We start from the raw sequence: 288,358 nt of genomic DNA on the forward strand, positions 1-288,358 counted from the left end.
GAAATTAATACAGGAGATGACAAATATTTAGGAGAGCAAATCGATATTCAATCCCAAAATCAGCTGTAACGGTCAATAATAAAACAAAGCTTTAAACTATGTTTGATTGAACCTGAATCCAGAAAATGAATTGTGAAGTCGCTTCCGGACACGGCTTCCTCACCACTCATGGCGATGCAGGAGTGTCCTGCATCGCCATGATTTCATTTTTTGTACATGTGGCAGTTTACTCTGCTAGAACGACAAGCAGCCTGTCTGTCTGTTGGAAAGCTACAGCATCTCTCCTCAAACCAAAACTTCCCCCACAGTATAACAACACATCCCTTTAAAACCCACCTCACAGTGGAGTTTCTCTGGTAAACTAACAGTATGGCTATAATTGTCCTGATGAAACCCACAACATGAAAGCTAAAACCACCTAACAAAAACACAAAACTACATCTACTACAAGATCTTCTATCATTGGGTATAGGAACCACATATCTAAACACCAGATAAATGTGTTTTGATATAAACAGTATTTTAACTTTCAGTTACTATAACCCCCAGTCCGTACTACAGCAACTCCAACTGTCATACCTAGAAGTACTAGCACCATATCAAATCACACACCAGGACAAGATTCACATTCTGGGTTATCTTTCTATCTAGGAAAATGTCATTTTCATCTAGAAAAATCTAATTTCCTCTAGGCTAAGATGCTTGACTGTTTGACCAACAGGGCAGTAAAGTAACTGAGCAAATGACAGAGGAGGAAAGAGGGGGAGAAACAGCCTGTGACTGTTTCTTTTTTCACTTTTCTCTCTCGTTCACTGTTTCTATAAACAGAAAAACCCCCGTGGCTTGTTTTTAAGTGCCTGTCTCTGCCTGTGGGGAAGAACACACGGAGACAGTTATGTTCAGTCAACATAATCACAGGATACATGCACACACATACACACCACCGCACACACATATGTGCGCATACACACAATAATTGATTCAATAAAGATAGGCTCTTCAATGATATTTGCTTGCCTCATATTTCTTCTATCTTGGTTTCATTTTCATCTAGACCACCCACTAACATCACAGGACACATCCTGTAGAGACTAGCTTGTGTCAGTGCCCCAGTTTGTAAGTCAATGAACTGTTGCAATATCAAACAATTCTACGATGAGGTCAAAGATAAATAGGTCTTCTCTTTGGACTTATGATCTGTTTTATCTATGACTTGGAACGGCACTAAACATAAACAACTCTTACTGGAAGGATTTCAATGGTATCAGATTCTACAGATTAAAAACTAAGCCAAGATCAAATCCAAACATTCTGCTTGTAATAAACAACATGCATTGCACCACCTAAGAACAAAAACAATATGGTTCATTTGTTTTAATCATAAGTTAGTGTCAGAGTATATCGTCATACTAGCCGGTGTACAACAGTGGTTTCTGTCTGCCTATCTCTGCTGTGAATGTGGCATGTGTACTTTACTTTAACTAGGCTATTTCAGTCTCATGGCTGTGAAGATAGCGTTCAGGTCAATGGCACCTGGCTAGCTAGTTAGTGAGTGACCGTCATGTCACTTTGAACTTGGATAAAAGTGACATTTGTGACATTAGGTTGGACTTGGTTGAACTTGTCAAAATCATTCTATTCCCCAATACATCCAGAACAGTGTTCCGTTACTAAATGTCCATGGAAAACCTCATGAAAAGCTTAGATTGGTTGGAAGTGAATGCAGGCATTGCCAGTGAGTAAATACTAATTGAACAGTCCACAGTGCCCTCAACTCTGTTAGTAGTGATAAGATAAAGTCTACCTGTGCAAAGGGCCCATGGAGTGGAACCTTTCATCAATTAGGCCAAAAGGCCTTCCAGGAGAATGGAACTACACACATGGAACATAAAGTACCAGTCAAAAGTTTGGACACACCTTCAGTACTCATTCAAGGGTTTTTCTTTATTTGTACTATTTTCTATATTGTAAAACAATAGTGAAGACATCAACACTATGAAATAACACATATGGAATCATGTAGTAGCCAAAATAGGATTAAACAAATCAAAATATATGTTATATTTTAGATTATTCAAAGTAGCCACGCTTTACCTTGATGACAGCTTTGCACACTTTTGGCATTCTCTCAACCAACTTCATGAGGAATGCTTTTCCAACAGTCTTGAAGGAGTTCCTACATATGCTGAGCACTTATTGGCTGCTTTTACTTCACTCTGCGGTCAAACTCATCCCAAACCATCTCAACTGGGTTGAGGTCAGCTGATTGTGGAGACCAGGTCATCTGATGCAGCACCATCACTCTCCTTGTTGGTCAAATAGCTCTTACACAGCCTGGAGGTGTGTTTTGGGTCATTATCCTGTTGAAAAACAAATGATAGTCCCACTAAGCGCAAACCAGATGGGATGGCGTATCGCTGCAGAATGCTGTGGTAGCCATGCTGGTTAAGTGTGCCTTGAATTCTAAATAGATCACTGACAGTGTCACCAGCAAAGCACCCCTACACCATCATACCTCCTCCTCCATGCTTCACGGTGGGAACCACATATACGGAGATCCTCCGTTCACCTACTCTGTCTCACAAAGACATGGCGGCTGGAACGAAAAATCTCAAATTTGGACTTTCTTGGCCCAAGCAAGCCTCTTCTTCTTATTGCTGTCCTTTAGTTGTGATTTCTTTGCAGCAATTCGACCATTAAGGCCTGATTCACGCAGTCTCCTCTGAACAGTTGATGTTGAGATGTGTCTGTTACTTGAACTCTGTGAAGCATTTATTTGGACTGCAATCTGAGGTGCAGTTAACTCTAACTAACTTATCCTCTGCAGCAGAGGTAACTCTGGGTCTTCCTTTCCTGTGGCGGTCCTCATGAGAGCCAGTTTCATCATTGCGCTTGGTTTGTGCTGTGGGGGAGATCTTTGTGGGCTATACTCGGCCTTGTCTCGGCCTTGTCTCAGGATTGTAAGTTGGTGGTTGAAGATATCCCTCTGGTGGTGTGGGGGCTGTGCTTTGGCAAAGTGGGTGGGGTTATATCCTTCCTGTTTGGCCCTGTCCGGGGGTTTGTTCTGATGGGGCCACAGTGTCTCCTGACCCCTCCTGTCTCAGCCTCCAGTATTTATGCTGCAGTAGTTTATGTGTCGGGGGGCTAGGGTCAGTTGGTTATACCTGGAGTACTTCTCCTATCTTATCCAGTGTCCTGTGTGAATTTAAGTATGCTCTCTCTAATTCTCTCGTTCTCTCTTTCTTTCTCTCTCTCGGAGAACCTGAGCCCTAGGACCATACGTCATGGCAAACCGGGCATGATGACTCCTTGCTGTCCCCAGTCCACCTGGCCTTGCTGCTATTCCAGTTTCAACTGTTCTGCCTGCGGTTATGGAACCGCCACCTGTCCCAGACCTGCTATTTTCAACTCTTAATGATCGGCTATGAAAAGCCAACTGAAAATTATTCATGATTATTATTTGACCATGCTTGTCATTTATGAACAATTTGAACATCTTGGCATAGTTCTGTTACAATCTCCACCCGGCACAGCCAGAAGAGGACTGGCCACCCCTCATAGCCTGGTTCCTCTCTAGGTTTCTTCCTAGGTTTTGGCCTTTCTAGGGAGTTTTTCCTAGCCACCGTGCTTCTACACCTGCATTGCTTGCTGTTTGGGGTTTTAGGCTGGGTTTCTGTACAGCACTTCGAGATATTAGCTGATGTACGAAGGGCTATATAAAATAAACTTGATTTGATTTGAGAGTTTTTGCGACTGCACTTGAAGAAACTTTCAAAGTTCTTGAAATGTTGACTGACCTTCATGTCTTAAAGTAATGATGGCCTGTCATTTCTCTATGCTTATTTGAGCTGTTCTTGCCATAATATGGACTTGGTATTTTACCAAATAGGACTGTCTTCTGTATACCACCCCTACCTTGTCACAACACAACTGATTGGCTAAAATGCATTAAGAAGGAAAGAACTTCCACAAATTAACTTTAACAAGGCACACCTCTTAATTGAAATGCATTCCAGCTGACTACTTCATGAAGCTGGTTGAAAGAATGCCAAGAGTGTGCAAAGCTGTCATCAAGGCAAAGGGTGGCTACCTTGAAGAATCTAAAATATATTTTCATTTGTTTAACACTTTTTTGGTTGCTATATGATTCCATATGTGTTATTTCATAGGTGTGATGTCTTCACTATTATTCTACAATGTAGAAAATAGTAAAAATAAAGAAAAACCCTTGAATGAGTAGGTTTTTCCAAACATTTGACTGGTACTGGATAATACTTTGGTCATGATACCATATGAACTGTGACACAGGCATGAGCCATTAAGTTATCTCCTCTCTACTATAGTTTGTCATCCATATTGTTGTTTCTATGGCTTCACATCCATTCACATTCATTTCAGTAGGATTACACATGAATAAAATGGCATTTACTGCAACCAACAAATTTCTTACAGAAATGCTTTTATTTATTCAGAGTTATGTTTGTTTTTCACCAAACGTCAGTGGTTTATGGGAAAAAAATATTTGACACAACACTACATTTCACATCACCGGTGGCGTCTTTTGATTTTGTAACCTCTCCACTCTGTTCAAACATGCCTTTCTCTCTGTACTTTCACAACTATAAGCATGAATAGAGCAGTGGTGTAGTCAGAAATCCATTGGTGGGTGGGCCTGACGAAATGTGGGTGTTGGCAGCCATCTTCCTGCAATTTTGCCATGGGGCAAAGAGAAAAATGTGTAGTTCTGTAGCTAATCTATTCTACACATTTTGACATGAGGCTGATGGTATTCTACACAGTTTAACTTGAGGCTGAGAGAAAATGTTGCTGTTTTAAAGCTAATTTCCTGCATTTCTACACCTTTTACGATGGGGCAGAGAGGAACGTGCAATATTATAGCTCACTTCCCCTCCCCAAACTTTGAGGTTAAGCTCTGGGGTTCAAACAGACTGTGTGGCATTCCTGAAATGTGTGATCGACACCCGTTTTCCCCCCTTCGCCCTCTCTCCCCCATCCCTGTCTCCTGTTCTCCCCTTCTCTCGCCCTTCTCCCTCTCTCCCCTCTGGGAGTCTACAAAGCCTTTGACACCACTACACAAACCCGGGGGGGGGGGGGGGGGGGGTGTACGCTCCAGCTCCCTCCCTCAATCCAACCATCCAAAAGAGAAAAAACACAACAGCTTATCACAGAAGATAAGAATGCTAGACAGTTATCTGCTGACAACAAACATTGGAACAAACACACATGATGATAACAGTTATTTTATTGCCATCGCAGCATTTAGTCATATTTCTACAGATAAATGACATATAGCGCCACAGACAGAATCACATAATTGTAACCTTTTAATCATTATTATTTGAATAATGATCACATTCAGGATTTTGTGAAATCCTCTACAGACAGCTGTTGAAACACTGCATTCACAGTAACTCTTAACTAGTCTCCTCAAAGTCTTCACAAACAATTGTTTCCAGGCAGAGTTCATTATCTTTATCTAACAGGAGGCAAAGAGCCATTGGGTCAGGCTCTTTTATTCTCCAATAAAAGGGCTATCCATCAGACAAGGCCGGGGCTGGGGTAAGGGTTAGAGTTAGGCTGGAGCGGAGCCTGTATGGGCGTGGCACTGGGCTGATTTCAATAACAGACAACACGCTATCTATTATTGTTGTTTGGGATGTTTGTTTGGGAGGGAAAGGCGGTGGATGTGATGGGAACTGGAGAGGGATAGGGGGGAGGGGTAAGAGGATGGTAGGAGGACGGGGAGGTAAAGGGTGGTGTGGGAAGGGAAGAGAAGGGAGGAGGAGTGGACTGGCGGAGGGAGGGAGAAAGGGATAAGGGGACGGCACAAGGACAGGGAGGTATTTGATGGCTCAGTGAAGCTTATCCTCCCGTGGGAGACATGATTTAAGTATGTTTGAAACGTAAACAAAAGGGAAACGGAGAACAAGTGGAAGTGAAATAAGAGCCCTGCTTCCCACAGTGGATATAAAGGAGGACGACTCTGGATTGGAGTTGCCTGTGGGATCACAGATCTAGGATCAGCTTAATCTCCCCCAAAACCTAACCTTAGGTCAGTTCAGAGACTATGGGCAACTATATTTGTGTATGTGTGTGTGTCATCATCATCCATGGACATGGTGTGTGTGTGTGTGTGTGTTATTTACATTTTATTTAACCTTTATTTAACTAGGCAAGTCAGTTAAGAACAAATTCTTATTTTCAATGACGGCCTACCAGAAGGCAAAAGGCCTCCTGCGGGGACTGGGGCTGGGATTAAAAATAAAATAAAAATATAGGACAAAACACACATCACAACAAGAGCGACACCATAACACTACATGAAGAGGGACCTAAAACAACAACAGTATGGCAGCAACACAACAACAACAACAACAACATGGTAGCAACACAACATGGGAGCAGCACAACATGGTAGCAGCACAAAACATGGTACAAACATTATTGGGCACAGACAACAGCACAAAGGGCAAGACGGTAGAGACAACAATACATCACGCGAAGCAGCCACAACTGTCAGTAAGAGTGTCCATGATTGAGTCTTTGAATGAAGAGATAAAACAGTCCAGTTTGAGTGATTTTTGCAGCTCGTTCCAGTCGCTAGCTGCAGCGAACTGAAAAGAGGAGCGACCCAGGGATTTGTGTGGGGACCTTTAACAGAAGGTGAATGGCAAAACGGGTGGTGTGTGTGGTGTGTGTGTGTGCGCGTGTGAGTGTGTGTCTGTGGGTGTGTATTTAAATGTGTGAGCGTATTTTTTGGGGCGGGGGGGTCATTCCTCTGTGGTCGTCACATTTTTCTGGTATTAGTAAAAATGTGTACACCTCATATGTGTTCGGGTTAGTGGTCCTGCTGCTGTGGAAGAGTGACCCTGGAGAGGAGCCACGAGTCATAGTCCTCTCTGGACATCTGGACAACATGCTCCCTGGCTATCTGAAGAGGGAGAGAGGGAGGGAGGGAGGGAGGGAGGGAGAGAGAGGGGAAGAGAGAGTTACCACGCACAGTTCCAAAGCATAGTACACTCTTAAAAGGTGCTATCTAGAATCTAAAAGGGTTATTTGTCTGTCCCCTTTGAAGAACCCTTTTTGGTTCCAGATAGAACTCTTTTGGTTCTAGGTAGAACCTTTTGGGTTACATGTAGAAGCCTTTCCACAGAGGGTTCTACATGGAACCCAAAAGGTTTATACCTGGAACCAAAAAGGGTTATACCTGGAATCAAAAAGGGTTCTCCTATGCCCACATGAAAAAATACTATTTTATACTATGATATACTGTAAATACTATAGTATTCACTGTAGTGTTTTCGCAGCCTTCACTGGAGTGTTTTTGCGGACTTAAGTCTGCAAAAACACTACAGTGAATACTGTAGTATTTACAGTTAACTATAGTATAAATACTGCAGTAAAATAAAACTGTAGTATATACTAGAGTAATTATTGTAGTTTTTTTTACGGCTTGTAGTATACTGTAGTATTTACTGTAGTGTTTTTGGTGTCATTACTGTAGTATTTACTGTAGTGTTCTTGGGATCATTACTGTCGCATTTACTATAGTGTTTTTGTTTTACTATCTTTGACATAGAAGAGGAGGATTTCTGTTTCATGAAAACTACTGGAGGAATACTAAAATAGCGAATTGTCCAGGTAGGTACAGTAGGACTGGGGTCTGAATGGATAAATCAGCGCTTCTGCTCTTTTCTATTACATTTATGGAACACAATATATGGTCTATACTTGCCATGTAGGTTTCTCACTTATGGGTGGCACAAATTGCGATATGTAGGAGGGGAACGGGTATATGCCCCCCCCCCCCCCCCACACACACAACCCTGAGGTAAGCATCTAATTTATCACTCTGAATTCCTGTTATTAACTTATTCCAAACTGCTCTGTCTGGGGCTAGGGGCCATGAAGGCCGTCATCATCATCCATGGCCAGTGTGTGTGTGTGTGTGTGTGTGTGTGTGTGTGTGTGTGTGTGTGTGTGTGTGTGTGTGTGTGTGTGTGTGTGTGTGTGTGTGTGTGTGTGTGTGCGTGCGAGTGTGTGCGTGCGTGCGTGCGTGCGTGAGTGCGTGCGTGTGTGGAGGGGTAGCAGTCTGTACCTAATCATTAGTCTCAATATGTTGGTTTGGATGGTGGGGGGGAGAGGGATGTTCTGTCTAGTGGAGGGATCATCAACTAGATTCAGCTGCGGGCCAATTTTTTCTTGAGCAGATGGTTGGGGGACTGGAACATAATTACAAATAATTTGTAGACTGCAAATTGACCGCAAGAAGCCCAAACAGATATAATATTTGACTAAAACATATTAATTTCAAACCTTACTTACATTTGTATATGAAATACTTGGGAACAGATTTCCCAAATTAAAATCACTCTGAGCTGATTTTCTGTTTAAAAAGAAAATTAAAATAATGTCCAAAAAGGAAAATAAATATTACAAAAATTGGGGGGCCAAATAAAACCACATGCGGGGCCTCCAGGTGGGGAACCCTGGTCTAGTGTCTAGATTCCTACAATGTGTCTGTCTGGCTGCTGCGCATCACCCAGGTGGGTGCTGAATAATTGTTGTGGATGAGGTGAATTCTTGCCTTACAATGTTAAACACTTTTAACACTTTAAAAAGCTCTGTATAGACAATCAAAATGTAATATGGTAAATCAACAGACACTTTTATTCAAAGCGACTTGTACTTAAACTTTTGTGGCCTGAAAAGGGACTTGAACCATGGACCATTTGATAAATGAAAATGTAACCATGTCCTGGACAGCATCTTCTGATTCTGACAATGTTACTTGACTACAATTTGTTCTGTGTTCACCCCCAAACCCGTGTTTGTTTAGACATCTCTCTGTCCTCAGGTCAATGCAGGTCCAGTTATCCTTCAACTTCAAAACAACTGATCCCAATGTGATTTGAACACACAACCATATGATCTGAAGTCAGACACGTTACCATTGCACCACAAGGTCTGGTCATCTAGGACTTGAAGAATGGTACAGTTCAATGCTCTATGAATTGTTTCTTGGCCAAAATTATGACTGTAATTAAATTCATGGTTGTACTATAAACAGTTCATGAGTATGTATATGTGAGGTAAGATGCTATTGTCCTAGTCCAAGTCGGGTACTGTTCAAGCTATCCAAGATCTGCCTCCCACTTGTAACAAGGTGGTCAGTTTCTCATGACATAGGCCTCCTTTCCATTTCTTTCCAAAGAGAAAGACAAGGGGGTGCATTATATTAAATGAAAACTGCCTCCCACTGTCTACAGTAGTTACTAATGACTGGGTGGCACAACAGTACCGCATCTGACTCCAGATCAGATGGTTGCGTGTTCACATGGGGGTGGGTGCTTTTGAGCTTGAGTGAAGACTGGGCCTGCTCTGACAAGCACTGGAGATTAATTGGCTGTTGAATTAACACAGTTTTGGAGGCCACCGACAGCTCTCTTATGGGAAGACGTCAATTGCATACTCCTCAGTGGTGTAAAGTACTACTTACGTAGTTTTTTGGGGGTATCTTTACTTTACTATTTATATTTTTGACAACATTTACTTTAACTTTTTATTTTTTATTTTTTATTGAACCTTTATTTACTTCACTACATTCCTAACAAAAATAATGTACTTTTTACTCCTTACATTTTCACCCAAAAGTACTCGTTACACGATGAATGCTTCACTTTTACTTGAGTAACTTTCTATTAAGGTATCTATACTTTTACTCAAGTATGACAATTGGGTACTTTTTCCACCACTGAAACTCATTGCGTCCTCTCTCCTCGTCTCATTTTTAAAACCCATTTGATGAGAAAGCCAGAGGTTCCTCCCATCGGACCTCTTCCTCCAATAGGTTTTGAGAAGGAGATGAGGAGAGCGGATGAGAGGAGTATGCAATTGAGATATTCCCTATCTGAGGCAGAGGCATTGCAGTCAGGAAACATGTCTTCAAATAATCTTTTGTACACACACAATTATTTCCCCTTTTTAAAATGTTATATATTGTATGTGGCCCAAGCAGGAATCAAACCCAGAACTAGCACCATGTTTAAACCAAGTGACCAACCAAGAAACAATGCACTTCATTAAAATCTTCCTTAAACAAATAAAGCATAATAATGAATTCACTATAAATCCATTATTATTTGATGTATCCGTACCTCAATGGCAACACAGAGGTCAGGTAGGCAAAGCTCCCAGGGCTGTAGACCCCCCAACATCTTCAGGAAGACATGGGGTCGCACCTTGGGGGTCCGCTCATCTGCGAAGCGGCTGAGTTTCTCCAGAACTCGGCTCACCCCTCTGTCCTGAGACACCTCTGGAGGGAGATTGCTCAGTAGAGAGGACAGCCTGGATGGATAGGATGAAAAATACATACAGTATAAATAATCTATAAATAAGCCTGGCTGGGACGTAGGACACATTGTAGAGGAATTCAATTGATTTCACACAAATTTACAAACTGTTGTGCAAACATTCAAATTGTACATCAACATGCAAAAAACGTGTACGCACACACACACACACATTTACCCATGTATGAGTGCACAGTAACGTTTACAAATGTATGAGTGCACAGTAACGTTTACAAATGTATGAGTGCACAGTAACGTTTACAAATGTATGAGTGCACAGTATCGACTCTAAAAATAAAGAGAGTCACACACTGTATATAAGCTCCCAGTAATGTATTGGGTAAACCCTGAAGAATGCACAGTTAAAGAAACAGCTTCTGGTGAAGAAGAATAGCCGTATTAGACTGAAAGATATAAGGTAATTTTGTCAAACTTGTGAGACCCCATGCTCATTAGTTGCTCATTCAACATATTTGCTGCTACTTCACTCAATCCCATTTTAAAAGTCTCGCTTCCTAACTTTTTTACATTCCTTGAGACCAACCAGAAATGTTTCTTTGGCCAAATATTTTCAGATGTTGTGGTCTCTTGGGTGGGCCCTAATCAGATTGAGCAAAACTCCCAAAATAATACATTATTATAAAAAAATAATAATACAGAAATATGCCAAAAATACACTATCGCAGCAGTGCAAAAAAGATTTGTGGCTAACAAAAGCTATAGTGATGTCCCTGGCCTCTATTTGACTTCCTAGGGGAAAGATAGGGAAGTGCATTCTATGAAATGGCAACACACACAGTAGTTAGTCACAGGACTTCGTGGCGCAACGGTAGCGCGTCTGACTCCAGATCAGAAGGTTGCGTGTTCAAATCACGTCAGGGTCAGAAGTTTTGTGAAGTTTTGAAAACACAGATGGGTGGACAGAGGGATCACACACACAGATGAGGAAACAAACATACATTCCAACATTCCAATCCACGTGATGGGTATTGCAGATGTCATACCACATGTTGTTGTTGCTGCAGTCTGTCTCCGGGGGTTTCACGCCGGTGACCCGTGGGGTCACATGACGAGGGATGAGGTGAGAGTGGGTCACATGACACAGGGCCTGGAACCTCTGGATGCCACTCTCCAGCCTCTTCCTGTACAGGGAGTACAGAGAGAAAAGGAAGAGAGCAGAGAGGGGGAAAGAGAGACGGGGTGGGCACAGTGAGAGCAAAGAAAGGGAGGGGATATACTGTAATAAGATGCATACAGGAGAGATACTTAATCCTCTGACATTAACCATATAATTAGATAACAGGGTGCAATGGGGAAATTTAAAATGAGCAACGTTTATATTTAGTTAGAATGATCAACACAATGTTTAGCATACAGTACCTGGAGTTTCTGTAAAAAAAAACATAATTTCCAGTGTAGTTTTTGGGACACTCAAGGTGTGGGCTGATGGTCACTAGAGTTGAAGCTGAATGTTTAGGATAAGGGCCTGACCAGAGAAGGCGAGCTAGACATTTTCTCTGCTTCTTTGCGGTCTCCCTGTTGCAAATTGTAATAAACCAGATAGATTTTTGATTGACTTTACCAATTACTGATATTTTATGTTCACCTATTACACAGCGCAAACTGGATGAGAAGTGTATTCCCTCATGTATTTAATTTTTAACCTTTATTTAACTAGGCAAGTCAGTTAAGAACAATTTCGTATTTACAATGACGGCCTACCCCGGCCAAACCCTAACACGGACGACACTGGGCCAATTGTGCGCCGCCCTATGGTGCTCCCAATCATGGCCGTTTGTGATACAGCCTGGAATCGAGCCAGAGTCTGTAGTGAGATGCAGTGCCTTAGACCGCTGCACCGCTTGAGAGCCCTATGTGAAAACAAATCTATATTGAGGAGCACTGCAATAAAGTACTCAAAAGTCAGCTGCGAGTTAATGTACAAAGAAAAGTGACACAGTGCTTCAAGTAAAAGGTCCTGACCTGGGACAAACTAACATTGAAATGTTGTCAGCTTTTTTTAGGGGGTAGATCAGCTTTAATATTGCAGATAGATTGTAGCTTCCAATTGTCTGCATCACTTCCAATCCCCCATATATATTTTTGGCAAATATATATACAGTACCAGTCAAAAGTTTGGACACAAGTTAGTTTTTTCTTTCTTTTTACTATTTTCTACATTGTAAAATAATAGTGAAGACATCAAAACTATGAAATAACACATATGGAATCATGTAGTAACCAAAAAAGTGTTAAACAAATCAAAATATATTTTATATTTGAGATTCTTCAAAGTAGCCACCCTTTGCCTTGATGACAGCTTTGCACACACTTGGCATTCTCTCAACCAGCTTCACCTGGAATGATTTTCCAACAGTCTTGAAGGAGTTCCCATATGCTGAGCACTTGTTGGCTGATTTTCCTTTTTCCTGATTTTCCTTCACCAACTCATCACAAATAATCTCAATAGGGTTGAGGTCGGGTGATTGTGGAGGCCATGTCATCTGATGCAGCACTCCATTACTCCTTCTTGGTCAAATAGCCCTTACACAGCCTGGAGGTGGGTAGGGTCATTGTCCTGTTGAAAAACAAATGATAGCAAACCAGATGGGGTGGCGTATCGCTGCAGAATGCTGTGGTAGCCATGCTGGTTAAGTGTGCCTTGAATTCTAAATTCTAAATGAATCACAGACAGTGTCACCAGCAAAGCACCCCCACACCAAAACAACTCCTCCTCCATGCTTCACTGTGGGAACCACACACACGGAGATCATCCGTTCACCTACTCTGCGTCTCACAAAGACAAGGCGTTGGAACCAAAAATCTCAAATTTGGATTTTCACTGGTCTAATGTCCATTGCTCCTGTTTCTTTGCCCAAGCAAGTCTCTTCTTCTTATTGGTGTCCTTTAGTTGTGGTTTCTTTGCAGCAATTAGACCATTATGGCCTGATTCACACAGTCTCCTCTGAACAGTTGATGTTGAGATGTGTCTGTTACTTGATCTCTGTGAAGCATTTATTTGGGCTGCAATTTCTGAGGCTGGTAAATTAACTTATCCTCTGCAGCAGAGGTAACTCTGGGTCTTCCTTTCCTGGGGCGGTGCTCATGAGAGCCAGTTTCATCATAGGGATTGGTGGTTTTTGCGACTGCACTTGAAGAAACTTCAAGTGCAGGTAAATATTGCAATTCTTCAGGCATTCCAGGACCTGTGACCAAAAACAAGCTACATATGGACAGTAGCAAAACAAAATGATCTAATGATTCTGTCTCTTTGTAGCAAAATCTGCAGAGTTGGGAAGGTTGTATCCCCCATATAAATAACATTCTATTGGTTGCAAGAATTTTGTCTAATAATTTAAATGGAAAAATTGGAAAAAAGTTTTGAATCCGGCGTCATTTTGCATATCAATTCTCGGGGCCCGAGTGACTGAAAAACAGCTTCTATCTCAAGGCCATCAGACTGTTAAACAGCCATCACTAACATTGAGTGGCTGCTGCCAACATACTGACTCAACTCCAGCCACTTTAATAATGGAAAAATTGATGTCAACAATTTATCACTAGCCACTTTATATAATGTTTACATACCCTACATTACTCATCTCATATGTATATACTGTACGCTATACCATCTACCGCATCTTGCCATCTTGATGTAATGTATCACTAGCCATTAAACAATGCCGCTTTATATGTTTTCATACCCTACAGTACTCATCTCATATGTATATACTGTACTCTATACCATCTACTGCATCTTGCCTATGCCGTTCGGCCATCACTGATTTATATATTTTTATGTACATATTCGTATTCATTCCTTTACACTTGTGTGCGTATAAGGTAGTTGTTGTGAAATTGTTAGGTTATATTACTTGTTAGATATTACTGCATGGTTGGAACTAGAAGCAGAAGCATTTCGCTACACTTGCATTAACATCTGCTAACCATGTGTATGTGACAAATACATTTGATTTGATTTGATTTTGATTTGATTCATAAACCATGTGGCATGGAATCGGTACGTCAAAAATCTCTTCCCAACTATTTTGCAATCTATATGGCACGGCTGTCAATTTTTTGGTCCTTAAATGAAACTAGTATACTTTTTTATTTATCACAATTTTCTTTATCCAATTATGTCCTTTATGCAGGGCCGACAGACAAGTTCCTTACTTTTTTGCCCTTGCACTCTCCTCTTCCATTTTTGCAGTAATGCTGCAATTAGTTGGTTGTAATTTTGGGTAGAGCAGACATTTCCATGTGTTTTTGTTAGCTGCATGTGTGACATAACTCCCCCAGTCCTATTTATGATATAATTTACGAAGATTTTTTTAATCAATTAGTATATTTGAGTTTAACCACAATATTTGTTGTATTATTTGTTCTGTCTTTTCTGGTGGATTAAATTTAAATTGCAACCAACTTTCTATGGCTTGTTTTAAAAATAGCGATATTTGGGAGATTATTTCCTTTTCAAATAACTGAAAGTGAGAGGTTGTAATCTGAATAAAAGGAAAGAGGCCATTCTTGAACATAGGGTGAGACATTCATACTATTTTTGCAAGAGAACCAGTTTGGATTTAAGTATTACTTTTGCATGACTGAAGCCTTTAGTGAGAAGTCTAATGCTTTAATATTTCATGATTTCTGCCCTCCGAATTCATATTCATTATATAAATAGGCCCAATTAACTTTGTCTGGCTTGCCGTTAAAATGGAATATTGTTTTCTCATATACATGTTTTTTTTCTCGCTAGACCATAAGCAAATAGGTAAACTGGGATATGACTAAAAAGTTAATCAGGGTGATTTTTCCACAAATAGACCTTTCCATGGTAGCAAGATCTTAACTATTTTTGCTAACTTTCTATAAAAATTTATTGGAGTGAGATAATTTATTTATTTCGGGATATGTATACCAAGTATATCCACATCACCATCAGACCATTTTATTGGTAAACTACACGGTAATGTAAACCTTGTATTTTTTAGTGATCCAATACGTAATATATATTTAACCATCGAAAGGCGACTGGGAATATGGCCGAATACAAACAGTGTAGTTATTCCCTCCGCAAGGCAATCAAACAAGCAAAATGTGGGTATAGAGTGTAATCCCAATTCAACGGCTCAGACACGAGACACATGTGGCGGGGTCTACAGACAATCACGGACTACAAAGTGAAAACCAGCCACGTCACAGACACCAACGTCTTGTTCCCAGACAAACTAAACACCTTCTTTGCCCGCTTTGAGGATAATACAGTGCCACCGACGCAGCCCGCTACCAAGGACTGTGGGCTCTCTTTCTCCGTGGCCGACGTGAGTAAGACATGTAAATGTGTTAACCCTCGCAAGGCTGCGAGGGTTAACCAAGGTGGTGAAGGTAGGAAACAACATCTCCACTTTGCTGATCCTCAACACTGGGGCCCCACAAGGGTGCATGCTCAGCCCCCTCCTGTAGTCCCTGTTCACCCATGACTGCGTGGCCATGCACGCCTCCAACTCAATCATCAAGTTTGCAGAAGACACAACGGTAGTAGGCTTGATTACCAACAACGACGAGACAGCCTACAGGGAGGAGGTGAGGGCTGTGTGGTGTCAGGAAAAAAAACTCTCACTCAACATCAACAAAACAAAGGAGATGATTGTGGACTTCAGGAAACAGCAGAGGGAGCACCCCCCTATCCACATCGACCATACAGCAGTGGAGAAGGTGGAAAGTTTTATGTTTCTCGGCGTACACATCACGGACAAACAGAAATGGTCCACCCACACAGACAGTGTGGTGAATAAGGCGGAACAGCACCTCTTCAACCTCAGGAGGCTGAAGAAATTTGACTTGTCACCAAAAACCCTCACAAACTTTTACAGATGCACAATTGAGAGCATCCTGTCGGGCTGTATCACCGCCTGGTATGGCAACTGCACCACCCACAACCGTAGGGCTCTCCAGATGGTAGTGCGGTTTGTACAACGCATCACCGGGGGCAAACTACCTGCCCTCCAGGACACCTACACCACCCGATGCAAGACCAAAAAGAGCATCAAGTACAACCAGCACCCGAGCCACTGCTTGTTCACTCAGCTACCATCCAGAAGGCGAGGTCAGTACAGGTGCATCAAAGCTGGGACCGAGAGACTGAAAAACAGCTTCTATCTCAAGGCCATCAGACTGTTAAACAGCTGTCACTAGCACAGAGAGGCTGCAGCCTACATACACAGACGTGAAATTATTGGCCACATTAATAGATGGAACACTAGTCACTTTACTAATGTTTACATATCATATGTATATACTACCTATTGCATCTTGCCTATGAAACTTTGTTATTGCTCATCCATATATTTATATATTCTTATTATTTTACTTAGATTTGTTTGTATTTGGTATCTGTTGTAGAATTGTTAGATATTACTGCACTGTCAGAACTAGAAGCATTTCGCTACACTCGCAATAACATCTGCTAACCATGTGTATATGCCCAATAACATTTGATTTATAGTACACTTATCATAATTAGGTTGTCTGCTTCTTTCCCCAGAGAAAGATGTGGGAAAATTCAAAGAAACAGTCTCATACTGCCTGGTTAGTTACCTATGACCTTGTGGTGTGGTTGTTCAGAGACCAACTCACCTCATTTTACATATTTAGCAGATGCTCTTATCCACAGCAACTTACAGTAGATGACTGCATACATTTAAATATTTGTTTGTACTGGTCCCCCGTGGAAATCAAACCCACAATCCTGGCATTGCAAGTGCCATGCTCTACCAACTGAGCCACATGGGACCAGTGCTGGTCAGAGCAGGCCCCGTTTTCATTCATGCTTAAAAACATGAATCCTGACATGATTTGAATGCGCAACCTTCTGATCTGGAGTCCGACGCATTACTGTTGCGCCACAAGGTCCTAAGTAAGTAGACTGTTTGATATCTTTCTGCTTGAAATGAGAAACTGAACACCATGTGAGGATCAGCACTTCGAGAGGCCTGATAGCTCAGTTAATACACCACCAGACTTTGTGGCGCAACAGTAGCGCGTCTGACTCCAGATTGCAAGGTTACGTGTTCAAATCATGTCGTGGTCAATGCTTTTGAGACTAAAAACTGACCAGCATTAGAGATTAATTGGTCATTGAACAAACATGGCTTTAGAAGACAACACAGGCATGCCTCTCTCTCTGAGGAAAAGGGACAAAAGTCAGATTGGGGCTCCCGAGTAGCGCAGCGGTCTAAGGCGCGGCATCTCAGTGCAAGAGGTGTCACTACATTACCTGGTTTGAATCCAGGCTCTATCACATCTGGCTGTGATTGGGAGTCCCATAGGGCAGTGCACAATTGACCGGGATAGGCCGTCATTGTAAATAAGAATTTGTTCTTAACTGACTTGCCTAGTTAAACTAATATAAACATTTGTGGAGGTGAATTGTGACCAGAACTAGATGGTCAGAGAGGGGACAGTCACCTGGCATTGTGGTCCAGACTGTCACTGAAGCTCTGGGCCAGCTCCTCTGCTCTCTCCTCATAGGCTTTCCTCATATCCCACAGCATGGACCTCTTACTGCTGATCAACTCACTGGTGGCTGACAGAGGCTTGGCAGGACAACTATACACGGAGAGAGAGAAAGAGAAAAAAATAAAGATAATTACTTGAAACATTGGATATAATTTACCAAAAAACTGAGCAAACTAGAATGCTATTTGGCTCTAAACAGAGAGTACACAGTGGCAGAATACCTGACCACTGTTACTGACCAAAAATTAAGGAAATCTTTGACAATGTACAGACTCAGTGAGCATAGCCTTGCTATTGAGAAAGGCCCCCGAAGGCAGACCTGGCTCTCAAGTGAAGACAGGCTATGTGCACACTGCCCACAAAATGAGGTGGAAACTGAGCTGCACTTCCTAACCTCCTGCCAAATATATGACCATTTTAGGGACACATATTTCCCTCAGATTACACAGATCCACAAAGAATTCGAAAACAAATCTAATTTTGATAAACTCCCATATCTATTGGGTGAAATATGTGCAATCACAGCAGCAAGATTTGTGACCTGTTGCCACAAGAAAAGGGCAACCAGTGAGAACAAAAAACATTGTAAATACAACCTATATTTATGTTTATTTATTTTCCCTTTTGTACTTGTATATAGACATAATATGACATTTGAAATGTCTTTACTATTTTGGAACTTTTGTAAGTGTAATGTTTACTGTTCATTTTTTATTGTTTATTTCACTTCTGTTAATTATCTATTTCACTTGCTTTGGCAATGTAATATGTTTCCCATGCCAATAAAGCCCTTAAATTGAATTGAGAGACAGAGAGAGAGACAGAATGACTTTGCAATACAAAAACATAACATGTACAGTGTATTCGGAAAGTATTCAGACCCCTTGACTTTTTCCACATTTTGATACGTTACAGCTTTATTCTAAAATGGATTAAATAGTTTTATTTTGTCATCATACTAAACACAATACCCCATAAGGACAAAGCAAAAACTGGTTTTATTTTTGTACATTTTCGCAAATGTATAAATAAAAAAAACTGGAAATATCACATTTACATAAGTATTCCGACCCTTTACTCAGTACTTTGTTGAAGCACCTTTGGCAGCGATTACAGCCTCGAGTCTCCTTGGGTATGAAGCTACAAGCTTGGCACACCTGTATTTAGGGAGTTTCTCCCATTATTGTCTACAGATCCTCTCAAGCTCTCTCAGGTTGGATGGGGAGCGTCGCTGCACAGCTATTTTCAGGTCTCTCCAGAGATGTTCAATTGTGTTCAAGTCCGGGCTCTAGCTGGGCCACTCAAGGACATTCAGAGACTTGTCCCGAAGCCACTCCTGCGTTGTCTTGGCTGTGTGCTTAGTGTCATCATCCTGTTAGAAGGTGAACCCTTGCCCCAGACTGAGGTCCAGAGCGCTGTGGAGCAGGTTTTCATCAAGGATCTATCTGTACTTTGCTCGGTTCATCTTTCCCTTGATCCTGACCAATCTCCCAGTCCCTGCCACTGAAAAACATCCCCATAGCATTATGCTGCCACCACCATGCTTCACCGTCGGGATGGTGCCAGGTTTCCTCCAGACATGGCGCTTGGCATTCAGGCCAAAGAGTTCAATCTTGGTTTCATCAGACCAGAGAATCTTGTTTCTTATGGTCTGAGAGTATTTCGGTTCCTTTTGGCAAACTCCAAGTGGGCTGTCATGTGCCTTTTACTGAGGAGTGGCTTCCGTCTGGCCACTCTACCATAAAGGCCTGATTGGTGGAGCGCTGCAGAGATGGTTGTCCTCCTGGAAGGTTCTCCCATCTCCAAAGAGGAACAATGGAGCTCTGTCAGTGATCATCGGGTTCTTGGTCACCTCCCTGACCAAGACCTTTCTCCCCCGATTACTCAGTTTGGCCAGGCGGTCAGCTGTAGGCAGAGTCTTGGTGGTTCCAAACTTCTTCCATTTAAGAATGATGGAGGCCACTGTGTTCTTGGGGACCTTCAATGCTTCAGACATTTTTTGGTACCCTTCTCCAGATCTGTGCCTCGACACAGTCCTGTCTCTACACACAATTCCTTCGACCTCATGGCTTGGTTTTTGCTCTGACATGCACTGTCAACTGTGGGACATTATATAGACAGGTGTGTGCCTTTCCAAATCATGTCCAATCAATTGAATTTACCACAGGTGAACTCTAATCAAGTTGTAGAAACATCTCAAGAATGATCAATGGAAACAGGATGCACCTGAGCTCAATTTCGAGTCTCATAGCAAAGGGTCTGAATACTTATGTAAATAAGGTGTTTTTGTTTAAATGTGAGAAAAAAAATTAAAAACTGTTTACGGTTTTTCATCATGGGGTATTGTGTGTAGATTGATGAGGGTAAAAATACATTTCTTCCATTTTAGAATAAGGCTGTAACGTAACAAAATGTAGAAAAAGTCAAAGGGTCTGAATACTTTCTGAATGCACTGAAATTACACACAATGCAGGCTTAGCAGGGAAACTTTATATACTGTATATGTATTTTTTTTAATACAATACCATGATTGATAGATTGATTGACTGATTGAGTTGTTGTGACTAGAGCTAGAGAGACAGTGGCTTTAGCAGGACAACTACACACAGAGACAGAGACCAGGCTTTTTTCAATACAACACAGTTACACTCAATGCAATATGATACTCAATGTAATGCAGTATAGTAAAATAGTGTAGGCAACATTTTCTGTCTGCAAAATAGCTCTTCCTCGCAAACCTGACATCTTCTGGGGCAAAGCGCCTCAACTTTCAACACGGAAAAGTTCCCAAAACAAACTTAAACATTTAAAACAGACAGGGCAGGACAGAATTGATTTTTTTATTCTGCAGCTGGTAGAACGGTAGAAAAGTAGTAGTAATTTGAGGTGTAGCAAGTCAACCTTTTGGGTCTTGGTGTGTCTTTGGTCTTGGTGTGCGTTGTGTTGTCCCCTCTCTGAGGGGTGGGTTGGGTAGGTGGCCTGTTGTGTGAGGGAACAAATCCGTTAGTATTTAGTTAGGGCGTTTACATATTAGATCACCCTCTCACCCTGGGGTCTGGAGTTAACACGGGGTTGAAGTCTGGGTGGAAATGCAAATGTTTAATTGCTAACCTGGTCACCATGATATGCCTTTACTTTACTCAGTCGACATTATGTAATCATCCACTAGCTCAATTCCAACAGCCTCTACATACATAGCCATTTATGAAGTTGTTAATTCCAGAGATAACTTGTCTCGGTACCCCTTTAATCTATTGCCGAGGAAAGGAAAAGAGAGGAGCGGGAGAGTAAGGGATGAAAGCGGAAAGAGCAAATGCAGAAGAGTAGTGACCAGAAAGGGGAGTGGAATGTGGCTAGGCCTAGGGGGTGTTACCGGTATCCGACAGTCAAAGTGCCGTTGCCATGAATCTGCTCTGGACCACTTAAGTCTTTGGTGACACTCTGGTGGACTTCATCGAGCAGCTTCTGAAGGTCTGGGCGGAGAGGCAGTAAACATGAACAATGACAACATTAAAATGACAACTTTTTGTTGGTCTCTCTGTAGCCTATAGGACTCACATCTCACAGGTGTCACCGCCTTTATTTTTTTAGAGACGATTCAACAAAGAAATGATTTACTTTTTTTAAAGAAACAAAATCATAAAAGTCGAATAGTAGGCTATTTAATGAGAAAATCAAAAGTTGTCATCTCTCTGCTCAGAGTAATTGCCAGAAGGACTTGGTAGAGGATGGCACTTGCAATGCCAGGGTTGTGGGTGCAATTCCCACAGGGGACCAGTATTACAATGTATGCACTCTGGATAAGAGTGTCTACTAAATGACTAAAATGTTAATGTAAGGAGAGTAGCGTTTTATGAGACAAAAATGATCCCCTAGCTCCCTCTGCTGTTCAGATGCAGTAATGAATTCAAAGTCAGTTCAGATGAACAGAGATTGTCGGCTACAGAACAAGATCTCTTTGAAACACACTATGTTGGAATCACAAGTGACACACACAAAATGACATTGCACTAAATCTTCATAAAGCACTCGAATAGAATGGAATACATGAATCAAAATATGAAAATACACCAACTAGAATTATGCAACTTATATTATGTGAGACAAAATGAATAACGTGGTGATTAATGTGATAGATACCTCATAGGAAAACCCCACCATAAAACACACCGTCAAAAATGATAATAGCCAATCATTGTAACCAATTGTTCTGGCTTTATATTTAATATAATTTTATAATTAACTCATAATATAAATGTATTATCTTTTATGAAAATATTCAAATAATCAGTGCCCAAATGTTGATTCCTTTTTCATCAAAGAGTTTTTAAAATGAAAGAAAAGAAAGTTCCTCCCTTCACACTAATTTTTGCATCCCAAATAACACCCTATCTCCTATATTGTGCACTGCTTTTGACCAGAGCCCTGTTTACAAGTAGTGCACTACATAGGGAAGAGGGACGCATACTTCTTTTATTCTTTTATTTTTCAGGTAAAAATGTGCCTTGGGGCGGGCGGAGTGAGTGAGCTCAGCTGAATATCTCTGGTGCCCAATTTCTGGATTTGAGGCATAACTCTGTGGATTATGGAGAAGAGCAGTTAATTGCTTTAACCTATGACGGGGGGATACGACAACGAACTGACGATGACTCGATCAAACAAAACTAGTCTTTCGTCAGAATGTGATAGCATAACGAAGGCTCTGATCGCTCTTGGATAGATCAGTTGACTAATTATCCTCCAGCTTTGATGCAAAACACTCTGGGAAGCCAGAGCTGGAGAGTAGTGAGGGAGGCTTTAGCTAGCCGTCCAGCTAGCGGGCCCTTTAGTGACCTGACTACAGTGACCAGGGTAGAAAGCAGCAGTGTTGTGTTGGGCTTCATTACTGGAACGGCATGGGATGAAATCAACCCAAAGGAACCAACGCAAAGCTCTGAGAGCGAGTGGGCCTTTCCCCCCTGGCACGCGCAATACAGACACATCTGGAGGCTTTCTCTCTCTCACTTCTGACTCCTATACTGCATCTGAGATGGCGCTCTATTCCCTACATAGCGCACTACATTTGACAAGAGCCCAATGTGCCCCATAGAGGGATTTGGGTGCCATATCAGATGCAGTGTAAGAGTCAGAAGTGACGTGTTGTATGAGGAAAACATCCCTTCAAAACAAACATTTCACTTTGAGCCCAGGGTGTGTGTCATATCACGATCACGTCAGAAGGAAGAGCTGTTCCTATGACAACGGGATCCGGGTGTTTGGGTTCTGTGCGTAGATGTGTGTGTGTGTGGGTCTTTGGGTTCCGTGCGCACGCCGCAGATGTTCCTGCAGAGTGACAGGGCTGATGGGAAACAGATTGGGCTCATTCTGGCTCCAAAAACGCAGAACCAGATGACATGGAGTAACAAGCGGGCCCCGGCACCTCCTCTGTGCGCGCACACACACACACACACACACACACACACACACACACACACACACACACACACACACACACACACACACACACACACACACACACACACACACACACACACACACACACACACACATTTTTACCACAGAGAACCCTCTGAATATTACATACAAGACTCTATTTACTTACACTCTGACATGGGCAGCTCTGTCTCGGAGTCCCCTCCTGCTCCTGGTAGCTCCGCACTATCCTGGCTGGTTCCACTGGTAGTCACTATAGCTCCAGTTAATGTAGCTCCAGTGTCTTCTATCCCAGGGCCCAGGGAGGACAGGCTGCCCAGAAGGGTAGGGGTGGTGAGGGCTGAGGAGGAGGCTACGCTCAGGGAGGACCCCTTCAACAGGTACAGACGACCAGAGGAGGAGCGGGCTGGCCTGGAGCCTCTTCTACGTGGCTAGGGGATGAGGTGAGAAGGAGGTGTCAGAGGGGATTTCCACGCATAGACTTTCATAAAAACGCACCTAGAGCCTTGCATATGCACAGGCACACAGAGACTCACGTACATACACAGACAGACAGGCATGCAGGGAAGCAGACACACACACAAACACATCTCTCCTTGGATGAGGAGGACATACAGTATGAGGATTTGCAGAGGAGACAGTCACGTATCTCCATTTCCTCTCTCCATCTCTTTTTCTCTCTCCCCTGTGCCCTTCCCTCTCTCCAGCCTGTCTATCAGTGTCTCTGTGTGTGTGTGTGTGTGTGTGTGTGTGTGTGTGTGTGTGTGTGTGTGTGTGTGTGTGTGTGTGTGTGTGTGTGTGTGTGTGTGTGTGTGTGTGTGTGTGTGTGTGTGTGTGTGTAGAGGAGAGGAGCACAAGACTTCAGCTGCAACAGCTCTCAGCTCTCCTAATGTCCTCTACTGCCACAGACACACACAGGCAAGCATCCCCAAGGAGTGTGTATGTGTCTGGCTGGGAGTGTGTATGTGTCTGGCTGTGTGCGTGTGTGAGTGTGCGACAAATGTCTATGTATGGGTGTGTGTGTTGTACGGCTTGTTTCGCCTCCTCTGAAGCTGGTAATATGACTTTAAGTGACAACCCTTTTAAGGACACAACCCCAGAATTAAACTCAAGAGGTGGATAGGCATAGAGAGATAAGAGAAAAGACAAAGAAGACCTTTTGCAGAGACACAAACTGGTCCCATTTGGTCTCTATGGCTCTCTCTTTATTCAGGGTCTTTATGGTGGTTTTTCCTTGGCCAGGGTCCCTGGGTAACAGGAAAAAAGAAGTGTTTAGCGGGGTTGGGTGTGTGTGAGTTGAGACACATTCATCACACCGCGACCTTTCTTGTCTCCATCACCCAGCCTTGGAGTGGGGACAAAGAGAGGCATGCACACATACGCAGCCTTGGAATGACAAGACCCTGACCCAAATCATAATTCACTACCTTGATTTTTTATCACTGCGCACACATAGTACATCCAGGTTGTGAAGGTACGAAACATCACCTCCATTGATCCTTTTACCTTAATTTAACTAGGCAAGTCAGTTAAGAACAAATTCTAACTTTCAGTGACAGCCTAGGAACAGTGGCTTAACTGCCTTGTTCAGGGGTAGAACAACAGATTTTTTCCTTGTCACCTCAGGGATTTGATCTTGCAACCTTTACTAGTTACTAGTCCAACGCTCTAACCACTAGGCTACCTGGGGCCCCACAAGGGTGTGTGCTCAGTCTCCATCTGTACTCCCTTGAAAGAAAATGTGCTTTTCTTTCAAAAACAAGGACATTTCTAAGTGACCCCAAACTTTTGAATGGTAGTGTACATATCTGGCATTAATCATCTCATTTGTTTATACTGTATTCTATACTATTCTACTGTATCTTAGTCACTTAATAATGTTTACATATCTTGCATTATTCATCTCATAAGTATATACTGTTTTCTATACTATTCTACGGTATCTTAGTCACTTAATGTTTACATATCTGGCATTGCTCATCTCATGTGGATATACTGTTTTCTCTACGGTATCTCATTCACTTAATAATGTTTACATATCTTGCATTACTCATCTCATATGCATATACTGTTTTCTATACTATTCTACTGTATCTTAGTCCGTTCCGCTCTGACATCGCTCGTCCATATGTATATAGTCTTAATTCATTCCTACTTACATTTGTGTGTATGGGGCGGCAGGTAGCCTAGTGGTTCGAGCATTGGGCCAGTAATCGAAAGGTTGCTGGATTGAATCCCTGAGCTGACAAGGTAAGAATCTGTCGTTCTGCCCCTGAACAAGGCAGTTAACCCACTGTTCCCTGGTAGGCTGTCATAGTAAATAAGAATTTGTTCTTAACTCACTGACATAGTATAATAAAAAAATATTGGTTATATGTTGTGTCATTTGTTAGATATTACTGCACTGTCGGAGCTAGAAACACAAACATTTCGCTACACCCGCAATAACATCTGCTAATCACGTGTATGCGACCAATAACATTTGTTGGAAACCGCTGTAGTACTATAATAACCTTGTGATATGATTTCAGTCTCTCTCTGTAATACTTCTACTGTATAATTTCTCCCATAAAGCTTAAACTGATAGGAAATGTGATTCGGAGCAGAGTCAGTGAGAACGGAAGGGCCTCAAGGCAGTTACTTGCAATACTCCGAGGAGCGCTTTTGTGACATACTGTTTTCTGCCCTCCATCCCTCTCCGCTCTCTCCTCTTTTCCTTCCTTTCCCATCACTAATTCAACACTTCCAGGGAGAGATGGGTGATGATTTCCTAATACATTTCTACCAAGCCCCATTGTGAGAGCAGAGCACAGAGACAGCGCTTTATACATTTCCTGAATCCATCCATTCTGCCTCTCAGTGTCTCGTCTGACGCCTTAAGAAGCAGAGCATTCAAATCATTGGCTTTTCAGGGTACTCATTCCCACCTCTATATCAGGAAAGAGAGACAAATATAGAGGGATTGAAAATGTGAAAAGAAGAAAAAGAGGTAGAGATGAGAGAAGTCGGGAAGGCTGCAGTCAGAGCAAGATAGTGAACGATGAATAAAAAAAAAGAGAGTGAGAGGAAGAGAAAGTGTCAGAGAGAGAAAATGAGATTGAGAGAGAGAGGAAGAAATCTATATCCTCTGTGTATCGTGATAATAGTATTGTCAGTGAAAGGAATGGATATGGTTATGACAGTAGGTTTTGAGTTATGGTTATGGAGCTTGGTGCTGTACAGCATGGCAGAGCAGGGTGGGTTTTCTACTCAATCTTTGTCTCCTCCCTTCCTGTGTTGGGTCAGTATCAGGCGAGGTATATAGTGAACCTGAGGGGACGTGGAGACGGAGGAATGCAATCTCCTCTCTCTGCTCTAACCCCCAAGGGTTTGGTTTATAGTTAATTTACCACTGTCTGTCTGCCTCGGCCCCAGGCTTCCTCTATGAACCACACTCATATCTGAGCCTCTGTTCCAATATCCTTACTAATATAGCGCCTACTGTATAATTAAACAATTTATTGGGCATTCTAAGTGATATACTTCTGTCCGAAAAACATTCCTTACCCCAGGATACTTCAACTGGTGACTATCCTGGGGGAAAAGGCTCTGATGAAGGCGATTCATGCCGAAACGTAGCCGATTGTTTTCTTGTCCTGTCAATAAATCTGATATATGCAGCAACATAGTGCTCCTTTTTCTTTATTGTCCTGGATAGTCAACAGTTGTCGTATCCTGTGGTAAGCAATGTTTTGGGGATTTTCAAGTCCCTCAGTCGGGCACCTGATTTCCCCTTTTCTTTTAAGATGGGCTGAAGCACGTTTGGGTATGTCTTCTTTCCATTGATATGCTACTGTAACATAGCCTGTGTCTCTACAGCCTGTAGTGAACGGTGGCTCTGTGGCTGACTCAGAGTGATTGGGATATGTTACAGATGCTGTGTGTTGTGTTGGTGAACTGAAACACAACATACTGCCCTGCTCTACTCTGGTTGGGGTCAAGACTTGACAGTGTTAATGAGCCAATCCCTGATGATTATGTTAGTCATCATCAGGGTTGAGTAGGTTACTTTCAAAATGTAATCTGTTACAGTTACTAGTTACCTGTCCAAAATTGTAACCAGTAATGTAGTTTTTGGATTACCCAAACTCAGTAACATACTCTGATTACTTTTTTTTATTACTTTCCCCTTAAGGGGCATCTGAAGAAGACAAAAAGGATCCATCAAATGCATTTGGTGTGTCATCATAGTGGTCTCTAACTTGTGGTCAGACTCGCTCAGGTGGAACAAACTTAAACTTGTGCTTTTTTTACATGTTGAATTAAATGCCATTTGGAAAACAGAAATGTGTCATAATGTATTTTTTCACAAACATCCTTTCTGAATTTAAAAGTAAGCCAATCATCTAGTTTTTTAAAAGTATCTGTAATCTGATTACAATATTTTTGCTGGAAACGTAACTGATTACAGTTACAGTTTTATGGGTAATCAGACTACATGTGATCAGTTACTCTCCAACCCTGGTCAAGACTGTGATTCAGTCCTGGCCTCTGCCCTTTCACTATGTAGCAGCAACACAATAGCTAACCCAACCCAAGCTGCCTGGGGCCCATACAATTACCTCTGACCTGTGACCAGTGACTTACTTGAGATCCCAGCAGGATGTGACTGGTCCAGTTCTCCCAGTCCTGTCCAGAGTCAGGGCCTCCAGCAACCAGTTCAGACAGCACAGCTGGCGGAATATGGGCCCTCTAAAAGAACAAGAACAATGCTTACAGTGCATGCAGAAGTCCTGAGAAGAAAGGTTATTATAATTTTTTGATTTTATTTTCCTTTTTTATTTCTATTCGTTTTTCAATTTGTCATTTGAAATTCAGTTTAGTTTCAGTTAGTTTTCAGACCTGATTTGCTAGTTTTATGTCACGCCCTGATCTGTTTCACTTGTCCTTGTGCTTGTCTCCACCCCCCTCCAGGTGTCGCCAATCTTCCCCACTTATCCCCTGTGTATTTATACATGTGTTCTCTGTTTGTCTGTTGCCAGTTCATCTTGTTTGTTCAAGTCAACCAGCGGTTTGTCTCAGCTCCTGCTTTTCCCCAGTCTCTCTTTTCTCGTCCTCCTGGTTTTGACCCTTGCCTGTCCTGACTCTAAGCATGCCTGCCGTCCTGTGCCTTTGCCCTTACTTTGGATTACCGACCTCTGCCTGACCTGACCCTGGGCCTGCCGTCCTGTACCTTGTCCCCACTACTCTGGATTATCGACCCCTGCCTGCCTTGACCTGTCGTTTGCCTGCCCCTGCTACAATAAACATTGTTACTTCAACAGTCTGCACTTTGGTCTTACCTGAAACCTGATAGTTTTATTCAGTTTTAGTTTCATAAACTATTCATATTTTGTTTTTATATTACACTATGTTGCCAAAAGTATGTGGACACCTGCTCATCAAACTTCTCATTCCAAATTCATGGGCATTAATATGGTATTGGTCCCCCCTTTCCTGCTATAACAGCCCACACTTTTCTGGGAAGGCTTTCCGCTAGATGTTGGAACATTTCTGCGGGGACTTGCTTCTATTCAGCCACAACAGCATTAGTGAGGTCGGGCACTGATGTTGGGCGATTAGGCCTGGCTCACAATCGGCGTTCGAATTCATCCTAAAGGTGTTAGATGGGGTTCAGGTCAGGGCTCTGTGCAAGCCAGTCAAGTTCTTCCACACCAATCTCAACAAACCATTTCTGTATTGACCTCGCTTTGTGCAAGGGGGCATTCCCAAAACTGTTGCCACAAAGTTGGAAGCACAGAATTGTCTAGAATGTCATTGTATGCTGAAGCGTTAAGATTTCCCTTCACTGGAACTAAGGGGCCTAGCCGGAACCATGAAAAATCGCCTCAAACCATAATTCCTCCTCCACCAAACTTTACAGTTGGCACTATGCATTCGGGCGGGTAGCGTTCCCCTGGCATCCGCCAAACCCAGATTTGTGTTGCCGAGCTTTACGCCACTCCAGCCGACGCTTGGCATTGCGCATGGTGATCGTAGGCCTGGGTGAGGCTGCTTGGCCATGGAAACCGATTTCATGAAGCTCCAGCCAACAGTTATTGTGCTGACGTTGCTTCCAGAGGCTGTTTGGAACTTGGTAGTGAGTGTTGCAACCGAGGACAGGCGATTATTACGCGCTACGCGCTTCAGCACTCGGTGGTCCCATTCTGTGAGCTTGTGTGGCCTACCACTTCGCAGCTGAGCCGTTGTTGCTCTTAGACGTTGTCACTTCACAATAACAGCACTTACAGTTGACCGGGGAAGCAGGGCAGAAATTTGATAAACTGACTTGTTGGAAAGGTGGCATCCTATGACGGTGCCACGTTGAAAGTTACGGAGCTCTCCAGTAGGGGCCATTCTACTGCTAATATTTGTCTATGAAGATTGCATGGTAGCAAAGGGTGTGGCTGAAAAAGCCAAATCCACTAATGTGAAGGGGTGTCCACATACATTTGGACATGTAGTGTATTTAGCTTCAGTTTTAGTTTTAGTGTTACAGATATAAAGTATGGTGGCCTTAGGTTAGGCTAGCAACCTAGTGGATTTCTTCCCTTAGCTAGTGATAGCTAGTGATAGTGATGCACAAGCTAGGCCCATTTGAAACAAAGCTATCCCCTGGCAACTTTTTACCTGCCAGATAAAAAAAAAAACATTTGAGTTTTGGCCCCAAAATGTTGGGGGAAAATATTGTTTGGGAAATGTTAGGGGAAGAACGTTAAGGGAGAAATGTTGGGGGAACATTAGGGGAGGAACGTTAGGGGAACGTTAAGGGAGGAATGTTAGGGGAACGTTAGGGGTGGAAACGTTTGGGGGAATGTTAAAAGAATGTGAGGGGTACATCAGGGGTGGCATGTTGGGGGAACGGGAAATGTTAAAGCTGCAATATCTGACTTTTTGGGCGACCCGACAAAATTCACATAGAATTGTGAGTTACAGATCTGTCATTCTCATTGAAAGCAAGTCTAATAAGTGGTAGATCTGTTCTGTGTGCTATTTCTATGCTTCCCATTTTTACTTTACATTTTTGCATCTTTTACTTTCGGTTTCGTACACCAGCTTCAAACAGCTAAAAATGAAATATTTTTGCTTATGGGAAATATTTTTCACAGCTGTTTAGGTGGTACAATGATTCTTTACACTATACTTGCTTGTTTTGTCACAAACTGAAATTAGACAAACTATTCGAATTTTAACAACCAGGAAAGCAAAGTGATTTCTGCATAGTGCATCTTTAAAACAATGTTATAGGCAACATTGGCAGAGGAACGTTAGGGGACTGTTAGGGGAGGAATGTTCAGGGAATGTTAGGGGAATGTTAGGGAAAGAATGTTAGGGGAACATTAGGAGAACTTTAGGGGAAAAGAGGAATGTTAAAATAATGTTAGGGGAATGGTAGATGAGGAGTCTAGTGGATTTATTCCCTTAGCTAGTGATAGCTAATGATAGTGATGCACAACCTAGGCCCATTTGGGGAGGAACGTTAGGGGAACAGGGTGAATGTTAAAATAATGTTAGGGTAACGGAAGGGGGGAATGTTAGGGAGGAATGTTAGGGGAGGAAAGTTAGGGGAGGAATGTGAGGGGGATGTTGGGAAGGAACGTTAAGGGTGGAACGTTAGGGGAGGAGCGTTAAGGGAACGGGAAATGTTAAAACAACGTTAGGGGAACATTAGGGGAATGGAGAATGTTAAAACAATGTTAGGGGAACGTTAGAGGAGGAACCTAGTGGATTTGTTCCCTTAGCTTGGTGATAGTGATGCATAAACTAGGACCATTTGAAACAAAGCCATATCCTGGAAGCATTTACCCGCCAGTGTAACGGTCGTAGTATGAAGAAGGTGTGGACCAAAGCGCAGCGTGGTAAGTGTTCATGATTATTTATTAAAAACTGAACACAGACAAAATAACAAAATGTAACAACACAAAACAGTTCTGAACATAGAATGCCCACCCAAATCACACCTTGACCAAACCAAAACAGAGACATAAAAAGCTCTCTACGGCCAGGGCGTGACAGTACCCCCCCCCTAAAGGTGTGGACTCCGGCCGCAAAACCTGAACCTATAGGGGAGGGTCTGGGTGGGCATTTCACCACGGTGGCGGCTCTGGTGCGGGACGTAGACCCCGCTCCACCTCTGGCTTAGCCCACTTAGGTGGCACCTCTAGAGCGGGGACCCTCGCCGCCGACCCCGGACTGGGGACCCTCGTAGCGGGCCCCGGGCTGGAGGGCGACTCTGGAAGCTCCGGGCTGGAGGGCGACTCTGGAAGCTCCGGGCTGGAGGGCGACTCTGGAAGCTCCGGGCTGGAGGGCGACTCTGGAAGCTCCGGGCTGGAGGGCGACTCTGGAAGCTCCGGGCTCGAGGGCGACTCTGGAAGCTCCGGGCTCGAGGGCGACTCTGGAAGCTCCGGGCTCGAGGGCGACTCTGGAGGCTCCGGGGCGACTCTGGAGGCTCCGGGCTCGAGGGCGACTCTGGAGGCTCCGGGCTGGGCGCAGGCACAGGACTCACCGGGCTGGGAAGACACATAGGAGGCCTCTTCCTTGGCCGAGGCACCGGATACACTGGGCCGTGGAGGCGCACTGGCGGTCTCGAGCGCAGAGCTGGCACCACCCGTTCTGGCTGGATGCCCACTTCCACCCGGCAAATGCGGGACGCTGGCACCGAGCACACCGGCCTGTGAATGCTCGGCCGAGACACAGTGCGCCTGACCAGTCACATGCTCGCCACGGTAAGCACGGGGAGTTGGCTCAGGTCTCCAACCTGACTCTGCCACACTCCCCGTGTGCCCCCCCAAAAAACATTTTTGGGGCTGCCTCTCAGGCTTCCTTGCCAGCCGTGTTCCCATGCAATCCTTGGCCCCTTTCCTAGCTGCCTCTGCCTTCCTGACTGCCTCCACCTGTTCCCATGGGAGGCGATCCCTTCTAGCCAGGATCTCCTCCAATGTGTAGGATCCCTTGCCGTCCAGGATGTCCTCCCATGTCCAGTCCTCTCTTCCACGCTGCTTGGTCCTTTGGTGGTGGGTAGTTCTGTAACGGTCGTCGTATGAAGAAGGTGCGGACCAAAGCGCAGTGTGGTAAGTGTTCATGATTATTTATTAAAAACTTAACACTGAGACAAAGTAACAAAATGTAACAACATGAAACAGTTCTGTCTGGTGCAGACACAAAAACAGAAAACAACTACCCACAAAGCGTCGGTGGGCAAAAGCTACCTAAGTATGGTTCTCAATCAGAGACAACGATAGGCAGCTGCCTCTGATTGAGAACCACACCCGGCCAAACACAAAGAAATAGAAATCATAGAAAAAGGAACATAGAATGCCTACCCAAATCACACCCTGACCAAACCAAAATAGAGACATAAAAAGCTCTCTACGGTCAGGGCGTGACAGCCAGATTCAGAAGCTTGCATGCCCCATTAAAAAAGCTTGAGAACTCCTTTGAAAACCCCATTAGATTTCCCCCCAACATTTTGTAAAAAAACTGGACATAATTCATGATGGTTTTATTTTATTTATAATTAGTTTTGTAGTCAAAGATAAAACTTTCAGTATAGTTTTCGTTTTTCAAATTCAGTTTCCTTATTTTAATTCAGTTTACTAAATTGTTTTTTCATTATTAGTTTTCATTTTAGTTTCATTTTTAATTTACTATAATAACCTTGCTCAGAGCCAGAGTTGGAGTCAATTCCATTTCAATTCCAGTCAATTCAGGAAGTACACATTTCTCTTCAATGCTTTTCAATTAAATACATTTGGAATTGGAATTGGGTTGACTTTCTGAATTGATTGGAATTGAAATGCTCAGTGTTAGATTAAGGTCACTACAGTATTAATTACAGCTCTTTATTGTCACCTGCTCTTATGTACACTACCTGTCAAAAGTTAGGAAACACCTACTCATTCAAGTGTTTTTCTTTATTTTTTTACTATTTTCAACATTGTAGAATAATGGCGAAGACATCAAAACTATGAAATAACATGTGTGGAATCATGTAGTAACCAAAAAGTGTTAAACAAATCAGAATATATTTTAGATTTGAGATTCTTCAAATAGCCACCCTTTGCCTTAATGACAGCTTTGCACACCCTTGGCATTCTCTCAACCAGCTTCATGAGGTAGTCACCTGGAATGCATTTCAATTAACAGGTGTGCCTTCTTAACTAGTTCATTTGTGGAATTGCTTTCATTCTTAATGTGTTTGAGCCAATCAGTTGTGTTGTGACAAGGTAGGGTGGGGTATACATAAGATAGCCCTATTTGGTAAAAGACCAAGTCCATATTATGGCAAGAACATCTCAAATAAGCAAAGAGAAACGACAGTCCATCATTACTTTAAGACATGAAGGTCAGTCAATAAGGAACATTTTCTTCAAGTGCAGTCGCAAAAACCATCAAGCTCTATGATTGAAACTGGCTCTCATGAGGACTGCCACAGAAATGGAAGACCCAGAGTTACCTCTGCTGCAGAGGATAAGTTCATTAGAGTTACCAGCCTCAGAAATTGCTGCCCAAATAAATGCTTCAAAGAGTTCAAGTAACAGACACATCTCAACATCAACTGTTCAGAGGTTACTGTGTGAATCAGGCCTTCATGGTCAAATTGCTGCAAAGACTACTAAAAGACACCAAAAAAAAGAAGAGACTTGCTTGGGCCAAGAATCACGAGAAATTGACATTCTTCAGCGGAAATTTGTCCTTTGGTCTGATGAGTCCAAATTTGAGATTTTTGGTTCCAACCGGCGTGTCTTTGTGAGAAGTGGTGTGGGTGAACAGATGATCTCCGCATGTGTATTTCCCACCGTAAAGCATGGAGGAGGAGATGTTATGGTGGGGGTGCTTTGCTGGTGACACTGTCTGTGATTTATGTAGAATTCAAGGCACACTTAACCAGCATGGCTACCACAGCATTCTGCAGCGATACGCCATCCCGTCTGGTTTGGGCTTAGTTGGACTATCATCTGTTTTTCAACAGGACAATGACCCAACACACCTCCAGGCTGTGTAAGGGCTATTTTACCAAGGACAGTGATGGAGTGCTGCATCAGATGACCTGGCCTCCACAATCCCCCGACCTCAACCAAATTGAGATGGTTTGAGATGAATCGGACAGCAGAGTGAAGGAAAAGCAGCCAACACATGCTCAGCATATGTGGGAACTCCTTCAAGAGTTCTACTACTGTACCCTAACTGTACGCTTTTTCTGGAAGTGTAGCTCATAAGAGGTTGGTGGCACCTTAATTTGGAGAATGGGCTCGTGGTAATAGCTGAGAATGAGTGGAATGGTATCAAATACATCAAACACATGGTTTCCATGTGTTTGATGCCATTCCATATGCTCCATTCCAGCCATTATTGAGAGCTGTTCTTCCCTCAGGAGCCTCCTGTGGTGTAGCTAGGCTGAGTCATCCATCACCCATAGCCCAACTCCAAATGTACAACTTCATTTCCTCAGACACTCACATTACTAGCTACGTTTCCATTATTCACTTGTTTCTTGTCGACATTTAGAAAGTTTGCATAGGATATAGATTGCCTGCTGCCGTGCGTTTCCATTTAACTGTCGTGTCGATAAAAGCAGCTGGACATAATTACGTCACATTAAAAATAAAGTTTTCGCAAAAACCTAGTGTCGAATAAATATTAAGTTGTAGAAGTGTTTCCAATATCCATTTAGTCAAATTGCGCATTAATAAATTGGCGACAGCCTGTATGCACTACCGGATATACGTTTAATGTCTCAGTTTGTCCGCAAAAGCCAGCAGGGATAGATGTATTAATATTTGCAATATTCTAATGATTATCATGGGCCAACGCATCGCCACGGTCGGTGCCATAGTGAAACTTGCACTCCGGTAGCCTAGATCTGAAATAACTTGATGGTAAAACTTGCATCCAGTCAAACAGAAACGCAGGGCGAAGCAATTCATGCATCCTTGAAAGTCAAGAAAATCATTGTCCTGCAAAGACACATTATTATAGTCGAACAATTTATATAGCAAGCAGTAGGCTTGTAGAATTAAATGTGGAGCGTAGCTTTCTAGTTATGTGATGACGTCACGTGCCTTAAAATCATCATTTATTTGAAAAACACGTTTCCATCAGATTTTTTTGCAATAAAGAAATGTTTTACAAAAGGAAAATCCACCGCTGCCGAATGGATAACAATGTTGTCTTTAGAACATTTCTCCTATAGCTGCTGTTTCCCTTACGCATGTCAGTCACAGTGTTTTTTGCGACATTGTAGAATAAACCTGAGGAAATGGAAACCTGCCTACTGTCGCTGGAAAATATACCCCTGCTGTTAGCCGAGAAACCGCCAGAAAATAACCAATGTTTCAAAGGCTGTTATCCGTGTTCTGATGGATCCTAATCTAAGGGATTTGTATCTGCCTCCCATCCACCCGCCCTATCTCACTCTTTCTCTCCCTCCCTGCCAGGACTGCCAACACACATCCCTGACTTGATAATGAAAAATTGCCGCACTTTCTGATCACTCATTTGAGCGAAAAGGGAGAAGAGAGAGTGGGAGAGAGATAACGTTAGATAGACAGAGAGAGAGATGGGGAGGAGGGTGATAGAAAAAGAGAGTGTGAGAGAGAGTGAGAATGGGAGGGAGAGACGGCCATATTGTGTTTGACGTGTGAGGAGACATCTGTGTAATGCAGGAATGGGCAACTCAGGCCGCCGAGGACTGGAGTTGCCCATCCCTGGTGTAGCGTAATGAATGAACGGCCTTGAGGCGTGAAGCAACAAAGGTTTCCATCCAACTGGCGACTGATTTTTATGCGAATATTTCAAAATCTTCATAAAAAACAATATGGGCATTTTCCCACAAGAGATGCTTTGATGCAGATAAAAGGCTGTGCGTGATGACATAGTGAACAGAAAATACCTTTTGTGGTTAAATTCCCATGTACCGAATAAAAAATAAATGGGTGTCCATCGTATTTTCAACTCTACTGACGATTTTCTCACAAAAATGTTGTGTTATATTGTGAGTGTGCAAATTCTGGAAATGGCACATGCATTATAGCCAACAGGCTGTCTGCGCGTTGTTAGATTGGCTAGATCACGTGTAACAGTATAACTTTAAACCGTCCCCTCGCCCCGACACGGGCGCGAACCAGGGACCCTCTGCACACATCAACAACTGACACCCACGAAGCGTCGTTACCCATCGCTCCACAAAGGCCGCGGCCCTTGCAGAGCAAGGTGCAACACTACTTCTAGGTTTCAGAGCAAGTGACGTAACTGATTGAAACGCTAGTAGCGCGTACCCGCTAACCATTTCACATCCGTTACACTCACCCCCCTTTCAACCTCCTCCTTTTCCGCAGCAACCAGTGATCCGGGTCAACAGCATCAATGTAACAGTATAACTTTATGGCGTCCCCTCGCCCCGACCCGGGCGCGAACCAGGGACCCTCTGCACACATCAACAACGGTCGCCCACGAAGCATCGTTACCCATCGCTCCACAAAGGCCGCGGCCCTTGCAGAGCAAGGTGCAACACTACTTCTAGGTTTCAGAGCAAGTGACGTAACTGATTGAAACGCTAGTAGCGCGTACCCGCTAACTAGCTAGCCATTTCACATCCGTTACACACGCATATAGCCTACATGTTGAGATTATTATTATAGGCAAATGAGATAGATTATTTTTATTTGTCAAACGGCAGTCAAGCATTGATTATCATCTCACCAGTATTCGACCCTCGATATTTATTGGAAAGGAGCATCAAGCTCATCACCTTGCACTTTCACCACCCTGTGAAGTTCATCATTATTTATTTAATCTGTAACCTAATAAACTGTATGCTTTCCCGATGAGTCGTAGTGGGAGGACCACACAACATGTCATCGCCTGACTCCAAATTTACTTCAATATGATGGTTATTATAGTCTATCAATATTTAAACATAAAAGCGTTTCCACCGACATTTCTGGCATAATTAATTTTACTATCAAAATAAAGAGAGTCGCACACTCCATATATAAACGCCCAGCAATTTATTGGGTGTTTACCAACGTTTCGGCATCACTGTGCCTTCTTTTCTGGGTGCGTGCCAGCTCGTGTTTTTATTCTATAATTCATTTTACCAAGACAAAAAGATCCCACCTTGTCTAGCATATTTTGTTTTGTCGACATTTGGAAAGTTTACCGAAAAAATGTTCTGTTTCCATCAAGCCTGTCATTACATTTTTTTTTTTATCTGACATGTACTTTACTCGCATAAAAAGTTTGGATGGAAACCTGATTATTGTGACAGACTACTGATTGACTGCAGGTGACAGTATGGTGGAGAGAGAGTGAGTGAAAGGATAGGCGGTTTCACTTTATTCCCTGCCTCAATGGCTCTTCCTACTGTTATTGGCTTCATACATAGTAGCACTCTGCCTGTTCTCTGTAGTATGTAAACAGCTCACTTTCTACTTTTTTGATAATTTGTTCACCTTTTGTCTAATTACTTTTTAATCACGAAATCTATACAATCAATTCTACTCTGTTTAAAAGAGGAGCATTGGCTTTATCTAGCTGAAGTTGTCTCATAAGCCATTGTAAGGGGATCTCTCTGTCTGACTGTGGTGCAGTTGTTGTTTGTGTGAATGAATCAATTCCCACTTATCTAACCAGAATGATTGTCTGAGAAGAAACCTGACAACTTTTCAAAATGTCAAACTCTGATTCAGCTGCCATATCAAAGGAATTTGTTATGAAAGGACATCCGAAAAAGATTAGATGAATCCGAAAGACTAAAACCAGGAATAGTTGTCAGACAATAATTAGACACTGAAATATTAGTTATTTATCATGTTCTGTTGACAATTTGTTCGGTTAAACCTGGGGTTGTTGTGGTAATGACTAACAAATAGGGAATAAAAGGATAACTGACAAGACAGAAAGACATATATAGTTCTGTTTGACATAGAACAAATTGATAAACATAGAGACAATAGGAAGGTGCAGAGATCGCAGAGATTCCTAGATATCCTAAACTTTTACATTATTTTCTCATGTGTTTTAAATGAGGCAATGCAGTTACAGATAGATCAATTTATTTGACAATGTAAAACACAATACAGTGGACAAACAGTGGACAATACATGTGGATAATGCATTTAAAATCATTGAGTATTACATAAAAAAGTTTGAAAACGTATTTCCACTGTGGTACTCATAAATAAATAAAAATTAAATTAACAAACATAAGCATAGTAGACCTATCCTACTAGGCATACTTGGGTAACACATTTAAGACATAACAAAACAAAAGACAGGATGACATTGTCATAGCCATAGAGTATGACTCCCTCAGTAGATCAGCAATCTCAGGCTCCTAAACTGAGTTTGATGATGGTGATGCCAGATGACAGTGATGCCAGATGACAGTGATGCAGTGGATGCCAGATCATGGTGATGCAGTTGGCTTGCTGGCTCTGATGTTATCCTCTGCCTCTCTGTGGCCTGTATTGCCAGCTGATGGGGTTGGCTTGCTGGCCCCGATGTCCTCCTCAGCTCAATCTCTCTCTAGCCTGGACTTCATACTCCTCCACAACCACAAGTGTAGCCTCTGCTGCTGCTACAGAGCAAAAAAGCCCCGAGCAGTAGTCAGGTCTCATTGATCAAGAAGCCGGTGCTGAGATGTATTTTCTAAACGCAAACTAGCTAGCTAGCCAAACTAGACAAGTCAACCTGTCATCAGTCCTGCAATTCTGTGGGTAACAACCACCAGATATATCCAATCAACAACTTAACAAAAACAAAAAAGCTGATTAAGAAACAAACAAAAACACAGAAAAACATCAAAAATATGTACAACATTTAAAGAGCTCTTTGTTTAGGCTGCTTTACAGCGCCATGACACCCACACAAAGATATTGAGATCTTATGAACAAACCTGAAACTTCCTCATCAAATCTGCAGACAGACTGCACCCTTGATTTAACTTTTAAAATAACAAATTTAGGTGTATTTAGGATGCTTTGAACATTAACATTAAATGTACACTCAAAATTCGATGACTTTGTTACTTTTAGATTTTGTGGGGGATGAAATGTAAAGTAGGCCGTCATTGTAAATTAGAATTTGTTCTTAACTTCTTACCTGACTTGCCTAGTTAAATAAAGTTTAAATAAAAAATAAAAAGTATGATTGTTTTTGGGGGGGGTGGTTTGACACTATTCAGACAGTAATGAAATGAGATGGGGAAACAGGCAAATGGGAGAAACAGATGCAAGGTAGGAAACAGGGATAGATCCCTGTTCTCAGGTTGTATGCGACACATGCCAGGGATTGTTATCACTACACCAAGGCTTTACACAGGAAATATTAATATTAATGGTTGATGGCAGTAGGTAACCAAATCATAGATTGCAGTCTCCTTGTCCATAGACTGCTTTCAAGGTAAAGACACAAACATTTTGTATTTTGTAATTTGGGTGAAGTACCTCTTTAAAATCCAATGCTTATTTGTCAGACTTATTCAAAACTGTCCATGAAAGCCTGCAAAAATACATAGCCTCAAATACAGTTGAAGTCGGAAGTTTACATACGCTTAGGTTGGAGTCATTAAAATACGTTTTTCAACCACTCCACAAATTTCTTGTTAACAAACTATAGTTTTGGCAAGTCGGTTAGGACATCTACTTTGTGCATGACACAAGTCATTTTTTCAACAATTGTTTTCAGACAGATTATTTCACTTATAATTCACTGTATCACAATTTCAGTGGGTCAGAAGTTTACACACACTAAGTTGTCTGTGCCTTTAAATAGCGTGGGAAATTCCAGAAAATTATGTCATGGCTTTAGAAGCTTCTGATAGGCTAATTGACAATATTTGAGTCAATTGGAGGTGTACCTGTGGATGTATTTCAAGGCCGACCTTCAAACCCAGTGCCTCTTTGCTTGACATCATGGGAAAATCTAAATAAATCAGCCAAGACCTCAGAAAAAAATTGTAGACATCCAAAAGTCTGGTTCATCCTTGGGAGCAATTTCCAAATGCCTGAAGGTACCACGTTCATCTGTACAAACAATAGTACGCAAGTATAAACACCATTGGACCATGCAGCCGTCATACCGCTCAGGAAGGAGACGCGTTCTGTCTCCTAGAGATGAACATACTTTGGTGCAAAAAGTGCAAATCAATCCCAGAACAACAGCAAAGGACCTTGTGAAGATGCTGGAGGAAACAGGTATAAAAGTATCTATATCCACAGTAAAACGAGTCCTATATTGACATAACCTGAAAGGCCGCTCAACAAGGAAGAAGCCACTGCTCCAAAACCGCTATAAAAAAGCCAGACTACGGTTTGCAACTGCACATGTGGACAAAGACCGTACTTTTTGGAGAAATGTCCTCTGGTCTGATGAAACAAAAATAGAGCTGTTTGGCCATAATGACCATCGTTATGTTTGGAGGAAAGAGGGGAGGCTTGCAAGCTGAAGAACACCCATCCCAACCGTGAAGCACGAAGTGGCAGCATCATGTTGTGGGGGTGCTTTGCTGCAGGAGGGACTGGTGCACTTCACAAAATAGATGGCACCATGAGGCAGGAAAATTATGTGGATATATTGAAGCAACATCTTAAGACATCAGTCAGGAAGTTAAAGCTTGGTCGCAAATGGGTCTTCCAAATGGACAATGACCCAAAGCATACTACCAAAGTTGTGGCAAAATGGCTTAAGGACAACAAAGTCAAGGTATTGGAGTGGCCATCACAAAGCCCTGACCTCAATCCTATAGAACATTTGTGGGCAGAACTGAAAAAGCATGTGCGAGCAAGACACCTCTGACCCACTGGGAATGTGATGAAAGAAATAAAAGCTGAAATAGATCATTCTCTCTATTATTATTCTGACATTTCACAGTCTTAAAATAAAGTGGTGATCCTAACTGACCTAAAACAGGGAATTTTAACTAGGATTAAATGTCAGGAATTGTGAAAAACTGAGTTTAAATGTAAACTTCTGACTTCAACTGTAATCCATTTCCAAAGACACAAATAGGCATATCAAATTTCAAATATGTGTTTACACTTGCAACATTGGGAAGAAGTGGAATAATAAAATACGTGTAGGGAATAACAGTAGTGTTCCTGCTGACAAGCACACTAATTACCCTATATTTTAGCCCATTGTTAAGAATGAGAATTGTTCTATTGATCAGACTAAATAAAGTCAATAGATCATAAAATCTCCTTAAAACAAGATTACATAAATCTACCCCTACACCATAACCAAATCTTTTGAATATTTATTGCTCCCCCTGTAGAATCAAATTTACACTTCTGGGTTCACAATCTGTTTGACAAAATGTTTTTCATAGTTACAAATCAGGTCACCCTACCAAACTTGCCTGCTAAAACATACTGTAGGTTTGTCTGCTGCCTTATTGTTGTCACAGCCTAAATGCCAAACACCAAATGAGGGGACTAATGCATGTGTGGATTAAATCGACTTTAGTACATGCTGTCAAAAAGGCTGCATTCTGCAATAGGGACAGGACCTAATTTTGTTGACAACATTGTACATAAAACAGAGCTACCTTGCTGCTCTTTTTACAGTTTTATAAACTCAGCAGAGGACGTTCTCTCTCTCCATTCAGCACCACTCTAATCTTGAGAGGCGTTTCTTTAAAACATGCATCCAATCCCCTTGATCCCTTACATAACTAAACCAATCATATGCTTCAATTGTCCGTGGTTTACAGTGTTGTGGCAAGACAGGACAACGACGGAGGTGCAGCTCATGACGTTAAATTGCAGGCGCAGATGCTACGATTTCAAAACGATTTGGAGCACAGTTGAAAAGGCACTGACTATACAATGGGGGAATTAGAAAATTAAAACCAGTACTTTTTAATGCGTGAGATATAAGAGGTGTGGCATGAGAAGAGGGTCAAATGCGTGTCTCACGGCCAATGCGTGAGAGTTAGCAGCTCTGCAGTGCCTTCAGAAAGTATTTATACTCATTAACATATTTATACTCATTAACATATGTTTTGTTACAGCCTGAATTCAAAATTGATTAAGTATATATTTTTTCAACAATTTACACACAATACCCCATAATGACAAAGTGAAAACATGTTTTTAGTATTTCTTGCAAATTTATTGAACATGAATGACCTAATTTAAATAAGTATTCATACCCCTGAGTCAATCAATACCTTGTAGAACCATCTATGGCAGCAGTTACAGCTTTTAGTCTTTCTTGGTAAGTCTCTAAGAGCTTTCTACACCTGGATTGCGCAACACTTTCCCATGATTCTTTTCAAAATTATTCAAGCTTGTTGATCATTGCCAGACAAAAATGTTCAGGTCTTGCCATAGAGTCAAAACTGTAACTTCGCCACTTAGGAATATTCACTGTCTTCTTGGTAAGCAACTCCAGTGTAGATTTGGCCTTGTGTTTTAGGTTATTGTCCTGCTGAAAGCTGAATTCATTTCCCAGTGTCTGGTGGAAAGCAGACTGAACCTGGTTTTCCTCTAAGATTTTGCCTGTGCCTAGATCCATTCCATTTCTTTTGTATCCTGAAAAACTCCTCAGTACTTAACGATTAAAAGCAAACCCATAACATGATGCAGCCACCACTATGCTTGAGAATATGGAGACTGGTACTCAGTAATGTGTTGTATTGGATTTGCCCCAAACATAACACTTTATATTCAGGCCAAAAGGTTAATTGCTTTGCCATATTTTTTGCAGTATTACTTTAGTGCCTTGTTGCAAACAGGATGCATGTTTTGGAATATTTGTATTCTATACAGGCTTCCTTCTTTTCACTCTGTCATTTAGGTTAGTATTGTGGAGTAACTACAATGTTGTTGATCCATCCTAAGTTTTCTCCTATCACAGCCATTAAACTCTGGAACTGTTTAAAGTCACCATTGTCCTCATGGTGAAATCCCTGAGCCCTAGTGACTTGGTGTATTGATACACCATCCAAAGTGTAATTAATATGTTCACCATGCTCAAAAGGATATTCAATATCAGCTTTTTATTTTTAACCATCTACCAATAGGTGCCCTTTGCGAGGCATTGGAAAACTCTCCTGGTTTTTATGGTTGAATCTGTATTTTAAATTCACTGCTCGACAGAGGGACCTTACAGATAATTGTATGTGTGGGGTACAGAGATGAGGTAGTCATTAAAAAATCATGTTAAACACTGTTATTGCACACAGAGTGAGTCCATGCAACTTATTATGTGACTTGTTACTTCTGAACTTATTTAGGCTAGCAATAACAAAGGGGTTAAATACTTATTGAATCAAGACATGTCAGCATTTCATTTTTAAATCATTTTAATTTAGAAAAACATTGTTCCACTTTGACATTATGGGGTATTGTGTGTAGGCCCGTGATAAAATATCTCAATTTAATCCATTTTAAATTCAGGCTGTAATACAACAACATTTGGAAAAAGTCAAGAATACTTTCTGAAGGCACTGTAAGTTATATAAACATTCATCACCTGCTATATACTTTTTACTCACCTACTATATATTATAGAATACTATGACGCTGTATAGTACCTTGCTAAAGTGTATTTTGAATCTCAGTGATACATCATCATATATTTAAAGCAGCAATATGTAACTTTTTGGGTGACCTGACCAAATTCACATAGAAATTTGAGGTATAGATCTGTCATTCTCATTGAACGCAAGACTAAGAAGCGGTACATCTGTTCTATGTGCGCTATTTCTATGCTTCCCGTTCTTAATTTTATTTTTTGCATCTTTTACTTTTGGTTTCGTACACCAGGTTCAAACAGCTGCAATTACAATAGTTTTGGTTATTGAAAATATCTAATTTTAGCAACCAGGAAATGGCAGAGCAATTTCTGCATATTGCACCTTTAAACATAAGGTGAAGAAGGGTATCACTGTATTAGGTGATGTACAGTACAGGGTGAGGACTCACTGTGGTGGCTCAGAGGCCTGAGGGGAAGTCAGGGAGCGGTGGATGGGGGTGAAAGGTCGAGCTGACTGGGCCTTCTTCCTCCCTGGGTCGCTGTCAGAGTCAGACTCTGAGCAGGGAGGTCTGGGCTGGACACGCTGCCAATCCTCTTTCCTCTTCTGCTCCCTCTGCTGCGCCTCCTCCTGTTCCTGCTTCTTCTTCTGGAGGAGGTGGAAGTAACCCCGGCCCTGTCTGACCGCTGACACCAAACGGCTGGGGGATAGAGACATAACACACACACGAGATGAGTATATGGATACTGTACATACCGATACAGCATGTGACTGGGCTTGAGAGTGGGTAATCTACATGTCACAAGATTGTGTTAAAACCTGAAGCCTAGACAATAACTTAGGCAGATAACACAATTCTTCAGGTTTCAGGCAGATTTACTTAAAATATTTACTTTATTTAGTCATGCCACCAAGATTCTCAGAAACCACTTCTGTTACAAACTTTGTGTTTGAGAGTCACAAATATGTTAAATCCCCTACTACAGTGACCGAAAATAGCCCCAACCCAAAAATAGAATAGGACCGACACCATATACAGCAGTCAATTGAGGATGTACATCACCTGTGTAATTCCTAAACAGACAACAGGTACCCTGTCATAGATCACAGCTTTATGAAGTTACCAGATCTCTAAATCACACCAATCAGAGTGGACCAGGTCTTTAAATCACACCAATCAGAGTGGACCATGTCTCTAAATCACACCAATCAGAGTGGACCAAGTCTCTAAATCATCACAGAGGCTGAAATTATAATCCTAAATAGAGAATTTGGGGAGAAATATGTGACGTGTGGCTCACTAATGGTTTCATTACAGTGATTTAGCACCAGCCCATAACCTTTCCCTTCCTTTCCAAACCATGTCTGCTGGTTTTCACCGGTGGCTGCATGCGTCATTACTTCGCATTAATATGCTACTGGTGGAAATTAAAACACACACACTTGGATACGCAGGCATGCACACACATGGATGCACGAACACACGGATACACATACAGGCACACAAGTATCATAGCCATGGTTTGACTTTGCGGCTGAATGAACTGTAATACGCCTCAGTTTTCCTTAATCATCACACATGAGTAAGGAGCCTTGGTAGTTGGGCGAAGAGCATGATTCTATTGCTTCTAATAATCTGCTAGAATGGAGTATAGGTCTCAATCGTACACTACAGTACAGGCTTACTGCTGGTCACGCATTAGTCTTTCTCAAAGACAGACGGTAGCATGTAGCCTGGAGGTTAATAACATTGGGCCAGTAACCAACAGGTCGCTGGTTCAAATCCCGATGCAGGCTAAGTGAAAAATCAGATGATGTGTCCTCAAGCAAGGCACTTAACCCTAATTGCTCTGCATAATTCTGTCTGCTAGAATGGAGTATACATCTTCAATTGTATACTACAGTACAGGCCTACACGTCAAGCATTGGTCTTAACTAAAGCTATAATAGAATGCACATTTTCCAAAATGACTACTACTTAACTGATCTTGAACACAATACATCTTCTACTCGTGTCGTCGACAGCCTGTTATATGACTCTAGATGAGATAAATAGACACCACTGTGGAATAATTCTCTCTTTCAATTCCGACAGGACAACAACAAAAAAACAAGAGCCTTGTATACGTTAGAGCCCTCCTGTATGAATCATTATTCCTCATCTAGTGAGCAGCTGGCTGGCAATACATCCCCCAGGAGTGGAGCCAAACAGACGAACGCTGCATATTCGTACGGCATCACTGTTCATACACGCTGGCACGCACGCAGGCACGCCCACAGACACACACACACAGACACACTCATGGAGGGCATCAGTGTTTGGACTCTTGAATGTTCATTTGTTTCAGGCTGAACATTGCTTAAATCTGAAGCATCCCCTGCTTGCTCTATTTGTGATACCACAGCCCACTCCAGATCAGTGACTCTCCCTATCAAATCCCTGTGTGCAATGTCTTAATCCAGAATGCTGCCATGCCTTTATCATAGCATCTTTCTATCCATCTATCAGCATCTGTAGTGAATCATAGCATCACAGCGGCAACACATTCGTATACAAGGCTCTTGTTTTTTTGTTGTTGTCCTGCCAGGGGCAAACTACCTGCCCTCCAGGACACCTACACCACCCGATGTCACAGGAAGGCCATAAAGATCATCAAGGACAACAACCACCCAAGCCACTGCCTGTTCACCCCGCTATCATCCAGAAGGCGAGGTCAGTACAGGTGCATCAAAGCAGGGACCGAGAGACTGAAAAACAGCTTCTATCTCAAGGCCATCAGACTGTTAAACAGCCACCACTAACATTTAGCGGCCGCTGCCAACATACTGACTCAACTCCAGCCACTTTAAAAATGGGAATTGATGGAAATTATGTAAAAATGTACCACTAGCCACTTTAAGCAATGCCACTTAATACAATGTTTACATACCCTACATTACCCATCTCATATGTATATATACTGTACTCTATATCATCTACTGCATCTTGCCATCTTTATGCAATACATGTACCACTAGCCACTTTAAACTATGCCACTTTATGTTTACATACCCTACAGTACTCATCTCATATGTATATACCGTACTCTATACCATCTACTGCATCTGCCATGCCGTTCTGTACCACCACTCATCCATATATCTTTATGTACATATTCTTTATCCCTTACACTTGTGGGTGTGTGTAAGGTAGTAGTGTGGAATTGTTAGGTTAGATTACTGTTGGTTATTACTGCATTGTCGGAACTAGAAGCACAAGCATTTCGCTACACTCGCATTAACATCTGCTAACCATGTGTATGTGACTAATAAAATTTGATTTGATTTGATTTGATTTGATTTGACATTCTCAGATCAGTTGCCATATGGTATTCCACACATACTGTTGACAGCAACAGCCCAGTGTTGTGTGTATGGACAGTGGGCAAGTATCTCTCTGTTTGTCTTTGTGTTGCTGTATGAAAGTGCCCTTGACTAGACAAAGGCAGTATCTGAGTCTACCATTGCCCTTAAATCTCAGGTGTTGAAGCCAGAGAGTCACTTGTGGTGCATCACCACTGAATCAATTAGTCTTCATCCCAAATGGCACCCTATTCCCTAAAAAGTACACCAGGGAGTCGGGTGCCTTTTGGGATGCAGATAATGTGTGTAGGTTATATTGCTGTGTCTTTAGAATATTGGAACTCCAATGCTTAAATGCATCTTAAAGAAGGCTAATAAGGCTGCTTGTTTATTTAACACACAGGGCAGAGTTCAGATCAGGTCTAGTGTTCCATTGATTTCAGTGGTGTACGTTTAACATCCTGTAAGTATTGAGCTTCCAATCAATTTTCATTTTGCTAGCAAAATTTTCATTTTGCTTTTCATTTTGCTAGCCTCAAAACTTGGTCTAAACCTGATATTAGCAAATTACCCCCCTCCCCCCAAAAAAAGAACAGCGCAAAAGTTTGTTATGAGCCTGGCAAGCGTGACTATGCCGAAGGTGACAGAAACACTGAAATAAGGTGTTTAATATAGGTGATATGCCAATACGTATGAAAGGAACTCTTTACAGTCGTTTAAATAATTCACAGTGTTCGGTTGGTAAATGAGCACCGTTACTCTTTCTTGACTGTTGGGGAAATTGAAGTGATTTGATTTCTTCAACAGGTCAGATCAGAAGAGGTATTAGGTAGCAGTTAGCCTGTTGCTAGGCAACCAAAGGCATGTAGTTCACAAGTTGAGAAGGAGCGATACAGTGATTTGGCAGTGAAGCTTTGTGTCTCTACACAGAGAGAAGGCCAATCTGAAATGGCTCTTCATGTAAAAGGGAGAAATGGGAAAAGATCCACTTTTTCTTCAGTTAGAACCTGTTCAGAACATGGTCTGTCCTAAATGGTAATGGTTGGGGTAAATTCCACCTACATTACAGGTAGTTAAGGGATTGAATTGCAGTCCTATGGAGAAATTCCATGTCGAATTCAGCTGACCGGAATTGAAATGGAATTGATCCCAGTATTCTATCCTCTCAATGTAGTGTTGAAATGCAACAGAGTGTCAGTTTGTCCGCTGTGGGGCGGGCACATTTTCTTATCCCTGTGTCCTGCGGGTAGCAGATACCTGGCACAGACCAGACGTGGCATTTGGTGTGTGTGTGTGTGTGTCTGTGAGTGTGTGTGTATATAACAACTCTCAGCCTCGCCACAGGGCGTGCAGACAGACTACACCCTCTCAGGACATCCAAGGGCGTCCCTAAAACGGCTGACATTTCTGACAGCTTCTTATAAAACCCAGATTATTGAATAATTCATACAGGTGTTTGAGGAGAGGAAAGGTTACCGTTTCAGAGGGAGAGAAAAAGAGAAGCCTGAATAAATAGTGTCTGTTTTCCCTCTGTGCAAATAATAGAGAGGGGCTTCAGTGTTTGTTTCTAAGTGGCAATAGCCTACCCTTTACAGTCTTTTTATATTTGGGAAGACTTTGTACCCTATTTTTTGTATTGTCATACTGTATACAGAAGAAATACCGCAGGTAGTTTCGTACCCCATAAAATGATATATAATATGATACCAGGTAATTCTCTTATCATGTCACAAAAATGGTCACCATCAATATTTGTTATTAGTATGTTGCCATTTTTTGTTGACAGGAAACGATGATTACGTACCACCAGAGATACTGATGTATTTAGTCATACCAGAGGAATAGAAGCTCTGCATATGACTACAGTGATTATTAAAGGGTTCTACATTAAGGAAAAGGGTGCCTTTTGGGACACAACCCTTCAATAATCATGGTAGTCATATGCAGAGCTTCTATTCGTATGGTATGACTGAATACATCAGTATCTCTGGTGGTATGTATTCTCCACTGGGTTTCCTTGTTATGTATAATCAGATCTCATGGCTCGCCAAGCATCTCTCCAGATATCTACATCATACATCACAGGGCTGCCTGTTTCTAAAATGCCACATCAGTCAGCACTTCAATGGGGAAATCTGTTTCACATCACATGATACTTGATAGTAACCATGGGTGTGCCCCAATTGCCACCCTATTTATTCCATACATAGTGCACTACTTTTGACCAGACCCTATGGGCCCTGGTCAAAAGTTATGCCCTATATTTTCGAATAGGGTGCCATTTGGGTCGCATTTTGTTGCCTATGCAGTTTCTTCATCCAACCTCATTTCCATTTACATGTCTGTTTGATGAATTAAACATCATTTAATTTGTTTTTTAGTGGTCTTGTAAAACAGCCCATTGGCCACAGCTGTTGATATAAAAAAGTGGATGCATTGTCATCCTGAACATGACATTTATCTATGTAATGTAGAGAAGTGTAATTAAAGGTAATGAACAGTCAAAATCATGTTTTCATGAAATTGGATGATATTTGAAGGAAACCAGATCAAAGTATGATGATCAAAGCATGAAAAAATGACTGATGCTTCTACATTGATAAAGTTTGATCATAAAGTTACTGGTCCCCTCCCCCATGTTAAACACTTGGATTCATTATTAGGGATAAAAGGTGACATCACCTTAACTCTCATTTTAATACACTAATGGTAACATGGCATTCTCTTACATAATTTAGATGAGTACCGCCTTGTAACTAACATCGAAGAAGGTGTGTTTGCAGAGGGGCGTGGTTTATACAGCTTGATAGCTATTCTACTGGTGCCAAAAATTGACTGTAGAGTGTCAGCAAATATAATAGAAAGTTTACCCTTTTCATCTACGGCAAAGATACTTATATGTTTCCCCTTTCATCTGTATCTGGTGCTAGCTAGTTACTGGCTAGCTAGGTCTTCAGCCAGCATGGAACAAAATGGGGTGAAGGGTCGTTCAAAACTCTGACGCAGTTGTCTAGTCAACACATCCGTCAGTGCTGCTGTGAACCGTATCACAAGAGACATGCCAAACGGGAGATGTATGTAAAAAAATAAATAATAGGTCATTGATGCAATTTCAATGTTGTTTGAGTTGCTTTGAGTTTGAGTTGCTATCGACAAATTTACTTCAGATGATTTTACTGCAACACTGCTCACTGCATCTAAGTTGCTTGACATACAGTAGGTGTTTCAAAGAGCTGTCAGTCAAGGCGAGCTCATGAATATAAGCACCCGCCCCCTCAGCCTGTCTTTTCAAACTTCCTGATAGTTAGCCATTAGAGAAAAAGTACTTTTCAGAACGACTGTTCAGGAGCTTTAAAATGTGAGTGATTACATTTTTGTATAAGTGTGATATATAATGGCTTATCTACAGAAAATGTGATGTATCGAGATGTGCTGATGGCAATATGTGAAATTAGATTTGGCAGAGTCAATTTCTTTTTTTTTTTTTTTTTTTCACCTTTATTTAACCAGGTAGGCTAGTTGAGAACAAGTTCTCATTTGCAACTGCGACCTGGCCAAGATAAAGCATAGCAGTGTGAACAGACAACACAGAGTTACACATGGAGTAAACAATAAACAAGTCAATAACATGGTAGAAAAAAAAGAGAATCTATATACAATGTGTGCAAAAGGCATGAGGTAGGCAATAAATCGAATAATTACAATTTAGCAGATTAACACTGGAGTGATAAATCATCAGATGATCATGTGCAAGAAGAGATATTGGTACTGGTGTGCAAAAGAGCAGAAAAGTAAATAAATAAAAGCAGTATGGGGGGTGAGGTAGGTAAATTGGGTGGGTAGTTTACAGATGGACTATGTACAGCTGCAGCGATCGGTTAGCTGCTCGGATAGCAGATTTTTAAAGTTGTTGAGGGAGATAAAAGTCTCCAACTTCAGAGATTTTTGCAATTCGTTCCAGTCGCAGGCAGCAGAGAACTGGAAGGAAAGGCGTCCAAATTAGGTTTTAGCTTTAGGGATGATCAGTGAGATACACCTGCTGGAGCGCGTGCTGCGGGTGGGTGTAGCCATCGTGACCAGTGAACTGAGATAAGGCGGCACTTTACCTAGCATAGCCTTGTAGATGACCTGGAGCCAGTGGGTCTGACGACGAACATGTAGCGAGGGCCAGCCGACTAGGGCATACAGGTCGCAGTGGTGGGTCGTATAAGGTGCTTTAGTAACAAAACGAATGGCACTGTGATAAACTGCATCCAGTTTGCTGAGTAGAGTGTTGGAAGCTATTTTGTAGATGACATCGCCGAAGTCGAGGATCGGCAGGATAGTCAGTTTTACTAGGGTAAGTTTGGCGGCGTGAGTGAAGGAGGCTTTGTTGCGGAATAGAAAGCCGATTCTTGATTTGATTTTGGATTGGAGATGTTTGATATGAGTCTGGAAGGAGAGTTTGCAGTCTAGCCAGACACCTAGGTACTTATAGATGTCCACATATTCTAGGTCGGAACCGTCCAGGGTGGTGATGCTAGTCGGGCGTGCGGGTGCAGGCAGCGAACGGTTGAAAAGCATGCATTTGGTTTTACTAGCGTTTAAGAGCAGTTGGAGGCCACGGAAGGAGTGTTGTATGGCATTGAAGCTCGTTTGGAGGTTAGATAGCACAGTGTCCAAGGAAGGGCCGGAAGTATATAGAATGGTGTCGTCTGCGTAGAGGTGGATCAGGGAATCGCCCGCAGCAAGAGCAACATCATTGATGTATACAGAGAAAAGAGTCGGCCCGAGAATTGAACCCTGTGGTACCCCCATAGAGACTGCCAGAGGACCGGACAACATGCCCTCCGATTTGACACACTGAACTCTGTCTGCAAAGTAGTTGGTGAACCAGGCAAGGCAGTCATTAGAAAAACCGAGGCTACTGAGTCTGCCGATAAGAATATGGTGATTGACAGAGTCGAAAGCCTTGGCCAGGTCGATGAAGACGGCTGCACAGTAATGTCTTTTATCGATGGCGGTTATGATGTCGTTTAGTACCTTGAGCGTGGCTGAGGTGCATCCGTGACCGGCTCGGAAACCGGATTGCACAGCGGAGAAGGTACGGTGGGATTCGAGATGGTCAGTGATCTGTTTGTTGACTTGGCTTTCGAAGACCTTAGATAGGCAGGGCAGGATGGATATAGGTCTGTAACAGTTTGGGTCCAGGGTGTCTCCCCCTTTGAAGAGGGGGATGACCGCGGCAGCTTTCCAATCCTTGGGGATCTCAGATGATACGAAGGAGAGGTTGAACAGGCTGGTAATAGGGGGTGCGACAATGGCGGCGGACAGTTTCAGAAATAGGGGGTCCAGATTGTCAAGCCCAGCTGATTTGTATGGGTCCAGGTTTTCCAGCTCTTTCAGAACATCTGCTATCTGGATTTGGGTAAAGGAGAAGCTGGGGAGGCTTGGGCGAGTAGCAGCGGGGGGGGGCGGGGCTGTTTGCCAAGGTTGGAGTCGCCAGGAAGAAGGCATGGCCAGCCATTGAGAAATGCTTGTTGAAGTCTTCGATTATCACGGATTTATCGGTGGTGACCGTGTTACCTAGCCTCAGTGCAGTGGGCAGCTGGGAGGAGGTGCTCTTGTTCTCCATGGACTTTACAGTATCCCAGAACTTTTTGGAGTTAGAGCTACAGGATGCGAATTTCTGCTTGAAAAAGCTGGCCTTTGCTTTCCTGACTGACTGCGTGTATTGGTTCCTGACTTCCCTGAACAGTTGCATATCGCGGGGGCTCTTCGATGCTATTGCAGTTCGCCACAGGATGTTTTTGTGCTGGTCGAGGGCAGTCAGGTCTGGAGTGAACCAAGGGCTATATCTGTTCTTGGTTCTGCATTTTTTGAACGGAGCATGCTTGTCTAATATGGTGAGGAAGTAACATTTAAAGAATGACCAGGCATCCTCAACTGACGGGATGAGGTCAATATCCTTCCAGGGTACCCGGGCCAGGTCGATTAGAAAGGCCTGCTCGCAGAAGTGTTTTAGGGAGCGTTTGACAGTGATGAGGGGTGGTCGTTTGACCGCAGACCCGTGGCGGATACAGGCAATGAGGCAGTGATCGCTGAGATCTTGATTGAAGACAGCAGAGGTGTATTTGGAGGGCAGGTTGGTCAGGATAATGTCTATTAGGGTGCCCATGTTTACGGATTTAGGGTTGTACCTGGTGGGTTCCTTGATGATTTGTGTGAGATTGAGGGCATCAAGCTTGGATTGTAGGACTGCCGGGGTGTTAAGCATATCCCAGTTTAGGTCACCTAACAGAACAAACTCTGAAGCTAGATGGGGAGCGATCAATTCACAGATGGTGTCCAGGGCACAGCTGGGAGCTGAGGGGGGTCGGTAGCAGGCGGCAACAGTGAGAGACTTATTTCTGGAGAGATTAATTTTTAAAATTAGAAGTTCGAACTGTTTGGGCATAGACCTGGAAAGTATGACAGAACTTTGCAGGCTATCTCTGCAGTAGATTGCAACTCCTCCCCCTTTGGCAGTTCTATCTTGACGGAAAGTGTTATAGTTGGGTATGGAAATCTCAGAATTTTTGGTGGCCTTCCTAAGCCAGGATTCGGACACGGCAAGGACATCAGGATTGGCAGAGTGTGCTAAAGCGGTGAGTAAGGCAAACTTAGGGAGGAGGCTTCTGATGTTGACATGCATGAGGCCAAGGCTTTTTCGATCGCAGAAGTCAACAAATGAGGGTGACTGGGGACATGCAGGGCCTGGGTTTACCTCCACATCACCCGAGGAACAGAGGAGTAGTAGGATGAGGGTGCGGCTAAAGGCTATCAAAACTGGTCGCCTAGAGCGTTGGGGACAAAGAATAAAAGGAGCAGATTTATGGGCGTGGTAGAATAGATTCTGGGCATAATGAGCAGACAGGGGTATGGAGGGGCGCGGGTACAGCGGAGGCAAGCCCAGGCACTGGGTGATGATAAGAGAGGTTGTATCTCTGGACATGCTGGTCTCAATGGGTGAGGTCACCGCATGTGTGGGGGGTGGGACAAAGGGGGTATCAGAGGTACGGAGAGTGGAACTACAGGGTCCATTGCAAACCAAAACAATGACAATGAAAACTAGCCTGAACAACAGTATGCAAGGCATATTGATATTTGAGAGAGACATACAATAAGGCATAAAGTGATTGCAGGTCTTGATTGGGAGAGCTAGCTAAAACAACAGGTAAGATAACAGCAGCAATAACAGGGTGCTAGTCTGACACAGCAACAACAGGTAAAAAATGGCGATGACTAGGCAGAGAGGGTCGGATTAACTACACACAGATCCTGAGTTAAAGCACAGAGCCGACAGATAAGACACAAATAAACAGAATGGAGTACCGTGAATTAATGGACAGTCAAGCATGCATCAGCTATGTAGCCAAGTGATCATAGTGTCCAGGGGGCAGCCGTAGATGGAGCAGAGGAGGCCTCCACTAAGCTAGCACGCGGCGTGTAAAGTTAGTAGCCCGGGGGGTGGTCTGCTCAGACGGAGGGGGTCTGCTCAGACGTGGTTGTGTCGACAGAGAATCCAAGCCAGATGGCGATGGCGAAAGAGAGGTTGTGAATTGTAGAATAGTGTTTGCTAACTGGTGCTAGCTTCGTGGCAGTGGCAGCGGCAGATGGGCCTAGCTCGAGGCTAGCTCAAGGCTAACTGGTGCTTGCTTCGGGACAGAGGTGTTAGCCAGTAGTAGCCACTCGGTTGCAGCTAGCTAGCTGTGATGATACGGTGTAATTGTCCAGAGCTTGCGTCAGGAATCCGGTGATGTGGTAGAGAAAAAGCAGTCCTATATGCTCTGGGTTGATATCGCGCTGCAGCTAGCCGGCAGATGGGCCTAGCTCGAGGCTAGCTCAAGGCTAACTGGTGCTTGCTTCGGGACAGAGGTGTTAGCCAGTAGTAGCCACTCGGTTGCAGCTAGCTAGCTGTGATAATACGGTGTAATTGTCCAGAGCTTACGTCAGGAATCCGGTGATGTGGTAGAGAAAAAGCAGTCCTATATGCTCTGGGTTGATATCGCGCTTGCAGACTGGCAGGTATCGGCCCGGTATTGAAGCTGGCTGTGTCCGAGTTAAGGGCGAAGACCGCAGCAGTGGCTAACTGACTACTAGCTAGTAGCTAGTTATCTGGCTAGCTTCTGATTGGGGTTACGGTTCAAAAGTATATAAAAAATAGCAGGTCCGTACCACATTGGGTGAGGCGGAATGTAGGAATGTATATTCAGTTCCTAGATGGAAAGTGAAATTAAAATAAATACGAAATGTATACGAAAAATACGAATACTATTTACACGGGACAAGACAGGACAAAGACACATCCGACTGCTACGCCATTCTTGGAATGGATAGTCTCTGGTAAAAAAATGTATGCACGCGTGCACACACACACACACACACACACACACACACACACACACACACACACACACACACACACACACACACACACACACACACACACACACACACACACACACACACACACACCAGCCTCACCTGGTATGTCCCAGATGCTTCCTAAGAGATACTGCATCCTCTCTCTTCCCTGCCTGGGGGCAACGAAATGGCAAGCTCTAGAAAACAACAACAGCAAACAACAACATCAACAACAAACAAAAGGACAAGCAGACAGTTTTTAACCCTGTAGCTCTGAACAACCCTTCTTTGCATAAAAAGCCTCAGCGGAGTCGACTAGTGTGTGTGTCCTCATCTGACCTCTGATGGCTAAGAGCCAGGCAGCGGGCCAGGAGAAAATATTGTGCTGCTAACGTGCTAATGCTACATCGCTCATGGAAATGACAGATAATCATACAATTAATCCCTCTGCATAATCGAGCAGCATGTCATATAAAGGCTCTATAGCCTACTCATAGCAAATGATGCAGTAAAGGCAACTGTAAGTGTACATACAAGATAACAGGGTATAAAAACTAAAACTGAGAATAGGCACACCCTGTTTCCTTACCACGCACACGCACACACACACACACACACACACACACACACACACACACACACACACACACACACACACACACACACACACACACACACACACACACACACCTTGTTTGCTCCTGGGGAATCTGATGGGGTGGTGCTAACAGGCACATCCTCTTCTGGTATGGGATCAGCCTTTGAAGCCTGTAATAAAATAAACAAGAGGAAACGACTGTAAGAGAGGGATGGGCTGATGTGTTCTGTTAATCACAACATTCACATACAGTAGCAGGACAATGCATAGCATACGTAGGTGTCGATGACGCCTCCTAAACTGCCCCAAAGGTGCCAGAGGATGGTTCAAATCATCATACTCCTAACTCTCAGTAAATCATAAGGCATGACTTCCACAGATACAGATAGACCCTAAAGCCCTTTGGCTAATTCAAACTCTAGCCTGTTGCTGCTAATTTCTGAGAGAGTAGAGAGGCAGGGTGTGAGACTGGGGAGTTGACAGGTCGTTCATTCATCACAGTGAGGCATGTCGCAGACCACTCCCTCCCGGATCTGACTCTGGCTTGCCCTTGTGCTGCCCCTTACACACACACATGCACGCGCACACTGATTGAAGTTGATTTAACAAGTGACATCAGTAAGGGATCATAGCTTCACCTGAATTCACCTGGTCAGTCTATGTCAATGAAAGAGCAGGTGACCTTAATGTTTTGTATACTCACAACAGTATTGTGCTCGAGACCACCTAAAGCGAGACCAATTCACGTCCAAGACTGGAGCAAATCGAGTTTGAGTCAAGACTAAGACCGGAGGGTGTGGGGCTAAGACCGAGTCAAGGCCGAGACCGGGAGAGGGACAAGTTGTGTCCAATTCAAGACCATGATTGTAATTTTGTCAAATCAACACCATAATTAGATTTCAAAATGTCCAGTATTTCTGTGTTCATATTTCAGAACAACATATGGATTCTTTAAGAAATTCTAAATATTAAAAAAATGCATGCTGAGGGAAAATCACTCTACAAATTATTACTAACCCAAACACAGTGGGGAACAATGGGCCTTCTATGCCTTCATAAGAAGGGCTAAGGATTTATAAAATAATGATTATAATAATATAATAATAATGATAATTCTATTATTATTTTCAATTATGTTCTGATTTAATCTCTTTTTTTGGGGAAAGGAAAGGGTTAACACTGAAGAGAAGAAAATATCCAATCAGGACTTTTCTTTGCTGGTCTCTGGGGAGATACATCTAGCTAGCTAAATCAGCCGTTAGAAGCTAGATAAAGGCATCTGCCATTTAACTGTATTAGGGCAGATTTTGGAGTGAATCAGCCAATCACATTTTGACTTAATGGGTGGCACCATTTTTAGAAAACTAATGGAAACTTCTCCCTTCTTGAAGGCCAACAGGTAACTGCGCAATAGCGAGCAGTATTTTTCCCACGGTCTAGCTAGCTAGCTTTTCTTGTCGACTAGTTTGCAGTGGCTGCAGCAGAGGATGAAGTTGCTAATTTGTTAGCTTCTCCCTTTTCAAGAATAACTTTCAACAAGAAGTTCAGTTTTAATTGATCATCATCTGGTGAGTGGAACTGTGTTTTTATTGCAGTGTGCTTGCTGTTGTCTCTTTGAAAATAACTTATGTGTGTGAAACATTGTTGTATTTAAAGTGGAACTGACAGCATTTTAGCAACATGAAATCTTATTAAAATGTGTTCATATACAATCCCAGGAAGAATATAATCCCAGAATAAACATTTTCTGACAAGTGACCACTTAGTGACCACAGAATATTTGGGAATTACGTATACTAAGGCATTTGTGAAAATTCTATAGCAATATAGAGTGGGAAAGCACCCATGCATTTGGACAATTAATAGACACTGCTGTAAATAAAACCGAATAAAAACATCTGTCTTATCCCGGAGTCTACACAGTCTGATGCGGTATAGCCAATCAGAGCTACAGTAGGCCTTTACTACAAACAAGCCATTTGTCACATTAACTTTTAACTGGACTGTGTGTTTACAGGAAGTTGCAACAGCGTGACTTTAGATCATTAGAATGCATTTGTCAAAAGCCACAAAATATACATGAATGGATTTCTGCAAATATGTTAACACCTACATTTGGGAACTTTACAGTTCTATTGATCAAACTACCATGAAAAGGTAGGCTAGTTATGCACAACACTGTTATAAACAACAACAAGATAAACAACTAATGCTAGCCAGACCAAGATGAGCTAAAAATCAAACGAAGGAACATTAGATAAACTCTCAAACGTTTTAAGCTAGCTGGCCGTCAAAATTGCACTGATTAATGATGGGGAAATGTAGCCTCCTCGTCCTTCTGCAGCTTGCCTGCCAATGCATGCTTGTCCTAACCAAGCACGCAAGCTAACTGGCTAAAGTTGGCTAGCTTGCTAGCTAGCTACTTCCAGACACAAATGAGAGAACACCTCACTCTGACAATTTTACTCGCCGTAGCAGAGCTGTTTAGGCTGTTTGCATGTTAGCAGAGCTGTTTAGGCTGTTTGCATGTTAGCAGAGCTGTTTAGGCTGTTTGCATGTTATCTAGAGCATTCTTGACTAACTATTACTTTTTTTGTCTATGTTAAGTGACACCGGTCATATTCAGCGGGTAGATATGCTAGCCTATTAGCCACGTTATGACTGACTTGTGATCATTGCCCTTGCTAGTTTGATTGTATTGACATTCCCAGCTTTAGTTACATTTGTCAGTTTTTGTCCAGAATATTCAGTCATTGAAACTGAAACAGTGCATCTGAATGGAGGCAGTAAACAATGTATCAGGCCAGCTGTGATTTACAACCTGATAGCAATATTTTTTGAACTACCAAGAAATGTAGTGGTGAATTATATTAATCATGCATTGAACTGCATCCATCTATTCTGCCAACAATGCCTTACTGTATGTCATGGAACATTGAGTCTATTTTTAAAACCTCTTATAAAGTTGGTTTTGTAGCATAAACTGGGAATTTTATATTTTTTTATGATATTATCATTGTCTGTTTGTTTCTGCAAAATAGTTAAAACGCTGTCCACTTTAAACTTTAGGTCACAGGTTACTTTGTGTGCTAAACATGAAATGTTTTTTGCAATGGGAAGTAATAGTTGTACATTTCGATTGGGAAATGCTTAATGGTTGTGTTTTTGGATTCTTATGACTGGGACCTACTGGATTATTATGTTTGAGTTTATGGACTGCTTATCCTTTAACATCATGCCGTCTGTGACTGCTGTCTTTCCATCGGCTCTATGCAGTGGTGTAGTGGTGCCTGGAGAAGTGGGTATATTCAAATTTTGCCAAAAAGTTCCCAAACGCCCACCCAGCGAAGGTATGGAATAGATCAAAATCAGATTTAAAACATTTTTTATATATTTTTTAAATGTGATGGTCTACTTCCGGGTTGGAGCGAGTAGTCGCATTTCGCTTCGCTCCACAGGTAGTATTACATTTCATTTCATTTCATTACAGTACAACAGTTTGATTTGTTTGATCTTAGCATTTTTTTCTTAGCTAGCTACATAGCCGTCTTTGTATCAAAGATAATTGTGTAGTTTAGAGTAATTATCGAGGTTAGCTAGCCAGCTATTTTCGTCCTTCTAACGTAGTCAACACTGCTAGCTAGCCAGCTAGCCAACTCCTACCGAATAGCAGCACTGTAGAAACTATTACATTACAACGGAACGACTTGATTAGTGTAGTGTTAGCTAGCTACATAGTTGTCTTTGCTGTCTTTGTATCCAAGATAATTGTGTAGTTTAGAGTAATTATCGAGGTTATCGAGGTTACCTAGCCAGTTATCGAGGTTACCTAGCCAGCTACACTTTCAAACAAAGTCAACAACGCAGCCACTGCTAGCTAGCCTACTTCACCAGCCAGCAGTACTGTATCATTTTAGTCAATAAGATTTTTTGCAACGTAAGCTTAACTTGCTGAACAATCGAGACGTGTAGTCCACTTGTCATTCCAATCTCCTTTGCACTAGCGTAGCCTCTTCTGTAGCCTGTCAACTATGTGTCTGTCTATCCCTCTTCTCTCCTCTCTGCACAGACCATACAAACGCTTCACACCGCGTGGCCGCTGCCACTCTAACCTGGTGGTCCCAGCGCGCACGACCCACGTGGAGTTCCAGGTCTCCGGCAGCCTCTGGAACTGCCGATCTGCGGCCAACAAGGCAGAGTTCATCTCAGCCTATGCTTCCCTCCAGTCCCTCGACTTCTTGGCACTGACGGAAACATGGATTACCACAGATAACACTGCTACTCCTACTGCTCTCTCCTCGTCTGCCCACGTGTTCTCGCACACCCCGAGAGCTTCTGGTCAGCGGGGTGGTGGCACTGGGATCCTCATCTCTCCCAAATGGACATTCTCTCTTTCTCCCCTGACCCATCTGTCTATCGCCTCCTTTGAATTCCATGCTGTCACAGTTACCAGCCCTTTCAAGCTTAACATCCTTATCATTTATCGCCCTCCAGGTTCCCTTGGAGAGTTCATCAATGAGCTTGACGCCTTGATAAGTTCCTTTCCTGAGGATGGCTCACCTCTCACAGTTCTGGGTGACTTTAACCTCCCCACGTCTACCTTTGACTCATTCCTCTCTGCCTCCTTCTTTCCACTCCTCTCCTCTTTTGACCTCACCCTCTCACCTTCCCCCCCTACTCACAAGGCAGGCAATACGCTTGACCTCATCTTTACTAGATGCTGTTCTTCCACTAATCTCATTGCAACTCCCCTCCAAGTCTCCGACCACTACCTTGTATCCTTTTCCCTCTCGCTCTCATCCAACACTTCCCACACTGCCCCTACTCGGATGGTATCGCGCCGTCCCAACCTTCGCTCTCTCTCCCCCGCTACTCTCTCCTCTTCCATCCTATCATCTCTTCCCTCTGCTCAAACCTTCTCCAACCTATCTCCTGATTCTGCCTCCTCAACCCTCCTCTCCTCCCTTTCTGCATCCTTTGACTCTCTATGTCCCCTATCCTCCAGGCCGGCTCGGTCCTCCCCTCCTGCTCCGTGGCTCGACGACTCATTGCGAGCTCACAGAACAGGGCTCCGGGCAGCCGAGCGGAAATGGAGGAAAACTCGCCTCCCTGCGGACCTGGCATCCTTTCACTCCCTCCTCTCTACATTCTCCTTTTCTGTCTCTGCTGCTAAAGCCACTTTCTACCACTCTAAATTCCAAGCATCTGCCTCTAACCCTAGGAAGCTCTTTGCCACCTTCTCCTCCCTCCTGAATCCTCCTCCCCCTCCCCCCCCCTCCTCCCTCTCTGCGGATGACTTCGTCAACCATTTTGAAAAGAAGGTCGACGACATCCGATCCTCGTTTGCTAAGTCAAACGACACCGCTGGTTCTGCTCACACTGCCCTACCCTGTGCTTTGACCTCTTTCTCCCCTCTCTCTCCAGATGAAATCTCGCGTCTTGTGACGGCCGGCCGCCCAACAACCTGCCCGCTTGACCCTATCCCCTCCTCTCTTCTCCAGACCATTTCCGGAGACCTTCTCCCTTACCTCACCTCGCTCATCAACTCATCCTTGACCGCTGGCTACGTCCCTTCCGTCTTCAAGAGAGCGAGAGTTGCACCCCTTCTGAAAACACCTACACTCGATCCCTCCGATGTCAACAACTACAGACCAGTATCCCTTCTTTCTTTTCTCTCCAAAACTCTTGAACGTGCCGTCCTTGGCCAGCTCTCCTGCTATCTCTCTCAGAATGACCTTCTTGATCCAAATCAGTCAGGTTTCAAGACTAGTCATTCAACTGAGACTGCTCTTCTCTGTGTCACGGAGGCGCTCCGCACTGCTAAAGCTAACTCTCTCTCCTCTGCTCTCATCCTTCTAGACCTATCGGCTGCCTTTGATACTGTGAACCATCAGATCCTCGTCTCTACCCTCTCCGAGTTGGGCATCTCCGGCGCGGCCCACGCTTGGATTGCGTCCTACCTGACAGGTCGCTCCTACCAGGTGGCGTGGCGAGAATCTGTCTCCGCACCACGTGCTCTCACCACTGGTGTCCCCCAGGGCTCTGTTCTAGGCCCTCTCCTATTCTCGCTATACACCAAGTCACTTGGCTCTGTCATATCCTCACATGGTCTCTCCTATCATTGCTATGCAGACGACACACAATTAATCTTCTCCTTTCCCCCTTCTGATAACCAGGTGGCGAATCGCATCTCTGCATGTCTGGCAGACATATCAGTGTGGATGACGGATCACCACCTCAAGCTGAACCTCGGCAAGACGGAGCTGCTCTTCCTCCCGGGGAAGGACTGCCCGTTCCATGATCTCGCCATCACGGTTGACAACTCCATTGTGTCCTCCTCCCAGAGTGCTAAGAACCTTGGCGTGATCCTGGACAACACCCTGTCGTTCTCAACTAACATCAAGGCGGTGACCCGTTCCTGTAGGTTCATGCTCTACAACATGGGTGTCAAACTCTGGCCCGCGGGCCAAATTATATTTGGCCCGCGAGACAATACCAAATTACTACTAGAGCTGGCCCGCCGTTATTATACAGCGCAATGCTCTGCTGTTGTTTTCGCGCGCCAATCAGGACAGGACCCAGAAACGCCTGATTAGATCAGTGTGCAATAATTAACGTTTTCTTTGTGCACTTTTTCTTGCTACAAGGCATGGGCTTGAATGGTTGATTGATTTATTATCATTTTATTTGTAAAATTATTAGCCAGTGGAAAAAGTTTATTTTGGTATTTAAATCAGAAGGCTGCAAATAGAAAAGAGGCATACGATTTTTATTTAAAATTTTATTTATTTAATAAATGAATGCCATTGATGTGTTTTTTCATTTGAAATTCGATTTTGCATGTCTCCACTATTAAATTATATATTGTATGGTAATAAGCGATGCTTGTTCCATATTCAATGTTAAAGCAAAACTTGTTTGGGTCCATATTAAAAGGTTCATTTGTTCAATGTTGGCCCGCGACTTTGTTCAGGTTTTACATTTTGTCCCACTGGGTATTTGAGTTTGACACCTCTGCTCTACAACATTCGCAGAGTACGACCCTGCCTCACACAGGAAGCGGCGCAGGTCCTAATCCAGGCACTTGTCATCTCCCGTCTGGATTACTGCAACTGGCTGTTGGCTGGGCTCCCTGCCTGTGCCATTAAACCCCTACAACTCATCCAGAACGCCGCAGCCCGTCTGGTGTTCAACCTTCCCAAGTTCTCTCACGTCACCCCGCTCCTCCGCTCTCTCCACTGGCTTCCAGTTGAAGCTCGCATCCGCTACAAGACCATGGTGCTTGCCTACGGAGCTGTGAGGGGAACGGCACCTCCGTACCTTCAGGCTCTGATCAGGCCCTACACCCAAACAAGGGCACTGCGTTCATCCACCTCTGGCCTGCTCGCCTCCCTACCTCTGAGGAAGTACAGTTCCCGCTCAGCCCAGTCAAAACTGTTCGCTGCTCTGGCACCCCAATGGTGGAACAAACTCCCTCACGACGCCAGGTCAGCGGAGTCAATCACCACCTTCCGGAGACACCTGAAACCCCACCTCTTTAAGGAATACCTAGGATAGGATAAAGTACTCCTTCTAACCCCCCCCCCCCTTAAAAGAGTTAGATGCACTATTGTAAAGTGGTTGTTCCACTGGATATCATAAGGTGAATGCACCAATTTGTAAGTCGCTCTGGATAAGAGCGTCTGCTAAATGACTTAAATGTAAATGTTAAATGTAAGCCCACAACAATGCATAAACCACATCAATCCAATTGGGTGGGGCTGTCGGGGCCCGGTTCCCCAGTGGGTGGGCCTCTGTCCTCCCAGGCCAATCCATGTCTACGCCCCTGATGCAAATAGTGCATGATGACACTTGTACATCACAAATAGGATTTAACTTTTTCAATACATGGTTTGCATACCCATTGTTGCCTTAGTTAGCATTTACTGGTAGATATCATAAATTGAAATGTCTTTCCTACCCTACCGGCTACCGATGTCATTCTTCTGTGAGCTGCTCCATGCCAAAACCAGCCGAGAGCTGCTGCCTGCAGATTAAATTCCACTGAAACTAGGCTATGTGTGTGGCGAGCATGTGAATATATTGCACATGCTTTGTGATTGTGTAGGCTGTTTTGTGCATAATTTCTCTATTGTACTACATAATTGATAAATTGTATACCTCCACTACATTACTTTGATATCACTGCCTGGAATGGCAACTGCTCGGCCTCCGACCGCAAGGCACTACAGAGGGTAGTGCGAACGGCCCAGTACATCACTGGGGCCAAGCTTCCTGCCATCCAGGACCTCTATACCAGGCGGTGTCAGAGGGAAGCCCTAAAAATTGTCAAAGACTCCAGCCACCCTAGTCATAGACTGTTCTCCCTGTTACCACACAGCAAGCGGTACCGGAGTGCCAAGTCTAGTTCCAAGAGGCTTCTAAACAGCTTCTACCCCCAAGCCATAAGACTCCTGAACATCTAGTCAAATGGCTACCCAGACTATTCACATTGCCCCCCCCCCCCTCCCCTCTCCACACAACTGCCACTCTCTGTTGTCATCTATGCATAGTCACTTTAATTAACTCTATCTACATGTACATACTACCTCAACTAACCGGTGCCCCCGCACATTGACTCTGTACCGGCACCCCCCTGTATATATTGTCATTTTTTACTGCTGCTCTTTAATTACTTGTTACTTTTATCTCTTATTCTTATCCAATTTTTTTTAACTTCACGGTCGGTTAAGGGCTTGTAAGTAAGCATTTCACTGTAAGGTCTACTACACCTGTTGTATTCGGCGCATGTGACTAATACATTTTTTATTTGATTTGATATGCATCAGTTGGGATTAAGAAGTGAGTATACGCAATACCCACTGAAAATAAGGTGGGTATACGGCTTATACCTGCATATAGCCTCAACTACACCACTGGCCCTTTGTGTTTTACAAAAAGTGCACTCCTACATGAGTGTGCTGGTGTTACAGTTGCTGTCTTTTCAGAATCAAGAACATGTCACACACTGAAGGCCTATAGGTTCGCCACTGCGCTAACGTGTCTAATAGATATAAAGGCTGTTAAGATACTGTATTAATGTTTCAAGAAAGGAGTGTCTATATTTGGCCTGGCTAAGCGGTTTTATACGTTGACTGAATGGAAGCTGATAATTATGAGTTTTTAACTTCGCTGGTCTCGGCTGGTCTCTGGAAGAAATTACGAGTCCTCACTGTCCTAGACCGAGTCAAGACCGAGTACAAATGTACCCAACACCGAGACAAGACCGAGACACTCAATATGTGGTCTCGATACAACACTGACTCACAATCTAAATAAAAAAATGTTTTGCATACTCACAATCTAAGTTTAAAAAATGGTCATATCAAAACTGAGAACTGTAGCAAAAGATATTTGCTTATTTTTTCCCCGAGATGACTTACAATTACACAGTGGGTATCCTAAGTATTCACCCCCCCCCCCCCTGGATTTTTTCATTTTTTTGTTGTGTGACAAAGTGGGATTGAAATGGATTTAGTTGTTATTTTTTGTCATTGATCTACATAAAATACTCCATAATGTCAAAGTGAAAAGAAAATTCTACAAATGTTAACACCTTTTTTTTTTTACTCAAATGTAGTTGTTGAACAAGTATTCACCCCTTTTGTTTAGGGAAGCCTAAATTAGTTCAGGAGTAAAATGTTGCTTTAAAAATCACATAATAAATTACATGGACTCACTTTGTGTGAAATAATAGGGTTTGAAATGATTTTTGAATGAGCACAGAATCAACTACAAACACCAGGGAGCTTTTCAAAAGCTCAGTGAAAGGGCAGTGATTGGTAGATGGGTAACAATAACAAAACATACATTGAATATCTCTTTAAGCATGGTCAAGTTAATAATTATGCTGTGGATGATGTATTAAACCACCCATACACAACAAATATACAGTCGTCCTTCTGAACTGAGCTGCAGGACAGAAAGAATAATGCTCAGGGATGTCACAATGCCATTGGTAATTTAAAAAAATGTAAATGGCTGTGAAGGGAGAAAACTGAGGATAGACCAACAACATTGTAGTTACTCCACAATAATAACCTAAATGACAGAGTAAAAAGAAGAATACAAATATTCCAAACTTGCATCTTGTATGCAACAAGGCACTAAAGTAATACTGCACGGCAAAGGAATACACTTTTTGGCCTAAATGCAAAGCCTTATGTTTGGGGTAAATCCTACACAACACAACACATCACTGAGTAACTGCCTCCTTATTACCAAGCATGGTAGTGGCTGCATCATGGTATGGGTATCCTTGACATCGGCAAAGACTGGGGAGTTTTTCGGGATAAAAAGAAACGGGATGGAGCTAAGCACGGGAAAACTCCTAGAGGAAAACCTGTTTCAGTCTGCTTTACACCCGACATGGGTAAAGGAGTTCACCTTTCAGCAGGACAATAACCTATATCACAAGGCCAAATCTACACTGGAGTTGCTTACCAAGAAAACAGTGAATGTTCCTGAGTGGCCAAGTTACAGCTTTGACTTAAATCTACTTGAAAATCTATAACAAGACTTGAAAATGGCTGTCTAGCCATGATCCCCAAAACCTTGACAGAGCTTGAAGAATTTTGAAAAGAATAATGGGAAAATATTGTACAATCCAGGTGTGCAAAGCTCTTAAGAGACTTAACCAATAAGACTCACAGCTATAATCCCTGCCAAAGGTGTTTCTAACATGTATTGACTCAGCGGGGTGAATAATAAATAAATACATGTTTCTCCCACTTTGACATTACAGAGTATTTTGTATAGATCAATGACAAAAACAATTAAATTCATTTCAATACCACTTTGTAACACAACAAAATGTGAAAACAGTCCAAGGGGGGTGAATACTTCTGACACCCACAGTAGTTGACACAGGAGGTTGGTGGAACCTTAATTGGGGACGATGGGCTTGTGGTGATGGCTAGAGTGGAGTGAGTGGAATGGTATCAAATACAGTAATTATTGGGACAGTGACACATTTTTTGTTGTTTTGGCTCTGTACTCCAGCACTTTGTATTTGAAATGATACAACAACTATGAGTTGAAAGTGCAGACTGTCAGCTTTAATTTTTGTGTATTTTCATCCATATCGGGTGAACCGTTTAGAATAGTTTTAGTCCCCTAAAATGGGGGGACTATGTACAAAAATGTACCCTCAAATTAAAGTGGACACGGTACATTCCATTCGCACCGTTCCGGACATTATTATGAGCTGTCCTCCCATCATCAGCCTCCTATGGTAGGTGTAGTAAGACTGCTCAATACAGCCTTTGTAACAATTGATCACACAACTTCACTAACACAATTCAAGGGATGCAACTCAGTGAACAAATAGCAATTCCTCATGTAAGATTAACGTTATATCATCGTTGTCTCCTACTGCTTCTGACACCACTTGAATGAGATGACTCCAAAGAGACAGAGACAGAGAGAACGAGAGAGTAAGAGAGAGAGGGGGGGGACCAAGGTTCCAGCATTCAAGAATATAAGCCTCCTCTCCATTTGAATGTTGTCACTTTTAATGTGGACTCTGCCTGCTCCCTCCGCTCTGCTCGCCAGGCAAGCTGCCTAGCTGCCTCAGCAACTGAGCGTCCCCGATAACTATGATGAATGCAATGTCCACAGGAATAAACCACCCATTTCACATTATCCCATGATGTGTTAGGTGCCAATACCCATGTATCTGCTGCTGCTACTTAAAGCCTGCTGATTTGCTGTGATGGCCTCTGCTGCTAGCCTAAAAAACAGGTATAATCGCCTTATAAATGGTGCCCGCCCTCTTATGTCTTACTTCAGATGCATTTATTAGGGACTATGTAGAGAGGCTGTGTATAGAGGAAGACAAACAATGGGCCTCCATGCCTGTGCATTATCTAAACAGGATATGGAATATTCACTCTATAGACAAAAGGTCTAGCTGGGATAACATTAAAGGGGAACATCTCATAGCTACTGGAATCCCACAGAGGCTGGTTAAAGTAAACTGGCCAATGTGTGTCTGCATCTTTCACTGAGCTGAACCCTCTTGCTTTGGGAGGCTAGGGACAGAATTGAGAAGGGTTTTTTATGTAATTTTGAGGCATGAGAGCTGGGGCTGAGGGAGTATTTGATTTGTGATGACAGACAGACACACTCTCCGTGTCACTGATCTGTTTAGCGCAGAGGATCACTGTCCATTAACAGTAAATGGAGTTACGTGTCGGACCTGAGGGTGTGTGTGTGTGTGTGTGTGTGTGCGCACGCGTGCGTGCGTGTGTGAGATGCTGAACGGCCTGGTCAGTCCAAGGGAACAGGACTGATAAATGGGGAGATAGGACAGGATGCCATGAAATGAGTGCTCACACACATCACACACACACACACCACCTCCCACCAGAGAGAAAATATTACTTGCATACAGGGAAACCGAGTTCAATGGTAGAAAAGAGGGTACATGAAAGGAGAGGGCAAGAGAGAGAGAGAGAGAGAGAGAGAAGGAAGGAACATGAAATAATAATACATTACTTATCCAATAACTAAAACGTTCATCTTCACTCATCATTATTATGATATACTGGCAAAAAAACATTGTTGTTAATTTTAGTGTAAAAAATGCTAATTCATGTTGTGATGGAGTGTCATGGCCTAGTGTAACGGAACTGGCAGTAGGCTACATGGTAGGCCTATGAAGGATAATAAATATTTAGGCATACTTTGTGAGCTATTTAGGCTGGCCTACCATAAACTGTCACATAAATCAACTAGGACTACTCAGTAGCCTAAATTATTCTTATTCAATTAGACACAATCTCCAGATACATACAAGGCCAAGGGGAAACAATCACCTCTTCCACAGGTTGTCCCAGTGATTCTAGTATGAGTCTCTTGGTTTCAAGGTAGAGCGGTTGTCCGACCTCCTCATAGGGTCTCCAGGGGGCTGCCCTATAGCCCTGCCGGCTCAGCTGCCACTGTCGTCGGTGATAGTTATCCCAGAACACCTGCTCCCTGGTCGGCTGACAGGCGGACCACACCGTTCTGCTCCGGGCCTGGAGCATTTCTCCCGACGGTTTAAGATTCGGAAGCGGTTTGATTATTACGAAGTGACGCGGGTCTAGTGCTGCATTTCGATGAGTCGTCATTGTAATAAAACCAGACAAAGCTTTCAAGTTGTAGACAAAACGTTGTGTAGGACAAGTTAAAAAAAATATATCGTAGCACTCAATGTTTTTTTATTGAAGTTGCCATGATTATCTTTGAAAATAAAAATAAGAAACCGCAGAATGGCCTGCTAGACTTTGGCACCGGCGTCGACGTTGAACCCACACGCATTTTGTTGTAGGACCCTGTCTCCCGTGGTTACAGAGAAACTCAGCCCACACAGAAAGTACAAGGTGGTAATCTATATGTCATGGCAGGCCCAACTATCTCGAAAACACAATAACAATGCACATGCTTGTATGGGATTCCTTGGAATATGGATAACTTTCTCTTTTATTATTTATTATTCAATGACTTTTTGAGGATGTTACTGTTGGTACAATAACACATGCACATGCCTCGTAGGACTTTCACCACTGTAAATCTCAAACATCCTTTTGACGATATACATATCATTACTTTCCTCCATGCATTCACAATCTTGCCTAGAGTTTATATTAGTTGTCTAGAAGAAGACAGTGGGGAATTGTAAACAACAGCAATCTTCCACAAAACCCCAATTCAACCTCTGCTAACAACATCTTGCCTGATCCTTGAAGTAGAAACTGATGCTGGGACATCTTGCTGAACGACAGAGACATCTGTTCAATCGGGTTTGTTCTCCAATGGACAGTGTGTCAGTCTCTCAAGGCGTCTCACAGATGAAACAATTACAACTCTGTCATAGCTGATGAAAGATGGGAATGCTAATAACCCCACTGAAAACTGCCAAAACGAATAAAAATAAGCTTTTCAGCTTTTCACCCCAAGTCAACACAGGCACACACACACTACACCAAAAAAAATTTGATGACACAGAACATTTCCATCCCAAAAGACCACGGGAGGCATTTCATGCTCCAAAACAAACAGCATCTCTATGAGCTGTGACTCAACTCTGAGGGCGGACACGGATGTCCTGTTGGAAACACACACCCTTCCTTCCTCCCTCCCTACCTTGAAGTAATCACTGATCTAACACAAATGGATAGGTGTAAGCAATGATTCTATCACATAGCGTTCACATAGCCAATCATATCAGATAAGGGATTTCTTCAGGGAGGGTAGGAAGGAAGGATGAAAGGGAGGAAGGAAGTATTTGAAAAGGGCCTGACTTACACATCTTTCATCATACAGCTGAGACCCAATAGAGAGAATAAAGATCACTAGGGCGTGAGAAGATTGGCCAGGTCTGTCACAGTCGGGGCTGGGCCTGGACAAGACCTCCTCCACCTCTCTCACACACACACACACACACACACACACACACACACACACACACACACACACACACACACACACACACACACACACACACACACACACACACACACACACACACACACACACACACACACACACACACACACACACACACACACACACACACACACACACACACACACACACACACACACACACACACACACACACACACACACACACACACACACACACACACACACACACACACACACACACACACACACACACACACACACACACACACACACACACACACACACACACACACACACACACACACACACACACACACACACACACACACACACACACACACACACACACACACACACACACACACACACACACACACACACACACACACACACACACACACACACACACACACACACACACACACACACACACACACACACACACACACACACACACACACACACACACACACACACACACACACACACACACACACACACACACACACACACACACACACACACACACACACACACACACACACACACACACACACACACACACACACACACACACACACACACACACACACACACACACACACACACACACACACACACACACACACACACACACACACACACACACACACACACACACACACACACACACACACACACACACACACACACACACACACACACACACACACACACACACACACACACACACACACACACACACACACACACACACACACACACACACACACACACACACACACACACACACACACACACACACACACACACACACACACACACACACACACACACACACACACACACACACACACACACACACACACACACACACACACACACACACACACACACACACACACACACACACACACACACACACACACACACACACACACACACACACACACACACACACACACACACACACACACACACACACACACACACACACACACACACACACACACACACACACACACACACACACACACACACACACACACACACACACACACACACACACACACACACACACACACACACACGTGAGATGATGGGCCGGGGCTCACAGCCGGGGCAGGACTATGCTCCTCCAACTCATACAGAGTCTGGAGTCATCCAGCAGCTATTTGCCATTTCCCCCTCACAGTTATAAATACATGTAATTAGTTCTGTTTCTGTCTGCATCCCAAATGCTACTCTATTCCCTATATAGTGCACTACTTTTGACCAGAGCCCTTTTGACTAGCGCCCTAAAGTAGTGTACTATAAAGGGAATAGGGTGCCAGTGTATGACCCCTTCTCCCTGGCCCTGTCTCTGAGGCGCACCCATCACCTCACCCTCACATTCCCCTCTCATAGGATAACCATTAGTGCTTAATAAGTGCTAAAACAGACAGTGAGGGTATATAAAGAACCCTAGAGACTTCTCGGTCTTCACTGCACAGTGCTCCTTCTCTTCTGAAACCCCTCCTCTCCTTTGTTATAAGAATTAATCCCCCTGCGACTCTTCCTCATTAAAGACGACTTCTGCGTTTCTTATTTGCTCCTCTAATATTTTTCTGAATCATGACCGAGCAGACCAAAGCCTACACAGCGGCCCCATCGGCACCCTCGCGCCCCCACTACTCCCGGGACTTATTCTGGTCTGCCCTCCGGAGCTGGTGGCAGTCCCCGAGCCCCAGTTGCCTCCTCCCCAACCAGGACTTTGGCCTGCCACCGTCCCTAGAGGCCGGAGACCTCCGTGAATTTAGCTGGATAGATAACATCCATAGACGCCTGGCCGCCAGCTCCTGGCCTGGGTACATGCCCTCTCTCCCCCTCTTGGTGCCCTCCTTCCTGGTCCCGGCCTCCTCCATGCACCAGCCAGGCCCCAGGCTGAGCAGGGCAGAGTCTGCAGGGTTGCAAGGGCTGTCAGAGGTCCGGGAGGAGGGGTACAAGTGGAGGATCACCCTGGACGTCAGTCACTTCTCCCCTGTAGAGATCACTCTCAGGACCCGGGAAGGCTTCCTGGAAATCGAAGGTAGGCCTACACCTGTAGTGAAGCTATTGAAATGTATACTGAAATGCTACTCTTTTGTTATAGAATAGATGCATACAGTGTAATGAAACTGACATTATATGCTTATTTTATAGCACAGATAAAGTATATTATAAAGTAAAGGGCTGCTGTGTTGAACAGAACGCTGCTGTTATGTTATACAACAATAGTGTGTACTGAGAGTGATTTGCTTCAGTGTTGTAAAGATGTATGGAGAAGCTTCCCTCTATACAATCAAACCATAAACAGTCTGGTGTTTAGACATGATGCCCACAGGACAGAGTTTGAGTGAGTTAGTGGAACACAACAGCTCAGGGAAATTAAGAGAGTAGGACTATGGTGGCATACAGCAATCAATTTCTCCAAAATGGCACCCTACTCCCTATATAGTGCACTACCCAATGGGCCTTGGTCAAAAGTAGTGCAATACAAATGGAACAGAGTGTCATTTGGGACACATCCTCAGTGTTGATATCTAGATCCACTGTGGGTATTCATATTGCTAATATAATTGATATTTCTTCCTTAGGGAAACACGAGGAGAGACCAGACAAGCATGGCTTTATTGCGAGATGCTTTACCAGGAGATACACGTAAGTTTCCACAAGAAAGCTTATTGATATTCATAATTTGAGAAATGTATTTGAGCTCCACCAGTTTGTATTATACATTTTAATGTAGCAAGAAGAGACACATCATTTTTAGAATACACATTTTACACTACTGTTTACACCAACGTAAAGCAATACTAATGTTTATGACATTATAAATGAATCTTATGAGTACTGTACTTACAGACATGATGAATTATAAATATTATGTATTGTAATATTGTATTCATTGTATGTGTATGATAACCCGATTGTGTGCTGTCCCAGGCTCCCAAAAGGTATTGATCCTAAGATCATCCGTTCCTCTCTGTCTGGTGATGGCATCCTGTCTGTGGAAGCTTCACTTCCTGATCCCACCATCCCTGCTGACGTCATCATTCCCATTCAGGTCAGGTGAACAACTAACTAGAGGCGAAACATGAAATTCAACTGTATATAGTACTCATTGTCTGTGTTGGACAATTCCTTGCCTTCGACACTTAAAATAAAGTACGGTACGGAATAGGAAGTCGGAAGCATAGGAGGTATATCCTAGTTTGGAGTAATAACAAAACTGTATCTCTGTGTCTGTCCATGTCCTTTTTAGTGTTATCTGTCACATACATTAGAACACAAATAGACACATGACCCTTAATCATAACCTGTATGTTTATTTTATGTTCTTTACTGCTACATGTCTATTTAGGTGGAGAAAGAGGCCATAAGAGAAGAGGGAGAGAAGGGTGGTGCCAAGCCAGAGAGGACTACCGAGCCAGACACAGACACCCGGGACCCCCAGCCTTCTCCATCTGCCCCTGCTGTGGCTCCTGTGTCCCTGGAGGCTGCTGACTTCACCCTCACAGAGCCTGGCACACTACCCCCAACAGAGGCACTCGAGCGCAGGGATGAGTTCGCACGGGAAGTCCCTGGAGAAGAGGCTCACCCAGAGGCTCAACCAGACAGCGGCGCGGCAGGACCCGAGAGGCATGAGGAGGTGAGAGGAGATGCAGATGAGAGGAACCCTACTGAGCCAGCTGGGGAGATGGCGAGACATCCCTCTGGGACCGCAGATGATGAAGCTAGTGAAGAGGAAGGTCTTCCGACTTCCACAGAGCCCTTTGAGCACCTCAAGACTCCTGACAGCCCAGACACCCCAGACACAGTCACGTCTGACCAGGGGGAATACACAGACCAGGCCCATGACCATGGCGGAGAGCTCCAGCACCCGGAGGGCACAGGGGAGACGGCGGAAGAGCTCCCACAGCCTGAGGATCCTGAGCCAGGCACGAGTCCACCAGCAGAGGTGGCCCACCACTCCCAGGAGCTGGAAACCCAAGAGCACCCTGATATGGAGCAACAGGAGTACACCAAGTAAAAAGAAAAAGAGCCATGGCCATCATTTCATCATCCCATCAGGAATTCCCTGTGAATCAAATCATCCTTCCCATCGCATCTACATTCTGCAGTCTTCCTCCTCATGACTAGACTGGTTCCAGATCTGTTGTTCTGCCCACTGCCGACAATGACCATAGGGAGTTTGCAAGACAGCACAAACAGATCTGGGACCAGGCTACTTCATCATCAGCCAGCAGCAAAAGCTTGCATAACTAAATATACCCTGACATACATACTCACACTGTAACCATGCAACGTTTGGCGCTCCAATAAACCAATGGCAAAAGAAAAAGGATAAAGCTATGTCCAATTGTAGTGTCACATTCATTTACATTATGTTTAAGTCATGTAGCATACAATCTTTTCCAGAGCGATTTACAATCAATATTCCATATGCTTTGGTATTCCTTGTGATCATATTGACACGCTGACCTCCAAATAACCTTTTCTAGATGGTTGATTATCACATCCACACAGTAATTGTTTACCTACCATGAGTACATAGGAACATGGATTCTTTATCGTGGCGTTTCATGGTTTAGACATGTTTCATGATACATATTATCATACAGTAACCTATGTTTGTACAACCGGGCAGCATTAAAGTCACTGCATGGTCAATCCGATGTCTGCATTGGCCGTGCAGCATTTACGGTGATATGGCCTCTGTAGAAGTCAGGACAGTCGTACTTCTTGCGATTTGCGGACCAGCGCAGAGCTGTTAAGTAATGCAGTTGTGAAGGAAGTTGTCAAGGAAGTGAGTTTGTGTTTACGCAGGACCTCCCCTGTATCAATCAATCCTTTGTCTACGTCCCAAATGGCACCCAACTTCCTTTAAAGTGCACTACTTTTTACCAGAGCCCTATGGACCATAAGTAGTGCACTATAAAAGGGAATAGAGTACCATTTGAGATGCACACTTACACTAAGCTGTTACCCAATTACTGTTGTTGGGCACTGTTGGGCAGACATCTTGGAATCTGGCCCATACTGTACATGGCAGACAGAACAAAACACACAGATGTGAACACACACTGGGATTGATGGGAGGTTTTATTGCATAAACAAATACAAAGACATGGGGGAAAGGAGGAGAGAGAGGGATGGAGGAGATGAGGGAGGGCAGAGGAAGGAGAGGGGGGAGGGAGTAGAGAAGTCTAGCAAAAATGCATTCCCTTTGCACCAAGAACGAACACAGCGTCATCATTACATGTACAAATAGAAAAATGCAACGAACATCCGTTTGTATGACCTCTAGGTAGGGTAATCATGGCACTCAAATAGATGTGTCTATGGGTTGGCACGTACTGTTAAGTGCAATGTATTTACAGACAGTAGGCCTACATTAGGGTAGAATACAGTTTCAACACACACGTACAGTAGGTTACACACTATAATGATGGGAATATCCCTTTCATTAAGTCTTCCCACTCAGAAAATTAAGCCATATGGGATAACTTTATTTGATTATCGATTTGAATGTGCTTCTTTCAAATACACATTTAACATAATATGGTGTATATGAAGCATCCTGTCAAAAGACGTTTTCATCACAAATGGGATACGGATAGAAAACCAAGGCATCACAGGATGATCCAGACAGAATGGGCCCCAGCTTGCTTCTAGGCTGCTCAGTTTAGGATCTGGAGTCAGTTCAGTATTGCATCTGGGACTGGATGGATACTGTATATAGCAACTCTACTGTGAGACATTAGGATTGATTTAGTTTGTGACTTTTAATTAAATCTGTGACAGATCCAAGTAGCCTTCGCTGCCAAGAGATACACAAACACCATGTTATTATTATATATTTTAGGGGAGTGATTGAGTGATTACTTAACACTCAAAAAGAAAATCAGAGTGCTTCTTTGGGACCATATTCAGTGCACTACTTAATAGTGAATAGGGTGCCATTTCGGACCCACCCCAACAACATAACGCAGAAGGTCTCGATGGCTTTGAACCTGTGTTAGCCCTTTCTCTACTCTGCTGGATGCTCTATTATGTCCCGAGGGGGGCCCGGGTGAGCCTGTGTCTCCCCAGGGGAGAGAGCTCGGTCCTGGGCTTCAACCTAGACCATGGTGGCCTCCTGGCTCTGGCTGGCCTCTTCCATCTCTCCCTGAGGACCTTCGTTACTGAAGAGGTAGTAGGGAGGGCTCTGCCGTGCCTCGATGATCAACACACCCTCTGGCGACAAGGAGGCGAAGACCGTCAGAGGGTCCACGTCGATTGGAATCCTGAGAGGGAGAGAAAGAACATTTGAGAGACTTGTACATACAACTTTAAGCTTGAGGGTCTTGAAAAAGTTGGTAACTACAAAGACAGAGAGAACTGGTGTGGAAGGAAAAGCAAAACATTGTGTACACAACTGTGCTTGGAGGTTTTAAAAACTTTGCAACCTTTTCTGAATTACCTCAGCAGTACTGCAACTACTGTTTGCTGCTAACAAATGGATTTGATTGACATCTTGTCGATACCCATAACAGCCTCCAGTTATAAACAGAGGATTTAACACAATCCGTAAGTAGAAACCTTGGCTCCAGATTAAATTAATGTTGAAAGCATTTTTTTTTCTTCTTTGGCCAACGCTCATTTTTCAGGTTTTCATTAAAATGTTCTGGCTGCCGTCATCATCGCAGCGCCGTGAGGGAGAAAAAAATGGAGAAAAAAGAGACATACTCGCTCCAGGTGCAGGATTGAGAAATGAGGGCTGATTCCAATTATTAAAAATGGCTGTCTGATGCAAAGTTTATTATCACCTGAAATTTCCATTTGCATACTTTTCTAATCAGCTCATCTCAACAGCCAGACAGACAGGTAACAGCCAATTTCCCTCTCCCTTTTCCCCCTTGGTTTTTGAACTAGTTTATGACTAAATTAGCATAAATGGCTTCCTCATAAATGTGTTTTGAGAGAGAGGGAAAGAGGGAGAGAGAAAGAGACAGGGACAGAGTGACAGACAGAGAAAAATAGTTTAGAGAGAGAGTGAGATATCATTACCTCCTGTCAAAATGTTTATGAGGATTCTGGAGGATTTTATTTTATTTTATTACAATCCCCATTAGCCGACGCCAATGGCGACAGCTAGTCTTATTGATGGGGTCCGACACATAATGGAAAATACATCACAGACAAAATACTTTAAAAATGTACATACATTTAAAAACATTAACATGTAGTGTGCATGTGTGTTTGCATCTATCAGTTACACATGTCAGTACATACAGTACATGAGATGGATGGCAGTTCCATGCAATCATGGCTCTGTATAATACTGTACATTTCCTTGAATTTGTTCTGGACCTGGGGACTGTGAAAAGACCCCTGGTGGCATGTCTGGTGGGGTAAGTGTGTGTGTCAGTGCTGTGTGTAAGTTGACCATGCAAACAATTTGGAATTTCCAACACAAATGTTTCTTATAAAAAGAAGAAGTGATGCAGTCAGTCTTTCCTCAACTCTTAGCCAAGAGAGCGTGGAATGCATATTATTGATATTAGCCCTCTGATTACAATGAAGAGCAAAACGTGCCACTCAGTTCTGGGCCAGCTGCAGCGTAACTAGGTTATTTGTAGCACTTGGTCATATGACAGGACAATAATCAAGATAGGATAAAACTAGAGCCTGCAGGAATTGCTTTGTTGAGTGTGGTGTCAAAAAAGCAGAGAATCTCTTATCATGGACAGACCTCTCCCCATCTTTACAAACATTGAATCCATATATTTTGACAATGACAGTTTATAGGCTACCCAATAAGGTACAACCAAGGAATGTAGTCTCCTCAACTTGCTCAACAGCCACACCATTCATTAGCAGATTCAGCTGAGGTCTAGAACTTAGGGAATGATTTGTACCAAATACAATGCTTTCAGTTTTAGAGATGTTCAGTACCAGTTTATTATAGGCTACCCATTCTAGGGTTGCAGTGATTTCACTAGCTGTGGTTGCTGACGTGTAGAGGGTTGAATCATCAGCATACATGGACACACAGGCTTTGTTTAATGCCAGTGGCAGGTCATTGGTAAAAATAGAAAATAGTAGAGGGCCAAGAGAGAAGGATGGAGAGAGGAGGACTGGTATGATTGGACCAATATGAGATAAACAGACAGAGATTGCTTCTGAAATTGCATCCTATTCACGGCCCATAGGGCTCTGGTCAGAAGTAGTACACTTTATAGGAAATAGGGTGCCATTTTGGACAAACGACTAATATGTTTGGATCAATATGAGATAAACAAACAGAGATTTAAAGATTACCTTGGTTGCTAGATAGGATATATCCTTGGAGTATATAGCCCAGACAGAAGCATATGGCTCTGGGTAAAGTTAGAGGTCTTGTGTTCTCTGCTATCAATTCCTAACAAATGTCAGCATGGGATTAACCTTTGCTGAGTTTTATCTGGTCTAATCTGGTTTATGACACTGTAGTAGCACATGTTATATAATACTTCATAAGCATGATCTAAACATACATTCTCTTCCTTATTTTAAATACATTGAGTGTACGAAACAGTAAAGATGCAGTATGCAGAAATCGCTCCACCATTTCCTGGTTGCTAAAATTCTAATAGTGCGCCAAATTTCAGTTTATGTGAAAAAACAAGCAAATATAGTGTAGAGAATCATTGTACCATCTAAATAGCCGTGAAATATATTTTCTACAGCCAAAAATATTGTATTTTAGCTGTTTAAAGCTGGTGTACAAAACTGAAAGTAAAACAAAACAAAACTTGAGAACGGGAAGCATAGAAATAGGTCACAGAACATATCTACCGCTTCTTAGACTTGCTTTTAATGAGAACTATTTAGGTTAAAGAGGGATTTTAAGCCTTGAGACAATTGAGACATGGATTGTGTATGTGTGCCATGACAAACAATTTAAGTTCCTTTGAATGGAGTACGATAGTAGGTGCCAGGCACACTGGTTCGAGTTAAGATCTGCAATACACACACAGAGAGAGAGAGAGAGAGAGAGAGAGACAGAGAGAGAGAGAGAGACAGAGACAGAGAGACAGAGAGAGAGAGACAGAGAGAGACAGAGAGAGAGAGAGAGAGAGAGAGAGAGAGAGAGAGAGAGAGAGAGAGAGAGAGAGAGAGAGAGAAAGAGAGAGAGAGAGAGACCCCAGACAGACTGGTCTCTGGTCTTTGTCAAGCAGCTTGGCCATATAAAGCTCTCTGTCCGTCGCTGGAGTTTCCATATGAGCTGCCAAGTGTTCCTATGCTTAAATAAACAACACCCTTACAAAAGAAACACATGAAAAAAATCACATATGATAAAAAGATGGTTTTCAGACACATGTGTGACCCTTTAAGGAAGCTACACGTCACTACTTCAGAGGAGAGGCATTTGAACATATTTAAAAATATTTATTTTGGCCAGAAATGCCTTCTGGAAAATGTAAACTTTCATGTGCCTTAATAACAAAGGTGTATTCCATCTGTAAATACGAATAAAATTGTTACATTATGAGCCTAGTTGGTTAAGCCACGGAAAAAGTCAGGAACCTTCCCGCTAGCCATGATTGCCTGAGATAATGGATGGGCTGGACATGCCGGGAGATGAGTTTGCATTGGTCTGCCATGTAGCTCGCTTCTGTCTATAACGTGAGCTGCTCAGTATGTGTTGATTATCCTTTCAAACACGGCTTTTTTGAAAGATATAACATTAGCCATCGAAAATTACAAACGTTTTGCTACTTTTCTCAACAACATTGATGCCCTGAATTTAGCAGGCGCTATCGACAGATCAGTTGGAAAGAGTTATGATAGGCTACTTTCTGCACATGCCACGGTCAGTGTGAACCGGAGTGACTTGACACAATACTGGCCAAACAAGATGTAGCTACAAACAGAGTTACATGGTTCCAGTCTGCCGTAAACTGTTCATCCATTTATATGGGTAAGAGTCTAGCTACATTTTCATATATTATAAGTTTCTAATTTAGTCAGAAAGTAATCTTCATTGCAAGTTAAAGCGTACTGTTCGCTAGCTAGTGAACGATAGCTTGCTGGCTCGTTACGTGTATGATCTGTGTAGTAATATTATTCAAAGCATAAAACTATATGCATTGCTTGTAATAGCCTAATGTTAGCTAGCTAGCTAACATTGAACATAGTTGGTTAGCTTTAGCTACCTGCATATTTATACTACCGCTATGAAGTTCAGTTTTACTTCTTATGGCTGCAGGGGCAGTATTAAGTAGTTTGGATGAAAGGTGCCCAGAGGTGCCCAGAGTAAACTGCCTGCTCCTCAGTCCCAGTTGTTAATATATGCATATTATTATTAGTATTGGATAGAAAACACTCTGAAGTTTCTAAAACTGTTTGAATGATGTCTGTGAGTATAACATAACTCATATGGCAGGCAAAAACCTGAGAAGAAATCCAAACAGGAAGTGGGAAATCTGAGGTTGGTCAATTTTCAACTCATCGCCTATCGAACACACAGTGGGATATGGGTCAGTTTGCACTTCCTATGACTTCCACTAGATGTCAACAGTCTGTAGAACCGTGTCTGATGCGTCTACTGTGAAGTGGGGCCGAAGGAGACGGGAATGAGTAAGGTCTACCATGACCTGACCATGCTCTGACCATGTGCGTTCACATGAGAGGGAGCTCTGTTCCATCGCACTTCTGAAGACAATGGAATTCTCCGGTTGGAACTTTATTGAAGATTTATGTTAAAAACATCCTAAAGATTGATTCAATACATCGTTTGACATGTTTCTACTGACTGTTATGGAACTTTTTGACATTTTGTCTGCTTTTAGTGAACGCACTTCCTGACTTTGGATTTGTTTACACCAAACACGCTAACAAAAATAGCGATTTGGACAAAAATGATGGACATTACCGAACAAAACAAACATTTCTTGTGGAAGTGGGAGTCCTGGGAGAGCATTTCGACGAAGGTCAGCAAAGGTAAGTGAAGATTTATAATGCTATTTATAACTTTTGTTGACTCCACAATTTGGCAGGTAACTGTATGGCTTCCTTTTGTGGCTGAACGCTGTTCTCAGATTATTGAATATTGTGCTTTTGCCGTAAAGCTTTTTGAAATCTGACACAGCGGTTGCATTAAAACAAGTGTATCTTTAATTCTATGTAAAACATGTATATTTCATCAAAGTTTATGATGAGTATTTATGTTATTTGATGTGGCTCTCTGCAATTTCTCCGGATATTTTGGAGGCATTTCTGAACATGGCGCCAATGTAAACTGAGGTTTTTGGATATAAATATAAACTTTATCGAACAAAACATACAGTATATGTATTGTGTAACATGAAGTCCTATGAGTGTCATTTGATGAAGATCATCAAAGGTTAGTGATTAATTTTATCTCTGTTTCTGTTTTTTGTGACTCCTGTCTTTGGCTGGAAAAATGGCTGTGTTTTTCTGTGATTTTGCGGTGACCTAACATAATCGTTTGTGGTGCTTTCGCTGTAAAGCCTTTTTGAAATCGGACACTGTGGTGGGATTAACAAGAAGTGTATCTTTAAAATGGTGTGAAATACTTGTATGCTTGAGGAATTTTAATTATAAGATTTCTGTTGTTTTAATTTGGCGCCCTGCACTTTCACTGGCTGTTGTCATATCGATCCCGTTAACGGGATTGCAGCCATAAGAAGTTTTAATATGAGTTGAGATTATGCCAGTTCATTGTTTAGCTAAACAAAAAGACTCCACTTCACCAAATGATTACAAGACCCATCAAGTCAGCCAGGTGTGTCTGGGGGTGATTACAGCCATCTATTGTATTTCATGAACATGTGTACATGTCTAGACAATAGTGACCCATCCACTGAGCTGGCTGGGGGATGATTATAGCATTTCTTTCACATGACCCATCAATTTAGACAAATGTGTCTGGGTAAGCGTCATCTAATAATTATCTGGACACTTTCTGTTTTTGATATCGCTACTATGCAAATATGCAAGTAACCATTTCACTGTACCATTTACACCTTCTTTATTCTGTATTTAATTAAATTTTATTTGAGTGTGTGTTTACCAGATACGGTAATGTGAAGAACATGACCTGCACTGCAGTCAGATTAGGATATAGGCCAAGGACAATAAAATATATTTTTATCTGGAATCTTTCCTTATTGTAGGCTACTACTTTTGTTGTTTACTACACTACTCGCTCTGTTTAGCACATGGCCTCACATGTGAATCTTTAAAGAGATGGGTTGGGGCTTAGGCTAAAGAGGGTGTGAATGATGCTGAATGAGTGTAGACAAAGAAGAACCCTCCAGTAGGTGTACCAAAAATCTTCAAGGGCCATTTTCTCAAAAGTGGGGTGACAAGTTTATCAACTTTCAAAGCAGAATTACTTTCCCATTGTTCCTCAACTGCAGTGTATGTACCATTTTCTATGGTCTCTACTTTTATCCAATGTAAAAAACACAATTACAAATTTTGCTACATAGGACTGAATTCACGTGAAACAAATTAATGATTTAATATTTGTTGTTGTAAAAAAAAAATACGAGTCAGACACGTGGTTTTGGGACACGTGCGAAGTTTCACGTACATTTTTCAGGTTTTTCCATTGTGAATTTTTTTTTTGCCCACATGTGACATTCTTTTTCATATGTTTATTCTTCACCACTTCCAGCTCCCATCCAGAGACTGACCTGGACTGACCCTGCTTCTGTAGTTTCAGAGGCAAAACAGCAGTGAGAAGCAGGGTGCTATGTTGTTGAAATGAATGTGCCAAAACTTGCAACTGGAGAAAAGGCAGCGAAAGCAAAGGCCAGCGTAACATAACCAAAGATAGGAAGAATTGCGGTGGTTCATTTAATCGTGTTATCGTTCAAAAAATGGAAAAAATGAAATAAATGGAGGCTGGACCTAGAGTCCAGCCTCCATTTCATTATCATAACCCCTCTACAGTCTCTCTACCGTCTTTACACATAACTGACAATTGCCTGTCCGAGTCTGAGGAAGCCAGAGAGCAAGGGGAAAGAGTGGCATATCAAGGGGAAATAGATACCACAGACATACTCAAGTGTGGAAAGTTAGAAATGAATGAAGACCCCATAATAAATCATCCCAGGCTTCAAGGCTTCAAGGCTCCAATTCACAGTCCCCTGTTTTAGGGAGCCAAATGCAGCAAGTCTCTCTGACAAAGTCAAATCACTCAGCCGGCTTATTACGTGACACACCCGACTGCATAATCGTATCTGTCCGGCTGGGGATTTTATTCACCTCTGGCTACATAGCTTTTTATCTCTCCCATTGATTCTGTATGGCTGCCCAAACTGTCCAATATGCTTGTTTTCGGGTGAGAGGCAGTGAAACAGGGCTTGCGGGAAGAGAGAGACAGGAGGTAAAGTGACAATGACAATCCACCCACAGCCCTGAATAACAAACCAAATAGCTAGCACAGAGAGAGACCTTCACAGAAAAACACATAGGAATTACATTCCAGAGAAAGAGACACAGATAGACATTGAGTATTTGTTTCTTGAATAGCCAGCCTGGTCTCAAAGACGTATCATACAATCCACACACAGCCCCGAATAACAAACCAAATAGCTAGCATAGAGAGAGACCTTCACAGAAAAACACATAGGAATACAATGAGTATTTATTTTTTAGAATAGTGTCGTAGCATTTGCTGTCACCTCTTGACGCTAGGGGTCAGATTTTTTATTAAATGTTTTAAAATAACGTTCCCAAGGTGAATGGACTATTTCTCAGGTCCAGATTGTAGAATATGCATATAATTTACAGATTAGGATAGAAAACACTCCAAAGTTTCCAAAACTGTCAAAATATTGTCTGTGTGTATAACAAAACTAATTCGGCAGGCGAAACCCTGAGAAAATCTAACCCGGAAGTGATATTTTTTTTTTTTTATCTGTGTTTCCTGGCCTGTCTTTCTTCCATTTAAAGGGTTATCAACCATATTCCTTTTCCAATGGCTTCCTCAGGCTGTGACCAGGCTTTAGACATAGTTTCAGGCTTTTATTTTGAAAAATGAGCGAGATTTTTCAAAAGTAGTCAAGTTTCCTCAGATTAGTTCCTGCACACGAGAGGGTAGTGCTCCATTTTCCTTTTCTCTCTTATTGAGTAGGTTACGGTCCGGTTTAAATATTATCGATTATGTTTGTTAAAAACAACCTGAGGATTGATTATAAAAAACATTTGACATGTTTCTACGGATACTTTTTGTAATTTTCGTCGAACGGAACGAGGCTTTGGTTTTCTGAACATAACGCGCAACCCAAATGGCGTTTTTTGTTATAAAAGTAATATTTATCGAACAAAAAGAACATTTGTTGTGTAACTGGGAGTCTCGTGAGTGCAAACATCCGAAGATTATCAAAGGTAAGTGATTCATTTTATTGCTTTTCTGACTTTCGTGACCAAGCTAACCAAGCTAATATAAGGCTAACTGTTCTAGCATTGATTGATACACTCACAAAAGCTTAGATTGCTTTCGTTGCAAAGCATATTTTCAAAATCTGACACGATAGGTGGATTAACAACAAGCTAAACTGTGTTTTGGTATATTTCACTTGTGATTGCATGATTATAAATATTTTTAGTAATATTTTTGAATCTGATACGTTTGGGAATTTTCTCCTGCCTTTCAGGACCGGAACGAGGCTGTAGTTTTCTGAACATAACGTGCAACCCAAATGGCGTTTTTTTGTTATAAAATTAATATTTATCGAACAAAAAGAACATTTGTTGTGTAACTGGGAGTCTCGTGAGTGCAAACATCCGAAGATTATCAAAGGTAAGTGATTCATTTTATTGCTTTTCTGACTTTCGTGACCATGCTAATTATGGGCTAGCTGTTCTAGCATTGATTGATACACTCACAAAAGCTTGGTTTTCTTTCTCTGTAAAGCATATTTTCAAAATCTGACACGATAGGTGGATTAACAACAAGCTAAGCTGTGTTTTGGTATATTTCACTTGTGATTGCATGATTATAAATATTTTAGTAGTAATAATAGTAGTAATAATATTAATAATTAGTAATAATAATAGTAGTAATATTTTGCGCCCTGCAATTCAGCGGTTGTTTAGGAAAATGATCCCGTAAAAGGGATCCGTAGCGCAGAGAAGTTAAATTTGTAGACTGTTATATTATCAAATCAATTCTCGTTGTGTAATTATTCTGTGATTAAACGAATCATGGAATGATAATTAACCAGGAAGTCGGGGCACCTATGGAAAATGTTGTTTATAGAGTTACAATTTTCAGAATATAACTCTTCAGATAATTTATTATCTTATCGATTACAGTCTTCTATTAATGTATTATTACCTCATCAGTCTCATTCCTGAATGTGGCAAACCCTTGGATATCTGCACGAACCCTAGCATCATAAATCATGAATCAGTTATATATAAATTGGCTTAATTATTTATTTACTAAATAACTAATCAATCACAGAACTACATAAACACACACACAGTAGGTCGTACATTGGTTACTAACATGACACAAAGAAAAGTCCCTAGTGGACGAAACCGATATGACAGCTTGGTAGACAAAGGAAAGGGGTGGGGACAGCTCAAGAGCGGGAAATTCAGAGTTGATAACTACACTCATGGAAATGCTAATACTTTGAACATGAACCGCCGCCCATTCGAAAAGAAATTGCAATTGACATATTTATTAGTTTATGCCTTTGTTGTCCCTCTCTGTGATTGCTGGTCCGTCTGCTGGATAATAGTTAATCAGAGAGTCTCTGGTTGCGTTCCCCCAGAGATCAAAGTCTTTCGTAGTTGTAGCTTGTTATAATGCATACGTCAGAGTGCCATTCGGTCGTTCGACCGGTTGCGTTTACCAGACTAAAGTACTTAAACAGCTGCAGCCTGAATATTTATTCTTTAGTTTGTAGATTTCTTAGCCATTTCTACGTGGGAATGATCTCCACGTTCTCTGGTCTTGTCCTTTGGTAGAGTTGCCAACCATTTCAACATGAGGCGACAGCTTCCATGTTTTCTGGTCTAATGTCAATTTTGGCACCGGTGGCTTTATACAGGAGTAGAAAAGGGGGCATTCCATGACACCGTGTAATGTCTGTGCTCACGGGGGCGTGGCCACTGACTGATCATAAGTTACTATGAAAAACAATTCTCATTTAGAAGACTAAGATCACATTGTTATCTTTCCAAAAGTATTCGTATGCTTAATAATTTATTTTATACAACATCAGATGTAAACCCCATAATTGAGAAGTGTATACAAACAAAGAAGCAGTCATGTGTGTCTCCTGTCCTTCATGAGGTCACCAAATGAAACAAACTCGACATGACTGTTCCTTAAGTGTCCATGGACCACCCCAACTGCTTGGAATACAGAAATACTGTTCAATTATTCAACTTTTTGATGTCCAAGTGTCTCTCTGTGTTCCACAGTCACATTCCAATCTCGATACTACAGAGCCCAGAAGCAGAGTATTTTACGACCGCCATAAAGCGGCCCCCTCCACCTCTGCGGGAGAGAGAGGGCGCTGTGGAGCGGACCGACTGTAACCTGATCCTTCAGATCTTCACAGGAGAGTTATGACAAAAGCCAGCCTGGTCTCAAAGACTAGACGTAACATAGTAAACAAAAATATGGGACACTCAAATGAGTATGATATGTTATGTTTGGTATGGTTAAATAAGACAGAAGGTTACTTAAGGCAACAACTAAAGTAGGGTGGTTGGTCGGGGTGGATGGGTAGGTGTATAACGCGAATGTCTAGAAACCCAAATAATGCGTGTTCAAATCTCATCACAGGCAACTTTAGCATTTTAGATAATTTGCTACTTTGCAACTACATAGAATATTAGCAAAATCCTCCCCTAACCCTTTAACCTAACTCCTAGCCCTTAACCTTAACCCTAACCTTAACCCCAACGCCTAGCCTAGCTACTGTAAGCCACCTTGCTAACGTTAACTTTAGCCACCCAGCTAACGTTAGCCACAACAAATTGGAATTCATAACATATCATACATATTGCAAATTTGTAACATATTGTATAGGTTGCAATTCATAACATATCATACGAATTGTAATTCGTAACATATCTTATGAATTATAATTCGTAACATATCATACGAAACTAATGATGGACACCCACAAATGAATAATACAATTCCAAACGCAACATATCATACTCATTTAAGTATCCCAGATTTTCGTTTACTATGCTACGTCTACCCCAGGTTGGAATAACATAAGTAGTTAACCTTGTTGATGCACTATACCTTTACCACAGAAGAGTCAGAGAAAAATCCTAAATAGTTAATGATTTGTATGCACTCCTCTCTCTAAGATCCTATGCTAGAAAGACCACAATAAGTTAAGAAATAAAGGCACAAGCAGCCGTGTTATATCATGAACATAGTCACTGCTAAAAATTGTTGTAAGGGTGGCAGGTAGCATAGTGGTTAACATGTTGGGCCAGAAACAAAAATGTTGCTGGTTTGAATACCTGAGCTGACGAGGTGATTTTTTTTTTAATTTGCTCTAGGGGTGGCCTACTACTACGGCTGATCCTATAAAACAACACATTTCACTGCACCTATCCGGTGAATGTGACAATACAATACTTTTTATGGGGGGGGGGCGTGGCTGGGCTCCGACGCACAGCAGAATTTTATATTCTGCAAGGAATAACAAGCTCTAGGGCTTGATTTAATCCGTAGAGCTGAAGATCCGCAGTATAGCGCAAAATAAATACATTGGCAGTGTTTCCGCGTTTGCGGAGATTGCATTCATGGTAAATGCTGCATATGTTGGCTCAATCGGAAATTACCTAGAAATTACAATCGCGGATCTTCAGCGCTACAGATTGACTCAAGCCCCTAGTATTTTTCACTAATAACAATAGATTAGATTAGTTAGGCAATACAGGAATGTCTCCTCTCTCTCTCCACTGAGGGTAGCCTACTGTACTCTACAGCCAGAGGATTTCTGTATTGAGGACAGTTATTTATATACCCACTATTCTATCTCTAAGTCTGTCTCTTGCTTTGGGTTTCGCTTAGCTGGAGAATGATGTGTGTGTGTGTGTGTGTGTGTGTGTGTGTGTGTGTGTGTGTGTGTGTGTGTGTGTGTGTGTGTGTGTGTGTGTGTGTGTGTGTGTGTGATCTGAGGGATTACAATTACAAGACTTGGTGATATGAAGAGAGAGAGTAGTGCTGGTGCCGGTGCAGACTAGCTGCCTACTAATTAGCCAAGAATAAATTAATAACATTGAAGTGACGCCACCTCCACCGTGCCTGTAAGACAGTGGCTGTATCCCAAATGGCACCATATCCCCTACTTTTGACCAGGGCACATAGGGGTCTGGTCAAAAGTAGTGGAGTATGTAGGGAAAGGGTGCCATTTGATAGGTAGCCAGTGCTCCCATACTTGTGATTAGCACCACTGTTTGATGTTCCATAGTCCTAATTAACAGGGGCATGGCCGTATGGAAACTTCTGTGCCCTAGCTGCCTTGGGTTACTGGGCCATTTAGCTGGCATTTTGATATGAGATCATATGACAGTAGATGTTTGAAATGTCTGATGGATTACCTGTGGGGAGACAGTAACTAATCCTAATCCTATTTATTAGGGTCCCTACAAAAGCAGCAGTTACTCTTCCTGGGGTCCACATGAAATTTGACATAATACATAGTACAGGACATTATTAGTCAAGGACTGAACTACATACATTTAAAACGTCACACATAGCCTACATATCAGTTCATACACACAATATCTAGGTCTAATACATAGTACAGTGCAAATTACCAATGAAGATATATAAAATGGCTGTGTCTCTTCACAGTCCCCATTGTGCAGTAAGGTGTTCCTTTATCCGTTTTTTTATTTGGTTATATTGGATCGTATCAAAATAGATGTTTGAAATATCTGATAGATTCCCTGTGGGGAGGCTAAAGGTTGTTGTTTTGCTCATCGAGGAACGAGTGACAACTTTGAAATGGGATCATATGATGTGTTTGAAATGTTTAATTACCTGTGAGATATGGACGCTACGCAAAGTAATCCTAAGGGAGTATGTGTTTATTGGTTGTTGTTGTTGCTGTTGGTATCATCGTTGCATGTGGCTATGGATACTTACTGTATCTTCTTTGTGAAATTCTTTGTCACTATACCTCCTTCCTCTTGCTTCTCTTCATGTTTCCCTGTGGAAAAAACAACATGAAATCCAATGAGCAGAGCTCAATAACCCTAACCAATAATACATTGTCAAATGGTGTAACCTCTGTTGCTTGGTCATTATCAGGTCAAGGAGGAAGATAAGACCCTGAACATATCTCTGTTACTAGACACAGAAAACAGACCAATAGACTAAACATCACTTCATATATATACAGTTGAAGTCGGAAGTTTATATACACTTAGGTTGGAGTCATGAAAACTAGTTTTTCAACCACTCCACAAATTTCATGTTAACAAACTATAGTTTTGGCAAGTCGGTTAGGACATCTACTTTGTGCATGACACAGGTCATTTTTCCAACAATTGTTTACAGACAGTTTATTTCACTGTATCTCAATTCCAGTGGGTCAGAAGTTTACATACACTAAGTTGACTGTGCCTTTAAACAGTGTGGAAAATTCCAGAAAATTATGTCATGGTTTTAGAAGCTTCTGATAGGCTAATTGACATAATTTGAGTCAATTGGAGGTGTACCTGTGGATGTATTTCAAGGCATACCTTCAAACTCAGTGCCTCTTTGCTTGACATCATGGGAAAATCAAAAGAAATCAGCCAAGTCCAAGAAAAATTGTAGACCTCCACAAGTCTGGTTCATCCTTGGGAGCAATTTCCAAACGCCTGAAGGTACCACGTTTATCTGTACAAACAATAGTACGCAGGTCTAAACACCATGGGACCACGCAGCCGTCATAACGCTTAGGAAGGAGACGCGTTCTGTCTCCTAGAAGCCACTGCTCCAAAACCACCATAAAAAAGCCAGACTACGGTTTGCAACTGCACATGGGGACAAAGGTCGTACTTTTTTGGAGAAATGTCCTCTGGTCTGATGAAACAAAAATAGAACTGTTTGGCCATAATGACCATCGTTATGTTTGGAGAAAAAAGGGGGAGGCTTGCAAGCCGAAGAACACCATCCCAACCGTGAAGCACGGGGGTGGCAGCATCATGTTGTGGGGGTGCTTTGCTGCAGGAGGGACTGGTGCACTTCACAAAATAGATGGCATCATGAGGAAGCAAAATTATGTGGATATATTGAAGCAACATCTCAAGACATCAGTCAGGAAGTTAAAGCTTGGTGGCAAATGGGTCTTCCAAATGGACAATGACCCCAAGCATACTTCCAAAGTTGTGGCAAAATGGCTCAAGGACAACAAAGTCAAGATACTAGAGTGGACGTCACAAAGCCCTGACCTCAATCCTATAGAAGATTTGTGGGCAGAACTGAAAAAGCTTGTGCGAGCAAGGAGGCCTACAAACCTGACTCAGTTACACCTGCTCTGTCAGGAGGAATGGGCCAAAATTCACCCAACTTATTGTGGGAAGCTTGTGGGAGGCTACCCAAAAACGTGTGACCCAAGTTAAACAATTTAAAGGCAATACTACCAAATACTAATTGAGTGTATGTAAACTTCTGACCCACTGGGAATGTGATGAAAGAAATAAAAGCTGAAATAAATCATTCTCTCTACTATTATTCTGACATTTCACATTCTTAAAATAAAGTGGTGATCCTAACTGATGTAAGCCAGGGAATTTTTTACTAGGATTAAATGTCAAGAATTGTGAAAAACTGAGTTTATATTTATTTGGCTAAGGTGAATGTAAACTTATATTTTTGTTTCATCAGACCAGAGGACATTTCTCTAAAAAGTACAATCTTTGTCCCCATGTGCAATTGCAAACCGTAGTCTGGTTTTTCATGACGGTTTTGGAGCAGTGGCTTCTTCCTTGCTGAGCGGACTTTCAGGTTATGTCGATACAGGACTCGTTTTACTGTAGAAATAGATACTTTTGTACCTGTTTCCGCCAGCATCTTCACAAGGTCCACGCTGTTTAAAGGCACAGTCAACTTAGTGTATGTAAACTTCTGACCCTCTGGAATTGTGATACAGTGAACTATAAGTGAAATAATCTGTCTGTAAACAATTGTTGGAAAAATTACTTGTGTCATGCACAAAGTAGATGTCCTAACCGACTTGCTATCCTGTCACGGCCAATGAAAGAAGTGGACCAAGGTGCACCGTTGTGAGCGTACATTTCTCTTTTTATTTAAAATGTTGCCAACAAAACAACAAACGAAAAAACAACCGTGAAGCTTACAGGGCAAAGTGCCACTAACAAAGATAACTACCCACACTGAAAGGAGGAAAAAAGGGCTACCTAAGTATGATTCCCAATCAGAGACAACGATAGACAGCTGTCCCTGATTGAGAACCATACCCGGCCAAAACATAGAAATAAAGAAACATAGAAAACAAAACATAGAATGCCCACCCCAAATCACACCAAACCAACTAGAGACATAAAAAGGCTCTCTAAGGTCAGGGCGTGACATATCCGTATCGTTTTTATGACATAATAGACAGCTTCTGATAAGTGGGTCTGGGTGTTGAAATCCAAACCCTTGCAATAATTGGCAAAAATATTTCTCAAATATTTTTCTAAAGACGTTTATAGCAGTATCATTATCTAATTCCCAGGATTATGGACTGATGTAAACACAGCGTACATACATAGTCGTGTCCCTGGTGTAAGGGTGGGTCATATATTCATAGGAATGATGACGAAAGACACCATTCCATCTCCTCCCATCTTAACCCTGCTTCTTCTCAAAGTATGACCTCACCAACCCAAACACATATATTCCTGACAAACAGAGAGAGTGAGATAAAAAGATAGATCTGGAAAGCCCCAGAATGAAGGCTTCATCTTAATAAAGTTCTGTTTATGACTTCTGTCTGTGCAGCTGCTCTACATGCTAAATGTCAGTGTAGCAGCCGCTGCCCTCCACCCCTCTGCTCGGTCCCGCCCAGCTATGTGCAACGCTATACCCCTGCAGTGTGAGCTCTGGTCTGGAGAGAATAAAAACACAACCACAGGCTTTCTCTCAGTCTCCCAGAACCTCTCACCCTCCCTCAGTCCCTTGTGGTACAGATGTCACATTCCAAACTGCCCTGGCAACACACCCAGACCTTAATTGCAAATATACAGTAGGCTACACCCATTAATTAAACATAGTTTTTGCTGCAGCCTCAAGGACACACTGCTTTGGACAGCTTAGAAACTATGATGAGGCAAAACCCTGTTCAGCCAATGTTAGGTTAACTTTTGCTTTGTACAAACTGTGACATGAGAGAAAGCCCGGAGAGGCCACGTCAACCCTGGCTTGAACATGCTTGTGACACGCCCACACAGGCAGACTTTTAGAACGAGGTCACTGAGGCAGGCAGGCAAAGCCGCGGAGATAGGCAGCTAGCTGACTAAATGACCCAACTGGCATGCCAACAATGTGTTTATAAAAAGCTTGTATAGGGCCTAGTATCTTCTCTCTGTAGCCTACACTACCCTCTACTTCCCTCAGACCTTGCCTAGGTGCTGGTTATCCCTGGCATTCTTCAGTTGTTCCCTAAATATTTAGTCTACTCTCTAAAGAAGCCATGGAGAGCTTGAAATATTGTTTACGCTTATTTGTCTATACAATCAGGACCTGGTTATACATAACAAACTCAAAGATTATATGGATGCCCTGGACAGGAGGTTAATATAGCCCTTAAAAGTATTAGGTTCAACAATCAGGGCAGTTCTGTTCTGTAAATCAGTTCAGGGCATGGTAACAAAACAAACTCTAAAATTACTGGTATATGAATTGGCTAAATACTGAAGGGATGTAGTTAGCCATCAATGCGTAGAAATTGAATAATACTTCCAGAACCTAGCTGTTTCATGTTTTTGGTTCCTAGAATCAGGGTATGGTAGTACAACAATCTTATGATTTAATAAATACTGAAGGGTCTAGTCAGCTATCACCAGGCAGAATAATAGTTCCAGAACATTCTCTCTCCAGTGTTAAACACTAACAGTAGTGTGTTGCTTATCTTCTTGTGGACAGATACTGTTGTCATGGGCCTTCCTCACTTAAATCTATATCTGGCGCATTGGTGAGTGATTCTGAAGGAATCTAAACAGGTGCCGAGGCTTGATGAACTGGTCTAGCAAACTGCAAGTCATGGGTCCTACTGCCCATACTGTAGGGCAGGATATCATAACATCCCTTGATATGAGCTGATATGAGCTGGCTATGTGAATCATTTATGTAAATATTTAAAATATGAATATAACTATTTTGTCAATAATGTCTATTGTGTTACTTTATCTATTGTGGTACTTTACCCAGCTAGAACACAACATTCTGATAATCATATGTTTATAAGAGTTGGTGAAAGCGTGGTTTTCCTATGGTACTTTTGCATACAACCTTCTCACAACTTTCTGGGAATTGTGCAGGATAATTGCTTGGCTTTGGAACATTCTTAGCACATTTAAGGAACTTGACAAAAATGTTTTATTTTCTTGGTACTGTATTTCAATACTTTAACAGACCGTTTCATAAAACTTCAAACATGGTTACATTGTATTTAAATGTGGGTAATGTTCTCGGAATGTTTTCCAACTGGTTTGCCATTGGGAATGTTCTCAAATAGTTCAGAGAACGTTAAGAAACAACATTCTTCTGTGTGAATTTCAGTACTTCAGCATAACTTTTCCTACAGGTTTTCTCATGGTTCCATTTAAAGTCATGTTCTCAAATTGTTCCAAGAACGTTAAGAAACAATGTTCTTCTGTGGGAATTTCAGAAATGTAAAAACATACGTTAAGTTCTCAGAATGTGAAGAAAATGTTCCATAAAAACCAGAAGAAAATGTTGGTAGCGTTCAGAGAACGTTCTAAAAAATATTATTTAAAAACCTATACATTCCATTCAGCATCAACAAAACTCATCAACAAAACTGTCTCCTCTATCTTGTTAAGTGTGCTCAGGTGTGTTGGCCGCACCCACTAATTAGCCACACCTGATCTTAATGAGTGCTTGTTTCCTTTGAAATGGAGTCTGTTTGAATAGACAAGAAATAACATTGTATGCATAAAAAAACATGGCATGCTAGCTCTATCCTGGTGGCACAGTGGAGTAACTCCGTGGTTGCGGTCCAAACACTTAAAAAACACACCCTATCCCCTCAGCCCTCAAATTAAGTGGACACTTCTGATGACGTATCATGACGTCTGACAAGTATACACTTGCAGGGCAAGGGGGCGAGGGAGGAAGGAATGATTTTTAAATTGACCACCCTTTGCCGGAAATTCGTCACTCATTCATCCTGGGATGATTGTGTTTTCAGCCACCGGTAGCTTGCAGGTGCTTTATATGCGCTACAGTCAATTATGAGTGCATGTCTACTCATTAAATATATAGTTATTAATATACACCTACTGTATGATAGTTAGCACATTAATTAGCTAACTAACGTTAGCCTGCCTAGCTGGATCTTCTGAAGAAGGAAAATGTTTTATTTCTACAATTTCCAAAAGAAAAACATATTTACTTTTTATGAGACGTGTTTGTGCCATCATGTGCATTAGTAGCACAATTTCTAAATTATTTGCATTCGTGTTTACTTACACGTGTATGTTGACTTCTCCATTGATGTATTTTTAAAGTTTTTGCGGACTTTTCTTAGCGGATGTACAATCGTAACAAATTTAATTATGGGGAGTTTCAGGCCCGGAGTGAACATAATTGTACACTCGCAAAGCCGACTAAAAACAAGGGCTGAGGCGCTTACGGTGCAAACTTCCCTTGCTTGGCTAATCATTTGGACCACCCTCCAAGATGACGACGGGGATTCCCCCAAGGGCATAAGGCAAGGGTAAGTGGACGAGGGTGTGTCTTTTAAGTGTTTGGAACGCAACCCATGGATAGAGAACAGAAGATTATAGGTACTGGTGTCACAATAAAAAATAAATGTATTTGCATTAATTTCCATGTGTCCTATCTCTGCTTGGAGTTCACAAAAGTTTACACAAAATAAGCTAGCAGTGTTATTGAGTGGATTTTTTTACAAAGTTATTCAAAAACCTCCAAATAACCTATCATTTCGGTTCTCAGGGCGTTAATAAAATCTCCCAGGAAAACTTTCAAGGAACCAGAGTAAAACGTTCTCAGAACCGTAGAACAAATGTTAACTTGGTCAGGAAAGTATGGCTTCTTTCCCACAACCAATGTGAAACCAAAAACACGTTTCCACAATTTCCAAGGAACTAAATGTGCTAGCTGGGTACAACTTAAAACGAAAATAACATTGTTAGTGTTTCTTATTTATCCTCCAAGCAATTCTGGTGGTATTAGTTGGGTTAGTTTGGATTTGTAAAGGCAATATTAGTAACTTTTGTTATTTAAGTTTCGAAGATTTCCTCACCTGACACTTCTACAAACCCATCTTTGGTTTTGACATTAAGTTCCTCTGGGTTAAAGCTGTGGACGTTCACACACACTTTCCATGGCTCTCCCGGTGTTTGGGTCGGAGAGCTGCGGGGGGACTCGCTGTATCTCGTGCAATACACCGGCGTCTGCCCAGTCGATGTGCGCGTTGGCTGAAACCCAGTGCGCAGAGTGCCAGTAAACGGTGCGGAAAGCCGCGTGCTGAGCCGGCTAGGCCGAGCCCAGCCGGGCCAGTCCATTGACAAGTCTTCGGGGAAAGGGGACATCCCAAAGTCATCGTCCATAAATCGGGAGGCGAGAGACGGACTCTCTCTGAAAGGATCTCGGGGGACCCTCTGCCTACTTCCAAGAGTGTAGAAGTCTCCTTCTGCCATGTTTACCGGTCGTTGTCCCAAAGAAGAAAAGTAAGAAAAAATGTTTACCCTTTCCAAGTTTACTCTCCCCAAGCTGACAGCTCTGCGAATTCTATAAATATTGAGTAGTCTATGAGAAAGAAAAAGTTGTTAATTTGATAATTTCCTGTGTTGGGCTCATGACAGTTACGGATTGGATCACCAAAAATAACGGTTTCAACCCAAGGACATTGAATTATAACTACCCCTCCAGTTAGTATCCTAGAAGTTTAATACCCTCTATGAGTTGAACTGACATTATGCCGATTGGTCAACCGTTTTATATGGCTACCTTCTCCCTGACGGTGAATGTGCACAGTGGTGCCTCTGGGCGCAACCGGTCGCGACGCAACAGTTGACCACAGAAGACCCTCCCTCTCCGTCCAAGTTTAGCCATTAGCTGGTGTGTTACTTGTCCAACAAATTCTTGTCTGTTGAAATGATCGCTCCCCGGTGACTCATCTTTTTAATAGAAAATAACGCATGGCTTCAAGCGTGCCTGAGGGGGAGAGGCGAAGGGAGGGAAAGGGAGAGACGCGGAGGAGAGCAAGGGGAAAACACGCTGATGTCACTATACGGATAAAACGAATTGCTAATGAGTCAAATTCGTCAGTATGTAAATTACATGTATTTGCGGTATCTTTGTATCTGGCCCAACAGTAAAGAAACAGTAAGCAACTACTATCGTCCTACATCATAGTTAAGCTTTTTTTGTATAGGTTTTGAAACAATTAAGATGGCAAGTAAACCCTGTAGGTTATGAATTAAATACAGTTTTATTTAGGATTTTACATGCATTTTACAGACTTACAAGATAGAGGAAGGGGAGGCATACGGGTTTATTTAAGGTTTAAAGGAAGGACAATACAATTTCAGCTGACACATTACAACAAGTCAAGCTCGCACTGACACCAGCGGGAAAACGCATCCTGGCTCTCAGTCTTGCATTATCGTTCTTTCACATGGAAAATTAAAGAATGAATGCACATTATTTAACACTAAAATCAGAGAGCTTACAGATGAGTTGACAACAATGAGGCAAAGTATTTACAGTAGGAGAGAAACCATACCGTACCAGTGCATCATTTTGCATTGATCATTTGAATGACTATTCCACAAATTCTGAATGAATTATGCCACATCCCTCATATAATGAATCTATACAGTGCAGATGCATATTTACACCACAGTAATAATTCATATTCATTTGTACAGTGTACATACTGTACATCATGGAATGGTATATCAGGGCAAAAGGGGAGAGTGGTTCACCTCAAAATAGTGCTCAGCAAATAGTGTGTTTTTTTTATAGGTCGGTTCAGTTTTTGAAAAATAATCATGTTTTTGTTTTTATACAATAAATGCATTATGTGGGTCCAGGTAGACCTGGAACCCAAAAGCATTCTACCTGGAACCAAAAAGTGTTCCGCCTGAAACCAAAAAGGATTCTACCTGGAACCAAAAAGGATTCTACCTGGAACCAAAAAGGGTTCTTCAAAGGGTTATGCCAAAGAACCCTTTAAGGTTCTAGATAGGACCTTTCTTTTCAAAAAGTGTACTAAAAACAAATATGTAATTTACACAAGCAAAATATTTTATTTAAGTAAAGTAATGTGAATAAATGATGGCTAGAGCCCAATAAAGGATAGTAATGGTTCTCGTATGGGGACAACCAAACAGCCCTTTTGGAACCCCTTTTTCTAAGATTGTATGATGATGACTTCATTATATCATTAATAAAACCCCAATGATGGTAGTGACCCCAATCAATTAGAATTTTTGTTGGGTAGAGATACCTCTCTATCCCTCTCTTGTCTCTCTATCGCTCTGCTCTTTCTCGCTGGGTCGGTCTGACGGCCCCACAGTCTTGCCCGGCAAGAACCAATGATAACAGGCAGCTGTAGGCGCAATGGATTCTGGTCTTAACTATGACTTTGACACATTGCGATAGAGGACTCATCTTTGTATCTATGGTATTATAGTCTCTGTGATAGCATGGGCAGCGCCATTGAGGCAATCTCCATTTTGAAGTAGTCCATTTTCTTATTCACGATTGGCTGAACCCTCCTGATGACTCGGTTGGACATGACTCCAACTGGGCCACCAGGAGGGATCAGCCAATGAATTTGTAAGTCCCACCCAGTTGACCACATTAAAATGGTGGAAGCTCTCAATGGTGCTGCCCATGCTAATACAGCCTTTTGGCCACTAGAGGCCTCTATCATTCTCTATGGTTGGACAACATCTCCCAGAGAGAAATCTCTAGAGAAACGGCACAAACCGCACTTTGAGCGCACAGGAAAAAAAATGGAAATAAAAGCAATTAAAATAATTGAACTGACATTGATCAATTAGTTATTTAAAAAATGAAAATAAACCTACTTTTCGGTTCATCACTCAGCACTACCGCAAAAGCATGTCATCAGTAGCATATGTAAAATGGGTTGTCGAACTCTTGTGTCATCATCTTCCTTCCAAGCTCTCCAAACCTTTGGACAAGTTTCTGAACATTCAGATAAATAACTTCAGTCTGTTATATGTACAATGCATAGAGAGCAGACCCTCATGCCTGGAGCAGATTCTGAACGTAGATAGACAGGGTGATAGATTGGACCTAATGGAGAAATTAAACATAAGGGCAAAGACAGTTATTCTAAATGCTAATGTTTTCATTTTTTTTTGCTTAATCTTCCCATATAGATCTCCTTGAAAGAGTATATGGGAGTATCCATTGAGGCTAAAAGTCTGCCACACAGGCTTTTAGTACTTTCCTATTTGCTTTTTCTGTCATCTCTGTTGATGTGGCTATTTATAGCATAGCCTCTGAAGAAATAGCATTCTCCCCAAAAGAGAACAGAGGAATGAATAGTTGAGATGGAGTGAAGTAAAGTAACATTGTTTGTATCGATATGCTATTACATTGTCTATTGTGCAAAGTCAGACTAGCCTTGTTCCAGATCTGCTTGTTCGCTTGCCAACTCTGTTACTGTCAATGGGTGACAGTGAGTTGGCATGATAGCACAAACAGACTGGCACATGGGCTAGAGTCAGACTGTCCATTGTAGAGTTTGAATGGGAACTTTTTTTTTTTTTTAAATCGCAACATACTCATAATTGTATAAACCCAGCAATATAATGGCATTGCATAGAAACATAGACCATTGCTGAGAGGCAACACGAAAGCATAAATATTACTGTAAACACGTTATAAATATGCATGACACAAAAATGTGTGTTTCCAAACTTGACCTTTGGTGGGCGGACTATGCAAACAAGACAGGTGAGGTATGTGTTTGATTCTGCTTCTGAAATACCAAACACATTATTGAACAGTGCAATTTGGGACCGTTACACAAAAAATCTGAATAACAAAATAACAGATTTATCCAATAGTGAATCTCCTCTCTGTCAAACATATACTGAAAAGTAAAACAGTTGAACACTCTCTCATTGCACTCGTATTCAAGTTTCATTCAAAATGATCAAATAAATAGAACACAGATCATTTGAATAAATAAATAAATAAATATTTTAATTAATAAATAACTATCTAGATAAATAAATATGACAACCTAGCAGCTACTAAAACAGTGTAAAACAATCTATTTTGTAAACTCACATAGTTTAGCTTCACTAGAGGAGCTGTTATGAAGACAGACATTTTTATGAAAACCCACTTTTTCAGCCCTTCTGTGCAGTGGTTTGATCATTCACCATCATCTTATAAGGAATTACATTTAAATTGTTTTCCACTTGAATAGAGGATAAATAAATCTGAGCTGATAGGCAGTTAGTTTGGCATTGGGACTTCCTCTTCCTCCCCCTTCTCATCATTTCTCAGAGGCATGTTTTTGCTCCACATTGTTAAGAGCTGAGATCAGAGAAGCAATACACCTTTTCCTATGTTCCTGAAAAACCTTCGCTCTCACCCTCCCTCTGTCCCCAAAACAACTTTGTAGTGCACATCCCAGATCTGAAATGGTCAGAAACTTAAGAGTTGTTATAAAATAAGAGTTTATCAGAGGGTTCAATTGAACAATGCTCCTCCATCCTTAGTTTCAGACACAGACATCAGAGGAAGAGTGTCACAAGGAAAAACAGTCTCTGGCCATTTTGAATGCTAATGCATGGCGAGGACACAGCGGACTGAAAAAAACGAACCAAAGAAAACAAACAATCTATTTCCAGTGGTTTCTGTCTTCAATACATCACGGACAAGACAACTGCCTCTATTCAAGACATTGTTGAACAAATAATGACACAAAAAAATACACTTACTTGAAGGGTCTGGCTCAGGCATCTAACACAAAAAATACGCAAAGAGATGAAAACATTACCTCATACTTCCACTGGGAGATTGGGAAATGATAATGCAGTCTCTTCTGTAACCTCCTCAGTCTGTTAAAAACTCAGTGCCGGTTCTTGCCCTTGCTGTAACCGTCCAACGAGTCATAGCTGCGACTCCGGCTCTGACTGCTGTTCCGGCGACCAAAGATGGAGTTCCAAGAGGAGCTGCGACTGTAGCTCCGGTAGGAGAAGTAGCTCCTACTCCTACTTCTTCCTCGGCTCCTGCTCCTACTCCTACTCCTTGAACTACTGAGGCAGAGGCCAGGACTGGACCTAGGGCTGCGACTCCGTGTGAAGAGGCTGCTCCAAGAGGATACACTGGTAGAGCGACTGCTGGATGAAGGACTGGGCCGGAAGTAGGGGATGGGCCTCTTTCTGGCACTATGGGAAATCAGGCAGGTATGGTTAGCATTAAAGAGAATGTGTGAATCAATACATGAAGAGTAGGTAATTTAAGTCCCAAAAGCAATCAATTGCAGATAAAGTAAAAAAAAAAAAGAAAGAAAACATTGCGGTGTCATTCAGAATGCTCAATTGGATATTGATGCCAAACCATACCTTATTGTTAACATACAGTACAAGGGGCCTAAGTATTCATGCCTGGATTGCTATGTTACACTTTCTTCACAAAATTGTATTTCAGCTCGTGTTCATGTCAGGATAAACTTCTTTAAGATATAGCATTACTGTCACACCTTAAAACAACATTACGCCTGGAACATTTCAATGCATAATCATGAGCACAACTGTTTCATTGAGCTGTCTCGCTTTATCCATTGTAGCTTGTTTAGACTAGTAGAAAATGTAGCAGATAAATGGCCTTCTTTTCACAGCACAGTCCGCCAAAAGTCTCTGAGGCAAACTGGAGGCCATTGTCGAAGGTTAAAAGAAGAGGGCCTCTGCTGCGGGAAAACCATTGTTGAGTTTGTGGTTTGAGTAAATAAGTTGATACAAAGTCAAATAAAAGAGTTACGGTGCACGAATGAAAGAATGCATGTATTGTAAGAAATGTGAATGTGTATCAGACAGAAAGTGAAAAGGATACCTAGTTATCCTCCTGGCTTCCAGGTGACTGGGTGAATCTCTCCTCCTTTTCCTCATTGGAGAGTAGGACCTGCGTCTATGCCTCTTCCCGCTTCGCTTCTGACTGCTGTGCTTCACATCCTTCTCACAGGAGCTGGGGTCCCTCTTCTTCTCTCGAATCCTATGTTAGATGGCAAAAGAAGCACAGTAAGGCATCACTCATAAGCAATTCTGTAATTCAGACACATTTTAAACCCACGACACTTGCACATCCTGCTATCATTATGCCAGAAGTAGTTAGTGGAGCAAGTAGATAGGTGAAACATGTTTTACCTCTCTTTACTGTATCTGGAGTAGCTTCTTCTGGACCTTCCACTGCCTTCACTACCTTTCCTTCGCAAACCAGCCAAGTAGCTTGGTGAACGGGAGTACGACCTTAAGACAAGCAGAACAGATTTACTTCAACGGTGCTCAGCGAAGCCCACATATTTCAAGTGGCTGCTTAAGGTATCAGTGAAGTACATTAGAACATTAAAACCTGAATGAAACCAACCTGGCAGATGACAGTGATCGGCTTCGAGAGTAGTGTCCGGAATGTCTTGAGCTCCCTGAGGATCTACTTCTGCTGCTCGACGAGTTGGTTCTAGTCCGCTTACGCGAAGAGGCCACCATCCTCAAAGGAGAGAGAGAAGAGACTGTCTTCTGAAGTCTCCCCACCTTGGCCCCACATACTGAGGTTGTTACCGGCTCACTGCAACGATAACAGTGGAATTACACCAATGTATCAATTTCTGCTGCAATTGTAAAAATATGTTGATGTCCTCCTTACAGTATGTACATGGCTGGCTTAAATTAAGGAACATTTCTGATCTTTGACTTCAAGCATCACTTTACGTCATCTACAGTATGATATTCCTCAAAGATAGGAAGCCCACCTCTTGCCGTTCCCATTGAAAATGGGAGTAGACAAACCACCTTCCACATGCAGAGGTTTACACAGGGAAGCATAGCTGGTCACAGAGTTCCCAGAGTCGGATGCGTTATCGCCATCTGTAAACTTCAGCTTCTCTGGGGAAGCCGGCGCTTGACACAAGACCTTTTTGTCACCGATGACGTTTGTCCGTGAAATGCTGGTTTTGGTCGACGGTGGTGAAGACGTGTCATTCCCGGAATCGTAATCCTGTGGTCCTTTGCTCTGATTGGTCAGAGTGTGATGGTGAACCACTGTCGTGTTTAAAACCTCACTGCCAGGTTTTGACTGCAAGACCTGTAAACAGACAGAAAGAGGATATTGCTTTACTTCTAGAGATGTTTTGGATAGGTTCAAGCAATTACCTGTACGATGCACTGTGATACTCTACAAAGGCACAAATTTCCCTTCAAAACACAGAGAATAAATTATTATTTTGGGACAGAGAACTTGGAAAGATTAAAGACGTCATGCAAATTTGTGGCATGCAAATAAGTTGGAAAGAAAAACAAAACTGAACCAAATAGAAATAAATTAACAAAAAAGGTTTAAAGTAAATTAATTTGGAACTAAAACAAACATATGAAAGGAAGAACAAAAGAACGGAAAAGAAAGAGAGAAACTAATGTGTGAATAAAACTACCAACGGCTTTAGCCAAGTCGACTGAGAGAAAAAGAAAGAAGAAGAAGAAAATAACAAAAAACAATAGCCCCATTACAAAGCCTGTTTTATAGAACATTGAACAAACATCACAAAATGGGTATTATGTAGAAATGAAAAGGATTGCAGACAAAGAGATATCCCATCAGTCTAACTAAGAAAGCCCTCAGAATAGGACAGATGATTGTGCTTTTTCCCTGCAAGAAGAAAATAATTACCCTGCAGCGAACCCTAGGTACAGTAAATCCCTACGTCTGCGGATAGCATCGACTTACCAATCAAGATTTCCTCCTTAAGTAGGTAAGGTGTAAGAAAAAGGGAAGAGCGGGCAACATAAGTGCATCATTAGAGTTGTAAATTGCAAGAAAAAGACAACAACCCTCTCTTCAAACCCAGAGCCAGTTAGACTGTTATTGGCATGGTCCTTTTTCTTCCCTTAAGTGTGATTGGTTAGGAGTTTTCTTGGGGCTAGAAGCCCATAACAAGTTTCTATCATGCACTCAATCTGGAATAGTTACACCGCACGTCTGTAATGCCTTTTATTACAAACTGAATCTACTTTAGAATAGGTATTCAAACCAACTTTGTAAACTACACTGTAGCTTTTTCATTTTTTTTTAACTAAAGTAAGTGAGTTCGTTTTACTCTAAAATAGCAAGAGTGGTTGCTTGTCACTGAGGACTATACAGGAATGCTAGAAATGTTTTCCTGCGGAACGAAACTCATGTGAAATAAGATACTAAATGATTGAATGTTTAGCGAAACTAAATTCCCTCCAAACAGATTATAATCTCTCTTTACCTATCAATTGCAAATAATTTGTAGTAGATTACTTAAACTCTGACTGCCCTAAGGCTTTTTCAGATAATCGAGTCCCCGGTCTGCAACATCAGACCAGATTAAAACTGAAAACCCCAGGGGAAACATCAAAACCAAACCATCCGTCACAGGCTACTGACAAATATGCTTCAATCTATCCAATCTTGTTCCTCAATCTTCCTAATACCCACATAGTTTAGCTTCATTAGGATCTGTTATGAAGACAAAATGCTTTCCTGGACATTTTAATAAAAATAAAAAAATTCTGCACTTCTGTGCAGTGGTTTAATCATTCAACATAAGCGAAAACAAGCATATAAAACAGTATTTGCATTAATAAAAAATATCAATATTATACTATGAGTATTTCAGTGTCAACCTGGTTGGTTAACAATATTGGGTTGTTAACGGCTTAGTGTTTTATATAAACAAATGTGGGACACAAAAAAATGCAGTGTAGAACACCATTGACCATCATGCATTGCTCTAATAACTTTCAAAAGATTGTTCCGAAGTTTTCCCCCAGCAAATAATGAATGGTCAAGACCAATTATGAAATAGTTAATTTCTGTTCCTTTTGATATAACTACAGAAAGGACTATACTTTCACTGATGATTCATTCACTTAAAACCTGTGAAAATTAATTCTATGAAAGAGTTAGTTTATATAGGTTCCTGCAACAATATTACTTTAATTCAATTAAATCCTGTATAAAATGAATACAAAAAGTGATAAACATAGTAAAATTATATTAGATAACCAATTGTAGAAACCCCTCTCAGAAAAAAGGTTTGAGTTTAGAATACAAAGCATGCGTCAACGTAGGCCTAGTTTATTACATTTAAATTACAAAACCTGTGGTTTGTGATTTAAAAAAATCTGGGGTGTAATTAGCATAATTTAATGATCACTGGAGAGAAATGGAATGTATTTCATGCCTCAGCAAGCATGAGACAATGAGTCAACGAACGGACGGAGCTGAGCTGGGTTTCAAATCCAAGCAGTTTCAAGCAATAAAAGAGAAACGCCACTTGGCAAAGATAGATGTTGCCAACCTCCTATTTCGGATCTGAAATACCTGATCAATTACTATCACCCAAGACATAGTTTCTAATACTGCTACAGTGCAGGGCCAATAGCAATTCGTAAACAGTCAATAAGAGTATTGTTTTGATGACAACAATTAGTGATGGGCTTGAGCTCAGGAAAAAAAGCTGAATTCAAGAACAAATTAACTGCTACAGTATGTGTTGTAATCTTGCCTGCAGTCAATGTGCTGATCATTTCCTCTCACTCTTGCCCCATTAGCTTTTCACAAAAGAGCTGGAATGCATCCTCGGCACATTATCAATATCTGCCTACCTCCAGCATGTTCCTCGGGTGCTGTTTCTGCTATTTTTGTATTTATTTGATGGTGTTGGTTAGATAAAATGGAAAAACAAGAACAGATGACCTTACCGCTAAACGTGGCGGTCATAGAAAAGAGGTAAGGAAACAACATGATTCAGACAGGCCATGTAAAATCTATTTGATTCTGAAGTGATTGGAATTCACCCACAAAGGACCAAAATTGAATTTGAAAGACCACATCTTCCAGAAAATACAATGCATATCTGTGCTATATGGGTGTTTTTATACAGCACAGTATTTCTGATAGCCATTTTTGATCTTGGGAAAGGACACGGTCCAGTTGCTTTGAATACATTTTTATATTTGTTATAAATTAAACAAATCCGCTTCACCGAATGTTTTCGAGATACTGAGGCAGTTTTACATGGCCTTAGTAGAGTAATAAAACTACACCACTGGTACATTTGTTAAGGCTCAGAATCCCGATGAACACTTACGGTGCCAGTAGAAAGGACGGAGCGAAAGATTGGAGTCGTTTTACAGACTGACTTGGCGGCGGACCCCCACTCAAACGCTCTGTGGTCCAGGTGCGCTGTACTAGGGTCCTCCCTCTGGGCAGCTAGGCCTCCCAACACAGGGTGATTCACTGATTTGTGCAGATGATGGCTGTGGACACAGATTTTAAGGAGTAAAAACCTCACTACTTCATCATAGTCTACAAATCAAGCAACACTTGCTTGCCAGCTGACAGTATTTTCTGGACACAATTGTCTGGACAAAATTGGCATCTGTGCGTGTTAGGGATAGGTTGGGACAAAACCGTTTACTCAAAATAGCACTTATTGTGCAGCGTTGAGAATATACATTTGGCCTCATGTATTCACTAGGTCAATGTTTACTGTTTGAACAACTGTATTCAAATTTACTTCAAATGCAATTTCTCCTCATCTTGTGATGAAAGTTGTTTCACCAACCAACCAAAATGATGTTCTAACTGGTTATGGTCTACTTTGCCATTGGAAAAACGGTGTAAGGACAGGGGGACAGAGGGCCAGCTCAGGATATACCCCAGACTGTACAGGAGAACCAGGCATCAGCCTCATAGTGAATGTGATCTAAGGCTGAACAGGGATCAACCCTTATCTGATTACAGACTAATGCCTGCAGCAGCTTGTGTGTGTGTGCGTGTGTGTGTCGGCTTGGCAGAGCTCAGACAAACCGGCTTGATATATAGCCCTACCCTCCGACACGGGCAAACACTGCTAGCACAGATACTGCCACCAGCCGAGCTAAGGGGAAGGAGAACTTACACAGCCAGCCTTGCCAAACCATGGCATTTCACATTTCAAAACTAGCTAGAGCTAGAGCTGTGAACACGATCCTGGAGAACTCAGTGGGGTTTTATTGGTGGACCTGACAGTTATACAATTCCAAAATAATTATACAGTTCTGAAATGCAGTTGGTGTATAATCGTTTTCCAGGGGACAGTTGGTATGGAATCCCTGGGTATTGAAAATGATTCTGATTGTTCCCCCCTTGTCTCCCCCTACGACAGAGGATGTATCCCAAATGGCACCCTATTCCCTATATAGTAGTGCACTATATGGGGTCAAAAGTTGTGCACTATAAAGGGTATAGGGTGCCATTTGCGACGCAAACAGACTCTCGGCACCTTTCAGTGGAACACGGTCGGTCGGCGTAAAGCTTGCCGCTATTCAATTTCAGTAATGATTTCCTCTGCTGAATATCCCAGGGAAACTCCCAATAATGGAGAGATCCAGAAGGGATTTAAAAGCAATCATCTCTGGTTTAAGATTATTTCAATTTGAAACCTTTGGCTCCCCATGTTACCAGTGTGAATGAATGAGAGAATGAATGGATGAATTCATTAATTCATTAATGAATGAGGGGTGTATGTATGAAAGAGTGGATTATGTCAGATGATGAGTTAATTATTGTAGTGCAGAGGTGACACTAAGGGAGGTCTAATATAATTGTTCTGTCTGTCTCTGAGGATTCAGATGATGAAAATGAAATGATTTATTGTCAGACTACAGTCATATTGAAACTTAACGAAGGCTACAAACTAACGGAAGAGTCAAATGCAAAAACTAAACTGCTCTCCCAAATCATTTAGAACCTATCCTTTCACCTAACCAATCACCTCAAAATCGTAACTCTAGTCCACACCAACTGCAATATTAATCCACCAAATCCATCAAACTCTATCAGCGCCACCGCAACACAGCGATCTGGCCGTATGTCACTCTAATTGAGTGGGCATCGATCTGTGGATGACGTTTCCCAGCCATTTCCTGTGAAGATGTGATAAGGAGGCTACCGCTACACCCGTTACTCGTTCCTATGATCAGACAGTCACCTCTGGCCTATTAGTCATCACTGTGGCATGACCAGACCAGACCAGGCAGGATGCCCGGGGCTGAAAAGATAAATGGCAGCTTCCGTCGCAGTGTTGAGGCTAGGCCTTACCTGCTCTCGGTGCTGGAGGAGCGCCAGGTGGAACTCTCTGACTCTGACCTCCGGTCGTGTCGTCTCCGCTTCGTGTGACTCCGTGAGCTGGAAGAGTAAATGAGAAGAGAGAAGAGAGACCAGGGAATGAGTATTTTCTTAGTAAGGAAGAAATGGCCAAACGTTGCTGTGATGGATATTGCACTTGCTTACTCCTCCGTATTCTGCTTCCCTGATTACTGGCACCAAATCAATATATTTCATATAAAGAAGACAAAATATTGTGGTGGAAAAAGGACAAAAGAAAAAGAAAGAAAAGGGAGAGCAAGATAAAAAGGAGATGGAAAGTATATACTGTATATATGGAAGGCAGTGGTCTGACATTCTGTAAGCAGTCACACCGTCTGAATCTCGTTCTATGTTCAGCAACGATGCTCGGCTCTGCTTTGCTCACTGCAGCAGAATTATAAATGTTGTCGGTTCATAGCGTGAAATTGGTTTCTTTTACTCTCTTTTGGTAAATTTTCCTCTTTCATTGTGTTTCGTGCTTTCAATCGTGTTTTTCGCTTTCAGAGTGGGTGCTTTCAGCTTCAGAACACAAAATCAGTGCAGTTTCGTCCATACTAGTTGCTTCTCGGCATTAATCTAAAGCTCTGGATTGATGGAAAATGACATCAACCAACCTTTTTTTGTGCTTTCGATCACCCTTCCTCTTATGTTTCAAGCTTGAAGAGCTGTGCTTTGTCTTTTTAGAGGTGTACCTGGAAAAGAGAAACAAAAACAAAACGTTGTTGTTGACACTTTCATGTGTGTTCATCCATTTCTTTGACAGAACAGCATACCATTGAAACTTCTGCTTCACTCAAACCTCATATTATACATTTTAAAGTGTTTGCCAAAGTAATCTTGCATGCCGGGCTCATGCTGTCTTCTGGTGAAAAAGACCAAAGATACTAATTTCAATACAGATCAACAACAACATTCCATAGAAAGTAGCTACCTGTGGCGTTTGCTTTTCTTAGAGCTCTTCTTCTTCTTCTTCTTCTTCTTCTTCCTCACTGGTGACAGGCTGTAGGACGGAGACCTATGACAAAAACCACATAAACAGTTATGACCACACACGTACAAACACACACGTACACACACACACGTACAAACACACACGTACAAACACACACACGTACAACAATAGACCCTTCCACCGGGCCACCAGAGTGCTGGTTCCTTTTATGTACGGACCTTTTCCTCTTCCTCTTTCTCTCCGATTTCCTTTTCTTTTTCTTCCCTTTGGGAGCGTGGGGCCAAGGGGAGAGATCGTCATCAAATGACAAACTGGAACAGGAGACAGAGAGACAGGAGACAGGGATTGTTGACATAGTAAATATTTAGTGATGACAGCATTGCCAATGCACTATTTTCATGGTCATGTACAGGAATGTCAAAAATATTTTATTTGGTAGCACATTATGATGTCAAATTTGATTTATAAGTAAACACAAAGTTCAGTCATAGCCACAGCACTCCTCAGCAGTCAAGACTAGTGGCACAAAAAAAATGTGGCCGAACGGGGTATTACAACTTGACAACTTCCAGAGCCCAAAGCAATCAATTAAGTTAGGGAGTAGTACCTTTTTAGCCCTGATGGATTCTGAGCTTTACATTCCTGCCAGGACCTTACAGGCATGGCATAGCCCCCCCCCTCGCTCTCTCTACTTAGCTCTCTCTCAAATAAATGTATCTCGCTTTCCCTCCCTTTCTCACTCTATCCCCTCTTTTTCCCTCTCCCGCTCACTCTCTCTCTTGCTCTTTCACTCTCTTTTCCTCCCTCTCACCCACCCACCCTCCTCTCCACCCACCCTTTCTCCCTCCCCCTCCCTCTCTATCTCCAGCCAAGTAGTCTCTCTCTCTCTCTCTCTCTCCCCTAGTCATTGTCTTTCCACCCAGAGCCTTTTAATTAGTCAATAAAGATGGAACTGTTGTCGGAGACCATCTGCCTCTCAGGATGAATGCTCCTGAAAGGTCCACTTCATTTGCTCTCTGCAAATGGCTAATGCGTCAGGGCGACGAGGCCCTTTTAAGCACTACAGACTCCTTAAATTGGCCTTTCAGGTAGAGACAGAGGTAGATGGTAGAAGGGAGGGAGAGGGAGAGGGAGTGAGAGAGAAATATAGAGAGAGGGAGAGACGGTAAAGAAGGGAGGAATTGTGAGAGAGTGATAGAGAGAAGCGTGAGACAAAGAGAGATGCCAAGGAAAGGGCCTTTAACTGCAATTTATTTGGGCAGCCTTGCCTTGGCTTCAATAATGAGGTAGAAAATGAGCATTATCTGGGTGTCTGGAGGAGATGAAATTAGATGGTTAAATTATGTAGGATTCGCTGAGTCGTAAATATGTCTGGCAAACAAGGTGGAGCTGAGAGAGACTGCAGTCACAGGTGAGTCACTGTTAATCACGCACAGGCACGGACACACACACACACAAACACACACACACACAGACGCAGGCACGTACGCATACATGCCCATTTGCCAACACAATTCCATACGCACAAAAAATATATTTCTCTAAAATGTTGTGAACAAATTTGTTTACATCCCTGTTAGTGAGCATTTCTCCTTTTCCAAGATAGTCCATCCTCCTGACAGGTGTGGCATATCAAGGAGCTGATTAAACAGCATGATCATTACACAGGTGCACCTTGTGCTGGGGACAATAAAAGGCCACTCTAAAATTTGAACTTTTGTCACACAACACAATGCCACAGGTGTCAAGTTTTGAGGGAGTGTGCATTTGGTATGCTGACGGCAGGATTGTCCACCAGAGCTGTAACCAGATAATTTAATGTTCATTTCTCTACCATAAGGCGCCTCCAATGTCATTTTAGAGAATTTGTCAGTACGTCCAATCAGCCTCACAACCATGTATGGCATTGTGTGGGCAAGCAGTTTACTGATGTCAACCATGTGAACAGAGTGCCCCATGGTGGCGGTGGGGTTATGGTATGGGCAGGCATACGCTACGGACAACAAACACAATTGCATTTTAGCAATGGCAATTTGAATGCACAGAGATACCGTGACGAGATCCTAAGGCCCATTGTCGTGCCATTCATCCCCCACCATCACCTCATGTTTCAGCATGATAATGCATGGCCCTATCAACAAGGATCTGTGCCAGTTCCCGCCAATATCCAGCAACTTCGCACAGCCATTGAAGAGGGGTGGGACAACATTCCACAGGCCACAATCAACAGCCTAATCAACTCTATGTGAAGGAGATCTGTTGTGCTGCATGAGGCAAATGCTGGTCACACCAGATACTTCCTGTTTTTTTTAATCCACGCCCCTTCCTTCTCTGTGACCAACATATGTATATAATCTTTGAAACTGTTACACGTTGCGTTTATATTTTTGTTCCGTATAGATGTGAAATATGTAAAGTGCGTGATCAGATTTGTCAAAACACTGTTGATTTACAAATGAGCTCCCTTTTACGTCACCTACTGACTAGTGTAAACACACGTAGTCTAACAGCATCTGAGTGGCTCCAAACATCATGCTGCGATGCAACAGAGCACTCAGCGAGCAACTGAGGGATATGATAGAGGCATAAATGCCACTCCAGCAGAAAACCCATTAGATCATATGACAACACAGTGTGTGTGTGTGTGTGTGTGTGTGTGTGTGTGTGTGTGTGTGTGTGTGTGTGTGTGTGTGTGTGTGTGTGTGTGTGTGTGTGTGTGTGTGTGTGTGTGTGTGTGTGTGTGTGTGTGTGTGTGTGTGTGTGTGTGTGTGTGTGTGTGTGTGTGACCGACTGCAGTCTATATCGTTCCTTCTCTCAGATGAAAACGTATGTGGGCAGACAATACCTCCCCGTCCTTCCCTCCGGGAATGCCTAGCCTTGCTGTGTCTGTCCGTTTAGTACACTCGTGCACACGTACACACACATACACGGACAAACGCACACACACACCATTACATGTAGATGGAACGCGGCCGTCTGTCTCAGCAGAATAAACGATGTCGGTTGGAGGCTGCATTGGATAGCATTAAAAATTAGCAGCTGAAATACATTAAGGGCTGATTATAGGGAAGGAACCAAAGTACCGTCTCGGTAATGAGAAAGCTTTGTTACTCATTAACACTTCTCTCCCACTAACTCCATCCCTGCAGAAGAAAGAAACCATTTGCATCTCGCTCAGTAGTAACAATGAGGAGGAAAGTTTACCTTAACCACTGATCCACAGTAAGATTAATTATCATCCACCGTATGGTTTAGGTTAGGATTGGGGACTGATAATCTAATCCTAGACCTGTAGTTAAGTGTAAATTCTGGTTTGGCACTGGGGAGGATATGGTGATTGAATAAAATAAAGATGGATGAAAAATTCATATTCCCTTCCACTGAAGCAACAATAGTTACTTCGTCCTTGAGGATCAACAGCTAATCAAAATGTACAGTTGAAGTCGGAAGTTTACATACACCTTAGCCAAACACATTTCAACTCAGTTTTTCACAATTCCTGACATGTAATCCTAGTAACAATTCCCTGTCTTAGGTCAGTTAGGATCATCACTTTGTTTGAAATGTCAGAATAATAGAGAGAATTATTTATTTCAGCTTCTATTTCTTTCATCACATTCCCAGTGGGTCAGAAGTTTACATACACTCAATTAGTATTTGGTAGCATTGCCTTTAAATTGTTTAACTTGGGTCACACGCTTTGGGTAGCCTTCCACAAGCTTCCCACAATAAGTTGGGTGAAATTTGGCCCATTCCTCCTGACAGAGCTAGTGTAACAGAGGTTTATAGGCCTCCTTCCTCGCACATGCTTTTTCAGTTCTGCCCACAAATGTCACGTTCCTGACCTGTTTTCTTTAGTCTTGTATTTATTTAGTTGGTCAGGGCGTGAGTTGGGTAGGTTTGTCTATGTGTGATTTTCTATGTTGGGATTTTGTGTTCGGCCTGGTATGATTCTCAATCAGAAACATTTGAAGTGTTTTGTTGACTTTCAGTAAATAATGAACACTAACCACTCTGCGTTTTGGTCTGACCCTTACTCCTTCTCCTCATCCGAGGAGGAGGAATTAGACAGCCGTTACAACAAATGTTCTATAGGATTGAGGTCAGGGCTTTGTGATGGCGACTCCAATACCTTGACTTTGTTGTCCTTAAGCCATTTTGCCACAACTTTGGAAGTATGCTTGGGGTCATTGTCCATTTGGAAGACCCATTTGCGACCAAGCTTTAACTTCCTGACTGATGTCTTGAGATGTTGCTTCAATATATCCACATAATTTTCCTGCCTCATGATGCCATCTATTTTGTGAAGTGCACCAGTCCCTCCTGCAGCAAGCACCCCCACAACATGATTGCCACCCCCATGCTTCACGGTTGGGATGGTGTTCTTCGGCTTGCAAGCCTCCCCCTTTTTCCTCCAAACATAACGATGGTCATTATGGCCAAACAGTTCTATTTTTGTTTCATCAGACCAGAGGACATTTCTTCAAAAAGTAAAATCTTTGTCCCCATGTGCAGTTGCAAACCGTAGTCTGGCTTTTCATGGCGGTTTTGGAGCAGTGGCTTCTTCCTTGCTGAGCGGCCTTTCAGGTTATGTCGATATAGGACTCGATTTACTGTGGATATAGATACTTTTGTACCTGTTTCCTCCAGCATCTTCACAAGGTCCTTTGCTGTTGTTCTGGGATTGATTTGCACTTTTCGCACCAAAGTACGTTCATCTCTAGGAGACAGAACGCGTCTCCTTCCTGAGCGGTATGATGGCTGCGTGGTCCCATGGTGTTTATACTTGCGTACTATTGTTTGTACAGATGAACGTGGTACCTTCAGGCGTTTGGAAATTGCTCCCAAGGTTGAACCAGACTTGTGGAGGTCTACATTTATTTTCTGAGGTCTTGGGTGATTTCTTTTGGTTTCCCCATGATGTCAAGCAAAGAGGCACTGAGTTTGAAGGTAGGCCTTGAAATACATCCACAGGTACACCTCCAATTGACTCAAATGGTGTCAATTAGCCTTTTAGAAGCTTCTAAAGCCATGACATCATTTTCTGGAATTTTCCAAGCTGTTTAAAGGCACAGTCAACTTAGTGTATGTAAACTTCTGACACACTGGAATTGTGATACAGTGAAATCTAAGTGAAATAATCTGTCTGTAATCAATTGTTGGAAAAATGACTTGTGTCATGCACAAAGTAGATGTCCTAACCGACTAGCCAAAACTATAGTTTGTTAACAAGAAATTTGTGGAGTGGTTGAAAAACAAGTTTTAATGACTCCAACCTAAGTGTATGTAAACTTCCAACTTCAACTGTAGCTAGCTATATGTATATCATTAGCAGCTAGCTAGCCATCTACAGAAATAACAGCAGTCAGAGCTCATTTCCACAGACTGTCACTGTTACAACAGATTTTTCGAAGGTAAGTTGGTCGATGTCAGTCAGCAGTTTTGCCGTCATAGCTCTGTGTATTTCCTGCATGTTCCCGGGCTACCCCTGCTCCCCGCTGTGTGATGTTTGCTGGTGCGGTGGGGTGGGACTCTAATGATTGTGGTGTCAGGTTTGGTTTTAGCTTCTGTCCTTTCTCCTCAGCGCTTTGACCTTCAGGGCACAGTCGGGATAAACAGGCCTCTGATGGAGGCCATTACTTCTAGCTATCAGATACTGATGCACACAGCCAGGGCAAGGTTTATAGCCGCTCCCTATTCCCCGGAAGCAATGTGGTGAGAGGGCCACAACTACACTGTTTATACCTATCCAGACTACTGGTGCGGTTTACAACTGGTCCAGATTCCCTCCCTAGCCTTTCCCCTTGGCCCTTCCCTAAAATGCAAATCTGTAAGGTGGAAGCAATATGGTGAAGCACCATCACTACACTGCTTATACCTATCCAGACCCTTCAGATGGGCAAACATTGTAATGTTAGGGCCAAGGGAAGGGTTAGGAAGTGAATTGGGACTGCCCGTGTGTTACTTCTACCTGTCAGCTATTGATGCACAGCCATGATATAGCTGCCTGGTTGCCCAATAAAAATACTCAATACAGAAGCAGGGATAGCTAAGGCCAATACTTTTTATTAGCCGTTACTAGGGCCGGGAGTTTGTCCTCCTGACCAGGCCAAACTCCTGGCCATAGTTATTATGCAAAAGACAGTTTGCTCTTTTTAAAGTCAAGTTCTTAACCACAGCCCTACAAAGTGCTTTTATCCATACGCTTCTCTTGTGTAAAAGGCGTGATCGTAATCGTCAGAAGCACATCAGAGACTACTTTTTCTCTTTATGTTAAGCTTTAAACCAAAGTGCAGCTGCAGCTGTTCTTTAAAGTTCAACGAGCCAGTCTATGATTTCCACTGCTTATGATCCCGGTAACACTTAAGATGTCTTCTCCCGTGTTTTACATATCGGCTACCGCCTCCAGCTGTATTACCATGCCGGCTTTGAAGGTGTCTGAAGACTTATTCCAGCTTTAAAATATCTGACCAAATTGATTTTCTCACCTTAAAATGACATAGCAAAGGATTCTGTCTGCTTCCCAAATGGGAACCCTATTCCCTATATAAGGTTTCTCCAACTGGCGTCCCACGGGCCAAATTTAAGCAACACATAATACAAATATATATGTGATCGTATACAAACGTTATCAAGGTTTGAAGTTATTATGTTTTAGTCAAATATTTTATCTGTTAGGGCTTCTTGCGGTCAATTTGCAGTCTACAAATGATTTGTTATTATGTTCCGGCCCCATGAGCATCCGCACAAGAAAAAAATTGTCCCGTGGCTGAATGTAGTTAATGATCCCTGCCCTATTTAGTTCACCACTTTTGAATATGGCCCATTGGGCTCTAGGTCAAAAGTAGGGCACTATTGTGAATAGGGTGCCATTTGGGAGGTACAGACTATTCTTGAGGTGTGAAGGAAAGGAAACTAGTGGGTTGGATGGTGGCGGGTAGAGAGGGTAGGGCGTGTAGGGGGTGTCCATGAAAGGGGAGAACCGACAGTCACTGTGCTCAAAATATTTCACAACACCTTTGTGTTTTGCACTGTGCCGGGGCTGATAACACTGTTTACGTCCCTCTCAGCACTACGCACCAGGAAGCTGAGATTACCTCTGTCTTCAGAGAGAGTCTGGGTCTGTGTCCCAAATCAAACCTTATTCCCTATATAATACACTTCTTTTGGTCAAAAGTAGTGCAAAATGTAAGGAATAGCATGCCCTTTGGGACGTAGACAGGGAGAGAATCCCCCAAGGTGTATTCTGGATATTCGTAGCTTTATCCCCCATGCAACACTTGATCACAAACAAGGCTGTTCAAACGTTTGTGCCAAAGAAAGCTGGATAATAGTGTAAAAAGTGGAAGGCAAATGTTTAATTCTCAAACCTCCTTATCATCTACAAAGACCGTTCACCATCAAAGACTTCCCTTCTTCACCATTTGAAATGCTGAAATAGAAGTGGCAAGTGCTTGAAATTGAAATTGATCACCCCCCCAATCCCAAATTGAAATTGAGCCCCCATACAAGCTACACTGAAGCAATGCTTGTACAATCCAGTCATTTATTTGGTGGAGCTGCGACTGCAAGACAGAGAGGCACTCACCACCGCGTCCGATGATAGCTGCTATGTTTGTGTCGTCCTATGTCTCTAATGCATCCATTTCTGTCTGTGGTTGTGTCCACCTTGGTGTCCGCTACCTCCCCTTTTCTCTCATCGGCTTTGAGTGGCTGGCAGGTTGTTGTCTCCGTGCTGTGGATTGATAGAAAAGAAGAAGAATGGATTTAGTTCTCTCTCTCTTAATGAGAACCACAGAATATATATATTTCTCTCTCTCTCTCTCTCTCTCTCTCTCTCTCTCTCTCTCTCTCTCTCTCTCTCTCTCTCTCTCTCTCTCTCTCTCTCTCTCTCTCTCTCTCTCTCTCTCTCTCTCTCTCTCTCTCTCTCTCTCTCTCTCTCTCTCTCTCTCTCTCTCTCTCTGTTGTTGTCAGCTGCACGTGACTCTCTGGAACACATTCCATTTGAAATATTCTCAGAATACGAACTGTTAGCTGTTTTCATTATACCGTTTGAAATGCATTGATGCATCACTAGGGCCTATTTTATTTCTCCTCCTTTCAGTCACTCCACAGGATGTTTTTTTTCTATTTTTCCCACCTAGACCCTGGCTGCGTACTAAATGGCACCTTATTCCCTATATAGTGCACTACTTTTGACCAGAGCCACATGGGTCTTGGTCAAAAGTAATGCTCTACAGCTCCTGGAGGCCAGCTAGAGGCCAGCTATTCTCCATTCAAATGAGCTGTCAGTTGAAATGCAGTTATTTACATGCTTCAGTTGACCTGACATTCTCTGAAATTATTTTCTGCATCTCGAGGTCTCGAGGTTGGCAGGCGTAGCAATGGGGAGGCGTTGGCAAGTGGAACAGTGGAACAGTTAAGCACAGACAGAGGCAGAGCACCTTGAGCTTGTCCTTCCATAGGGATGAAGAAACTACCACTTATACTCATTGCATAGTAGCAACTATCAGACCCAAAAGCTAAAACAATTCAATCACATTTTATCACCGTGCTATATTACTATGCTCTCTTACTCACAGATTTACCACTTCATTCTCCCAACATGTAGAATGGAAACAGTGTTATGGAAATAACGCCAGTAATGAATGAATATAACAGCACTCCACTACATGCATTTCCATTTAACTATGCACTTAACTATGGACGATCATGATTTGGACACAAAGCTACTGTACCGTTTCCTATGCAATTTTGTATTAAAATCACATGAAAATTATTTAGCCTTTTTTTGCATAGACTCCTACAGTCTTGGCTTCATCACAATATCAAACCTATGTAACATGACTGTCCAGATATAAGTACACTCCTTTCCCATAGGGCTCTGGTCAAAAGTACCACACTATATAGGGAATAGGGTGACATTAGAGACACAGACTTCTCTGTGGCCTTTCCTTATTACCATACTGTGTTTTAGTCATGGGAGATTGAAGCGTAATTATACATCTTCCTCCTTTCGAGCGTGTCTGTCTGATTGTAATGAGAAGATAATCAGGAGCTGAGATTAAGACTTGATTGCCTCTTCTCCTTCCGCTCAGAGCTTTCTGCTTTCTCTCTCTCCCACCTCGGTATTATAGACTGAGGGCCACACACACACAGAAAAAAAACACACACACACTCACAAGCAATTACAGTGAGCGAGTGTACACGTACACACACGTAGGCACGCACACCGTCTGTACGGCCTGTAGTGTCAAACTAATAATGTAAAAGTGCAGGCTGTCTCCATCACGGTGGTGAGTTTTCAAGGTGATGGGTGAAATGAAGACAGCTGACGCTTGCTGGGTTGGGTGATTAACATGATTAAGGAATCAAGGGAAGGAGACTGAGGCTGATAGAGGAAATGAATATTTCAATACGAACTAGATGATGATTAATTAATTTTTTATTCTGTTAGGAGAAAAAGTAGACCCTATTTGTTCTCTAGATTGCTATTGGCATTGACGTCATGGACCAGTTTTTATTCCGAAGGCGCTGTGATGGAATATCTTTCCAGAATTGTCTTGTATTTGAAGAGGAATTATTTGGCCTGTAATCCTCGGGAATTCTGACAGAACCTGAATGTGTTTACCCCGAGGCAGGTAGAAGACGGGTACAGGTGTGGAATCTTAATTTGTTGGTGTGGTATCTTAAATGAGCCTCATGATTTACATAAATTCCCTGAAAACACAAATTCCTCTTTCTCTCTCGCTCTCTCAAACCAGACAGAATAAATGTCCCACTACTGTACGTCCTACTACTGCGACATTCAAATGTACAAAAAAAGATCTCAAATGTCGCCATACACATCAACAATTGTCATTTTATATAGCTTACTAACACAAGATAGATATTGGTCTCCACTACGACATACAGTGCCTTCGGAAATTAGTTACGTTATTTAGTTACGCCTTATTCTTGGATTACATTTTTTTTTAAATCATCAACAATTTACACACAATACCCCATAACGACAAAGCAAAAACAGTTAAAACCCCCCAGAAATACCTTATTTACAGTATTCAGACCCTTTACTATGAGACTCGAAATTGAGCTCAGGCGCATCTTGTTTCCATTGATCATCCTTGAGATGTTTCTACAACTTAATTGAAGTCCACCTGTGGTAAATTCTATTGATTGGACATGATTTGGAAAGGCACACACCTGTCTATATAAGGTCCCACAGTTGACAGTGCATGTCAGAGCAAAAACCAAGCCATGAGGTTGAAGGAATTGTCTGTAGATCTCCGAGACAGGATCGTGTGGAGGCACAGATCTGGGGAAGGGTACAGTCCCAAAACATTTATGCAGCATTGAACACAGTGTCCCCCATCATTCTTAAATGGAAGATGTTTGGCACCACCAAGGCTCTTCCTAGAGCTGGCCGGGCTCTAAACAGAGTCTATAAAACATTAGGAACACCTGCTCTGTTCATGATATACTGTAGACTGATCAGGTGAATCCAGGTGAAAGCTATAATCCCTTATTGGTGTCATGGAGACAGGTTAAAGAATCATTTTTAAGCTTGAGACAAAGATTGTGTATGTGTGCCATTCAGAGGGTGAATGGGCAAAACAAAAGATTTAAGTGCCTTTGAACAGGGTATGGTAGTAGGTGCCAGGCACATGGGTTTGAGTGTGTCAAGAACTGCAATGCTGCTGCAAAGCCTGTGTGTATCAAGAATGGTCCATCACCTAAAGGACATCCAGACAACTTGACACAACTGGGGGAAGCATTGGCTTCAACATGGGCCAGCATCCCTGTGGAACGCTTATGACACTTTGTAGAGTCCATGCCCCGACGAATTGAGGCTGTTCTGAGGGTTAAACGGGGGACAACCCAATATTAGGAAGGTGTTCCTAATGTTTTGTACACTAAGTGTAGCTTACTGTAGCCTATCAAAACACTTTTTCCAGTAGGAATGATCCGTTTTTAAAAATATAATCAAATCCTCCTGCTGCAGGATAATTTTTTTTCTGCGGCAAAACTGGTCAAATTAAGATCCAATATCTGTAAGAGGAATTATACGTTGGACAGGAGTTGGTCAAAACCTGCAAAAAGGTGAAAACTGTTTAGGGGTTATATAGGGCAGTATGGAACAATAAAAAGGTTCCTATGCCATGAAGAGCTATATTTTTTTTTTATGTAGATATCCAACATGACCCACCCTCATAATTAGAAAGAATACCCTGACAGAGATGGTATTACAAAGGTATGTCAGTTTTGGGTCATACATTCCCTCAAGACATTCGTTTTCCCAAATAAAGATGAACACAATCATCCTTTTCTGCTTGAAATCCTATCATACTAATGATATACTCTAATGATATTCTGTATTCTTAATTTGAGCCAGTTTGCTACAGCAGGAAAATAATCCTGCAGCAAAAGGAAATATCAGGAATCAAGGTAAGACCCAAGTGCAGACTGTGTGAAGTAACAATGTTTATTGTAACCACAGGGGCAGGCAAACGACAGGTCAAGGCAGGCAGGGGTTGATAATCCAGAGCAGAGCCCAAGGTACAGGCGGGCTCAGGTCAGGCAGAGGTCGTAATCCAGAGGTGGAGCAAAGATACCGGACAGCAGGCAGGCTCAGGGTCAGAGATTGGTCAGGCGGGCGGGTAAAGGGTCCGGACAGGCAAAGGTAAAAAACCAGGAGGATGAGAAAAAGAGAGACTAGGGACAAACAAGAGCTGAGAAAAAACACTGGTAGTGTCACGTTCGTTGACGGAAGAATCAGACCAAGGTGCAGCGTGGTATGCGTACATCATTTTATTTGATGAACACGAAACAAAACAATAAACTACAACCGAACGTGAAGCTACATGCAGTGCAGAAAGCACTGGAGACTCTGGACTGCAGACCGTCTCTGGAGGCTCTGGGCCATGAATCATCACTGGAGGCTCCGGGCCATGGATCATCACTGGAGGCTCCGGGCCATGGATCATCACTGGAGACTCCGGGCCGTGGATCATCACTGGAGGCTCCGGGCCGTGGATCATCACTGGAGGCTCCGGGCCATGGATCATCACTGGAGGCTTCGGGCCATGGATCATCACTGGAGGCTTCGGGCCATGGATCATCACTGGAGGCTTCGGGCCATGGATCATCACTGGAGGCTTCGGGCCATGGATCATCACTGGAGGCTTCGGACTGGGAACCCTCACAGGAGGCTCCGGGCTGCGGAGGCGCACTGGAGGCCTGGTGCGTGGAGCCGGCACAGGGCGTACCAGGCTGGGGAGATGCACTGGATGCCGGGTGCGTGGAGCTGGCAAAGGATATACTGGGCCGTGGAGGCGCACTGGAGGTCTGGAGCGTAGAGCTGACACAACCCATCCTGGCTGGATGCTCACTTTAGCCCGGCAGGTGCGGGGCGCTGGCACAGGACGCACTGGGCTGTGAAGGCGCACTGGAAACACAATGCGTAGAGCCGGCGCAGGATATCCTGGTCCGAGGAGGCGTACTGGAGACCAGGAGCGCTGAGCCTGCACAACCCGTCCTGGCTGGGTGCTCATTTTCACACGGCAAGTGCGGGGAGCTGGCACCGAGCGCACCGGGCTGTGAATGCGCACTGGAGACGCAGTGCATATCACCACATAACACGCTCCTTAAAGCGAGTGGGGGAGTTGGCTCTAGTCTGAAAACTGGCTCCGCCAACCACCCCGTGTGCCCCCCAACATTTTTTGGGGCTGCCTCTCGTGCTTGCGTTGTGGTTGCGAACCCTGGAGTCGTCGTTGATCCTCCTTCGCTGCCACCTGCTTCCATGGCAGGGTCTTGTCCCCTGCCATAACCTCCTCCCATGTCCATGATGTCCTCCCTTTTCTCCCAGGCCCAGGATCCCTGCTCCTCCTGGCCACGCTGCTTGGTCCTTTGGTGGTGGGATCTTCTGTTACGCCCGTTGACAGAAGAATCAGACCAAGGTGCAGCGTGGTAAGCGTACATCATTTTATTTGATGAACACGAAACAAAACAATAAACTACAACCGAACGTGAAGCTACATGCAGTGCAGAACCCAACTACACACAAACAAGATCCCACAAACTAAAGGTGGAAAAAAGGCTGCCTAAGTATGATCCCCAATCAGAGCCAACGATAGACAGCTACCTCTGATTGGGAACCATACCCGGCCAACAAAGAAATAGAAAAACTAGAATACCCACCCAAATCACACCCTGACCTAACCAAATAGAGAAATAAAAAGGCTCTCTAAGGTCAGGGCGTGACAGGTAGGCTTGAACAAACAAGACAAACTGGCAACAGACAGACAGAAAACACAGGTACACCTGGAGTGGGGTGGAAACAAGCACAAGGACAGGTGAAACAGATCAGGGTGTGACAGAAAATGTGAATTATTATCTAGATTTTAATTCATGGACATCTTTTGTAGGGGTTGATCCATTTTTCGTTTGTGCAAATCAAGTCTGACATTTTCAATGGAAATTACAAACTTTAGAAGCCAATTTAAACCTTCAATACACTACTGCTGTTCCGGGAAAATTCTCAGCAACAAAAATGCTGCTCTGACAGCTGGTGCTTAAAGCTAGTGAGGGAGATATGAGTCTCCAGCTTCAGAGATTTTTGCAGTTCGTTCCAGTCATTGGCAGCAGAGAACTGGAAGGAAAGACGACCAAAGGAGGAATTGGCTTTGGGGGTGACCAGTGAGATATACCTGCTGGAGCGCGTGCTACGAGTGGGTGCTGCTATGGTGACCAGTGAGCTGAGATAAGGCGGGGCTTTACCTAGCAGAGACTTGTAGATAACCTGTAGCCAGTGGGTTTGGCGACGAGTATGAAGCGAGGGCCAACCAACGATAGCGTACAGGTCACAATGGTGGGTAGTGTATGGGGCTTTGGTGACAAAACGGATGACACTGTGATAGACTGCATCCAGTTTGTTGAGTAGAGTGTTGGAGGCTATTTTATAGATGACATCACCGAAGTCGAGGATCGGTAGGATGGTCAGTTTTACGAGGGTTTGTTTGGCAGGATGAGTGAAGGCTGCTTTTTTGCGATATAGGAAGCCGATTCTAGATTTAATTTTGGATTGGAGATGCTTAATGTGAGTCTGGAAGGAGAGTTTACAGTCTAACCAGACACCTAGGTATTTGTAGTTGTCCACGTATTCTAAGTCAGAGCCGTCCAGAGTAGTGATGCTGGACGGGCGAGCAGGTGCGGGCAGTGATCGGTTGAATAGCACGCATTTAGTTTTACTTGCGTTTAAGAGCAGTTAGAGGCCACAGAAGGAGAGTTGTATGGCATTGAAGCTCGTCTGAATCCTACATTCCCAAATAAAGATGAACACAGTCATCCAATCATACAAATGACATACTCTAATGATATTATATATAATCATATGCAATCTCTGCTTTTGTGGAACACTTATAGAAGGGGTATAACCACGCTGACTGTGGCTTAGCTTTGTTGTTGTCTTTATGAGAGTGACTCATGCTTCCTGGAACAGTGGCATAGGCCCCTGTGCTCTGTTGCTTCGTTATGTAGTACTGCTGCTATTGTGGTGTATCATGTGGAAGAGGGGGAAAGCAACAACAGATGGAGCAGAATCTACATTACAAACAGGAGAGAGGAGCTTAAAGGGGGCATTACTTTCACCTCAGCAAACTCCCCAGGGTCAGAGAGAGAGAGAGAGAGACAGAGAGAGAGAGCAAAAGAGTGTGTATGAAGGGGGAGGCTTCGGGGGGATGGCGTGTGTGCGTGCATTCTTACATGCCCGTTAATGCATTATTGTGTCTGTGTACAGAAATTAACAATCTATTACAGTGTATTATTCTGTAAGTAAATCTATGACACTCCATTTAGTATGATATATTACGTTATGTTACATTATGAATGGATTAGCAATAGTGCAATATCATATGCTTTATAGGGCATATAGTGTCATACGTCTTACCCGGTCGTGCAATACGAATTGGAAGAAGTATTTTATCATACATCCTGGGGATGTATGGTATTATAGGTCTTTCTCTGAGACAAGGTTGCTTTTGCGCCATATTAACAAAGGAGAATTACAGGGAGAATTTACATCTGTGGTTAGGAGAACTAATGACACAGGTTAGGATAATTTATGTTGAAGCTTAGAACTAAAACGACAAAGGTTAGGTGAATTTATGTAGCAGGTTAGGTGAACTGGGTTAAGTTTAGAATAAGGGTTAGGGAGAGGGTTTGCTAAAATGTCCCCGACTCGAACACGCAACCTTTGCTAGACGGTCGCGAATTACGCACACCCATCCTTCCCGACCAACCTCCCTACTTTCGTTTCTATCTAAAGTAACTAGACCATTATCATCCATCTTGGAGTTTCTCAAAAATACGTAAATTATGTTTCGTATGGCTCTGAGGCCAGGCTGACACACTCTTGTGCATGCATGCAAAGACACACTCACGCATGCACACAAACACACACACACAGTACCTCTAATGACAGGGTGTAAAAAAAATCTATAATGAAATAGTAAATCAGAGTTGTACGCCACTCTGCAAGAAAAGCTGACATAATTGCCTCCTGCATCGGTGTGTGTCTATTTCTCTCTTTCCTTCCCTCTGCACAGACACTTCCAAATGGAGTGTTTACACAAAACGTGAACTAAAAAAGGGCAGACGATTTGCTTGTGATTTGATGGCAGAATGTCCAGGGAGAGATGGTAGATGGGAGCAGCGTGGAGCGGAGTTTTGAATGGAGCCTCCACAAGGATGTAACAAAGAGGGATTCTGATTCTAGACCAGCATTATGTTCCAACTTCCATCCCTTCCACTACTGATGCCCTGCTGTGACTGGATACATTCTTCCAAGTACAGTAGGACTTACAGCATTTTATGCCCCCCAGGCTTTGTGAGTACTGTGTATGATTCTTTTGTAGGCCTACTCTTAACCGGTATGGTGTGCCGAGATGAATCGTGGATGTAAGATTCCATTCAGTCCTTCTCGTCCACTTCTCATGGTCACTGTGAAGGGATGTGCGTTCTGTTTTGCAAGATGTGGGTAATTGTGGCTGCTATGCAAGCCATGTGCACATGGGGATGCACACACACACACACACACACTGTAAAGGAGTTACTGTGAATTTGACAGTAACTTACAGGAAGCTGAGTGGCAAGTAAAATTCTGTATTTCATATTTCAGTACTCTGTACAGTGATATAAATACGGTATCAAAGCAAGTACTGTGTAATGACACACAGTACAATACCGTAAAATGTACTGTATTATACGGTGGAAAAATAAATGCTACCATAGTTGGTATGAATTAATTAATAAATTAAATTCATTGAGGGGAGGGGTTTGTATTTCACAATATTTTACTGTAATTACAAGAGATTGATGCAAGCAGGCAGGTTGGCTTCCAGGTAAAGTGTTTGCAGATTACAGCATATTAATGAGGCCTTAACAAAGGCTTCCAAACTAGCAGCTTCTACAGGGCAAAACAGATTAAAAGGACATGGCAAAATGCTCAACCAAGGTTTAAGACTTTTAAGACAATTCCAGTCTTTCCCCCATACATTTTATATTGATGGGGCACTAAAACCCACATAGAAGTTAAATTGGTACAGCATTCTTACTCACAGGTGCAACAAATATAGCCTATTGCAAGGCACACCTCAAAATATTTTGATGCACCAGAAACAACAATACCATGCACCCACTAGTGGTCAAAAGGTTTTTGGCGCACCAAAGATGCGGTACGGTACTGTATTCTGCAGAATTGAATTGCAGTACCATTCCAAATTCTTTCCCCATGCACAATATTTTCCACAGAGCACCATCATTTACAGTATGCTGCAGTAAAATGTTTCAGATGATTTTACTGTTGACTATACCCAAATTACCATATAAATTCAAGTTTATTAAAGTTTTAGTTTTAGTTTCAGTGCACATCTACAGGAGACATACTGCCATTGCCAAGAAGACCTGTGCGTGTCTAATAGAGCTTTAATTGAGGAGATGCCAGGAAGGATCGATACATCTAGCCTCAAACAGGAAGGGAAAACAGGAAAAACAAGATGGTGGATCAATAAATTAAACAACACGACCACAGCCGGTCAGGGAGAGGGCAAGTCAAAGGAGATGTCAACATTTGGATTATGGTCCTCCTCATTGACATTGACATAGTACATGTAGGTTAAACAGTCAATTTAGGCATAGAAAACAAACATGGTGTGACAGGAACCCATCCTGCATACAAAATGGTGGTCTGAGAATTATTAGTGACATTCACTTTATCAGTGAATGATCAGTGACTTTGGGGGAGCCTTGGTACGGTGGTCTCATAAACAAATCACTCTGTCTGAGTCAGTAATGGAAACTCAGCTAGAGAAGCCCACTGTCCATGTACTATTACCCTGAAACCACAGGGGAGATGGGGGGGGAAAGGGATTTGGAGGGATATGTTCAAATATAGAGTACATACCGCCTAGCATACCACTTACAGTAGAATTACTTACAGTGCTTTCGGAAAGTATTCAGACCCTTTGACTTTTTCCACATTATGTTACTTTATAGCCTTATTCTTATTCTTATTCTTTATAGCCTTATTTCCCCCCTCATCAATCCACACACATACTGACAAAGCAAAAACAGGTTTTTATAAATGTTTGCAAATTTATAAAAAAAAAAAACCTGAAATATCACATTTACATAAGTATTGAGACCCTTTACTCAGTACTTTGTTGGAGCACCTTTGGCAGCAATTACAGTCTCAAATCTTTTTGGGTAATTACATATTTACATGATTTGTTTGATATTAATAGTTAGCAATTAATACTTAACAAATAGGATGATATTTCTGTCCTGTTAGTGTCTGTGTTTTTATGGTCTCCACTAGTTCCCTGCAGTTAATATGGGTTTATGGTCACCAGAAATGGCTTTAGCTGACAAATGAGTTAAAGACTGCATCACATAGACAAGATGTGGTGGGTGTAACCGAGATAGAGATAGTCATGAGGAGTTTAGAGTTCAGCTGTATATAGTACTCTGCATTTGTGTAAAGGTTAGGTTACTCGGTCCAACACTCAAGGGTGGGGGGGGGGGGGGGTGATGCTGCCACCACCGTGCTTCACCGTAGGGATGGTGCCAGGTTTCCTCCAGATGCTTGGCATTCAGGCCAAAGAGTTCAATCTTGGTTTCATCAGACCAGAGAATCTTGTTTCTCATGGTCTGAGAATCCTTTAGGTGCCTCTTGGCAAACTCCAAGCGGGCTGTCATGTGGCTTCCGTCTGACCACTCTACCATAAGGCCTGATTGGTGGAATGCTGCAGAGATGGTTGTTCTTCTGGAAGGATCTCCCATCTCCACAGAGGAACTCTGGAGCTCTGTCAGAGTGACCATCGGGTTCTTGGTCACCTCCCTGACCAAGGCCCTTCTCCCCTGATTGCTCAGTTTGGCCGGGCGGCCATCTCTAGGAAGGGTCTTGGTGGTTCCAAACTTCTTCCATTTATGAATGATGGAGGCCACTGTGTTGTTGGGGACCTTCAATGCTGCAGACATTTTTTGGTACCCTTCCCCAGATCTGTGCCTCGACGCAATCCTGTCTTGGAGCTCTACGGACATTTCATTTGACCACATGGCTTGGTCTCTGCTCTAACATGCACTGTCAACTGTGGGACCTTATATATATATATACATAGGTGTGTGCCTTTCCAAATCATGTGCAATCAATTGAATTTACCAAAGGTGAACTGCAATAAAAGTTGTAGAAACATCTCAAGGATGATCAATGGAAACAGGATGCCCCAGAGCTCAATTTTCGAGTCTCATAGCAAAGGGTCTGAATACTTATGTAAATTGGCATGCTAATATGGACATGGTAACAGAGTCGAAGTAAAGGGAACGTGTGTGTTAGTGTGTCTTAGGGAGCTTCCTTCCCCAGTTGCTGTGGGTGATTTGAGCGTTCATTCGGTCCCAAGACACTCCTCTGAAGTTCAGCAAGGCTAATATGCTGTTCATTACCCATGTCAAAGCTCGCAGGAACAATGGATAATCATTATTATAGGCGATGAAAGTCATGGTAATTAGGAGTGGAAGAGACATGATCTAGCACCACAATTAAACACCCGATGGACTAGCACACCCTATTTAAATGAAGGCGTATTGTTTGTCCAAGTTCCATATTCTAGGGACAACTTAATTATAACCCAAAGACTTTCCTAGATAGCAATTAGATGAATGATGTGAATACACTTGCCTCGGGGGTACTACACTACTCCAATAATGAACATGTACACTTTTCATGTAGAGTTGGATTGGTCTGTGAAATGCGTACGAAACGTCTTTTCCAGTATTTTTCCAGTAACTATAGTGGATGCAGAACCAGGCTAACCCAGCCCAGGTTCAGCTCAGTAGTGGGAAATAGGTCCACGTGGAATACTACTGTATCAGGGTTTGGGTCAATTCCGTTTCAATTCCAGTCAATTCAGTGAAATTCCAATTCCAATTCTCTTCAATGCTTTGCAATTAAGAACATTTGGAATTGGGGAATTGAATTTGGTTTACTTTCTGAATTTACTGGAATTGAAATGGAAGTGAACCCGACCCTGTACTGTGTCTCCATGTGTTCTCTGTGTCAACCCTCACATATCTGTCCTTTTTTTGCAGCATGCAGTGGCTCATATTTGTGAAGAAGAGGTAATTACCCACTGTGCTATTAGGTCAGTGTCTAATGAAAGCAGAGGAGGAGAGCTGCAACGATGATTACTGAGGTCACTCCACTCACGGTCAACACACAACAGTAGGAGCCTCCACCGTGGCTCCCTCTCAATACACAAACCCACCCACACCTATCCATGACCCACACTCATTATTAAACATGCAGGTACATACGCTCATACACCTGCTTGTCATCACAAACAAGCAAGCCATTTAAGTGGACTGTGGTGTTACTAGATTTTGCATATGGATGAGACCAAGCTCAGCCAGTGTACTCACAAATAGAGCAACATCAAATTAAATCAAATTGTATTAGTATTTGGCTGTACGCACTACCCTCTGTAGTGCCTTGTGGTCGGAGGCCGAGCAGTTGCCATCCCAGGCAGTGATGCAGCCAGTCAGGATGCTCTCGATGGTGCAGATGTAGAACCTTTTGAGGATCTGCGGACCCATGCCAAATCTTTTCAGTCTCCTGAGGGGAAATAGGTTTTGGTCGTGCACTCTTCACGACTGTCTTGGTGTGCTTGGACCATGTTAGTTTGTTGATGATGTGGACACCAATGAACTTGAAGCTCTCGTCCTGTTCCACTACAGCCCTGTCAATGAGAATGGGGGTGTGCTCAGTCCTCCTTTTCCTGTAGTCCATAATCATCTCCTTTGTTTTGATCACGTTGAGGGAGAGGTTGTTGTCCTGGCACCACTCGGCCAGTTGTCTGACCTCCTCCCTATAGGCTGTCTCGTCGTTGTCGGTGATCAGGCCTACCACTGTTGTGTCATCGGCAAACTTAATGATGGTGTTGGAGCCGTGAATGGCCGTGCAGTCATGAGTGAACAGGGAGTACAGGAGGGGACTGAGCAAGCACCCATGAGGGGCCCCTTTGTTGAGGATCAGTGTGGCGAATGTGTTGTTACCTACCCTTACCACCTTGGGGCGTTCCGTCTGGAAGTCCAGGATCCAGTTGCAGAGGGAGGTGTTTAGTCCCAGGGTCCTTAGCTTATTGATGAGTTTTGAGGGCACTATGGTGTTGAATGCTGAGCTGTCGTCAATGAATAGCATTCTCACATAGGTGTTCCTTTTGTCCAGGTGGGAAAGGGCAGTGGTGAGATCTGTGGATCTGTTGGGGCGGTATGCAAATTGAAGTGGGTCTAGGGTTTCTGGGATAATGGTGTTGATGTGAGCCATGACCAGGGGCGAACTGAAACAATAATTCAGGCCGGGAATTTGACTCCATCCCAGGCCACCCTGTTCACGCAAACCACCAGACCGCTAATTTTGTAGGCTAACCCTATTTGTTGATGTAACGGGTACCAAACTAGTTATACATTTGGCCACTATGTTCATCTGGGAAGAAAGTTATCCACATTACAAAATACAAACATTTGGGACTGACCAACAAGTAGCCTATCCTAACACTGAGTTTTCAAGGTATGCTATGGCTATGGGTGCACCATCAAAGACTCGAAATACTAGAAATACACCAACCATAGCACATAAAAATTTACAAGGCTAGACACACAAAACAATTAGCCTACACTTTTTAAAAAGAGAATGAGATATACAGAGTTAGCTCAAATGTTCAAATTAGTATCTTTATATTCAAGCATCAAGCATATCAAAAGTATCAGAAAACTTCACACACACATTCACTGAACTTGAACATAAACTACAACAACGTACAGTAAGTAAGTATAATACAAAAGTCGAAAAAGCACTCCTCTACAAAAAAATGTAGATTACAATGTTCACTCACTTGTGTCCATAAAGCAAACAACACAAAAATAAACACATCTATACGCTGAGTCAATGAAATTGAACATTGGCTACATAACTGCAAGTATAATACGAAAGTCCAAAAAACATGCCTCTGTACAAAAGCTTTAACTCACAGCAAATTTTCTTTCACCCTTGTCAGCCTGTTATTAAGGAAGAGTCGTAGCATAGCTACTTCAGAGTAACCAGTAAGTAATTACCACTAGTAAACCAGTAGGCGGAGCAGTAACTCACTGCTCTATGCCATCTTGTCAATGATGCCATCTTTGTCAATAATCTCCTTCTCTGTTGCCATCAAAAGGAACGCTTCAAGGTTCTCTTGAGTGAGGGAGGTTCTTAGTTCTTCAGGAATTTCAGGGTGGAGAAGGTCCTTTCACAAGTCACCTGAGTGATGGATAGGGTGAGGAGGAACTTGTAGCCCAAACCAATGATGTGATATGCATCCGTGAGCAGATTGTACTGAGACAGGAGAAGATAGCAGCATATCAGGCAGTTTTTACATGTGGAACAACTTCTGCTCACCAACTCCACACTTTCATTAGGATGCTCAAAGCCTTCCCCTGATTCATCACTGGTGGCAGTCTTTTCCACTGTTGTGCAAGGCTGATCAGTTCCGCCTGCTATGTCTCAACAGTGGCATGTTCATCAAATTCCAGTAAGCATTTGCGGAGCTCCTTCATGGCTGTCTTTGGGAGGCCCTTTTCTCTGATCTCAGGAAAATGCTTAGGATTCATGCAGGAGACATCTGCACACAGCACTGCATTACAAACCTCAGCTGTAATTATGGTTTCATACTTTAGGAGAGCATCCTTGTACCCTGAAGCCTTGCTTCAGATGGCAAGGTTTTATGGTCACATCCTTTTCAATTCTTTCCATCAATTATTTTCAGTTAGCACAAGGTTGAGGACATGTGAGTAACACCATATGTGTACTTGGTTAGGAGACTCTCCTGTGAGCAATGCAGAAAAGCCCCTGTATTGCCCCTGCATATTAGCTGCTCTGTCTGTTGCATTACCAACACACTGTTTGATATCTATATCCATCTTCTCAAGGGTCTGTTTCACAAGGTCCACAAAGTACTGTCCAGACGATGACTCACAGTCAATGACCACAATGAGTCTCTCGTGGACAACATCAGTGACATATCGCAGAACTACTGCACACTGGTCTTTGGATGTTAAATCCTGTGTTGTGTCCATTTGTAATTGAGAACATCCCTGCCTTTCTCACTTCAACAGCAATTCTCTGCTGAATCCACATTCTGATGACTTCAATGACTTTATTTGCTGTTGTTTTGGACGTCATAGTTACCAAGGACCCTCTTCCTTTACTTCCCATCTTCTCAATGCAATCACTAACATGCTCTTGTAGGCAGACATCATATTTGCTTAGCAACAATATACGCTTAAGAAACATGTTTCCCAAGTTATATACAGCTTCGTGTCTGTGTCCTCTGTAGCTAAGCCCACATTTACCAATGACTTTAACTACATCAATCACACGTTCCATGACCTGCCTCCTCTTTCTGACCTGGTCTCGTTGAACTGACGTTTGCTTATGACTCAGAAGGGTACGGATGTCAGCTCTGCTGGCTCTGAGGAAAAAGGCTTCTGCACTTTCTCTATGGGTCTTGCTTCTCTCATGTTCCTGTACTCTCTGATGGGCATGTTTCCAGGCCTGCATGCCTCCTTTGACAAATGCACTATCACCGGCTGAAGGTTTTGCGAATGCAAGATTATACTGAGCAGAGCAAGGAGTGAGTTACTTCATTGTATGTCAGCCATTTTATGTTTGTGCCATCTTTGGAGTGGAATACATTGGGAATGACGCTTTGTGGGGTTTGTTTTGGTTGGTACTGAAAAAAATAAGTCAAAATCTATGTACTGAGAGCGGGCAAAATGATCAAATGGATTTTCAGTGCTTTCGCTGTCCCTTTCTATCTTCCTTATACTGGGCTCTATGTACCTCTCTCTCTCTCTGCATATCTGGTTGCTCTGCAGAATGAGATTAACATTGTAAATAACCTAAACTTAAACTTGTATTGCTTGTGCAGTCATCGATTGTGTGTCCCCCGATTACAGTCCTGCTGATAATCTCATAAATAAAGCACATACTAATCTAAAATCATAGCCTACATATTTAGGTTTGTGCTCTTAAGTTATACCTGAAGGTTCCTGCTTTGAATCTGACTCTGAACTGACCACCATCTCCAGTTCTGCAGGAGCACCTGAAGCTCTAGTGCTGCTTCCTTCTCCACCTTTGCAAAGAAAATACTCATACTCACTCATTATCTCATTATCATACTCACTATCATTAGTGTATCAGTAGGCTACATTAATACAGCTCTGGAACAAATTAAGATTGGTCTCTTAATTTGGAGTGGTCTCTTAATTTTTCCCAGAGCTGTATATTATTGTAGTAACTTGTAATGTTGGTACTAATGGCACTAATGATCTTTGTCATTGCCTGTGCTGTGTCACACAGGCTACTGTGTTACGTTCATGGATGGTTAGCAACCACATAGCAACCATCTAGCAGCCGTCTGGGGATACAATACAAATGTGTAATGTTGGGGGTACTCAAGGACCGTAGTTGGGAACCACTGATCTAGAACATTCAGTCTGTTTCAGTAAAAGTGCTATTTCATTGTCTCTGTCTCACGGAGAGAAAAATCTCATCACACACTCCCTGGCCCTCTCCTGCAAGAGACAATTTCTCAGAGAAAATCCCAAATGAACGTAGTTGGGTAATTGATTTTTAGTAACACTCCTAGCTGCCAGAATTAATTGCTATTCACAGGGATGGATGCAAATCCTTCTGGACAGCAGAGACAAGCTCAAATTGGCCACCGCCTTCTTCTGGGATGTTTCTGAAATGATGGCAACCTACTCCCTATATAGTGCACTACTTTTGACCAGGGCCCATAGCGCTCTTGTCCAAAGTTGTGCACTATATATGGAATGGGGTAACATTTGGGACGCAACCCTGCACTGCCTGATTGGAAGGTAGGATGATAGAAGTGGACATCAAGGATTTAATGGTCGCTCAGACACAATTAGGAGGTATCGCTGGTCGCTAGACGTGGGTTAATCTTCGTCTCTAAGGGTTTTCGCCAAACCTTGTGTCCAGTTTTACTTATAAGGATTTTGACAAGATATTCAGATATAACTACACAGGGTTTTTGATAGGTTCAGTGATCACCGCACAGGGACGGGGTGATGACATTTTCTCTGCTTTTATGCTAGAAGGAAGGTCTATATATTATATTAACTATTTTATATGCACTATAAACAGACAACTCTGAGGATTTGTGAAATACATTGGTTTCAAACGTCTCATTGTCTTACTTCTCCAGTCATTGTATTCTGTCTTGTTTTTTTGATTATTATTTTTTGCACACAAGAAAAAAAAAGGTTTAAAAGATGAACAAAAATAACCTGTGCATGAAAGGTAAGAAATCCAGAGGGGCTTGTAGGCACCTCCCCTTTAACTGATTATAAAACAAAACCATTAAAAAAAATACAAAGACATATTTCAGATTTTTAAGAGAGATTAACAAATAATTTGAGATTTACACAAAGAACAAGGAAAACAGATGGTGAATAAGGGGGTAAAATTCAAGTAGAACGCTTAAACAAAATAAGAGGCAAATAGGCAGAGAAGTTATTGGGTAGAAGAAACAAATCCAACCTTCTCACCTGCCTGTACTATCAGCCGCATTGAATGCTAGCCCTTTCTAGACTTTCAAACAATTGAGATGGCCAGTAAAGCGCAATGTAGCAAGATAGCGAAGTGACTTTGAAGACAATTGAGGTTGGTTTAGTCAATTATTGCAGCTTGATGATAAAGTGGAGCAACGTAATGGACTGATTAATTTCCGTTATCACAGCTAGCACAAAGAGTAATTACAACAAAGTACACCGCTCTGTGAACCACACATCAATCAAATTAAGGCAAGTCTCGTCCACTCTCCATCTATTGTGCTCCGTCCCAAATGGCACCTTATTGTAGTGCACTACTATTGACGATGGCCCACAGGACTCTCATCAAAAGTAGTGCTCTAAAAAGGGAATGGGATGCCATTTGGAAAGACGCCCTAGCAATCACTTCCTCTGTCCAAACAGAACAAATTAGGTCAAACCCTTGCCTAGCTTCAGGGCCTTCGGCCATGGAAGTGTTGTTTGCTCACGAACGGTATTCTTTCCTCGCTACAAGACAAATAAAGGTCAGTTAGGAAGGATGAATGGAAGGCTGCCATGACTGGAGAGGAAGGGGGGACTTTAATGGAGAATGTTGTGTTTAATTAGCCATAAGGAAGGCTTGGTAGCGTGCTGCAGTTCAATCAACTCTTTCCTACTGCAGAATAGTCTTGGAAATTGCAATACAATTCTAACAACTCAATATGACCTCATATCCATTTAAAACCATAATAGTGCCACATGAAATTACATGATATGATGAAATATCTACATAGTACAGGAGACTCCTGTATCCTAAACTTCTAACCTCCTGAGGTAGATGAGTAACTAAGTAAGAGCACTTGACTGTGCTGTCTGGGCAGTCTGTGAATAGGACGCGTCATTGGCTGGGGCTTAGCTCTTATGCGGCTGAGTTGACAGACAGACCCAACGGTGTTATGTAAGCCTCCAGTGTGTCCCAAATGGCATCCTATTACCTATATAGTGCACTACTTTTGATCAGGGCTCTGGGTGATCTGACGTATCTGATAAGTAATGGGATCGATACATGAGCAAAACGGAGGTAGAGCAGAGCTGAAAAGCAAACCCTGATCCCAGGTCTCACTCCATCAGGTCTACTCACAACAGCACAACAAAGTCTAATAAACACACAAGGTTTTAGGCACAGAATTAAATATTAGAACTCCTATTAGAATTTAATTAGATCTCTGTTGTTTTCGGGTTTCATTTAAATAGAGCTATTTTAGGACATTTTGTGGTGGTTTGGACTAAATAAATACACTCAAATTACTTAAAAAATTCTGTATTTGGTCCTAAAATATAATGCAATCATATTCTGCCCAGCAACTGAAAACACATTGAAATTCAGCATCATTCATCATACGGTACAGTTATCTGAATGAATTTTAAAATAATCTTAACACGGACGCGGATCTATTACACATCAGAGCTGTGAAAATAAAAGATGTGAAACCAACTAACGATTAAACTCTTCTACTCGAATTACTATACCTGGTAAAATGCATTTACACAGATATATGACTCATAGTTCAAAGGCTTCAGCAGACACCGGCAAAACTCTGTCGATTCCCCCGAGAGGCGTTCAGAGGGCTCTCGGTGGTACCTAAATTAAATTCACAAGGGCTGTTATTTTTCTGATTTCTCTTATTACAAACCAACCACTGCCTGAGAGCAGGCAGAAGAGAGAAGGGGCTTCAGAGAGGAATGACATTTAAGAAACGCCGTTATAAACGTTGCATAACACGTATCACTTCTGATCTGATTTGACCTTGACAGTCTTCCCTTTTCACAAATCGAATAAAACTTGGAAATCACTGTGTGTCAACAAAGGTAGAAGTTCACCAAATACTCATAATTGCATTAAGTCAGATAAACTAGATGTCAAGGAACTTCAGCCTCTCTCTTTGCCCTAGACACTTCATGACACGGCACCTCCCCTAAACTCCCCAAAATGGCTGCCTCTATCACCTCAGACTGCTAACATTCTGTTAGCGTCACAAAAAAGCTACCATGACTTATAAGCCAATTTAGTGGCAGGGACAGTTGATGATTCCAACAGGAGGACAGGGCCAACAGATCCAGTTCCAGATTCCTGTTTCCACTTCCAAGCAGGAAGAACTAAGGGATTTGATTGCAGCGGAATTAGAACCAGTTCCTCCTGGCTAAAAAACAATGGGTACAAATCAGCATCCTGACTAACCGCTTTCTGCCATGAAAATGTTCTGATTAACAGAGGCCCATTATGCATAATGGGCCTCTGACATCCTCGCCCTTCTGACATTGGCACCGCCATCAAGGTCAAAATCAACTATGCTAATTTCATCATCTATAAATACCAGAGAGCACTGTATGTATTTTTTGCTTGGATCGTTAACAAGGGAAAATTAAAGTGGTTCTGCTCTTTCACGGGTTATAAACTCTATACGACAGTGTGTCAATTAGTCTCCCCCCCAATCAAGTTAGTTATAAGTAATTAGGCATTATATTGTGCCAAGGCGGAGGGAAAGAGAGGAGAGGAGAAGGGTGGATGAGGGGCAGGGGGGGGAGGGGAAGGAAGGAAAGGGAGAGGGAGAGGAGAGTAGGAGAAAAAGGAAGGAGGGAAAGGGGGAAACAGTGTTTAATTAGTAGGGCTTGCAACTTGTGATGATGGTGGCTCTTCCTGTCTTCCTGCCCCGGTTTGATCTGTGTGTGTGTGTGTGTGTGTGTGTGTGTGTGTGTGTGTGTGTGTGTGTGTGTGTGTGTGTGTGTGTGTGTGTGTGTGTGTGTGTGTGTGTGTGTGTGTGTGTGTGTGTGTGTGTGTGTGTGTGTGTGTGTGTGTGTGTGTGTGTGTGTGCTAATGTCTATGGAGAAGCAAGCAGAAATAACTGATGCATGCTCTACCCTGCCTCTAATTACAACACTGTGGCCCCAGAGATGTCCGCCACTACACCAGAGAGCCAGCTGTCTGGCAGAGGAGAGGATTGGACCTATAGTGTGATTGGAGGTTAGTGGGGAGAAAAAAGAAAGCAGTGGTGTAGTGTCAGCAAAGCAAGCAGTGTTGGTTGGTTCCGAGATTTTGTGCATGTTAAGGAGGAGCCAGTGCCAGTGCCAAACAGGTGCTAAGGGAGTGGCTAGAGAGTTGGACTAGGGAGCCAATAGGGGTCCTGTCCTGGCTGGGAGTTAGTACTTAACAACAGGCAGATGGCTGAGCTTGAGATGGACCGCTCTACTTGTCAGCTGCTTCTTTGTGAAAAGTTTCTGTCTCCTTTTGAAATAGGACACCATTTACACTTGGATGCTTTGGGGATAGATGGTGATAGTCGAAGGTAACTGGGGAAACTTTGGGCAGGGATACTTAATTCCAGAGGTGAAAAAATAATGAATGTTTCTCTTGCCAGAAAGACTGTTCATATAAATTCAGAAGACAGGGAGAAGATAATATTATTATGAATTGCTTTCTAGGTAAAACTGCCCCCCTCAATTAGACAAGTAGCATTCTGTCAGCAGCTGTGTAAGAGACAAATAAATATTCGTTTTTCATACCTTAAGAAACAGTATCCAGTATCCAAATTAAAATGCGATTTGACAGAGCATCAACCGCAAACCGCAGCATTGGGAGTGTGTGAGAGAAAGAGAGAGAGAGACCTTCTTCTTCTATATTCTATCTTTCTATTTCTTTTATTCTTCCCCAATTATGCCCCATCACGTTTCCTTGTATCCACTCTGTGGGTAAGTCCACACTGTCAAAGCTTGCCCAGACACACCGACTACGGTGTGGGGGAAACAGCTTTGGACACAACAGAACTTTGCAGTAATGAGGTTCTTGGGTAACGGGCTAATTTGTGTCAGTAAACATATCAGGCTTGCAGTGAGGCATGGCAGGGAGAGAGGAGAGTGTAACCCAATGGGGCAATAGATTGCTGTGCGTAGGAAAGATAGTTACAAAGTCTGACAAGGAGCTGGAAGTACCGAGGAAATTCATTTAGAGAGAAGAGTGGGTTGGGAGAGGATGAGGGGAGAGATTGGTTTGTTCCATAAATCTGAACATACTCTTTCTCTCTCTCTCTCTCTCTCTCTCTCTCTCTCGCTCGCTCTCGCTCTCGCTCTCGCTCTCGCTCTCTCTCTCTCTTATCCTTTCTCTCACTCTCTCCTCATCCTCCTCTCTCTCTACACCCCCCCCCCCCCCCCCATACCCTTCCCTCATCCCTCGCTAAGCCCGGACAGCCTTTGCTATGTAAAACAACCCGGTGAATTATTCACAAAGTCCACTGTACGGCCACCGAACATTAAATAATGAAAGTGAATAGAATATGAATATATAGTATATCAGGAATATTAAAAGAGACTAAATAGGAGCTGACCAATCTGGCGGTGCGGTTGAGAGACATGAATGATGTGACAAGCAACATCTGGAGATGTTGACTGCTGAGGTGTTTTTTTTGTCAGTCAATTTCTTAGAAAAGATCCAAGTGTAAATTAGGATAATGTGGAGACAGGATAGATCAGTATTCACTCCTGGGTTCATAAACAATGGCATTCAAGTGTTGAGAGTGGCTTTGTAATACTACTGTGGTCTGGGTAATTCATTAAGTCCTGCATGCATCCTAAACACACTACATACAGTAACAGCTTGGTTTATATTTCCTGAGAGGTTCAACAAAGTCATTCTTAGGGCCCCCAAATCCCGAAAAGGTATGTCACAAAGTCAAAACATACCATCCTCCTTTTGACAGGAAAATAGGTTATGTTTCTATGTACTCACTGCAAACATTATTTTGTTGAGCACCTGTGCATGAATCCAAAGGAGCATTCACAATATTTTTTATTTAACTAGGCAAGTCAGTTAAGAACAATTCGTATTTACAATGACAGCCTACCCCAGGCAAACCCTAGGCCAATTGTGCACCATCCTATGGGACTCCCAATCATGGCCGGTTGTGACAGCCTGGAATCAAACCAGGGTCTGTAGTGACGCCTCTGGCACTGAGATGCAGAGCCTTAGACCGCTGTGCCACTCGGGAGCCTGAGTTATTCCACAAGTATTGACTTATACCACAAACCCAATTACTGGTTTTGAATAGGACCCTCTTTGTTATACACATACACTACACCTGGGCCGGGAATAAACACTTCACCTGTGTATTTTCGAACACATTGTCCCTGGTCTCACGCTAGGCTGGCTCAGAAACAGTCTGTCTGAACAGGTGAGCTCTCACCAGGGTTCTCCTCACTTCTCACACACACAAACTGAGTCTACCCCAAGGGTACCAGGTCTATATCTGTCCCACAGGAAGCTGCCGTCTCCTGGCCACCTGTGTAGTGTAACGGGGCAGATGGACAGGGTAGATTTAATCCCATGTCGATCCTGTGTGCCTGATATAGCCACCATCTTAATGAGAACCACAGAAGATTCTCTCTCTCTCTCTCTCTCGCTCTCGCTCTCGCTCTCGCTCTCTCGCTCTCTCGCTCTCTCGCTCTCTCGCTCTCTCTCTCAGCTCCTACACAGAGAGAGAGAGAGAGACCATGGCTAGTTATTTCCATAGAGGAGCAGGCTGATGACGTAATGTAATGCTATGTATGTATGCTACTGTACAATGCCGTGCCTTTACATGAGATATGATAGAAATCTTTATGTTATGCACATTCTAAATTACAAATTAAGATCAATCAAGATAATGGAATGGAAAATGGAATGTTATGTACCATAAAGTATAGGAAATGATCCATGTATCTACTGTACTGCATTTCAGGGTGAAACTGTATTGTTTTTTTTCTAAGGGCAAAGATAAACAGTCCCTATTTATACCAAAGCAATGGAAATTCCACAAGATTCCTTCGGAGGAAACAATGTCCCTGAGTGGTTTTTCTCTCCTGTACACTATGAGGTTGGAGGAGACCTATAGGTCCTTCTTACTGTGTGTTGGTACACATAATTGTCATTCCCCTATGGGGACCATTGATCAACGAGAGATTGACCTTCTCCGTGAGGCACATCCCTGCCAAGTAGGGAGGGCGTCGCTCTCGTCTCGAAGACGCAGACTTATTAATTGGCTCATCTCCTCCTCCTCCTCCTCCTCCTCCTCCTCCTCTCCCATCCATGTTATTTTGTGGCCCATCGTAGGAAGTCTATTACCGTTTTTATGGGAGGGAGGTTCATTAAATTTGCTGGAGGCCCAATACGAAGTTCAGTATGGATGTGTGTGTGTGTGTGTGCGTGTGTGTTTGTGTGTGCGCGCCAGGTTGCCAGCTCAAGGACAAGTTAGTTAGTTAAATTATTATTCTATTATCTTTAATGTGCTAAAGGTAAAGACGTCAAGGCCTTCGGGGCAGCCATGGAGGGTTCAGTTGTATTAATCATGTGACCTCTGTTGTCCTTTTGGGCATACGTGAGGTCAGTAATACAGTATACATGATTAATAGATGAGTGGTACATAGTTTGTTTATGCTTACTGAACCTATTATTAGAAAAGGTGTTATACAAAGAAATGTGGGGATCTCATGTTCAACTGCTTGAGAATTAGAATCAACTCTGATTAAGCAACTTTTGATTGAGTCTGTATTCATCTTATCATTTATAGATTTATGAGTGAGTCAACATAATGCAGAGGTTGATCTGAGGTTGATAGATTTGTTATTTTATTTTTTATCAATCATAGCAAAGCATATCCAAAGATAGCTGCGAGCAGCAATGAATGGGGTTCACAGGATGACAGAAAGGACACAAGATCAGTTGGATAATAAAGCAAGCACTCTATCATGGGGGAACTATCTTTCTTTATGTGGATATTTATTTTGCATGAGACAAAGTCCACTTTATCAATAGTTATTGCTCTAGTATCCTATGGTGCCACTGGTGCCAATGGCATCTACAGTACCACCAACTGGTCTGGTGCAGCCATCTAACGGGACATTTACACCAGGAAGAGGCATTGGAAGCCATTCACTTTCAATGGAAGGAAAGCGGGCGGGGAACCGTTGAGCGATGCGAGCATGGGCAAGGGAACTGATCAATTGGGACTAAAGTTGGGGAAAGTTATTCAAATCCTCCGCGATATCGCAACAAGAGTGACTAATCGAAACTCACCATAACGTTCAATTCTTACTGGATTGGCTGACAATGACTGTTGATACATAGCACTACCTAGCTTGCTTGCTAGGTTTGTTAGCACCCACAGGAGGGCAAGGCTAGTGTGGCTAGGCTAGTGCTGCTTGTATAGTGTAAATATGACCCGTTTCAGGAAACTGGGTGTATGTCGCGGGTCACTGCTTCACACAAGAGCCATTTGAACGTAATCTTATTTTTTGTGTTTTTTTGGCAGAAATGCTTTCTGGAACATGTGAACTTTCATATGCCTTAATAACAAACTTGTATGCCATCTGTAAATACGAATAAAATTGTTAAATTAGGCGCCAAGTTGGTTTAGCCACAGAAAAGACATTGGTCTGCCATATAGCAGGCTTCAATCTATTTGAGCTAGTTAGTATGTGTAGGTAATCCTGTCTAACAAGGCTTATAAAAATATATATATTTCTTAGTAGAACTGCATAAGTGTTGCTCTCCACTTTCTGGAGGACCGAGTTTTGAAATCAGTGGAATTCGAGTAAAGAGATGGAGAAAACACCTGTCTCTGGATTACATCTTCAAACTAAGGCCAACCATGGCATCCGTGACATGGAGAGGCATCCAACCATGATGTATATGGGTAAGATAGTCTAGCTAGATACATTTTCAGATATTACGCATTAGTAATTTTGACAAAGTCGTTTTCATTTCAAGTTAAAGTGTACTGTTAGCTAGCTAGCTAATGTTAGCTGGCTGGCTCGCTAGCTAATATTACGTGTATGATGTTAATATTCGTATCTCAGAGCCATTTGCTTGGCTAGTTTTCACCTAATGTTAGCTAGCTAACATTGAACATGGTTGTTAGATTCAGGTTCATGCAGGGTAGTAACATCATGAGTTGGGATTATGGTTAATTGTTTACCTAGCAGGCTGGCTAAATGTCTTAACAAAAGACTCCACTATGCAAGTAACATTTCGGGTGAGTTTGTAAATTCAGTCTGGCCATCTACTCCGATTTGTGTGACAGAGCACAGAATAACTGATGATATTACGAACACTCAACACCAGTTGAATATGCCGGTGTCAGTAAATGTCGGCAAAAAAGCATAATTAAATTGTTGCCAGCAGCACAGTTACAGTCACCAGCTCTCTGGTTAATATAAAAATGGCTTAACTTGCTCTGCTAGGGCGAGTAATGTTCAGTGAGCTATTCTTTGTATCTGGAAGTAACAAGTTAGTTTGGAAACTAGACTGCTGTTGTTAGTACAGAACATTCGGATCAACTCTTAAAGAGATGGGTCGGGCTAAATCTTAAGAGGGTGTGAACAATGCTGAATGGGTGTAGACAAAGAAGAGCTCTCCAGTTGGTACCAAAACATTCAATGGCCATTTTCTCAAAAGTGAGGTTACAAATGTATCAACTTTCAAAGAAGAATTACTTTACCATTGTTCCTCAAATGCAGTGTATGATATACCACAGTCATTGTCAGCCAATCCAGCCAATCTCAGTTTTTATCCAATGTAAAAAACACAAGTTAAAATGTTGCTACATTAAACTGAGTCAAGGTGGTCGGTCACAAATGCTCTTTTTATCAGGTATGACCCAGATGCAGACAGTGTCAAAGAAACAAAAGTTTATTTCTAGTACAGGGGCAGGCAAATCCAGAGAGGGTGCAAAAGGTCCAGAGCGGCAGGCAGTCTCAGGGACAGGGCAGGCAGGGGTCAATAATCCTGTGAGGTGGGGCAAGGTATAGAACGGCAGGCAGGCTCAGGGTCAAGGCAGGCAGAACGGTCAAAACCGGTGCAAGAACAGACAGGAGCAGGGCAACAAGCGCTGGTAGGTTTCACGAAACAAAACGAACTGGCAACAGACATACAGAGAACACAGGTATAAATACACAGGGGTTAATGGGGAAGATGGGTGACACCTGGAGGAGGGTAGAGACAAGCACAAAGACAGGTGAAACAGATCAGGGTATGACAAGGTTGTAGTGACTTTATATTCACACAGCTTCTAAGGACAGATAGATTAGGTTTACATACCAAAGGTCATTGACTCATGTCCAACGGTTCAGTTCTAGTAAACAGTTATTGCCCATGGTGGAATCATCTACAGGGCTTGACATTAACTTTTATGAGAAACCCTCTGATTTTCTCGCTCAAGTGGCAAACTTGAGCACTTTACAAAGTTTACAAAGTTAAATTCATGATTATCATTATTATTACCATACAGAGAATCTGCTGGCAACAATTGAATTACGCTTTGTTGCTGACAGTTACTGACACCGGACATATTCAACAGGTGTTGAGCGTTCAAAAATGCATCAGTTATTCTGCGCTCTGGCACACTAAGACGAGAGTATTTTGTTAAGAAATGTAGCTAGATAGATAGCTAGGTAAACAATGAATCCCAACGCGTGATGTAACATTAGTTAGCAAGCCAGCTAACGTTAAGTAGCTAGCTAACAGTACACTTTAACTTGAAATGTAATACTTTGTCAAAATTAGAGTGGAGTCTTTTGTTAAGACATGTAGCTAGCTAGCTAGCTAAACAATGGACCATAATCACAACTCACAACGACAATATAATCCAGACTGGTGTTTTCTCCATCTCCTTAGCTATCATACTCGAATTCCACTGATTTCAAAACTTGGTCCTCCAGAAAGTGGCGAGCATACACATAACGTTAGCTAGCTAACAGTACACTTTAACTTGACATGAGGTTTATGCAGTTTTACTACGCACATTTTTTTTCCAAAGCCGTGCTCGACGCGATTACCAAAACATACTGATCAGCTCCAATAGACAGATGCGTGCTATATGTTAGACCAATCCAAACTCATCTCAAGGCATGTCCAGCCCACTCGTTATCTCAGCCAATCATGACTAGCGGGAAGGTTGCTCACTTTTCTGTGGGTAAACCACCTAGGCTCATAATTTAACAATTTTATTCATATTTACAGATGGCATACAAGTTTGATATTAAGGCACATGAAAGTTCACATGTTCGAGAAGGCATTTCTGCCAAAAACATTTCTGCCGTAAAAAAAATACTTTTTACGTTCAAACAGCTCTCCTGAGAAGTTGTGACTTGCGACATACGCCTAGTTTCATGAATCGGGTCACATATGCTGAGCACTTGTTGGCTGCTTTTCCTTCACTCTGCGGTCCAACTCTTCCCAAACCATCTCAATTGGGTTGAGGTTGGGTGATTGTGGAGGCCAGGTCATCTGAAGCAGCAATCCATCACTCTCTTTCTTGGTCAAATAGCCCTCACACTGCCTGGAGGTGTGTTAGGTCATTGTCCTGTTGAAAAACAAATTATCGTCACACTAAGTGCAAACCAGATGGGATGACGTATCGCTGCAGAATGCTGTGGTAGCCATGCTGGTTAAGTGTGCCTTGAATTCTAAATAGATCACTGACAGTGTCACCAGCAAAGCACCCCTACTCCATGCTTCGCGGTGGGAACCACACATACGGAGATCCTCCGTTCCCCTACTCTGTCTCACAAAGACACCAAAGAACCAAAAATCTCAAATTTGGACTCATCAGACAAAAGGACAGATTTCCACCGGTCTAATTTCCATTGTTTGTGTTTCTTGGCCCGAGCAAGTCTCTTCTTCTTATTGGTGTTCTTTAGTAGTGTTTTTTTGCAGCAATCTGACCATAAAGGCCTGATTCACGCAGTCTTTTCTGACCAGTTGATGTTGAGATGTGTCTGTTACTTGAGCTCTGTGAAGCATTTATTTGTGCTGCAATCTGAGGTGCCGTTAACTCTGAACTTATCCTCTGCAGCAGAGGTAACTCTGAGTCTTCCATTCCTGTGGTGGTCCTCATGAGAGCCAGTTTCATCATAGCGCTTGATGGTTTTTGTGACTGCACTTGAAGAAACTTTCAAAGTACATTACATTTTTCGCATTGACTGACCTTCATGTCGTAAAGTAATGATGGACTGTCATTTCTCTTCACTTATTTGAGCAGTTCTTTCCATAATATGGACTTGGTTTTTTACCAAATAGTATTCTGTATATCACCCCTACCGTGTCACAACACGGCTGATTGGCTCAAACGCATTAAGAAGGAAAGAAATTCCACAAATTAACTTTTAACAAGGCACACCTGTTAATTGAAATGCATTCCAGGTGACTACCTCATTGAGCTGGTTGAGAGAATGTGACTGGTACTGTAATGTATATGTTTTACGCACAGTTCCTTTCCGTTAGGACACTAGACTGACTTTTCTGGTCTGCCAAGTAAGACATGAAAGAAGTTAGCTATTTCATCTAACATGTTCAGGGAATACTTATTTGAGGAAAAGATCATGATCATTAGAAAGCAAATTACGGACTCCTCTTTAAATCTGCGTATTCCTCCAAAGCTCAGTTGTCCTGAGTCTGCACAACTCTGCCAGGACCTAGGATCAAAAGAGACACTCAAGTGTTTTAGTACTACACTGCTCAAAAAAATAAAGGGAACACTTAAACAACACAATGTAACTCCAAGTCAATCACACTTCTGTGAAATCAAACTGTCTACTTAGGAAGCAACACTGATTGACAATAAATTTCACATGCTGTTGTGCAAATGGAATAGACAAAAGGTGGAAATTATAGGCAATTAGCAAGACACCCCCAATAAAGGAGTGGTTCTGCAGGTGGTGACCACAGACCACTTCTCAGTTCCTATGCTTCCTGGCTGATGTTTTGGTCACTTTTGAATGCTGGCGGTGCTTTCACTCTAGTGGTAGCATGAGACGGAGTCTACAACCCACACAAGTGGCTCAGGTAGTGCAGCTCATCCAGGATGGCACATCAATGCGAGCTGTGGCAAGAAGGTTTGCTGTGTCTGTCAGCGTAGTGTCCAGAGCATGGAGGCGCTACCAGGAGACAGGCCAGTACATCAGGAGACGTGGAGGAGGCCGTAGGAGGGCAACAACCCAGCAGCAGGACCGCTACCTCCGCCTTTGTGCAAGGAGGAGCAGGTGGAGCACTGCCAGAGCCCTGCAAAATGACCTCCAGCAGGCCACAAATGTGCATGTGTCTGCTCAAACGGTCAGAAACAGACTCCATGAGGGTGGTATGAGGGCCCGACGTCCACAGGTGGGGGTTGTGCTTACAGCCCAACACCGTGCAGGACGTTTGGCATTTGCCAGAGAACACCAAGATTGGCAAATTTGCCACTGGCGCGCTGTGCTCTTCACAGATGAAAGCAGGTTCACACTGAGCACATGAGCACATGTGACAGACGTGACAGAGTCTGGAGACGCCGTGGAGAACGTTCTGCTGCCTGCAACATCCTCCAACATGACCGGTTTGGCGGTGGGTCAGTCATGGTGTGGGGTGGCATTTCTTTGGGGGGGCGCACAGCCCTCCATGTGCTCGCCAGAGGTAGCCTGACTGCCATTAGGTACCGAGATGAGATCCTCAGACCCCTTGTGAGACCATATGCTGGTGCGGTTGGCCCTGGGTTCCTCCTAATGCAAGACAATGCTAGACCTCATGTGGCTGGAGTGTGTCAGCAGTTCCTGCAAGAGGAAGGCATTGATGCTATGGACTGGCCCGCCCGTTCCCCAGACCTGAATCCAATTGAGCACATCTGGGACATCATGTCTCACTCCATCCACCAACGCCACGTTGCACCACAGACTGTCCAGGAGTTGGCGGATGCTTTAGTCCAGGTCTGGGAGGAGATCCCTCAGGAGACCATCCGCCACCTCATCAGGAGCATACCCAGGCGTTGTAGGGAGGTCATACAGGCACGTGCAGGCCACACACACTACTGAGCCTCATTTTGACTTGTTTTAAGGACATTACATCAAAGTTGGATCAGCCTGTAGTGTGGTTTTCCACTTTAATTTTGAGTGTGACTCCAAATCCAGACCTCCATGGGTTGATCAATTTGATTTCCATTGATCATTTCTGTGTGATTTTGTTGTCAGCACATTCAACTATGTAAAGAAAAAAGTATTTAATAAGAATATTTCATTCATTCAGATCTAGGATGTGTTATTTTAGTGTTCCCTTTATTTTTTTGAGCAGTGTATATCTCTTGACACAATGATGAAAATAATCATGGCCTCTAAACCTTCAAGCTGCATACTGGATCCTATTCCAACTAAACTACTGAAAGAGCTGCTTCCTGTGCTTGGCCCTCCTATGTTGAACATAATAAACGTCTCTCTATCCACCGGATGTGTACCAAACTCACTAAAAGTGGCAGTTAAAAAGCCTCTCTTGAAAAAGCCAAACCTTGACCCAGAAAATATAAAAAACTATCGGCCTAGATCGAATGTCCCATTCCTCTCAAAAGAAAAATCTGTTGCGCAGCAACTCACTGCCTTCCTGAAGACAAACAATGTATACGAAATGCTTCAGTCTGGTTTTAGACCACATCATAGCACTGAGACTGCACTTGTGAAGGTGGTAAATGACCGTTTAATGGCGTCAGACCGAGGCTCTGCATCTGTCCTCGTGCTCCTACACTTTAGTGCTGCTTTTGATACCATCGATCACCACATTCTTTTGGAGAGATTGGAAACCCAAATTGGTCTACACGGACATGTTCTGGCCTGGTTTAGATCTTATCTGTCGGAAAGATATCAGTTTGTCTCTGTGAATGGTTTGTCCTCTGACAAATCAACTGTAAATTTCGGTGTTCCTCAAGGTTCCGTTTTAGGACCACTATTGTTTTCACTATATATTTTACCTCTTGGGGATGTCATTCGGAAACATAATGTTAACTTTCACTGCTATGCGGATGACACACAGCTATACATTTCAATGAAACATGGTGAAGCCCCAAAATTGCCCTCGCTAGAAGCCTGTGTTTCAGACATAAGGAAGTGGATGGCTGCAAACTTTCTACTTTTAAACTCGGACAAAACAGAGACGCTTGTTCTAGGTCCCAAGAAACAAAGAGATCTTCTGTTGAATCTGACAATTAATCTTGATGGTTTTACAGTCGTCTCAAATAAAACTGTGAAGGACCTCGGCGTTACTCTGGACCCTGATCTCTCTTTTGACGAACATATCAAGACTGTTTCAAGGACAGCTTTTTTCCATCTACGTAACATTACAAAAATCAGAAACTTTCTGTCCAAAAATGATGCAGAAAAATGTATCCATGCTTTTGTTACTTCTAGGTTAGACTACTGCAATGCTCTACTCTCCGGCTACCCGGATAAAGCACTAAATAAACTTCAGTTAGTGCTAAATACGGCTGCTAGAATCCTGACTAGAACCCCAAAATTGTATCATATTACTCCAGTGCTAACCTCCCTACACTGGCTTCCTGTTAAGGCTAGGGCTGATTTCAAGGTTTTACTGCTAACCTACAAAGCACTACATGGGCTTGCTCCTACCTTTCTTTACGATTTGGTCCTGCCGTACATACCTACACGTACACTACGGTCACAAGACGCAGGCCTCCTAATTGTTCCTAGAATTTCTAAGCAAACAGCTGGAGGCAGGGCTTTCTCCTATAGAGCTCAATTTTTATGGAATGGTCTGCCTACCCATGTGAGAGACGCAGACTCGGTCTCAACCTTTAAGTCTTTACTGAAGACTCATCTCTTCAGTAGGTCATATGATTGAGTGTAGTCTGGCCCAGGAGTGTGAAGGTAAACGTAAAGGCTCTGAATCCACTGGGATTCTCTGCCTCTAACCCTATTACAGGGGCTGAGTCACTGGCTTACTGGTGCTCTTCCATGCCGTCCCTAGGAGGGGTGCGTCACTTGAGTGGGTTGAGTCACTGACGTGATCTTCTTGTCTGGGTTGGCAACCCCCTTGGGTTGTGCCGTGGCGGAGATCTTTGTGGGCTATACTCAGCCTTGTCTCAGGATGGTAAGTTGGTGGTTGAAGATATCCCTCTAGTGGTGTGGGGGCTGTGCTTTGGCAAAGTGGGTGGGATTATATCCTGCCTGTTTGGCCCTGTCCGGGGGTACCATCGGATGGGGCCACAGTGTCTCGTATTTATGCTGCAGTAGTTTATGTGTCGGGGGGCTAGGGTCAGTCTGTTATATCTGGAGTACTTCCCCTGTCTTATCCGGTGTCCTGTGTGAATTTAAGTATGCTCTCTCTAATTCTCTCTTTCTCTCTTTCTTTCTTTCTCGCTCTCAGAGGACCTGAGCCCTAGGACCATGCCTCAGGACTACCTTGCATGATGACTCCTTGCTGTCCCCAGTCCACCTGGCCATGCTGCTGCTCCAGTTTCAACTGTTCTGCCTGCGTTTATGGAACCCTGACCTGTTCACCGGACATGCTACCTGTCCCAGACCTGCTGTTTTCAACTCTCTAGAGACAGCAGGAGTGGTAGAGATACTCTCAATGATCGGCTATGAAAAGCCAACTGACATTTACTCCTGAGGTGCTGACTTGTTGCACCCTCGACAACTACTGTGATTATTATTATTTGATCATGCTGGTCATTTATGAACATTTGAACATCTTGGCCATGTTCTGTTATAATCTCCACCCGGCACAGCCAGAAGAGGACTGGCCACCCCTCATAGCCTGGTTCCTCTCTAGGTTTCTTCCTAGGTTTTGGCCTTTCTAGGGAGTTTTTCCTAGCCACCGTGCTTCTACACCTGCATTGCTTGCTGTTTGTGGTTTTAGGCTGAGTTTCTGTACAGCATTTTGAGATATCAGCTGATGTAAGAAGGGCTATATAAATACATTTGATTATTTGATTAAATACATTATGGATATTTTGATGTGCAACATGTCAATATACGATCCAAAATGATCAGATACATTTTTGCTGTTAAGAGATTAATTTGTCTGCATATTTTTTGTACACATACTTCATAATTCACCAGGAAGTGAGAACTCAAAACACATTAGTTAACCCTAAATATGATATTGTTCCTAGATAGCCATCTAATTCATGATGTTTATGTCCAACAAACACTGTAAATTGGTAGCCCTATATAGGCTAGTTGATGTATTCACTGCAAATGGAGCGCTCCGCTCTGTTCTGCCAGAGCATCATCTCAATTACATTCTCAGTTTGTAAAGTGGTGCTATGTCCTCAATATTTAGTGTTGAGAAATAATGTTAATACTCACAGAAAGCTGATACTTCACCTGTAACTACGTTTTGAAATCTTGATCAACCATCATACGCTTGCGCTTTCAGAACTCATCTCTCACTTCACTCCGTGCGCAAAGTAGGGAGAGAGGGCAGTAAAACAGGGAAAGTCACAGGACAGATACAGAACATAGGACATGACAAAGACAATAATGCATGCTGCTAATGACTATATAGTTAGCTACTGAGATAACTAGCCAGACTAGACTATACAATATGTTTTGAATTGGCTATCTAGTTATCATTATTTATTTTATACAGTGCATTCGGAAAGTATTCAGACCTCTTCCCTTTTTCCACATTATGTTACATTACAGCCTTATTCTAAAATTGTTTTTTTTTTAAGTTCTCAGGGGCATCCTGTTTCCATTGATCATCCTTGAGATATTTCTGAGACTTGTTTGGAGTCCACCTTTGGTAAATTGAATTGATTGGACATGATTTGGAAAGGCACACCACTGACTATATAAGGTCCCACAGTTGACAGTGCATGTCAGAGCAAAAACTAAGCCATGAGGTCGAAGGAATTATCCGTAGAGCTCCGTGACAGGATTGTGTCGAGGCACAGATCTGGGGAAGGGTACCAAAACATTTCTGCAGCATTGAAGGTACCCAGTGGCCTCCATCATTCTTAAATGGAAGAAGTTTGGAACAGCAAGACTCTTCCTAGAGATGGCTGCCCAGCCAAACAGCAATCGGGGAGGAAGGGCCTTAGTCAGGGAGGTGACCAAGAACCCGATGATCACTCTGACAGAGCTCCAGAGTTCCTCTGTGGAGATGGGAGAAATTTCCAGAAGGACACGGATAACCATATCTGCAGCACTCCACCATTCAGGCCTTTATGGTAGAGTTACCAGACGGTAACATGATAGCCGCTTGGAGTTTGCCAAAAGGCACCTAAAGGACTCTCAGACCATGAGAAGCAAGATTCTCTGGTCTGATGAAAACTTTGGCCTGAATGCCAAGCACAACGTCTGGAGGAAACCTGGCACCATCAGTACAGTGAATAATGGTGGTGGCAGCATCATGCTATGGGTATGTTTTTCAGCGGCAGGGACTGGGAGACTAGTCAGGATTGAGAGAAAGATGAACGGAGCAAAGTACAGAGATCCTTGATGAAAACCTGCTCCAGAGCGCTCAGGACCTCAGACGGGGGTGAAGGCTTACCTTTCAACAGGACAACAACCCTAAGCACACAGCCAAGTCAACACAGGAGTGGCTTCGGGACAAGTCTCTGAATGTCCTTGAGTGGCCCAGCCAGAGCCAAGTGTTGAAGCCGATCGAACATCTCTGGAGAAACCTGAAAATAGCTGTGCAGTGATGCTCCCCATCCAACCTGACAGAGCTTGAGAGGATCTGCAGAGAAGAATGGGAGAAACTCCCCAAATACAGGTGTGAACAGCTTGTAGCGTGACACCCAAGAAGACTCAAGGCTGTAATCACTGCCAAAAGTGCTTTAATAAGGTATTGAGTAAAGGGTCTGAATATTTATGTAAATGTGATATTGCCATATTCTTTTTATACATTTCAAACATGAAAAAAACGGGTTTTGCTTTGTAATTATGGGGTATTGTGTGTAGATTGATGATTAAAAAAACAATTGAGTCCAATTTAGAATAAGGCTGTAACGTAACAAAATGTGGAAGAAGTAAAAAAGGTCTGAATACCTTCCTAATGCACTGTAGGCTAGCCTACCTGCTGTTGCAATGTCTCCTCGAGCAACTGTCCCCACGACTTTCATTACCATAAGAACCCTGTTTGCTGACCAACAATCTGATATAATGGTGCAAATAACTCACTAACTAGTATGGAATATCAGCAAATGTGTACACGTGTCTACATGTGGCTCTAGATTTAGAATCTAACTCAATGGTTCCTGAAACCCCCATGAACTCCCAAGTCTAGAAGCAGTCTAGCTCACGCATTAGTTAGCTAGCGAAATGCTAATTCTGATGGTGGTTACTACTGGATTCAGATGGCGAGAGAAACTTTCTGCCATGTTTGGTGTTTTGGTAAGGGCTCAGAGTGACGTCTTTCAGCCAAGAAGCCTCAACCAATCACCTGACGGGTATGAATGACTTTGCCTCCGGAAAGGAAAAATATATATAATCTAAGAAATATCAAAAAAGTTAATTGTGGGTCCTTCCGGCAAATTTGTTCAGCATGAGGAAAGACACCTACATACAAAGTTTAAAGTCTCTAGGTCAAACGGGGTAGCAGATACGAGGGCTTAAGTGAGACTGCTTATAACAGCGCCACCTATAGGCCAAACGGTACCATTATCTTTGATCAAGTTACTCATGGCCTCTAGTTTGCCAAATTAGAAAAAAACATGGTAAAATCTGCTTGAGTTATTTGACCATGTCAAGGATTTTTTTAAATCTAAAAATAACAATAGATTTCACGGTTTTGCTGTGAATCCCTAATAATATCCAGCGAAACAGATTAATTTAGAACCAACCTGTCACGAACGTCGTAATCCTCCTCGTCTGAGGAGGAGTAAGGATCGGACCAAAGCACAGCGTGGTTTGATGAATACATACTAGATTTATTTAACGAAGACAAAAACAATCAACAAACTTACAAAAACAACAAAACGAACGTGACGCTATAAAACGAATGTGCAGACACAAGCAACCAATGTATAGACATAGACAATAACCCACAACCCACAATACAAAACAGGCTACCTAAATATGGTTCCCAATCAGAGACAACGCAAAACACCTGCCTCTGATTGAGAACCATATCAGGCCAAACACAGAAATAGACAAACCAGACATACAACATAGAATGCCCACACAGATCACACCCTGACCAACCAAAACATAAAACATACAAAGCAAACTATGGTCAGGGCGTGACACAACCACACATTGGACCAGGTGGCCGGCGACCTTATTGACATTCTGTTGTGTTAAGATCATGCCCCAAAAACAGACTGTGCGGAAATGAAACGGTAATGAAAGCTAATTGAAAAGAAATCAAAGCCATGCGACTCAAAATGATTGGCTGAATTAGCTGAATTAAATAGTCGTCTATAAGACAATGAGGTTCAAACCTTCTTAGGAGATAATCCTTGTGGAAGTTAAAGGTGGCTTCATCGGCACTGATTCAGTCACTATTAATTCACTATGCACTGCTACAGTAGTATTCACTCATGCATATTCAGCAGAAGAATATCCGGAACAGAAGGAACCTGTCGAAGGCGTATGTTTAAGTTGGGTTCACAGGGTTTGTGGAATCCATAGAATTAGAATGAGTTCTAATTCTGTGGTGGAATCCAACGTTTCATCGAGAGAACAGAGCTAACATGTAGCTGTGTGAGAAAACCTCTAGTCTACTTTCGGTTGTGAAGTACAGTGCTCTTGGTTTTGAATAAATGTCACAAGGAAAAGAGAGAAGATCAAATTGTATTAGTCACATGCGTTGAATACAACAGCTGTATACCTTACAGTGAAATGCTTACTTACAAGCCCCGAACCAACAATGGACCGGTTAGTCGAGGTAATTGAGGTAATATTTACATGTAGGTGGAGTTATTATAGTGACTATGCATGGATCATAACAGAGAGTAGCAGCCACGGAAAAGAGGGGGGTGCAATGCAGATAGTCTGGGTAGCAATTTGATTAGCTGTTCAGCAGTATTATGGGTTGGGGGTAGAAGCTGTTTAGAAGCTTCCTGGACCTAGACTTTGCGCTCCGGTACCGCTTGCCGTGCGATGGCAGAGAGAACAGTCTATGACTAGGGTGGCTGGAGTCTTTGACCATTTTTAGGGCCTTCCTCTGACACTGCCTCATATAGAGGTCCTGGATGGCAGGAAGCTTGGCCAAAGTGATGTACCGGGCCATACGCACTACCCTCTGTAGTGCCTTGCAGCCGGAGGCCGAGCAGTTGCCATACCAGACAGTGATGCAACCAGTCAGAATGCTCTCGATGGTGCAGCTGTAGAACCTTTTGAGGATCTGAGGACCCATGCCAAATCTTTTCAGTCTCCTGGGGGGGAATAGGTTTTGTCGTGCCCTCTTCATGACTGTCTTGGTGTGCTTGGACCATGTTAGTTTGTTGGCGATGTGGACACCAAGGAACTTGAAGCTCTCAACCTGCTTCACTACAGCCCCGTTGATGAGAATGGGGTGTGCTTGGTCCTCCTATTCCTGTAGTCCACAATCATCTCCTTTGTTTTGATCACGTTGAGGGATAGGTTGTTGTTTTGGCACCACACGGCCAGGTCTCTGACCTCCTCCCAGTAGGCTGTCTCGTCGTTGTCGGTGATCAGGCCTACCACTGTTGTGTCATCGGCAAACTTAATGATGGTGTTGGAGTCGTGAATGGCCGTGAAGTCATGATTGAATGGGGAGTACAAGAGGGGACTGAGCACACACCCCTGAGGGGCCCCTGTGTTGAGGATCAGTGTGGTGTAGTTACCTACCCTTAACACCTGGGGGAGGTCCGTCAGGAAGTCCAGCATCCAGTTGCAGAGGGAGGTGTTTAGTCCCAGGGTTCTTAGCTTATTGATGAGCTTTGAGGGCACTATGGTGTTGAACGCTGAGCTGTCGTCAATGAATAGCATTCTCAAACAGGTGTTCCTTTTGTCCAGGTGTGAAAGGGCAGTGTGGAGTGCAATAGAGATTGCATCATCTGTGGATCTGTTGGGGCGGTATGCAAATTGTAGTGGGTTTAGGGTTTCTGGGATAATGGTGTTGATGTGAGCCATGACCAACCTTTCAAAGCACTTCATGTCGACAGACGTGAGTGCTATGGGTTGGTAGTCATTTAAGTAGGTTACCTTAGTCTTCTTGGTATTACAGACTCTGACAGGTAGAGGTTGAAAATGTCAGTGAAGACACTTGCCAGTTGGTCAGCGCATCCTTGCAGTACACGTCCTGGTAATCCGTCTGGCCCTGCGGCCTTGTGAATGTTGACCTGTTTAAAGGTCTTACTCATATTGGCTGTGGAGAGCATGATCACAGGGTCGTCTGGAACAGCTGGTGCTCTCATGCATGTTTCAGTGTTATTTGCCTCAAAGTGAGCATAGAAGTAGTTTAGCTCGTCTGGTAGGCTTGTGTCACTGGGCAGCTCTCAGCTGTGCTTCCCATTGTAGTCTGTAATGGTTTGCAAACCCTGCCACATCCGACGAGCATCGGAGCTGGTGTAGTACGATACGATCTTAGTCCTGTATTGATGCTTTGCCTGTTTGATGGTTCACATAGCGGGATTTTAGTCTTCCGGTTTAGAGTCCCGCTCCTTGAAAGCGGCAGCTCTAGCCTTTAGCTCAGTATGGATGTTGCCTGTAATCCATGGCTTCTGGTTGGGATATGTACGTACGGTCACTGTGGGGACAACGTCATCGATGCAGCTATTGATGAAGCCAATGACTGATATGGTGTACTCATCAATGCCATCGGAAGAATCCCGGAACATATTCCATTCTGTGCTAGCAAAACAGTTCTGTAGTTTAGCATCTGCTTCATCAGACTGTTTCACTGGTGCTTCCTGCTTTCATTTTTGATGTAGAATTATGGTCAAATTTGACAAATGGAGGGCGAGGGAGAGCTTTGTACGCGTCTCTGTATGTGGAGTAAAGGTGGTCTAGAGTTTTTTTCTCTCTGGTTGCACATTTAACATGCTGATAGAAATTTGGTAAAACGGATTTAAGTTTCCCTGCATTAAATCAAATCCAAGTGTATTTGTCACGTGCGCCGAATACAACAGGTGTTTCACCTTACAGTGAAATGCTTACTTACAGGCTCTAACCAATAGTGCAAAAAAGGTATTAGGTGAACAATGGGTAAGTAAAGAAATAAAACAACAGTAAAAATCAAATCAAATTTATTTCAAATTTAAAAAAGACAGGCTATAAAAAGACAGGCTATATACAGTAGTGAGGCTTTAAAAGTAGCGAGGCTACATACAGACTACATAAATTCCCCGGCCACTAGGATGCCGCCTCTGGATGAACATTTCCTTGTTTGCTTATGGCAGAATACAGCTCATTGAGTGCGGTCTTAGTGCCAGCATCGGTCTGTGGTGGTATGTGGACAGCTATGAAAAATACACATGAAAACTCTCTAGGTAGATAGTGTGGTCTACAGCTCATCATGAGATACTCTACCTCAGGCGAACAAAACCTTGAGACTTCCTCAGATATCGTGCACCAGCTGTTGTTTACAAATATACATAGTCCGCCACCCCTTCTCTTACCAGACGCCGCTGTTCTATCCTGCTGATACAGTGTATAACCAGCCAGCTGTATGTTGATAATGCTGTCGTTCAGCCACGACTCCGTGAAGTATAAGATAATACCGTTTTTAATGTCCCGTTGGTAGTTTAATCTTCCTCGTAGGTTGTCGATTTTATTTTCCAATGATTGATCATTAGCTAGTAGAACAGAAGGCAGTGGGGGTTTATTCGATCGCCTACGGATTCTCAGAAGGCAGCTCGACGTCTGCCCTCTTTCTCCGTCTTCTCTTCACGCAAATGACAGGGATTTTGGCCTGTTCCCGGGAAAGCAGTATGTCGTTCACGTCGGGTTCGTCAGACTCGTTAAAGGGAGAAAAAAAGCTTCTGCTGGTTCATGGTGAGTAATCGCTGTTCTGATTTCCAGAAGTTATTTTCGGTCATAAGAGACGGTAGCAGCAACATTATGTACAAAATAAGTTTTAAAATAAGTTACAAACAACTCAAAAAATCGAATTAAAAAACACAGTTAGGAGCACGTAAAACGTGCATCTCCGGCTCTGATTTTATTTGATACATGTGATAATAACATCATAAAGTAGTTTTTTTCAACCGAGTTGTATCAGTTTATTCAACATTTATTGGGTCTTTTGGAATTTTCCGTTCTTTGCGTCAAGAGAAGATGGGCATGTTCGCGCCACATGGCTAGCTAAGGTTGCTAATTCGACAGGAGAAAAGGACATTCTAAAACCAAACAACGATTTATTCTGGACCTAGGACTCCTTGTACAAGATTCTGATGGAAGCTCAGCAAAAGTAAGAACAATTTATGATGTTATTTCGTATTTCTGTGGAAAATGTTATTTCTATTCTCTGCCGTTTTGGCGGGCGCTGTCTCGCAATAACGCAAGCTGTTTGTTATGGTAAAGTTATATTTAAAAATCTAACACGGCTGTTGCATTAAGAACCAGTGTATCTTTTATTTGCCATTCAACAAGTATTTTTATGTAAAGTTTATGATGAGTTCTTTGGTCAGATTAGTGTCCAAAATAGCTCCGGACATTCTGGTGAATCGATGCTACATATTCACAATGTATAACCACGGTTTGCAGCTCTAAATATGCACATTTTCGAACAAAACATAAGTGTATTGTATAACCTGATGTTATAAGACTGTCATCTAATGAAGTTGGTCAAGGTTAGTGATTCATTTGATATCTTTTGCTGGTTTTTGCGAATGCTATCTATGCGGTGAATAAATGCGGTTGTGTGTTTGGCTATTGTGGTAAGCTAATATAATGCTATATTGTGTTTTTGCTGTAAAACACTTAAAAAATCGGAAATATTGGCTGGATTCACAAGATGTTTATCTTTAATTTGCTGTACACCATGTATTTTTCATAAATGTTTTATGATGAGTATTTAGGTATTTCACGTTGCTCTCTGTAATTATTCTGGCTGCTTTGGTGATATTTTTGATGGTAGCTGCAATGTAAAACTATGATTTATACCTCAAATATGCACATTTTCGAACAAAACATACATTTATTGTGTAACATGTTATAAGACTGTCATCTGATGAAGTTGTTTCTTGGTTAGTGACTAATTATATCTCTATTTGGTCGGTTTTGTGATAGCTACCTATGCGGTAGAAACATGGTGAAAATATGCGGTTGAGTCTTTGGCTATTGTGGTTAGCTAATAGAAATACATATTGTGTTTTCGCTGTAAAACATTTTAAAAATCGGAAATGATGGCTGGATTCATAAGATGTTTATCTTTCATTTGCTGTATTGGACTTGTGATTTCATGATATTTATATGCTATTATTTACTTGTGGCGCTATGCTAGGCTATGCTAGTCAGCTTTTACTGATGAGGATGCTCCCGGACCCGGGATGGGTGTTAAGTAAAGGTTTAAAGCCCTAATGAAAAGGCAAAGAGTGTGAGGCTCGCAGAGCTCTCGGAGCCGGAGATATCCTATGATGCACTCTGTTTCACGCGGGTTACAGAGTGGGGTAACACTTTATTTTAAGAGTCCATAATAAACCATTTATAAGGCATTTATAAGGCATTAACAAACCGTTTGCTCACTATTTATTAATATTTACTACTATATTTCTAAATGTTAGTAAGCTAGTTATTCACGCATGTATACTGTATATACTTCCTTAAAAGTGCACTATGCAGAAATTGCTCCGCCATTTCCTGGTTGCTACAATTATAATAGCCTAATTTTAGTTTCTGACAAAACAAGTTTTAAGAATTTAGAGAATCATGTTACCATCTAAACTACTGTGAAACAACTTTTGAATAACCACAAATATTGTATTTTCAGCTGTTTGAAGCTGGTGTACAAAATAGAGGTTGACCGATTAATCGGCCATTCTGATTTCAAGTTTTCATAACAATCGGAAATCGGTATTTTTGGACACTTATTATTATTATTATTATTATTTATTTTTTTACACCTTTATTTAATCTTTATTTAACTATGCAAGTCAGTTAAGAACACATTCTTATTTTCAATGACGGCCTAGGAACGGTGGGTTAACTGCCTCGTTCAGGGGCAGAACGACAGATTTTTACCTTGTCAGCTTGGGGGATTCAATCTTGCAACCTTACAGTTAACTAGTCCAACGTTCTAACCACCTGATTACATTGCACTCCACGAGGAGCCTGCCTGTTACGCGAATGCAGTAGAAGCCAAGGTAAGTTGCTAGCTAGCATTAAACTTATCTTATGAAAAACAATCAATCAATCATAATCACTAGCTAACTACACATGGTTGATGATATTACTAGTTTATCTAGCGTGTCCTGCGTTGCATATAATCGATGCGGTGCGTATCGATGCGGTGCGTATCGTTGCTCCAATGTGTACCAAACCATAAACATCAATTCCTTTCTTAAAATCAATACACAGAAGTATATATATATTTAAACCTGCATATTTAGCTAAAAGAAATCCAGGTTAGCAGGCAATATTAAACTAGGGAAATTGTGTCACCTCTCTTGCGTTCATTGCACGCAGAGTCAGGGTATATGCAGCTGTTTGGGCCGCCTGGCTCGTTGCGAACTGTGTGAAGACCAGCTTCGCCAAACGGGGGATGACTTATCAAAAGCGCATTTGCGAGAAAAAAAAAGCACAATCGTTGCACGAATGTACCTAACCATAAACATCAATGCCTTTCTTAAAATCAATACACAGAAGTATATTTTTTTAAACCTGCATATTTAATTATAAGAAATCCAGGTTAGCAGGCAATATTCAACTAGGGAAATTGTGTCACTTCTCTTGCGTTCATTGCACGCAGAGTCATGGTATATGCAGCAGTTTGGGTGCAAACTAATTTGCCTGAATTTTACGTAATTATGACATAACATTGAAGGTTGTGCAATGTCACAGGAATATTTAGACTTATGGATGCCAGCCGTTAGATAAAATACGGATCGGTTCCGTATTTCACTGAAAGAATAAACATCTTGTTTTCGAGATGATAGTTTCCGGATTTGACCATATTAATGACCTAAGGCTCGTATTTCTGTGTGTTATTATGTTATAACTAAGTCTATGATTTGATAGAGCAGTCTGACTGAGCGGTGGTAGGCAGCAGCAGGCTCGTAAGCATTCATTCAAACAGCACTTTCCTGCGTTTGCCAGAAGCTCTCCGCTGTGCTTCAAGCCTATCAACTCCCGAGATTAGGCTGGTGTAACCGATGTGAAATGGCTAGCTAGTTAGCGGGGTGCGCGCTAATAGCGTTTCAAACATCACTCGCTCTGAGACTTGGAGTAGTTATTCCCCTTGCTCTGCATGGGTAACGCTGCTTCGAGGGTGGCTGTTGTCGTTGTGTTCCTGGTTCGAGGCCATGTAGGAGCGAGGAGAGGGATGGAAGATATACTGTTACACTGGCAATACTAAAGTGCCTATAAGAACATCCAATAGTCAAAGGTTAATGAAATAAAAAATGGTATAGAGAGAAATAGTCCTATAATTCCTATAATAACTACAACCTAAAACTTCCTACCTGGGAATATTGAAGACTCATGTTTAAAGGAACCACCAGCTTTCATATGTTCTCATGTTCTGAGCAAGGAACTTAAATGTTAGCTTTCTTACATGGCACATATTGCACTTATTTTCTTCTCCAACACTTTGATTTTGCATTATTTAAACCAAATTGAACATGGTTCATTATTTATTTGAGGCTAAATAGATTTTATTGATGTATTATATTAAGTTAAAATAAGTGTTCATTCAGTATTGTTGTAATTGTCATTATTACAAATAAATTTAAAAAATCGTCCGATTAATCGGTATCGGCTTTTTTGGTCCTCCAATAATCGGTATCAGTATCGGCGTTGAAAAATCATAATCGGTCGACCTCTAGTACAAAACTAAAAGTAAAAGACGAAAAAATAAATAAATAAAGAACGGGAGGCATAGATATAGCGCACATAGAACAGATCTACCGCTTCTTAGACTTGCTTTCAATGAGAATGACAGCTCGATAACTAACATTTGTATATGAATTTGGTCGCATTACCCAAAAAGTGACATATTTCATCTTTACAAAATCCTGTGTTGTGTGCTTATTCTTTTACCAGGTTCTGCAGGAATGTCTACCAATGGCATGCCCCATCTTTTGTGAGAAATGACACTGCTCACTCCAAACATTTATAAAGTAGTTATAAAGTATAAATAGCGCTCACTTTAGATTAGGGTCTGCAAAAAGACTACTAATGATCAGTAAATGGTTCATTAATGTAGAACTTTGGATTAATAAATGGTGAACACCCAATGTATAAATGCCTTATAAATGGTTTATTACAGATCCTTAAAATAAAGTGTTACCCAGCATGGGATTGGCAGATGAAAGAAGGAGAGTTTAAGAGAGCAGGACTGTGTGTGTGTGGTGGGAGGGTGACGAAGCAGCAACGTGGGCTCAATGAGTAGTAATAGGCGAGATGGCAGCGTGTCGGTCGGAGGAAGGAGGAGTGTCGACGTAGCCTCTCTACCTAGCCTCAGACACTGAGCTGAGCAGAGCAGAGCCAGAGATGTCTTTCAATCTGATGTAGAGAGCCTAACATTGGGCTCAACACTTACACGGGCATGCATGTACGCACGCACACAGTTCAATGGCTCTGAAGTGTCTGTCAGTTTGTGCAGGGAGGGAGCTGGAGGAACGCTGCATACTAGATAGTGCTACTCTGAGATTAGACCTCCTCTCCCTCTCTCCCGTATCACCCCTAATCTTTCCTTCTCTCAATCTTCCCAAGCTATATTCTCAACAGGATGGGGTGCTGCTGAGGCAGTGATGGGAGGAGAGAGGCACAGTGAAGTACTTGAGGGATGAAGAGCACTGGGCAAACACTGGTTGAATCAACATTGTTTCCATGTCATTTCAATGAAATTAGGTTGAACCAACGTGGTGGAAGATATGTTGAATTGACATCTGTGCCCAGTGGGAAGTCAATATCTCAATGTCCTGTGGGAACTTGGAATCCAGAGAAGGGTCTTACTAAACAGGATCAGATGTACACATTATAGTCTAACTATTACAGATCTATACCCCATGTTCTTGGTCCATACTTCATTTGTACAGCAAATATATATTTGTGGAAATCAAATATATGATTCAATACCAACTGTTATATTTTATTATTAACAAACACGGCCGATCCGCTCAATAGGCAGGATTAGTCGGCCGACTATGACGGAACATTAACAAGTGCGGGATTTTCTGAGCTAAACTGACCAAGACACTCCTCCAACAACAACACATACAACCTCACATAATTATGCCCCAAAACAATGTACATTTCTCTCAACCAGTGGCATATGGGCTTTTTAGATGATCGCTAATGCTGGCCTGTGATAAACAGTGGCCACTCTGTCAAAGGTAGGGGCGCAAAATATTTGGTTGTCCATTCCTAGCACGCCTCTCCAGGGTGCCTCTCCAGGGTGATGTTGGAGAGAAGAAAGAGTATGTGTCATTTTCTGTAGCCTACAGGCTGGAGATAAAATGTATGACAATGTAATGAGATGGACACTTTTTACATCATGCAAGGTTTCTCTAACCTAAATGGCGCCCAATCAAATAAAAACTGCAGTGTCAAGTTAATAAACAAACAACAAAAAAAACAGGACAGGTCGGACCTCCCGAGTGGTGCAGTTGTCTAAGGCACTGCATCGCAGTGCTAGCTATGCCGCTAGAGATCCTGGTTCGAGTCTAGGCTCTGTCGCAGCCGGCCTCGACCGGGACACCCATGGGGCTGCGCACAATTGGCCCAGCGTCATCCGGGTTAGGGGAGCTGACATGGTCGCCAGGTGTATGGTGTTTCCTCCAACACATTGATGCGGCTGGCTTTCGGGTTAAGCGGGCGTTGTGTCAAGAAGCAGTGCAGCTTGGCTGGGTTGTATTTCGGAGGACGCACGGCTTCCAACCTTTGCCTTTCCCGAATCCGTACGGGAGTTGCAGTGATGGGACAGGACTGTAAACTATCAATTGGATACCACGAAATTGGGGAGAAAAAGGGGTAAAAAAACAGGGCAGGTCAAAGTAAAATGGACAATATGAAATGGACAATCACAACTGTTGTCCAGGAGTTTCACCCCATTGTCAGGATCACTGGTTTCGAGTTTGTATCCGGACATTTTTGAAAAGCTGATCATAGTGAAAAAGAAAATACTTCTGCATTTCCCGCTGTGTAAACACATTGCAAATAAGCTTACGATAACTCCTGATAAAGTTGGGTAGCTGATATTCAGAGCTTCCATGCAGTCAGAAAGTATTTAGATCCCTTGTCTTTTTCCATATTTTTGTCACATTCCAGCCTAATTCTAAAATTGATTATATTGTTTTATTTCTCTCATCGATCTACACTCAACAACCCATAATGACAAAGCAAAAACAGGTTTTTAGACATTTTTGCAAAAGTTTTAAAATGGAAAACTGAAAATATCACATTTACATAAGTATTCAGACCCCTTACTCAATACTTTGTTGAAGCACCATTGGCAGCGATTACAGCCTCGAGTCTTCTTGGGTATGAAGCTTGGGTATGAAGTACAAGCTTCGCACACCTGTATTTGCGGAGTTTCTCCCATTCTTCTCCTTTCAAGCGCTGTCAGGTTGGATGGGGTGCGTCGCTGCACAACAATTGTTTCAGGTCTCTCCAGAGATAGATCAGATTCAAATCCGGGCTTGTCCCGAAGCCACTCCTGTGTTGTCTTGGCTGTGTGCTTAGGGTCATTGTCCTGTTGGAAGGTGAACCTTCGCCCCAGTCTGAAGTCCTGAGCACTCTGGAGCAGGTTGTCATCAAGGATCTCTCTGTTTCCTCCAGACGTGATGCTTGGCATTCAGGCCAAAGAGTTCAGTCTTGGTTTTATCAGACCATAGAATCTTGTTTCTCATGAGTCTCAGAGTCCTTTAGGTGCCTTTTGGCAAACTCCAAGCAGGCCGTCATGTGCCTTTTACTAAGGAGTGGCTTCTGTCTGGCCACTCCACCATAAAGGACAGATTGGTGGAGTGCTGCAGAGATGGTTGTCCTTCTGGAAGGTTCTCCCATCTCCAGAGGAACTCTGGAGCTCTGTCAGAGTGACCACCGGGTTCTTGGTCATCTCCCTGACCAAGGCCCTTCTCCCCCGATTGGTCAGTTTGGCCGGGCGGCCAGCTCTAGTCAGAGTCTTGGTGGTCCCAAACTTCTTCCATTTAAGAATGGTGGAGACCACTGTGTTCTTGGGGACCTTCAATGCTGCAGACATTTTTTGTTACCCTTTCCCAGATCTGTGCCTTGACACAATCCTGTCTCTGAGCTCTATGGACAATTCCTTCGACCTCATGGCTTGTTTTCTGCTCTGATATCCACTGTCAACTGTGGGACCTTATATAGACGGGTGTGTGCCTTTCCAAAACATGTCCAATCAATTGAATTTACCACAGGTGGACTCCAATCAAGTTGTAGAAACATCTCAAGGATGATCAATGGAAACAGGATGCACCAGAGCTCAATTTCGAGTCTCACAGCAAAGGGTCTGAATACTTATGTAAAACATTTGCAAACATTTCTAAAAACCTGTTTTCGCTTTGTCATTACGGGGTATTGTGTGTAGATTGATGATATTTTAGATTGATAATTGATAGATTGATAATATATTTTAGAATAAGGCTATAACGTAACAAAATGTGGAAAAAGTCAAGGGGTCTGAATAAATCAAACCAAATCAAATTAATTTATATAGCCCTTCTTACATCAGCTGATATCTCAAAGTGCTGTACAGAAACCCAGCCTAAAACCCCAAACGGCAAGCAATGCAGGTGTAGAAGCACGGTGGCTAGGAAAAACTCCCTAGAAAGGCCATAACCTAGGAAGAAACCTAGAGAGGAACCAGGGTATGAGGGGTGGCCAGTCCTCTTCTGGCTGTGCCGGGTGGAGATTATAACAGAACATGGCCAAGATGTTCAAATGTTCATAAATGACGAGCATGGTCACATAATAATAATCATAGTGGTTGTCGAGGGTGCAACAGGTCAGCACCTCAGGAGTAAATGTCAGGTGGCTTTTCATAGCCGATCATTGAGAGTATCTCTACCACTCCTGCTGTCTCTAGAAAGTTGAAAACAGCAGGTCTGGAACAGGTAGCACGTCCGGTGAACAGGTCAGGGTTCCATAGCCATCATTGTCCCAATGATTTCAACATTGGGACAATACATATTTTCGACTTTCATTCAGAACCAAAAATGAACCTGATTTCAACGTCCGGAAAAGATGCCTTTTCAACATCCTGGAAAATATGTATTTTAAAGGTACAGAAAATATATATTTTCATCTTTCATTCAGAACCAAAATTGAACCTAACTTCAACGTCTGGAAATGCGTATTTTACACATCATTTCAACATAATTTTTCTTACTCACAGGGGTTACAAGCAATGAAATCAATTTCCTGTTTATCAAGATATTACGTTTGTTCCATAACATGAAATAATGACTCCAGAAACTATTTTCTTACATAAGACTTTCACATTAACTGGTTACAACTGTCACGACTTCCGCTGAAGTCGGCCCCTCCTTGTTCGGGCGGCGTTCAGCGGTCGAAGTCACCGGCTTTCTAGCCATCGCCGCTCCATTTTTCATTTATCCATTTGTTTTGTCTTGTTCCCTGCACACCTGGTTTTCATTCCCCAATCACACTACATGTATTTATTCCTCTGTTCCCCCTCATGTCTTTGTGTGAGATTGTTTTGGGGTTAAGTGTCTATGTTGACTAGCTTTACTGGTATGTGTTTATTTCCGTGTTTTATTTCACGAGGTATGTTATTGTGTTTATACAATATTATTGTGACTGTTTGCGCGTTTGCACTTTTGCATTGGCTGGAGGTTTCTCCTGCCTAAATAAAGTGTGCGCCTGTTCACAACTCTCTGCTCTCCTGCACCTGACTCCGCTCCAAGTACGCACGCCATTGACAACAATATTGTATCCAAATGGTGACCATCTCATCAATGGGAACTTTTCCAGGCTCTTTAGTATCAAAGTACTTACGCAGATATCATTTCAAATTCAGTGCTGGTACAAATTGAAAGTCACGCCCCCAATAGGCAACGCCTCCGACTCTTTTGATAGGCTACATTGCACCCAATGTTATGCAATGCGTATGAGCATTAGGTGTTGAAAGCAATTCAGAAGAATGCAAATATGAAAAGTCAGAGAGTTCGATTATTGCATTATACACAAGAATATGTGTGTGCTCCGTGCATTCTTGACTTTGATATCTAAGTCTATTATAGATACCCTTTAGCCATCATGAGTGGAATTATGCCACCAGTCAAGATCCATTAGTTTAGCTGCATCATCACTTTAAAGGCCATCGTCCCTCTAACTCTAACTGAATATTTTAAATTCAATGAGGTGGGATCAGGATCACACTCGACTGCATATAATTCAGAGTCCACAGCTAAAGTTTTTATACTGCTTACTTTTTACTTGACAGTTAACAAAATATATGTTATAAATTCTTGAAATAAGCATTGACAAAAGCAAGAATGGGTGCTCACTACTGTGACTGATCAATGTATTCATGAGTGCATTGAAAACCCAGTCCATATGTACGGCTGAAGCACATACCATACCTTATATATATTTCACGTTATTCTAGTTTTGTTGTGTATCATTTCACAGAGGTTTACTCGGAAAAGAACTACAGAGAAAGGCGGAAAATAAAAAACTCCAATCTCAAACTCAGCTTAAATAATTCAACATCTACCGAGAGAGAGGGAGTGAGAAAGAGAGAGAGAGAGAGAGAGAGCGTGAGAGAGAGAAAGAGCAAGAGAAATCCAGAGAGAAGAATTTGAAACTCATTTAGATGGGACACCAGAAATCACTGCCTTCTGATCAAAGCCACATCATTCATTCTGAGCCTATCCTCTTAGGCAGATCTAGAGGTTTTACCGCAATTTGATGTCCTTAAACTGCCTGCATTCCAAATCGCTGCCTTTTCCCTTTATAGTGCACTACTTTTATACGGCGCTGGTAAAAGGAGTGCACTATAAAGGGAATATGGTGTCATTTGTGAGTCATAGAGAGTTGCTGAGACAAAGCAATTCCATCTCTTTCACCACAAGGACACTGCAGAGCTCAACATTTTAATTGAAACCCCTAAAATAACTGTTTAATTACGGGATTATCTGCAAAGGCTTTCATGTTTTCCAAATGAACTGAGAGAAAAGTGTGATAACCGATTTTTTCCCATTGACACAAAATGAAATAGATAGGCTATTAAGACGTTTGGAAATTGAGTCCATCCCTCGTCCCATTCTAACTCAGTTGTGATTATGATTAAGCCATGGAAATTATATGAGATACATTAATTAAACTTTTTTCTATAATTGACAAACTATTCCCAAATCCCCATCAGATCCATATAGATACATTTAATAGGAGGTCAACCAATTACAGAGGATCCATGCTCTTATAAATCCAATCCAATTTTTTTTTTTTTTGTCATAGGTGTCTAATAAGCCAGCCTAAATGTGATTTGGCCAGACACAATAACAACTGATTATACCTCCACTCACTACTGCTCTTCTTGGAGTATCCCAACGTATCCAGGCCGGCCCTGGAAGATAGCTAACCTGTCAGCTTCATTCTTCCTAATCATCCTCAGCTACTGGAACGCCACTGAGAATAACAGTCCCACTGCGCCTGTAGAGCCTCAGCCAGGCCCATCACTACTGTATGTAACATGAAGCTTTGGAGAACACATGCCCTTTTCATACAACCCTCAGCGGTGTCCCTTTTTCCGTTTCTGTTTGACAACATTCTCAAAGGCTTACACTAGTTACTTATTTTTGTGTTCCCATTTATTTTACTTCTGATTGAACATTACTTTGCTGAAATTATATATTTTTTCAGTCTGTCATGCATATATATGAACTACATACACTATATATACAAAAGTATGCGGCCATCCCTTCAAATTTGTGGATTATGCTATTTCAGCTACACCTGTTGCTGACAGGTGTATAAAATCGAGCACACACCCAGGCAATCTCCATAGACAAACATTGGCAGTAGAATGGCCTTACTGAAGAGCTCAGTGACTTTCAATGTGGCACCGTCATAGGAGGCCTGCCACCTTTCCAACAAGTCAGTTTGTCAAATTTATGCCCTGCTAGAGCTGCCCCTGTCAACTGTAAGTGCTATTATTGTGAAGTGGAAATGTCTAGAAGCAACAACGGCTCAGCCGCGAAGTGATAGCTCACACAAGCTCACAGAACTGGGCTGCCGAGTGCAGTGTTTTTTCTCTCTCCTCGGTTGCAACACTCACTACCGAGTTCCAAACTGCCTCTGGAAGCAATATCAGCACAATAACTGTTAATCGAGAGATTCATGAAATGTGTTTCCATGGCTGAGCAGCCACACCCAAGCCTAAGATCACCATGTGCTATGTCAAGCGTCGGCTGGAGTGGTGTAATCACATTCTCTGGTGTGATGAATCACGCTTCACCATCTGGTCGTCCGACGGACGAATCTGGGTTTGGAGGATGCCAGGAGAACATTACCTGCCCTAATACATAGTGCCAACTGTAAAGTTTGGTGGAGGAAGAATAATGGCCTGGGGCTGTTTTTCATGGTTCGGGCTAGGCCCTTTAATTCCAGTAAAGGGACATCTTAATGTTACAGCATACAATGACATTCTAGACAATTCTGTGCTTCCAACTTTGTGGAAACAGTTTGGGGAAGGCCCTTTCCTTTTTCAGAATTACACTGCCCCAGTGCCCCAGTCTTTTTTTGTATATATTTCAATATTTTTAAATCTCTTTTTCCATTTTAAAATTAAATATACCTTCCGGCAATCCGCCTCACCCAATGTGATACGGATCTGCTATTTTTAAACCTTATAGCTAGAACCTCCATCAGAAGCTAGCCATGAGATACTAACCAGATAATTAGCTACTAGCTATTTAGTCATTGTTAGCCACTGCTAGCGGCCTTTACCTTTAGCTCAGACACCAGCCGCTTTTAGCCTGGATAATACCCGCCAGTCTGCACAGCACGATATCAACCCTGAGCATATCAGACTGCTTCTCTACACTACATTACCAGATTCCTGCAGTAAGTTCTGGACCATTACAACAGATCATTGCAGCTCGCTAGCTGCTACCGAGTGGGCCAGCCCCGAACCTAGCCTTGAGCCAGGCCCGTCTCCCGGCCTGCTTAGTGGACCCTATGATCACTCGGCTACACAGCTGATGCCTCCCGGACTCTTCACTAACACGACAAGAAGCCACAACGTCACCGGATTCCTGCCGTAAGCTCTGGACCTTTGCATCGGATCATCGCAGCTAGCAAGCTGCTACCGAGTGGCTATAGTGGCTAACGCCCTTGTCCCAAAGCTAGCACCAGTTAGCCTCGAGCCAGGTGCATATCCTGGCTAGCAAACAAAATTACTCCAGCTACAATACCTCTTTTGCCAATTGGCCTAGACCCTTTGTCGACACGGAGCCCCACCGATCCATCACGACTGGTCTGCCAACGTAATTCCATCCGATGTGCCCTCAACCGGCCAATGTCGGACGTCGGTGAAGACGCCTCTGCTAGCCCCGGCCTGCTAACTTTATGAACTCCGTGTCTCCCGCTTGCTAGCGTAGTAATGACTCCCGAACGGCTTCCCTGTTTCATCTATTGCTGTTCACTGGACCCTATGATCACCTGGCTACACAGCTGATGCCTGCTGGACTGTTCATTAATCACAGGGAAGCCATTTTTGTTTATTTTGTTTATCTGTCGGCCCCAGCCTCGAACTCAGGCCCTGTGTGTAGTTAACTGACCCTCTCTGCCCATTCCTCGCCATTTTACCTGTTGTTGTTGTCTTAGCTGATTAGCTGTTGTTGTCTTACCCGTTGTTGTCTTAGCTAGCTCTCCCAATCAACACCTGTGATTGCTTTATGTCTCACTTTATGTCTCTCTCTAATGTCAATATGCCTTGTTTCCTGTTGTTTAGGGTAGTGGAGCCCCTAACCCCACTCAACATGCCTCAGATACCTCTTTTGTTCCACCCCCCACACATGCGGTGACCTCACCTAGCATAACTAGTGCCTCCAGAGATGCAACCTAGGTTTCATGCATGTTAACATCAGAAGCCTCCTCCTTTGTTTTACTCACTGCTTTAGCACACTCCAACCCGGATGTCCTTGCCGTGTCTGAATACTGGCTTAGGAAGGCCACCAAAGATTCTGAGATTTCCATCCCCAACTACAACATTTTCCGTCAAGATAGAACTGCCAAAGGGGGAGGAGTTGTAATCTACTGCAGAGATAGCCTGCAAAGTTCTGTCATACCTTCCAGGTCTATGCCCAAACAGTTCGAGCTTCTAATTTTAAAGACGATAATCGAGAATTTCCAGAAGCATTTCTCTATGGCTGGCCATGCTTTCCTCCTGGCTACCCCAATCCCGGCCAACATCTCAGCACCCCCCGCAAGCTACTTTCCCAAGCCTCCCCAGCTTCTCCTTCACCCAAATCCAGATAGCAGATGTTCTGAAAGAGCTGCAAAACCTGGACCCGTACAAATCAGCTGGGCCTGACAAGCTGGACCGTCTCTTTCTAAAATGATCCGCTAATGCAACCCCTATTACTAGTCTGTTCAACCTCTCTTTCGTATCGTCCGAGATTCCTAAAGATTGGAAAGCTGCCGCGGTCATCCCCGTCTTCAAAGGGGGTGACACTCTAGACCCAAACTGTTACAGACCTATATCCATCCTGCCCTGCCTTTCTAAAGTCTTCGAAAGCCAAGTCAACAAACAGATCACCGACCATTTCGAATCCCACCGTACCTTCTCTGCTGTGCAATCTGGTTTCCGACCTGGTCACGGGTGCACCTCAGCCACGCTCAAGGTACTAAACAATATCATAACCGCCATCTATAAAAGACAGTACTGTGCAGCCGTCTTCATCGACCTGGCCAAGGCTTTCGACTGTCAATCACCTCATTCTTATCGGCAGACTCAACAGCCTTGGTTTCTCAAATGACTGCCTCGCCTGGTTCACCAACTACTTCTCAGATAGAGTTCAGTGTGTCAAATTGGAGGGCCTGTTGTCCGGACCTCTGGCATTCTCTATGGGGGTGCCACAGGGTTCAATTCTTGGGCCGACTCTTTTTTCTGTATATATCAATGATGTTGCTCTTGCTGCGGGTGATTCCTTGATCCACCTCTACGCAGATGACACCATTCGGTATACATCTGGCCCTTCTTTGGACACTGTGTTAACAAACCTCCAAACAAGCTTCAATGCCATACAACACTCCTTCCGTGGCCTCCAACTGCTCTTAAACGCTAGTAAAACTAAATGCATGCTCTTCAACCGATCGCTGCCCGCACCCGCCCGCCCGACTAGCATCACTACTCTGGACGGTTCTGACTTAGAATATGTGAACAACTACAAATACCTAGGTGTCTGGCTAGTCTGTAAACTCTCCTTCCAGACTCACATTAAGCATCTCCAATCCAAAATTAAATCTAGAATCGACTTCCTATTTTGCAACAAAGCCTCCTTCACTCACGCTGCCAAACATACCCTCGTAAAACTGGCTATCCTACCGATCCTTGACTTCGGCGATGTCATTTACAAAATAGCCCCACATACCACCCACCATTGCGACCTGTATGCTCTCGTTGGCTGGCCCTCGCTACGTATTCGTCGCCAGACCCACTGGTTCCAGGTCATCTATAAGTATTTTCTAGGTAAAGCTCCACCTTATCTCAATTCACTGGTCACCATAACAACACCCACCCGTAGCACGCGCTCCAGCAGGTATATCTCACTGGTCATTCCCAAAGCCAACACCTTCTTTGGCCGCTTTTCCTTCCAGTTATCTGGAACGAATTTTATAAATCGCTGTAGTTAGTGAGGGTGATATGGAGACGTATATCACCCTCACTAACTTTAAGCATCAGCTATCTGAGCAGCTTACCGCTGCAGCTGTACACAGCCCATCTGTAAATAACCCATCCAACTACCTACCTCATTCCCATATTGTTTTTATTTACTTTTTTTTGCTCTTTTGCACACCAGTATTTCTACTTGCACATCATCATCAGCACATCTATCACTCCAGTGTTAATTTGCTAAATTGTAATTACTTCGCTACTATTTGCCTATTTATTGCCTTACCTCCTTACTCCACTTTTAAACACTGTAGATTTTTCTTTTTATTGACTGTACTTTTGTTCATCCCATGTGTAACTCTGTGTTGTTGTTTTTTGTCGCACTGCTTTGCTTTATCTTGGCCAGGTCGCAGTTGTAAATGAGAACTTGTTCTCAACTGGCCTACCTGGTTAAATAAAGGTGATCTCGACAACAGAAATGGGTTGTCGAGATCGGTGTGAAAGAACTTAACTGACCTCAACCACATCAAACACCTTTGGGATGAATTGGAACGCCGACTGCGAGCCAGGCCTAATCGCCCAACATCAGCGCCGACCTCACTCATTTGTGGCTGAATGGAAGCAAGTCCCTGCAGCAATGTTCCAACATCTAGTGGAAAGCCTTCACAGAAGAAGGGAGGTTGTTATAGCAGCAAAGGGGGGACCAACTCCATATTAATGCCCATGATTTTGGAATGAGATGTTAGACGAGCAGGTGTCCATATACTTTTGTTCATGTAGTGTATGTTAAGCCATGAAACCCAACAAAGAAAACTATGGTCCCAGAGACCGAGATAGGGTCTGGTTATTCAAATAATTGTACAAAATAATGATGTAAACAAACTATGCAATCATATGTGTAATGTGAACTCCCGTTGCCCTCTCTCATTGATTTCTCTGGGGCACGGGGAGGAAAATAACCTTCCCCTGTTGAAGAAAATAAAAATAAAGAAAGCAGTCCTAGCCCATAGCAGTTACATAATTACTCTAATCCTCACACGACCTTATTAAGCATATTAGCTCAGCTTTTTTTCAATGAACCATACATGCTTGTTTGGAATGTGCCATTCTGCCTTGCTGTCACATGTCCATTAGTTTGGGTAGTGTGTGTGTTTAAGGGGGGCGGTTAGGAATACTGGACAGTAATGATTTCAGTGGAAGGGAAAATGACTACTGGTACATCCTGAGAATGTTAAGGATGTTGCTGCATATGGTTGAGGAACGTGTCTCGAGCATCATTTTAAATGTCGAGACCAGAGTAAGGGGATGGGTGTGTGGCGAAGACAGGCTAAAGGCACCTCCACTCTCCACCATTGCGCACGGACTCCCGCCAATTCGTGTGCACTACTTGTTTCATCGTGTTAATTTTTTGTCAATGTTTATCAATGCCCTGTGAAATGTATATTCATTTGTAAAGTATTGTTAATCCCAACCTATTCCCCCGTTAATTTAGAATGTTTGGTTACGGAAAAACACAATGTAATCAGATAGATGCGATAAAGTGGTCAATGGAACTTGACCAAAACAATGGAAATGACATGGAAATGTGCGGGGTAGACCCGGCACCAGGATAAAGTGAAATTATTTAATGTTAGTGACGAGGGTTTGACTCTGATAAGTTTGCATTGTTATAATGGCTCTCCAATCGCTTCGGGGGTCCGGTCAGCAGCCACAATGAAAATATTGTGCGGACCAAGCAAGAAATCTGCAAGTAGGGACTGGCTTTAGTTCGCAAGCTGACAGACAGAGACAATAACCTCGGACAAAACATTGAGGATCCTCAGATCTGTTTTATTGAGAGAGCACAGCGTGTTTGGTTGTCTGGTTGTCTGTCTCCAGTGTTTAAACCTGTTGTAAATACTGTGTGTGTCTTAAATGGCACCCTATTCCATACATAGAGCCCTGGTCAATAGTGGTGCACTACACTCTTAGAAAAAAAGGGTTCCAAAATGGTTCTCCAGCTCACCCCATAGGATAACCCTTTTTGATAACCCCTTTTGATGATCCCTTGCTGGTTCCAGGTATAACCGTTTGGATTCCATGTAGAACCCTCTGTGGAAAGGGTTCTACATGGAACCCAAAATTGTTCTACTTGGAACCAAAAGGATTCTACCTGGAATCAGCAAGGGATCATCAAAAGGTTCCTCATATGGGGAAAATCGAAGAAGCCTTTAGGTTCAAAAAAAAAAAAAACATTTCTAAGAGTGTACACAGGGAATACAGTTCCATTTGGGACGGATAATTTTTTTTCTACCGTCCTCGTCCTTCAGACCTGAATTTGCCACTGGGGAGATGTGGTGTCAAGCTATTATGCAGGATTTTTCTGGATTTTCCAATATGTCGACTCAGAGTGTATGTATTTTTAATGAGTCTTGGGTCTCTGTGCAATCTATTTGGCTAGGAGTCATTCCACTGCACAGTCATTATGAGTGATGGTGCTGCTGTACCTTGTGGAATGTTCCAGTTGGAACTGGCAATAACCATGTCTGCATCCCAAATGGCAACCTATTCCCTTTATAGTGCACTACTTTTGACCGGGGCCCCATGGGTGTAGTCTGAATGGCAATAATGTGCCCTGGTCAAAAGTAGTGCACTATAAAGGGAAATAGGTGACATTTGGGACACAACCCATCATCTCTCATCATCTGTCTTTCCTCAAAGCACTGCTGATCTTATTACAATTAATACTTTCTCAGCATCACGTTTACTGGAGATCTGTCCAACACCACAGTTTCATTGCATTACAGATGGGAGACTGACGCAAATGTGTTTCTTAATGATGAGTTGACAGCCATTAAAAAACACATTCCCAGATCTTATGACAAAGCGGTGGAAAGTGGGTTGGTTTATTGACACGTTTCATCTGTTGCGGTTCAAGAAGTTTCCCTAATCCCACCTGATCTCGGTTAACCTGGAACTAAAATCTTGTGTAATTTGGTCAGATGCTCGATTGGGTTCTGGTGGGGAGCATATTAGAAATTGAGATTGCATATTTTCAACTGTGTTTCTCATCCGTCGAAGCGATGTTTTAGCACCGCCTTCGCCTGATCCTGATACGTCTAAATAACCAGTGACAAAAACCCAAGACTTGGAAGTAATGCTGCTCATTATCTCACGCATTCATAGCATGCCGACAGATCTACCGTACCAGTTATGTTTAGGTAGTCTGTCCACGAGAGATTAAATCTCAGCCAATCCCTTTCCACTTTACATGAGTTACCATGCTGTTACCGTGGGAGCAGTGCTCGGGTGGAAGTGATGTGTGTAAGGGCCCTGTGCAGTGTTTCAATGGAATGGTTTATCAGAGGATAGTGAGTATTGTGCTTTCTCCCAATGCAGTGCTGCAATCTCTCTCTCTCTCTCTCTCTATTTCTCTCTCTCTTTCCTCTCCTCTCCTCTCGCTCTCGTTAACTCCTCCATGGCACGGGTCACACCCAATGATTTATATATATATATATACACTACATGACTGACAGGGAGCGCTGTTTTGAAGCCACCGGGCCTCCATCTTAGCGCCCCCCCACTATTGTAAAAAACATTTTGGAAGCTATGGAAATGCATTTATTAATGTCTACATTTTTTTTGCCACCTGTATTTTATTACAGACACCTATATTTTTACATTATATTATGTTAGCTAAATATAAAATTACAAATAAAAAAATATCTAAAAACATTTTCCTTAAAGCATCATTTTTTTATTTTAATATTTTTTTTATTTTTTTTGCCTCCCGGGTGGCGCAGTGGTCTAGGGCACTGCATCGCAGTGCTAGCTGCGCCACCAGAGTCTCTGGGTTCGCGCCCAGGCTTTGTCGCAGCCGGCCGCGACCGGGAGGTCCGTGGGGCGACGCACAATTGGGCTAGCGTCGTCCGGGGTTAGGGAGGGTTTGGCCGGTAGGGATATCCTTGTCTCATTGCGCTCCAGCGACTCCTGTGGTGGGCCGGGCGCAGTGCGCGCTAACCAAGGGGGCCAGGTGCACGGTGTTTCCTCCGACACATTGGTGCGGCTGGCTTCCGGGTTGGAGGCGCGCTGTGTTAAGAGGCAGTGCGGCTTGGTTGGGTTGTGCTTCGGAGGACGCGTGGCTTTCGACCTTCGTCTCTCCCGAGCCCGTACGGGAGTTGTAGCGATGAGACAAGATAGTAATTACTAGCGATTGGATACCACGAAAATTGGGGAGAAAAGGGGATAATTTATATATATATATAAAATATATATATTTTTTAAAAGCATCATTTTTTGTAACTGTCCTCACTAGACAACAATATACTTAAATACATGCCATTTTGTCCTTGAAACATTTCATTTCAATACTGTAGAATTCCATTCAGGGCCAATGCCAAATATTTTCAGCCTTCTGAGGGGGAAGAGGCATTGTTGTGCCCTCTACACGACTGTATTGGTGTGTTTGGACCATGATAGGTCCTTAGTGATGTGGAAACCGAGGAACTTGATGCTCTCGACCCACTCCACTACAGCCCCGTTGATGTGAATGGAGGTGTACTCAGCCCTCCATTTCCTGTAGTCCACGATCAGCTCCTTTGTCTTGCTGACATTGAGGGTGAGGTTGTTGTACTGACACGACATTGCCAGGTCTCTGACCTCCTCCTTGTAGGCTCTCATTGGTGTCAGTGATCAGATCTACCACCGTTCTGTTGTCAGCAAACTTAATGATTGTGTTGGATTCGTGCACGGCCAAGCAGTCATGGGGTTAACGTGCACGGCCACGCAACCCCTGTGTTGAGGGTTAACGTTGCAGATGTGCTGTTGCCCACCCTCATCACCTGGGGGATCCAGTTGCAGAGGGAGGTAATTAATCTTAACCTTAGGTTAATGATGAGCTTGCAGGGCAACATGGTGTTGAACGCTGAGCTGTAGTCAATGAACAGCATTCTCACATAGGTGTTCCTTTTGTCCAGGTGGGAAAGGGCAGTGTGGAGTGCAATAGAGATTGCATCAACTGTGGATTGGAGTGGGTCCAGGGAGTGGGTCCATGACCAGCCTTTTAAAGCATTCCATGGCTGCAGATGTGAGTGCTATGGGGCGTAGTCATTTAGACAGGTTACCTTGGCATTCTTGGGCACAGGGACTATGGTGGTCTGCTTGAAACATGTAGGTATTACAGACTGGATCTGGGAGAGGTTGAAAATGTCAGTGAAGACACTTGCCAGCTTGCCTGTTTAAAGGTCTTACTTACATTGGCTACGGAGAGCGTGATCACACAGTCGTCCGGAACAGCTGGTGCTCTCATGCATTGTTCAGTGTTGCTTGCCTCGAAGTGAGCATAGAAGGCATTTAGCTTGTCTGGTAGGTTTGCATCACTGTGCAGCTCGTGGCTGAGTTTCCCTTTGTAATCTGTTATAGTTTGCAAGCCGTGCCACATCCGACGAGCATCAGAGCTATCGGATAAATCCCAGATGAATACCTAGGTTTACGTATAAACATCATTGGTCACACCATGCAAGTGACCTTTAGTGACACCCACTGAGTCTTCTGACCACTATAGAACAGGCCATAAAATGCTCTGATCATGATCAATTTAAGTACTTCAAGGAAAAGGAAAAGAAGAAACGTTTTGACCCTTAAATCTTCAGGATTGTCACATCTTTTTGCTATACTCAAGTTGAGCCCTTTGCAATATGTCCTATATCAAATTGAGGTGTGAATGGCTATTTACTCTCTTTATATCATAATTGTGCTGTGCTAGAGCTCTAACCAAGATTTAAAATATTGTCTTTAATGCTTAATATCATCTTGGCAAATTGTCTTTGGTATATAGCAGAGCAATTGGCCGCTGGTTGTATGTTCTGCGGCAGATAAGAACATGTGCAGAGACCTAGGCTTCTTTGGATTATGAAGATCTAATAGGAAACAATGACCATATTTCCCTCTCCCCCTAAACCACTGCAAGATTAGTCATAATGAATAGCTCAAAGGAAGAAGTCATACCTTCAATTTAATGCAATATCAGTAAAGGACAAAGGAGATTCATCCCTTCTCTTACCCTCTTCATTTCTTCATTATTAAGTTTATTCCACTATACACATTTTACTGTGGGGTCATAACCTGTTTTAAGTCATCCAGCTGAGAAAAATGAATTGATGTGCACATCGGAAACTGGAACATTTATTTATACATAACAGTATAATGACTTTGAGTGGAGTTGCCAATTCCGCAAATTGCCAGACTCAAAATAGGTTTAACTCACGATAACACTATAATGCTTTCACTCACATTTCTGACAGTAAGGTCTGACTCTTCACCGGTCTCTGTCTCTCTCTCTTGTCTTCTATCTCGCTCTCGTCTCCCTCTCTGTCCACGTCTCCCTCCCTCCCTCGTCCCTCCCTCCCTCGTCCCTCCCTCCCTCCCTCCCTGCCTCACTCTCTCTCTCTGACACTCATTATACTTCTCCCTGCGGCCTACTCCACTACATAAAGTATTGAGCGCCAATGCCACTTTATTAAAAGTCCAGCTTGATTTGCCCCTCCCTCCCTCTCTTACTCTTTCTCCTTTGTCTCTCTTTACTTCTCTTTTGGTCTGTCGTACTCCTTCTCTTTCTGTCTCTCTATGTATCTCTCTTTATTTCATTTTTTTTCTCTTTCCCTTTCTGCCTATACTTATATGGCTTTTGAGTCACATTATTCCATCCCTCTCTGTCTGTGAATGTCTTTGTGCAAGCAAGCACAATGACCCACAGTTGATCGCTCTCTTTTATATACAAAGTGCCTCACTCATTCACTCTCTCTCTCTCTCTCTCTGGAGAAGGAAATTGGTAGAGTCCTTGGGTACACAATCACCTTTGAGTAAGCAGCATCAAACTTCTTCACTTTGTCATAGAGGATTAATACGTAGGTGGTTCAATATCAAGCAAAAATAGTCAGAGTTTTATAAATTTCCAACCCCAATGAGAACATATGGTTCTGAGAAGGCTAGAGAATGTCTCAGCGGGTTAGAGACTGTAGTCTATATCAACGTGTCAGTTAAGGACATACGATATACTTGTTTCTGAAGCTAAGCAGGGTTAACCCTGGATGGGAGACCAGATGCTGCTGGAGTGTTGGAGGGCCAGTAGGAGGGACCCTTTCCTCTGGTCTAAATATCCCAATTCCCCAGGGCAATGATTGGGGACATTGCTCTGTGTATGGTGCTGTCTTTCGGATGGGACATTAAACAGGTGTCCTGACTCTCTGTGGTCACTAAAGATGGCACTTATTGTAAGAGTCGGGGTGTAAACCCCAGTGTCCTGGCTAATTTCCAATCTTGCCCTCATACCATCATGGCAACCTAATCATCCCCAGCTTCCAGTTGGCTCATTCATCCCCCTCTTCTCCCCTGTAACTATTCCCCAGGTTGTTGCTGTAAATGAGAATGTGTTCTCAATCAACTTACCTGGTAAAATAAGGGGTTATACACTTCAGTTTCTATAAACTAAGTTTACAAACAGTTTATATAGAAGCTGGTATACTGACAGACTGGAACAAATCATTCATGGTACCTATGCTAGTAGAACACAGCCTTTAAATGCCACGAGACTCTTTACATATCAATGTGTTTGATTTTTACACAAATGTGCACTGTGAGCTGACAAATGGCGACCTCACCAGCCCATAATTTTTTTTTTTACATATCTCCAGGTTAAATATAGTTGTCAGGGCCTTGTCAGAATTATTGCAGAGGGCCCATTTAAAACACTCAGCCCCATCGGCTACGTCAGTCACGCTTCACAAAGACCTCACACGCATTTTCCTCATGTTTTCTTTCACAAGGAGCTTGGTATGTATGAACGAAACATTTCACTCAAGAGCGCACAGCTTCACTCGAAGCAGAACAAAATATAGGGAAATAAGGCCTAGTTAGACAATGGTTAAAAAGTGGGTGAACTACAGTAGCTAAGTGGAACCATAATATATCCACACAAAAAAAATATATATATATATACTCAAACAAAACCATGCATAGACTCAAGAGACAACTCCATAATATACATGTATTGAAAATAGTCGAAAAACGTTGTGACATTGTTGTCTACTGAAAGGGTTAAATGTGTCTCTCTCCTCTCCTCTCATCCTGTGAAATACTGCTGAAATGCTGCTGTTAGATTATGGAGGAATTACTGCGGAGAACCCCCAGGGGACTGGCGTATCAGCTGCTCTACAGCTCTGTAGCATAGCAGCTCAACCCTGAGCATTTCTGTACTTTGAGAGAGTCCACAGAACCCCAGCTAGGTTTGGAGGAGAAAATACAGGGCCTGGGTATCAGCCACTCTACAGCTCTGTGCTATTCCATAGCAGCACAGCCAGGAGCATTCCAGCCCAACACCATGGAAATCCAACCCGTCCCAGCAATACTGCACAGAGGGGCTTAGCACCACAGTGGCCTCAGAGTCATAACATAAAGAAAATGTCAACGAGTCAATGTATGTACAGGTACAGATTCAGCAGCATCTATGCATACAGACACTAGCAAGCTATAGTACATAAGACGTTCCACAGTTACCATTAAATGCTTCAATGTGGCATGATATTCAATGATAATCTGAACAACCTCCAAATACACAGCCATGTTAAATAATGTGTCAGGGAAGAGAACCCAGCTTGATTTGATTCAATGTTAAAGGCCGTGTAAAAATCAATAACGGAATCGAATCCAGTCTGTTAAAAGAACTGTACATGATACAGACTTTGTCCCAAATGACACCCTATTCTCTACATAGTGCACTACTTTCGACCAAGGCCCATATGGGTGTCATTTGGGACGCATATACAGAGCCAGGACTTGACTCCGGCAGCACCACCTCATACATCATTGAATCATCTTTGTCATGTTGTTCAGACTAGAGCAGCTTCTCCCCAGAAAGTACTACTGCCTCTGGTCTAGCTACATCTGAGACAGGGCGTATTCCCTGTTCATGTACAGCTACACTGAGTCTGTATCCATGCATGTTAGAAAGTGTATCCCCTCTCTATGCTTTTCGATGCAAGAGGGAGTAGTCCCACTGGTCTAGAGCTGAGAGAAGTGTTCATATCACGCCTCTGTATCAATGTCCATCCACATGTATATGCCTCTGTGTCAAAGTGTTTCCCCTATGCCTTCGGATGCAACAGCAGTTAATTCCTAGTTAATTTACAGTACAGGCTACGCTGTAGCTGTTTCTATGTGTGTTAGCAAGTGTATCCCCAATGCCTTTGGATGCAACCTCTCCCAATCCCTTAGCTCTCATTTCCTTTCCTCGTTAGGGCAGCATCTGCTGAAGGCTGAGGTAAGAGTCTTGCCCCCCGCTACTCTTCCCACAGCTCCCCTAGCTTGCCATCTGCCTCAGTGCTGGACAAATATCCTTTAACCCCTGCAAACACACACAAACAAGCCCACACAGGCATGCAGGTCAGACACACAAACCACCACAACCCCCAACTCTAAACCACAGCGGCCTGCATTTTTTATGAAGAGAGCTCCTGAACAAAACAGCTTGCAGGGCTATAATAGCTAAGGGCGTGACCCTCCAGCTGCAGAGCTAGTAACCTCATCCCTCCCTCTGCAAACCCGTGTGAAAAAGAGGGGAAGACTGGGAGGAGCGAGGGGAGACAATGGAAGAGGGGAAAAGAGAGAGGAGAGAGGAAAGAAGAGAGGGGGAGAAGAGATGGAATGAGCAGCTCTAATTACTGCTCTGTGACTCTCAAGCTCCAGTAATGCTGGAAGAATGAAAAGACAGAGAGAAGAATGAAAAAATAAAAGGAAAATAAAAGGGGGGCAGGAGGAGGAAGGGAAGACGCTGATTAAACTTAAACATCTCTCTCTATCTGCCTTCCCTCTTCCAGCTCTCCCCCCTTCTTCCCTCTCTCCATCTGTTCTACACTGACTGTCACTGCCCTGGAGTTGACTAGGATTGTTCATCACCCCTCGGTTATACACAGTGAATAATGATGTTTCTCTGCGAGGGACAGGGAGAGAGAGGAAGGGGGAGAGGGCGGTATAGAGCGAGATTAATGATTCAACTTATAATTATTCAGTAACTGGTTACATAGCCTTTTCTAGTTTACTAAACTGTTCAGTCAATGTATTACCTGAACTTAACATTTTTAGTTGGCTGCAACTGGAGACAACTTAGGTTAGGGACACCCAAAGTGCTTTTAAAAAAAACATATTTGACACACATTGACATATAGGATGACATTGTGCATGTTCATTTATACAGTAATTACTATTCAACATCTGGGATTTGAACTCACAACCTCTTGATTCAAAGCATTCCTATCTTCCTGCTACGCCATGTTGTGAGTTCAAATCCCAGGGGAGGACATGTTGAATAATAATTTGTGTATAAATGCATATGCACAGTGTAATAATTTGTGACAAATAGGTACGTTGTAAACATTGTATGTTAAAGGCACGATGTCTGGGTGTCCCTAACCTAAGTTTTGGCAAACTAAATATTTGAAGTTCAGGTAACACTATGGCGAAAAGTTGAGTAAACTAAAAAGGTTGTGGAACCAGATACTAAATAATAATTAGTTGAATTAAGTAGATTTGTTTTACAGTGCATAGAAAGAGAGAAAGAATGAGAGAGGGATAAACGGAGAGAGAAAGCTCACAATTAGAAGAGAGGAACTAGGCCTGAGGCTATGTGTTCTGTCGGGTTAAGCATTCCCCAGTTACCGTCAGAACACGACAGAACATCATCAGCATACATACAGCACACAGGTAGGATGCTTCTCCACCCATCTACAATCTCCTTGTGTTGTCTTTGTGCATTGTTCTATCTCATTACATTACACTACACATTCTGCCAGAGCACATTAGACCATTTCACTCTGCTCTGCCTGTGCTATAGACCTGGGAAGAATCTAGTAAGGAAAAATAGGGAGGGAGAGTGAGAGAGGGAGGGAGAGAGAGAGAAAGAGAGAGAAAACAATTAGGAGTGTCAGCCTAGGCTCTAGCTGGCTGGCTGGTTGGAGCTGAATTAACAACATTAGTTAGCTAGTTGTAAATCTGTCTGTCATCTCCCCTCTCCCCGCGATGCTTGCGTCAATGTCAATGTCATTCAGAGCCAGCCCCTCCAGAGGAGATGAGAGAAGAGGAGAGGCAGAGACGCTGCTGGAGGACGTGCTTTATGGAAGGGCTCAAACAGAAGAGACAGCCTCGTTAGTCTCCTCTAATGCTGGGCATTATAATGACACTGCTCAGTTCAACTCAGAGAACTGTGTCCTTTCTGAATATATTGTGTCTTATAAGCCCATGTTAGATGAGTGACGGTATATTTGGGGGATTTAAATATATATATATATCCAGAAATAGTGAGAGAACTGTCTTTCTCATTTTGATTGGGACAGACAGTGAATTGGCTGGCTATGATGACGTTACATTGTCAGTTGCATTGTCTGTTTCATATTCAACACACAAAATAACCCTTAATCGAGCCACAGGTTGGATGACAAACCAAATATTCAGAGAAATACAGTATCACTCATTTTGTGAATGAGGAATAGCCTATTAAAAGGATAAGTTAAATCCGTTAATGACCTATTTCATGGTTCAATGTGCCTGTTCCCCACCCATGTAGCATATGAGGTGAAATGAACCATTATAATCCCCATTAAAATAACTATAATTCTAATAGGAGCACACAGTGTGAAATAAGATTCAGCGATGATGGTGGGTGTCAAAACAATACAATAATTATCGTAATATATGCCATTTAGCAGACACTTTTATCCAAAGCGATTTACAGAAGTGCAAGCATGTATTTTCATACAGGTGGCCCCAGCAGGAATTGAATCCACAATCCTGACATTTCAAGCGCTATGCTCAACCAACTGAGCCACACTCGAAGATCAACTTCGCGCGTGGGACTTCAGAACTGTTGATTGTGACAGTGATTGTTCTCTGGTGTGTTAGGGCCATACCCAAAAGCCACTGCTACAGATATTTATACCCATTTCTCACTATTTTGCCTTTTCAGCATGGTTCCAGCAACCTGGAACATAACCAGGCCAGCTCGATACAGCTTGGTTTGGCCGGACTCGGTTCAGCTCAGTAGTGTGAAAAGCCCTTAGTGTTTGACAAACCCTTTCGTCGGGTGGGGCGGTAGGGTGAGGGATAAAGTTGTTAGCGCTGGGGGATCGTGTCTGATTGTGAGGACGGGAGCAGGGAAAACAGGAAGAGCAGGACAAGAGGAGGAGAGAGAAACAATAGATCAAAAGTGATACACTGATGTCACATGTCTCTCCCTGTCTGTTTCTCTCCTGCCTGCCTGTCTGCTCTGAGGGCTGATCGTAGAAGATAACCTTTGCAATGATGAAAATGGGCATGAATAGATAACACACACACACTGACAAGGGGCATGAATACATAACACACGGCGGTGGCACTTCACAGAGAGGCAGCAACATACGGCCACCATGCCACTGGAGGGGACGTGGCTGACATTAGAGGCTCGGAGAAAGAAGAGAAGACATGCACGTAACCTTTAAAAGCCTGCCTGGGACAATTATACTGAAGCCTCTGTCATGTTTACATGGCATGTCTGCTGTGAGGGATTCCCTTTATGTGATATAATCCTTTATTTACATATGATGTTAAATGCATGAAATTAAAATGCCCTTGAAATCCCCAAAAACAGTTAGATTATTATTCATGTGTTTCTTGATGTTGGACAGTGCTGTGTGCACATAGCTACAAGAAATCCAACCACCTGCTTCATTCAAAATCGAATCACCTGCTTGCTAGCTATCATCATATATATGCACTATTTTAAGAGAAGCCAAGGTACAAATATAACTTGAATTCAGAGAGCTATAGATGTGTTCAATACAAAATAAAATAACTAGTTACAGTAGGAGAGATAGCGAGATACAGTAACTGACCTGATAACCTTCCTACTGGCGGTGATGCTTGCCACGATGATGCTCTCTGGTCTCGGTGTGGCCACAGCTTTAAACGTCCCTTTCCAGAACTTCTCAAAGAGCTGCTTCTCCCCCTGGTGCTCCAGGCTGGCCATACTGTCTGCTGTCCCCAGGGAGAGAGGGCTGCAGGGAGCCAGGGAGAGAGCCATGGAGGGCTGGGGATGGGGGTCCAGGGCTTCCCTGGAGATGGAGTCTCGACGAGGGAGACTTCACATAGACTGTAACACACGACCAGCAAAAATACACACTGTGTTGTTGAGCGGACCTAGTGCTCTGGAGCTGTCCAAGTACTGAATCCACACAGGGAAGAGCAACAGGATAACACACATCAAACAGCAAACCCTTTCTCTCTCTGGTAGAGTAGGCCAGTCTGTCAGTGCTCAGTGCGGCTCCTCTCCTCTGGTCTCCTCTCTTCTGATTTCTTCTACGGGGGGAGCATGTGAACCAAGCAGGACAAGACAAAGGCTGTTTCTGCTGCTGCCACAACGTCAGGCTGCTTTTTGTTCTCTCAGAGGGGGGTTAGCGTTTCTCCTCCTCTGTTCCTCAGTCACAGCTGCTGCTTGCTGCTTCCGCTCTGCTCTGTGTTCTGTAGCAGTCTTCAGTTAGAGCAGGCATGGAGTCATATGCGATACAGCAGAAGCATTCTCTCCGGTCAGAGCCAAGGAGCCAGTGACGGACGGAGTGTGTGACAGAGTGTTTCTCAACATACCAGCACGTGGATGAGTTCTGAGAGCTGAGGCGAGTGTTTCGCTGACTGTATATGTCTGAGTTTGTGGGCGCGCAGGGTCATGAGTGAGTGTGAGTGTGTATGTATGCGTGTGTTCTGTACGAGCGGTGTGTGTTCAAAGCGACTGAGGAGCCTAGCTGACGGCTGCTTGTTTTGTCTCTCTCAGAATGTGACGTTGTGTTGGGAGGCTGGGATAGGTCAGGGAGAGTAGGACACCTTGGGGATCCTCTGTCTGTCTGTGTGCCTGTCTCTCTCTCTCTCTCTCTCTCCTCCCTCCTATTATTTTACCAATTATTCTTTGCCTCGTTGTTCCGTCACCTTACTTTCATTCTCTTACTCAGTGTCTCTCTTTCAGTCTCTCCGTGCCTCTCTCCCTCCCTCCGTCTCTGCTTCTCTCCCTCTGTGCCTTGGACAAAAGGCCAAGCAGTTTCCCGCCATCAGCATAACAAAAGGCTGGGTCTGCGGGGGGCAGCCGGTGCATGTGCCTGACGCAATGCCCCCAGGGATCAGAGATTTCCCCAGCAAGCCTACACGGCCATACATAACATAACCCTACACAACACATTACAGAATAACAATGTTTCCCCAGCTATCCTAGACAGCCCAACTCTTCCAGCTACACAACGCAATACACCACACCACAGCACATTGGCTTAACCCATGTATTCATTTTGTACTAGACACCTGCCACGGTCATTATAAGGAGTAGACCAAGATGCAGCGTGGTATGTTTCCATCCTTTATTTTGGAAAAGGAAACTTCAAAGAACAAAACAACAAAAACAACCAAAACGTGCCGCTAATATAATGCTCACAGGCAACTATAGATAGACAAGATCCCACAAAGCACAATGGGAAAATGGCTACCTAAATATGATCCCCAATCGGAGACAACGATAAACAGCTGCCTCTGATTGGGAACCATACTAGGCCAACATAGAAATATAATTCACCTAGATGACCCACCCTTAATCACACGCCAACCTAACCAACATAGAGAATAAAAGCTCTCTATGGTCAGGGCGTGACAGCACCCAACACGTTATGACTCTAAAATACTTTTACTAGGTCAAAGAATCTCCTCTTTACAGCCAGGCATGCCCTGGCCTAATAAACCAAAATCAAATCAAATACATTTGTATTTGTCACAAGCGCCGAATACAACAGGTGTAGGCCTTACCGAAATGCTTACTTACAAGCCCTTAAACAACAATGCAGTTTAAAAAAAATAAGAGTTAAGAAACTATTTACTAAATAAACTAAAAAGAAAAGAATAACGAGGCTATATACAGGGGGTATCGGAACCGAGTCAATGTGCGGGGGGTACAGGTTAGTCGAGGTAATTGAGATACTATGTACATGTAGGTAGAGGTAAAGTGACTGTGCACAGACAATAAACAGCGAGCAGCAGCAGTGTAAAAAAGGTGGGGAGTCAATGCAAATAGTCCCAGTTGCCATTTGATTAGCTGTTCAGCAGTCTTATGGCTTGGGGGTAGAAGCTGTAAAGAAGCCTTTTGGACCTAGACTTGGCACTCCAGTACCACTTGCCGTGCAGTAGCAAAGAGAACAGTCTATGACTAGGGTTCTTTGGCAATTTTTAGGGCCTTCCTCTGACAACGCCTAGTGTAGAGGTCCTGGATGGCAGGAAGCTTGGCCCCAGTGATGTAGTGGACCGTACGCACTACCCTCTGTAGCGTTTCGCTGTTGCCATACCAGGCGGTGATGCAACCAGTCAGGATGCTCTCGATGGTGTAGCTTTAGAACATTTTAAGGAGCTGAGGACCCATGCCAAATCTTTTCAGTCTCCTGAGGGGAATATGCATTGTCGTGCCCTCTTCACAACTCTATTGGTGTGTTTGGACCATGATAGTTTGTTGGCAATGTGAACACCAAGGAACTTGAAGCTCTCAACCTGCTCCACTACAGCCCCATCGATGAGAATGAGGGCCCTCCATTTCCTGTAGTCCACAATCATTTCCTTTGTGTTTATCACGTTGGGCGAGAAGTTGTTGTCCTGGCACCACACAGCTAGGTATCTGACCACCTCCCTATTGGCTGTTTCATCTTTATTGGTGATCAGGCCTACCACTGTTGTGTCGTCGGCAAACTTAATGATGGTGTTGGAGTTGTGCTTGGCCAGGCAGTCATGGGTGAACAGGGAGTACAGGAGGGGACTAAGCACGCATCCTTGAGGAGCCCCCGTGTTGAGGATCAGCGTGGCATATGTGGTGTTGCCTACCCTTATCACCTGGGGGCGGCCTGTCAGGAAGTCCAGGATCCAGTTGCAGAGGGAGGTGTTTAGTTCCAGGGTCCTTAGCTTAGTGATGAGCTTCGAGGGGACTATGGTGTTGAACGCTGAGCTGTAGTCAATGAACAGCATTCTCACATAGGTGTTCCTCTTGTCCAGGTGGGAAAGGGCAGTGTGGAGTGCAATTGAGATTGTGTTATCTGTGTACCTTGGTGTTCTTGGGCACAGGGAATTTGGTGGTCTGCTTGAAAACTGTTGGTATTACAGACTTGGCCAGGGACAGGTTGAAAATGTCAGGGAACACACTTGCCAGTTGGTCAGCGCATACTCCGAGTACACGTCCTGGTAATCCATCTGGCCCTGCGGCCTTGTGAATGTTGACCTATTTAAAGGTCTTACTCACATTGACTACAGCGAGTGTGATCACACAGTTGTCAGGTACAGCTGGCGCTCTCATATGCATGCTTCAGTGTTGCTTGCCTCGAAGCACGCATAAGTAATTTAGCTCGTCTGGTAGGCTCGTGTCACTGGGCAGCTCTTGGCTGGGCTTCCCTTTGTAGCCCGTAATAGTTAACACTCCCTGCCACATCCGATGAGCGTCGGAGTCGGTGTAGTAGGATTCAATCTTAGTCCTGTATTGACACTTTGCCTGTTTGATGGTTCGTCGGAGGGCATAGCGAGATTTCTTATAGGCGTCCGGGTTCCGCTCCATGAAAGCGGCAGCTCTACCGTTCAGCTCAGTGCGGATGTTGCCGGTAACTGTGGGGACGACATCATTGATGCACTTATTGATGAAGCCGGTGACTGATGTGGTATACTCCTCAATGCCATCGGATGAATCCCAGAACATATTTCAGTCTGTGCTAGCAAAACAGTCCTGTAGCTTAGCATCTGCATTATCTGACCACTTCTTTGTTGACTGAGTCACTGGTACTTCCTGCTTTAGCTTTTGCTTGTAAGCAGGAATCAGGTGGATAGAATTATGGTCAGATTTGCCAAATGGAGGGCAAGGGAGAGCTTTGAAAGTGGCTCTGTGTGTGAAGTAAAGGTGGTCTAGAGTTTTTTTTACTCTGGTTGCACATTGTAACATGCTGGTAAATATTAGGTCATATGGATTTAAATTTCCCTGTATTAAAGTCCCCAGTCACTAGGAGCACCGCCTCTGGATGAACATTTTCTTGTTTGCTTAAGACCTTATACAGCTCGTTGAGTGCCGTCTTAGTGACAGCATCGGTTTGTGGTGGTAAATAGACAGCTACAAAAAATATAGATGAAAACTCCTTTGGTAATAGTGTGGTCTACAGCTTATCATAAGGCACCCGGACCTGCGTCCGCTGTATCTGCATCTTTTCTTCATGTGAATGATGGGGATTTGGGCCTGGTCCGGTATCTGCCTTAAATCCTTCGCATCCAAATCGTTAAAGAAAAAATATTTGTCCAGTTCAAGGTGAGTAATCGCTGTTCTGATATCCAGAAGCTCTTTTTGGTCATAAGATGGTGGAAGATGGTGGAAGAAACATTATGTACAAAATGAATTACAAACAACGCGAAAAAACACTTAAAATAGCTCAATTGGTTAAGAGCCCGTAAAATGGCAGCCATCTCTTCCGGTGCCATTATAGTGTCAGAGATATGTTAGATAGATAGATAGTTAGATAGAAACAAAACACAAAAAAGTGTCCTTCCATTGTGTTCATATAACTGTTTAGAACAGGCAGGTGTTAGCTATGACTTTACCCAAGTATTCACTTTCTAGACCCCCTTTTGCTCTATAGACTTTTGCTCAGTTAAAAATGGGGATGACAATCTTTTGCCCTGGCCTGGTTTCAGGGCTCTAAATTTAAAAAAATGTAATTGGTAGCACTAGTGCTCTAACATTAACAAAGTTAAGAACACCACATACATTTTTTTAATTGATTTATGAATCCTACTTACTTTTGAATCACAATTATTTGTAATTATGTTCCGCCCCCCCGAACATCCGCTCAACAAAAATATTTGTCCCGCTGCTGAATCTAGTTGAGTATCCCTGGCATAGATTCTACAAGTGTCTGGAACTCTGAACTTCCCCAAGAAATTCCATAATTTGGTGTTTTGTTAATAGTGATGGAAAAAGATGTCCCAGGTGCTGCTCCAGAATCTCCCATAAGTGTTCAATTGGGTTGAGATCTGGTGACTGAGACACACACAGCCTTTAAACCCCCTGCGCTTCTTTGAGACCCCTCTTTCAAAGTCAATGAGATCTCTTATTCTAGCCATGCTACACTCTTAGAAAAAAGCGTTTCAAAAGGGTTGTTTGAATTTCCCCATAGGAAAACAATTTTGGGTTCCAGGTGGAAGAACCCTTTCGGGTTACATGTAGAACCCTCTGTGGAAGGGATTCTACATGGAGCCCAAAAGGGTTCTACCTGGAGCCAAAAGTGTTCTACCTGCAACCAAAAATGGTTCTTCAAAGGGTGGTCCTATGTGGGCAGCCAAAGAACCCTTTTAGGTTCTAGAAACCACCTTTACTCTAAGAGTGTAGCCAAAATAATGGCCAACTGGACATTTATTTTTTATAAGTGGCCCTAAGCACGATGGGATATTAATTGCTTAATTAAGTCAGGAACCACACTTGTGTGGAAGCACCTGCTTTCAATACACTTTGTATGTGTCACGGATCCCTCCGGAACTTTCATTATGCACACCTGGCCCCTATTCCCAGTGATTAGTCATTGTATAAGTGTGTCCTTGGTTTACCATTGTCCTGTCGATTATTGTTACTATGTCCGTTTGTGCATGTGAGTACCTGTGTTTAGGGCTTTCGTGCCCTTGTGGATTGCGCAGATGATTATGGGTCTCGTCCCGTGTGTTAATCGTTGTACGTGTGTGTTATTTATTCGAGCTACTCCTCGCACTTTTGTTTTTGGTTTCTACCCTGTGTTTTGTTACGTGTTTGTTTGGTCTTCGTCCCCGTGCTTTACATGGCACGCCGTAATTTGGGCTTAATAAAAAAAACTATTACGCATTCCTGCGCCTGTCTCCCGATCCTTCATACCAACGTGACAGTGTTTCATTTACACAAGTGTTTTTTTTATTTTGGCAGTTATCTCTAAATTAATACACTTGGGTGAACTGTTGGAATCATAGAAATCTAATGATTATTCTAATTCTATGATTGATTCTTTTTGGCATGTCAACCAATGAAAAAGCCAGGTTTGAGTTATGACAGGGTAGGAACCAAAGTGTTGGTCAGTGTTTCCCAGGAGACCCTAATTAAGTTTGAATAAATGTTACATTTAGAACACAATTTTAGAATATGCTCTGATTCAGAATTTAAAAAACCTGTTTATATACAGTACACCACCACTTGTAGTAAACTACAGTATATTAGAGCTAACATTTGCTTTGCCCTAAATAGTGCAATTAGCTAACTAATTAGAGATTAGCATTAGCGATTGGCTTATTTTAGGTAAATGCCAGCTTCCTTAGACTAACTAACTTGCATTTTGCAGAGAGCAAGATACACAAACTAATAGTATAATAGAGAAAACATGTGGATTCATATTTAGAAGTAGGGTGGAAAGCACCATCGTTCTTGTTTTGGAAGAATCTGTTGAGTGCATGAATTGAGAGCATGGTGAGAGAATAAACAATGTGGAGCAGGTTTGTCAAACTTATTCCATGGAGGTTTTAGTTTTTTATTTTCAATTAAGACCTAGACAACCAGGTGAGGGGAGTTCCTTACTAATTGGTGACCTTAAATTCATCAATCAAGTACAAGCGTGGATTGAAAACTCTCAGCAAAATAATTTGTCCCATATGCGACCAAATTGGTCGCACTTTAGACCCCTGCCTAGTCTAATAGTTGTGCATGGAGGTCTCTACACTAAAGCCAAGCTCAGTTAGATTAATAATGCATAAATTATCTGATAACATGAAAGTTGATGTTCAACAACACCAGACACTTAATGATGTGGGCAGCCTGGCCTGATACATAATTACTGTGCTTTGAATAAAGATAGAATCAGGTTATGTCTCAAATGGTACCCTATTCCCTATAAAGTGCACTGGTTTACTTCTGACCAGGGCCCAAAAGTAGTGCACTATATAGGGCAAAATGGGCAATTTGGGACACAAGCTCTGAAGCACTCACTAAATAAACCATAGGCCAACACAGAACAGACCTGGGTTCAAATGGTATTTGCATTTGTGTGACTATTGATTGGGTTCCATTGTGCCAGGCAAGCTCAAACAAGCTCAGCTAAAGTACACCATATATACAAAAGTATGTGGACAGCCCTTCAAATTAGTGGATTCGGCTATTTCAGCCACACGTGTATAAAATCGAGCAAACAGCTTTGCAATCTCCATAGACAAACATTGGCAGTAGAATGGCCTTACAGAAGAGCTCAGTGACTTTCAACCTGGCACCATCATAGGATGCCACCTTTACAGCAAGCCAAATCTCTGCCCTGCTAGAGCTGCCCCAGTCAACTGTAAGTGATGTATTTGTGAAGTGGAAACGTCTAGGAGCAACACTGGCTCAGCGGCAAAGTGGTAGGCCACTGAAGTGTGTAGTGCATAAATATCGTCTGTCCTCGGTTGCAACACTCACTACTGACTTACAAACTGCCTCTGGAAGCAACGTCAGCACAAGAAGTGTTCGTCGGGAACTTTATGAAATGGGTTTCCATGGCCGAGCAGCCACACACAAGCCTAAGATCACCATGTACAATGCCAAGTGTCGGCTGGTGTAAAGCTCGCCGACATTGGACTCTGGAGCAGCGGAAACTTGTTCTCTGCAGTGATGAATCGCGATTCGCCATCTGGCAGTCTGACGGACTAATCTAGGTTTGGCAGGTGCCAGGAGAACGCTACTTGCCCGAATACATAGTGCCAACTGTAAAGTTTGGTGGAGGAGGAATAATTGTCTGTTTGCTGTTTTTCATGGTTTGTGCTAGGCTAGGCCCCTTAGTTCCAGTGAAGTGGAAATCTTAACGCTACACCATACAATGACATTCTAGACGATTCTGTGCTTCCAGCTTTTTAGCCACAGTTTGGGGAAGGCCCTTTCCTGTTTCAGCATGACAATGCCCACCTGCACAAGATGAGGTCCATACAGAAATGGTTTGTCGAGATCAGTCTTGAAGAAATTGACTGGCCTGCACAGAGCCCTGACATCAACCACATCGAACACCTTTGGGATGAATTGGAAAGCCAACTGTTAGCCAGGCCTAATTGCCCAACATCAGTGCCCGACCTCACTAATGCTCTTGTGGCTGAATGGAAGCAAGTCCCCGCAGCAATGTTCCAACATCTAGTGGAAAGCCTTCCGAGAAGAGTGGAGACTTTTCTAGAAGCAAAGGGGGGACCAACTCCATATGAATGCCCATGATTTTGGTATGAGATATTCGGCGAGCAGGTGTCCACATACCTTTGGTCATGTAGTGTATTTGACATAATTTTGAATAGTATATGAACCCAGGTCAAAGACAGAGACATAGCCAGCTTAATGATTGGTGAATATGTTTTAATTAGGAACTAGAATATATCATGAAATCATCAAGTCTTTCTGAAGGGTCAGATGTGCAGCATGTCAATTTCTTTATCTGGGACTAAGCCTATGTAACTGCCTCTGATGGTACTGTTTCAAATCCAGTTTTACATCATGGATTGAAATCTCAATATTATTTGAAATGGGTTTGTTACCTTGGCAATGTATTTTCTGGGAAGACAACTTTCATGAATGCATGCTGATACACTCCTTACATTCATCCAAAGAAAATAACAATATAAACTGAAAACAGTTGGTAAAATATTAGAATATAATTGTAAAACAAGATTGCTTCTCACTCCGGGAACACCAGAACAGACAAACATGTCCATAATTACAGTTATTACACAAAATGAAATATCTAGCTCAAAATAATTGATTTGTTTGTTCCTGTTTTGAATCAGGCCTATTTGAAATGGAGAGCAAAAATGGTATTGATTACACTTTTCTTTTTTAGGACAATGATGTAGCTACTGTACCTGTATGCATTGGTCAATAGTCTTTACACGTCTCAGCTCGTTCAATCACGATGCCTGCCATAAAGGTTTACACTGAATAAACAATATTTATTTTATGTATAATTGGAGCATTTTTAGATAGTCAGCTATTCCTAAGTATGTAATACCTTTGTAAGTCTTGTATTCATTATGAATACAAAAAAATACAAATAAAAGTACAACTTCATACCCGTATCAAAACATATGAAATAGATCCAGACAGTGATTAATGAAGAATCTGTATTATTTTTTTTACATTATTTCCTTCCTCAACTATTGCTTATGCACTTCATTATGGGCCGGTTCACCTGACAAATTTGACATTTGTGACAGCTCCTGGAATAATTGTGAGTTAAAAATGACGTTTAAAGTAGCACCACCAGAATACAGCTCCAAGCCATGATGCATAAATGACCTGCAGCAGAGACACACCAGAATCAGTAGCCTGAGTCTCATATTGGCTGCGTAGAGTAGAGTAGGAGTAGAGTAGTGTAGGAGTAGTGTAGTGTAGGAGTAGTGTATTGTATAAAGTAAAGTAGTGTTGTGAGTAGAATGGTGTATTGTGTAGGAGTAGAGTAGGGTGTGAGAGGAGTAGTGTAATGTATTGAGAAGTGTAGAGCAGAGTAGGTTAGGAGTGAGTAGGAGTAGATTAGAGTAGTGTTTAGTGTAGCAGTAGGAGTAGAGTCGAGTAGAGTAGGAAAGGAGTAGGGTAGAGTAGTGTGCAGAGTATTGTGTAGAGTGGTGTAACAGTAGAGGGGTGTCAGAGTAGAGTAGTGTATAGAGTATACAGTGGCTTGCGAAGGAATTCACCCCCTTGGCATTTTTCCTATTTTGTTGCCTTACAACCTGAAATTAAAATCATTTTTTTTTCGGGGTTTGTATCATTTGATTTACACAACATGCCTACCACTATGAAGATGCAAAATATTTTTTATTGTGAAACAAACAAGAAATAAGACAAACACAGAACTTGAGTGTGCATAACTATTTACCCCCCCAAAGTCAATACTTTGTAGAGCCAACTTTTGCAGAAATTACAACTGCAAGTCTCTTGGGGTAAGTCTCTATAAGCTTGGCACATCTAGCCACTGGGATTTTTGCCCATTCTTCAAGGCAAAACTACTCCAGCTCCTTCAAGTTGGACCGCTGTGTACAGCAATCTTTAAGTCATACCACAGATTCTCAATTGGATTGAGGTCTGGGTTTTAACTAGGCCATTCCAAGACATTTAAATGTTTCCCCTTAAACCACTCGTGTGTTGCTTTAGCAGTATGCTTAGGGTCATTGTCCTGATGGAAGGTGAACCTCCGTCCCAGTCTCAAATCTCTGGAAGATAATAATATCCCTATATTTAGCACCATCCATCATTCCTTCAATTCTGACCAGTTTCCCAGTCCCTGCCGATGAAAAACATCCACCACCATGCTTCACTGTGGGGATGGTGTTCTCGGGGTGATGAGAGGTGTTGGGTTTGCGCCAGACATAGCATTTTCCTTGATGTCCAAAAAGCTCAATTTTAGTCTCATCTGACCAGAGTACCTTCTTACATATGTTTGGGGAGTCTCCCACATGCCTTTTGGCGAACACCAAACATGTTTGCTTATTTTTTTCTGGCCAGTCTTCCATAAAGCTCAGCTCTGTGGAGTGTATGTCTTAAAGTGATCCTATGGACAGATACTCCACTCTCCGCTGTGGAGCTTTGCAGCTCCTTCAGGGTTATCTTTGGTCTCTTTGTTGCCTCTCTGATTAATGCCCTCTATGCCTGGTCCATGAGTTTTGGTTGGCGGCCCTCTCTTGGCAGGTTTGTTGTGGTGCCATATTATTTTAATAATGGATTTAATAGTGCTCCGTGGGATGTTCAAAGTTTCAGATATTTTTTTATAACCCAACCCTGATCTGTACTTCTCCACAACTTTGTCCATAACCTGTTTGGAGAGCTCCTTGGTCTTCATAGTGCCGCTTGCTTGGTGGTGCCTCTTGCTTAGTTGTGTTGCAGACTCTGGGGCCTTTCAGACAGGTGTATATATACTGAGATCATGTGACAGATCATGTGACACTTCAATTGCACACAGGTGGTCTTTATTTAACTTATTATGTGACTTCTGAAGGTAATTGGTTGCACCAGATCTTATTTAGGGGCTTCATAGCAAAGGGGGTGAATACATATGCACGCACCACTTTTCCTTCTTTTTTTTTAAACAAGTAATTTTTTTCATTTCACTTGACCAATTACGACTATTTTGTGTATGTCCATTACATGAAATCCAAATAAAAATCCATTTAAATTACAGGTTGTAATGGAACAAAATAGAAAAAACGCCAAGTGGGTTGAATACTTTTGCAAGGAACTTTATTAGGAGTAAAGTAGAGTAGTCTGTCGTGTAGGAGTAGAGTGGTGTTAAAGTAGTGTATAGAGTAGATTCATGTAGAGTAGACCTAGAGTAGAGTAGGAGTACGGTAGAGAAGAGTATGGTAGATTAGAGTAGTGTATAAATTAGAGTAGTGTAGGAGTAAATATATGGTAGATTAAGGTAGATAAGAGTAGAGTAGATTAGAGTTGTGTAAAGAGTAGAGTAGTGTATAGAGTAGTGTACGAGTAGCATGTAGGGTAGAGTAGAGTAGAGTAGCAGTAGAGTAGGGTACAGTAGAATGGTGTAGGGTGTGAGAAGAGTAGGGTTGAGCAGTGTAATGTAGGGTAGGAGTGAGTAGAGTAGGAGTAGAGTATACTAGGAAAGGAGTAGAGTAGAGAAGAGCAGGGTAGAGTAGTGTATAGAGTAGAGTAGCGCATTGTACAAAGTAAAGTATTGTAGGAGTAAATGTATGGTAGAGTAGTGTGTAGAGTAGAGTAGGCTGTAGTGTAGAGTAGAGTGGGGTTAGAGTAGAGTAGTGTATATAGTAGAGTATCAGTATGGTAGAGTAGGAATAGAATAGAGTAGTGTAGGGGTAGATGTATGGTATAGTAGGATAGAGTAGTGTATTAAGTAGTGTGCAGAGTAGGAGTATGGTAGAGTAGGAATAGAGTAGAGTAGTGTATAAATAGAGTACAGTAGTGTAGATGTATGGTAGGGTAGAGTAGAGTGGTGTATTAAGTAGTGCACAAGTAGTGTATTGTATAGAGTAAAGTGGTGAGTAGGGTAAAGTAGTGTAATGAGTAGAGAATGGTGGAGTAGAGTAGGTGTATAGCAGGATTAGAGTAGGGTAAGAGTGAGTAGGTGTAGAGTAGTGTGTGGAGTTGTAGTATGGGTAGAGTAGGAAAGGAGTAGGGTAGAGAAGAGTAGCGTGGAGTAGTCTATAGAGTAGTGTACAAAGTAGAGTAGTGTTGGAGTAAATGTATGGTAAAGTAGGGTAGAGTAGTGTGTAGTGTAAAGAGTAGAGTAGAGCATTGTTTAAAGTAGAGTGGTAGAAGAGTATAGTAGTGTATAGATTATGGTAGAAGTAGTGTGTAGAGTAATGGTGTGTAGTTAGTGGAGTTGAGTAGCAGTTGAGTGAGTAGAGTAGGAATGGAGGAGAGTAGGAGTAGAGTAGTGCTTATAGTAGGAGTAGAGTATACTGGGGTTATAGTAGAGTTGTGTGTGTATATAGTAGAGTAGGAGTAGAGAGGTGTATATAGTAGAGTAGTGTGTAGAGTAGTTTGTAGAGTAAAGTAATGTTGAGTTAGGTAGTGTATAAATTAGATTACAGTGTAGGAGTAGATGTAGTGTAGTATATAATAGAGTAGAGTAGACTAGTGAAAAGAGTAGAGTAGTGTATTGAGTGAGTAGAGTAGAGTGGTGTATTGTGTAGAGTAAGAGTAGAGTAGGGCGTGAGAAGAGTAGGGTAGAGCAGTGTAATGTGAAGAGCAGTGTAGGGTGGAGTAGTGTGGAGTAGGAGTAGAGTAGAGTAGGGTAAGAGTGAGTAGAGTAAGAATGGAGTATAGTAGGAGTAGAATAGAGCAGAGTAGAGTAGAGTATTGTGTAGAGTAGTTTAGAGTAGAGTGTAAAGTAGAGTAGTGTATAGAGTAGAGAAGGATATAGAAGAGTAGAGTGGTGTTAAGTAGAGTATATTAGGAATAGGAGTAGAGTAGAGTTGAGTAGAGCATAGTTGTGTACGGTGTAGAGTAGACTTGATAAGAGAAGAAAAGAGTAGAGTAGATTAGATTGGTGTATTGTACAGTAGAGTAGAAGTAGGGTGTGAGAAGAGTAGGGTGAAGTAGTGTAATGCGCAGAGTTGTGTACGGTGTAGAGTAGACTTGATAAGAGAAGAAAAGAGTAGAGTAGATTAGATTGGTGTATTGTACAGAGTACAGTAGAGTAGAAGTAGGGTGTGAGTAGAATAGGGTGGAGTAGTGTAGGAGTAGATGTAGAGTAGGAGTAAGAGTAAAGTAGAGTGGTATAGAGTAGAAATAGTAGCAAAGAAGTAGAGTGAAGTAGAGTAAAGTAGTATTAGGAGTAGGGTGGAGTAGTGTATAGAGTAGAGTAGTGTGTGGAGTAGAGTACATAGTAGAGTATAGGAGTGTAGTGTATAGAGTAGAGTAGTGTATAGAGTAGAGTACAAAGTAGAGTATAGGAGTGTAGTGTATAGAGTAGATGTGTGTATAGAGTAGCAAAGGAATAGAGTGAAGTAGAGTAGGAATAGGAATGTGAGTAGGGTAGAGTGGAGTAGTGTATAGAGCATAGTAGAGTAGTGTATAGAATATAGTAGGGTACAGTACAGTAGTGTATAGAGTAGAGTATATTAGGGTACAGTAGGGTAGACTAGAGTAGTGTAGAGTAGTGTACAGAGTAGAGTAGTGTATAGAGTAGAGTATATTAGGGTACAGTAGGGTAGACTAGAGTAGTGTAGAGTAGTGTACAGAGTAGAGTAGTGTATAGTGTAGAGTATATTAGGGTACAGTAGGGTAGACTGGAATAGTGTAGAGTAGTGTACAGAGTAGAGTAGTGTATAGAGTAGAGTATATTAGGGTACAGTAGAGTAGGGTGGTAAATAGAGTTCATACAATTCACTACTCTAGTCTACCCTACTATATTCTACTGAAAACACTACTCTATTCTACTCTATACTCTACCGTCCTCTACCGACTCTACCGTACTCTACTCTATACACTCTACTCCACCCTACTATATTCCTACTCCTACTCCACTCTATACATGACTCTACTCTAACCTATTGTACCCTAATCTACTCTACTCTATACATGCCTATACTCTACTCTACACAACACTTCTCTTTTTTCTCCTCTCTTCTCTACTCTACTCTGTAAACTACTCTACTCTAAACTACCCTACTTCTACCCTTATCTAGAGTATGGGTATAGTAGCGTAGCCTAGTGTATAAAGTATAGCAAAGTAGTATGGAGGTAGATGTAGGGTAGCTGTAACGGCATTCATCGGAAGAAGGTGAGGACCAAGGTGCAGCGTGATGCGTGTTCATATTATTTATTCGAAACTGAACACTGAATACAAAATAACAAAAGGAATAACCGGAACAGTTCTGCAAGGTGCAACAAACACTAAACAGAAAATAACCACCCACAACTACCAGTGGGAAAACAGGCTACCTAAGTATGGTTCTCAATCAGAGACAACAAATGACAGCTGCCTCTGATTGGGAACCATACCAGGCCAAAACATAGAAATACAAAACCTAGACATACAAACATAGAATGCTCACCCACATCACACCCTGACCAAACAAAATATAGAAACATACAAAGCAATCTATGGACAGGGCGTGACAGTAGCGTAGTGTATAGAGTAGAGCAGAGTATGAGTAGGGTGCGGTAGGAGTAGAGTAGGGTAGTGTAAAGAATAGAGTTGAGTAGAGTATATTAGGGTACAGTAGGGTAGAGTGGAGTAGTGTATAGAGTAATGTATAGAGTAGAGTAGAGTAGGGTAGATTAGAGTATAGTGTAGAGACGAATAGTAAATAGAGTGGAGTAGAATATGAGTAGAGTACTGTAAAGGGTAGATTAGAAGAATAGTAGTGTATACTCATGCACTACACTACTCTATTCCACCCTACTCTACTCTACCCTATTCTACTCTATACACAAATCTATTTTACTCTATACACTGCTCTACTGTACCCTACTCTATTCTACTCTACTCTATACAGTCTACTCCAAACCTACTCCTACCCCACTCTATACACTACCCTACTGTACCCGAATCTACTCTACTCCACTCTATACACTACTCTACCCTACTATACTCTACTCTATACATACTCTACTGTAGTGCATTACTTTTAACTCATCTTTTAGGGTAGAGTAGGAGTACAGTAAGAGTAGAATAGCATAGTGTAGAGTGTGGTAGAGTAGATTAGAGTATAGTATTGTGTAGAATATCAGTAGAGTAGTGTGTCAAGTAAGGTGTAGAGTATAAGTCGAATAGGAGTAGAAATAGAGTCGAGTCGAGTTTGAGTAGAATAGAGTAGTATGCAAAGTAGAGTAGCAGTGGGAGAAGGGTAGAGTAGGTGAGGAGTAGGGTAGAGTAAGAGTAGAGTAAAGTAGAGTATGGTAGAGTACAATAGAGTAGAGTCGTGTAGAGTAGTGTAGTAGTAGATGTATGGTAGATTGGTGTAAGAGTGGAGTGGTGTAAGAGTAGAGTAGTGTATATAGTAGGAATAGAGTAGAGTAGTGTGTAGTAGGAATAGAAGTAGGGTAGATTAAGGTATAGTATAGTTGGGTGTAGAGTAGAGTAGGAGTAGAGTAGCAAGTAGTGCAGTGCAGTGTATAAATTAAAGTAGTTTAGGAGTAGATGTAGAATAGAGTATAGAGTAGAGTAGTGTATTGTAGTGAGTTGAGTAGTGTAGCAGTAGAGTAGGGCTAAGTAGTGCAATGTATTGAGAAGTGTAGTGTAGAGTAGGAGTAGAGTAAGGTAAGAGTGAGTTGGAGAAGAGTAGTGTGTAGAGTAGTAATAGGAGTAGAGTAAAGTAGGAAAATGACTATGGTAGAGAAGAGTAGGGTGGAATAGAGTAGTGCATTGAGTAGAGTTGGAGTATAGTAAAGTAGAGCTGGAGTAGGATATAGTAATGTATAGAGTAGCATAGTGTACAAAGTAGAGTAGGAGTAAATGCATGGTAGAGTACGGTAGAGGAGTGGGTAGAGTATATTGTGTAGTGTAAAGAGTAGAGTATTGTATAGAGTAGAGTGGTGCAAGAGTAGAGCAATGTATAGAGTATGGTGGGAGTAGAGTACAACAAGGTAAGAGTGAGTAGAGTAGAGTAGGAGTGGGGGAAAGTAGGAAAAGAGTAGGAGTAAAGTAGTGCGTAGAGTAGAAGTATATTGGGATTATAGTAGAGTAGTGTGTAGAGTAAGAGTATATTGGGATTATAGTAGAGTAGTGTAGATTAGAGTAGGGGAATAGAAGAGTGTATATAGTAGGGTAGGAGTAGGATTAGAGTAATGTAGAAGTAGGGTGTTGTAGGGTAAGAGTGAGTAGAGGAGGAGTAGTGTGTAGAGTAGAGTAGGAGTAGGATAGAGTAGTGTATAGAGTAGCGTAGTGTATAAATTAGAGTAGAATAGAGTATTGAGTAGAGTAGGAACAGAGTAGTGTACGAGTAGTATATTGTAAACAGTAGAGTAGAGTATCACTAGAGTAGGGTTAAGTAGTGTTATGTACAGAGTAGAGTAGGAGTGAGGTAGAATAGTGTAGAGTTGGAGTAGGAGTAAGGGTGGTGTAAAGTAGTGTATAGAGTAGCGTAGTGTAGGAGTAAATGTGTCGTAGAGTAGGGTTGAGTACTGTGTAGAGTATTGTATGGAGTAGATTTGTGTGTAGAGTAGGTGTAGAGTAGTAACCTGGCTGTTAGCTAGCGTACCTCATCATGCTGATGTCCGGGAGGGCTCTCGCCTGGGCTACGGCAGTATGGGAACAACAGTCGGCCGTATGCTTCAGTCTGGAGGAGTTCGTGGCGGAGATGAAGAAAGTTTTTGATGCTCCATTGTCCGGGAGAGAGGCTGCCCGGAAGTTACTCCAGCTTCGGCAAGAATCCCGCAGTGTGGCAGACTATGTGATGGATTTCCGCACGTTGGCAGCTGAGATTGCCTGGAAGCGCTGTTCGACATGTTCCTGCAACGGAGTATCGGAGAAAGGACGAGCTTGCAGCCCGGGAACTACCAACGAATCTCGACTCGTTCATCGCCTTGACCATTCAGATCAATGGACGACTACCGAAACGAAGGAAGGAGAAGAGATTTCACTCGCCCGTCCAAGGATTCCACGTCGCCTCTGAGGCATCCCGGAAGTCCCCGACAGCTCCGTTGCCGAGAGAACCCGAGGCTACCCGAGTTCCCCTGAGAGTCTCCGAAGACTGACGATTCACCTCTCCAGCTGAACGGCTATACAGGCTTCACACTAAGAGTTGCCTATATTGCAGGAATACTGGTCATTTCGTCTCCACCTGTACACTAAAAGACCAGGCTCACCGGTAGGAGCGAGTACTCTGGTGGGCCATACGGATAACTTTTCATCTACCCTTACTTGCACCCCTTTTCATGCCATTTTGCTGTGGGGGAACCAGTCGAAATCTCTACGGGTACTCATCGACTCTGAGGCCTATGAGAGCTTTATGGACGTTACCCTGGTTTCTGAGCTGGACATCCCAACTCAGCCCCTATCCATTCCCATGGACGTTAGAGCACTGGACGGGCGCTCTATAGGCCGGGTCACCCACAAAACCACCCCCATCAACCTACGTGTGTCAGGTAACCACAGCAAGAGGATCCAATTCCTGCTCATTAAGTCTCCTCAGGTTCCCGTGGTAATGGGATTCTCCTGGCTCCAGCAACACAATCCCCTCATTAACTGGTCTGCTGGTGCCATTATGGGCTGGAGCCCGTTCTGCCACGCCCATTGCCCGAAGTCAACGTAGCCTGCCCCGGGACGTCTTCCTGGGGGCTCGGAAGTTGCCCCGGACCTCTCCGCCATTCTCGCGAAGTACCAGGACCTCCGGGAGGTGTTCAGTAAGGCTCGGGCCACTTCCCTTCTGCCGCACCGACCATATGACTGTGGGATTGACCTTCTCTCAGGCACCACTCCTCCCCGGGGATGACTGTACTCTCTGTTGGGTCCGGAGACCAAGGTTATGGAGACACACATTGAGGACTCCCTAGCTGCAGGGTTCATCCGTCCTTCTGCTTCCCCCACCAGTGCAGGGTTCTTTGTGGAGAAGGACAAAACCCTGCGCTCATGCATCGATTAACGGGGTCTCAACGAAGTCACGGTGAATAACCGCTACCCGCTACCCCTCATCTCCTCTGCCTTCGAGCCACTCCAGGGGGCCACCGTGTTCTCCAAGCTGGATCTACGGAACGCCTACCACCTGGTCGGATACGGGAAGAGGACAAGTGGAAGACTGCCTTCAACATGGCCAGCGATCATTACGAGTATCTGGTCATGCCATTTGGCCTTACCAACACCCTTGCTGTGTTCCAGGCTCTGGATAATGATGTTCTCCGCGACACGTTGAACCGGTTCATCTTCGTCTACCTCGATGACATCCCTGTCTTCTCCCGCTCCGCCCAAGAACACGTGTTCAACTTCCGACAGGTTCTCCAACACCTCCAAATGCGAATTCCATCGCTCCACCATCCCCTTTCTGGGTTACATCATCGCTGCAGGGAGTGTACAGATGGATCCCGGAAAGGTGAGAGCGGTGGTGGATTGGCCCCAGCCTACGTCCAGGGTGCAGCTGCAACGTTTCCTGGGATTCGCCAACTTGTATCGCCACTTTATCCGGGGTTACAGCAACCTGGCTTCCCCCCTGCACTCCCCTCTCCTAAGGTTCCAGTCACGTGGTCCCCAACTGCTGACCGGGCGTCCGGAATCTCAAACACCGCTTCACCACAGCTCCCATCCTGATCCGTCCCGCCAGTTCGTGGTAGAGGCCAATGCTTCAGATGTTGGAGTGGGGGCTGTCCTGTCCCAGCGTTCTGCCCTGGACCTCAAGTTACATCTCTGCGCCTTCTTCTCCCACCGCCTCAACACCACAGAGAGGAAGTACGATGTAGGGAATCGTGAGCTTCTTGCGGTGAAAATGGCGTTGGAGGATTGGAGGCAGTGGCTGGAGGGGGCGGAACATCCGTTCATTGTGAGGACCAACCACAAGAACCTGGAATATCTCCGGACCGCCAAGCGCCTCAATTCAGGCAAGTTAGGTGTGTCCTGCTGTTCACCTGGTTCAACTTCTCCCTCTCATACCGACCGGGATCCAAGAATGTCAAGCCGATTGCGCTGTCACGCCGCTATAGCCCCACAGCTTCAACCCCGGAACCCGAGACCATCTTCCCTCCGATGCCATTCAGCTTGGGAATAGGGAAGCATGTTCGTGATACACAGCATTCCCAGCTGAACCCCATGGGGGGGGGGGGGGGGGGCTAGACAACCGGATGTTCGTTCCTGACGCAGTCTGCTCCTGCTCCAAGCCTCCAGGCTTGCCTGCCACCCTGACCTCTGTGCGACAACGCTTTTGGTGGCCTACCATGGTCTCCGCGGTTTGTCTCGGCATGCATGACCTGTGCACAGAACAAGACTCCTCGGCAAGCTCCGGCTAGTCTCCTTCAACCTGTGCCTGTTCCTCACCGTCCCTGGTCTCACATATCCCTGGACTTTGTCACGGGTCTCCCCCGTCTGATGGCAACTCCGCCATCCTGACCATAGTGGATCAGTTATCCAAAGCTGCCCACTTCCTTCCTCTCCCCAAGCCACCCTCTGCCAAAAAGACGGCCCAGCTCATGGTGCAGCACGTCTTCCGGATCCATGAACTGAACGGATCCCACGTCACTTCCTCTTGAATTTGCAGACGTGTTGCTGTGCGTTTTGCTTCTGTGCGTTTTGTTGCCAACTTTACTTTGCTAGCTTTGCTTTGCTAGCTGACAACTTTACGTTTTTTTTTTCTTTTTAATTACCGTTTATATTTTTAGTTTTTCCATCACAACTTTTTTCCCTCATTCAACTTTTTCACTCCGGACGCTTTATCTGGACATGGTTCGTCAGCACCTTCAACAGCCGAAGCTAAGTAGTAACATTAACATGATGTCTTCTAATTGCATTCGCTGTACTCATAATATACAGGAGAATGATCGCCTTACGGCGAGGATAGCTGTGCTGCAAGCCCAGCTTCAGACGCAATCGTTAGGCAAGGGTAATTTCAGTGTAGGAAAGGGTGAAACAGCGTCTGTGCCACCAGTAAGTACAGATAGTAACGTTAGTATAAATCCCCCCGCACTGTCCCCGCAGCCGGACACTTTTCTCATGGCTTCTGGAGGGAAATGCTGTTGGAATGCTCAACCGGTGTCGCTCATTCAGCCGACAGAAACTTTCAACCGGTTTTCCCCATTGAGTAGCGAGTCGGAGTCTGAGGCCGAGTCTTCTCTTGTCTCTACTCCTCCCGTTACGGGGTCTGAGACGCCGAAGGCTCCCACCATTAGCTCTGACAAATTGAAAACCCTAGTCATTGGCGACTCCATTACCCGCAGTATTAGACTTAAAACGAATCACTCAGCAATCATACACTGTTTACCAGGGGGCAGGGCTACCGACGTTAAGGCTAATCTGAAGATGGTGCTGGCTAAAGCTAAAACTGGTGAGTGTAGAGAGTATAGAGATATTGTTATCCACGTCGGCACCAACGATGTTAGGATGAAACAGTCAGAGGTCACCAAGCACAACATAGCTTCAGCCTGTAAATCAGCTAGAAAGATGTGTCGGCATCGAGTAATTGTCTCTGGCCCCCTTCCAGTTAGGGGGAGTGATGAGCTCTACAGCAGAGTCTCACAACTCAATCGCTGGTTGAAAACTGTTTTCTGCCCCTCCCAAAAGATAGAATTTGTAGATAATTGGCCCTCTTTCTGGGACTCACCCACAAACAGGACCAAGCCTGACCTGCTGAGGAGTGACGGACTCCATCCTAGCTGGAGGGGTGCTCTCATCTTATCTACTAACATAGATAGGGCTCTAACTCCTCTAGCTCCACAATGAAATAGGGTGCAGGCCATGCAGCAGGCTGTTAGCCAACCTGCCAGCTTAGTGGAGTCTGCCAATAGCACAGTCAGTGTAGTCAGCTCAGCCATCCCCATTGAGACTGTGTCTGTGCCTCGACCTAGGTTGGGCAAAACTAAACATGGCGGTGTTCGCCTTAGCAATCTCACTAGGATAAAGACCTCCTCCATTCCTGCCATTATTGAAAAAGATCGTGATACCTCACATCTCAAAATAGGGTTACTTAATGTTAGATCCCTCACTTCAAAGGCAGTTATAGTCAAGGAACTAATCACTGATCATAATCTTGATGTGATTGGCCTGACTGAAACATGGCTTAAGCCTGATGAATTTACTGTGTTAAATGAGGCCTCACCTCCTGGTTACGCTAGTGACCATATCCCCCGTGCATCCCGCAAAGGCGGAGGTGTTGCTAACATTTACGATAGCAAATTTCAATTTACCAAAAAAAAAATGACGTTTTCGTCTTTTGAGCTTCTAGTCATGAAATCTATGCAGCCTACTCAATCACTTTTTATAGCTACTGTTTATAGGCCTCCTGGGCCATATACAGCGTTCCTCTCTGAGTTCCCTGAATTCCTATCAGACCTTGTAGTCATAGCAGATCATATTTAAATTTTTGGTGATTTTAATATTCATATGGAGAAGTCCACAGACCCACTCCAAAAGTCTTTCGGAGCCATCATCGACTCAGTGGGTTTTGTCCAACATGTCTCTGGACCTACTCACTGCCACAGTCATACTCTGGACCTAGTTTTGTCCCATGGAATAAATGTTGTAGATCTTAATGTTTTTCCTCATAATCCTGGACTGTCGGACCACCATTTTATTACGTTTGCAATCGCAACAAATAATCTGCTCAGACCCCAACCAAGGAGCATCAAAAGTCGTGCTATAAATTCTCAGACAACACAAAAATTCCTTGACGCCCTTCCAGACTCCTTCTGCCTACCCAAGGACATCAGAGGACAACAATCAGTTAACCACCTAACTGAGGAACTCAATTTAACCTTGCGCAATACCCTAGATGCAGTTGCACCCCTAAAAACGAAAAACATTTGTCATAAGAAACTAGCTCCCTGGTATACAGAAAATACCCGAGCTTTGAAGCAAGCTTCCAGAAAATTGGAACGGAAATGGCGCCACACCAAACTGGAAGTCTTCCGACTAGCTTGGAAAGACAGTACCGTGCAGTATCGAAGAGCCCTCACTGCTGCTCGATCATCCTACTTTTCCAACTTAATTGAGGAAAATAAGAACAATCCAAAATTTCTTTTTGATACTGTTGCAAAGCTAACTAAAAAGCAGCATTCCCCAAGAGAGGATGGCTTTCACTTCAGCAGTAATAAATTCATGAACTTCTTTGAGGAAAAAATCATGATCATTAGAAAGCAAATTACGGACTCCTCTTTAAATCTGCATATTCCTCCAGGGCTTAGCTGTCCTGGATCTGCACAGCTCTGCCAGGGCCTGGGATCGGGAGAGACACTTAAGTGTTTTAGTACTATATCTCTTGACACAATGATGAAAATAATCATGGCCTCTAAACCTTCAAGCTGCATACTGGATCCTATTCCTACTAAACTACTGAAAGAGCTGCTTCCTGTGCTTGGCCCTCCTATGTTGAACATAATAAACGGCTCTCTATCCACCAGATGTGTACCAAACTCACTAAAAGTGGCAGTAATAAAGCCTCTCTTGAAAAAGCCAAACCTTGACCCGGAAAATATAAAAAACTATCGGCCTATATCGAATCTTCCATTCCTCTCAAAAATTTTAGAAAAAGCTGTTGCGCAGCAACTCACTGCCTTCCTGAAGACAAACAATGTATACGAAATGCTTCAGTCTGGTTTTAGACCCCATCATAGCACTGAGACTGCACTTGTGAAGGTGGTAAATGACCTTTTAATGGCGTCAGACCGAGGCTCTGCATCTGTCCTCGTGCTACTAGACCTTAGTGCTGCCTTTGACACCATCGATCACCACATTCTTTTGGAGAGACTGGAAACCCAAATTGGTCTACACGGACAAGTTCTGGCCTGGTTTAGATCTTACCTGTCGGAAAGATATCAGTTTGTCTCTGTGAATGGTTTGTCCTCTGACAAATCAACTGTACATTTCGGTGTTCCACAAGGTTCCGTTTTAGGACCACTATTGTTTTCACTATATATTTTACCTCTTGGGGATGTTATTCGAAAACATAATGTTAACTTTCACTGCTATGCGGATGACACACAGCTGTACATTTCAATGAAACATGGTGAAGCCCCAAAATTGCCCTCGCTAGAAGCCTGTGTTTCAGACATAAGGAAGTGGATGGCTGCAAACTTTCTACTTTTAAACTCGGACAAAACAGAGATGCTTGTTCTAGGTCCCAAGAAACAAAGAGATCTTCTGTTAAATCTGACAATTAATCTTGATGGTTTTACAGTCGTCTCAAATAAAACTGTGAAGGACCTCGGCGTTACTCTTGACCCTGATCTCTCTTTTGACGAACATATCAAGACTGTTTCAAGGACAGCTTTTTTCCATCTACGTAACATTGCAAAAATCAGACATTTTCTGTCCAAAAATGATGCAGAAAAATGTATCCATGCATTTGTTACTTCTAGGTTAGACTACTGCAATGCTCTACTTTCCCGCTACCCGGATAAAGCACTAAATAAACTTCAGTTAGTGCTAAATACGGCTGCTAGAATCCTGACTAGAACCAAGAAATTTGATCATATTACTCCAGTGCTAGCTTCCCTACACTGGCTTCCTGTTAAGGCAAGGGCTGATTTCAAGGTTTTACTGTTAACCTATAAAGCGTTACATGGGCTTGCTCCTACCTATCTTTCCGAGTTGGTCCTGCCGTACATACCTATACGTACGCTACGGTCACAAGACGCAGGCCTCCTAATTGTCCCTAGAATTTCTAAGCAAACAGCGGGAGGCAGGGCTTTCTCCTATAGATCTCCATTTTTATGGAACGGTCTGCCTACCCATGTGAGAGACGCAGACTCGGTCTCAACCTTTAAGTCTTTACTGAAGACTTATCTCTTCAGTAGGTCATATGATTGAGTGTAGTCTGGCCCAGGAGTGTGAAGGTGAACGGAAAGGCTCTGGAGCAACGAACCGCCCTTGCTGTCTCTGCCTGGCCGGTTCCCCTCTCTCCACTGGGATTCTCTGCCTCTATCCCTATTACAGGGGCTGAGTCACTGGCTTACTGGTGCTCTTTCATGCCGTCCCTGGGAGGGGTGAGTCACTTGAGTGGGTTGAGTTACTGACGTGATCTTCCTGTCTGGGTTGGCGCCCCCCCTTGGTTTGTGCTGTGGTGGAGATCTTTGTGGGCTATACTCGGCCTTGTCTCAGGATTGTAAGTTGGTGGTTGAAGATATCCCTCTAGTGGTGTGGGGGCTGTGCTTTGGCAAAGTGGGTGGGGTTATATCCTTCCTGTTTGGCCCTGTCCGGGGGTTTGTTCTGATGGGGCCACAGTGTCTCCTGACCCCTCCTGTCTCAGCCTCCAGTATTTATGCTGCAGTAGTTTATGTGTCGGGGGGCTAGGGTCAGTTGGTTATACCTGGAGTACTTCTCCTATCTTATCCAGTGTCCTGTGTGAATTTAAGTATGCTCTCTCTAATTCTCTCTTTCTTTCTCTCTCTCGGAGAACCTGAGCCCTAGGACCATACGTCACGGCAAACCGGGCATGATGACTCCTTGCTGTCCCCAGTCCGCCTGGCCTTGCTGCTATTCCAGTTTCAGCTGTTCTGCCTGCGGTTATGGAACCCCTACCTGTCCCAGACCTGCTGTTTTCAACTCTTAATGATCGGCTATGAAAAGCCAACTGATATTTATTCCTGATTATTATTTGACCATGCTTGTCATTTATGAACATTTTGAAAATCTTGGCTCTCTCTAATTCTCTCCTTCTCTCTTTCTTTCTCTCTCTCGGAGGACCTGAGCCCTAGGACCATACGTCACGGCAAACCGGGCATGATGACTCCATGCTGTCCCCAGTCCGCCTGGCCTTGCTGCTATTCCAGTTTCAGCTGTTCTGCCTGCGGTTATGGAACCCCTACCTGTCCCAGACCTGCTGTTTTCAACTCTTAATGATCGGCTATGAAAAGCCAACTGATATTTATTCCTGATTATTATTTGACCATGCTTGTCATTTATGAACATTTTGAAAATCTTGGCTCTCTCTAATTCTCTCCTTCTCTCTTTCTTTCTCTCTCTCTCGGAGGACCTGAGCCCTAGGACCATACGTCAGGACTACCGGGCATGATGACTCCTTGCTGTCCCCAGTCCACCTGGCCTTGCTGCTATTCCAGTTTCAACTGTTCTGCCTGCGGTTATGGAACCGCCACCTGTCCCAGACCTGCTATTTTCAACTCTTAATGATCGGCTATGAAAAGCCAACTGAAAATTATTCATGATTATTATTTGACCATGCTTGTCACTTATGAACATTTTGAACATCTTGGCATAGTTCTGTTATAATCTCCACCCGGCACAGCCAGAAGAGGACTGGCCACCCCTCATAGCCTGGTTCCTCTCTAGGTTTCTTCCTAGGTTTTGGCCTTTCTAGGGAGTTTTTCCTAGCCACCGTGCTTCTACACCTGCATTGCTTGCTGTTTGGGTTTTTAGGCTGGGTTCCTGTACAGCACTTCGAGATATTAGCTGATGTACGAAGGGCTATATAAAATAAACTTGATTTGATTTGATGAAATGCCCATATGGTCTCAGTTCTCGTCCCGGTTCTGGAAGGCGTTCTACGCACTCAGGGTAGAGTTCAGTAGTGTGGTGTGTAGAGTAGAAGTAGTGTATAGAGTAGTGTAGTATATAGATGTGAGTAGTGTATAGAGTAGTGTAGAATGTGAGTAGAGTACAGTAGTGTATAGAGTCGAGCGGTGTATAGAGTAGTGTACAGAGTAGAGTAGTGTTGTGTTGTGTATATAGTAGCGTTGTGATTAGAGTAGGGTAGAGTTGTAGTAGATGTAGAGTAGTGTACATGGTAGAGTAGGAGTAGAGTAGGATTAAGGGAGGAGTAGGAGTAGTGTGTAGAGTAGTGTAAGACTAGAGTAGTGAATAAAATGGAGTAGGGTCAAGTAGAGTAGTGTAGAAAGTAGAGTAGGACTGAATTAGAGTAGTGAAGTTTATAGAGTAGAGTAGTGTATAGAGTAAGAGTAGCGGTGTGTGTAGAGTAAGAGTAGAATATGGGTAGAGTAGTGTGTAGGGTAGGTTAGAGTACAGTAGGAGAAGAGTACAATAGAGTACTGTACAGTAGAGTAGGAGTAGAGTAGTGTATACTGTATGAATGGAGTGGAGTAGTGTGTAGAGAAGATAAATGTGTTGAGTAGAATAGAGTTGGAGTAAGAGTAGAGTAGGGTAGAGGAGTGTAGTGTATAGAGTAGTGTAGATTAGATTTGTGTGTAGAGTAGAATAGAATAGTGCATAGAGTAGGAGTAGAGTAGTGTACAGGGTAGAGTAGTGTTGTGTACATAGTCGAATAGAGAATAGTTGTGAATAGAGTAGGGTGGAGTTGTCGTAGGTGTAGAGTATGAGAAGAGTAGTGTACAGGGTAGAGTAGAGTAGGAGTAGAGTAGTGTATAAAGTAGAGTAGGACTAGAGTACAATGGTGTAAAGAGTAAAGTAAGCGTGGGAGTAAAGTAGTGTTGTGTATAGAGTAGAATAGAGGTGAGTAGATAGAGTAGGAGTTGAGTAGTGATTCGTGGAATAGGGTAGGAGTGGAGTAGAGTAGTGTACAGAGTAGAGTAGGACTGGAGTAGAGTAGTGAAATGTATAGAGTAGGAGTGGAGTAGAGTAGGTGTGGAGCATATAAGTGTATAGAGTACTGTGTAGAGTAGGTGTAGAGTAGCAGTAGGTGTAGAATAAGAGTACAGTAGGAGAGGAGTAGGGTCGAGTACTGTAGAGTAGAGTAGGAGTAGTTTAGCGTGTAGAGTAGATTAGTGTATAGAGTAGAGAGTAGAGTATACAGTAAGAGTTGAGTAGAGTAGTAAAGAGTCGAGTAGGAGTAGAGTAGACTAGGTGTAGAGTGTAGAGAAGTGTATAGAGTGGAGCAGTGTATAGAGCAGGAGTAGAGTAGTGTATAGAGTAGAGTAGGCGTATAATATAGTTTGAGTAGAGTAGATTAGTGTAGTGAATAGATTAGTACGTAAACTAGAGTACTGTATAGAGTAGAGTAGTGTGTAGAGTAGGAGTAGTATGGTGTAAAGTGTAGAGTAGGATAAGAGTAGTGTATAGAAAAGAGCAGTGTATAGACTAGAGTAGAGCAGGATTAGAGTAGGTGTAGTGTACAGAACAGAGTACTGAAGTGTTGTGTATATAGTCAAGTAGAGTTGTGTATAGAGTAGGGTAGAGTTGTAGTAGGTGTAGAGTATGAGCAGAGTAGGTTAGAGTACAGTAGGAGTAGGAGAAGAGTAGGGTAGAGTACTGTACTCTAGCGTATAGAGTAGAGTAGTGTATACAGTAGGAGGGGAGTAGTGTATAGGTTAGTGTATTGGGTCGAGTAGGAGTAGAGTAGACCAGGTGTGGAGTAGTGTATAGAGCAGTTTGAGTAAGAGTAGGGTAGTGCAGTGTGTAGGGTTGATTAGTGTGTAGAATAGAGTAAAGTAGTGTGTAGAGTAGAGTAGTGTAGAGTAGGGATGGATAAGAGGAGTGTATAGAAAATAGTAGTGTATAGATTAGAGTAGAGTAGGTGTATGGTACTGTACAGAGTAGAGTAGTGTTGTGTATATAGTAGAGTTGTGTATAGAGTTGTAGTAGGTGTAGAGAATGAGTAGATTAGAGTAGTGAATAAAGTAGAGTAGTAGTAGAATAATGTAGTCTATAGTAATAATAACATGTTCTGCAGGTCTTGTTCAGTTTCTGCCATCAAAATAATATCATCAGCATATAAAAGGATACTTAGCATTTCATCATCATATCTTACTCCAATATTTAACTGTTTCATTTCTTTTGCCGAATCATTTATTTACAAAGCAAACAAAGTCGGGGATAAGGCATCTCCTTGTTTTACACCCGGGTGTGTGGGAAACCAATCTGTACGATATTCATTAACACGCACACAAGCAATTGGTACTTTGTAAAGAGACTGGATTGCGTGATACAATTTTCCATCAACCCCTGTCTTTAACAAACTATAGGCTAAAATATCCCTATTTACAAAATTGAAAACTTTCTGGAAATCAATGTAACATGCAAAAGTAGGCTTCTCTTCATGTAATCTATTTCTGATTATTGTACAGACTGAGAAAATATATGATCTATACAGGCTCTGGATTTACGAAAACCATTTTGTTTTTCCATCAGAATGTTTTTATTGGGTTTGTTGGGTTCCATCTCGGGACGTGCTGGACCGTTCGTTGATTGATGATTTCCTTCGTTGCCGCCAGGGTTCCTCCTCGAGTGCGCCAGGAGGCGCTCGGTGAGTGGGGGGGTACTGTCATGTTTTGTCTTTGATCATCATGTCTTGTCCCTGTGCTTCCCTCTGCTGGTCTTATTAGGTTCTTTCCCTCTTTCTATCCCTCTCTCTCCTCCTCCTTCTCTCCCTCTCCCGCTCTCTCTCTCTATCGTTCCGTTCCTGCTCCCAGCTGTTTCTCATTCTCCTAACGACCTCATTTACTCTTTCACACCTGTCCCCTATTTTGCCCTCTGATTAGAGTCCCTATTTCTCCCTCTGTTTTCCGCTTCTGTCCTTGTCGGATTCTTGTTTGATGTTTGCTGTTCTGTGTCCTTGTTCCGCCCTGTCGTGTTTTTGCCTTCTTCAGATGCTGCGTGTGAGCAGGTGTCTATGTCAGCTACGGCCTGTGCCTTCCTGAAGCGACCTGCAGTCTGTGGTCGCGTCTCCAGTCGTTCCTCTCTACTGACGAGAGGATTTCAGTTTCCTGTTTTGGATTTACCTTTGATAATATCCAGGAGAATCATTGTTTGTTTAATACTGGAATAAAGACTCTGTTTCTATTACGTCGCTTTTGGGTCCTCATTCATCAGCATAACAATAACAGAACTGATTTGGCAGGCGAAACCCCGAGCACAATCCATCCAGGGAAAAAATTTGAGGGCAATGTGTTTTCTATTAGGTTTCTATGGGAAGCTCTTTTTAATAGGAATTTGCTTGCAGTTCCTATGGCTTCCACTAGATGTCAACAGTCTTTAGAAATTGGTTGATGTTTTTCTTTTGAGAAATGAAGTAGTCCTGTTATTTCCATGTGTCACTCAGAGGGACTCAAGTCTTTTGGTGCACACGACCTGGAACGTGCTTCACTTTGTTTTTGTCCGTTATTGAACACAGTTTATCCCGTCTTAAATTGTATCGATTTTTTACGTTTTAGAATACCTAAGGTTGGATTAGGAAAGTTGTTTGAAATGTTTGGACCAAGTTTACAAGTAACCTATTAGATACTTTGCAGGCATGTTGGGCGAGTTGAAACCGGTGTATTTCTGAATCAAACGTGCCAAATAAATGGACATTTTGGGGATATAAAGAAGAAATTTATCGAACAAAAGGACCATTTGTGATGTTTCTGGGACATTTTGGCGTGCCAACATAAGAAGATCTTCAAAGGTAAGGCATGAATTATATCGTTATTTCTGATTTTTGTGTTGCACCTGGCAGGTTGAAATAGGATTTTCTTGATTTTCTTGTGGCCAAACTGAGCAATCAGGGAGAAGGGCTTTGGTCAGGGAGGTGACCAAGAACCCGATGGTTACTCTGAGAGAGCTCCAGAGTTCCTCTGTGGAGATGGGAGAAGCTTACAGAAGGACAACCATCTCTGCATCACTCCACCAATATGAGTTGCTAGATGGAAGCCACTCCTCAGTAAAAAGGCACATGACATCACGCTTGGAGTTTGCCAGAATGCACCTAAAGACTCTCAGACCATAAGAAAAAATATTCTCTGGTCTGATGAAACCAAGATTGAACTCCTTGGCCTGAGTGCCAAGCGTCACGTCTGGAGGAAACCTGGCACCAGCCCTACGGTGAAGCATGGTGCTGGCAGCATCATGCTGTGGGGATGTTTTTCAGCGGCAGGGACTGGTAGACTACTCAGGATTGAGGGAAAGATGAACAGAACAAAGTACAGAGAGATTCTTGATGAAAACCTGCTCCAAAGCGCTCAGGTCTTCAGACTTGGGCGAAGGTTCACCTTCCAACAGGACAACGACCCTAAGCACACAGCCAACACAACGCAGGAGTGGCTTCGGGACAAGTCTCTGAATGTCCTCCTACAGCCAGAGCCCAGACTTGAAACCGATCGAACATCTCTGGAGAGACCTGAAAATAGCTGTGCAGCGACGCTCCCTATCCAACCTGACAGAGCTTGAGAGGATCTGCAGAGAAGAATTGGAGAAACTCCAATTTTCTTGTGTCATACACAAGAAGAATTGCGCCTGTAGTCACTGCCAAAGATGCTTCAAAGTACTGAGTAAAGGATCTGAATACTTATGTAAATGTGATATTTCTAGAAACCTGTTTTTGCTTTGTCATTATGGGGTATTGTGTAGATTTATTTGGGGGAAAAAACAATTAAATCCATTTTAGAATAAGGTTGTAACGGTACAAAATGTGGAAACGGTCCGAATGCACTGTAGTTGAGTAAAGTAGAGTAGAGTTGTGCACTGTAGAGTTGGAATATTGACAAGATTAGACTAGAGATGTCTATAATTCAATTTTTTCACGAAGATATCGTAATCAAATGAATTATGAAATACTCTCCTCTACAGTCTCCATTCCTACAGTATCCACCCTTCACAGAGATGGGGAGAGGAGAGATGGAGTGAAGCAGAGAGGGACAGAGACAGAGGAAAGAGGAGTATCTTTCCTCTTGTGTAATGATTGGGTAAAACCAGCCAAGCGGTCAATCTCTCAATGTAATTACCCTGTAGCTTATACATCTCTTCTCCCTCTCGCTTCTCCCTCATCTATCCTCTCCTCCCTCAAGCTATTGTAGAGAGATACAAAAAAAAGATGATCCCTTCCTCACAAGACAACCTGACTACATTTTTGCAGTCATCGCCATAGAAACCATTCAGCGGTTACGAAAGTCAAGAGATGAAACAAATAAGTAGGACTTGTCCTATTTAGCCAAAGATTGCTCAATTTAAATCTTCAACTGAACTAAGACGTCAAGGGTAGCATTGCTGTGTAAGTGGACACAACTTTGAGGCCAAGGGAATGAGAATAGCTTCATTTAATGTGCTGAACTGCTACAATAGAATGTCCTTAGGAAGGCTAAATACTGTAACATAAAATATATGGCCACGTTCATAGTATCCTGTATTTTACCTGTATAATTTAGAATACTGTATGTACAAATCATAACAAGAGAGCACCTTAAGCCTTTACATTCAAGAAAAAAACACAGCATGAATGCAGAACGCTTGAAAAAATTATTTGCCACTACAAATTTCCAAAATGATTCAAGAAAAACTGTCATAAATGTATGTACATACTGTAAAAGGGACTTTGTTCCAGAACATAGAAGAGAAAAAACAACTCTGAGGTAAAGAGTAACGGCTCCTGAAATATTCTCCAATTTCCTCCTGTTAGTGTAAATCCAGACCACACGCACATACACACTGTGACGGTTAAGGACATCCTATCAGTAATCAATAAACCTGATCCCCTTGACGACCAGTGATTACTATCAAAGCCGGCCGATCAGATGGAGGCAGGAACACTGCAAAAGCAAGCCTAGATATCTTATGTTGAGTGATAATTCACATAAAATGTGTTTTTTCCCCATGATTTTTCTTACCAAACTAAATTATCTAATGTCATTGGCAGATAAATTTGCTTATTTTAACCAACAAAAAAAAGGCTTAATATAAGTAATTTATCTTATTTCAAGATATTTTTCAAGATAATTTACCTTAACCCTTGGCCTATATGAATATGGCTAAATTGAAATGTTTCTTACTGAAATATGAAAATGCATAGGCATGGTAGAAATTGAAAGGGAATAGTTTGGAGATTCTGAAAAAATTATTAGACCAAAGTTTAGGACACAACCGTTCACCTGACACAAGACTGAATACAAACATACTGTTGATTGTACGTGCATTTTACATTTACCGTTGATAACAAATCTGAAAATACTCTGTATACATTCACATCAAATTGTATTGGTCACATACACATATTTAGTAGATGTTATTGCAGGTGTAGCGAAATGCTTGTGTTCCTAGCTCCAACAGTGCAGTATCTAACAGTGCAGTAGTATCTAAAAACGATGTGTAACAATACACACATCTAAAAGTATAAGAATGGAATGAAGAAATATATAAGTATTAGATTGAGCAATGTCAGAGTGGCATTGACTAAAATACAGTAGAATAGAATACAGTTTATTCATATGAGATGAGTAAACCAGCATGTAAACATTATTTAAACATTATTAAAGTGACTAGTGTTCCAATATTAAAGTGGCCAGTGATTCCAAGTCTATGTATATAGGGCAGCAACCTCTAAGGTGCAGGGTTGCGTAACCGGGTGGAAGCCGGCTAGTGATGGCTGATGGGCTTAAGATAGAAGCTGTTTTTCAGTCTCTCTGTCCCAACTTTGATGCAGCTGTACTGACCTCGCCTTCTGGATGATATCGGGGTGAACAGGCCGTGGCCCGGGTAGTTGTAGGTCTTCTTGGCCTTCCTAAGACATCGGGTGCTGTAGATGTCCTGGAGGGCAGGTAGTTTGCCGCCAGTGATGCGTTGGGCAGACCGCACCACCCTCTGGAGAGCCCTGCGGTTGCAGGCAGTACAGTTGCCATACCAGGCGGTGATATAGCCCGACAGGATGCTCTCAATTGTGCATTTGTAAAAGTTGGTGAGGGTTTTAGGGGCCATGCCAAATTTCTTCAGTCTCCTGAGGTAATCACCAGGGAAACAGGAGGTTATGTGACTCAGCAACAGATATGGAATCACATTCTATTCAAAATCATTTCAAATAGTTTAGCTGGGCTTGAGCTGGCCTGGCAAAACGAACCTAATAGAATAGATTCAAAAGGCAAACCCCACCCCTCTGTTACTCCAGACAGACTGTACAATTTGCTAAAAATAATTTACATTTGACACATTTTAGTCATTTAGCAGACACTCTTATCCACAGCGACTTACAGTTAAGCTAGGTAAGACGACCGCATATCACAATCATAGTTAGTAAATGTTTTCCTCAATAAAGTAGTTATCATCAAAGTAAGGAAAAGAAAAGGGTGAGTGTTAGTTCCCTTTTTTTATATAGTACTTGGACCCAGGTCTGGTAAGTAGGCAGGCAGGCAGGCATGTCCAACTGAGCAGCAGTGGTGGCTTGCATAGACCAGGGCAAGGGTGTGAGAATGCATTCCCTTCCCTCCCTTCTCCCCAAATAAAATCAGAATTAGTGACCGTCCGTCATGGAAAAAATAAACTCACTCTAGGGTGGAGGAGACAAGGAGATGACAACTCCGAGGAGGAGGAGATCTGCTGAGATGAGTTCCCATGGATAGAACATATTGTTGAACTGTAGTGATGGAGGGAGGGGGAGAGTGAGTGAGAGAGAAAGAGAATAATATAATGCTCATTTATGGTGAGAGAGTGAAAGACTAGACAGAGAGAGTGCATATAAATAACATAATGGTCATCTATAGTGATCAACACGCCATGCAGCCAACCAGCGCCCCTAAAGATACACTGATGGTCCCTCCAAACATTGTCATCAGAAAGGATAGCGTTCTCATTTAGGCTATGGCTCATCGTCTGGAGTTTAACAGGTTTTAGCAAGAGGGATGTAGCTACTGTACTGTATGTGAGGTAGGAAAACAAAATACTATTCAATATGGGTGTTTCTGGGGACAAAAACAGGATGTAAAAGGTTGTAAGTATAAAACTTTTCTGAAATCGTAGTTAAATGCCTGTATTATAACTGACAGATGGCACAGTTTCACATGGTACAGTTGTAGCATCACCTACAGCACCTCAGGATGGTGGCCCTTATCTATAAATACTGATGGCAATTAAGAGAAGGTTGGAGGTGAGGCACCTGCATATGACAGTTCATTTATAGACTGACTGCCTGTCTGCACAACCTGATCTTCATTGAGTAGTGGAGACAGAGTCCCTAGCCATGTCTGAATACCCATACTAGCATACTACATACTTAAATGGTATAATATGTACTCATCATCGCATACTATTTAGCACATATCGATGCACATAGTATGTAGTATGCCACTGCCGCAACGCAGTAGTGGCTCCTGACTGGCTAAGTAGGTGGGGCGAGGCCGAGTGCGGGTGGACTTATCCAATTTCAACAGAAATGCATCGCATTAACCAGCCTGAAAACAGCACATTTCCAATTCGAAGGCCAAGAGAACAAGAAACACTATTCGGCATCTTCCCAATTAAGTAGCCTAGTTTTTTTGTTTGCTACTTGAATAGATCTAGGGCCTACCACTCACAGCCCATCTCTTCCAATGAATTTGGGAAAAGTGTGCCTTGAATTCTATTAGAATGCATCATGTGTGATTGCGTAATTTTCAGGTATTTGTTGATTTCAGTACTGCATCCCCATATCTAATTTATCAGTTTTTGTCAAAATCGAAATGAGTATAACATCCTGGCACAGTATACTTGATTTTCAAAATGACGCATACTATTAAACTTTATTTTTTCGCATACTCAAACAGCCTACTAGTTAGGGAACAAGTCTGGGTAGTCAGACACAACCCCTCACTCTCTCTCTCTTTCTCTCTCTCTCTCACACACATACTCGCTCTGTTTCTCTCTCTCTCATTATCTCACTTTGTCTCTCTCTCTCAGGCAGGACTGTGTGTGTGTGTGTGTGTGTGTGTGTGTGTGTGTGTGTGTGTGTGTGTGTGTGTGTGTGTGTGTGTGTGTGTGTGTGTGTGTGTGTGTGTGTGTGTGTGTGTGTGTGTGTGTGTGTGTGTGTGTGTGTGTGTGTGTGTGTGTGTTTGCAGGTGGGGTGTGTATGCGCGTGAGGGCGTGTAGGTGGGTTGAATGTAATTGACCCCGGCCACTCTATTTATTTTGGCCAAATTGATTCTGCCCGTCAGTGCTCCCTCTCTGTCAGTTCCTCTCCTCTGAGAGGTTGTGTCTGCCTACTTCATGGACAGCTAGTGGATTATCTGAGCAACAATGGCAGACTGCAACCATCCTTTGTCTGGAACAATGGCAGACTACAGCCATCCTTTGTCTGGAACAATGGCAGACTACAGCCATCCTTTGTCTGGAACAATGGCAGACTACAGCCATCCTTTGTCTGGAACAATGGCAGACTACAGCCATCCTTTGTCTGGAACAGTGGCAGACTACAACCATCCTTTGTCTGGAACAATGCCACTATTTACTGTACATTCCGAGATTCTGATTTTCAAATAACATTTTATTGGTCACATACATGTTTAGCAGATGTTATTGCATGTGTAGCGAAATGCTTGTGCTTCTAGCTCCGACAGTGCAGTAATATCTAACAATTACAGACAATATAACCAATACACACAAATCTAAGTAAAGGAATGGAATTAAGAATATATGGACGAGCAATGTCAGAGCGGCATAGAATAAGATACTGTAGGATAGTATAGGATACAGTATACAATTTGAGATAGGTAATGCAAGATAGCGTTCCATTTATTAAAGTGGCTTTTGATTTCAAGTCAATGTACTGTATATAGGCAGCAGCCTCTATGTGCTAGGGATGGCTATTTAAAACTTCTTGTCAATAGGGGCGCGCTATTTTCACTTTGGAAAAAATCGTGCCCAAATTAAACTGCCTCGTACTCTATTCTAGATCATACAATATGCATATTATTATTACTATTGGATAGAAAACACTCTCAAGTTTCTAAAACGGTTTGAATTATATCTGTGAGTAAAACAGAACTCATTTTGCAGCAAACTTCCATACAGGAAGTGAAAAATCTGAAAACGAGGCTCTGTTCCAGGGCCTGCCTGTAACGACTCCCACCGAAGGTGGCTCCCCTTCCTGTTCGGGTGGCGCTCGGCGGTCGTCGTCACCGGCCTACTAGCTGCTACTGACTTTCCTCCCCCTCCCTTTTTGTTTAGTAGTTACACCTGTTTGTGGTTAGGGTGATTTGTGGGGCTTTATTACCCAGCAGCCCGGCCTGCTGGGTGTGCGGGATTGTTGTGTGTACAGTTAGTACATTCTTGTGTGTCAGGGTACGTGTACGTTGGTTTGTGATTTTCGTGTTCCTCACTTTGTTTGTGGTGGAGCATTACTTTTAGAGTAGCGTCGTGTTTTCACCCGTGTGGGGAATTAAATTTGGAACGCTACTCTGAACTCTCTGTCTCCTGCGTTTGACTCCTTCATCCACTACACCCCGGGCATTACACTGCCTATTCAACTGGCTTATATTTATCGATATACATGCACTTCATACGCCTTCCACTAGATGTCAACAGGCAGTGGAAGGTGGAATGGGGTGTCTAGCTTGATCTGAGGTCGAACAAGAGCTTTTGGAGTGGCAGGTCAGGAATTTCCTTTCTCTACCTAGGCGCGCGAAGCACCTCCATATTGTCTTCTGATAAGCGTTCGGTATACACGGCTAATATCTCCGGCTCTGATTTTATTTGATACATGTGATAATAACTTCGTAAAGTATGTTTTTTCAACCGAGTTTTATCAGATTATTCAACGTTTAATGGGACTTTTGGAGTTTTCCGTTCTGTGCATCGAGAGAAACTGGGAACGTCATCAACATTGGCTAGCATTTCGGCGCGAATTCGACAGGAGAAAAGGACATTCTAAAACCAAACAACGTTTTATTCTGGAAATAGGACTCCTTGTACAAGATTCTGATGGAAGCTCAGCAAAAGTAAGAACAATTTATGATGTTATTTCGTATTTCTGTGGAAAATGTTATTTCTATTCTCCGCCGTTTTGGCGGGCGCTGTCTCGCAATAACGCAAGCTGTTTGTTATGGTAAAGTTATTTTTAAAAATCTAACACGGCGGTTGCATTAAGAACCAGTCTATCTTTCATTTGCCATACAACAAGTATTTTTTAGTAAAGTTTATGATGAGTTCTTTGGTCAGATTAGGTGAGTGTCCAAAATAGCTCCTGACATTCTGGGGAAATGTTGCTACATTTTCACAATGTATAACCACGGTTTGCAGCTCTAAATATGCACATTTTCGAACAAAACATAAATGTATTGTATAACCTGATGTTATAAGACTGTCATCTGATGAAGTTGTTCAAGGTTAGTGATTCATTTTATATCTTTTGCTGGTTTTTGCGAATGCTATCTATGCGGTGAATAAATGCGGTTGTGTGTTTGGCTATTGTGGTAAGCTAATATAATGCTATATTGTGTTTTCGCTGTAAAACACTTAAAAATCGGAAATATTGGCTGGATTCACAAGATGTTTATCTTTCATTTGCTGTACACCATGTATTTTTCATAAATGTTTTATGATGAGTATTTAGGTATTTCACGTTGCTCTCTGTAATTATTCTGGCTGCTTTGGTGATATTTTTGATGGTAGCTGCAATGTAAAACTATGATTTATACCTCAAATATGCACATTTTCGAACAAAACATAAATTTATTGTATAACATGTTATAAGACTGTCATCTGATGAAGTTGTTTCTTGGTTAGTGACTAATTATATCTTTATTTGGTCGAATTTGTGATAGCTACCTATGCGGTAGAAACATGGTGAAAATATGCGGTTGAGTCTTTGGCTATTGTGGTTAGCTAATAGAAATACATATTGTGTTTTCGCTGTAAAACATTTTAAAAATCGGAAATGATGGCTGGATTCACAAGATGTTTATCTTTCATTTGCTGTATTGGACTTGTGATTTCATGAAAATTATATGATATCCCTGTCCCGTTAGGCTAGGCTATGCTAGTCAGCTTTTTTGATGAGGATGCTCCCGGATCCGGGATGGATATTAAGTAAAGGTTAACAGTCTGATGGCCTTGAGATAGAAGCTGTTTTTCAGTCTCTCGGTCTCAGCTTTGATGCACCTGTACTGACCTCGCCTTCTGGCAGGGCGAACAGGCCGTGGCTCGGGTGGTTGTAGGTATTTTTGGCCTTCTTGTGACATCGTAATGTAGTTGTCCTGGAGGGCAGGTAGTTTTCCCCCGGTGATGCGTTGGGTAGACCGCACTACCCTCTGGAGAGCCCTGCGGATGCGGGCGGTGCAGTTGCCATACCAAGCAGGGATACAGCCCGGCAGGATGCTCTCAATTGTGCATCTGTAAAAGTTTGTGAGGGTTTTAGATGACAAGCCACATGTCTTCAGTCTCCTTAGGCTGAAGAGGCGCTGTTGCGCCTTCTTCACCACACTGTCCGTGTGAGTGGACCATTTCAGTTTGTCTGTGATATGTACGCCGAGGAACTTAAAGCTTTCCACCTTCTCCACTGCAGTCCCATCAATGTGGATAGGGGGGTGCTCCCTCTGCTTTTTCCTGAAATCCACAATCATCTCCTTTGTTTTGTTAATGTTGGGTGAGAGGTTATTTTCCTGGCACCACCCTCCCAGTGTTGCGGATCAGAGAAGTGGAGGTGTTGTTTCCTACCTTCACCATCTGCGGGCGGCATGTCAGGACGTCCAGGACCCAGTTGCACAGGACGGGGTCCAGACCCAGGGCCTCGAGCTTAATGATGAGCTTGGAGGGGACTATGGTGTTGAAAGCTAAGCTATAGTCAATGAACAGCATTCTCACGTGTATTCCTCTTGACTAGATGGGATAGGGCAGTGTGCAGTGTGATGGCGATTGCATCTTCTGTGGATCTATTGGGGCGGTAAACAAATTGAAGTGGGTCTAGGGGGACAGGTGAGGTAGAAGGGATATGATCCTTGACTAGTCTCTCAAAGCACTTCATGATGACAGAAGTGAGTGCTACGCGGCGATAGTCATTTAGTTCAGTTACTTTTGCCTTCTTGGGTACAGGAACAATGGTGGCCATCTTGAAGCATGTCGGGACAGCAGACTGGGATAGGGATTGATTGAATATATCCGTAAACACACCAGCCAGATGGTTTGCGCATGCTCTGAGGACCAGACTAGGGATGCCGTCTGGGCCGGCAGCAATTGCGAGGGTTAACACGCTTAAATGTTTTACTCACATCGGCCAGAGAGGAGAGCCCACAGTCCTTGGTACCGGGCCAAGTCGGGTGGCACTGTGTTATCCTAAAAGCGGGAGAAGAAGGTGTTTAGCTTGTACGGAAGCAAGACGTCGGTGTCCGCGACGTCTCTGGTTTTCCTTTTGTAGTCCATGATTGTCTGTAGACCCTGCCACATACGTCTCATGTCTGCCGTTGAATTGCGACTCCACTTTGTCTCTATACTGACGTTTTACCTGTTTAATTGTCTTGTGGAGGGAATAACTACACTGATTGTATTCTGCCATATTCCCAGTCATCTTGCCATGGTTAAATGCGGTGGTTTGCCCTTTCAGTTTTGCGCGAATGCCGCCATCTATCCACGGTTTCTGGTTAGGGTAGTTTTTAATAGTCACAGTTGGTACAACATCTCCTATACTCTTCCTGATAAACTCAGTCGCCGAGTGTATTCGTCTATATTATTCTCAGAAGCTACCCGGGACATATCCCAGTCTGCGTGATCAAAACAATCTTGAAGCATGGATTCTGATTGGTCAGACCAGCATTGAATAGTCCTTAGCATGGGCACTTCCTGTTTGAGTTTCTGCCTATTAGAAGGGAGGAGCAAAATAGTGTCGGTGTCAGATTTGCCGAATGTAGGACTGTGGCGGGCCTTGTAGGCATCCCGGAAGTTGGAGTAACAGTGGTCAAGTGTTTTGGCAACGCGAGTACTACAGTCGATATGTTGATAAAACTTCGGCAGCCTTTTTCAAAAATTTGCTTTGTTACAATCCCCAGCAACCATAAATGCAACCTCAGGATATGTGGTTTCCAGTTTGCATAAAGTCCAGTGGAGTTCTTTGAGGGCTGTTGTGGTATCAGATTGAGGGGTGATTTACACGGCCGTGACTATAACCAACAAAAATGATCTTGGGAGATAATACGGTCCGCATTTGATTGGGAGGTATTCTAAATCGGGTGAACAAAGGACTTGAGTTCCTGTACATTATCACAATTACACCATGAGTTGTTAATCATGAAACAAACTCCCCCGCCCTTCTTCTTCCCGGAGAGATATTTATTCCTGTCTGCGCAATGAACTGAGAATCCAACTGGCTGGACCAATTCAGACAGTATATCCCGAGAGAGCCATGCTTCCATGAAGCAGAGTATGTTACAATCCCTGATGTCTCTTTGGAAAGAGACCCTCGCCCTGAGCTCGTCAACTTTATTATCCAGAGCATGAACATTAGCAAGTATTATATTCTGAAGTGGTGTGTGGTGTGCACTCCTCCTAAATTGGACTAGAAGACCACTTTGAGTACCTCTCCTCCATCATCGTTGTTTTGGGTCAGCTTCTGGAATGAGTTCAATTGCCCTGGGAGGTGGAAACAAAGGATCCACTTTGGGAAAGTCATATTCCTGGTCGTAATGCTGGTAGTGCTGGTGAGTTACCACCACTCTGATATCCAATAGTTCTTCCCGGCTGTATGTAATAACACAAAAACATTTCTGGGTAAGAAACAATGTAAGAAATAATACATAAAAAAACAAAGATACTGTAAAAGGCTTTCGTGTCAATGATGATCAGCACAGACAGTTTGACAGGTAGATGACCTTTTTGGTTCAGGTGAATTTTCTCAGAGCCAGTAGCTGATACTGAATGTGATCAGAAAGACAGATATTATTCATTAGATAATATATCCCCAGTTGTACCACGCTCACGACGACCTTGGTTATATAAATTCTTTGCCTATTAAAATATAACCACCTCTCGCTCTCTTTACAAAGTATAATAATTTGCTTGGCCCTTCAAATTAAACTCACCCTTGAACTATAGTTAGGACACTTTACAGTGGAGGTGGCCATCACAATGTTCTAAATATTAGCCAATATGTACAGAGACATAGATGGTGGGCTTATTGTCTTGTAGGGCAAACTTCTAAGACATCATTATAATTTATCATGATCACTATCAAATCAAATGTTTATTAGTCACATGTGCTGAATACAACAGGTGTAGACCTTACAGTGAAATGCTTACTTACGAGTCCCTAACCAACAGTGAGGTTTAAAAAAATATGGATAAGAATAAGAAATAAAAGTAACAAGTAATTAAAGAGTGGCAGTAAAATAACAATATACAGGCACCGGTTAGTTGAGGTAATATGTACATGTGCTTAGAGTTATTAAAGTGACTATGCATAGATGATAATAACAGAGAATAGCAGCGGTGTAAAGGGGGTGGGGGCAATGCAAATAGTCTGGGTAGCCATTTGATTAGGTGTAAAGGAGTCTTATGGCTTGGGGTTAGAAGCTGTTTTCGAAGCCTCTTGGCCCTAGACTTGGCACTCTGGTACCGCCTGCTGTGCGGTAGCAGAGAGAACAGTCTATGACTAGGGTGGCTGGAGTCTGACAATTTTTAGGGCCTTCCTCTGACACCTCCTGGTATTGAGGTCCTGGATGGCAGGAAGCTTAGCCCCAGTGATGTACTGGGCAGTTCGCACTACCCTCTGTAGTGCCTTGCTGTCGGAGGCCGAGCAGTTGCCAACCAGTCAGGATGCTCTCGATGGTGCAGCTGTAGAATATTTTCAGTGTCCTGAGGAGGAATAGGTTTTGTCGTGTCCTCTTCACGACTGTCTTGGTGTGCTTGGACCATGTTAGTTTGTTGGTGATGTGGACACCAAGGAACTTGAAGCTCCCAACCTGCTCCACTGCAGCCCCATCGATGAGAATGGGGGTGTTCTCAGTCCTCTTTTTCCTGTAGTCCACAATCATCTCCTTTGTCTTGATCACGTTGAGGGAGAGGTTGTTGTCCTGGCACCACACGGTTAGGTGTCTGACCTCCTCCCTATAGGCTGTCTCATCGTTGTCTGTGATCAGGCCAACCACTGCTGTGTCATCGGCAAACTTAATGGTGGTGTTGGAGTCGTGTCTGGCCGTGCAGTCATGAGTGAACAGGGAGTACAGGAGGGGACTGAGCACACACCCCTGAGGGGCCCCTGTGTTGAGGATCAGCGTGGCAGATGTGTTGTTACCTACCCTTAACACCTGGGGGCGGCCCGTCAGGAAGTCCAGGATCCAGTTGCAGAGGGAGGTGTTTAGTCCCAGGGTCCTTAGCTTAGTGATGAGCTTTGAGGGCACTATGGTGTTGAACGCTGAGCTGTAGTCAATGAATAGCATTCTCACATAGGTGTACCTTTTGTCCAGGTGGTAAAGGGCTGTGTGGAGTGCAATAGAGATTGCGTCATCGGTGGATCTGTTGGGGCGGTATGCAAATTGGAGTGGGTCTAGGGTTTCAGGGATAATGGTGTTGATGTGAGCCATGACCAGCCTTTCATAGCACTTCATGGCAACAAACGTGAGTGCTACGGGTTGGTAGGCGTTTAGGCAGGTTGCCTTAGTGATCTTGGGCACAGGCACTATGGCAGTCTGCTTAAAACATGTTGGTATTTCAGACTCAGACAGGGAGAGGTTGAAAATGTCAGTGAAGACACTTGCCAGTTGATCAGCGTATGCTCACAGTACACATTACATTTAAGTCATTTAGCAGACGCTCTTATCCAGAGCATCCACATCCTGGTTAGCCTTCTGGCCCTGCGACCTTCTGAATGTTGAACTGTTTAAAGGTCTTATTCACATCGGCTGCGGAGAGCGTGATCACACAGTCTTCCAGAACAGCTGGTTCTCTCATGCATGTTTTAGTGTTATTTGCCTCGAAGCGAGCATAGAAGTAATTTAGCTCGTCTGGTAGGCTTGTGTCACTGGGCAGCTCTCGGCTGTGCTTCCCTTTGTAGTCTGTAATGGTTTGCAAGCCCTGCCACATCCGAGGAGCGTCAGAGCCGGTGTAGTACGATTCGATCTTAGTCCTGTATTGATGCTTTGCCTGTTTGATGGTTCGTCAGAGGGCATAGCGGGATTTCTTATAGTCTTTCGGGTTAGAGTCCCGCTCCTTTAAAGCGGCAGCTCTAGCCTTTAGCTCAGTATGGACGTTGCCTGTAATCCATGGCTTCTGATTGGGGTACGGTCACTGTGAGGGTGACGTCATCGATACACTTATTGATGAAGCCAGTGACTGATGTGGTGTACTACTCAATGCCATCGGAGGAATCCTGGAACAAATTCCAGTCTGTGCTAGCAAAGCAGTCCTGTAGCTTAGCATCTGCTTAATCTGACCACTTTTTTATTGATCTAGTCACTGGTGCTTCCTGCTTAAATTTTTACTTGTAAGCAGGAATCAGGCAGATAGAATTCTGGTCAGATTTGCCAAATGGAGGGCGAGGGAGAGCTTTGTATGTGTCTCTGTGTGTAGAGTAAAGGTGGTCCAGAGTTTCTTTTCCCTCTGGTTGCACATTTAATTAACATGCTGATAGAAATTTGGTAAAACGGATTTAAGTTTCCCTGCATTAAAGTCCCTGGCTACTAGGAGCCCCACCTCTGGGTGAATGTTTTCTTGTTTGCTTATGGCGGAATACAGCTCCTTCAATGCTGTCTTAGTGCCAGCCTCTGACTGTGGTGGTATGTAAAACAGCTACGAAAAATACAGATGAAAACTCTCTAGGTAGGTAGTGTGGTATACAGTTTATCATGAGATACTCTACCTCAGGCGAGCAATAGCTTGAGACCTCCTGAGATATCGTGCACCAGCTGTTATTTACAAAAATACATAGTCTGCCGCCCCTTGTTTTACCAGACGCGGCTGTTCTATCCTGCCGGTGCAGCATATAACCAGCCAGCTGTATGTTGATGGTGTCGTCGTTCAGCCACATCTCCGTGAAGCATAAGATATTAGTTTTGAATGTCCCGTTGGTAGTTTAATCTTTCTCGTAGGTCATCTATTTTATTGTCCATAGATTGCACGTTTGCTAGCAGAATGGAAAGAAGTGGGGGTTTATTCGATTGCCTATGAATTCTCAGAAGGCAACCCACCATGGGGATCTGGGCTTGTTCCCGAGAAAGCAGTATATCGTTCGCATAGGCCTCGTCAGACTCGTTAAAAGAAAAAAGGGATTTGGCCAGTCCGTGGTGAGTAATCGCAGTCCTGATGTCCAGAAGTTATTTTCGGTCATAAGATGCAGTAGCGGCAACATTATGTACAAAATAAGTTTAAAAAATAAGTTGCAAATAAATGAGCAAAAAATACACAATCGGTTGGGGTCACGTAAAACGTCTGCCTTCTTCTCCGGCGCCATCTTACAGCATAAGTAAGTTCAATTTAATTTGATTTTAACAGTTTGATCAGAGGATGGTACTTTGAAGTTTGAACAATTCACTTAACTGCATGAGAATGCATCTGTAGTAGCGAGTTGAGTCATCACTGATTATCACTTTCTTTATAAGATAAATTAGACCATGTCGATCGGTGGACGTCCTAACTACATTTTTGTTTGCAGTGTACACATTTATATTTAACCTTTATTTAACTAGTCAGTTAAAAGAACAAAATCTTATTTACAATGAAAGCCTAGGAACAGTGGGTTACCTGCCTTGTTCAGGGGTAGGACAGATTTTTACCTTGTCAGCTCGGGGATTCAATCTAACAACCTTGCGGTTGCTGGCCCAACGCTCTAACCACTAGGCTACCTGCTGCACCAGGAACCATGGAACCGTGTGGGTTACACTGTGATGATGAAATATGACAGCACATAAAATGTGTCTCCCTGAAGTACTATGACAAATATACTATTATGTCTGTTCATTGTCACTCCCTAAAATACCCTTTGACTTTCACACCTTAAAGTCACATCAAGATAAGACCACTCCAATGACCCCCTGAGTTGGAATATTAAGTGTTTGGTTGCTGAAATTTCAGCAGGTTCACCTTGGAATCAACTCATAACCGAACGAACACAGATAGCAACAATTTCAAAAATAACTGCACAGACAAACCTATTACAGATAGAAACAATTACCAAAATAACTATAGAAAATTCTCAAATAATTATGTAATATTAGAATTATAGTATGCGTGCTTATCTGGCTGTACCAAATAGATTCTTACACAAGTGCTCCAGTTTTGCCCGTGAGGCTATGAGGGCACAGTGTGTCAGTTTCCTATGTTATATTATGTGCAGAGAAGGAACCAAGAGGGGAGATTGAGGAGGATGACTTGACTCGGCCTCAGCTTTAATTGATGAGTCCCTAGGCCTGGGGCTTGTGTGTGCCATGGCTCATTGTTATAGATAGAGAGATAGGAGGGGGGGGGGGGGGGGGGCGAGAGAGAGGGAGTGAGAGAGGTGATTGCTGGAAGTGAATTATACTCACAGAGGACAGCCCTTTACAAATATCAGCAGAGAGCAAATTGCTTTTATCTGATCACTGGGGCTTTTCACTCAAATGCATCAGGAATAATAGTGCAGGTTTTCATCCTCTCTCTTTCTTGGCCGCTGGACATGACAAATAGTCAGCCTGTTTGAATGGAGGACATCTATTTTGTCATCATAGTCATACAATATTTCACAACTGAAATAAGAATTTTATGCATCTTCTCAATTCTACTAAAATATCCTGGAGTTGCTTTCAAGAGCTATAGGCTATATGCATGAATCTATTCTGACAGCACTTGAGAATTTGATAACCCAGGCAATTTGCCTTCATTAAATATATACTGAACAAAAATATGAATACAACATGCAACAATTTCAAAGATTTTACTGAGTTACAGTTCATACTGTATAAGGAAACAGTTAATTTCAATACATTCATAAGACCCTAATCTAAGGATTTCACATGACTGGGCAGGGGTGCAGCCATGGGTGGGCCTTGGAGGGCATAGGCCTACCCCCTTGGCAGCCAGGACCACCCACTGGGGAGTCTGGCCCAGCCTATCAGAACGAGTTTTTCCTCACAAAATGGAGAGTTATTTTTTAAAGAATCCCACAGTTACCCAAGCACCCTCTTTCTCTTACTCTCTGCTCTTTCAATGATATAGACTGACCAGGTGAATCCAGCTAAAAGCTGTGATCCCTTATTGATGTCACTTGTTAAATCCACTTCAATCAGTGTAGATGAAGGGGAGTAGAAAGGCTAAAGAATCATTTTTAAGACTTTTGACATTTGAGACATGGATTTTGTATGTGTGCTATTTAGAGGGTGAATGGGCAAGACAAAATATTTAAGTGCCTTTGAATGGGTATGGTAGTAGGTGCCAGGTGCACCGGTTTGAGTGTGTCAAGAACTGCAACGCTGCTGGGTTTTTCACACTCAACAGTTTTCCGTGTGTATCAAGAATGGTCCACCACCCAAAGGACATCAAGCCAACTTGACACAACTATGGGAAGCATTGGAGTCAACACGGGCCCCTATGTAGCTTGTTTCTGGTCACAGGTTCAGGAATGGTTGAAAAATCACATTTACCTCATTTACCTACAAATTGCTCTGTATAGAGATTTGGAAAGCCATAGTCAAACAATCAACAATATAATAATACTTTTAGTAAAATTATTGATCTTTAGTTTACAATCTGTATGCGATTAGAAAGGTTCAGAATTGATGTGAAACAGCACAGTATATGGTACATGGAAATCATAAGAGGGGGGTTTAAGGAGATAGGTGGGATGAGCTGAGAGTAGCTGAGGGGTGGGGTTAAAAGCTCATGTTCTATAATAGTTATGACTGAAAACACAATATATAATGTACACAATATAAAATGTATACCACATGTTTACGTACTATCTATCCAGATGTAATGTGTATATAATGTGTATATAACTATATAATTACTGTGGAGGGGAAAAAAGTGGCATGTATGTAAAATGTGTATAGAATGTACATGTAACAACAAAATAAAATGCTGTAAAAACAAAGTTTAATTTTGTCCTCGGAAAAGGTGGGGTGGTGGATGGGCCAATAATACAAATAAAAATGTGGAATACTTTTGACACCAGTATCCATGCCCCGATGAATTGAGGCTGTTCTGAGGGCAAAAGGGGGTGCAAGTCAATATTAGGAAGGTGTTCCTAATGTTTTGTACAGTCAGTGAATGTCATGTTGGTTTGGGCATGGTGTAACTGGCTGTCCTGGTTGGGGGCTATAAAGGGCTCTATTTCAACAAACTTAAAGCAATGGTAAATCTTAGTGCTGGCAGTGGCACTATAGGTCCAGGGGTGTGTCAGAAATATTTGTGCTATTTTCACAGTGTGAATTATGAGCACAACAGCTGGCGGTGGCATGCAAGGGCTGGCTTTTGATGAATAAATAAGTTGTAGGTGTGTCGAGGCTTCACCCCTCAGAACGTACTCCATGACTAAATATGTGGTTGCTTCAAGTTGTGTATTTACGGTCTTTTATGTATTTCCTTGTCATCAACTCCAATTATATTGTTAGTCCGTTAAAGCCTAGTTTGTAAAATAGCCTACAGAAACAAAATAACGAAATGTAGGCCTATCCCATCTTTGCTAAATACGTTGAACATGTTTGCAGTCCACATTGTTCCGTAATATAGAAATATATAGCATTCACACTGATATAAGGGCTTTAGGCCTACTGTAATTTGCATTATGTCTGAGCTATGGGCATGCCAAACATTTACTCCCCATGGGCATATAATATTAAAGCTTATTCAAGTTTGAACAAGCAAAATTAAGTATGCAGGTACAGTATGTGAATTGTGAAAAGGAAAAACAAAAGAAATAGCCTATTTTAAGCCACTCTCAGTAGACCATTTAAAACCCCTTTATTGATAGGCAACTTGGCTTACGCATTTGTTAGGAGAAAAAATATGCACCTAGGCGAAGCTGCTTAACCTTGAAGGAGGCTTTTAATCTTTTGTTCTATATTGCTTCTCTATTGTTCTTCAAGCAAGCGGGAGGCTTAGGACATCACGGATTCCCATCAGACCAACTCCTTGAATGCCCTACTCCTTGAAGTTTGTCTTTGTGTTTAAAAACACTATTTTGCTCAAAACAAATATTTTTACTCTTTAGTGTGTGTACTTTGCTGTATTTATATATTGGATATCGCTTTTCAACAGTAAACATGTTTTTTAAACGCTGTAGGATGTCTTTAAATATTCCTAGTTGCGCTGATCAAAATTAGCACATTGGCGCAGGTTTTTAAGGAAACACATTAAATATTTCCACCCCACCTACACCGGCACAAGTGAACTGATGTTAGACAGGTAAATTACCAACCTTGGTGCAAGTGTTGGAAAATAGCAGAGCATCAGCTTTAATAAGTCGAAATTGCCAACAAGTGTGTGTTTGACACTAGCTCTGCATTAACGCCAGCTGAAAACAGAGCCCACAGTCTCATATATCAATGTAAAAAGTGAGAGGAAAAATCTATATCGTTCAATCAAATAACCATTGTGGTCCAGCTTTGAGCCCAATGTGTAGGTGGAAGGCTGCTGGATCCGTGTCCTACTGCAATTGCACTGGTTGCTTAGCGATTAATTATATATCAGCTACTTTATCTTGCAATACATATATAATCATTGTTACATGCTGTTCACCATAATTGCCTCTCGATTCCCGTTGTTACCTCTATAGGGTAAGTACGCAGACGAAAGGTTTTGAGCTGTTTGAGGGTTTCTTCGTTGATGGATACTTTTTCCTTCTGGCTTTATTGGCTTTTGTAGCGAGAAGGGCTCCCATGAACGTACCCAATCACGCAACAATATTAAAATAGATGTTGTAAATGTCTGTATCTAGTACGATAACTGTGATGATATTGGATTACAGAGCTTGTGATAAGCACTATTCCCTGGTCTAAAGAAACAAGAACAACGTTGCCAAAACAACATCCGTCAAGGCAGTCAATGTCAGTCATGACATTCTCCACCCACACATCCACATACTGAATCCCACAGCCCCAACACTGGGGCGGAACTGTTGCTGGGCTGCGTCTCAAATGGCGTCCTATCCTATGCCCTATAAAGTCCACCACTTTTGACCAGAGCCCTTTGGGCCCTGGTTAAAAGTAGTGCACTACAAAGGGAATAGGGTACCATTTGGGACATATCCACTGTCACAGTCTCTGTCAGTGGGGAGATTCTCCCTGGTCTAATTTGAAGTGTCCCTGAGAACAGTGTAGGGATATCTCATCTCACACCTCTCCTCTCCTGTCACCCCTACATGCAGAAAGAACATCCCCTCATCCAGGGATCTCCCAGTGGGGTTGTAAGACGCACAGAAACTACCTGCCACCTGTCAGGCTCATTCTGGATCTACTGCTCTACTGCTGGTCTAATGACTAGCTACTGCTGATCTACTGCTGGTCTAGGTACAAGATATACAGGTAAGGACAACGTAATAATTCCATGTGGAAGCATGCGGAAATGACTTTTAACACTTACTTGAGTCATTTTGTATTAAGGTATCTTCACTTTTACTCAAGTATGACAATTGGGTACTTTTTCCAGCGACGACATAATACAGTTATGTTACATGTACTGTATTGTTTGCTGAGTACGATTGTGTTTATTTTCCACTGTGATGTAACTTTTCTGTACTGCTAAACAAAAACGTTGCTGGGAATTTGAGCACATTGGGGGCTCAGCCCAAAGCCAGAGGGGCAACTCTAATAAGGGTGTCTGGGGGTCACCCCCCCCCTTAAAAAAGAAGGAAATGCATCAATCTGGTGCATTTTGAGGTGGACATTGAGAGATAAAATCTACTAAGAATGCTGTAAAAAAAAATATATATGACAACAAGAACAATCCACTCAATTATATTCAAAAGCCAATACAATATAAATACAATGCAAGACATTCAGGTAACTTGCACCTTCCCACCTGCCACAGCAGACACTGACCGTTTTCAATTACAGTACCTACTGTGGGTTTCTCTACTTTAGAACACATACATCTACAGTGTATTGCCAGAAACCTCCATACCACTTAACAACTTCAAATATACTCTGACCTATCCAATGAGCCAAACTTCTTAAAGAATCCCACAGTTACCCAAGCACCCTCACACTCTTACTATCTCGCTCACACTCACACTCACACACATACACTGTACATTTCAGTAAAATAAAATAATAACATGGTTAAAATTGTTGTCAGACTCACAGCACGACGGGGTTTGGTGTTGAAATTATTATTTAAAAGTATATCATAATCCAATGACTCAGTTGAGATGTGGCAGACCTTTACAATGCCAAAGTACAGTGCAATCCACTGACAATCACTTGACACATGATTATTATGCTGTGATAATTATCGCATGATGATTTAAAATGATTAGTAGAGATCCTGTGTATCAAATATGCTGTAATTCCATATGTGAATCAATGTGAAATGCTTTCATGTTCAAAGTTCTATGGATGCTTCTACACTGCACTGTTTTATCTAAACTAAGATGTCTACTGTATACTCTTCTAGTATTGCATGACTGCAATTTGGAGTAAAGGTCCCCTCGGAACAAAAAGCCCTGACTGCTGTACACAATGGCTTTGAAGAACTCATGGTAATTGTTCCTCCTTTTACACAGAACAAAACAAGCCTTTGTGAGACAAAGTTAAGATGTCTCTATCTATCTTTACCTCTCTTCCCCTCTCTTCTCTTCCTTTGTTTGCCCGTAAGCATCATAAGTATGAAAATGGATCTTGATCTTGGATTCCCGCAGTTTCAACTCAAAGTGAAGCCAAGGGTACCCCAGGGAACCCCTCAAATTGTTCAGCTTGGTGGGTTAAAGCTTACTGGGTGGTGTGTCTTCTTAACAACCTTGTTTGTGATACAAAGTCCCGGCATTGCTGTTAGCCTACCTCGTACAGAGTCTTCGCACAGCAAGACATGAAATTAATGAGTCCATTTATTTTCTTTATTGCACTCATTTTCTCTCTGGTAGTATGTGGGCAACATGACAAGGCAACTCGGCCCAAATGTATTTTTGTCTGTGTCTCTACAGTAAGTAGCAAGGGAGATGGAGAGAAAAAATATTTTGTGATTATTGAAAAATCTTGATTATTCTTTTCACAGTGATCAACAAAATTGTAGTGTAGTGCATTATCATGCTTCGAACTGAGCTAGCTACCCAAGAAAGTTTATTTGCTTTATATTGTAGTTTGACTTCCAGAGTATCCCATGCCCTCTCTCTGGGACTTCTACAGAATCATCCAGATGGGTAGGTTATCTCCCAATTTCGTCTCCAGAAAGGTATTAGAGAATTTATACAGGCTTTTTTGATTGAGGGCCTCATTCTGTACTGTCAGTTCTCAGTTGATCTAATCTACCCTGTGGTCATGAATTCTGATGGACAGGGAGACGCTGCCTTAAAGAAGATATCTACGGTAGTCATACTGTCAAAGCAAGCTAACATGGAAACATAAATTATATAAAATTGCAGTAGTTATTGAAATTAATAGATTTGGTTGTAAATCATCAACCGTCTTTATCACTATAGCTTCTCCACGCTTCAGCTTTTCTCTAAAGATACTCTGGTACATTTCTACACAATAGGCTACTGAACAAACTGTGAAATCTGTTTACAGTTTAACAGTGGATATTACTCTATTTACCGTTAATAATAAAGATGATATTGTAAAAACAATCCAGTTCTACAATAGCTTTGTGAAACTAAAACCGATAATCACTAATTAATATAATTTCATCCAGTGAAGTTCTCTTCTGCTTTTCACTTTCAGGAGCCATGTGTGCCGTTAAGATGGACAACCCAGGAAGGAATTCTTTACATCCTCTAAACCACATGTGTCGAACTCATTCCACGGAGGGTGGAGTGTCTGCAGGTTTTCCACCCTTGTACTTGATCAATGAATTAAGGTTACTAATTAGCAAATAACTCCCTCACCTGGTTGTCTAGGTCTTAACTGAAATTAAAAACCAAAAACCCCCAGACACCAGGCCCTCCATGAAATGTGTTTGACACCCCTGCCCTAAACCATTTTACAAAGGATATATAACAAAAATGCTTCACGGTGTTAATGATGTGATTGTAAGTATTTATCTCTTAGTGATAGATCATAGATAGTGATGCTCATTCCTTAGACACATATAGTGTTGTTTCTTATATAGTCAATGAAGATGTGTGAACCAAGATTCTTGCAAACAACACAATTGATGAAGGGCTCCAGGACAGAAGAACATGTATCTAAACCTACAATTCTTCAGACATCAAAACCTCACCATAGACTTTCAACATGTGCAATTGTGCAAATGTGCGGACAGACTCCAGTGTATACAGGGATTCAATTAAGAATCTGTTTTTGTTAATCACCCTTCTATAATAAACCTGCATTCAGGACGATGATTTTGTTCACTTGCTACATTGGCCAAGGTACAAGTTGTTGACTTCAGGAGCATGTTGAAGAAGGTGTAGAGGGTTTTGAACTGGTTTGAACAGAAAGAAAAAAGGACATTTTGAAACACAGTATGCGATACAGAGGGAAAGTTAACGTCTCTTTTGTTGAACTTGTGTTACATGTAAACTATAAACTATAAATACGTTTTTTTATATATAAAATGTTCTTCCACATAAATTATTTATAGGTTATCATCTGAAGGGGGACAATGCAGTAAAACAATTTTAAAAAGCTACAATCGGGGATTTGAAAAACATCTAATTGTGGTCTAGCGGTTAGGGCCGCTGCCTTCAACGCACACGTATACCGTGTCGGTGGGGGGTTGATTCTGACCCACGCACTTCTGGCAGGAACTTCTCTCCCGTCTTTCTATCACTGTCTCTATCCCCAATAAAGTACAAAATATGCACATTTTTTTTTTTTTAACTAAACAGGTTCCCTGACACATTTTGGTACATAGCCTAGGGATAGGGGGTATGCAAATGCAACCCCTCTCAAATTACCATTGACCAGCTTCTCAAAGCAAAACAGGATCCCTTGCCACCGGGTCACCAAGCGTTGTTATGTAATTAATGTGTTCTCCCCTCATCTTTTATTGATAATTGGCATGTATGATAGCCATGTCAATGTACAGTATTTATTCTCCTCGTGGCTCAGTGTTCTGTACTGGTGTTGTCTTGCTGTGTTAATGATCAGGGTCGCTGCAGTGAGTCGCAGGACAGTTAGAAAGTGCTCCATCTAGCGCTCATTGCTTCTTCACACAGTATCACTCAGGTATTTGTGCTCTGAGATATATCTTGGTTGGTCCCCAAACGCCACCCTATTCCCTTGTATTATTATTATATATTTGTTTATACACACCTACTCATTCCAGGGTTGTTCGTTGTTTTTACTCTTTTCTACATGGTATAATAATTGTGAAGACATCAAAACTATGAAATAACACATATGGAATCATGTAGTAACCAAAAAAAGTGTTAAACAAATCAAAATATGTTTTAGATTTGAGATTCTTCAGAGTAGCCACCCTTTGCCTTGATGACAGCTTTGCACACTCTTGGCATTCTCTCAAACAGCTTCATGAGGTAGTCACCTGGAATGCATTTCAATTAACAGGTGTGCCTTCTTAAAAGTGAATTCGTGGAATTTCTTTCCTTCGTTTGAGCCAATCAGTTGTGTTGTGACAACTTGGTCAACTTGGTAACAACTTGGTATTTGGTAAAAGACCAGAAGAGAAGAAGAGCTCAAATAAGCAAAGGGAAACAACAGTTCATCATCACTTTAAGACAAGAAGGTCAGTCAATGCGGAACATTTCAAGAACTTTGAAAGTTTCTTTGAGTGCAGTCGCAAAAACCATCAACCGCTATGATGAAACTGGCTCTCATGAGGACCGCCACAGCTCAGCGTTCAACACCATAGTGCCCTCAAAGCTCATCAATAAGCTAAGGACCCTGGGACTAAACACCTCCCTCTGCAACTGGATCCTGGACTTCCTGACGGGCCGCCCCAAGGTGGTAAGGGTAGGTAACAACACATCCTTCATGCTGATCCTCAACACGGGGGCTCCTCAGTGGTGCATGCTCAGTCCTCTTCTGTACTCCCTGTTCACTCATGACTGCACGGCCAGGCATGACTCCAACACCATCATTAACATGACACAACAGTGATAGGCCTGATCACCAACAACGATGAGACAGCCTATAGGGAGGAGGTCAGACACCTAGCCGTGTGGTGCCAGGACAACAATTTCTCCCTCAACGTGATCAAGACAAAGGAGATGACTGTGGACTACAGGAAAAGGAGGACGAGACACGCCCCCATTCTCATCGACGGGACTGTAGTGGAGCAGGTCGAGAGCTTCAAGCTCCTTGGTGTCCACATCACCAATAAACTATCATGGTCCAAACACACCAAGACAGTCGTGAAGAGGGCACAACAAAGCCTATTCCCCCTCAGGAGACTGAAAAGATTTGGCATGAGTCCTCAGATCCTCAAATGGTTCTACAGCTGCACCATCGACAGCATTCTGACTGGTTGATTCACTGCCTGGTATGACAACTGCTCGGCCTCCGACCGCAAGGCACTACCGAGGGTAGTGCGTACGGCCCAGTACATACCTGGGGCCAAGCTACTTGCCATCTAGAACCTCTATAACAGGCGGTGTCAGAGGAAGGCTCTAAAAAATGTGAAAGACTCCAGTCACGCTAGTCATAGACTGTTCTCTATGCTACCACACGGCAAGCGGTACCAGAGCGCCAAGTCTTTGTCCAAAAGACTTCTTAACAGCTTCTACCTCCAAATGGCTACCCAGATTTTTTTTGGCCCCCCCCACTCTTTTACGCTGCTGCTACTCTCTGTTTATTATCTATGCATAGTCACTTTAACTACCTACATGTACATATTACCTCAATTACCTCAAACAACAATGCAGTTTTAAGAAAAATAAGTGTTGAGTAAAAAATAGATAAATAAAACATTTAAATAACATTAGCAAGGCTATATACAGGGTGGTACAGAGTCACGGGGGCACCGGTTAGTCAAGGGCTTGTAAGTAAGCATTTCACTGTAAGGTGAAACACCTGTTGTATTCGGCGTATGTGACAAATAACATTTGATTTGAACTGTTCTGAGGAGACTGCGTGAATCAGGCCTTCATGGTCGTATTGCTCCAAAGAAACCACCACTAAAGGACACCAATAAGAAGAAGAGACTTGCTTAGGCCAAGAAACACTAGCAAGGGACATTAGACTGGTGGAAATCTGTCCTTTGGTCTGATGAGTCCAAATTAGAGATTTTTGGTTTCAACCGGCTGTGTCTTTGTGAGACGCAGAGTAGGTGAACGGATGATCTCCTCATGTGTGGTTCTCACCGTAAAGCATGTAGGAGGTGATGTGATGGTGTGGGGGTACTTTGCTGGTGACACTGTCTGTGATTGATTTAGAATTCAAGGCACACTTAACCAGTATGGCTACCACAGCATTCTGCAGCAATATGCCATCCCACCTGGTTTGAGCTTAGTGGGACTATCATTTGTTTTTCAACAGGACAATCACCTAACACACCTCCAGGCTGTGTAAGGGCTATTTCTACCAAGAAAGAGAGTGATGGAGTGCTGCATCAGATGACCTGGCCTCCACAATTACCCAGCCTCAACCCAATTGAGATGGTTTGGGATGAGTTGAACCGCAAAGTGAAGGAAAAGCTGCCAACAAATATTCAGCATATGTGGGAACTCCTTCAAGGCTGTTGGAAAATCATTCCTCATGAAGCTGGTTAAGAGAATGCCAAGATTATGCAAAGCTGTCAACAATGCAAAGGGTGGCTACTTTGAACAATCTCAACAAACTTTTGACTCGTACTATATATATGTACAGTATATACAGTTGAAGTCGGAAGTTAACATACACTTAGGTTGGAGTCATTAAAACTCGTTTTTCAACCACTCCACAAATTTCTTGTTAACAAACTATAGTTTTGGAAAGTTGGTTAGGACATCTACTTTGTGCATGACACAAGTTATTTTTCCAACAATTTTTTACAGACAGATTATTTCACTTATAATTCACTGTATCACAATTCCAGTGGGTCAGAAGTTTACATACACTAAGTTGACTGTGCCCTTAAACAGCTTGGAAAATTCCTGAAAATTATGTTATGGCTATAGAAGCTTCTGATAGTCTAATTGACATCATTTGAGTCAATTGGAGGTGTACCTCTGGATGTATTTCAAGGCCTACCTTCAAACTCAGCGCATCTTTTCTTGAAATCGAGGGAAAATCTAAAAACATCAGCCAAGACCTCAGAAAAAGAATTGTAGACCTCCACAAGTCTGATTCATCCTTGGGAGCAATTTCCAAACACCTGAATGTACCACGTTCATCTGTACAAACAATAGTATGCAAGTATAAAGACCATGGGACCACACAGCCGTCATACCGCTCAGGAAGGAGACGCGTTCTGCCTCCTAGAGATGAACGTACTTTGGTGCGAAAAGTGCAAATCAATCCCAGAACAACAGTAAAGGACCTTGTGAAGATGCTGGAGGAAACAGGTACAAAAGTATCTATATCCACAGTAAATCGAGTCCGATATTGACATAACCTGAAAGGCCGCTCAGCAAGGAAGAAGCCACTGCTCCAAAACCTCCATAAAAAAGCCAGACTTCGGTTTGCAACTGCACATGGGGACAAAGATTTTACTTTTTGGAGAAATGTCCTCTGGTCTGATGAAACAAAAATAGAACTGTTTGGCCATAATGACCATCATTGTGTATGGAGGAGAAAGGGGGAGGCTTGCAAGCCGAAGATCACCATCCCAACCATGAATGCACGGGGGTGGCAGCATCATGCTGTGGGGGTGCTTTGCTGCAGAAGGGACTGGTGCACTTCACAAAATAGATGGCATCATGAGGAAGCAGAATTATGTGGATATATTGAAGCAACATCTCAAGACATCAGTCAGGAAGTTAAAGCTTGGTCGCAAGCTTCCAAAGTTGTGGCAAAATAGCTTAAGGACAACAAAGTCAAGGTATTGGAGTGGCCATCACAAAGCCCTGACCTCAATCCTATAGAAAATGTGTGGGCAGAACTGAAAAAGCGTGTGCGAGCAAGGAGGCCTACAAACCTGACTCAGTTACACCAGCTCTGTCAGGAGGAATGGGCCAAAATTCACCCAACTTATTGTGGGAAGCTTGTGGAAGGCTACCCAAAATATTTGACCCAAGTTAAACATTTTAAAGGCAATGCTACCAAATACTAATTGAGTGTATGTAAACTTCTGACCCACTGGGAATGTGATGAAAGAAATAAAAGCTGAAATAAATCATTCTCTCTACTATTATTCTGCCATTTCACGTTCTTAAAATAAAGTGGTGATCCTAACTGACCTAAGACAGGGAATTTGTACTCAGATTAAATGTCAGGAATTGTTCAAAACTGAGTTTAAATATATTTGGCTAAGGTGTATGTAAACTTCCGACTTCAACTGTATGTTGTGCACTACTACTGACCAAGGCCCAAAGGGGTATAGGGAATAGGGTGCTATTGGGAAAAGGATGCCTTATCTCTCTAGCTAGGTAAAATATTAAAACAGGGTTTCCAGCTGTAATAATTAAGTATGAAGGAGTAAACATTCAAGGGGCACGTTATTGTTTGTTTTGGTACCTATTTTGTCTGTTGTTTTTGTGTACCAGACAAAAATAACTTGTTCCCAACTGCAACTCTTCTAAACCATGTCTATATTACAATTACATTTTTATGAAAAGTATTGTGTTAGTGTTTATGCATTCACAGTAATATTCTTGTCAGGTTTGACTAAGGGATTTTCTCTGGTCTGGTGAGCATTAATACTGCGAGATGGACTCAAGTCATAATGTGCCAAACATTGGGTCCAATTCCATATTTATTCAAATTAACCTGAACGAAACAAATGAACAAATAATAGCTGCAATGTCAGCTGTGGGATTTGTGACTGTAAAGAATTAGGATATGTCCCAAATGGCATCCTGTTCCATATGTAGTGCTCTAGTTGGCACCCTATTCCGTATGTAGTGCTCTAGTTGGCACCCTATTCCATATGTCGGGCTCTAGTTGGCACTCTATTCCATATGTAGTGCTCTAATTGGCACTCTATTCCATATGTAGTGCTCTAGTTTTGAATAATGTAGTGCACCATAAAGGTAATAGCATACCATTTGGAACATATCTAATGAGTTTTCAGGAAAACTTTTATTTTAGAGCTGGATTAATTCACAGTATATTACACACACACACACACACACAGAGATCTACACATTTTCCATATGTAATGCTCTAGTTGGCACCCTATTCCATATGTTTATTTTTTTTATTCAACCTTTATTCAACTAGGCAAGTCAGTTAAGAACAAATAGTTAATTACGATGACGGCCTACCTCCTGCGGGGACCGGGGCCTGCGATTATAAAATAATAATAATTAATACAATATATGTAACGATTCTCATCCTCTTTGTCTGAGGAGGAGTAGCAAGGATCGGACCAATGTGCAGCGTGGTAAGTGTCCATAATGAGATATTTAATAAATCAACAGAACACTTAACAAAAGTACAAACACTAACACAGGAAACAACCACCCACAAAACACAATAGAAAACAGGCTACCTAAATATGGCTCCCAATCAGAGACAACGACTGACACCTGCCTCTGATTGAGAACCATACTAGGCCAAACACATAGAAATATAACAACAGAACAAAACATAGAAAAACAACATAGAATGCCCACCCCAACTCACGCCCTGACCAACTAAAATAAAGACATAAAAAAGGAACTAAGGTCAGAACGTGACAATATAAATATAGGACAAAACACACATCACAACAAGAGAGACACAACACTACATAAAGAGAGACCTAAGACAACAACATAGCAAGGCAGCAACACATGACAACACAACATGGTAGAAACACAACATGACAACAACATGGTAGGAACACAACATGGTAGCAGCACAAAAACATGGTACAGGCATTTATCATCGGATGGGGCCACAGTGTCTCCTGACCCCTCCTGTCTCAGCCTCCAGTATTTATGCTGCAGTAGTTTATGTGTCGGGGGGCTAGGGTCAGTTGGTTATATCTGGAGTACTTCTCCTGTCTTATCCGGTGTCCTGTGTGAATTTAAGTATGCTCTCTCTAATTCTCTCCTTCTCTCTTTCTTTCTCTCTCTCAGAGGACCTGAGCCCTAGGACCATGCGTCAGGACTACCGGGCATGATGACTCCTTGCTGTCCCCAGTCCACCTGGCCTTGCTGCTGTTCCAGTTTCAACTGTTCTGCCTGCGACTATGGAACCCTGACCTGTCCACCGGACGTGCTACCTGTCCCAGACCTGCTGTTTTCAACTCTCTAGAGACGGCAGGAGCGGTAGAGATACTCTTAATGATCGGCTATGAAAAGCCAACTGACATTTACTTCTGATTATTATTTGACCATGCTGGTCATTTATGAACATTTGAACATCTTGGCCATGTTCTGTTATAATCTCCACCCGGCACAGCCAGAAGAGGACTGGCCACCCCTCATAGCCTGGTTCCTCTCTAGGTTTCTTCCTAGGTTTTGGCCTTTCTAGGGAGTTTTTCCTAGCCGCCATGCTTCTACACCTGCATTGCTTGCTGTTTGGGGTTTTAGGCTGGGTTCCTGTACAGCACTTCGAGATATTAGCTGATGTAGCTGATGTACGAAGGGCTATATAAAATAAACTTGATTTGATTATATGTAGTGCACCATAAAGGTAATAGCATGCCAGTAGGACATATCTAATGAGCTTTCAGGAAAACTTTTATTTTAGAGCTGGAGGAATTCACAGTATATTGCACACATACATACACATACACACACACACACACACACACACACACACACACACACACACACACACACACACACACACACACACACACACACACACACACACACACACACACACACACACACACACACACACACACACACACACACACACACACACACACAGGGCACTTTCTAAAGTTCACTAATGTCGTAAATCATTAACTTCAATTAACTTTCCTACCAGAAATATCTTATAGCCTATAAGCCCTAGTCACATGCTCATCAAGCTGGACTATCCCACCACAACATGCAGAGAGTACTTTTCCATATCCACAGAGGGCCTGGTTGGCATTTTTGAACAGACTTAAACTCCTGGCAAAACTCCTGACAAAATTAGAATCCCGTATCCAAAAAATGAAATTAAGACAGGGTGCAGTCAAATTATTCCTTGGCAGTCACAAACGTTTTTTCACCCAGATGAATAGATCGGATGATAAGAGACAAAGGATTGAGTGACTAATTGTAGGAGAGGAAAGAATTTCGCTACACCCACAATAAAATCCGCTAAATATGTGTACGCGACCAATAACATTTAATTTGATTTGAGAAGTATTGAGTAGTCACTCTCTCGTCTTATTTACCATCACCTTTCATTTGACAAGTACAGTTATTAAAGAGAATAAGCCATCTCCTTGCTAATAGACATGCTTGAAGAATGTCTATTATCTCACACACACACACACACACACACACACACACACACACACACACACACACACACACACACACACACACACACACACACACACACACACACACACACACACACACACACACACACACACACACACACACACACACACACACACACACACACACACGCACACACACTGAGAGATGACGTGTGCACGTCTGAGAGCATAATGCTTCCATCTTGCCAAAGGGGACTTTTGTGAGTCATGAAGGGACAGTGCTAGCTCTTTATTCTATCATACCAAAACACAAGGTTGTGGCGGACTCTAAATTGCACATACTGTAGGCATGAAGCATAATCAAATATAACATGTTCACATCTGAAACAATGTGGGGACAAAAATAATCTCCTATTGTATTTTGTATTATATGCACAAAACGTTAGCTCTGTCCTGTTGCTCTACTGTGATCTGAATAGATGTTCTCATGATGGAGAGCACTCAACAGTGTTAGTAGCGAGAGCGGATAGTGAGAGCGGACACACTTGGGAATGTAAGAGCGGGCTTTTTTGTTGTTTTCACAACCATATTTGAGCCTGTGGGTGGGGATAAAGTCAACACCAATAAGTAATTGTCTTTATCACTGTGTGGGGATGGGCTTTCAGTGGTGCTCAGGCCTGGCTTGAGTCACATTTCAATCTCTTTGTGGTGTAGTGTACAGCCACACAGGGATTGGAATAAGAAGAGGATCTAATGATGCTCCTCACCCTGGGATACTTGCTCTCTTTTTTCTCCCTCCCTCCCTCCCTCCCTCCCTCCCTCCCTCCCTCTTTCTTTCTTTATCTTTCACACACTGTGCCAGTGCAGTTTCTCTTCATCTCTCGCTCTCTCGCTCTCTCGCTCTCTCTCTCGCTCACTCTCTCCCCTTCCGTCTTATTCTATTCTTTGTCTAAACTCATGGTGAGTCCAATTTGCCGACTGCTCAATATAGAGCCCCACAGAGGAGGTGTCACAATACCCATAAAACCTAGCGGTCAAACAGAGAAACGGTTCCAATCGTTTTTCCGCCATTCATTTTTCCCATAGAGGATTTTAGAAACACTTAAAATAATGGCTGTGTTTTGTGTAGGCTTACCCTGGCGTGATGTTTTCATAACCATGTAAATCTGGAAAAACAATTGGAACCATTTCCCTGTTTGACTGCTAGGTTTTATGGGCATTATGACTCATACTGTGGTACTCTATGTACTCAGTAAGTATGTAAACAAATGGCCACAGAGGCTTTGTAACGATGTATAATACAGTCTGTTCAGTAGCTGTATGGTCTCAGAGTAGGAGTGCTGGTCTAGGATCAGGTCCTCCCTGTCCATGTAATATAATGTATTGTCATTTAAAATGCTAAACTGATCCTAAATCATTAATAAGCACCAGGAAGTGCAAACAGTGAGTTCCCTTCACCCTTCACACCAGAGCAACCTCAGTGAAGCGCAGAGTTGATGGGTTCAACTTAAAAAATCAATCACAGGACATAAATTGACATATCTCTCCGTAACAAGAGAAAAAATTACTTAAATACGGTTATACACTCAACGGACAGTTTATTAGGTACACCACTCCATTCATGAAAATAGATCGCTCCTACAGACAGTGAGTCACGTGGACGTGGCTTGCTATATAAAGCAGGCAGACAGGCATCGAGGCATTCAGTTACTGTTCGATTGAACATTAGAAGGGGCAAAATTAGTGACCTAAGCGACTTTGAGGGTGGCATGATCATCGGTGCCAAGCGCGCCCGATCCAGTATCTCAGAATGGCTGCCCTCCTGGGCTTTTCATGCACAACGGTGTCTAGGGTTTATAGAGAATTGTGCAACAAACAAAAAACATCTATTCAGCGGCAGTCCTGTGAAAACAGTTCGTTGGTGAGAGAGGTCGAAGGAGAATGCCAAGAATTGTGCAAGCTAACAGGCAGGCCACAAACAGACCAATAACGGTGCAGTACAACAATGGTGTACAGAACAGCATCTCGGAATGCACAATTCGTCGATCCTTGTCACGGATGGGCTACTGCAGGAGACAACCACACCGGGTTCCACTCCTATCTGCTAAAACAAGAAAAAGCAGCCCCAGTAGGCATGCGATCACCAACACTGTAGAAGTGAGGAGTGGAAAAACATTGCACAGTCTGAAGAATCCCAGTTCCTGTACCATCATGCTGATGGCAGAGTCAGGATTTGGAGTAAGCAACATGGGTTCATCCTGCCAGGTGGCAACGGGACAGGCTGGTCCAATCTGCAGCAACTGCGTGATGCCATCGCGTCAGCATGGACCAACATCCCTGTGGAACGTTTCCGACTTGTAGAATCCATTCCCGGGAGAATTCAGGCTGTTATGGAGGCAAAGGGGGGTCTAACTCGGTACTAGATGGATGTACCTAATGAACTGGCCAGTGAGTGTAGATAAACTGCCAGGACAAGGATTTGTGGATGTGTGGTAGGCTATAATGTGTGGAAGCATTGATTGATTGATTAGAGCTCTGTGGATCAGGAGCCATTTTGGCTGCATCCCAATGTTGCCCTTTTGTAATTGGGTGTGGTGAGTAGAATGATTGAGCCTGACACCTTGGAAATCAAGTTTAAAACAATGAGTTTATATCTCGTTGCTCTGTCAGTAGTACAGCTACTGTTGGCTTATCACTCATTCAACTGACTTCTCTATTCTTATACAATTACTAAATAACCCGCCCACATATCAAAACAATGAATAAACAACTAATACAATTATGTAGTTTCATAAATACATTTCATCATCTCACAAATACATTTCATAATTTCATTCTTCAGCTAGGGCTCAATACACAGCAAGAAACAATGTTTCCCCTTTTGTTTATATCCTCTGCCCAACTCTGGACTGAGCCTCCATTACCATTACAACCACTGAGGTATTTTAAGAACTGGAGACTGCGGCCAATGTTTTCAAGGTATTCTCCCCCGATTCATGGACCTTCCATACCCGAGTTGCGTCCGGGTTATACAGACCAACATCACACGTGCACTAGCACTCAGTGCGCACAGGGAGCAGCGCAAGCAACCACGACATCATCACTAACCAAAAACATGGCAGACATTGGATGAATATAACATGTTAATATCTTCGGCTGTGAGTGACGGTAAACAATTGCCTCAGTGACAATTATTTTAATAATTCAAAGGATGTTTTGTGCACAAAGGTGATGTCTTATTAGGAATTTACAAATCGGTCTTCTCTATGTGGCCATCTATGAAAATTGGCTTTCTGGGCCGGGTGTCAGTTAAACTGCGGTATCGGAGCAAAACTGTGGGAGCAATCGAATACTGTGCTTCCAGACCGGAGCCCTGGCCCCTTGATGACGATGGCGCTGCCACTGGCGCTGCCGTTAGCTATTGTTAGCTTCAATGCTAGCGGACATCTAACAAACTAATTTAACAATGAAAACAGTACAACAATTACATAACTACGCTCCTCTTAGTGTTTCAGAATGATGTGCTTTACAAGTCACTCACCTTGAAAATCATGTTTAAGACAATGAGTTTATATATGGTTGCTCTTCTTAGCGTGAGAACCTACAGCAGTGAGAGCTTGTGAAGTAACCACTAGAGCGAGCGGTCCACTCTGTTGGCCGAAACCAGCACAACCACACTTCTATTAATAAACTGAAAAAATATATGTTTCATGAGCTGAAATGAAAGATCCCAGAAATGTTCGATACGCACAAAACTATTATTTCTCTTAAATGTTGTGGAGAAATGTGTTTACATCCCTGTTGGTGAGCATTTTATCCTTTGTCAAGATAATCCATCCACCTGACCAGTGTGGCATATCAAGAAGCTGATATGCTAAACAGCATGATCATTAAACAGGTGCACCTTGTGCTGGAACACTCTAAAATGTGCAGTTTTGTCACACAACACAATGTCACAGATGTCTCAAGTATTGAGGGAGCATGCAATTGGCATGCTGACTGCAGGAATGTCCACCAGAGCTGTTGCCAGAGAATTAAATGTTAATTTCTCTACCATAAGCCGCCATAAGCATCATCATTTTCGAGTATTTGGCAGTACGTTCAACCTGCCTCACAACTGCAGACCACGTGTAACCATGCCAGCCCAGGAGCTCCACATCCAGCTTCTTCACCTGCAGGATCGTTAGAGGGGGGAGGGGGTACTGAGGAGTATTTCTGTCTGTAATAAAGCCCTGTTGTGGGTAAAATCTCATTCTGATTGCCTGGGCCTGGCTGCCCAGTGGGCCAGGCTGCGCACCTGCCCAGTCATGTGAAATCCATAAATTAGGGCCTAATGAATATATTTAAATTGACTGATTTCCTTATATGAACTGTAACTGAAATCGATGCATTTTGCGTTCATATTTTTGTTTAGTATAAATGATTAGTTGGAAATTGTAAAGTTGACCATATACAGTGTATCTCACACCAGGTCTCAGGACTGACTTTTCCTAAGAAGAGTGAGAGATGATGTGCTAGATTGACAAACCTCTTGGCATACAACAAACTCTCCTTGATTTCCTCGCTCGCTGTCTGACAGTACTTGTATTCAGTCTGCTACTACATTACACAGTGTGTACCCACTACAGACAATTCAATATGGCCCATGCAGCGGGGGAAGGGAGTCAGTGGAGTGAAACTGAAAATGCTGTGGCGGTGGTTATGCGACAGTGCCCTTGTGTGTGTGTGTGTGTGTGTGTGTGTGTGTGTGTGTGTGTGTGTGTGTGTGTGTGTGTGTGTGTGTGTGTGTGTGTGTGTGTGTGTGTGTGTGTGTGTGTGTGTGTGTGTGTGTGTGTGTGTGTGTGTGTGTGTGTGTGTGTGTGATTTAGAGAATAAGTAAGCAATATCTTCATGAGGCTCTTAAAGCTGAGATAAGGTCCCACAAGACGAGCAAAACACGGAAAGGCCTTCCTTAACCCTCCTTCACTCCTCTCCTCCTCCCCCTCGTCTTCCGGACACCTTCCCCATCACCTGGGGGGCGAAGACCGTATCTGCTCTGTCTACCACTGGAGTCGAATCTCATTCAGCCAAAAGCCGTTTGGGAAATTTCAGGGAAGAAAAAATAAGAGAACCCACAATAGGTTTCTTCTGACTGACATTTTCTGGGTTTTTCATTTGATCTCTATCATGTCATAATAGACACAAATACATTTCAGAGAGATACTGTATATATTTGAGTAGTGTTATGTCTGGTGTCTTTAAGATCTGTCTTCCCATAGATGTACCTGTACAACTACGGTACAGTATGAAGAAAATACTATCATCTACATTTTATAAGGGAGTGCCGTGGACACATTCTAAGCAAGATTCATTTGCAGAGGGTCCGTACCAAAAAAAATAGATTTTTAAAGTAATTTTGTACTTTTTAATAACAAAGGTTTCTACTGCTAGGGCATCATCAGTGTTCTGAACAAGGTCATAATCCACTGAAAGAGTTTGTCTCTCTCTCGGTTCCTGTTCCATTTTGGCCATCTGTTGGAAACCAGTGTTCCATCACCCAGAATTCCCTGTTCTTGTTTTTATCTCTGGGTGTTAAAAGCAATAAAAACCTGAATTGCATTCCCTTCCTGAGCCATGATTCAAACTGCTGTCATCGTTCCAGTGAACACAACAGCAGCTGAAGCCAGGCATGACGGTGCCACCGGATGGTCATGGTCCATAGCCGTTTCATCAACATCAACATCAACATCAACATCACAGGTTGGGCCCTGTGGGCCCTGGTCAAAAGTAGTGCAGTATATGGGGATTAGGATGCCATTTGGGACGAAAACTCAGTGTAGTGATGCAGGGAGACGATGCAACAAAACCCAGCCAATCAGAGGGTTCACAGACTTTCTACCTAAATTCGAAAATGTTCTCACGCTTTGTGATGTGTAAAGGTAAAGAGATGGCTTAGACCCAGGTAGCCACAAAGACACGCACATACACACACACCCCCTCCCCTCTTTTGCCCTCAGAACAGCCTCAATGCGTGCGTGTGTGACTCAGTGCCCTGCGTGTGTGACTCAGTGCCCTGTGTGTGTGACTCAGTGCCCTGTGTGTGTGTGTGTGTGTGTGTGTGTGTGTGTGTGTGTGTGTGTGTGTGTGTGTGTGTGTGTGTGTGTGTGTGTGTGTGTGTGTGTGTGTGTGTGTGTGTGTGTGTGTGTGTGTGTGTGTGTGTGTGTGTGTGTGTGTGTGTGTGTGTGTGTGTGTGTGTGATTTAGAGAGTAAGTAAGCAATATCTTCATGAGGTTCTTAAAGCTGAGGTCCCACAAGACGAGCAAAACACAGAAAGGCCTTCCGAACACCTTCCCCATCCCCTGGGGGGCGAAGACCGTATCTGCTCTGTCTACCGATGGATTCGAATCTCATTCAGCACATACACAACCCCCCCCTCCTTTTGCCCTCAGAACAGCCTCAATTTGTCGGGTCATGGACTCTACAAGGTGTTGAAAGCATTCCACAGGGATGCCGGCCAATGTTGACTCCAATGTTACCCACAGTTGTGTCAAATTGGCTGGATGTACTTTAGGTAGTGGACCATTCTTGATACACATGGGAAACTGTTGAACGTGAAAAACCCAGCAGCGTTGCAGTTCTTGACACAAGCCAGTGTGCCTGGCACCTACTACCATATCCCGTTCAAAGGCAATTAAATATTTTGTTTTGCCCATTCACCATCTGAATGGCACACATACACAATCCATGTCTCAATTGTCTCTAGGTTTAAAAATCCTTCTTTAACCTGCCTCCTCCCATTCATATATACTGATTGAAGTGGATTTAACAACTGACATCAATAAAAGATCATAGCTTTCACCTGTTTTGTAATGTTTTTTACACTCTGTGTATCTACAGTAAATACATTTTCCCTTGCCTGACGCTGTTTTCCTCTCCGCTACTGCCCGCTCTGACTTTGGCCCCTGTTTCCAGTCCCACGTCTATTCAGTCCTGCTACTGTATACTGGACCCCCAACTCCACTGCGTCCTTGGAATCCTCTCCAGACCTGCTTACCCAGTCCCAACTCCCCTCGCTCCAGCCTCAGCCTTCGCATCCTGGCTTCCTGCATTCCACCCAAGCTTCCCCTGGCCTGCACCCCATCTTCCCCCTGTGTTTCAATAAATACCTTGCTTACCTCAGCCTAGTCTCCTCGTCTGAGTCTGTTCTTGGGTCCACCTGTTCCGCTCCGTATGACAGTAAGAAAGAGATGGCGGGATGTCCTTACACGTTTAATAAGTATCACCCAGTCTCTGGCTGAAAGAAACCTAGCATTCAGGGATTCATCAGACAAACTCTTCCAACCAAATAATGGAAACTTCCTAAAAGAGGTTTAATTACTGGCAAAATTTGACCCCGTTATGGAAAATCATCTCAGCAAAATGAAAGATGGAGAGATACATGCTCATTACCTTGGGAAGCGCACACAGAATGAGCTGATACAGATTGTGAGTGACAAGATTCTGGAAGAAATAGTGACTCAAGAAAGAGACTCAAAGTACTTCTCCATTATCTTGGACTGTACACCTGACATTAGTCACCAGGAGCAAATGTCCATTATTCTGAGAAGCGTGGCTTTAAAGGGAAAGCCTGAGATCAATGAGCACTTCCTTGGCTTTGTGAATGTTGAGGTTACAACAGGCTTGAATCTGTCCACTGTCATCTTAGATAAGCTGAACGAGCTGAAGATTCCATTTAAAGATTGCAGAGGGCAACATGAATGGAGGGCAACACGAATGGGGCCAACATGAAGGGTAAGCACCAAGGAGTACAAGCCAGACTGCTCAAAAAAAATGCCAGAGCTGTGTTCGTCCCATGTGGAGCACACACTCTAATCCTTGTCATTGCAGATGTTGCCAAATCTTCAAAAGATGCAGTTGGGTTTTTTGGGCATGTGCAAAAGCTCTTCACCTTCTTGTCAGCTGGCACACAAAGATGGAGTGTTTTGAAGAAACACGTGAACATAACCGTGAAGTCATGGAGTGATAAGATGGGAGAGTAGGCTCCAAAGTGTTCATGCAATCAGCTATCAGACTTCTGATGATCGAGAGGCATTACTGGAAGCCAGACAGACGATCAACGATCCTGTGTCCAAAGTGGAGGCACAAGCACTTGCATAGGAAGTTGGGTCCTACCGCTTCTTGATTTTCTGTGTCGTATGGTGTGAGATACTGACAATGACAAACAAGGTGAAGAAGCTCCTCCAATCCGCCTCAATGCAGTTGGATATCACAGTGAATTTGATCTCAAATGCAAAGGCCTCTCTCACTACATACCGGGAAACTGGATTTTCTGAGGCCCAGACAACAGCCAAAAGCATTTGTGAAGAAATGAATGTGGAGGCTGTTCTGAAAGAGAAGAGACTGAGAATCAGCAAGAGGCATTTCAGCTATGAGGCTCCTGACGAACCAGTGACTGATGCACTGAAAAACCTTGAAGTCAACTACTTCAACATTGTGGTCGACTCTGCTGTGACATCCATGGATGAGAGATTTGAAACACTCAACCAGGTGAAAACCAAATATGGAGTGCTGCTGAACTTTAGCACTGCCTCTCAGATGTCCAGTGAATCTTTAAAGGCTCACTGCATGGAAGTTGAAAATACTCTAACCTTCAGAGATGACCGTGACATCAGTGGAATGGATCTGGGACACGAGATTCAGAATTTAGCTGATCTGCCATCAGATAAGATGACTGCCTTTGAGCTGCTTTCCTTTCTCTGTGAGAAAAACCTGGAGGAACTCTATCCTAACCTTTGGATAGCCCTAAGAATTGCAGTCACCCTACCAGTAACAGTAGCATCGGCAAAGAGGAGATGTTCAAAATTAAAGCTCATCAAAAGCTATCTGAGGTCTTCCATGTCACAGGAACGTTTGAGTGGTCTGGCCGTGAGCATAAATCATGACGTGGGGAAACACATGTCCTATGATTACATCATTGATGATTTTGCCTCAAAGTGCAGAAGAAGAATATTTTGATGGTAAGATTTTAATTCAAACATTCCAATGTTTACACATTTAGTAACATTTAAGATTGTATGGCAGAAGTGCATTTGTGTAAATGACTGCTTAACTAACTATGTGACATACTTTCTTAATTTCTTCCAGACAGTCCAGATAGACTGGTGCCCATGCTGATACTGACAATGCCCAGGCTGTAGAGGGAACCAAAGCTAATCACACAGCTGTATAGGTTTTATTTGACTATTTTAAGACATATAGCTGCAGCCATAGCCTATAGGCTTATGTTTACATTGTATAGACAAAGCTAATTGTATAATATTGTGAGGACTGGACTAATTACCAGGCAGCAGAGCCAAAGCTCAGTGTTATATTTTATTATTTTCTACATTTTATAATTTCTACAATTTCTTATTAATGTTAGTATTCACTTGTCTTAAGATTCTATAGAAAATATTATATTCAATAAATGTTTGTGACTGTGTGGCAATGGCTCAGGGTCAGGTAGGAGGGCCCCTTAGCAGAAATTTGCTTAGGGCCCCAGGGAGGTCAGGACCGGCTCTGGACAGAGGAGAGACAGAGGAGAGAGATAGGAGAGATGGAGCTCGCTGCTTGGTTAGAAAACAAAAACAAAAAATGATCTGGCCTCTCTCTCTCCTCTCTCCTCTCTGTCCTTTTTTATCTTCTAGGGCCATATGTCTGTAGTCAGTGGACATTCTTATCAATCCCTGCCCAGAGTCAGCCCCCTGGCCCCCAAGGGAGTGGATGATATTTCACTAAATCACTCTGATTCCACTCTCAGGCCTTGAGCGGATTCACGCAGGCAGGCAGGCGGCTCTCTGCTGTTACCTCGGGTGACTCGGCTACAATAGCGTGTGTAAGGGGAGTGTTTGTGTGCGTGCATGCATGTGAGCGTGTGCTTGTAAGCGTGCATGCCTGTGTGTGTGTATGAATCTCTGCGTGTGTGTGACTCTTCACGGGCCTGTGTGCGTGTGTGGTTTGACGCATCAGTGGTGGCCATTACATCGCCATGCCGACGGGAGGCATGACATGTGTCAATCAAAGCCGTCATAACCGATGCTCTCTTCTCGGTCTCTTTCACAATGCAGGCCACCGACTGACAGACCAAATCTGTGACAGGAAGAGTTGAGGGAGAATAGGGATGTGTCCCTAATGGTATACAACTGGTGCCTAGTGGGGCCTTTAAAGTGCACTACTGTTGACCAGGGCCCATAGAGCTCTGATCAAAAGTAGTGCACAATATTGGGAATGTGGTGCCACTTGGGATGCAGTTTAAGATCACATGTTTTGTGATGTTCTGTATGCAGAGTCATTAACCCTTCATTAACCCTTGAGAGATGACCATGTCAGCTACAGTGTGTTTTTAATCAAGGCCTCTCTATGGGTGCAGCATAGAGTTTGAATTACTAGAACGGCCGTTCCCATTCAAATTGCCTTGGGCTGAGGGTCTAGTAGTTCTATTACTATGGGATGCATTGCATCCTAATGAATATTACATAGAGAATGGTGACCTGAGGGTAATGTCCCAGCATTGTCCCTGACCCTCCGAAGGTGTGTGTTTCTCCCAAGGCCCAGGTCAGATGCTTGGTAGATTAGCATCAAAGGTCAGAGGTCACAAGTCACAGGTCATGTAAGGTCAGCTGGAAATGGACCAACAGCAGCTTGCCAGTATTCACTACTGCTGTATATTGGCCTGGGCAGCATCGCATTAGTGGAAACCAAGACTCTTCTCAGGTCAGGCCTGGTTGTATCTAGATGTGTTCGAGTCACATCAGGGCACATTTTTGCATGTTAGCTAACCCTAAACCTTTTCCTAACCTTAGCCTAATTCTCCTAACCTGCCACGTTAATTCTCCTAACCTGCCGCGTAAGTTCTCCAACCTGCTGCGAAAAGTCACTTCTGCTAGTCAAAACAGGCAGACCTGCCCTGAGAACAGTCTTGGTTTCTACTAATGTGATACAGCTGGACTTAGTGTCGTGGCGGCCTGAATAGTCACATACCTCTTTGTCCTCTGAAACAACCTCAAGTCCATGTAAATAACCAGCACTACAGTCACAGTGGAACCCACAATAACAACAACATAAACAAGGACAACCACAACTCAGAGACAAACTCAATCAAAAAACAGTAACCAGGTTCCTGGAATGAGTAGAGGAGGCATGTTTGATTTAGAGAAGTAGGTCTACATGAAGCCAAACATGCATTTGTAAAGCACAATAATAATTCTGTTTTCAGTTACTGAAAAGACACCACAGTGTCCTGACACATCCTTGAAAATAGAATATGAGTCCTCAGAAAAGATGGCGCTCGTGGATAATTAGAACATTTCACCTCTTTTACACTGAAAAAAAAACCTGCCTCATTTATAATGCTGAATTATCCAACCTGCCCTTCCAAACGTTCTATTAAATTGACACGTCGTTTATTTTCTATTATGATATAGCCAGTGTGGAATAAATAACTATTTTGAACTTTGGTTTGGTTATAAAATGAGCTACTGAATAACCATCTACAGCTGACACCTGATTCAACAAACAAAGGTGTTGATGTTCATTAGTTGAATCAGGTGTGTAGCTTAATGTCTCTGCTTCAATCGAACATCCGCTCCGTCAGCATAAGGTTTTCGTTTGAGCGGACGGCATGGAAGCAGAAGGTTTAAATTAAGCTTAAGTGCTGGAACAAAAGCATGCTCACCATACAACAGTCTAGGACTTGGTTTGGTGACAAAACACAACCAAGCCCCCCCTCCGTTCCACAGGGATGCTGGCCCATGTTGACTCTGACTCCAACGGAATTAACAAGTGACATCAATAAGGGATCATAGCTTTCAACTGGATTTACCTGTTCAGTCTATGTTGTGGAAAGAGCAGGTGTTCCTAATGTTTTGTACACTTAGTGTATAGTAGCTGCCGCCGAAATGAAATCAAGTCAGGACGCCAGACAGAAAGTCAGGCAGGACATCAGACAGGAGTGTCTCTAGCTCGGTCCCAAATAGCACTCTACTGTGTATGGCTCTGGTCAAAAGTAGTGCAATAAATAGGGAATAGAATGCCATTTGGGACGTAACCTGTGTTCACTTTCCCTACGTTCAACGCTGCTTATCTGCCAACCCCAGCACACTGCCCTCTGAAGGCCATTCATACAAAAACAAAAATTTCAGTTGCCATACAAGACAGAGTGGTGAGAGTCAGAGACTAGATACAAATATTAATCACACCAGGCATGTGAGAACCTCGCACTTCGGCTTAATGTACAAGGATTTAGTACTCTATGTACTGTACGTGCGGTATGAGTCTATGTCATGTTTTGGTCCATTTAACACTGCAGCACTGGGCGGAATAGAGAATAGATACATTTGTAAGGCAGAGCATTCTCTCTTTCTCTCTCTCTTTCTAACACACTGCTATCTCAGTCTGTTCATAGTACTGTAGTGCAAGTACCACAACACTCACTCACTTACAGACATCACAAGCCATTTTCTTACTAACTGCTCTTTGAAAATGTATTAGGCAGTGTTTTCTGCTGCGTACATGGAATGGTTGATTTATGCCAGAGCTTATAAGTCAGAGGCTGCGTCCCGAATGGCACCCTATTCCTTACATACCCTATGGGCCCTGGTCAAAAGTAGTGCACTATATAGGGAATAGGATGCCATTTGGGACTTGCACACTGTATTGATTCTCCTACATCTGTTCGTTGAAAATGAAAGTCACTCAGAGGAGCGTTGATAAATGTAGGAGGGAATAGCGGATGACAGGTGAAAAGGTCCTTCAGAAAAACCAGCCAGAGAGAGAGTGAGAGGGGGGGTTGGGGGGCGGACAGACAGACAGAGAGACAGAAAGAGAAAGACAAGAGAGAGATGAGAGAGAGGGAGAGGGAATAGAGAGGGAAAGAGACAGACAGAGAGACAGACAGACAGAGAGACAGACAGAAAGAGAGAGAGAGCTCTGATTTTCTTCTTTCCAAATGATGACATTTGATTTTGGCTGCTGCTTTTAGTATGACAGGTAACAGAGAGGAAGATCGATAGCGCTCCTTCTCATTCTCTCACCACCTCCTCACCTTTCTTTTTTCTCTCTCTTTCTTTTTTCTCTTCTTTGTCTCTTTGCGTTCTTTCTCTGTATCTCTCTCCTCTTGGCTCGTTTCTCCTCTCTATCTTTGTATATCTCTCTTCCCTTTATTTATTTATCCACTGTGCTTGTGCTATCCCTCTCTCCCCCCTCTTCCACTCTCTCTCTGTCTCCGCTGCACATATCTGTGGATGACAAACGATAATGGTCATTACCCCCTGATGTAAAGAATTTAGCAATTACTCTCTCTGCATGACAAGCTCCTGGATATCCCTCATTTAGAGATACGATTCAAACACCCCATAATCACCAGCCAGCAACAAGGAAATGGAAAACACAAATAACAAAATGGTGACTGTAAAATATTCACTGAATTCCACCTCATCTAAACATGTACATCTCTGACACTGACAGACATGCAACCAACTACTTTGCGGAGGCAACAGAGAGAAAATCCCTATTTGTGTCACGACTCAAGAAAGGATCTGGGATTCTGGCAGCTTAAGATGCACATGCCAGGATGTTGTGCTGTGCGACAATACGCCATATGTATAGTGTTGATTTGTGTCCCTCTGGCTTGAGATGCGTGAGGATGTGGAATCAGAGAAGCTTGTCTCTGCTGCCAGTATCTCCCTCTGTGAGAGGATAAGGATGATTGAATCGCGTTGTGGTGTGGTGTGTAGACAGAGAGGCACACACACTGGGCAGCTATGCAGGCCCTGCTCCCTCCCTGGACCCCTGCTCCAGTGACCAGAGAGCAGAGCCAGAAAGGGTGTGCATCCCAATGGCACCCTGTTTCCTATACAGTGCACTACTTTTGATCAGGTCATTCTATAGCGCACATCTTCAAACATATGTCAGGTAGACACATTTATTAAATGTTTTTATTTAACTTGGCAAGAACAAATTCTTATTTACAATGACGGCCTACGCTGGGCCAATTGTGCACCGCCCTATGGCACTCCCAATCACGGCTGGATGTGATGGAGCCTGAAATTGAACCAGGTACTGCAGTGACACCACTTGCACTGCGATGCAGTGTCTTAGACCACAAAAATATAAATGCAACATGCAACAATTTCAAAGATTTACAGTTCATAAAAGGAAATCAGTCAATTGAAATAAATAAATTAGACCCTAATCTATGGATTTCAAATGACTGGGAATACAGATATGCATCTGTTGGTCACAGATACCTTAAAAAAGGTAGGAGCATAGGTCAGAAAACCAGTCAGTATCTGGTGTGACCACCATCTGCATCATGCAGCGCGACACATCTCCTTCGCATAGAGTTGATCAGGCTGTTGATTGAGGCCTGTTGAATGTTGTCCCACTCCTATTCAATTGCTGTTCGAAGTTGCTGGATATTCACAGGAACTGGAACATGCTGTCGTACACGTTGATCTAGAGCATCCCAAACATGCTGAAAGGGTGACATGTCTGGTGAGTATACAGGCCATGGAAGAACTAGACTATTTTCAGCTTCCAGCTATTGTGTACAGGTCCTTGCGACATAGGACTGTGCATTACAATGATGAAACATGAGGTGATGGTGGTGGATGATTGACATGACAATGGGCCTCAGGATCTCGTCATGGGTATCTCTGTGCATTCAAATTGCAATCGATAAAATGCAATTGTGTTTGTTGTCCGTTGCTTATGCCTGCCCGTACCATAACCCCACCGCCAACAAGGGGCACTCAGTTCAAAACGTTGACATCAGCAAACCTCTCACCCACACACATGGTCTGAGGTTGTGAAGCCGGTTGGACATACTGCTAAATTCTCTAAAACAACATCGAGAAATGAAAATGTAATTATCTGGCAACAGCTCTGGTGTATATTCCTGTAGTCAGCATGCCAATTGCACACTCCTCAAAACGTGAGACATCTGTGGCATTGTGTTGTGTGACAAAACTGCACATTTTAGAGTGGCCTTTCATTGTCCCCAGCAAAATGTGCACCTGTGTAATAATCATGCTGTTCAATCAGCTTCTTGATATGCCACACAGGTGGATGGATTATCTTGGCAAAGGAGGAATGCTCACTAACAGGGATGTAAACAAATTTGTGGGATCTTTTATTTCAGCTCATGAAACATGGGACCAACACTTTACATGTTGCGTTGATATTTCTGTACAGTGTACTTCTCAAACACTTTGTTTGTTGCATATTTGAAATGTTTACCTAAATTCCTTACCACCTCACAAAATGTGTCACTACTGAAACATATTGGAAAAAGTAGCAATAAAGGGAGAACCATGCACAACAATGATCATTTTGATTAACTTTCTATTACAGATACATTTTAGAAATTGTATTTGCATACCAACTTAACAAAATTGTAAAAACATGATTTTTAACCTGATAATCAAAACCTTTCAATTGAATTTATTTACACTCTCCCTGCCTCTTTCTCCGTGTTCGTGCTTTTATTTGCAGATTGGGGACAGGTGGAGCTGATTGGGTCGTTAAGGTGACAAGTTGCACCTGGGTTTGGGATCAACTAAGATATAAAAGTTCCTGGTGCCCAGTCCTTCCACAAGCACCATTTTGTTTTGTGATCTGGCTGATTATGTTTTTGAATTAGGCGTACCCTTCAACACTTACACAAATTTTACCTTCATCATGCATCTCCATTATATGCCTACTTTCACACTTCACAGGTTCTTTTTACTTTGTAGTTGTATACTTTTAGTTATTTATTAAATATTTTAGTCACTCCTTTAACTGCCAACATGTGGACTCCCTTGTTTATCACCATCTAAGAGCCAGGTTGTGACAATTTATTTAGATAATATCATCTCTTTTCTCTGTAAAATGTTCAATGTGATTGTATGAATCTGAAACGTGTTGATTTGAATTACTTATGCATTTAATAATTGTTTGGCAAAATGATCATTTAAAATCTTTATTTTGGCAAAATAACAGGCACTTTGGTGTCAATCATAGAGATAAATAGAGAACTTTAAATGCAAATATCTCGTTTTGGTGTAGGCATTGCCATTGAGGGCTTCCACTATTTAAAAGTAGTCAACTGGGTGGAGATTCCTATGGGTTGGTAGTGTTCAGCCAATGATCAGAGAGCATTGACTTCTTCAGATTGGTTTGACTATGGTATGTAAATGAAATAGTAAGGTAATCCAGTATCCAGGAGCCAAGACAAAGATTTATACCAGGACATTGGTCACAAGATCCAGACCCAGTGAGCTGAGACCATGACAATTTAAAGACATCATTTATATGGTCTCGAGTGGTCTCAATACCAAGACCACTAGATCAAGATTCCATTGGTCCTTTAATTGTAAGAAACTCAAGTAGAGTAAACTTGAGTACAGTACAATATAGCTCATTATACTGTAGACATCTATGTTTTGGCCAAATAGATATCAATGTTTGGGCTTTTGAAGGTTTGAAGCCCCCTGCTGGCTATGCATCTAAATACTTTTCCTGAAGGGTGCACTTGTCCACTATCCAACATGGTGGTCCTCTGTAGCCCAGTTGGTAAAGCATGACGCATGTAAACTTAAATTGGAGATGGCCTCACTGGCGCTGCCCTTGTCCCCCTGTCACAGACAGCAATGGCACAGATACAAAGATGAGACCTCTGTATCTCTATGGTGTCAATTGTTTTGGTTGTGACCCTTTCGGTTTGGACCATTTTGACTTATTTTAAACTTAATGAATCCCCATGGCTAACAATATGGCTAGCTGTCTTTCATTTGGACAGATGTACATCCCAGCAATCATATACTGTATTTTAGTCCCGAAACCACACTTGACATATTTTGTGATATATTATAGATCGGTAGTGATACCTCTTAAAAACACATTAAGATTTACCAACTTGCTCACTCTTTCTCCCATGCGCACTCATTTTCAGAAATGTCTCCATTCTACAGTCTTTTAACGTGTGAGTTTCGGCAGTGACAACAAAAGTGGGGACAGCATTTTTCTGAAAGATGTTTAAAAATAAACAATGAATGATTAGATCAGCATCTTTCAATGTAATAATAGAACAACTCAAGATATTCTATTGAAATAAGTGTTAAAGTGTTTTGGACAGCCACCTCCATAGAAATAGGTGTCTAAATATTGTACTATATTAATTGAACAATATGTTTGTTATTGCCTTAGATAGAATTAGAAGATATCATGATGTAAATACATGTTCTATGTTTGGAGACTTAACTGTTTTTTGGAGGGAGGGACAGCAATTTACACCCCCTTTTGTAGAATCAGTCATATAGGGAGTAATGTGCCATTTGGTATGCAGCCAGGGACTGCATCAAAAGCGGTGCAGCTGTCCCTCTCTAATCTTCTGGGATGTCTTGCAAGGTTTCCATCTGTTTGCTCTAGTGGTGAGGAGCCAGCCCATCGTCCTGCCTGAGTCTGTTGTCTCTCACGGGACAGCCTGTGTTGGTCTCTCTCTCTCTCTCTAATCTTCTGGGATGTCTTGCAAGGTTTCCATCTGTTTGCTCTAGTGGTGAGGAGCCAGCCCATCGTCCTGCCTGAGTCTGTTGTCTCTCACGGGACAGCCTGTGTTGGTCTCTCTCTCTCTCTCTCTCTCTCTCTCTCTCTAATCTTCTGGGATGTCTTGCAAGGTTTCCATCTGTTTGCTCTAGTGGTGAGGAGCCAGCCCATCGTCCTGCCTGAGTCTGTTGTCTCTCACGGGACAGCCTGTGTTGGTCTCTCTCTCTCTCTCTCTCTCTCTCTCTCTCTCTCTCTCTCTCTCTCTCTCTCTCTCTCTCTCTCTCTCTCTCTCTCTCTCTCTCTCTCTCTCTCTCTCTCTCTCTCTCTCTCTCTCTCTCTCTCTCTCTCTCTCTCTCTCTCTCTCTCTCTCTCTCTAAGTTGGCTGCCAATCATAACATAGATATTGATGGGAGACATATGGAAATGCATTGCTGCACAAAGAAAGTGAGTGTCCTACTCAGAATCTTTATGATTCATAGCCTGTTGAATCGTCGTGCTCTCTTTCTGTCCATAAAACTTCAAAGACGAATGCAATGAAAAGGCTCATTTCACAACATCGGTTGGACGTGTTTTCGCTGCATGTCAAGTAGAACATGCATTGATCAGTTTATGGAACGAAGCCACCTTTCAATAGAGGTGTGGTTCCTTGCTACCAAGTGGATACGGGTTTTTGTGATCTGGGTTGAGCTGAGACAGAGAGGTGAAAGAAAGAAAAGAGACCAAGGGACTTGTTCAAGTATTAATTTGTCATCAAGACCTTTAGATACAAAATGTCAAATGCATATTCACCGTGGAGGAAGGATATGAGCAAACAATAATGAAAGTTACACAGAAACACAGACAAACAGGGCAGGAGAAAGCCAGGGGGAAATCTAGGCAAAATTACATTTGACTTTATTACACCCTAAGAGATTAGTTTTCTCTCATGTTGTTTACCGTGTTTTGGAGATTTCAATATACGCTGACACCAGAGGAGGCTGGTGGGAGGAGCTATACGAGGACGGGCTCATTGTAATATCTGGAATGGAATAAATGGAACAGTATCAAACACAGGAATAAAGAACTCTCCAGGAAGAAGAAAGGTGGTGGTGTATGTTTAATGATTAACTACTCATGGTGTGATTGTGATAATGTACAGAAACTCAAGTCATTTTATTCACCCGACCTAGAATACCTCAAAATCAAATGCAGACCATATTACCTCCAAAGAGAATTACTTTCGGTTATAGTCACAGCCGTGTATATTCCCCCTCAAGCCGATACCACGACGGCCCTCAGGGAACTACACTGGACTTTGTGCAAACTAGAAACCACATATCCTGAGGCCGCATTTTTTGTATCTGGGTATTTTAACAAAGCAAATTTGAGGAGAACTCTACCAAAGTTCTATCAACACATTGACTGTAGTATTCGCTGGTAAAATGCTCGACCACTGCTACTCCCCCTTCCGGGATGCCTACAAGGCCCTCCCCCGCCCTCCCTTTGGCAAATCAGATCTCGACTGCATTATGCTCCTCCCTTCCTATAGGCAGAAACTCAAACAAGAATACCCATGCTAAGGTCTATTCAATGCTGGTCTGACCAATCGGAATCCATGCTTCAAGATTGTTTGATCACGCGGACTGGGATATTTTTCGGGTAGCCTCTGTGAATAACATTGCTGTGTAAACGGACAAGGTGACTGAGTTCATCAGTAAGTGTATAGGGGGTGTTGTTCCCAATGTGACTATTAAAACCTACCCAAACCAGAAACCATGGACAGATGGCAGCATTCGTGCAAAACTGAAAGAGCAAACCCCCACATTTAACCAGGGCAAGGTGACTGGGAATATGGTTGAATACAAACAGTGTAGTTATTCCTTCCGTAATACAATCAAACAGGCAAAACGTCAGTACAGAGACAATGTGGAATCCCAATTCAACGGCTCAGACACGAGACGTATGTGGCAGGTCTACAGAAAATCATGGATTACAAAGGGAAAACCAGCCATGTCGCAAACAACGACATCTTGCTTCCAGACAAGCTAAACACCTTCTTCGCCCGCTTTTAGGATAACGCACCAAAGCGGCCTGCTCCCAAGGACCGTGGGCTCTCGTTCTCCGTGGCCGATGTGAGTAAGACATTTAAGTGTTTTATACCTCGCAAGGCTGCCCTAGCTGCCTCCTCAGTGCATGCGCAGACCAGTTGGCTGGAGTGTTTTTCGGACATATTCAATCTCTCCCTATCCCAGTCTACTGTCCCCACATGCTTCAAGATGGCCACCATTGTTCCTGTACCCAAGAAGGCTAAGGTAACTGAACTAAATGACTATCGCACCGTAGCACTCACTTCTGTCATCATGAAGTGCTTTGAGAGACTAGTCAAGGATCATATCACTTCTACCTTACCTGTCACCCTAGACCCACATCAATTTGCTTACCTCCCCAATAGGTCCACAGACGATGCAATCGCCATAACACTGCACACTACCCTATCCCATTTGGACAAGAGGAATACCTATGTAAGAATGCTGTTCATTGACTATAGCTCACCCTTCAACACCATAGTACCCTCCAAGATCATTATTAAGCTCGGGACCCTAGCTCTGAACCCCGTCCTGTGCAACTCGGTTCTGGACTTCCTGATGGGCCGCCCCCAGCTGGTGAAGGTAGGAAACAACACCTCCACTTCGCTGATCCTCAACACAGGGGCCCCACAAAGGTGCATGCTCAGCCACCTCCTGTACTCTCTGTTTACTCATGATTGCGTGGCCACGCACGCCTCCAACTCAATCATCAAGTTTGCAAATGACACAACAGTAGTAGGCCTGATTACCAAAAATGACGAGACAGCCTACAAGGAGGAAGTGAGGGCCCTGGCGGAGTGGTGCAAGGAAAATAATCTCTCCCACAACGTCAACAAAACGAAGGAGCTGATCGTGGACTTCAGGAAACAGCAGAAGGAGCACGGCACTATCCGCATCGTGGGGAACGCAGTGGAAAAGGTGAAAAGCTTCAAGATCCTCAGCGTACACATCACTGACAATCTGAAATGGTCCGCCCACACAGAGGATGGTGAAGAAGGTGCAACAGCGACCAGCCCGAAAGGATGCCTCTTCAACCTCAGGAGGCTGAAGAAATGTGGCTTGGTCCCTAAGACCCTCACAAACTTTTACAGATGTACAATTGAGAGTATCCTTTCGTGGCTGTATCACCGTCTGGTATGGCAACTGCACCGCCCGCAACCTCAGGGATCTCCAGAGGGTGGTGCGGTCTGGCCAACGCATCACTGGGGGCACACTGCCTGCCCTCCAGGACACCTACGGCACCCAATATCACAGGAAGGCCAAAAAGATCATCAAGGACATGAACCACCCGAGCCACAGCCTGTTCACCCCGCTACCATTCAGAAGGCGAGGTCATTACAGGTGTGATCTTTACAGACAGTCCCTAACCACGCATTCATTCTCTCAAGGTGCTAAAATAAAAATATATATTTCTACACTCCGGTTCCCGAGTCAAAATGTACATTTGGTGTATAATTTTACTGAAAGAAATTCTGTAGGTATTCTGACCTTGAACTTAACATGCTATTCACCAGCTATTAGTTTGGCCTCATGGTGGAAAATGGTTACCTTCCTTTCCCGCAACTGAGTTAGGAAGGACGCCTGTATCTTTGTAGTGACTGGATGCATTGATACACCATCCAAAGTGTAAGTAATAACTTCACCATGCTCAAATAGATATTCAATGTATGCTTTATTGCGAGGCATTGGAAAACCTCCCTGCTTTTTGTGATTGAATCTGTGTTTGAAATTCACTGCTCGACTGAGGGTCCTTACAGACAATTGTATGTGTGGGGAACAGAGATGAGGTAGTCTTTCAAAAATCATGTTAAACACTATTATTGCACACAGAGTGAGTCCATGCAACTTATTATGTGACTTGTTAAATACATGTTTGTTATACTTTCTGAAGGCATTGTATGTACATGAAGGCAAGGTAAAGTGAATAGGCATCAGGATAGATAATAATACGATTAAAATAAAGAACAGATTAGCAGCAGCATATGATGAGTGTAAAAGTGTGTGTATGTGTGTGTCTGTATGTGCAGGTGTGTGTATGTGTGTAAATGTTTTGTCGGTATGCGTGTGTATGTGTGTGGGTTTTGTGTGACAGTGTCAGTGTCAATGTAGTGTGCGTGAGTGAGCGTGTATATAGTGTGTATACAGTGCATACGGAAAGCGTGGTGGAGGTGTTGTTGCCTACCCTCACCACCTGGGACTGGCACGTCAGGAAGTCCAGGATTCAGTTGCAGAGGGAGGTGTTCAGTACCAGGGTCCCCAGCTTGGTGATGAGCTTGGAGGGGACTATGGTGTTGAATGCTGAGCTGTAGTCTATGAACAGCATCCTCACATTGTTAATTCCCCTCTTGTCCAGGTGGGAGAGGGCAGTGCAATTGAGATTGCGTCATCTGTGGATCTGTTGGGGCAATATCCGAATTGGAGTGGGTCCAGGGTGATGGTGTTTATGTTGATGTGTGTCATGACCAGCCTTTCAAAGGGCTTCATAATTGTTTGTTTGTGTGTGCGTGTGTGAGTATGTGCATGCATGCCTGTTCCAGAGCAAATATGCAGAGTAGAACAGAACAGTGAAGGGCTTCCTGCTGCACTGAGCTCCATAAGGACAGTGACGGTCAGACACACACACACGGACGGTGCTTATAAGTGGTGCTGTGCTGTGTGGCCGATGCTAGGGGTGACGGTGGGGAGCACATCTGTCCTGCGGCTTATAGTTTCACAACAACAAACACCCTGCCTGGGGCATTTGTTTCTGTAACCTGGAAGGGAAGGGCAGCCATAGGCTGCGTGCCATAATGGTGGCCCAGGTAATAAGAAAGATGATGTGTGTGTGATGTGTCATGGTGAGAGAACATGAAAGGCGGGGTCACCCATAACAGTACAACAACAGGAGGAAGACAATTATTGATAAAGTGCTGAGGGTAAAAAAGTTTCATTTTAAAACAAATTTTATAAAATCAAATCATAATAAAACATGCAAACTGGATCAATTAAATAAACAGATAAATAAATAGTTACATAATTGGAAATCCCACCAAGGGATGAAGGGATTAAGTGCTACAAAGATAAGTGCTATGTTAAAGTGCCTGACATCATAAAATTCAATATAAAAAAATAAAAAAAGACAAAACCAGACTGAGCAAATAAATGCATAATTTTTTATTGAACTTCATCCTAGTGTCGTTGGCCCCTTCAGTTCTCTTAATTAAGCCCTCACTAACTCCCACAGTCCATGCTTTATCCTACTCTTTACCACTCAAACCGAGCGGAGCCAAGGTCTTACGTTTTGCTATCCACTGGTTATGGTTTGGTTTGTTTTAAGATCGGTGTCGGTTGAGCTAATGTGCGCTAATGTGATTAGCATGACGTTTTAAGTAACAAGAAAATTTCCCAGGACATAGACATATCTGATATGAGCAGAAAGCTTACATTCTTGTTAATCTAACTGCACTGTTCAATTTAAAGTAGCTATTACAGTGAAAGAATACCATACTATTGTTTGAGGAGAATGCACAGTTATGAACTTGAAAATGTATTAATAAACCAATTAGGCAAATTTGGGCAGTCTTGATACAACATTTTGAACAGAAATGCAATGGTTCATTGGATCAGTCTAAAACGTTGCGCATACACTGCTGCCATCTAGTGGCCAAAATCTAAATTGTGCCTAAGCTGGAATAATACAGTGTGGCCTTTCTCTTGCATTTCAAAGATGATGATTATTCGATTTTTTTTAAACAAGTTTTTTATTTTTTATTAAATTATCTTTTACCAGATCTAATGTGTTATATTCTCCTACATAATTTCACATTTCCACAAACATCAAACTGTTTCCTTTCAAATGGTATCAAGAATATGCATATCCTTGCTTCAGGTCCTGGGCTACAGGCAGTTAGATTTGGATATGTTATTTTAGGCGAAAATTTAAAAAAAGGATCCGATCTTTAAGGGGTTTCTGTTTATGCTGGTATCAAACCTTGGGTTGCACGAGCCTATTGTAACTTTCTTCCCTGTTTCTATATTGTACATCCTATTGGTCTGGAGAGGGTGGGAGAACATTTGGTTCAGGGTTAAGGTTAGGGTTAGGATTTGGTTTTGGGTTAAGGTTAGGGTTTTTGGGGTTAGGGTTAGGGTTAGTGTGTGTGTGTGTGTGTGTGTGTGTGTGTGTGTGTGTGTGTGTGTGTGTGTGTGTGTGTGTGTGTGTGTGTGTGTGTGTGTGTGTGTGTGTGTGTGTGTGTGTGTGTGTGTGTGTGTGTGTGTGCCTGTTTGTGTGTGTGTGTGTGTGTGTGTGTGTGCCTGTGTGTGTGTGCCTGTTTGTGCATGCATTTTTTTAGAGGGGAGTTGAGCACAGGTTTGTGTATTGAGGGTATAGTCTGTATCCTGTATATTATCATCTTAATGACCTAATAAGTCATGAAGTGGTGTAGCAGCGTCGCGTTAGAGAGCACAGTTGGAGACAGACTGGAAACAGCGTCCTCCCTGCGGTTTTATGTTTTAATCCACTGGGAGACCAATTAGCGTGACATATTTTGTATTAAGATATTGAGTCGAGTCATAATTTAGATGCTTCTGGTGCAGTTTGACACTCCTGGTGCAATTTTCCCTGCACAGTAGAACAATGTTATGACGGTACAGAGAGCAGAAACAAATCATCTAAGGTGGTAAAAGTTTGAATGAATTTTGTAATCTAGTAGCATTTTGTAATCTACTGGGTAGTGTATATTCCACTGATAGAAAGACGTTGTCAACCTGTTTTAATTATTAATTACATAATGTTCCTTTGATCTACAGTAGAACAAAAAGGTAAATGCCATTGTTTTATTAGTTTCTAATCTAACTTGCATAAAAAATCTGAAATTAAACATTTATGGAGTTCAAAAACTATGCAGGGTAAAGTACGGGCACACTTTTCACACCGTTGAAAGAGATTCATTTTGCATCTTCAAAGCCTTCATGGTTGGCTTACATTCTTCCTAACAACCTGAGGAAAGGGATATGGAAAACATGCGTAATGGACTAAAATGTTTACGTTTTTTGTGTGTGTGTGTGTGTGTGTGTGTGTGTGTGTGTGTGTGTGTACATGCACACATGCACGTACACAGATCCATGCACAGTCTAGCATAGCCTACATCCTCAACACCTCACAGTCAAAAACGTGTAAATGGTCGGTCTGCTTTTGCTTAGAACCATTATTATATGATACCAGCACAGGTGCATGTGTACTATTTTACTGAGCATGTAGTACAGTATAGCACAGTACAGTATAGCACAGTACAGTAAAGCACAGTACAGTAGTGTATACCATAGCACAGTACAGTGCAGTATAGCACAGTACAGTATAGCACATCAACATACAGTACAGTATAGTACATTACAATACAGTACAGTAAATTACAGAACATAACTCTGCTCTAAATTAGATGTTGATTTATAGAATCATTTGACACCACCTCAGGAACAGGTAAAATGTGAATTATAATTTGAAGCCTATTATAAAATGATGTAATACGTTATATAATAAGGTATTATATATTCACTTGATTGCCTCACTATCATTACATCAAATCCATTAGTGCACTTATAGCACTCTTGGTAACCTTCAATTATACTGTACCTATTCAGTGCCTTGTTGTAAACTCATTGTTTTCTTCTGCATCTCTGTTGAATTTGAATTTTTTATACGGATATAGGTAATGTAATGAAGTTTACCGGAGATAATATTTATTGCTTATTTCCGTAAGGCCACAAGGTATTGAAAATGTAATGTGGGATACCATGTGAAAACCTCCAAGACCCTATACTGTAGTCTACTTTTACCACCTCAAATACCTGCAACACTAAAACAAAAGCCGGTGGGGAGAGGAGGACATATGTTAGAGACCTAAAGAACCCGTACGCTAATTGCAGTGTTGACTGTAAACCATCAAACATTAATCTTGATATCATGAAGGAAGCCCCTGTCTGCATCCCAAATGGCACCACATTCCCTATGGCTCATAGAGCTCTGGTCAAAATAGTGCACTACATAGATAATAGGGTGCCATTTGAGACGCAACCCTTAAATCTAGCTCTCAGCTCTTTTTAACTTGTCGGAAGTTCATGGGACAAATTGAGAATGATTAGCTTCGGGGTCCGATGCAGACTGTTTATTAAGGAGGAGTGCATTTGTGTTTACTACTGGTAAAACGCTGAGGAAGAGGAATAAAATACAGAATGATGACTCATGGCTTTGTCTGATTAGATGTTAGAACTCATCATAGATTCTACAGTTCTCTAAGTTCCGCTGATGAGCTCCGACCCTTCTATATTACTCTACTCTATTCTCATTCTATTTTCATTTTATTACAGTTTTTCCATAATTAAACATAATCTCCATCCATCTCCCCTGTGATATAAATTAATTTAGAAAATCTCTGACACCACAATTAATTTCCTGCCTGAGAATGACAATTATTGATTCAATGCTCCATCTGAGATCCCATCTGAGATACAACACACATGTTGAAATAAATCAGAAATTTGTATGAGGATAATAGATCAGTTTGGAATTACTCTGGTAAAGAATGTGTGCATTTGTTCGAAAGAATGTAGAAGACAGAGTGAGAATCTATTTATCTGGAGTGGCAACTAGAGCTCCTGGTTTTAATCATAGCTCTACATTTGGTTCATGAAGATATAGACCTCTGAATCTGATAATAAATGGTGTGGCTGTTGAGGAGACTAAATTACTTAGTGTTACCTTAGATTGTAAACTGTCATGGTCAAAACCTATAGATTAAATGAGATGCTCTGCTTTTTTGACACCCCACTCAAAAAAGCAAGTCCTGTAGGCTCTAGTTTAGTCTTATCTTGATTATTGTCCAGTCATATGGTCAAGTGCGCAAAGAAAGACCTAGTTAAGCTGCAGCCTGCCCAGAACAGAGCGGCACATCTTGCTCTTCATTGTAATCAGAGGGCTGATATAAACACTATGCATACCAGTCTCTCTTGGCTAACAGTTGAGGAGAGACAGACTGCATCACTTCTTCTTTTTCTAAGAAACATTGTGTTTGTCACGACTTCCGCCGAGGTCGGCCCCTCTCCTTGTTCGGGTGGTGTTCGGCGGTCGACGTCACCGGCTTTCTAGTCACCACCGATCCATGTTTCATTTTCGTTTTGTTTTGTCTGTATTATACACACCTGGTTTCAATTCCCATATCATGTTCCTTATTTAACCCTCTGGCATACCTTTCTGTTCTGTCCGTGATTGTTGGTGTCTTAGTGATTTGTTGTAGGTGTTAGTTTTGTATTTTTCCTTTTTGGAATATTGCGTGTTTGTTTTATTGAGTAAACTCAGTTGTTTTACTCTAAACTGTGTCCTGCGCCTGAATCCGCTACATCTCTGCACCCAATCGCTGACAGTGTTGAAAATTCCTAATTGTTTGCATAGTCAACTTACACACAGCTCTGGCACACACTCTTACCCCACCAGACATGCCACCAGGGGTATTTTCACAGTCCAAAAATCCAGAAAGAATTCAAGAAAGTATACAGTATTATACACTGCTCAAAAAAATAAAGGGAACACTTAAACAACACAATGTAACTCCAAGTCAATCACACTTCTGTGAAATCAAACTGTCCACTTAGGAAGCAACACTGATTGACAATAAATTTCACATGCTGTTGTGCAAATGGAATAGACAAAAGGTGGAAATTAAAGGCAATTAGCAAGACACCCTCAATAAAGGAGTGATTCTGCAGGTGGTGACCACAGACCACTTCTCAGTTCCTATGCTTCCTGGCTGATGTTTTGGTCACTTTTGAATGCTGGCGGTGCTCTCACTCTAGTGGTAGCATGAGACGGAGTCTACAACCTACACAAGTGGCTCAGGTAGTGCAGCTCATCCAGGATGGCACATCAATGCGAGCTGTGGCAAGAAGGTTTGCTGTGTCTGTCAGCGTATTGTCCAGAACATGGAGGCGCTACCAGGAGACAGGCCAGTACATCAGGAGACGTGGAGGAGGCCGTAGGAGGGCAACAACCCAGCAGCAGGACCGCTACCTCCGCCTTTGAGCAGGAGGAGCACTGCCAGAGCCCTGCAAAATGACCTCCAGCAGGCCACAAATGTGCATGTGTCTGCTCAAACGGTCAGAAACAGACTCCATGAGGGTGGTATGAGGGCCCGACGTCCACAGGTGGGGGTTGTGCTTACAGCCCAACACCGTGCAGGACGTTTGGCATTTGCCAGAGAACACCAAGATTGGCAAATTCGCCACTGGCACCCTGTGCTCTTCACAGATGAAAGCAGGTTCACACTGAGCACATGAGCACATGTGACAGACGTGACAGAGTCTGGAGACGCCGTGGAGAACGTTCTGCTGCCTGCAACATCCTCCAGCATGACCGGTTTGGCGGTGGGTCAGTCATGGTGTGAGGTGGCATTTCTTTGTGGGGCCACACAGCCCTCCATGTGCTCGCCAGAGGTAGCCTGACTGCCATTAGGTACCGAGATGAGATCCTCAGAGCCCTTATGAGACCATATGCTGACACATGCACATTTGTGGCCTGCTGGAGGTCATTTTGCAGGGCTCTGGCAGTGCTCCTCCTGCTCAAAGGCGGAGGTAGCGGTCCTGCTGCTGGGTTGTTGCCCTCCTATGGCCTCCTCCACGTCTCCTGATGTACTGGCCTGTCTCCTGGTAGCGCCTCCATGCTCTGGACACTACGCTGACAGACACAGCAAACCTTCTTGCCACAGCTCGCATTGATGTGCCATCCTGGATGAGCTGCACTACCTGAGCCACTTGTGTAGGTTGTAGACTCCGTCTCATGCTACCACTAGAGTGAGAGCACCGCCAGCATTCAAAAGTGACCAAAACATCAGCCAGGAAGCAGAACTGAGAAGTGGTCTGTGGTCACCACCTGCAGAATCACTCCTTTATTGAGGGTGTCTTGCTAATTGCCTTTAATTTCCAATTTTGTCTATTCCATTTGCACAACAGCATGTGAAATTTATTGTCAATCAGTGTTGCTTCCTAAGTGAACAGTTTGATTTCACAGAAGTGTGATTGACTTGGAGTTACATTGTGTTGTTTAAGTGTTCCCTATATTTTTTTGAGCAGTGTATAAAGCCATTATTGCATGGAACTCCCAAATCACATAGCGCAAGTGAACAGCAAACCTGGTTTAAAAAAACAGATCAAGCAACATCTCACAGCACAACGCCTCTCCCCTATTTGACCTAAATATTTAGTGTGTATTGATATGTAGGCTATGTGTGCCATTTTTCCATGTATGTAGTTCTGTTCTTGAGCTGTTCTTGTCTATTAATGTTCTGTAATATGTCATGTTTCATATTTTGTGTGGACGCCAGGAAGAGTAGCTGCTGCTTTCGCAACAGCTAATCAGGATTCGAATAAAATACCAAAAAATACCAATACCAAGATATTAATATTGAATGGAAGGAAGTCATCTATCAAGTTTTCCAGGTGTGAAACAGATTCTTATAGATCTACATTAAAATTAGACATTGGGGTGAGATCTTCATGATAATGAGGTGGAATGAGTTGAAGTCGAAGGCAAACCAGCATGTGAACTCGATTCAATCAATCCAGTACAACATTACTATCCCTCACGGGGAAATTCACTTGGCATCTGTGCACCTTATTAAAAAAGTAAGACAACATAATCATACAAAGTACATCGCAAAGGCAACATACAAATTTCTCTCATAACGTGGCTCAGTTGGTCGAGCATGGTGGGTTCGATTCCCACGGGGGACCAGTGAGAAAATTTAGGAACTCCCAGACAGATCTTGAGACTGTCAATCACCCTCCTCCCTCCATTTTATATCCTCCCTTGATCCTTTCTCCTCCCCCCCATCAACTTCCTCTTTAGATACCGACAAAGATCATTAATCAGAGCGAGAGAGAGAGAGAGAGAGCGTGAGCTGAATTGAAAATAGGCTGTAACTGCTAACTGCCTCCCTGCAGTTTCTGCCACAGATGATTATCGCTGTGACGATTAAAGCTGTGAGTAATATATCCTCCAGGGGTACTGAACGCGTACTGCCCGCCCGTCCATTGTTACACCACCGCAGCTGACCTCTCATTAGCAACATCATGTCCACTGGACAGGAGTGGATGGGATAAGGGGACGGATATGGGATACGCTGCTGGGGAGTGTGATGAGGCTACTGCCCTTCCCTCAGGGGAAAACAATCACAGTTGATATGAGCACATTATTAAACGGCTGATGTGATAGCGTCTCTTCTCGGTCATTTACAGCCTTGTTCAATGTGTTGACCCTGTTTGACTTGATGAAAGAGTGAAATCTTAGTCATGTTTGGATTAGATTGATCATAATGAGGTGTAATAGTTTGACGAGGGTGTGGGGACCATGAAATGTTCATCAAAGTCAGATTGTGTTAAGCATTATAAAATGTATTAAACTACTTAATGATGAAACGCAGCAGTTGCAAATCAACAAACTTTGGACGTTAGATTTCGAGTAGGTAATTTACGGCTTTCCATACAATCCTGCAGGATGCCAATGAGACATGGAATAAGGAGCTTGTTATCATCACTCAGTAGCTCCATGCTTAGTCATTTTTCACCAAATATGTGTTCTGTGCTTTCTGGGGTGTGAAATCGCTCAAATAAATGGAGTCTCATTTTTTTTCTGCAATGTAATCGTCTGATAATGATAGGCTCAGAGCGAGAGGCGTGGACGCTAATTTCACATCAATTAATACCATTGAGGGGGAACTAGGATAATTTATTTAGTGTTATGCAAACACAGCAGACCATATTGCTTTCAATCCATGACCATTAGGGGATTATAATTTATAATTGGATATATGCATATAAATCTAGATCCAGGAACCAGGAACCACACGTGTATTAGAAGAAAACACACTGATCAAGGTAAAACTTTTAAATATGGGTACATTAATAAACATTAATCAATGCATTAGTTAACACAAATTAAGCATTAGCTAGTGCATCTTTTAGCTAATGCGTTTGGCTACTGCATTTTGTAAGCATATTAAACCTCCTGGATGAAATGCAGAGGAAAGTTGTTGAGCCAGGACACGGTGCCATTGTAACTAAGCTTGGGATCCATTTACTCTGTTAACAATTGTGAAAGGGAGTATACCAGTTTGGATTTCAGGGTAATTGTAACTAACAACCACTTTCATTCCTGAACCAATCATCCTGTATGCACATTCTGCACTCACTGGCAGTCAGTGGCTTGGCTGGTATTGCTGTATTTTCTAAGCTATTTACAAGTGGTATTCCAATCAATAGCAGACTATGTCTCCTTCCCAAATTGCACCCTATTCCCTATTAAGTGCAGTACTTTTAACCAGGACCCATAGGGCTTTGGTCAAATGTAGTGGACTATGTAGGGAATAGGGTGTCATTTGGAGTGCAAACGTTATGTCTACACAAATGGCCCTCCTTATCTGTCTTCTGTCAAAAGAATATTGTCTCCAATTGGCCTAAAACATTGGGTTATTTATCTGTCACAGACAGCCTGTTGCTGTTGAATGTTGTTGGTAAGTTATGTGTCGTTATCAGAACAATATATAGAATTCTCAGCTGTCTATCTTTCTATTCCAGAGGTGACATGCATGTGTAGAGCTAAAACAACGTGTCATGCCTTTTGCTTGAAGGGCATACCACACACCCTTCCCTCCTTCCCTCACTCCTTCTCATCCCTCACTCCTTCTCCTCCTTCCCACTCCTTGATGGATGGAGGGAAGGACAGATCGAAGGTTGGAGAAATTGAATTTATGGCAGATGGTTCTACTCTTAATGATACTTGGTTGGTTGGTCCGCGGCACCTGCCTTCAATTCCGACCAACCGATACCCACTCACTCACTCACCCTTCAAGGCAACATGTTACATTCCTTTACCTGGGGTGGTTCCCAAATGGTACCCTGCTACCTATTTAGTGCACTATTTTTGTCCAGGGCCCATATGGCGCTGGTCAAAAGTAGTGCACTATATAGGAACTAGGGTGCCATTTGGGACAAACACTGGTGTTTCATTGCTTCAACCAAGTTTTTAGTTTTTCCTTCGTAATTAAATATCAATTTTCTTAGATTGTTTTGGTCCCATGACAGTGATGTAGTTAGCTAGTGGAGGGGTCATTGATGTGAACTTGAGAGCCTGTAGTCACGTATGCATTCATGCTAGATTTACAGCGACAATAAGATTTCTTCCACAAAAGTCCAGGATCAATACTTAGCATTGAGCGTGAATGCATCATTTGGTTTTTATACATTTTTATTATAGTCTCCTTTCAGAAAGGAAATAAGTAGATAAGAATCCACTCTCTTTAGTAGAAAGAGTGGCAGTATCTTTTTTTCAAGACCATCGTTTCCTTCATTTGATTATGATTCATGTGAACAACTAACACAGACAACTTTTAATTACCCTGTCTGCATCCAAAATGGCCCCCTATCCCCTATATAGTGTACTACTTTTGATAGGGCTTTGGTCAAAAGTAGTGTACTATATAGGTAACAGGCGGCCATTTGGGATACACTCAAGAAGATCACAAGATGTCTGCCAGCCTGTAGATTTGTTGAGGAAATCATGTTCAGCAGACTTGTTTCAAAGTCATGGCCAAAGACCCTGAAGGACAGATCCATCACCTGGGAAGAGGAATGGGCATCTCTGATGCATTCACTAACTGGGTGATGAATGAATTACAGCTCCTAAATTTATCAGGGGCAGTCTACCTTGAAATCGGGCTAGACTTTCATTTCTCTCGTTTGCGCGCGCACAGACAGACAGACAGACAGACAGACAGACAGACAGACAGACAGACAGACAGACAGACAGACAGACAGACAGACAGACAGACAGACAGACAGACAGACAGACAGACAGACAGACAGACAGACAGACAGACAGTATTCCATCAAAACCATAACCCCTATTTCTGCATAGCATAAAAAAGATGGATGTTTGACCAAACATTTCATGGTTATGAGAATAATATTTTGTAAATAGTGCCAGTGGTGTAAATTATTTAAGTAAAAATACTTTAAAGTACTACTTTTTTCCCTGTATCTATACTTTACCTTAGTATTTATATATTTGACAACTTTTACTTTTACTTCACTATATTCCTAAAGAAAATAATGTAATTTCTACTCCATACATTTTCCCTGACACCCAAAAGTACATTTTGAACGCTTAGCACTGAATGTTTAGCCCCATTTCTTAGAAGTGAGCTATTGCTAGATTTCAGACATTCGTCTATGTATTCAGTTTGCCAGCTCACACAGTTTTGAACAAAGTCACTGCACCTTGGGAGAGGGAGGCAGGCACCTTGGGAGAGGGAGGCAGGCACCTTGGGCAAGTCCTACAGACACAGGGACCTGCTTACCATTGTATGGATGCCCTCTGTTATATGGAGATGACCCATAATCCTACATTTACTGGTGACTGTCAACAACCACCACAATGTTATTTTCTATTTATTACATTTCATCCAATAATAAGATAGGAGACAGTACATTAAATTCCCATAGTTCTATCAGAGAAGCTGTCTCTCGTTTACCTGTCTCATACTGTACACTCTTAGAAAAAAGGTTTCCAAAAGCGTTCTTGGGCTGTCCCCATAGGAAAACCCTTTTTGGTTCCAGGTAGAACCCTTTTTGGTTCCAGGTAAAACTATTTTGGGTTCAATGTAGAAAAGGGTTTTACATGGAACCCAAAAGTGCTCTACCTGGAACCAAAAGGATTTCTACCTGGAATCAAATAAGGGTTAATCAAAAGGGTTCTCTTTTTTGGGGACAGCCAACAAACTGTTTTAGGATCTAGATAGCATCTTTTTTTCTAAGAGTGTATGTTCAAGTTGCTGAGAAGTGGCACACCTATAGAGTACCAATGTATGCTTACAAGAGTGATGATGATTATATCGGACTGCCTTTCTGTTTTTCTTTCCCATTGCCTATTAGTGTTCCATAGTGGTGTTACCGTGTCTTTACGTATTTATGCTTCTTTCTCTTAGCCTGCTTTTTCCAAAGGAAAATACTTTGATAAATAGATAAATAAAATATTGCGTCTCACTTTCTCCTTGTTCAAGTAATATGCTCCATCCAGCAGCGCTTGGGTAAGAAGGCTTTTGGATGATTGACAATATTCAGGTTAGCTGATAAAACAGGGTCACCTCCTTTAGTAGTCAGGGGGAATTTAATTAGCAACAAAAAACCTGTGATGGGAAGAGAAGAGCAGCTGATTAAAATGTTCTATGCCTCTCGAATACGAGAACGGACATTGAACAAAATACAATCTTCAGTACCGCTTTAGTTTAAAAACAGCAGGAGCACGAACAAGGCCCAGGGGCAGGTGAAGACTAGAAAAAAATCATTTCCACTGAGATTGAAGTCAACAATAAGAGGTCACAGAGAGGGGGAAGTGGTGGTGGAAAGAGTATGAACGTTGTATTTACCCTCCTGGCCTTATCTAAACCTAAGAAACGTTTCTAATATGATTTAGGTCCATGCGGATAATGAAGGCTACTGGATTCTCAAATAGTGTTTTGCGGAGGGAAAACAATTTGAATATACATTAAAATGACCATACTTTTGCCTCATAACATTGCATTTCTGGTGCTTGTTTTTCTCCTTCAAAATACATTTGCTACCTATGGTATTTACTGCAAACCCATATTTATTTTTGGAATGGATTTTCTTAAAGTTCTAAGAGTGGGGCTTAAAACAAAAGCGTTCCTGTATATCATTTGAAAATACAGAATATTGATAAAGGAGCCCAGTGCTTTTGTCTTGATTAGATACAAGGATTCCGACAGGGTCATTTACCCGTGATTTGCTGTAAATCCTGAGCATCTATATATTTCACTGCAGAGATGTCTTCACACTCTAAATGTACATGTAATTGCATATGTTCACTTCCACCCTTAGAAGAATGTGATGTAAAGAGAGAGAGAGAAAAAAAAAGTAAAGGAGGAGGTAGGTGGAAAAGAGGGGTTGGCGTTGTTTACAGAAATGGTACATATTACCATGTGTGTCGAACCATTAAAGTCATTAATGTTTAAGTTTAATTAACCATTAAACTACAGCAATTAGAATCAGCGAGATGAAACATGACTCCAAATCACAGATCATATCTACGTGATTATGGTTGTGTACTGTGTTTGTTTGAGGTTCAGAAGTATCGTCGATGTAGAGTGAAGTTAGTAAATGGTTCGAACATTTTTTACTTTGAGTTATACTTTTGAGTCCAAGTTTCTGGGAGGGTTCTTCTTTTTTTTTTTAACTACCCCTGAAGTTTTCCCAGTTTTTCACGATGAAAAGAAGGAGACTTGAGCAATAGAAGCTACAGTAGATGAATGGTAGTTTTATGATGTTTCACTTCAAGCACATTTAAAAGCTGGAACTGACTGGGAGAGGATTAGGAAATACGTTTAAAACTGATTACCGCACAGATTCTTCTTCTGCTGGCACCATTTTCTCAGATGCCAATAATTACGTTCTTAAAAGTTTTTCTCGCCGAGAGGGTGATGGAATGTCACAGTAAGTATATGCATTGGCAAAATTATAAAGCCAAGAGAGAAAATCACTCCATTGATTTTTGAGAGAACTGTGATAGGACAGAGATTCTCGATGTTGACAACAGGGCTGAGAAAGACGATAGAGAGAGAGCGAGAGAGAGAGAGAGAGAGAGAGAGAGAGAGAGAGAGAGAGAGAGAGAGAGACAGACAGAGACAGAGAGCGAGGGGGGGAGAGATATGGAGCCAGCTAGGAGTAAAAGTCATTCAACTTAATCCATGGTAGAAACCATCAGTCAATCCATTTTTATCTTCTGTGGTGTCCTTCTCAATGACACTGCATCTAGTTACAGCTATACACCGACCCGATGAGTCATTTCAGAGACATAAACTTAGTGCTTAAGGCAATTTAAAAAATCTAGTAAACATGTTATATTATAAGATATTAATTAATAAAACATGCATTCTGCTTATAATAGTAAAATATATATATATATATTGAAATCTGTAACTGTAATCTCGCACCTCCAAAATGCCTTTTGCCTTCCCTGTTTTAACAACCTGTAGTCCTCACTACATGCTCAGTGAATCCAAAGAATGCATGAAAGGTACTGTAAGCAGTGGTGAAAGATAAAACCTGCTTCTCCTCCCACTGTATATCTGACTAGCCTCGCCATCGCATGACCTGGTTTGAACAAAACATACTTTTCACACTTTCTGCTTTCTGTTCCTCTCTATTCTTCCTGCCCTGGAGTGGCTGCATTTTCTGTTTTCACTGCACTCTCATGGTATGTTGGAGCAGGGTCCAGAACTGGGTTCAAATACCATTTTAAATCTTTAAAAGACTTTTAGCTTTTGCTTTAGCATGCCTGAAGTGCCAGGTGTACTGCACTTTGAGACTTTTCTATTGGTTCCATTGCAACAGGCAGGCTTAATCTAGCAGAGATACAGTATTTGAAATGATTTCAAATAGTATTTGAACCCATGTCTGGCAGGCTAATAGAAAACTCAGAGAAAATATGGAGGGCTATGAATCAGCATGATGTCACCGTTTGACTGGACTTGATAAAAAGACGACGACCCTCCTCATGCCTGGCTGGGTTTCTACTCTCACATAGTGATGGAGAAATATAGGTTATGGCCATAGGCTGTGAATCACATTGAAGTGGGAAGTCTGAGTCTTGCTAAAGATAACATGTCCTCTTCTCTCTGAACTAGTAAATCTTCATTACATTTTACCAAAGATCTTTGCAAAAAGGACAAAGATGTCTCTCAGAGTTTGGAACAAAAGCAGTTTCATTTGAGGGCAGCCATGTTGTCAAGTTATGATGTCAGAGGTCAATTTTCTTGCCAAGTCCCTGAGTAAATATGTGTAAATAAACAAATTATTAATTTATTAATTGGTTCTTTAGCCCTTTGTTTGCGTTTTAAAAAACTGGTGTTGTGTAAAGTGCCAATCTTGATTATGTCGTGCGTGTCTGCTGGGGAATTACGTCTGACATTAAGAGTCTCTGGTTGCGTCCCAAATGGCACCATATTCTCTATATAGTGCGCTACTTTTGACCAGAGCCCATTTAGGGAATAGGTTGCCAATTTAAAAGCAGCCAAAGGAAGCTGTTCAGTGTATTTATCCTCTTTCGCCACATCCAGGCAGCCATGACTCATCATGACCAATCCCAGAATGCATTGTGTTATACCCCCCCACCAAAAACACCTTCCCTTCAAAATCACCAGCACTATCCCTGGGCACAGCTAGAGAGCACAGAGATTCAGAGGACTTATCCAGCGAGTGTATGGTTTTAAACTACCTACATGCTGGTTATATGCTGACCAGACCGCACGAGTGTGTGCGTGATTTTGTTCACCCACACCAGAAACGATCAGGACACACAGGTTGAAATATCAAAACAAACTCTGAACCAATTATATTAATTTGGGGACAGGTCAAAAAACATTAAACATTTATGGCAATTTAGCTTGCTAGCTTGCTGTTGCTAGCTAATTTGTCCTGGTATATAAACATCGGGTTATTATTTTACCTGAAATGCACAAGGTCCACTACTCCGACAAATAATCCACAGATAAAACGATGAACCAAATTTGTTTCTCATCATCTATCCTTCCTTCAGCCTTCTTTTTCTTCTTTGGACTTTATATGGCCGTTGGCAACCAAATTTACAGCTTTATTACAACCAACCGGAGAGTGGACCTAAGTTCATCAATCACCCACGTGGGTATATGCTCCTAAAAACCAATGAGGAGATGGCACGTGGGTATATGCTCCTAAAAACCAAAGATGAGATGGGAGAGGCCATACTTGCTGCGCGTTGAGCGTCACAAATAGACACAATTTCTATTTTAGCGCCTGGCCACGCAGACACTTGCTTTCTCGCGCGAGCAGTGTGGGTGCAATGACTGAATAACATGTATGTGTAAATGTATTTTGCGACGCGAGCAGTGTGGTCAGCATGTTAGGGTTTCAGACAGTTGCAATTGACCTTCAAAGAAAGAAGGGGAGATTTCGGGTGTTGTTTTTTTGGCACCCATGAAGATGTTGTTGACATGGATTTTGTGAGACACTTGATAAGTTGTTATCTACAGTTTTTTCAAACTGGTGGGTAAATTGCATATCCTTATTTAGCATAAATGTGTTTAAGACACCCTAGCTTCCTCTTTGCCTTCACAAACGTCTAAGAGCTGGAAGTGTCAGCTACATTTTAGCACCAGATCCCATCCAGCACGGCAGCAGACATACATAGAAACTGTAAATGGGACAAGCATATGGTTACCACTTACCAGAACACTTCGTTCTTCCATGTCTAATTGCATGATGCTATTGCTATAGATACCTGTGGAACTTTTTAATTAAACACTGTGATTGTCACCAATACGAACTAACTGTCAACAATGTGAAATTCAAATAAAGCCAGAAGTTGTCAAATGTGTCTCAGGGCCCGTATTCAAAAAGCATCTTAGAGTAGGAGTGCTTATCTAGGATCAAGGTCCCCTATCCAGTCTTATATATGATCTAAAAGGGACAAAATATATTGTATCAGTACCCCAGATCTGAAATAGTGAGTAAAATACAGTGAAATACAGTCTGTAAACATGCGAGTGAAAGGTTCAAATCAGAGTGAATCTCCACTGACTCACTAGAAATGTACAATGTGACTTTTATTTGTGATGACATTGGTTGTAGCGCTATAAAAACAGGTTTGGAAAATATCCAGAACAAGGTTGTCATTCAGAGGGCTAAACCTGTATATTATCAAAACAAATCTATGTCAGAGGGCTAAACCCTTCATATTGTAATAACAAATCTATGTCAGAGGGCTAAACCCTTCATATTGTGATAACAAATCTATGTCAGAGGGCTAAACCGTTATATTATAATAACAAATCTATGTCATAAGGCTAAACCTGTATATTATAATAACAAATCTATGCCAGAGGGATTCACCTGTATATTATAATAACACATCTTATTTACATAGTGCTTTTACAGATACTCCAAGCTCTTTTCACAGTACAGAGACCTTGAGATTGTGTCTATAGCACATTGTTTCTGTACATATGGAGGGATCCTCTTAGGCTTTGTACATAAACAACCTCCTTACACTGAAAAGAACCTGCTCAATCTCCATGCATTGTGTCTCTCCATTCATGTTTAATAATGATCTCTAGTCTGTTAAGGCCATGGTTTGTGTATTGGGTTTGTGTTTGTGTATATACTTTACACTGAGTGAATGGCACACAAAGAGACATACAAATGGTTTGAGGTCATTCCAGTGTGGTTTGCGTCCCAAATGGCACCCTATTCCCCATATAGTGCACTACTTTTGACCAGAGCCCTGTGTGCCCTGGTCAAAAGTAGTGCACTATAAGGAAATTGCCATTTGGGACGCAAACTTGGATATGTGTTTACCCAGGTAAACAAAACCAACTGGCACACTATAAATTTAGCACCTCCGTCGCCATCTATTTTGGATGGGAGCAACATGGCGTAGCAAGCCCTGCAACATGGAGTAGCAAGCCAAACATGGAGTAGCAAGCCCAGGTTTTATTGAACCATAATCTCAAAGTTCTTGTGAAGCCACCCACATTAGTTGCGCGCACAGACCCACATGCGGATGCAATGCACACAATCACAAACACATGCACACACACACAATCACAAACGCACACATGCACGAAAAGTTTTGGAAAATGATTTTAAGAGTTTTACACCATTGATTTTACACTTGTTGATGACAACAAAAAGCAAAACAATATGCTTTGTACTTACACATCTGAATTGTTCCTGAATGACAAGGACAATTGTGAAGTATTTTTCCAAATCCTCCACTTTGTTCTTCATGAAATGTTTTTATTTTTTATTTTTTACTTAGCCTTTATTTAACTAGGCAAGTCAGTTAAGAACAAATTCTTATTTACAATAACGGCCTACCCCAGCCAAACCCTAACCCAGACGACGCTGGGCCAATGGTGCGCCGCACTATGGGATTCCCAATCACGGCCGGTTGTGATACAGCCTGGAATCAAACCAGGGTCTGTAGTGACACCTCTAGCACGGAGATGCAGTTCCTTAGACTGCTGCGCCACCCGGGAGCAGATTTGAAATTCCAGCTGGGTTATTTAGGCCCATCAAGGCTGCATAACCCTTCAGAGCTGTTTAGAGGCTAGACATCCTTTCAAACCTCCATTAACTACATCCAACTTCTCAAAACTTACTGTACCAATTATTATTTCAGCTAGCTTTTCACGGACAAGATAAATGGAACATGACAGACAAAGTACACATCAGACGCCAATACACGTTGACCTTTCAGATGAAACAAAGACATGCAGCAGTGGATCCAAAGCCTTTCTGTGATGCCACCTCCCTATATTATTATTTTTCCTCTATAAATTGTTCTACTAGAACCCCTTTATCATCTAAAGATTCTTCCTAGAACCCTGTATGAACGGTTCTACCGAGAACCCTTTAACCTTTAACGGGTTCTTTCTAAAAAATCCTTTATAAATAGTTCTACCAATAATCCTTTTTGTCTTTGAAGGGTACTTCCTAGAACTCTCTATGAACGGTTCCTCCTGCCTTATTAGTCTTTAAAATTGAAATCTTTATGACAATACATTACAAGGCCTTTCTTTGAGGGTCTAGTTATACCCTATCATAGCGGTGTGAGGAAACTCCGGAGGTGAGTTCAACAAGGCTTCCGTTTGCGGCTAACATGTTACTTCTACGGTGAAACATCAAACAGCTACTTTTTTAAAGGATTACTGTGGCCTTTTAGCGGCAATAATCAAATTGTAAATGGCTTTGCTATTCCTACTACATGTAATAGAAAGCCTACATGGCCCCTTTATTATTTGTAGTGGCAGTTTAGACCCGAAACAGACACCTACTTTCACCGAACACTACCTTCTTAGTCCATTTACTAACGTTAGCGAACAGTTGCGGCTAACACAAGTCAAATGGAATATGTTAGCTAGTGTTAGCTAACGTTCACAAACTATTTTCCTTGTTGAATGCACCTCTGGTTTACAGGCCACATCAGACCTGCAAGTCACATTTTGCTGGCTTTCAAAGTGATATGTAATTCCTATTGGAATCCAGACAGAGTGAGGATATCCAACAACTGAAACTTTTAATCACCAGAAACCTGCATTCAGAATTACTTCTTCGTCTTTGGGATTTGGCTGGCGGATCACATCCAACTTTTCGGTGCATACACCGCCAACTACTGCACTGGAGTGAGAGGCCAGTCACGACCTACCTACATTAAATGATCTTCATTAGTCCTGTTCCTCTAAGAAAGTGAAATATAGACCTAGACACTACCACCTACACTACCCCATTCCACTACTTTGACCCTATCTGCTCCTGCACCATGCTAACGGTCTGGGAGGACAGGACACCACCCCTCACCACACCCTGTAAGTCAAATAGACACAACATCTATTTTCTGTGATTTACATTTAATTTCTGCGGTACAGTTGATAACCATTGCAATGAACGCTAATAAGCCAAGCTTATTGAAGCATAAATCACTTGTTGGCCCGTCCCTCTGTGCTGGCACAAATATACTACTCACTGGAATCCTCTCAGGATCCCTCACCCTTGACCCATCCTCCTCTACTCTTTTCGTTGCCTCAGCATATGACACTCTCTGCAATACTCTGACTCTTGCCACTTCAACCTGCCTCTCTCGCACCGGACACTTCTGACCCCCAGCAACATGGGCATCCCTACAGTTAACACACAACTTTATCCACCGAAACTACACATTCCTCTGTCCCATACCTTCCTGCACACTTCCCACATCTTGGAATCTCCTTCCTACACACTGCTGCGACATGACCATAAACATGGCACCTGAAACAGCGCAGTGGATTCTGCACAAAAGCTCTAACAGGATAACTGATATATCCTAACATGACTTTGTCGGGTAGAGACTCTGACTGAAAACTCAAAAGGACTGACAGTGACTCCTCTGTTTCACTAAACTCTACACCAGGTCTGCGACACACCAAACGGCGGGAGTTACCAACACCAGGAATCTTCAACTTCAATTTCTCCATCTCCACACAACGCTACTCCAGAAATCACTCCTTTCAACAGGTGCCCTGTTCCTAAGAGCAAAGCAAGAAACAGATCTTGACCCAAGTTGCGTGACATGGAGCACCTGCTCCCTCTGATCAGAGGAGACACAAACAAATATCACAAGTCCACTACAGGTTACCTTCACTGACTCAACTGCACCCAACTCCTTTCTCACTCACCCTGAAACCACAAATGGATCCGCCAAAAGGCAAGGGTCCACTTTCTCCAATAATGTCAATCCTACTGGGCCATATTCTTCTTTATCATGTCCAAACTTGGCAGTCCTCACTGCAGGTACTTCATCTACACTCTCGTCAGGTTCCATCTCTGAGCTAGTGGAGCACGTATCCCTCTTTTTGCAATTGACGCCAACCTTCCCCACCACACTGCTTCCCTCTACACTCTCGTCACTTTCAATGACAGCCAGAGTACGGTGGATTTATAGCTGAAATCATCTAAACTGGAACAACCATTTCAGTAATGGGTGCAATAAGGTAGCGGCAGGTAGCCTAGTGGTTAGAGTATTGGGCCAGTAACTGAAAGGTTGCTTGATCGAATCCCCGACCTGACAAGGTATAAAAAATCTGTTGTTCTGCCCCTGAACAAGGCAGTTAACCCACTGTTTTTAGGCCGTCATTGTAAATAAGAATTTGTTCTTAACTGGCTTGCCTAGTTTAAATAAAGGTTTTAAAAAAATAAGTCCAACTAGTAACAGATTGGATTAGTTTAGAGAAATAGATGTTATTTATCTTTGTGTACATAACATAAAATCAACCAATCGATGTACAGGCAAAAACACAGATACTGAAACAAACAATTTTGAAAATCAACCTGCAATAGAGCATGCTGGGAAATATGATAATGACGGGCGAGGTGAATTTCAAAACAAATTGTTTTTCTCACATGCTTCGTAAACAATGGGTGTAGACTAACAGTGAAATGCTTACTAAAGAGGTCCTTTTCCAACAATGCAGAGTTAAAGATAAAGATAAAAATAGAAATAGTGACATGAGGAATAAATACACAGTGAAAAATGAATAACAATAACAAGTAAAAAATAACATGGTTACAGTATATAAAGGGAGTACAAGTACCAAGTCGATGTACAGGGGTACAAGGTAACTGAGTTATACATGTACAGTACTTACAGTGCATTAGGAAAGTATTCACACCACTTGACTGTTTCCACATTTTGTTACGTTACAGCCTTATTTTATAATTGATTAAAAAAAAAAAAATCCTCAGCAATGTCACGTTCCGACCTTTATTTCCTTTGTTTTG

General features: G+C 42.7%; 4 protein-coding genes across 4 annotated transcripts; 1 reads left to right on the plus strand and 3 right to left on the minus strand.

Annotated features, from left to right (window-relative positions):
- Window positions 1-5,247: 5,247 nt before the first annotated feature.
- On the minus strand, window positions 5,248-69,592 carry LOC139576380 (coiled-coil domain-containing protein 60-like). Its single transcript, XM_071402464.1, has 13 exons — window positions 69,010-69,592; window positions 56,245-56,322; window positions 55,675-55,751; window positions 44,279-44,527; window positions 27,954-28,058; window positions 24,484-24,574; window positions 23,497-23,758; window positions 21,268-21,367; window positions 20,796-20,873; window positions 17,844-17,984; window positions 11,378-11,515; window positions 10,179-10,368; window positions 5,248-6,952 (listed from the first exon to the last, which is right to left on the minus strand). Exons 1-13 carry the CDS (start codon window positions 69,301-69,303, stop codon window positions 6,860-6,862), a joined length of 1,896 nt encoding a protein of 631 aa, XP_071258565.1. The 5' UTR covers window positions 69,304-69,592; the 3' UTR covers window positions 5,248-6,859.
- A 2,523-nt stretch (window positions 69,593-72,115) lies between these two features.
- LOC139575212 (uncharacterized) lies at window positions 72,116-74,976 on the plus strand. Its single transcript, XM_071400197.1, has 4 exons — window positions 72,116-72,670; window positions 73,218-73,281; window positions 73,567-73,687; window positions 73,985-74,976. Exons 1-4 carry the CDS (start codon window positions 72,217-72,219, stop codon window positions 74,651-74,653), a joined length of 1,308 nt encoding a protein of 435 aa, XP_071256298.1. The 5' UTR covers window positions 72,116-72,216; the 3' UTR covers window positions 74,654-74,976.
- A 732-nt stretch (window positions 74,977-75,708) lies between these two features.
- Window positions 75,709-97,070, minus strand: LOC139576382 (heat shock protein beta-8-like). The gene is made up of 3 exons (XM_071402466.1): window positions 96,120-97,070; window positions 89,765-89,828; window positions 75,709-76,910 (listed from the first exon to the last, which is right to left on the minus strand). The coding sequence occupies exons 1-3, from the start codon at window positions 96,514-96,516 to the stop codon at window positions 76,745-76,747; spliced, it is 627 nt and encodes a 208-aa protein (XP_071258567.1). The 5' UTR covers window positions 96,517-97,070; the 3' UTR covers window positions 75,709-76,744.
- A 2,544-nt stretch (window positions 97,071-99,614) lies between these two features.
- Window positions 99,615-185,868, minus strand: LOC139576381 (serine/arginine repetitive matrix protein 4-like). The gene is made up of 12 exons (XM_071402465.1): window positions 184,977-185,868; window positions 116,785-116,931; window positions 109,415-109,507; window positions 109,176-109,259; window positions 108,859-108,936; window positions 108,197-108,283; window positions 106,203-106,371; window positions 102,840-103,171; window positions 102,458-102,655; window positions 102,238-102,339; window positions 101,927-102,085; window positions 99,615-101,262 (listed from the first exon to the last, which is right to left on the minus strand). The coding sequence occupies exons 1-12, from the start codon at window positions 185,162-185,164 to the stop codon at window positions 100,944-100,946; spliced, it is 1,956 nt and encodes a 651-aa protein (XP_071258566.1). The 5' UTR covers window positions 185,165-185,868; the 3' UTR covers window positions 99,615-100,943.
- Between the last annotated feature and the right edge of the window lie 102,490 nt (window positions 185,869-288,358).

The sequence above is a fragment of the Salvelinus alpinus genome, chromosome 5, assembly GCF_045679555.1.
Source record: "Salvelinus alpinus chromosome 5, SLU_Salpinus.1, whole genome shotgun sequence".
Taxonomy (NCBI): Eukaryota; Metazoa; Chordata; class Actinopteri; order Salmoniformes; family Salmonidae; genus Salvelinus; species Salvelinus alpinus.

Coding starts and splice junctions, on each gene's coding strand:
- LOC139576380 (XM_071402464.1), bottom strand. CDS start 69,303: ATGACGACTCATCGAAATGCAGCACTAGACCCGCGTCACTTCGTAATA. Junction 44,528..55,674: donor AAGCATCTGGGACATACCAG/GTGAGGCTGGTG, acceptor TCTATCCCCCAG/CCGTTTGGTGTCAGCGGTCA. Junction 6,953..10,178: donor ACCTCTGTGTTGCCATTGAG/GTACGGATACAT, acceptor CTCCCTCTTCAG/ATAGCCAGGGAGCATGTTGT.
- LOC139575212 (XM_071400197.1), top strand. CDS start 72,217: ATGACCGAGCAGACCAAAGCCTACACAGCGGCCCCATCGGCACCCTCG. Junction 72,671..73,217: donor AGGCTTCCTGGAAATCGAAG/GTAGGCCTACAC, acceptor TTTCTTCCTTAG/GGAAACACGAGGAGAGACCA. Junction 73,282..73,566: donor TGCTTTACCAGGAGATACAC/GTAAGTTTCCAC, acceptor GTGCTGTCCCAG/GCTCCCAAAAGGTATTGATC.
- LOC139576382 (XM_071402466.1), bottom strand. CDS start 96,516: ATGGCAGAAGGAGACTTCTACACTCTTGGAAGTAGGCAGAGGGTCCCC. Junction 89,829..96,119: donor TGGGTTTGTAGAAGTGTCAG/GTGAGGAAATCT, acceptor TTTTTTCCACAG/GGAAACATGAAGAGAAGCAA. Junction 76,911..89,764: donor AATTTCACAAAGAAGATACA/GTAAGTATCCAT, acceptor TCTCCCTCTCAG/GATTCCAATCGACGTGGACC.
- LOC139576381 (XM_071402465.1), bottom strand. CDS start 185,164: ATGGCTCTCTCCCTGGCTCCCTGCAGCCCTCTCTCCCTGGGGACAGCA. Junction 106,372..108,196: donor TCCTCCAGCACCGAGAGCAG/GTAAGGCCTAGC, acceptor CTGTGTCCACAG/CCATCATCTGCACAAATCAG. Junction 102,656..102,839: donor TTCAATGGGAACGGCAAGAG/GTGGGCTTCCTA, acceptor TTATCGTTGCAG/TGAGCCGGTAACAACCTCAG.